The 275463-nt window shown below is 36.4% G+C and overlaps 45 protein-coding genes, 2 long non-coding RNA genes, 2 other non-coding genes and 4 pseudogenes across 57 annotated transcripts; 30 read left to right on the forward strand and 23 right to left on the reverse strand.

The window, feature by feature from the left end:
• The first annotated feature begins 4576 nt into the window (after positions 1-4576).
• On the forward strand, positions 4577-7078 carry LOC137725820 (WRKY transcription factor 28-like). Its single transcript, XM_068464615.1, has 3 exons — positions 4577-5115; positions 5327-5473; positions 5989-7078. Exons 1-3 carry the CDS (start codon positions 4700-4702, stop codon positions 6374-6376), a joined length of 951 nt encoding a protein of 316 aa, XP_068320716.1. The 5' UTR covers positions 4577-4699; the 3' UTR covers positions 6377-7078.
• Positions 7079-10791: 3713 nt separating this feature from the next.
• Positions 10792-16950, forward strand: LOC137725584 (protein REDUCED WALL ACETYLATION 3-like). Its single transcript, XM_068464317.1, has 17 exons — positions 10792-10997; positions 11083-11143; positions 11785-11876; positions 12552-12695; positions 12791-12847; positions 12940-13012; positions 13424-13582; positions 14060-14209; positions 14294-14549; positions 15115-15230; positions 15314-15400; positions 15499-15587; positions 15733-15795; positions 15934-15990; positions 16135-16231; positions 16329-16487; positions 16563-16950. Exons 2-16 carry the CDS (start codon positions 11111-11113, stop codon positions 16482-16484), a joined length of 1629 nt encoding a protein of 542 aa, XP_068320418.1. The 5' UTR covers positions 10792-10997; positions 11083-11110; the 3' UTR covers positions 16485-16487; positions 16563-16950.
• A 3133-nt stretch (positions 16951-20083) lies between these two features.
• Positions 20084-21937, forward strand: LOC137725280 (purine permease 21-like). Its single transcript, XM_068463915.1, has 2 exons — positions 20084-20195; positions 20504-21937. Exons 1-2 carry the CDS (start codon positions 20159-20161, stop codon positions 21646-21648), a joined length of 1182 nt encoding a protein of 393 aa, XP_068320016.1. The 5' UTR covers positions 20084-20158; the 3' UTR covers positions 21649-21937.
• A 109-nt stretch (positions 21938-22046) lies between these two features.
• On the reverse strand, positions 22047-24044 carry LOC137725281 (UDP-N-acetylglucosamine transferase subunit ALG14-like). 2 transcript variants are annotated; one of them, XR_011067481.1, is made up of 4 exons: positions 23502-24044; positions 23329-23388; positions 22961-23209; positions 22047-22461 (listed from the first exon to the last, which is right to left on the reverse strand). XR_011067481.1 is itself a non-coding variant. In XM_068463916.1 (3 exons), exons 1-3 carry the CDS (start codon positions 23937-23939, stop codon positions 23033-23035), a joined length of 675 nt encoding a protein of 224 aa, XP_068320017.1. In that variant the 5' UTR covers positions 23940-24044; the 3' UTR covers positions 22487-23032. The 2 variants fall into 2 exon arrangements, 1 of the variants encoding a protein (XP_068320017.1); XM_068463916.1 differs by lacking the exon at positions 22047-22461 and having other exon boundaries at positions 22487-23209.
• Positions 24045-24687: 643 nt separating this feature from the next.
• Positions 24688-27296, reverse strand: LOC137726865 (pentatricopeptide repeat-containing protein At3g14730). Its single transcript, XM_068465820.1, has one exon. The coding sequence runs from the start codon at positions 27142-27144 to the stop codon at positions 25261-25263; it is 1884 nt and encodes a 627-aa protein (XP_068321921.1). The 5' UTR covers positions 27145-27296; the 3' UTR covers positions 24688-25260.
• Positions 27297-28808: 1512 nt separating this feature from the next.
• On the forward strand, positions 28809-35289 carry LOC137726552 (probable starch synthase 4, chloroplastic/amyloplastic). The gene is made up of 16 exons (XM_068465485.1): positions 28809-29097; positions 29226-29457; positions 29550-29598; positions 29967-31065; positions 31147-31198; positions 31423-31545; positions 31618-31693; positions 31786-31970; positions 32059-32253; positions 32349-32420; positions 33133-33342; positions 33503-33628; positions 33955-34104; positions 34191-34252; positions 34340-34415; positions 34613-35289. The coding sequence occupies exons 1-16, from the start codon at positions 28946-28948 to the stop codon at positions 34787-34789; spliced, it is 3036 nt and encodes a 1011-aa protein (XP_068321586.1). The 5' UTR covers positions 28809-28945; the 3' UTR covers positions 34790-35289.
• Positions 35290-35805: 516 nt separating this feature from the next.
• On the reverse strand, positions 35806-36756 carry LOC137724482 (chlorophyll a-b binding protein of LHCII type I, chloroplastic-like). The gene has a single exon (XM_068463221.1). The coding sequence runs from the start codon at positions 36689-36691 to the stop codon at positions 35897-35899; it is 795 nt and encodes a 264-aa protein (XP_068319322.1). The 5' UTR covers positions 36692-36756; the 3' UTR covers positions 35806-35896.
• Positions 36757-38400: 1644 nt separating this feature from the next.
• On the forward strand, positions 38401-39438 carry LOC137724484 (chlorophyll a-b binding protein 3, chloroplastic-like). The gene has a single exon (XM_068463223.1). The coding sequence runs from the start codon at positions 38469-38471 to the stop codon at positions 39264-39266; it is 798 nt and encodes a 265-aa protein (XP_068319324.1). The 5' UTR covers positions 38401-38468; the 3' UTR covers positions 39267-39438.
• Positions 39439-40445: 1007 nt separating this feature from the next.
• On the forward strand, positions 40446-41402 carry LOC137723749 (uncharacterized). The gene is made up of 2 exons (XM_068462943.1): positions 40446-40505; positions 40616-41402. Exons 1-2 carry the CDS (start codon positions 40446-40448, stop codon positions 41267-41269), a joined length of 714 nt encoding a protein of 237 aa, XP_068319044.1. The 3' UTR covers positions 41270-41402.
• Positions 41403-41486: 84 nt separating this feature from the next.
• Positions 41487-45921, reverse strand: LOC137726741 (LRR receptor-like serine/threonine-protein kinase FLS2). Its single transcript, XM_068465692.1, has 2 exons — positions 42368-45921; positions 41487-42072 (listed from the first exon to the last, which is right to left on the reverse strand). The coding sequence occupies exons 1-2, from the start codon at positions 45501-45503 to the stop codon at positions 41732-41734; spliced, it is 3477 nt and encodes a 1158-aa protein (XP_068321793.1). The 5' UTR covers positions 45504-45921; the 3' UTR covers positions 41487-41731.
• A 3334-nt stretch (positions 45922-49255) lies between these two features.
• On the forward strand, positions 49256-50642 carry LOC137724581 (uncharacterized; annotated as a pseudogene).
• Positions 50643-55408: 4766 nt separating this feature from the next.
• LOC137724582 (uncharacterized) lies at positions 55409-57143 on the forward strand (annotated as a pseudogene).
• A 3600-nt stretch (positions 57144-60743) lies between these two features.
• LOC137725154 (transcription factor bHLH144-like) lies at positions 60744-63778 on the forward strand. Its single transcript, XM_068463745.1, has 4 exons — positions 60744-60959; positions 61434-61587; positions 61912-62084; positions 62702-63778. Exons 3-4 carry the CDS (start codon positions 61977-61979, stop codon positions 63428-63430), a joined length of 837 nt encoding a protein of 278 aa, XP_068319846.1. The 5' UTR covers positions 60744-60959; positions 61434-61587; positions 61912-61976; the 3' UTR covers positions 63431-63778.
• A 1627-nt stretch (positions 63779-65405) lies between these two features.
• LOC137724583 (beta-D-xylosidase 1-like) lies at positions 65406-66338 on the reverse strand (annotated as a pseudogene).
• A 2494-nt stretch (positions 66339-68832) lies between these two features.
• LOC137724584 (uncharacterized) lies at positions 68833-69656 on the forward strand (annotated as a pseudogene).
• Positions 69657-70645: 989 nt separating this feature from the next.
• Positions 70646-72361, forward strand: LOC137726624 (mitochondrial ATP-independent inner membrane protease subunit 1b-like). 2 transcript variants are annotated; one of them, XM_068465562.1, is made up of 5 exons: positions 70646-70825; positions 70947-71174; positions 71312-71422; positions 71938-72001; positions 72089-72313. In XM_068465562.1, exons 1-4 carry the CDS (start codon positions 70682-70684, stop codon positions 71998-72000), a joined length of 546 nt encoding a protein of 181 aa, XP_068321663.1. In that variant the 5' UTR covers positions 70646-70681; the 3' UTR covers position 72001; positions 72089-72313. The 2 variants fall into 2 exon arrangements, with proteins under 2 accessions (XP_068321663.1, XP_068321665.1); XM_068465564.1 differs by having other exon boundaries at positions 70689-70825; positions 70913-71174; positions 71938-72361.
• Positions 72362-72483: 122 nt separating this feature from the next.
• Positions 72484-78687, reverse strand: LOC137726623 (tobamovirus multiplication protein 1-like). 3 transcript variants are annotated; one of them, XM_068465560.1, is made up of 13 exons: positions 78301-78687; positions 77013-77063; positions 76130-76163; positions 75678-75764; positions 75544-75595; positions 74573-74747; positions 74340-74435; positions 73950-74010; positions 73713-73777; positions 73471-73545; positions 73299-73374; positions 73043-73209; positions 72484-72926 (listed from the first exon to the last, which is right to left on the reverse strand). In XM_068465560.1, the coding sequence occupies exons 1-13, from the start codon at positions 78403-78405 to the stop codon at positions 72903-72905; spliced, it is 1068 nt and encodes a 355-aa protein (XP_068321661.1). In that variant the 5' UTR covers positions 78406-78687; the 3' UTR covers positions 72484-72902. The 3 variants fall into 3 exon arrangements, with proteins under 3 accessions (XP_068321661.1, XP_068321662.1, XP_068321660.1); XM_068465561.1 differs by having other exon boundaries at positions 72490-72932; positions 75544-75568; positions 78301-78684; XM_068465559.1 differs by having other exon boundaries at positions 72490-72932; positions 78301-78683.
• Positions 78688-81592: 2905 nt separating this feature from the next.
• Positions 81593-82222, forward strand: LOC137724585 (agamous-like MADS-box protein AGL62). Its single transcript, XM_068463346.1, has one exon. It carries the CDS (start codon positions 81593-81595, stop codon positions 82220-82222), a length of 630 nt encoding a protein of 209 aa, XP_068319447.1.
• A 2154-nt stretch (positions 82223-84376) lies between these two features.
• LOC137724354 (agamous-like MADS-box protein AGL29) lies at positions 84377-84904 on the forward strand. The gene has a single exon (XM_068463092.1). The coding sequence runs from the start codon at positions 84377-84379 to the stop codon at positions 84902-84904; it is 528 nt and encodes a 175-aa protein (XP_068319193.1).
• Positions 84905-91084: 6180 nt separating this feature from the next.
• On the forward strand, positions 91085-92732 carry LOC137724586 (uncharacterized). The gene is made up of 2 exons (XM_068463347.1): positions 91085-91444; positions 92676-92732. The coding sequence occupies exons 1-2, from the start codon at positions 91085-91087 to the stop codon at positions 92730-92732; spliced, it is 417 nt and encodes a 138-aa protein (XP_068319448.1).
• Positions 92733-93764: 1032 nt separating this feature from the next.
• Positions 93765-96104, forward strand: LOC137725199 (uncharacterized protein ycf23-like). Its single transcript, XM_068463800.1, has 9 exons — positions 93765-94068; positions 94237-94302; positions 94496-94570; positions 94655-94717; positions 94877-94936; positions 95035-95124; positions 95209-95316; positions 95519-95641; positions 95892-96104. The coding sequence occupies exons 1-9, from the start codon at positions 93865-93867 to the stop codon at positions 96021-96023; spliced, it is 921 nt and encodes a 306-aa protein (XP_068319901.1). The 5' UTR covers positions 93765-93864; the 3' UTR covers positions 96024-96104.
• A 178-nt stretch (positions 96105-96282) lies between these two features.
• On the reverse strand, positions 96283-99360 carry LOC137725200 (high mobility group B protein 14-like). Of its 2 annotated transcripts, XM_068463802.1 has the most exons (7): positions 99173-99273; positions 98625-98786; positions 98330-98512; positions 97495-97552; positions 97346-97390; positions 96761-96841; positions 96283-96650 (listed from the first exon to the last, which is right to left on the reverse strand). In XM_068463802.1, exons 3-7 carry the CDS (start codon positions 98506-98508, stop codon positions 96594-96596), a joined length of 420 nt encoding a protein of 139 aa, XP_068319903.1. In that variant the 5' UTR covers positions 98509-98512; positions 98625-98786; positions 99173-99273; the 3' UTR covers positions 96283-96593. The 2 variants fall into 2 exon arrangements, with proteins under 2 accessions (XP_068319903.1, XP_068319902.1); XM_068463801.1 differs by lacking the exon at positions 98625-98786 and having other exon boundaries at positions 99173-99360.
• A 1013-nt stretch (positions 99361-100373) lies between these two features.
• LOC137725513 (3-oxoacyl-[acyl-carrier-protein] synthase I, chloroplastic-like) lies at positions 100374-103710 on the forward strand. Its single transcript, XM_068464226.1, has 7 exons — positions 100374-101038; positions 101584-102015; positions 102212-102385; positions 102471-102584; positions 102675-102776; positions 102897-102963; positions 103053-103710. The coding sequence occupies exons 1-7, from the start codon at positions 100583-100585 to the stop codon at positions 103118-103120; spliced, it is 1413 nt and encodes a 470-aa protein (XP_068320327.1). The 5' UTR covers positions 100374-100582; the 3' UTR covers positions 103121-103710.
• A 1156-nt stretch (positions 103711-104866) lies between these two features.
• LOC137726604 (DNA replication licensing factor MCM3-like) lies at positions 104867-109610 on the forward strand. The gene is made up of 16 exons (XM_068465541.1): positions 104867-105030; positions 105130-105227; positions 105352-105560; positions 105843-105973; positions 106054-106292; positions 106393-106629; positions 106777-106931; positions 107017-107225; positions 107358-107520; positions 107601-107803; positions 108028-108087; positions 108173-108262; positions 108433-108611; positions 108719-108787; positions 108905-109046; positions 109215-109610. Exons 1-16 carry the CDS (start codon positions 104965-104967, stop codon positions 109272-109274), a joined length of 2310 nt encoding a protein of 769 aa, XP_068321642.1. The 5' UTR covers positions 104867-104964; the 3' UTR covers positions 109275-109610.
• A 781-nt stretch (positions 109611-110391) lies between these two features.
• On the forward strand, positions 110392-111560 carry LOC137724422 (uncharacterized protein At2g34460, chloroplastic-like). The gene is made up of 4 exons (XM_068463164.1): positions 110392-110610; positions 110737-110856; positions 111004-111276; positions 111396-111560. The coding sequence occupies exons 1-4, from the start codon at positions 110392-110394 to the stop codon at positions 111558-111560; spliced, it is 777 nt and encodes a 258-aa protein (XP_068319265.1).
• A 968-nt stretch (positions 111561-112528) lies between these two features.
• Positions 112529-115320, forward strand: LOC137726042 (uncharacterized protein At2g34460, chloroplastic-like). The gene is made up of 5 exons (XM_068464899.1): positions 112529-112744; positions 112832-113050; positions 113183-113302; positions 113950-114222; positions 114329-115320. Exons 1-5 carry the CDS (start codon positions 112589-112591, stop codon positions 114491-114493), a joined length of 933 nt encoding a protein of 310 aa, XP_068321000.1. The 5' UTR covers positions 112529-112588; the 3' UTR covers positions 114494-115320.
• Positions 115321-115969: 649 nt separating this feature from the next.
• Positions 115970-116533, forward strand: LOC137724587 (protein SRC2-like). The gene has a single exon (XM_068463348.1). It carries the CDS (start codon positions 115970-115972, stop codon positions 116531-116533), a length of 564 nt encoding a protein of 187 aa, XP_068319449.1.
• A 709-nt stretch (positions 116534-117242) lies between these two features.
• On the forward strand, positions 117243-117315 carry TRNAR-ACG (transfer RNA arginine (anticodon ACG)). Its single transcript has one exon. It is a non-coding gene; the product is annotated as a tRNA-Arg (tRNA).
• An 87-nt stretch (positions 117316-117402) lies between these two features.
• Positions 117403-117486, forward strand: TRNAL-CAA (transfer RNA leucine (anticodon CAA)). Its single transcript has one exon. It is a non-coding gene; the product is annotated as a tRNA-Leu (tRNA).
• A 278-nt stretch (positions 117487-117764) lies between these two features.
• On the reverse strand, positions 117765-119939 carry LOC137726323 (uncharacterized protein At4g18257-like). The gene is made up of 3 exons (XM_068465237.1): positions 119574-119939; positions 118953-119273; positions 117765-118203 (listed from the first exon to the last, which is right to left on the reverse strand). Exons 1-3 carry the CDS (start codon positions 119855-119857, stop codon positions 118038-118040), a joined length of 771 nt encoding a protein of 256 aa, XP_068321338.1. The 5' UTR covers positions 119858-119939; the 3' UTR covers positions 117765-118037.
• Positions 119940-120782: 843 nt separating this feature from the next.
• On the reverse strand, positions 120783-123458 carry LOC137726322 (urease accessory protein G-like). Its single transcript, XM_068465236.1, has 6 exons — positions 123132-123458; positions 122470-122530; positions 122104-122305; positions 121673-121794; positions 121431-121535; positions 120783-121107 (listed from the first exon to the last, which is right to left on the reverse strand). Exons 1-6 carry the CDS (start codon positions 123398-123400, stop codon positions 121024-121026), a joined length of 843 nt encoding a protein of 280 aa, XP_068321337.1. The 5' UTR covers positions 123401-123458; the 3' UTR covers positions 120783-121023.
• A 651-nt stretch (positions 123459-124109) lies between these two features.
• LOC137726325 (cytochrome b561 domain-containing protein At4g18260-like) lies at positions 124110-126074 on the reverse strand. Its single transcript, XM_068465238.1, has 4 exons — positions 125884-126074; positions 125628-125792; positions 124823-124971; positions 124110-124545 (listed from the first exon to the last, which is right to left on the reverse strand). The coding sequence occupies exons 1-4, from the start codon at positions 126028-126030 to the stop codon at positions 124179-124181; spliced, it is 828 nt and encodes a 275-aa protein (XP_068321339.1). The 5' UTR covers positions 126031-126074; the 3' UTR covers positions 124110-124178.
• A 2525-nt stretch (positions 126075-128599) lies between these two features.
• On the reverse strand, positions 128600-132257 carry LOC137725338 (large ribosomal subunit protein eL20y-like). Of its 3 annotated transcripts, XM_068463987.1 has the most exons (6): positions 131945-132249; positions 131802-131877; positions 131149-131263; positions 129479-129594; positions 129313-129376; positions 128600-129128 (listed from the first exon to the last, which is right to left on the reverse strand). In XM_068463987.1, the coding sequence occupies exons 1-6, from the start codon at positions 132171-132173 to the stop codon at positions 128787-128789; spliced, it is 942 nt and encodes a 313-aa protein (XP_068320088.1). In that variant the 5' UTR covers positions 132174-132249; the 3' UTR covers positions 128600-128786. The 3 variants fall into 3 exon arrangements, with proteins under 3 accessions (XP_068320088.1, XP_068320086.1, XP_068320087.1); XM_068463985.1 differs by lacking the exons at positions 131149-131263; positions 131802-131877; positions 131945-132249 and adding an exon at positions 129694-129816; XM_068463986.1 differs by lacking the exons at positions 128600-129128; positions 129313-129376; positions 129479-129594 and adding an exon at positions 130168-130483 and having other exon boundaries at positions 131945-132257.
• Positions 132258-134912: 2655 nt separating this feature from the next.
• Positions 134913-136777, reverse strand: LOC137721515 (cytochrome P450 710A11-like). The gene has a single exon (XM_068460613.1). It carries the CDS (start codon positions 136642-136644, stop codon positions 135109-135111), a length of 1536 nt encoding a protein of 511 aa, XP_068316714.1. The 5' UTR covers positions 136645-136777; the 3' UTR covers positions 134913-135108.
• Positions 136778-139946: 3169 nt separating this feature from the next.
• Positions 139947-142294, reverse strand: LOC137725543 (small ribosomal subunit protein uS11x-like). The gene is made up of 6 exons (XM_068464269.1): positions 142164-142294; positions 141285-141404; positions 141147-141192; positions 140803-140888; positions 140496-140625; positions 139947-140253 (listed from the first exon to the last, which is right to left on the reverse strand). The coding sequence occupies exons 1-6, from the start codon at positions 142164-142166 to the stop codon at positions 140186-140188; spliced, it is 453 nt and encodes a 150-aa protein (XP_068320370.1). The 5' UTR covers positions 142167-142294; the 3' UTR covers positions 139947-140185.
• A 982-nt stretch (positions 142295-143276) lies between these two features.
• Positions 143277-147319, reverse strand: LOC137726266 (phospho-N-acetylmuramoyl-pentapeptide-transferase homolog). Its single transcript, XM_068465167.1, has 8 exons — positions 146949-147319; positions 146726-146791; positions 145973-146190; positions 145066-145516; positions 144880-144944; positions 144225-144415; positions 143791-143999; positions 143277-143664 (listed from the first exon to the last, which is right to left on the reverse strand). The coding sequence occupies exons 1-8, from the start codon at positions 147108-147110 to the stop codon at positions 143482-143484; spliced, it is 1545 nt and encodes a 514-aa protein (XP_068321268.1). The 5' UTR covers positions 147111-147319; the 3' UTR covers positions 143277-143481.
• Positions 147320-147557: 238 nt separating this feature from the next.
• LOC137726267 (la-related protein 6A-like) lies at positions 147558-151859 on the reverse strand. Its single transcript, XM_068465168.1, has 11 exons — positions 151443-151859; positions 150758-150839; positions 149484-149578; positions 149320-149391; positions 149148-149224; positions 148974-149058; positions 148685-148732; positions 148493-148558; positions 148262-148405; positions 148036-148129; positions 147558-147963 (listed from the first exon to the last, which is right to left on the reverse strand). Exons 1-11 carry the CDS (start codon positions 151677-151679, stop codon positions 147836-147838), a joined length of 1128 nt encoding a protein of 375 aa, XP_068321269.1. The 5' UTR covers positions 151680-151859; the 3' UTR covers positions 147558-147835.
• A 709-nt stretch (positions 151860-152568) lies between these two features.
• Positions 152569-157655, reverse strand: LOC137725442 (protein BIIDXI-like). Its single transcript, XM_068464127.1, has 3 exons — positions 157473-157655; positions 154218-154715; positions 152569-153325 (listed from the first exon to the last, which is right to left on the reverse strand). Exons 1-3 carry the CDS (start codon positions 157558-157560, stop codon positions 152727-152729), a joined length of 1185 nt encoding a protein of 394 aa, XP_068320228.1. The 5' UTR covers positions 157561-157655; the 3' UTR covers positions 152569-152726.
• Positions 157656-162567: 4912 nt separating this feature from the next.
• Positions 162568-164962, forward strand: LOC137726008 (prefoldin subunit 6). The gene is made up of 5 exons (XM_068464858.1): positions 162568-162732; positions 162814-162884; positions 163146-163270; positions 164210-164270; positions 164629-164962. The coding sequence occupies exons 1-5, from the start codon at positions 162654-162656 to the stop codon at positions 164683-164685; spliced, it is 393 nt and encodes a 130-aa protein (XP_068320959.1). The 5' UTR covers positions 162568-162653; the 3' UTR covers positions 164686-164962.
• A 12092-nt stretch (positions 164963-177054) lies between these two features.
• Positions 177055-181577, forward strand: LOC137725494 (potassium channel KAT1-like). The gene is made up of 11 exons (XM_068464201.1): positions 177055-177612; positions 177688-177903; positions 178011-178166; positions 178292-178349; positions 178453-178770; positions 179413-179652; positions 179870-179968; positions 180066-180098; positions 180311-180496; positions 180592-181276; positions 181462-181577. Exons 1-11 carry the CDS (start codon positions 177434-177436, stop codon positions 181575-181577), a joined length of 2286 nt encoding a protein of 761 aa, XP_068320302.1. The 5' UTR covers positions 177055-177433.
• An 85-nt stretch (positions 181578-181662) lies between these two features.
• On the reverse strand, positions 181663-186130 carry LOC137725493 (mannosyl-oligosaccharide 1,2-alpha-mannosidase MNS3-like). The gene is made up of 6 exons (XM_068464200.1): positions 185774-186130; positions 184505-185451; positions 183503-183758; positions 182755-182952; positions 182477-182625; positions 181663-182354 (listed from the first exon to the last, which is right to left on the reverse strand). The coding sequence occupies exons 1-6, from the start codon at positions 185852-185854 to the stop codon at positions 182096-182098; spliced, it is 1890 nt and encodes a 629-aa protein (XP_068320301.1). The 5' UTR covers positions 185855-186130; the 3' UTR covers positions 181663-182095.
• Positions 186131-187206: 1076 nt separating this feature from the next.
• On the forward strand, positions 187207-187650 carry LOC137724588 (uncharacterized). Its single transcript, XM_068463349.1, has one exon. It carries the CDS (start codon positions 187207-187209, stop codon positions 187648-187650), a length of 444 nt encoding a protein of 147 aa, XP_068319450.1.
• A 1618-nt stretch (positions 187651-189268) lies between these two features.
• Positions 189269-192424, forward strand: LOC137726413 (nuclear intron maturase 1, mitochondrial-like). Its single transcript, XM_068465340.1, has one exon. It carries the CDS (start codon positions 189297-189299, stop codon positions 191400-191402), a length of 2106 nt encoding a protein of 701 aa, XP_068321441.1. The 5' UTR covers positions 189269-189296; the 3' UTR covers positions 191403-192424.
• Positions 191437-192189, reverse strand: LOC137724589 (uncharacterized). Its single transcript, XM_068463350.1, has 2 exons — positions 191712-192189; positions 191437-191576 (listed from the first exon to the last, which is right to left on the reverse strand). Exons 1-2 carry the CDS (start codon positions 192187-192189, stop codon positions 191437-191439), a joined length of 618 nt encoding a protein of 205 aa, XP_068319451.1.
• A 1345-nt stretch (positions 192425-193769) lies between the features above and the next one.
• LOC137724591 (uncharacterized) lies at positions 193770-194234 on the reverse strand. The gene has a single exon (XM_068463351.1). It carries the CDS (start codon positions 194232-194234, stop codon positions 193770-193772), a length of 465 nt encoding a protein of 154 aa, XP_068319452.1.
• A 479-nt stretch (positions 194235-194713) lies between these two features.
• On the reverse strand, positions 194714-198223 carry LOC137726744 (alkaline ceramidase TOD1-like). Its single transcript, XM_068465695.1, has 4 exons — positions 197813-198223; positions 197508-197711; positions 196821-197381; positions 194714-195425 (listed from the first exon to the last, which is right to left on the reverse strand). The coding sequence occupies exons 1-4, from the start codon at positions 198057-198059 to the stop codon at positions 195061-195063; spliced, it is 1377 nt and encodes a 458-aa protein (XP_068321796.1). The 5' UTR covers positions 198060-198223; the 3' UTR covers positions 194714-195060.
• Positions 198224-199427: 1204 nt separating this feature from the next.
• Positions 199428-200757, reverse strand: LOC137724352 (uncharacterized). Its single transcript, XM_068463090.1, has 4 exons — positions 200345-200757; positions 200095-200241; positions 199940-200017; positions 199428-199850 (listed from the first exon to the last, which is right to left on the reverse strand). The coding sequence occupies exons 1-4, from the start codon at positions 200645-200647 to the stop codon at positions 199632-199634; spliced, it is 747 nt and encodes a 248-aa protein (XP_068319191.1). The 5' UTR covers positions 200648-200757; the 3' UTR covers positions 199428-199631.
• A 24599-nt stretch (positions 200758-225356) lies between these two features.
• LOC137723104 (gibberellin 2-beta-dioxygenase-like) lies at positions 225357-227005 on the forward strand. The gene is made up of 3 exons (XM_068462267.1): positions 225357-225763; positions 225998-226346; positions 226733-227005. The coding sequence occupies exons 1-3, from the start codon at positions 225357-225359 to the stop codon at positions 227003-227005; spliced, it is 1029 nt and encodes a 342-aa protein (XP_068318368.1).
• Positions 227006-242255: 15250 nt separating this feature from the next.
• LOC137726815 (uncharacterized) lies at positions 242256-243881 on the forward strand. Its single transcript, XR_011067693.1, has 5 exons — positions 242256-242502; positions 242912-242998; positions 243298-243450; positions 243507-243587; positions 243748-243881. It is a non-coding gene; the product is annotated as an uncharacterized lncRNA (long non-coding RNA).
• Positions 243882-244679: 798 nt separating this feature from the next.
• Positions 244680-245238, forward strand: LOC137726816 (uncharacterized). The gene is made up of 3 exons (XR_011067694.1): positions 244680-244818; positions 244875-244955; positions 245116-245238. It is a non-coding gene; the product is annotated as an uncharacterized lncRNA (long non-coding RNA).
• Positions 245239-263297: 18059 nt separating this feature from the next.
• LOC137726284 (uncharacterized) lies at positions 263298-267339 on the forward strand. Of its 2 annotated transcripts, none has more exons than XM_068465187.1 (11): positions 263298-263437; positions 263862-264014; positions 264116-264174; positions 264325-264390; positions 264522-264629; positions 265051-265117; positions 265435-265519; positions 265677-265837; positions 266082-266183; positions 266620-266842; positions 266948-267339. In XM_068465187.1, the coding sequence occupies exons 1-11, from the start codon at positions 263399-263401 to the stop codon at positions 267079-267081; spliced, it is 1197 nt and encodes a 398-aa protein (XP_068321288.1). In that variant the 5' UTR covers positions 263298-263398; the 3' UTR covers positions 267082-267339. The 2 variants fall into 2 exon arrangements, with proteins under 2 accessions (XP_068321288.1, XP_068321287.1); XM_068465186.1 differs by having other exon boundaries at positions 263308-263437; positions 263835-264014.
• Positions 267340-267977: 638 nt separating this feature from the next.
• LOC137726151 (uncharacterized) lies at positions 267978-270015 on the reverse strand. The gene is made up of 5 exons (XM_068465031.1): positions 269785-270015; positions 268920-269051; positions 268556-268795; positions 268346-268405; positions 267978-268248 (listed from the first exon to the last, which is right to left on the reverse strand). The coding sequence occupies exons 1-5, from the start codon at positions 269896-269898 to the stop codon at positions 268165-268167; spliced, it is 630 nt and encodes a 209-aa protein (XP_068321132.1). The 5' UTR covers positions 269899-270015; the 3' UTR covers positions 267978-268164.
• A 700-nt stretch (positions 270016-270715) lies between these two features.
• On the reverse strand, positions 270716-271916 carry LOC137724592 (uncharacterized). Its single transcript, XM_068463352.1, has 4 exons — positions 271839-271916; positions 271505-271692; positions 271237-271399; positions 270716-270928 (listed from the first exon to the last, which is right to left on the reverse strand). The coding sequence occupies exons 1-4, from the start codon at positions 271914-271916 to the stop codon at positions 270716-270718; spliced, it is 642 nt and encodes a 213-aa protein (XP_068319453.1).
• Between the last annotated feature and the right edge of the window lie 3547 nt (positions 271917-275463).

Raw genomic sequence — 275463 nt, forward strand, 5'->3', positions numbered from 1 at the left:
TGGTGCCACATCCTACAATAATCGTGCAAAACATGAACGAACCACTTGGGTAATTTCAAGAAACTGCATGCATTATGCATGAAATGTCTAGAGCCATAAACCCATCAAATAAAATGCTTATAATTTACAAAAAGATAATGCAAGATTCTAAAAGGTGCTAGTCGGATGGTGGGCAGGGATCTAGCACTTAGTGGTGGGCAGAGGCCTAGCGGCTAAACGTAGCGGGGGCCTAAGCGTTTTTTTGTTAATTTTAATTAAATTTATTATATAATATATAAATAAATGTCTACTTATATTTAAAAAGGTACATAATTGTATTGAAATACATAAATTGTAACATAGAATGACATATAAATTATTAAGGATTCAAAACATAAGGAACAAGCATATATAGTTCATCCAAGTAACCACCAAATCTCTCATACAATTTAATGGAAAATTAAAATGCGAAATGGAAGGTATTTGTTTTATGTCTAAATTAGAGTCGCGACCTAGGCGGATTTATACGGGCTACGCTAGCGCTTAAGCATGTCTAAGAGCCATTTCTTATTGTATAAATGCCTAGAGATTAATCATGGCGATAGCCAACCGCCTAACACCTAGACGGAACCTAAACGACGTTAAGTGGGGACTTTTAGAACAATGTCACTCTCAAGCAATAACTTTGGCCCTTGATTTTCCAAGTTTGACCTAATCTCACAAAGTTAATTGAATTGAATTGGTCTCTCTCTTATAATTTCAATTGGTTTATGATGTTTGCTAGCTACAAAAGTTTAATTTTGTTGACTACATAAAAGTTCAGATGTGTTTGTAATTTTGCATCTTTCTTCCTTCTCATCAAGGAGGCGGTGATGGAAGCTCTGTTTTGTTTTTCCTTTCCCACATTGATCCATTTTATAAGAGAGATAAATCACAAATTACATATGGGTGTTTTCTTTGTATGATAGGAAGGTAATTAATAAATAATTATTCAAGTTACACACCTAATTAAAGTTTAAACATGTAATTAACATTGCACCTTGCTTCAAGTAGTTGAAAGAGTAGTCTATATTAATCTCTATCGTGGTGGGTGCTTCTGTGCCCATCAAAGAGCAAAGCAACTACCAACTCCCCGTTAATGCATGGAGTTGCTGCCGTTTAACTAATACAGTCGTGTCCGCCAATAAGCTCAACTTAAGTTGGTGTTAACTATGACAGGTTTTCCCACATGTGTACGTGTTAGCCCAAATCAATCTTATTTTGTTTCTTCAATATTTTAATACTGTAAAAGAATAGAGAATTAGATGAAGATCTCAATCAAGTTAGTGTTATCTAAGAAAAGACATGGAGTACTCTAGGTTAATGAAAGACTTGCTGCAAAACAGAGTGCAGTGACGTTCTAAGATTCGTATAGTCGACCCATTTAGTGAGATAAGACTGTTGTTGACGTTGTTTGAACATTTTAATCCTCTTTTATCTGTATTCAAGATTTAAAAGTAAGTAAGTTCCTTCGAAAATGAAGTAAAAGTGTTATTTTGGGTATTGCTACGATGTGCTTGACAAGTTGACAACTATTTGGTTTTGAGGAAGACTAGCTAATAGGGTTAATTTTTTATGTTTGACATCTTGGATGTTATATCTCTCAATGTAAATCTAGCTAGACCCATACATGTCAACAATAATATATTGAATTATTAATTTGAATAACCGGTTTTAGCATGCAATGCATTATATGTACAAAAATTTAAAGGCTTGTTTGTAAGTGTTTTTGCAATGATTGAAAGGCTTTTAGAGAAAATATTTTTGGGTTCTCAAAGCACTTGAAGTGCTTTCATATGCTTCTTGCAAAAAGCATTTTAAGTGTTTTTCTAGAATTCACTTGAATTTTACTAAGGATTGGTTCCAAAATATTTACACCAAAAGTGATTTCAGGCATTTTAAAAGTACTTTCAAACCAGACTTAAACTTGCTTTTGTATACATATGGTTGAGAAAGTTTGTCCATCACGTAAACACTGTTTATTTTCTTATAGTTGGTAAAGTTTAGCGTGAATCACATATCTCATTTTAGTCCTTCCACCCGTACATTACTTAGTATATATGCAGTTTAATTTTATTGAGAAAATGTGAGAACGCATTATGTATTCTAAATCTTATAATTATTAATTCAAAACTTCTAGGTCCTACTTCTTACGCGTTATGTTTTGGTTGGTTTTTGGTACTATATACGTACATTAAAGTAGACAAGATCTATCACTGTTGTATTGAAGACTATACATGGATTGTCCAGCTAACACGATAACCACATGGGCATACCAATAACGTACTTGCCTAAATGATGTTTATATATAAAGTATACTAGTATTTTGCTACACACATGGACGATAACCACATGACCATACCAATTACGTACTCATCTAAATGATATTTATATATACTCATCTCTTATCATACGTTGACGCGTGTGGCAACATACTCTTTTATTTTTGTTTTATTTAAATTTAGAACATGTGATTCAAAAAATTCAAAAAAACAAAAAAAAAAAAAAATTCAGCAAAACTACTTCAGTACATGGAGAAAAGGAAAAACGTGGGATGGGGCATTTACTATTTTTCCATTTTCATTAAATTGTCCATGTCAAGAATTTTAAGAAATGGACATTCTTAATATATTAAAAGGAAAACTAATGAAAATGGCTTGAAACCTTTGAGTTTTAATGATAAGGACAAAATAAAGGATAAAATGAATATTACTAGGTTTGAATTTTTAGTGTAAAAATATAATTTTTCGTTAAAATTTCGTTAAAACTCCCATTATTAAAAGCTTCATAATATTAAAGTGCTGGCTTTATATAGATAAAAAAATTATAGTGGATGGGAAAAAAAAAAGCTCTCAATTCTCAAACGTTACTTAAATTTTAGATAATGGCCTTTAATTTTGCTAAAATAATTATCAGGTAAATAGCATTGACGTAAGAGGTGGCGATTTACATGAAACGTAATTTATAGCTACGTAATTTTTTTGTTCAATGATATACTGTTGTGTATAGTTTTTTTATATAACAATGTATTATTAAATTTGTACTCTATGTGGCTGTAAATTTATTTACGTACGTAACAAAAATATAGACCAAAAATCGAACAAAAAAAATTTCAGAAAATAATATGAAAGTATATTATTGATCAAGTACTACGTGGAGAGCCGGCAAGAGTCGCAGAAAGGCGGAGGATAGAAAAAGGAAGGCTGCCGTGGGTCACGCGTCAGCAGGGACAAGCACGTGATTTTAAGTGCTGCCGACTAGACTACGGTCAAATACCGGTAACACTTGTGCCACGTATTGCCTAATATTCCAAACACTGTCTCCCTAATAAAACTTTGAACAATTGACCACACATGGAAATCATCCGGAAGGGCTTGCATGGGACTAATTTGTCGTCACGTGACGTCGCGTGTAAATAACATAAAAATATGTGGTAGGTTTTTTACATTACATAAAATGTCACTATAACAGTAAATTTATGTCATACAAACTGTTCTCCCGAGCTTTGTAAAATTATCGTTGTACATAAATTTGCCCTACTTTTTTTATTTTTACTTAGAGATATTTATAATGAGCAATAAAATTAGATTGTTGGATTGCATTTTATTTGTTCTAATTACATTTCTAATAGTCCATGAGAATAAAACTACCCGTTTAACCGTACTGCACATTTTCATCTTCTGTCGTTATATCGAACCGTCAAAATTTTAAATAAAATAAAATAAAATTTATACCTAGAAGGTCACGTTATTTAAATCTAATCACATATTACTATATGTGATTTTTGTTATTTAAGTGGTATAGTTTACTTAAATATTACGCCAGTAGTATCGTCAAAGACATGTTTTGCACAATCGATATTATCTACACTAAGGGAGCAGAGGGTGGGCTTAGCCTCACTTTGTAATGCATTTTAACGATCTGAACCGTCTGCCTTTTAGAACATCGTTCATAAATCATCTCACAAAAAAAATTAGACAAATCCAAAATCATTAAGACATTTATTTGTAATAAAAAAATAAAAAAAAAGGATGAATACGGTTCTACAAAGAAACCCTAAACCCTTAATCCAATGATCATATAATTTCAAATTTTGGTGATTTTTGATGTACATAATATTTCCTAAAAAATAGAGGGTTTGAATCGTTGAAATACAATATAAAAATAGACTCCAAAATGTATGTAAAAAACTATGCAAAAAATAATGCTACGTATCCATCCTCTATATTTATGGTGATCATACTATACGATACTTTAAATTAAGAACTAAGAATTAATCGTATCAATCATGTAACGAGTACTGTATTATCAATTAAAGTTGTCGAGGAATATGATGCCTTCAATATTTGTAACTTTATTCGTATGAATAAACGGGAGTAGCAAAGGACTAACAATGTTTCCGTTTGAGGAGTCACTTTTTGGTCCTCCCAATTGGAAGGTGCTTTGTCAACCTCCTCCATAAAAGTGATAGCTAGCAAAGTCCATTCAAACTTATAGGCTCACTCTTTCTCTCTCCATTATTTTATATATATATATATATATATATATATATATATATATATATATTGTATTCTCCAAACCAAACCATATCCAGAGAGAGAAATTTCAAGTCTTGAATCAAAGAGTAGCAGTCCTCCAATCTCCATAGTTTAATTCCCTTGTCTAAACCCTTCTTTCTTCCATGTCTGATCATGAACCTAAAGACCTCTACTACCATGACCTATTTCAGTATGAAGCTCATGAACACCTCAATGGTGGGATGGTCAGCATCAACGACCACCAAAATTTGCAAGGGTTTGATGTGAATCCTTCATACATGAACTTCACAGAGTGTTCGAAAGGATCTGTGGACTATAACTCACTTGCCACGGCTTTTGGCTTGTCATCTTCAACATCTGAAGCACTATTTTCATCCGTTGAAGGCAATCAAAACGCTGTTGATGATCTTGGAGGCGGCGGCGGTGAAACTCCTTTGACGCCAAACTCTTCAGTGTCTTCTTCTTCAGCTGAGGCTGATGCTGATAAGGACTGTGGTAAGAATAAGAAAGATAGGCAGCCAAAAGGGTCATCAGAAGATGGAGATAGCTCTAAGAAAGTGTAAGTTTGAACTGAATACATATTAATACTGTCTTAGGTTGCAAGGAGGTTTGTACCTCAGTTGGTTAAGAGTAATTCTTCTTTCATTTGAGGTCCTGAGTTTGAATCTCCCCTATCGCTCGTATCAATTAAAAAAAAATTAGTCTGGGTAATTAATGACATGCACATATACCTGATCTGATCATGTTTGATATATTTGATGACCATACAGGAGCAAACCAGCAAAAAAGAAGGGAGAGAAAAAGCAAAAAGAGCCACGATTTGCCTTCATGACCAAGAGTGAGGTTGATCATCTAGAAGATGGATACAGATGGAGAAAATATGGACAAAAAGCTGTGAAAAATAGTCCATTTCCAAGGTAATTAATGGATATATAATGTTTTAATTCCTAGCTATTTCTTTGTTTGCACTTAAAAGAACCCACCAAGAAAAACCCTTAAACAGGAAAAATAAGCAATATATTCGAAAGTTGATTAGTTTGTTTCATTCATGTGCTATAGTTTTCAAGGATTTAATTTATTTTTTAAATTTTACTCCACCAAACTGTGCCAAAAAGTCATGCAAAGGACATACTAATCACTAAAACCAAAGGTTGACTAATTTGGTTTTCCAAAAAAAAAAAAAAAAGGTTGACTAATTTGTTATATATGATCCCAAATATTAGTCCTATATACTAATATATCTCGCAAATTGTGTATTGGGTAATGAAGCTAAATTAAATCAAGAAGAACCCTTTTAATCAATTAATCCGCCATTTCTTAATTTGTTTGGTAGTAAAACTGAAAAAAGTTTTTTGACAAAAAAGCCTAACAAATTAATTTTGATTTGAGCACGACTCTCTAATTATATATGTACTGCGGTTCTCCATTGTAGAAGCTACTACCGATGCACGACACAAAAATGCGGGGTCAAGAAACGCGTAGAGAGGTCGTACGAGGACCCATCTACTGTGATTACGACATATGAAGGCCAGCACAACCACCAACTTCCAGCAAACCTAAGAGGAAATGCGGCTGCGGCATTGTTCCCACCTTCTATGCTAAACCTGTCGAACTTGGCTGCTGGTGGCCCGAGCTCTACCTTTCCTCAGGAACTCTTGTTTCAAATGCCCCAATACATGATCAGTAGCAATGTTAATCAGGGATCGTCACGAAACCCTAATCATCATCTGCAGCAATATCAACTGCCTCATGCAGCTGCTGATCAGTATGGACTTTTGCAGGACTTTGCTCCTTCCATGTTCCTCAAACAAGAGCCTTGAATGATCTCCCTCTCGATCGATCTCTAGCTCGTTAATTTGTAGATACGATTAATTATTATATATACTAGCTAGTCTCATGACCTTGATTGATCATCGATCCTTGATATTTTTAATTAGTGAGCTAGCTAGGTAGCAGATACTACGTACCCTTCACTTCTAATCATTTGAATTCCACTTAGATTTATGAGCCGGAAATTACTGATAGCTTTAGCAGTAGAGCACTTATCCTACACACTTATCGTCAAAGAGAAAGTTCGGTTCTTTCTCCGATCTCTCGGTGTGTAAGATTAATTTGGACTGTCCTTGTACAAATAAGTCCATTGAAGATGGCATCATCCAGAAGTGGGAATTTTTTTCTCCTCGGTCTTCCATTTGGAGATAATTTGCTAGCTCGAACTGCTTCTATCTAGTTGAAGTTAAGTGGATTTGTAAGATGTTGAGTTTATTTACAGTGGTTCGAACGTAGTGCATGCGAATTGAGAATTGCATGCTTCATGCTTGCATGTCTTACTGCAAGTGGTGCAACAAGATTTTCTTATTTACGGTTTAAGATGTAAAATCCTTGTTGTGCAGCCTTACTTTCATGCAGCAGGGTGGGATTTCTATTGAGTTGAATATATACTAGTTTTCTTTTTGTTTCTGTATAACTTGGTGAATAATTTCTTTATACGCAATTCCAACAAATAATTTCTTCTCGTAGTACATACGGTGTTCACGGTTCACATGATCATGCATGTCAAACATGATTAATTGAATCGGATCAGCGTTAACCATTTTGGCGCTTGTGAGTGAAACTATGTTAAGATGAATGTTTTTAATACTTGCATCTGTATGTGATGATGCACATATCCTTCTATCTGCGAATAACGTTTACTTTGATCAAATAAAATAACGATCGAAACCGTTCAATTTATTAATCTTCTGTTGAAGATCACTGCTATAAAAATTATCATTCAAATTCGAGATTTTTTAATCATCCAAACATATCAAACAGATGGATGGTTCATCATGAATATGTTATTTGATACCTACCTCTCGATTTTCTCATACATTTGAATGACTAAATGATTTCCGATTAAAATGATTTTTTGTAAGGATGATTGTCAAATGAAGATAAAAAAATTGAACGAGTCCGATTATGAAATTTGTACGGTTAAGACATGTTTTTCGTAAGGGGAATGAGCTCCTTCCCCAAAGGAGGAATGTAAGTATTATCCCTTTTTGTATGTAAGTGACAGAGATTCTCATTCAAACGAAGAAAAAAACAGTACAAAAGTGAAGGCCATGAAAGCCAAAGCTACTTGTTATCAATTAACCATTGATTAGTTTAATGCATATGAATGGCCAAACGGTCTCCAAATTGAATGATTTAATTCTTATATATTTTTACCCCATATACGATCTTTAAATGATAATAAAGAGAATGAACAGTTTAAATTATAATGTTTGTATGATGAAGATACGTTAATTATAAATGAGGGGACAAATATGTTCCCATAAATGAAACACAGGCATTATCCTATTACTAATATGATAAATATGATCATATATAATGTCAGGATGGGTCAGGAACTGCGAGACAGATTTTTTTTTTTTTTTTTTTTTTTGAAATTTTGTGGTCAGTCTTCGAATGGTCATTGAGTTGATTTGCTACAAAGAGTGGAAGAAAATAGATCTATTCGTGCCATAAGGAATGGGCCTATAAGGTTTTAAACCGTTGTGAAATTCACTTGTGTTTCAGCCTTAGGGTGGTGGTGGTGTTAATTTTCCTCCATCAAGTAAATGTTAGCACTATTTTCCAAACTGAACCATCACGATGAACAAACTTCTTCAACTTGTACTTGAAATTAATATATTTCACACGTTCAATTAGCATATACATATGTAAACCTTTCGTATATGATGGTCTGAGACCAGTGAATCCACTGATTGATACGATATTAGAAATGGAGAATTGAACTCAATATCTCAAGAACATAAGTGAATGTTTTTAACTAACTAGGTCACAAACCTCATGCTCAGTTGGTTTAGGCAATCCTACTTTTAAGTCAAACAAATGTGTGTGTGTGTGTGTAGCTGCAAACTGCATTGGCTATGATTGAATTCAATCTAGTTTGAGCATGATCGGAAACGTAGATGATTAGTCTTTTCCCGATCCACCCAGCAAAAGAGGACATTAATCCTAGAGAAAACCTTGCAGCAAGTTAAAATACAAAGATTTAAAGCTGGGCGAGCGTACCTTTGATTTTACATGCATACCATATAATCATATAAAATGTTTGAATCAATGTATAACAAGCACTTTTGTCGGAAAAAAAAAAAAATACATGCACTGATGCACCTCATGCAAAATATTGTTTATTTCTTAATTTTTTGATTTAATAAATAAATATAACTTTATAAGATATAGTTTATTTAATATTGTGGCGATGTGAAAGTAAAGGAGTTTCACATCGATAAAAAAAAGAACTTTGCAAGGGCTTATAAAAGGTCGGGCTGCTCCATATATTGCCAATTGATTTTAATAATAGAACTCCAACTTTTTTCATGGTATCATAGTAGGTTGACCTACGTGTGAAGCCTAACGGCTACACATGCTCCACGTCACTCAATTCGTGTTATCCACGTGTTTAGCTTGAAATTCGTCACACGTGAGGGAGTGTGTGAGGATGTGAAGGTAAAAGAATCCTACATTAGTAAAAGGAGAAACCTAGCCAACTTTCTTCCAATATAGACTATATAATTTATATCATTTTGCATGGATCGCCTAACAGCATCTCCAAAGAAGAAGTCAAAATATTCACATCAACAATAACAGTAAAAAAAGGCAGCATTAGTGTTTTCCAACTGTAATGCCAAATCCTATGTTGCATGATGTGAATTGCTATCAAATTCAAAATTTATTTTTAGTGATTAGTAAATGTTTTTTTTTATCACTTTTTTAATTATTATTGTTCTAAAAATACTTTTGCAATTATGAAAATTAAACAACGTAATGATCTTCGGTTTAAATTTGAGAATAAATTTTTTCAAAAAAAATCAAAGTGGCACATAAGCTTATAAATTTAAACATTATGTTTAAAATTTGACATCTCATTTACGGATGCTTTAACAAATAAAAAAAATGTTTGGTATATAAAGGTGCATGATCCCTAGAGGGACCTCTGCCGGGAGCAATCATCACCATGTAATTAGCACTTAATTAGTAATTATTTAATGTTTGATAGCACAAAACCTAAACGGAGATCAGCATATGCCACCTTAAACTTAATTATTTAATGTTTGATTAGCACAGATCTAGTTGCTTCATTTAGACGGCCAATTTTACATATCTGACAAAAATACTCTCTTCTTGAACAATACTCATGTATAGATTGGCATCGTTGTGCTCATAAAATAAAGAAAGTTTATTCTTGACGTTTACTTCAAAGAAAGTAATGATATGTTTACATATAAAATGGAATTGAATCCCATCCGGATTTACTTTGTAGGAATTCTCACGTTTTAATCATTCATCGTGTATTATGCTGTCAGAAAAGCATTTAACTTTTTTTTATTTAAAATTAAACACAAATAGTATCTGACGAAAACTGACCACAAGATATACGATGAACGACTAAGATATGAGGATCCTTAAGATCCCCACAAAGTGGATCCGAAGATGATCCTCTTCCATCTAAAGTAGGTATGAGAGGAAACAAAATTATTTTCGATTTCTAACTTCATCACGTTTACTAACACATAAAAAATCAAAATTTATATGAATCACATTCTAAAATTTATAATTAAATACACATAAAACCAAAAATTAGATCAATCAGAAGAGCATTTGATCTAATGCTCATTCATTGAGAGTTTTAACGAAAAACTCATGGTACTGTTCACTTTAACGAAAAACTATATTTTTACACTAAAAAGTCAATCATGATACTATTTATTTTACCATTTATTTTGTCTTTATCATTAAAACTCAAAGTTTTCAGGTCATTTTTATTAGTTTTCCTCATTCTTTATTCTCTCAAGTTCATTTTTTGTTTTTCTTGCCGTATTCCTAGTAAGAGAAATGCTAATTCTTTATTTCTGATAATGAGACTTTTTCAAAAGTGAGATTCTTCACGTACTCTCTGTCATTTTAATATTTAACGTCAATTTTCATGCTAATATTATAAAATAAATATGAGATGACAGAAAGTACATGAAGAGTCAAGTTACTTAACATTTATCTGTTCAAATTTCTGTTAGGAAATCTAGTCAATGATGAGGTCAAAGATTAGTAGTTATTGAACATGAAATAATTGTCTTAATTAGGTTAATCCTAAACATTAAACAAATCGCAATTATCACCTAATAATTAAATTACCAACTTAATTACGTTTTAATTATGTTAAGAAAACAAAAGGCCAACTAAACCACAACAACCCACCACCACCACCACCAACCGCTTGGGGAAAAACAAACTTCACTGGAGAGGGACGTTCCTTCCGACATTTTCCCTATTCTTCAAGCAACAGCCTAAAACGACAGCGTCTTCTTCTTCTTCATCCTCGATCTTCAGCTAGGGTTTTCATATTTATCCCCAATGTTCGATAGAGTAGTCAGTCTCTGAACTTCCTTCGACTAGGTACTTTTCTCTGCGTCGATCTACGCTTCGTATTTCCCATTCCTGCTACTGTTTTTTTTGTTGAATTTCAATTTGGGTTTTTCAGTTCGGAGCCTGATTTGGGGATTTTGAAAATGGTGGACGCGGGGCCAGTTACACCTGGACAGGTAGCAAAGACTGTTAATTTGTTTTATGTGATTTGATCTTCTGCTGATTTGATTGAATTCCTAGACTTTTTCATTTTCTTAGTTTGATTTGTAGTTGTTCAATTCTGATGAAGATCTGTGAATGTTAGGAAGTACTGGTTTTTAATTTTTGTTGAACAATAAGAAATTGCTTTGTTCTTTAAGTTCTTGATCCGAAGAAAGTTGCGTGATTTTGTAATGGAATTGCCTTTTGTAGTGGCTGGTTGGGTTATAGTAGCTCATAGAATGGAAGCCCTATTTGGAGTAGTAAATCTTGTATCTTGGTAACAAAGAAAATGCAACATTGTACAACGATGGCTCTGTTCAACTAATCCTTAATATTTTATTTTCTACCCAAGTAGATCAAGGATCTTGTTTTTATTCTAGTAATATCATAACCAAGAGACTCACATTTCTGTTGGTGCATGGGAAACGCAATGCCTCAATGTGTTTGGACTTTTGTGCAATTCTAAATGCTTGACATGCAATCAAACTAGCTACACTTTTGAGCCTGTGTTAAATAGATCTGTCTCAAACGTTATGAAAGATCTTGTTTTGGTATCAATAATGTAAGAACTAAATGAATGAGCAAATTTATTGAAGCTTTCTATATCATTCCCCAGGTGTCGTTTTTGCTTGGAATCATCCCCGTTTTTGTCACATGGATATATTCAGAGTACTTGGAGTATAAAAAATCTTCATCTCATCCTAAAGTGTGAGTTCCTTACCTTCAAAGTGGCAATATGAACTGGTCTTTTGTTTTATTGGCATCAACTTACATGCTTCCACTTACCTTTTATTGAAATATGAAATATGGAGTTAAATATTTCATTTATATTCTATTCTGTTAGCTGATACAGTAATGCTGGCTTCCCTAGTTCGCATAGTTTGACTGTGAGATAAGTGTGACAGGGAGTGCTTTTATTTTTCACCTCCTCACTTTTCAATCGAAAGGAGCCCACCCAGGCCTCATGCAGAGTTTGTGGCCATATATTATGGTACTTGATAAATCAAGCCTAGTACAAACAAAGTCCAAGTGAAACCCTTGTCTCTTTGGGTTTTTCGTTAAAATAAAGGAAGAAAACAGAAAAGCACCGACTTTTAAGGGATTCTGATAATGATGAATAAACAAGCACACTTTGAGTGTTTAACAGAACGTAGTTATAAATATGGTCAACTAGTGATTACTTCTATTCAACGATCATTACCCAACTAGTCTACATAAATCAAATGTGGATATTAAAAGTATTTTGAGTACGTTGGATGAGTGGTAATGGTGCTCTAGATATGTCTTTGATTAGAAATGAGATACAAGGATTTTCAAAGATATGATATTTCGAGCCAATATTCTCTAATGCGGAACAACTAAGTTTTTTCTATCCTATTGTAGTCATTCAGATACAGATACTAATCTGGTTGAGTTGGGGAAGGAGACAATCAAGGAAGATGAACGAGCTGTTTTGCTGGAAGGAGGTCTTTCAAGATCAGCATCTACAAAGTTTGATAGTTCATCCATCAAAATAAACTTGATCAGGTTACCATCCATAATATACAGTATCTTCATTGAATTTTTGTGTTGATTTTACTTTTCAAGGTCTTTCTCACATTCCATTTCTCATGAACTTCTAGGTTTCTGACAATGGATGACTCTTTTTTACTTGAAAACCGAGCAACTCTTAGAGTGATGTGAGTAATTACTAATTAGTACAATATGTATCTTTGCAGGGTCAGATTTCTTATTTATATTATACTTATATTGCACTCAATGCCAATTGTAGGTCTGAGCTTGGTGCAATTCTATTCTATTTCTACATATGTGACCGCACAAATATACTGGGAGATTCTACGAAGGTACATTTGTCTGCTTCCTGAATGTATTCTTAAATTACCACTAGTTACTTATATGGACAACTTGCACAGACGCTAGTATCATGATAATAAATGTGTATCAGCACATCAAAGGTTCTAATCTATTAGCTTTTTCCACGTTGTCCGTTCGTTCTCACTGATATTTCTGCCTAAGTGCCCTGAGTTCACCTATCTGGCTCATCATTTCACATCCTGATATAAAAGGATACTATATTTTATATGGCTTCTATTAAAGAAAAAGTTAAGATGTTGGTGTTACTATTTTCCAACGTTGATATACACAAAAATTCTTTCTTTTATATTCAGATGATCACATGCTGATATTTACTATAAGAACAATAAACTGGTTTTTTGTTGTAAAATTGATTAATTATGTGGTTCTTCTTTGAACAGAAATACAATCGGGATCTTTTCATCTTCCTGTACCTTATCCTTGTCATAGTTTCAGCAATGACATCTTTGAAGAAACATACTGACAGATCAGCATTTTCTGGAAAATCCATTCTTTACCTAAATCGGCATCAGACTGAGGAATGGAAGGGGTGGATGCAGGCAAGTACTCTTTACCAAGATCATCACTTTTAGGGTACAGATATTTCCTTTGGGAAAGAAGAACTGTGTGCTCTTGGTATTTCTTCTCTCTTTTGTTTTAGGTGGGGAACTGTGAACTTATACTCGTGGTGACCTGCCACTGTTATTTTTACTGTTTGGGTGTTTGTACATAATAACCATGAACCATCCATGCTTGTCTAACTGGAACAAGCATGTGTCATCCTTTGATTTTTTCATTATCGGTTGAACTTAAATTTGGATACTATATGCTAGATAAATCTGTAGATTTGATTGGCTTTTTATTCATTTAGAGTTTATCAGATTTGATGTGAAAACCTACAATGGTACGCTTTAGTTTTCTTCCAGTTGAACATCAAACTTTGTTATATATAAAGCTTGGTGCGCTCACTACACTGTTTATAATATTTAGTTATGAATGTACTATGAGTCTAATTCATCTTTTTTGCTTCTTGTCAGGTCCTGTTTCTAATGTACCATTACTTTGCTGCAAGTGAGATTTACAATGCAATACGTGTCTTTATTGCTGCTTATGTTTGGATGACTGGATTTGGAAACTTTTCCTATTACTACATTAGAAAGGATTTTAGCCTTGCCCGCTTTGCTCAGGTAAAATGTAGTTCTGGGCAGTATATTCTCACAAATGTCCTTGGGGAGTACTGAAATACTTGTATTCTTTATTGTACAATGCAGATGATGTGGCGGCTGAATTTTTTTGTGGCGTTTTGCTGTATTGTTCTTAACAATGACTATATGCTCTATTACATCTGTCCAATGCACACTCTGTATACTCTTATGGTGTATGGAGCCCTTGGCATCTTTAGCAAGTACAATGAGATCAGATCAGTGATGGCTTTGAAGATTCTCGGGTGCTTTCTTGCGGTTATCTTGATTTGGGAAATACCCGGAGTATTTGAAATAGTCTTTCTTCCTTTATCATTCTTATTGGGTGAGTAACCCCATTCGGCTTTCTGGTTTTTTATTTATATTATGTTTTTCACTGTTGGAAATTCAACCCCCCAAAAAAAAAAAGAAAAAAAGTACAGTTGGAAAACTCAAGAGCTTTCATCTTTTCAGCATGGTGGTTCTTCTGATTCTGACTTTTTGATAAAATTTAATCAAACTCATCCTAGAGTCTTTATTTTTTGATATTCGATTTTCATTTTTGGACAGGCTCATTACTTAGAACCTTTGGCCAATATTGTATGAAAAATAGTTTATAACCAATAAAAGATGGTCATCCTCTTGTGAATTATTTATATATATATATATGCATGAATATTGAATAACTTTAAATAGGTGACCAGTTCAAATACTTTCAAGTTAAGGGGCTTGAGGTTTTGGCAAAAAAAAGAAGGCCCGCTTGTACATATAGGTCTTAAACTAATTTGACATTCTTTATATAAAGAAGACGAAGAAAAGGTTGATATGTGATTCTTGATTTGTTTCTGTGCATGAATTTCTTACTGTTCATGCATTGTTCAAACTTATCGCCTTTGTTTCCTACTGTGCAGGGTATACTGATCCTGCTAAACCAGATCTCCATCGTCTGCATGAATGGCATTTTAGATCTGGACTTGATCGCTACATTTGGATCATTGGAATGATATATGCCTATTATCATCCTAATGTAATCTCTTGAATGTCTACATCTGGTTGCTTTTGCTCTCTTGATACTCCAACTACTGAAATTTTAAACGTAATATCTCTTAGGTGGAGAAATGGATGGAGAAATTGGAAGAATCTGATACCAGAAGGAGAGTCTCAATCAAAGCTGGAATATTTTCCAGTTCTATATTTGTAAGTTTCATCCTTTATGGCAGTTATCTGCTTACAAAAAATTGCAAATGTTTTGATCTTGTAATCTGATCTCATGCTCATTATTTCTTTGTTGTTAGGTTGGGTATCTGTGGTATGAATATATTTACAAGCTGGACAAGGTTTCATACAACAAGTTGCACCCCTACACATCCTGGATTCCTATAACGTGAGTGTTATAAAACTTTTTTTTTTCTTTTTCAATTTAAGCAGAATGATTTTCTAGGAGTTTTATCAGATGGCACAATTTTCGGTCGTTTACTCTTCAGTTCACATTAGCGACTTACCATCACCTCTGCTTATTGTGATTTCAGTGTATATATATGCTTGCGGAACTTTACTCAGCAGTTGCGGGGTGTCTCTTTGACTCTCTTTGCGTATGTATTCTTATCTGAGAGTCAAACACAGCAGTCCCTCTTGTAGGGTTAATAATTGTTCAGTCCTAAGTGGTTTTTCATGTTTATGAAAGGTTTTGCTGACTCATTTTGTGTACAATTTCACTTTTGTAATGCTAGGTGGCTTGGGAAGATTACTTTGGAGACCTATATTTCACAGTTCCACATCTGGTTGAGGTACGTGACACTTCTATTTTTTTATTTTTCTTTAACTATGACCACTTAGTCCATACGTTTTTTGACCAATGGAATGCTTCTTAGTCTTTACAAATGCCTTATTTTCATATAGAATTACACGAAACTTTTCCTTTTCTCGTACAGAACAAACACACCTAATGGACAGCCTAAGTGGCTTCTCTCTGTCATTCCAGAATACCCGTTGCTCAACTTCATGCTGACAACCGCCATCTATGTTTTGGTAAGAGAATCTTCATTTAGCCCTTAAAACTTTGCAAGCCAACGGTACTTACAAATTCTCATCTTCCATCTGCTGTTCTGTTGACTTGGTTCTGTAGGTATCTCATCGGATTTTTGAGTTAACCAATACACTTAAGACAGTGTTTGTACCCACCAAAGACAACCAAAGGCTGCTTCATAATTTTCTTGCCGGGGCAGCCATATTTACTTGTTTGTATTTTGTCTCGTTCATTCTTGTTCAGATTCCTCATTGACCCGTAAGAACCTTTCTGCTATGCGCTCACTCTTTATTTGTTCATAATTCCATATATTAACGAGTTTTACTGCTACAGGCTTAACCGTTCAAGACCCAAAAATGGGTAATGCAGATGTTTCCTGTTGGATGTGCATATATAGAAAGAACTTCAATAAGGGAATTGGAAGATGTCGGTTGCGAATATAGCCTGCAAAGCTTGCGTTTCAACATTTTTTTTTTTTGTTTCGAGAATGGCAAACTCTCCGTTGCCGTGTGAAAGCTTGGATGTGGATGTTAGATTTCGCTTTGGAAAGTTTGGCCGGAGCAGGAAGCAGGAAGCAACAATGTAGATCTCTGTACCTTCTTTTTCTTTGTCCCACAGTTTTGTTAAATCACTGAAGAAAATGTAGATCTCTGCGACATAGATTTGTTGTTTGTTATAAGTCAAAGTTCAAATTTTCATGAGCAGTGCAATATCTGTTTGACGTAACTGTGAAGAAATGATTATTAAGATATTATTTTTTCAATCATCGGGGGAGGGAAATTCGAACTTGAACCTCCTCCTCACCTTCTCCTCCGCCCTCCTCGTGTTCCAAGACGACTCTACAGACGATCCAACTGGAGGATCGAAAGCAAAGTATGCAATCGGGTTGGTACACTATCATATCCAAGAGCGGTGATGGATATGATAGCGTACCAAGAGCGGTGATGGATATGATAGCGTACCAATCTCTCGTTGCAACCTGCGCCGTCTTGGTGGGACTTTTCGGTAGCGGAGAGTGGAAGGGTTTGAGTGTGAGATGGAGGGGTACGAATTAGGGAAGGTATCCTATGTCATGAACTTGATACGGTCAGCGACAACATGTCAACTCTTTGGTGTTGGTATGGTGGGATTGATTTTTTAGGCATAGCCTCTCTTCTCCAATGCCATAAATGTTGTGTGTTTGCTGTGATTATCTTCCATGGCAAAATGGATGGGATTAAGGCAATGGTGACGCAGCATGAAGCTAATCAGGATACCAACGAAAGCCCTCGAAGAATGAATTCTAGAGCCATCAGATTTTGGGAAAAATTCCAAAGGATTTTGTTTGATTAATGATTCAAGATGATTACAATATTAGTCAGCCAATGGCTTAAATAACCTGATTACAACACCCTAGGGTAATTCAGAGGCCTTAGAAAATTAAATGAAAGCAAAACGACATTAATTGGACGCAAGGTTTTAAAATACGCTAGGCGCTAGTCGGGTAGCGGGCTGGGGCCTTGCGCCTAGAAGGCTAGGTGGGTGCCAAGGTGGACTAGGCGGATTTAAGTAAATCTATTATATTTTATGTAAATAAATGTCTGTTTATACTTAAAATATATATAATTTCATCATAAACTACAAAATAGAATGACATATATATTATGAAGTATTGGAACATAATGAAAACATTGGGAACAAGCCTATAATGTGTTCATTTAAGTATTCAACAAGTCTCTTATAATTTATTGAAAAAAATAAATTCAAAATGAAAGTTATCTATTTTTTGTCTAAGTGAGTTGCAACCTAGGCGGGTGCCTCAATAGGCTTAAGCATCATTTCTTAATTTTCAAACGCCTAGGTATTAATCGGGATGATGACCAACTGCCTAGCGTCTAGGCGACTCTAAGCAGAGATTTTTAGAACAGTGATTGGACGACAAACAAAAAGTTTGATTTTTATTACAGGACTTAAAACGCAGTTTTGGAAGCCTAAATGACCTCAGGCGCTAAATATGCAAATTCTTGCGGCATCCTTTAAACTTCCATTGGTCCATCTCCTCTCCAATCCACTTGCCATTTGGGGATTTGTTTCATGTGTTTATTAGCACTACCTTGATGACCCAAAAGTCCAAGAGGTGAGAACACAAATGCAAATAGTTGAAGAGATTTTGTTTTTTGTTATAAATAGGTAAAAGTTAGAGAGATAATATTTATTAGTGACATGAGCGAAACAAGTGTAAAATATTAAACTGTATCTATAGCACAAGAGGATGACAAATAAAAGAGGTATGAATAGATACTAATGTTATTGATCTTTTCTTTCTTACTTTGTATCTTGATTGTAGTCGGAGTGCTCTATTTATAGAGCAACTCCAGACAAACATTTTGAAATTTACAGTACACATCTTTGAAAGTACGATCCTCCTTCATCTCCCAAGTCAATATCACTTTGTGTGGGCATTGAAAATCTGTGTGAGCATTCATAACACTGCCAGTGTTTTCAATGCTGCATTCAACGTTGCCAATGTTTTTAACATTTTTGCATATATCAAGTTTAACATCAAATAATTCAATACCTAAACAAATATATTTTATTTAATAAAAAAAAATTAAGTATGTAATGTTTGTCGTATATTGTTGTATGGTTGTAAGACTCGTCAAACGTACCTAAACTAACCTACTACTGTTTTAAGGTCTATGATACATATAATTATAATCTTGTGTCCAGGTAGTTAGCTAGCAGCTGATGAACTAGTATGTAATGGACCCATGACTACAAATAATTGTACCTATCTTTGTTGAAATTTTAATAGAAAGAAGATAAGGGTGGACCTTGACTTGTCACTGACACCGCATGATTTAATGAATATCAAAACTTGTTTGTTTATTTATTTATTATTATTCTGAATCAAAAGTTATTTTGCAGTCGAATGAAAATAAATAAATATTGAGGAATAACGGGGTCGGTACGCATATTTTATGAAATTTTGTTTGAATTAAGATAAATTATGATTAGGGTTGAATTTCTCCAATATATAACGTAAAAAAATTGCAGCTTTGCTGGAAGCAAAGATTGGCAGCTTTCTTTTGTGATTTTTTATTTGTTGCAGTAAGCAGGATTTGAGCGAGAAGCTGCTGTTTTGGAATTTAATGAGTGATTTTTCTTGACTTGGTAAAGTGAAGCTCAGAACATGATCAACTACTAGTCGACTTTCTACAAAAGACCAAATTTGGAGGTTTCTATTCTTAATTAAGATCCTCACCGTATTTTTGTGTTACATATTTGGAGATCGAATCGTTCAATTTAGATCATATGATCCTTATTAGTTCATTTTATCAGTCTATCTCATACAAAATAAGGGTTCAAATTTATTTCTCTCATTAGTGATCTAGATCTCTAAATCCATAGACTCTGAACATAGAGATTTGCAGAAAATCTCGATTGGTATTCTTATAGAGCTTTCAAAAGGAGAATATATATTTCACTTCATTTCGAGTAAGTAAACGCTAATTACTGTATCTTCGAGATTGAAAACTTTAGATCACCGATATCCTACTTATCTTAAAGGAGTTGAAGTTCTTGTGCTCAAATATACACACACGTAGCCAGAAAATGAAGTGTCGACATAGAGTTTTTTCAATAATCTCAGCCGCCTGAAAACAGGTAGATTCATATATCGGACAAGGTTGAGTGATCCAATTTGGTCCGTTTTATTTTTCATGAATGTGATGTCCTTGTCTGTAGCTTGCCGTTTCTGAGGATACAAAAAAAAAATATAAAAAAAGCAACAATAATACAAATTACAAGAGTCGTAGCCCGCATGCATTTCATTTACATAATTTATGTGAGCTGAAACAAGGACCCCCCCCCCCCCCTCTCTCTCTCTCTCTCTCTCTCTCTCTCTCTCTCTCTCCCCTCCATTGTTTGTGAGTTTTTTCATCTTTGACATGGGAGAAGCTCAAGAACTTCAGCTCAGCATCGGGGGTAAGTCTACTTCTATTCTATGTGATCTTTTCTGAGTATATATAGCAACTGAATTAAAGTTTATCTAGTATGTACCGGAATTCTTGACCGCATATTTAGTTGTTCTACGAACGAGTCTATTTAGAACTTTTGATTGATACATGTTAAGTGAATCAAATTACGAGAAGTGAATTATGTTCTTATTACAACTTACGCAAGTCATAAAAGTTACGAGTTGGGGGTGGTTTTGGGGGGAGAATTCTACAAAATCCCAACCTTGTTATTATCCTAAGCTTAATACTGATCCTTGTAAATATATGTTGCTATAGTTAAGGAAGCAAATGGAGAAGATGAAACAAATTTATCAGGGCCTCCAGATGCCTCCGACCGATCACTGCTACCGCGGCGCAGAGGCGTCAACTGGTGGATTAGAATCGCCATTTACTCGTTCCTCGTCATTGCCGGCCAGTCAGTTGCAACGTTCTTGGGGAAACAGTACTACGACAAAGGCGCCAAAAGCAATTGGCTGGCGACAGTAGTACAACTTTGTGGCTTCCCTATCATGCTTCCCTACTATTTTATCCCAGCAAGCAGAAATAATCCAACCCCAAAAGGTAGTCCTATCCCATCAAAACCACCGTCTACCAAAGTCCTCGCATCAGTATATGTCTCTCTTGGCTTACTGATAGCCCTAGACTGCTACCTGTATTCCGTAGGACTATCTTACCTTCCTGTGTCTACTTATTCCCTCATTTGTGCATCTCAGTTGGCCTTCAACGCGTTGTTCTCATTCTTCCTCAACGCGCAAAAGTTCACTGCTTACATTGTGAATTCTCTAGTTCTCCTCACCATCTCCTCCACCCTCCTCGCGTTCCAAGGTGAAGACGACTCTGGAGGCGATGATCCAAGTGGAGGGTCGAAGGTCAAGTATGCAATTGGGTTCCTATGCACTTTAGGGGCATCTGCCGGATACGGATTAACGCTCTCCCTAACTCAGCTTGCCTTCAAAAGGGTTATAAAAAGGGAGACGTTTAGAGAGCTCGTGGGCATGATAGTGTATCCAAATATGGTTGCAACCTGTTTTACCGTGGTCGGACTTTTCGCTAGCGGAGAGTGGAAGCATTTGAAGGGTGAGATGGAGGGGTATAAACTAGGGAAGGTATCCTATGTGATGAATTTGACATGGACAGCAATAACATGGCAGGTCTTTTCTGTTGGAGCAGTAGGCTTGATTTTGGAGGCCTCTTCCCTCTTCTCCAACTCCATAAGTGCTTTGGGTTTGCCTGCCGTTCCAGTTCTAGCTGTGATCTTCTTCCATGAAAAAATGAATGGAATCAAGGGAATAGCCATGGTTTTGGGTATTTGGGGATTTGTTTCGTATGCGTATCATCACTACATCGAAGATCGTAAGTCCAAGACGGAGAATAGAAACGCCGGAAATGATGAATCTTCGAAAGCTTTAAGGGTTGAATAGAGAGGTCTGTTTTGTAGATCAATCTCTGGTTTCATGCAAAAGAATATAATTACAAGCTTACCAATTGTCCTGATGAAAGGCTGTTGCTTTCCACTTTAATCTTGTTTCGTACGGCCTGAAACATGTTTTAAATCATACCAGTAGCTATATATACTGACTGATGCTTGTTGATGCAGCCTATATGTTTTCCAAAAAATGTTTAAAACGGTGTTGTAACGTCTTTACAGTGATACCTCCATCACCTGCAAGAATTTCAGGTTTTCCATATTACTCAAGAGCTCTGCTTCTTCTGCCTCCTCTTCCTCTCTCTTTCTCTCTCTCTGGTATATCAGTTTAAGATTACACTTCTGACATGGGAACGGCTCAAGATATGCAACCCCACATCGTAGGTAAGTTAGATTTCCATATGTACACAGATTTTCTGGTTTTTCATGTTTTCATATGGTTCTTCTGCATAAATTCCGAAAATTGTTTCGACGGTTTTTTCCCTTTATATTTGTTAATTATCTAGCAGTAGAATTAGAGCGCACATCTGCAATGGAGGAATGAAGAAAAAACACCGAATAGTTTGACAGATCGTTTATATTCATATGCTATAGAGAAAAAATTGAGAGTTTATTGATGAACTAAATCATAGATGAAGCCACCTCCATGGTAATCCAAATATGCGTTTCATACCAGTTAAAGAAGCTGAAGAAGACAATGCACATGAGTTTAAGAAAAACCCCCACCAAGCAACAACTTCTCAGCCCGGAGATTTTACACGATGGGTGCGTATCACCGTCTATACGCTATCATCAGTTTCTTTGTTCTCTGCAGTAGTTACCGGAGTTTTTGTCAACTAAAACTAATCCTTCAAGTTTGAATGTCAAAAACGGTATGTACATTAGACATAACCAAACCGACTTTATCACTGACATGCCGGTTTAGAGCTATGCCTTCAGTATGTACAGAAAAGTTTAAAACGTCAACATTTTGAAACATTATGAGTGCCAAATATATGCAGAACATCATCACGTGGAAGTGTGAACTAGAAAAGGGAGGACTGCACAGCCTAAAAGGTAAAGATATAATGATGCGTTTTGATAAACTAGAATGAAATTACTGTTAAATTATATGAGGTTACAAGTTGAAGCCAGTTATGCATAACTTTTGATTTCAAGTATTCCCTAAGAAAGATTATAAATATCGTAACGATCTTTACACAATCCTCGTAGCACAATGATATCAGTTTCTTCTTCAATTAGTAAGAAGTTAAAAATGCTGGCAACTATAGTTGTATTTAAAATAACTGTAGAGGTTTAAAAAAAACCTTGAGAAGTGCACATGACATTGAGAAAACCTCGACGTTGGAGCACGTATAGCAGCAGCAGAATCGGATCAACTACATGAGACAACCGACATAGTGAGCTCTGGGATACTTCTTCTGCAACTGGGGCCATTGGACAAAGAACTGATCGGCTATCCGTAACTTGTAAAGAAGCAAGCCGCTGAGGGAGAGCCTCTGCACTCTTGCTATACTCTCAACATAAAACACAGAGGACCATCTAATCCCCACAACCTGCACATTTCCGATATCACCTCACTAATCGAAAAGGTCCCGAAATTCATAACAGCAGAAAACCGCAACGACCCAACAAAGAAATATGAGAAAAGAACATCAAAAGGATCAATCCAAACCTTGAATAAGAATGCAATTACACAAAGTGGAACACAAGTCCCAGGCCCATTGCACAGAATCTGCAACACCAACAGCATTGATCATCAACAATTTGATCTCCAATGTCTCATATCAACAGAAACAAATTGCGAAAATGCGAAATAGCGAACATCTGAAAAGGCGAAAAGATTACCACTTGGGGTCGGATTCTGATCATTAGCCAGAGCCCATGAGCCAAAGCAATCAAAGTAGTCAAAACAGAGGTGAAATAAGACTGACCCACTTCCCTGCTCCGGTAGATCTGCATGAAGTGCGAGCTCGAACTCTCATCGGCGTTCTCTTCGAGCAGTCGAGCTTTCTGGAGACTCATGTTGTCAGTGGCCGCGGCGATGTAGAACCTGGGGGAAAATCTGTCTCTTTGAAGGACGGACAACAGGTTGATCATCTCGGCGGTGTGGCCTCCGGAGCCCAATACGATTAGGGTGCTGAGGGGTTGGGGAGCTGAGCCTTTCGAACTGCTGGGTTTGCGGGGTTTGTGGGGTTTGCCAGTTCGGTGCAGGACGTAAAGGAACCGAGTGACGATCAGCGTTGCGGCTGCGATTACAAGAGTGATTGCGACGGCGCAGCCCATGTTTTGGGGAATCGAAAGGCTTTCGCTTTCCGTCAAAGGCGAGGACTTTAAGGGAAAATACGGAAGCGACTCTCAGATGAAGTGATCGAAGAAACAAAAGGGAATTTTCGGTTTATTCCCGGGAATTTTTTTATTTTTTGAAAATTTTAATGAAAAACTTATGGAAATGTTTATTTTAACGAAAAATTAAAATTTTCAATTTTAGTATTATTTAGTTTACTCTTTATTTTATCATTTTCGTTAAAATTCAAAGTTTACAAATTATTTTCTTTAGTTTTCATTTTTTTTCCCGTATTCTAACTAACTACTAAACATATTAATAAAACTTGTATATCAATCAAAACTCTAGCAAATTACCACTCTAATCTTCTTCACAGAACTGAACAAAAATGAAAAACGTGGACAACTTAGTAATTACATCTAACACAAATTTTACTGTTTTCTATACTAACATCACAACCATGTAAATATAACATATCTTATTTAAAAATTAAAAAATAAATATACCCTGCTTTTCTCCTCTTCTTCCTCATCTGTGCTCATTAATGATAAGTCATAGTAAATTAAAAAATAAATTTACTTTGCATAGGTGGAGCGCATGTGCCGATTGCTAGCATCTTTTTAAAAGAAGGGGACAAGTTGGAGCAATGAAAATGTTACCCTTTTGCAACCGAAAGGTCACAGATTTGAATCATGAAAACTTCTTTGCAAAACAAAAGTAAGGCTACGTACAATAGATATCCCCCGACCCTCGCAAAGTGCCTTTGCTCTTTCTAAAAGAAGAAATGGAAAAAGAAACAAATATGTTGCATTGTAAAAACTGTTCATGGCTCAAAATTTGTTTGTTTTGCATAATGTTCTGAAGAATTGCTTGTCAAGTCCTGAGAGTGATGCAGCTTTCTTCAAACACTGATTAAACATTGCCCAGAGCCGAAACAGTCACAAGCCATTTCGTGTTTCAGATCTACGGTCGAGTAGCGTTCAGCGATCCTGACTAACACAGCATAGCGTTTCAGAGCACCCCAAATGAGAGCATCGAAATAAGTTTTGGTTTCTCTTATGTCTCTTCTTCAATTTCCGTCTCTTCACAAGTGTAGCAAGCTATTATTCCCTTCTGCGGTTCAGCGATCAACCTTGCACCCCAAGTAAGAGCAGATCAAGATCATTTCGGCCAAAAATGCAAGTAAAAATGGATTCTTCACTCTCCGGTGTAACTCCTGTTGTCAATTGTCCTGTTTGTTTTGTTTTCTGCGTATTGCGGGGAAGATGGGGAAAATATCCATCGAGAACCACCACGCTGGACTTCAGTACAAATCAAGTTCTAGAAATGAGGCACACATCCGATCTCACCAAGACGAGCAGTCAATGAGTCTAATTCGGCATAAATAAAGTTAGCTTTAGGATGGGCTCTATCACCAGTAATAAAAGCATGCACACCATCCTTCAGCTCAATCCAGCTACAGCCCGGTGTCTTCTTCACATTCTGTTGGCTCATTGAATGTCTAACTTCTGTTACCTCATCATATTGACCATTCGCTACATAAAGATTGGACATCAGCACATAATTACCAGAGTGCCCTGGATCAAGTTCAATCACCTTCTGCCCAGCGACCTCTGCGAGATCCTGGTTCCCATGGAGTCGACATGCTGCTAGCAATGCCCTCCACAGCACAGGATTGGTCTCGATAGGCATTTCTAGCACCAGTTCATAAGCCTCCTCCAGATGCCCAGCTCGACCAAGCATGTCAACCACACAAGTATAATGCTCGATGGTTGGAACCACGCCATACTTCGACTTCATTTGTCTCAAGAATTCACGCCCTTCTCTGACTAAACCTGTATGGCTGCACGCAGACAAAACCCCAACAAATGTAACCTCATCAAGCCTAATTTGTGCCTCAACCATATCAGAGAACACATCCAATGCCCTGCTGCCATATCCGTGCATGCCATAACCCATGATCATGATGTTCCAGGATGCAACATCCTTATTCCTCATCTTATCGAAAACCATATAAGCATTTCTCATGCTCCCACATTTTGCATACATGTCCATGACTGCATTGGTGATTTGCACGTCGTCAACATTCACATCCCTCTCCAACCCATGTTTAATCATATATCCATGAATTTCTCTACCATGCATCAATGCTGCCAGATGAGCGCACACTGGAAGGACCGTCGTGATGGTTACCAAATCAGGAAGAACTCCAGCCCTTAACATTCTATCAAAAAGCCTCAGAGTCCCATCGTGATCACCACATTGCTCATGCACCGCAATAATTGAGTTCCAAGAATATATATCCTTCTCAACCATCATCTCAAAAATCTTCAAGGCGTCTCCAACACACTTGCATTTCCCATACATGTCGATCAACGCATTCAAAACCTCAACACCTGAATCATACCCCATTTTCGTCGCAAACCCATGCACCGCTCTCCCATTGTTAAAACCACCCATCACAGCGAAAACCGACAAGACCCCAGTCACGGTAAACCTACTCGGCACAACCCCTTCCTCACCCATCATCCTAAACACCGCCAAAGCCTCCTCAAGCCGCCCAATCTGCGCAAACCCATTAACCATCGCATTCCAAAGCACAACATCTCTAACAGGCAATTCGTCAAACACTTCCTGTGCCTCCTCCATCAACCCAAATTTTAAATACGTATTCACCAGAGCACTGCCAACATACACATCCAACTCCAACCCAAATTTCACCACCAACCCATGAATCTTCCTCAACTCCAAAACCCCACTGCAACCCCTAATCACACACGGAAACGTAAACTTATCCGGCACAACACCGGCAAACCGCATTCTTCTATAAAACTCGAACCCATCCCTACCCAACCCGTTTGCTATAAACCCAGCAATGACAGCATTGTAAGCAAACACATTGTGGTCAAAAGACTGATAATTGAAAGTCGAAACGGCGTCGTCCATCTGGTTGCACTTGGAGTACATGTTGATGAGGCTGGTGGTGGAGAGAGGGGAACGGAGGAAGCCATTGGCGAGCATAAATGAGTGGACTTGCTTGCCTTTTCTGAGATTCTGGCGGCGGGCGCATGCTTGAAGGGAGGCTATGCAGGCGGCGAGGTCGTGCGGCGGCTGAGTAGGCGACAGGGCGGCGGAGTGCGAGAAGGAGGAGCTGAGGCGCAGAGAAACAGATGGGTTCCTGAACAAATTGGTGGCTTTGTTCATCAGGAGTGTCGGTGTCTGATCACAGCACCATGAATTTTTGCAAAGATATTTATTTATCTATTTAGAAATAATAAATTCCTTGGCTTTACAAAACGTTGCTTCCAAGTTCCATAAATCGCGATTTTACAGGTGACTTTTATTCTCCGGAAAAATATTAAGTTGCATTGAACCACAAGGAACTCCAATTCCTAACTATCGTATGTCATAAAATAATGGCTTTTAATGATCTCCGTTGTTATAGGATAATCGGAAGTTAATACCATAGAGAAAAAAATTCAAACGTAAATATTTGTAGTAAAGTCCGTTAAAATTCAAGCCCATAATTAATAATTTCGTCAATTCTTTATTAACATTTTCATACCACCCCGTCTTTTTCCCAACTTGGGTTCTGCCTACCCCCGCCTCTTTCTGCACTGCTTCCGGTTGATGGCTATCGTGCCTCTTCATGCTCTTTTGATTTCTTCGATTCGTCTTTCAGCTCAAACTAGCCAGGACTCCTATTATGGGTAGTGTTTTTTTTATAGTCCTTTGCTCTTTACAAATCCCTGGCTCGTTCATTCACTTATTCAGATTCAATCTCGTTTGATTGTTGATTAGTTCATAGGTAGTTAGTTACTCTTTACATTCCGTCTCTCTCTCATTTTCTTTCCAGACTTTCGCCCTGGAGCAAAACCAATGGATATTTATCTGAATCCCCAGCACCCAAATCCTAGAGTCACAAAATGTGACAATGATGAGAAATATTTCTTTTTTTTGGTCGAAAACAAAGTAAGCAGTTTCATTGAAAGAGAAAAATCCAGTACAAGCACATTAAATTAGCCCAACAAAATAAGAATAGCCAAAGCCCAATCAGTAAAAATGCAAAAAACAAATAGTTAATTAACTAATAACTTTCAGCCCCAAAAGGTAACATCGATGACGATAATTAATTGTAACAATTAATGTTTGCAATTTCACAAGTTCATACCATTAAGGTAATAATGTTGACAATTAATGTCCCCACGAGTGGAACTGATGTAATGTGACCTAAGTTCCAAATTTTGTGGAAGGGCCACCCAATAAGGATATTGGCCCATGAAAAGGGATCTTCTCCGAATCTCTTTCATCAATCTTGTCAATCAACAAATTCAGACTCTTGAAATTTGATTCAACGACTAAAATTATTATAACTTTTAAATGAACTCCTTGTTTTTAGCTGTTAGATCAAATTTCAAAAACTCAAATTAATTGATTGACAAGATTTAATGGAACGAATCCGGAGATGATCTCTCTCCCATGACCCACACCCATCACCATTCGATTTGGATAAGAGTGTGATGCGCCCAACTTTGCATCTACATTCTACACCTCAACTCCTCAATATTGTTCACTAATCCAATTCAAAATTTTAATTTCTTTTATTTTTTAAAATATGAGCTATCTTGTAACAAATTAATAGAAAATTAATGAGTGGTTTTGGTACGTTAATTTACTTTTTAAAATGAGAAACACTCACATATGTATTTTAATAATTTTTAATTATTATTGAGTAATTTATCAGCGTGACTAATCGAACGCAAAGAACGGTCTAAAAAATGAATCCGTGAAAAATGAAATAAAAAATTAACAAAATAAAAAGGGGAGAGGATTCGAATATACCTTCCTTGGACCGGAGATTGCTTCTGCTTGGACACACCGCGAGTCGTACGATGAGAAGAAAGAGATAATAGTAAATCCAACTAGTACTCATTGTGCCAAAGAAATCACTCCTTCGTCTCTCTCTCCACGGAAAGAGGAGAGAGAAAGCTTGAGTTGATCATCAATGGCGGTCAGGCTAACGACCTGGTTCGTAACTCAGGGGCTCACCATTAGCGGCTCCAACTCCACCTCCAGGCACTGCTCAAATTCGAGCTCCCGCTTTTCATTTCACTGCTCTCCCGCTTCTTCCTGCAAGCTCCGGCACCGCAATCTCAGGTCCCTCTCTCTCTCTCCTCTCTTTCTCCCTCTTCTCTCTGAGCTCGTTTATCGATCAAATTCTCAAAGTTCAATCTGCTTGATCAAGTGATTGATGATGATTTTGATTCAATTTCAAACTTGTGAAGTTGCTATTGCGTGAATAAGAGGCAGAGACTGAGGAAGAAAGACTCGGTCGAACAGCCTTCGATGACTGCAGATTTCCAGCTCAATGGCGACGACGACTCCGAATCTGAAAATGCTTCTTCGGCGGGCGTCGTCGTTCCCATTGAAAGCGTATCTGATGACGAAGCTCGCACTGCCAATGGAGACGATTCGATTTCGACGGCTCTGACTCCGTCTGATCAAGCAGATCCTTCGGTAACTCATCGCCTTTGCTTTTCGAAACTCAAGGGTTCATACATACATATTTGTTCAATTTTCATACATTTGATTACTCGTTGGCTTTACAGGCGTATAGTACACAGGATTTGGTTGGCATGATTAGAAATGCAGAGAAAAGTATGATATTACTCTTCCCTGTTCATTTGGTTTCATTTATGGTCCGTTTGGGACTGCTTTTGTTAGAAGCACTTCCAGGCATAAGCACGTCTAGCACCTTTATTAGAAAACTTCGAAATTTATAGCACCTTTATTAGAAAACTTCGAAATTTCTAGCACAAATTCACATGATTTTTTTTAAATGCAGTTAAGAAAGCAGTTGACTTATGTAAAAGTGCTTCTAAGTTTTTTTTTTTTTTTTTTTTTTTTTTTTTTTTTTCAAATGTGATCAGAAGCGCTTTTAGTCTTTAGAAGCATTCCCAAACAGGTCTTACTGTTTATGCCTCTTCTATTAGATTTGTGAAATGTGTATGTCTTTGTTTCCTTAGATATCCATATTCTCAACCAAGCGCGGGTTAATGCGCTTGAAGACCTTGACAGGATTCTTGGTGAGAAGGAGGCATTGCAAGGAGAGATGAATGCTTTGGAAATGAGATTGGCAGAGACCGATGCACGGATTAGAGTAGCTGCCCAGGAAAAAATAAAGGTGGAACTTCTAGAAAACCAGTTAGATAAGATGCGGAATGATCTGAATCTTAATACTGGTGGTGGTGTCGAAAGAGGTCAGGTGGAGATTTTTGAGAATGAAGACGAGCTGTTTAATGAAGAAGCTCCTGTACCATACAGAACTAGCATCAATGTTCTTGTTGCCAATCTGAATGCATTGAGATTAGAAAATCAATCCCTCAGGAATGATGTAGAAGCACTTAGGGAGGAGCTTAGCTGTGTGAAGAATACGGATGAACGAGTGGTAATGCTGGAAAAACAACGGTCGACTTTAGAGTCTGCCTTGAAAGAGTTGGAATTGAAATTGTCAGTTTCTCAGGAAGATGTTTCCAAACTATCCAATCTTAAAGTCGAATGCAAAGGATTATGGGAGAAGGTGGAGAGTTTGCAGCTACTGCTAGACAAGTCAACCAAACAGGCAGATCAAGCTATTACCGTGTTACAGCAGAACCAGGAGATTCGAAAGAAAGTTGATAAATTAGAAGAATCTCTTGAAACAGCTAATATCTATAAAGAGTCATCAGAAAAGATGCAACAATATAATGAGCTAATGCAGCAGAAGATAAAACTTATGGAGGACCGGCTTCAAAGATCTGATGAAGAGATACATTCCTATGTTCAATTATATCAAGAATCTGTGGAGGAATTTCAAGATACGCTAAATACTCTAAAAGAAGAAAGCAAGAGAAGGGCAGTTGATGAACCTGTGGATGATATGCCGTGGGAATTTTGGAGTCGTTTATTGCTTATGATCGATGGTTGGTTGTTTGAGAAAAAAATATCAATGGATGATGCCAAGGTGTTGAGAGAAATGGTCTGGAAGAGAGATCGACGAATTTGTGACTCATACATGGCATGCAAGGAAAAGAACGTGAATGACGCTGTGTTTACATTTCTCAAACTGACATCATCACAAACAAGGTATGAACGTTCTAGTATTAGAAGAATGAAGGGGTTACATATTTAAGCTTCTATTTAATCTGCGACTTTGTTGATTTTTAGTCCAGGATTGCATGTCGTTCATATTGCAGCAGAGATGGCACCAGTTGCTAAGGTGAGATTAGCTTGCCTTTATACATTTGTATCTTTCTTTGCTTTATTCTATTAAGATAACCGAGTGGGGTTTCTTACTTGTCAAGCTACAATAACTTTTATTACAGCAGTTCAGATTCTGGAATTTGTTAAGCATTAACATTTGTGTAAATGTATAGGGACAACTCAATGATCTTTCATTTGGTTTGATAAACATACCATCAACATAACTAGTTAATTTTACAGGTTGGTGGTTTGGGGGATGTTGTGGCTGGTCTTGGTAAAGCACTGCAGAAGAAGGGACACCTTGTGGAAATTATACTTCCCAAATATGACTGCATGCAGTACGATCATGTTCCTGACCTAATGGTAAACTGAATACTTAATGAATCTTAGAAAAGATGTTTTTCTATTTGAGTCTCATTACACGTTAACATGCAGGCCGTAGATGTGGTGCTGGAGTCATACTTTGATGGTCGACTATTCAAAAATAAAGTCTGGGTTGGCACTGTAGAAGGTTCGTACATTGAAAGTTTCTGTTTGCATGACTTTTTTTGTCTTGGATTCTCACTGTAGTCTTGGATGCTCACTCTAGTGTTGATTATGCAGGTCTTCCAGTTTATTTTATTGAGCCTCTTCATCCTGACAAGTTCTTCTGGAGAGGACAATTTTATGGGGAACGTGATGATTTCAAGCGATTTTCCTTTTTCAGTCGTGCAGCCCTTGAGTTGCTTCTTCAATCTGGCAAGAAACCAGACATAATTCATTGCCATGATTGGCAGACAGCTTTTATTGTATGGACCGTTAAACCCTTCATTTTTCTTACCAGGCTGTCTTTGACCACCTTTGTTCTCTCAGTGACTGACTTGTTGCTGTTCTTAGGCACCACTTTACTGGGATCTATATGCTCCAAAGGGATTGAACTCAGGTAGAATATGTTTTACATGCCACAACTTTGAATACCAAGGGACTGCGCGTGCTTCAGAATTGGCATCTTGTGGTCTTGATGTCCACCAGCTAAATCGACCAGATAGAATGCAGGACAACTCAGCACACGATAGGATCAATGCTGTTAAGGTATAGCAATTGTTGATTCATCTATTACCAGCATCTTTCAGGAGTCAGTAAAACCTTTCCTGATTCCATTTTCATTTTTGTTTTTCCTCTTTAAGGGTGCAGTTGTATTCTCTAATATTGTGACAACAGTATCACCCACCTATGCGCAAGAGGTGCGGACTGCTGAGGTATGGCTTTTGCTCATACTTACGAGTTCCTATAGATATCAGATTCAAATTCAATTGCTTGCCCTGTCCCAGCCTAGAGACATTGTTTTCCTTTAACATTTGATTCTGGAGAATCTAATTATTTTCACCAAATGTTAATTTCTGTCATAAATTGAGTAAATATGTCTCTCTTGTATAAGTAGTAATCCAGATTCCAGACACGTTAGTAATAACATCTGAGTATGATTTTGTTTATGGATTTGTGCTGAGATGATGTTGCCCTCTTTAAGATGAAAGAAAAACTTTCAAAAATGTGCTTTTCTATGAGAGCTTTGATATAGAAGTCATCAGGTGTTGGACTCTAGTAAATTATGTGGCTCCTACTCAATAGGTTCTTCTTGTTGGACACTCAATATCCCACTTTTATTCTGTTTTTGGGCATAAGTACACTTCACAGATGAGAAAAGAGAACAACATTTCTCTTCCCTACTTGTGCAAAAATATATCATGGTCTCTGTTTTGAACTTTCATGACAAAGTCAAGATAACTTTACGGTAGACCGCCTTGAAATTGATTAAGATGCCATGGGTGAAAAGTCTTGTGTAGTTAGCCAATTTGTCGAATTTTTGTGTCAGTCATATGGTTTGCCTGATGTATCATTTCATGCTTCCATGTTATTGGATATTCTTGAACTTCCATTTGTATAAAAATAGTTGTTTATTTATGATCACAGGGAGGACATGGTCTCCATTCAACACTAAACTTCCATTCTAAGAAGTTCGTTGGAATTCTAAATGGTATTGACGCTGATGCGTGGAATCCTGCCACTGATGCATATCTCAAAGTACAGTACAGTGCTAATGATCGTCAGGGGAAAGCAGAAAATAAGGAAGCATTAAGAAGAAATCTGGGGCTTTCTTCGGCAGATGTCAAGAGGCCATTGGTAATTTGATTTTCTATTAAATTTGATTTTCACATGGAGTCATATTTGGCACTCCAAAAAATGGCATCATATTCTATTTTCGGTAAGCGGTAAGCCAGATGAGTGATTGCTCAAGCAACTTTAGTCCTTAGTTGAAACTGTTTGATCACTCCTTGAATAGGTGGGCTGCATAACAAGATTGGTGCCACAGAAAGGTGTGCATCTTATCAGACATGCGATATATCGAACATTGGAGCTCGGAGGACAGTTTGTTCTTTTGGGTTCTAGCCCAGTTCATCATATTCAGGCACTGCTCTATCTTCCGTTTTGATATTATATCCTGGCTATGTTCGTTACTGTTAGACTTTTATGTTGTTATATATGCTCAAGAAGGGACATGTCTGGGCAGTCTCTTATCATATAAATATATTGTTAAGATGAATGGATTATCAAACATTATACCTATTCTCTAATCGAATATATTACTAAGATTCTGGGTTCAAGTACAATTTAATATCGCGTGTTGAGTTCTTTGTGGTGTGTTTGTTGGGCTTATTTGATTAACAAGTGGTTGTAAATACTTATTAGTAGAACCGTTAACTGAAAGGTTTCTTGCCATGTTTTCTACTGTAGAGGGAATTTGAGGGTATTGCAAGTCATTTTGCGAATCATGATCATATTCGGTTGATTTTGAAGTATGATGATTCTCTTTCCCATACCATTTACGCTGCTTCTGATATGTTCATCATCCCGTCTATCTTTGAGCCTTGTGGACTTACACAGGTAAAGTCTGTTCTCTTACCCGTGCAAAACTTCAGCACACCAGTCCCTATGTATTGCTGGATTAACGTCTTATTTTTCTTGGGCAGATGATAGCCATGAGATACGGTTCTATACCCATTGCAAGAAAAACTGGTGGTCTAAATGATAGGTGGGTATCCAATGCCAATAGCTTCTACTAACGATTTATGTTATTCCTTGAAGTGTAAACTTAATTCCTTATATACTTTGTCTGCAGTGTCTTTGATGTTGATGATGACACCGTACCTCTTCAGTTTCGGAATGGATACTCATTCTTGACTCCTGACGAACAGGTAAATCTCACACACATACACATTCTTGTTTTTCTTTTCTTTCATTCTTCTTTTTTATCGGTGGTTCCCAAGGCTTGGAATTTGATAGGACATCCTTGCATCATCTGTCTCCGTTATTCTCGTGATTTTTCTCCACTTCAATATTTTAGTTTTCCCTGTCCATGATTAGCTGTATCCTGACTTGGAAATGCCGACAGGGATTAAACGGTGCTATGGAACGTGCATTCAACCTCTACATGAATAACCCTGATAGTTGGCAGCAGCTTGTTCAGAAGGTCATGAATATAGATTTCAGTTGGGATACTTCTGCATCACAATACGAAGAACTCTACTCCAAGTCTCTGGCCAGAGCAAGGGCAGCCGCTCGCACTTGAGCTTTGCGATACCTCGCTAAACCAGACATGTCGACGCTTTATTTAGCGAAACCAATGTGACTTCGTCTCTGACAAATTGGAGCTCAAACTGAGAAGCTCAATATATGGATGCATGTTGTGAATGCAAGTAATCTGACCAGCGAGCACAACAGAAGCTTGAGATCGAATATGTTCAAGTTCTGCAAGGGTTATGCATCAATGCTGGAAGCGACAGAGTCGCTGCGCCTTCGTCCAAATGTTCATTTTTTTACATTCGATCGCCATTTATTTGTTCATAAAACCAGCTGTAGTTGTTGTATGCTAATGACTAGGTTCTTGCTATAATTACAAAACTCATCTGTATACACCGCTTAGTAGGATAAAGCTTTGTTGTTGCCGTCGTTGGTTGTATACCTTTTAGGTCATTTTCTATACGCAAAATATAGAAGAGAGATGAAACAAATAAATGTTCAAAATCATCTCCATTTTGAGCAATACTAATTGTCGTTTGAACGCTTCAATCTTTTATTCTCGTAATTGTTGTATCTTTTTCCTTCGTAGAAGCAAATTAAAATAACCGAGCTCGCACTGCACGTAAATTCGGAATGATTTTATTCGGATCCTGCCGGCACATATTTGATCAACTGTCGTTTATCACTCAGTTTAATCTGTTGAATTAAATTCAACATTCAAACTGGCATGTTCGTTTAGGATTCACATTTTAAGGATTTGACATGAAGAACAAAGTGTGGGTTGTCATCTATGCACTTTTCCTTCTTCTTTATTTGGATTTCAAACCAGTTGTATAAGATAAACTTACACGGGTGGGATTAACACTCGAACTAACATGTGTCGATACTAAATGTTTGTATTTGTATGTACTCAAGAAAAATCGTTGTTCCAGTAAAGGAATAGATTGAGTTTTATGCCTAAATTGAATCGAGGTTTTTTGAAATAAAAAATTCCAGTTTGGAGGAAAGATTTTAGGTGGATCTGAACCATGTAATCTGTTAATTTCAGACACATATTGTAGCACATAGTTCAAATTATTGTTGTCCATACTACTTGGTGCCAAATTTACATCACCGACAACAATACAAACAAAAGTACAAAACAACTCCTGAGCTCTCACTTTCCGGGAACAAAGTTTGTGGCGTAGTTCCAGGCATTGTTGGCGACTGGGTCGGCGAGGTGGTCGGCAAGGTTCTCCAACGGTCCCTTTCCGGTGACGATGGCCTGGACAAAGAATCCGAACATGGAGAACATGGCCAACCTTCCATTCTTGAGCTCCTTCACCTTGAGCTCGGCAAAGGCTTCTGGGTCGTCAGCAAGGCCCAAGGGGTCGAAGCTTCCGCCGGGGTAAAGGGGGTCGGTCACCTCTCCGAGGGGTCCGCCGGCGATTCTGTATCCCTCAACTGCTCCCATCAACACAACTTGGGTAGCCCAGATGGCCAAGATGCTCTGTGCATGGACCAAGCTAGGGTTTCCCAAGTAGTCGAGACCGCCCTCGCTGAAGATCTGGGCTCCTGCCTTGAACCACACAGCCTCACCGAACTTGACACCGTTGCGGGACAAGAGCTCGGGGAAAACGCATCCAAGAGCTCCAAGCATGGCCCATCTGGAGTGGATCACTTCGAGTTCACGGTTCTTGGCGAAGGTCTCTGGGTCGGCTGAGAGTCCAGCTGTGTCCCAGCCGTAGTCACCGGGGAACTCGCCCTTGAGGTAGCTTGGGGGCTCACCGGAGAATGGGCCCAAGTACTTGACTCTGTCAGGGCCATACCAAGGGCTGCCAGAGGAAACTTGTTTGGTAGCAGTTTTCCTCATGGACACTCTTCCGTTTCCGAAAAGCTCGGTGGCTCCCGGGGAAAGTTGTACGGCTTTTCCGGCGAAGGTTGGGGAAGAGAGAGCCATGGAAGCAGCCATTGCAAAACTAATGTGATTCAAGTAGAAGGAAAAAACAGTTGAGGGAAGAGAGGATGATGGGTGGTTGTGACTGACTTCATGGCTTATATAGATCAGTGCCCTTATCCTAGAAAATCAACATCTTAATTCTCATTGGTTGTGAGATTTTGATGGTCGATTTTCCTTGTCTAGTTGGCACCCTCTACCACCAGTACCAACAGTCGTTGGATTATACAGTTTGGAATTTGAGACCTTAGTGACCGGAAATTCGAGTTTTAGTTTGTGCGAATGAGAAATCGAAGTCCTCGATTTATGTGACGAGGTAGGCCATCATTAGAAGTTAATAAAATCATCAGATTCAATTTCAATGGTCTAGATTAGCTGATTGATTTGTAGTGGATCTCTATTCAGTGTTTGAATAATCTAAAGACAATAATTAATGCATGGGCACCACTAGTTTGTCCAATCCAGCATTGCCAATTTTTCCAATTGGATAAGCTTTCTGTGCTTGGAGATGGTAGAGGATTTCCTCTGTAGGACCAAACCCTAATTCTACCATGCAAATGTACACCTACGTGTTTCCAAATTCTGAACCTCTCAGAATATTGCTGCATTGCTAGCCATGAATGAATGAAGCAACTTCCAATGGCTGCCAATCAACTAGCCAAATTAATAAGAAAATAAAAAATAAAAACTAGTCAAATTATATGTTTCTACAGCCAGGTGCAGAATTTTCACGATAACCCTTTGTTCTGAAATCATGTTTCGTACTTTAATAGGAGACAACTTCACATTGTATGTATTTTTTTTCAAAATAAGATCTCACATCGATCGGTCATAGACTCATATTAGATAAAATAATATATAAACATATGTGAGTTTTCACTTGTAATATCAACGAAATCATTTGTGATAAAACTCATACCTAATAATAAGTGATTAAACTAAGACAATATCAATAACATTAAATGAATATCGACCGGCCAGACTCTCAAAAAAAAAATACCGTTAGTTTTGGTATAATGGCTTGCATCCAAAGTTTAATCTGGTTCGTGAAAAAAAGTTGGGAAGTGGACCAAGATTATCACAAAGATTTTTTCTTCTTCTGCAGAGATATTTTTCTCTCACACCCTCTGCCTACCGCTCGATTTTTCATTAACCTTTTTCTGAAGGATGAAAATTAATTACCATATAATCAACCCTAACATATTCGACAGACGTTGATAAGGCATTCTCACGACGCCCATCTGTAGCACTCCAGCGATATTAATTACTTTTTTTTTACAATTTTATTTTACCATAATTCATATTATATCTTATCGAACGCACCAACGTACCAATTTTTTTTCAATGTGATCAAAATATGAGTTAGTAAACTACGTGTTTTTATACAAGTGATTAAATATTTGTATAAAAAATTAAGAATTTAAAAGATGCAACTTTTCATTATATATAACGCATAATATACTACCCGTCCGTGTTTCAGAAAGTAAAAAATTTCTCCAACGTACCAGCTTGTAGATTTTTTTCAAGATTGTTAGGGAGAGTGTCAGTGGCACATTGGTTATAAGCCAGGGATTGAATTTGAGGACGTGGTGGATTACAGAGACAGACATGTGGCAAACGAAAACAAGAGAAAAATCTTGGCAGTCCAATGAGATTAAAGCTTTAGATAGCATAAGATAAATGGCTTCGATAGCAGACGCACCATAAATACGTACCAAATTAACTTCACCAACCATCAGTCACCACTCTCAAACTTCAACCATCGATCAAGCCTCAATTCTCTCTCTCAACCATGGCTGCTTCCACAATGGCTCTCTCCTCCCCAACCTTCGCCGGCAAAGCCGTGCAACTTTCCCCGGGAGCCACTGAGCTTTTCGGAAACGGAAGAGTTTCCATGAGGAAAACTGCTACCAAACAAGTTTCCTCTGGCAGCCCTTGGTACGGCCCTGACAGAGTCAAATACTTGGGCCCATTCTCCGGTGAGCCCCCAAGCTACCTCAAGGGCGAGTTCCCCGGTGACTACGGCTGGGACACCGCTGGACTCTCAGCCGACCCAGAGACCTTCGCCAAGAACCGTGAGCTTGAGGTGATCCACTCCAGATGGGCCATGCTCGGAGCTCTTGGATGCGTTTTCCCTGAGCTCTTGTCCCGCAACGGTGTCAAGTTCGGTGAGGCTGTGTGGTTCAAGGCCGGAGCCCAGATCTTCAGCGAGGGCGGTCTCGACTACTTGGGAAACCCTAGCTTGGTCCATGCACAGAGCATCTTGGCCATCTGGGCTACACAAGTTGTGTTGATGGGAGCAGTTGAGGGATACAGAATCGCCGGCGGACCCCTCGGAGAGGTGACCGACCCCCTTTACCCCGGCGGAAGCTTCGACCCCTTGGGCCTTGCTGACGACCCAGAAGCCTTTGCCGAGCTCAAGGTGAAGGAGCTCAAGAATGGAAGGTTGGCCATGTTCTCCATGTTCGGATTCTTTGTCCAGGCCATCGTCACCGGAAAGGGACCATTGGAGAATCTTGCCGACCACCTTGCAGACCCAGTAGCCAACAATGCCTGGAACTACGCCACAAACTTTGTACCCGGAAAGTGATTGAGAGTATGAGAAGTGTTGAAGAAATGTTGTGAATTCCTTTAATTGAGTGTGGATTTGAGTGGGGAAAATTTGTTCATGTTGTAGATTGGTGGGCGAACCCTAGTGCATAAAAATGTGAATTATCTATTTATGTGATGCTGAATTTTGAATGGAGTAAATTTCAACATTTGTCAATTTATCTGCCGTTTGTTTATTTGGAGGATATTCTAAACTAATTTAAGTTACAACGTTCGAGCAAATGCGGTTTAAGTTACTAGTTGGCTATTACAATGTAACTTGCTCCTTACTCTTGTTTCCACCTGGATTAATGTAGTTTAAGATAACGCATGCTGCAATTATGTTTATGCATTATGGTGTGAGTTTCATTCCACTGATTTTCATCATCTTAACAATTTATTATCTAATTCACTAATGCTAATGTCCTTCTAAAAATGATGAAAAAGGTTAAAATATCCTCTTGGAAAAAAAATCTTACTGTACTGTTATTGTTAAGTGATTCGGAGCAGAGGGCACTGCGTAACGAATTTAGCTAGATAAGGGTAATTTTAAGGAGACTAAATTTGTAAATAAAATTTGCAAATTTAATGATGTGTCATCAATAAGAACGAACATATTTATCAACAATTAAGTAATAAAGTAATTATTAACTTCTATGTCCTTTAATTTTCAAAATTTTGTCTACCTCCCTAACATTACCATTTAATTAGTTGCGATTACATTTTTTCTATGGGTGTTGTCAGGGAGACTATATTTTTTAAACTACATTAAGTAGAGATAGATTCTTTAGTGTGCCAGGAATATAGCTCGCAATACAAAGTGACTTTACAATTGGTTATAGAAACTTAAAAATAATAATAATAATAATAATAATAATAATTAATCAATTGTACTATGACACTTCGAATTTCTGTCCGTGTTCCTGACATCCTAAAATTTTTCGAAACCCGCTGCTGGTGTGGAAGTCAGACTTGTGGTTAGGAGGAGACTGAAATACCTCTGTAAGTATTTTTGGCCTCCAAAAAGAGTGGATAACCGTGACTTGCCACCAGATGTATTTGAGAGATGATATAAAGGTTAGTTACAAATTGCAGTCTGCCTAGCAATTTATTTATTTATTTATTTTTATCGGTACTATATAAGCTATCAAGTACAAACCCTCTGAAACACAAGTCAAACATGAAAGATGGACGGTCACCAGCGTCTCTGCACTCCAATTTCTTCTCCTCCCTGAAACAGGTTCATCTATTTCTCTGTTTCCCAGATTTTTTAAATTAATTTATGGATTTAGTTTAGTGTGTTTCTTGGTCTTGAATTTATTTTTATTTTCTTGGTATTTAATTCCATAGGTTGAGAAGAGACTGAAATTAGACAACCCAGAAAAAAAATCCAGTATTTCACCATCACCATTGTTACAAAGCAACAAGCTTTTAACAGAAGAGGAATCACTAAGCTCACCATTATATCTCCCCTTTGACCAGTCCAATAACAACAACAATCAGAGCTTAAACGCATTGCAAGAGAGTGGTGAACCTCCAGAAGCATTCCTCTCATGCTCCCTACTTTTCCCACCAACCCAACAAAACCCACCTCAAACGAGTGCCCTGCATCAACCCGAAACCATCAATGACACCGAAAATTATGCAACCGGCGATATTGGAGAGTTAATTGAACTCTTGGGTTTGTCTAATTGTGAAGGAGGAGAGGAAGAAAGGGGTGATTGTTGTGGTGGTGGTTCTTGTCGTTGTCAAGGCGGGTTTTATGAGAAGATTGTTGGGGTGAAGGGGCCGAAGTGTGGGAAAGAAATGGAGAGGTTGGAGGGTTGGATTAAGTGCTTTATGAATGGTGGTGGGGAGGGGAGTATTGAACCTTTCAGGTTGGCACATTTGCTTTTGGGAAAAGCTGCTTTTGTTTCTGATGGTGCTGATCATGGTTTTGGAGGCTTGGAATTCCCTTCGACTGTTGGGGATTTTTTGGTCAAAGATCCTCCCCCAACAGATTGATCAAGGCACCGAAACTTTACTCTCTATCTTATTCTCTGTCTTTAACTGTAAAAATTCCTGCATAAATCTAAATTTCTTAGCATAAAGTAATGTAATTCGTTTTTCCTAACTGTTGTTTACATGTATTCATAATTTTATGGTTTATGCAACAATTAAGTGAAAGATCCAATCTTTCTTCATCAAATTCGGTTGTTTTTCAATCTTTCAACCCAATTTTTATTGGCAAATGTTCTTTTGGCATCCAAGTGACTGCCATACTTCAAATGGAATTTAATACATCAGAGTTCGATTCTACAAAACATTGTGAAACTTGAATATGTCTGTGGAACATATAAGAAATTTATACGTTTCATTGCACAATAACTATTGCACGATGAGACAACGTTATTCTTCCTATCTTCCATCGCTGAAACTGATTCAACATTTATTGAACTGTGAAATATAATCACCATGGTGGTTGTACTATGTTTCCCTTTTCAGCTTCAGAAGGGCGGTCAACACCTCATTCATGTTAGGTCGGTTGTCAGGATCCGGGTTAGTGCAAAGCAAGGCTATCTTAAGTAGCTCTTCTGCAATTTTCTCCCCTTCCGTTGAGATATTTGAAGCTAGCATAGGGTCCAGAACTTGAAGAAGTGTCTTTCTTCCATTTGCAACGGCTTTCTCCACAAGTTGAGACAAGCTCACTGGCAGCCCATTCTCTTCCATAAGTCCTGTTGGTCTTTTCTTTGTCAGCAGCTCCATCACTATTATACCAAAGCTGAATAAGTCGACCTTAGTTGTGATTTTCCTCATATATGCAAATTCTGCAGATGCATGTTTTAAGCTGGTGAGTACCATGGAAAGCGATAACATTGTATTTTGAGACATATTAAAGTTGGAATTTAGAGCAAGACTAAAAAAAGGAGAAAGAGAGATGAATGTATTTGCTTTGAATATTAGTTTCAGAAATTGAAAAGAAAAGTCCGGTGTAAGTTGTTTCCAACCGATTGACTGCATATTTGCATGAACACTATCAGCATATAAAATATAAGCAATGGAGATGAGTTATAACTTTCATTGTTTAAGGTTGGAATTTAGGGCAAGACTAAAAAAGGTCACCTGGTGCCAGGTAGCCAATTGTTCCTTGGAAAGCTGATGCTGAGGAAAGGCTACTCCCGTCCTGGAGATGAACACCCAACATTCTAGCCGTCCCGAAATCACTCACATGGGCCACCCAGTCATCATCCAACAATATGTTAGAAGGCTTCAAGTCACAATGAACAATCGGAAAATCATAACCCGAATGCAGGTAATCCAATCCGCTTGCTATCGAAATTAAAATGTTGGTTCTCTCAGATAATGTGCATTTCCAATTATTCAACTCATCTTCATGTATAATGCTGTCCAGGTTCCCGTTCTTCATGTACGTCAGGACCAAGGCCTTTAACTTCATGCTCTCCCATGCATAACCGAGTACCTTCACCAAATTCCTATGCCGTAGTTGGGACAGTGTCTTGATTTCTCTATTGAAGCATTTATCAGACTCGACAGAGAACTGGTACTGCAGATTCAATCTCTTTATGGCTACCATCTGCCCGTCTTCTAGTTCACCCTTGTACACAGTGCTCAAATTGCTTGCACCTATAATATTATCTTTGCTGAAGGAACCGGTGGCATTTTCTAAATCCTTTTGATCAAACCTCTTGAGGGTCAATGCTGAAGCATACTCATATTCTGGATCCTCAAGCTTTTCTGGTCTACGTGAGTTGGTGAAGCGGCGGAGGATGTGAATACTGAGCACTAGAACCAGAAGTAGAGAAGCAGATCCAAGCACCAACAGGATAAACTTGGTTTTCTTGGACAGCCGGTGTGAACTTTTCTTGCATATCTTGAGAAATTTGTTACCACAGAGATCTGGGTTCCCCATCAAGCTGGACACATTCATTTTTTTGAATATTCCACTGTCTGGAACATGGCCTTGAAGTCGATTGAAAGAGACATTTAAGTGCTTCAAGCTGGAAAGATTGGCAAAGTTCTCAGGGATAATGCCCCTCAGATGATTTTGAGAAAGGTCAAGGGAACTAAGATGCTTCAGATTTGATAACTTTTCCGGGATTTCACCATCTAAGTTGTTCCTTGAAAGATTCAAGCTTGTGAGGATGTCCATCTGAGCAAAAGCTTCAACTGGAATTGAACCAGAAAGTTTGTTCCCCGATAGATCAAAAGAGAACAAGTTCTTGCAGCCTTCTATTGTTCTGGGAATGATTCCAGAGAGATTATTGTTGGAAATGTCAATGGCTTGTACCATTTCCAACTTACCAAGCTCATCCGGAATGGTGCCATCCAAGAAATTGTATGAGAAGTTCAGATATATCTGCAGGCTTCTCATGCTTGAGACCACTGATCCAGGAATGGATCCCGAGAGATGGTTGTGAGAGAGATCCAGGGTTGTCAGCCGATTAAGGTGAGCCATGCTTTTTGGAATGGAACCATTGAGCATATTATGCCCGAGGTTTAAGTATGAAAGCAACTCAAGTTTTGACACAGAATCTGGAATTGGACCCTTCAGTTTATTGTGTTGCAACTGAAGATTGGTTAGCTGTTTCAGTTTAAAAATTTCCTCAGGTATGGCTCCTTCTAAAGCATTGTCGTGCAGGGAAAGGCCTTGGAGCTGAGAGAGCTTAGATAACTGTGGTGGAACTGGACCCGAAAAGCTATTCTCAGCGAGTGAAAGGAGGATAAGTTGGCTTAATTGGCCAATTTCTGGTGGAATTGGCCCGACAAATGAATTTGAGACGGCATTAAAAAGCCTGAGATTTGAGAGTTTTCCAATTCCTGGTTTCAGCAAACCGCTAAAGTTGTTCATGGCCAAATCTAGAGTTTTTAGGCTTGTACAATTGAAGAGGTCATCTGGGATTTCTCCATACAGTTTATTTGATCCAAACGAAAGGAAAGTAAGATTTGGTAACTGCCCCAGCCCCTGTGGAATTTTTCCTGTTATTCTGTTGTAAGCTAAGCTTATAACTAAAAGATGTGTACAATTGGTGATACTTGATGGAATGGATCCCTCAAGAAAGTTGCTGTTCATGGTCAGGTTTTTCAGATTATAAAGCAACCCGATATTTGATGGAAGCTCCCCGGTTAGGAAATTGATGCCCATTGACAAATATGTTAGATTTGTCAGGCTTGTCAAGGATGAAGGGATCTCACCGGTGAACTTGTTGGAATGCAGGGTCAGCACTTGCAATGATCTTAAAGATTCAATCTCGGCTGGTATTGTTCCGGTTAACTCATTCTGTGAAAGTCCTAAATGGGTTAAGGACGTCAACTGAAAAATGGAAAGTGGGATTGTGGAATTTAGCCTATTGTTGTACAATCTCAATGTTTCTAGGTTGAGCAAATCTCCAAGTTCAGAAGGAATGCCTCCGGTGAACTGATTGTCATAGAGTTCAAGATTAACAAGCTTCTTACAACGACCTAGTGCACTAGGGATATTCCCGAAAAAGGAATTCTCAAGCAAGAGAAGCATTTCTAAATTTGACAAATTCCCTAGCTCTCTGGGCATTACACCTGACAACTGGTTTTGACTTAAATCTAGAGCTTTCAAAACTCTCAACCTACCAATGGAAGCAGGTATTGAGCCTACCAAGTTGTTGCGATACACCGCGAAGAACTGAAGATTAACAAGATTTCCTATGTTTGATGGGATTTTTCCGGTGAGATTATTAGAATTGGCACCAAACTGTGACAGGTTTTTGCAGTTGCAAATGCTCTCCGGGATGCTTCCAGTTAAAGAGTTATCACCTAAATCTAATGCCTGAAGATTTCCAAGGTTGCCTAGCTCTGGCGGAATTGGACCCAAAAGAGCATTTTGATACAAAATAAGTTCAGAGAGTTGGGAGCAAAGCCCCAGCTCAGCTGGAATATGTCCAGTGAATGAATTTAAAGTTAAATCAAGAACCTGGAGGCCTGAGATGTTTCCGAGGAATGGTGATATCTGACCGCTGAGCTGCTTGTCATACATGGAAATCGAAATGACACGATTTGTGGAAGGGCCACAGGCAACACCAGACCAATTGCAGTGATGATTTGCCTCTGTCCAGTCTGCAAGTGCTCCATTGGGGTCAGCATCGATGGATTTCTTGAATTCATGCAAGGCCTCAACTTCAACCTCCAAGCTTGGCTGAGCCGAAAGAACAGTAAGTAGAGCAGAACAGAGTAAGACTATGACCAAACTCAATCTCTGAGACACCATTTTTGTATAAGATAAGCTTTCAAGTGAGGATAATGCCTTTTATACACAAGCTTTTCGACTAATCAGTGCCCCCCACAATTAATTAAGTGAACTTTGTTAAACTACATATGATCAAAGGAAGTACAATTTGACTTTGAAGTTTGAACTCAACCCAGTTGGACCAAACCCTACCACCAACCTCTCTACTTGTACACTCAGAAAGTATATAAATCCGAAAAGGCTAGCTGCCTACCCACGTGTTTACTTATCAGGAAGTATATATATCCGGAAAGGCTAGCTCACTACTACGCAAAATCTGAGATATTTCGCATGTTTACTTATCTGGAATTAACATTCGAATTATTACATATTTACTAGCACATGAGGGTCATAATTATTTTGATTCTTGACTCTCCACGTGTTTACCAACATATTTGAAATATTAAGTATATGGATTCTACAGTATAAACCGTAATTCATTACCTGAGTAAACATGGCCAAAATTTACCGACTTTCTAAATTCACGATTTCCTTTGTTTCAAGTAAGGAAACACGTGAAACTTTCATACCAAATTAAGTTTGACAAATCTGGTTGACAGTATTCCCCTTTCGTTCTGGCACTCGAATACAAGACTATAGGGCCTCTTGTGATTGGGACTCTACTGGGAGTCTGAATTCCCAGTTCTATAAACTGAGCAGATTATGGTTCTGACGCGGTTTCGACCAAACACCGTGTGCGCATTGCGCACAACTAGCATATAAAAGCCAAAGTAATGAGTTGGATTTCTATGCCTAATTAGAAGTTGCGTTTTATTAATTGGTTGGTGAATTGGTGTGCTGAAAAGATTAGTACAAGTACATATGCAGTCACGGACGGTGGATTTAAGCCTAGCTGAAGCAAGTGATGGTTGGATTATTGAAGATTGAGATTCCCTCAAGATTTGTTAAGGAGGTTAATTAAGCCTGCATGTTGCAAAATGTACTGTTTGTTATACAAGTCATAGTCCTAGGTACTCTAATTTACGAGAAGAGATTGAAACTCGGATGCAAATGGTAGAAGCACTGTCCTGACCAACCAATACTGATGGGCCAAATAGTGATTATTCGACTAGAGGAGTACATTTTTTCCAAACATCCTCATCACTAGAAGAACCAAACCAATCAATTTGCCAATATAAAAACAGCAACCAGCGTCTTTCATGTCAATCCTCTCCTCCAGCAACTCTGCAGAACAAGGTAGAGCTAATCCTATAGTGGATGATATGCAATCCCTCCTGCTCACGGTTCTGTCCCAAGTAAATCAGCATCCACAACTTCAACCACTGCATGATCTCGAATTAAAGAATTTGCAATCCATTGCTTTAAATTCATTTCGCCAACAAACATCTCATCCGTTGGCCTCCAATTTATAAATAACATCAGACACACACATATGTCATCACAGTAACAACTCAAAGTTTTATTGTTTCTCTGTGATCACTAGAGGCGTAACCACCTGTTCTTGCTACTGGTTGCAGTGCGTGCAGGCTATCCCAACTGTATACATGCCACAGTTCCAAAAAAGGAACACAAATTCGGATGCTTTCCCATCTTTTTCCACCGACTCTCCAAATCTGCTCAGATTCTCTTTATAAATGAGATAGCTTGAAGCCTGGAACAAGTAATTAATTTCACGTATCAACATAATCCTAAGCATTATCTAAGATTGCACTAGTTTTAAAGGAAAAAGGGCAAAACCTCATGAAAAATTGGACCCTTGGGTTCTTGTAATATCTAGTAACCGATAAAAACAGCTGTATGACCAAGAAAAAAAGCAAAGAAACTGTGCCGCAGGTGGCCTCAAATTAAGTACTGTCATGCCAAACTTCCTGCAATCTGGACTAAGTGGAGCACATCATATTGTAACTTATACAAGTAACTCATCTCCCCTCTATATGAATTCCATCACAGAGTTAGACTAGCTCACATAGTACAGCAAAAACGGCTGAGTTAGCTCTGCCATGTCCTATTTTTTTCTATTCTTCTTCTGTTCTTCTCAGGTAAGATCGAGATTCTTCCATTTGATCTTAAGCGGCAAAAGTAGTTTTTCCTTTTTATTTTCATAACTCTATGCAGCATCTTACATTTGTAAACTTTCCCCTTTTCCTATAATTTTCATAAAGCTACATTTTCGTCGCTGTATTTTCAATTGCAATGAATTTGGTCCATGCTCCAACCTTTTTCCAGTTTGAGTACATCCGTCAACTTCTATTGATTTCTTGTATGAAATCCGTCAAAATTACCTCCGATCTACAAAGAATTAACGGAGTTGACTGATGAGTCCATATTATATCATATATTTTACCCTAATCTTATTATTAATTTATTGGTTATTTTGGTAGAATTTTGATACTTTGTTATATATTTCCAATGTAGGACATTCGACTTCCTCTGGAGCAAAAAGTGAATAAACGGATGAATTTTGGAGTGATTCTAATTAGAGGATGTTAATGAGTCTTTCAAGATGATTGTATCAAAATTCCATATTTTTCTACCAGACCGTTTGACCGTGGCGATGAAATTAAGGCCCAGCGCGCAACTTTCTTAGATTGATGTTTCTGGACGTTTTGGGCATTTTGAAGGTCAATATGGCATATTTTGAGGAAGATTCCTTCTGATGATTTGTAGGAGACGTCTCAAGCTTTGAAAAAAGACCTTTTGGGATCAAATCGGAGTTGATTTGGTTGGTCAAAAATCCAATTATCTGAGAAGTCCGAATTTCAGTTCAAATAGGAAACCTTTTATTTCCTAATTATCTTATTCTATTATGTTTCCTAGTTTTTAGGAGACCTTTTCTAGTAAGGATTTTACTTTGTATTAGTATAAATAAGATATTTAGCCATTAGGGTTAAATAGAACATACGTGGAGAATTTAGCTAGGCTTTGACGCTTTGTATTTTCAAGGTGTTTTCTATCTTTTTCTATTTCAATATGATTCCTTGTGTTTTATGATTCTTTGTAACTAATTTTCGTTTGATAGGGCGATGCCTTGAGCTTTAGTACGAATATATAGTTTTTATTTAATTGCTTCTGATTATACATGTATGCTTTGAATTATTAATCAATGTGCTTTAAATTGTCTCTATATCTTAATGCTTAGCTACCATTAGGATGTTTAGATAAGTAATCGGATGCAATTCTGTCGGAATGCCACCGGGGAATTGAGTATTGCTTCTAGTGATTGATAGTTGTAATTTCACCTAGGGCGAATGCAACGTCTTAGGCGTTGCATGGTTTTTCAAAGGGTTTTCACAAAACTTAATGAGTCATGTATGTTTATATTTGATCTGAATGCCACAGACGAATTGCATATTTGATATACATTCTAACTTGAATGCCACAAGTAGAATATGCATAAAGAAAACCTAATCCTCAAAGTTGCATGTGTAATTCATAAGTAATTGGTAAATCTACACAGAATTGTTAAGGGGACGGCGGAACCCTAGGCTTTTACAATTTGGTTTTCAAAACGTTCTCTTTTGTTTTCTTTACTTTGTCAATTTATATAATTGTTTAATTTAAAATTCGTTTTTAATATTATATGTCATAAAATCAACCTCTTCCAAACTTTGTTTTCAAATAATTAATTAAGATTTGGTATTTACATAAATTATTCATTCAATTCATGCGGAAACGACCATGCTTGGGCCGTTTATACTACAACTATATTGTTCTCTTGCAAGTATTTTATGTATTTTTATCCCTACTTTTGTAGGTAGTAAAAATATCTATCAATGACGAATACCAAATTGGATGTAACTGAAAATAAAAGGACGAAAGTGCGACTTTGTGAAGGGACTAAAAAGGTGTTTTGGCCAAACTAATAATTATAATCCTCTCTCGCCAAAATAGCCTAATTATATATAATCCATGACTTCAGTATTCTTGCATGAGAGATTTCAATGCTGGTGAATGCACAGGTAAGCCAGCATGAAAACCATATTTTCATAACAATGAACAAATTCTTAGATTAATTTAATTAGAATATAATTAATCTGCATGGTGTGTGGCAAATCCTGCAGCACAACAAGAAACCCTAGATTCAGCAGCGGATTATGCATGCAGTTACGTAGACTGGAGCCCAACGGTGAAAGAAGGCTTTTGCTTTTATCCAGATACACCAGTGCACCATTCCTCATAAGCGATGAATCCTTGCTACCAAAAGATGAGAAGAAACCAATGGAATTGCAATTTTACCAATACTGGTCTCATTTCCTTGACAGATAAAAGTAGGCCATTTCAATTTCACATTATTTAATATAGACAAATATAAATAGTTTAGTTTGTTTCAATTTTAGAACTTTCTTTCCAACAAAACATTTTGGGGCTATACCATTTTTACAGATTAATTACTAGGCCAGCTGAGTATTTGTGAGTGGTATGTGTCCATAATAATTTTTGCATTTGGACACTTTCAACTCCTCTGTTTGACATACTATAAAACCCAAAAAGATTAAGAATGCATAAAGAAAAATTTATTAAAACCTCAAAAATTAAAATTTATGCGCGCATATCAAACTGTGATTGACATGTAAGTAAGAAGTGCCCAGTATTTTCCATTACATTCATTGCAAAATATTTGTTTAACTTCATTTTTGTGCTTTCCTATCCCTTATTATTTGGCAGGAGGATCAGGACCTCCACTGCCACAGAAAAAGGAGGTAATTAATCAAAGTCTAATTTCTCCCTCCCAAAAACATAACTCGTTTAATCCAAAATCTCAAATCGATGAAATCATTCAGATCAGTCGAAGATGTTTTTTTTGGTGTGTGGCTAAGCCAGGAATCCCAGACTCTGCATTGCAAGAAATCGTAGACTTCAGTTGTGGAATATCGAAAGATTGCAGCAAGATACAAAAGCATGGTTCATGTTTTTGGCCAAATACACTGATAAGCCATGCCTCAATTGCCATGAATTTACTATAAGGCCGACGGATACTACAACTGCGACTTCAATGGCGCTGGCCTCGTCGTCGTGACGAATCCAAGTAAGCCAATTTGTTTACTATAACACACTGCATAATCTAATATTTTTGTTTTCCTTTACCTCACTGCTATGATTCTAACAAAATTTGCTTGTTATATATATATTGCAGGTTTTGGTGATTGCGTCTATATCTGATAGTAACATACTGTTTGTCTATTAGTTTACTCTGCGAAGCTTGAGCTTAGTTGAAGTGTTGAAATCCAGAGGCAGAGATAGTTATGCTTAAACTTGGCTAGAATATGCAATTTCGTTAAAGTATGATGACTTTGTCACTTTCTCTTGGCTTGTATTTGTGATGTATTGCTTGACGGTTGATATTTATATGTAATGAGATTCGGTTGGAGTCAACTTAGTAATAAACACTGAGAAAAAAAGAAGAAGGAAATAAGTAATACAAAATCAAAATAAAGAATTAAACGAAGAAAGTACTGTATTTAAAGTCTAGTAATGTGTTCAAGTGGCTTGTTTTATTCACTCATGTGCATGAAGTTCTGTGTGCAATTTTCCTTTCAGGCTCATTCCCACTGTTGCTTTTATATATATAAAAAAAAAAAAAAATTTAAAAAAAAATTTAGCAATGATTAATGAGAGTTAAAATTTCAAATTTCCATGACAAAATATGAAGTATTTTGATTGCGAGGTTAAGAAATTTCATTAAGAACATGATCAATTGAACATACATAAAATAAGCATGTCAAATGGGATACTTAGAGTAATCCAAAAGGCCAAACATGCACCAACTTCACAATTGCAAACTCATCAAATGTGTAATAAAATTCCTCAGCCATGGAGGACTGTTAGTCCTAACCCTAAAGCCTTGCCACGAGGACTAAACGTAAATTGCGAGCCAAAGAACTAAAGCAGCATGAAAAAAGGACCGCACCATCCGCTGGTGATTTTTGCTATTGTCAGTAAAGAAGTCCTGCCATGAATCACTTCCAACAAACTCTAGCATCCTAAAATCATCACCTCATATTAGAACAATAGGTGTCGCTTTAGGATTTGAGGTTCACAACCATAACCATAACAACTCTTCTCGAAAAAACAATAGAATGACCACAATCACAAAGGCTCTTCTGAACAGAACGAGAGAACTACCACAACCAGAACGGAAAGGAAAAGAGAGAAGACATAAAATAAATTGTAACCAACCCTAAAACCAAAAGATGGGGGTCAACGGCTAGGATTGTTTCTTTGAAAGTTTTTTTTTTCTTAGAGAGAGAAAGGTTACGAGGTTAAAAGTAAAAGTTAAGAGCTAATTCGTTACAAGTTAAACTTAACAAACAGTATAGGTAGGCACTTAGTACTACCGTTCTCTGTATTTCTTTTTACTTATAAGTGAGATGTCTTAGATTCAATTCTCACCAAAGATGAATTTGAATCACATTATTGCAAGCCCAAGGGAGACTAAGCTCACCTCCTCTTCTTCAGTGTAGATAATAATAAAAAAAAAAGTATAGGTTTGTCTTGCTTGAAACTTGTAATTACATGACGGTCATTGCTTTGATTGTTTAATTTGAAGATCTAATTTTTTTTAAATAAAAATTCTTACCCAAAAACTCAAATTTGACTTATGATATCTCGCTTTGCGTGTCTCTTGTAAATCAAGTTATATAACGTTGCCAAAAAAAAAAGCTGAACATAGTGCAAACCTGATTTGTGCGAAGCCCTTGAATTTTGTTTTTACTTCAAAAACCAATTATTAATAACCATCCAATCTGGTCATTGTTTTTGTAGGTAAAGTGATGCGGATTTGGAAGCGCACACAACAATAACAACAATTGCATGAAACAGACACACATAAAAAGGGAGGAACTGCAAAAAAGTCTTGCTTCTTTAAAGAGCAATACTCAACAATAATATTACAAAAATCTTCTAAACCTTAAATTATATTTTGCTTAATTAGAGAAAATAACTTAAAGCCTTAACAAGAAATAAAAATATATAAAAAAATACTTAATTTTCTTGTCTAATAAGTAACTATAAAAATAAAATAAATAACATAATTTATTACAAATTAAGAAATAATATCTCGATTTGCTATGCATCATATAAAAAAATAATATTAGAGAGACTAAATTTATAGATAAAATTTTATGAATTGAATGACATGAAAGTTGATGATTGAATTATTACTTAAGCCTTAATAAACGTGCTCATTTTTATTGACGACAGGTGCATCATTTAGTTCATAGATTTCATGTATAAATTTAAATTTCCTAACATTATTCCATAAAAAATAATAAAAAATTATTAACAAAATAATTATGATACTATTCACTTTTAATATTAAGGATATTTTTATTCTAAAAAATCACTCATTTTTTTAATTAAAATTCAAACTTTTCAAATTACGTTAATATTTCTTAAAAAATCTGCATGATATGGGACTTTTGTCACTTCTGTCAATTCATGAAGTTGGGTGCGTGGTTAGAAAGTTATTGCCACTTGGCAGCCTATACTTTACACCAATTGACAAATTGACACATCCATCACCATCTTTTCGTCTTTCATGCACCTAGAGCTTCAGGGGTCGTATTCACGTATTAATAAATACGTCAAAGGTATCACATGCAACTCAAAAACGAAAAGAAAACAACACATAAATACAAGAAGTTCAAATTATAAACAAAAATATAACTTAATGGAGATTAAATCAATAATTAGTATATAAATTAAAATTACCCACCTTGTACTAATTTTTATATTTGCTATCAATTTCTCATTAGTATTTAGCGGCCTTTATTGATGTCTTAATATCTCCCGGTCTCTCCGTTCTCTTTATATTAAGGGCGTATATTGCACTATATGCTAATAAACACGTTTGCCAGATTGCTTTTGTTAGATGTATGTTGAATTTTTATAAAGTGTAGGGGGATGTTGGTTACTCTCATCATCAATATCAGGGCATACCCACAATTAATTGTCAGCTTTTAATTGTAGGAATTTACAAATCGTGTACTAACAAAAACTTTGCAGTAAGGCTCAAACTTTGATGGGACGACTCACAAGACAAAGATCTTACCAACTAAACCAACCCTCATTGGCAATTATGAATATCTTTTTTGATTCGATTAATTAATGCTGAATATCGCTTGTTTGTGATTCTTTGAATCATCAAAGAATGTACAATTTGACTTTGAAGTTTGAACCTCAACCCAGCAGGACCAAACCTTACCACGAACCTCTCTACTTGTAAACTCAGAAAGTATATAAATCCGGAAAGGCTAGCCGCCTACCCACGACTAATAGCCACTTCGCCATTATACATATCACAGCAAAATCCGAGATATTTCGCATGTTTACTAGCACATGACGGTTATAATTATTTCGATTCTCGACTCTTCACTTGTTTACTAACATATTTGAAATATTAAGTATATACAATATAAATCGTAATTTATTACCTAAGTAAACATGCTAAAAAATTACCGACTTCTCAAATTCACGATTTCTTTTATTTCAAGTAAGTAAACACGTAAAACATTCATATCAAATTAAGTTTGACAAATCTGGTTGACAGTATTCCCTTTTCGTTCTGGCACTCGAGTACAAGACTATAGGGCATCTTGTGATTGGGACTCGAGTGGGAGTCTGAATTCCCAATTTTATAAACTGAGCAGATTATGGTTCTGGTGTGTCGTGCCAAACGCGGTTTCGACCAAACACCGTGTGCGCATTACGCACAACTTGCATATATATAAAAGCCAAAGTAATGAGTTGGATTTCTAACCCTAATTAGAAGTTGCGTTTTATTAATTGGTTGGTGAATTGGTGTGCTGAAAAGATTAGTACAAGTACATATACAGTCACGGACGGTGGATTTAAGCCTAGATGAAGCAAGTGATGTTGGATTATTGAAGATTAAGATTCCCTCAAGATTTGTTACGAAGGTTAATTAAGCCTGCATGTTGCAAAATGTACTGTTTTTGACACAAGTCATAGTCCTAGGTACTCTAATTTACGAGAAAAGATTGAAACTCGGATGCAAATGGTAGAAGCACTGTCCTGACCAACCAATATTGACGGACCAAATAGTGATTATATGACTAGAGGAGTACATTTTTTCCAACCATCCTCATCACTAGAAGAACCAAACCAGTCATTTGCCAATAGAAAAACAGCAACCAGCGTCTTTCATGTTAATCCTCTCGTCCAGCAACTCTGCAGAACAAGGTAGAGCTAATCCTATAGTGGATGATATGCAACCCCTCCTGCTCACGGTTCTGTCCCAAGTAAATCAGCATCCACAACTTCAACTACTGCATTATCTCGAATTAAAGAATTTGCAATCCGTTTCTTTAAATTCATTTCGCCAACGAACATCTCATCCGTTGGCCTCCTTTTTAAAAATATCATCATACACACACACACACACATATACACACACATATATCATCATTAGTAACAACTCAAAATTTTAGACCTAAATCAAAAGTACTCCTAATAATATCTCAAGCTGCTCAATACATCCCCCATTGTTTCTCTGTTATCACTAGAGGCGTAACCACCTGTTCTTGCTACTGGTTGCAGTGCATGCAGGCTTTCCCAACCGTATACATGCCACAGTTACAAAACATTCTCTCTTATAATTAGCTGTCTTAAAAAGGAACACAAATTCAGATGCTTTCCCATCTCTTTCCACCGACTCTCCAAATTTGCTCATGAAAAATTGGACCCCTTGGTTCTTGTAATATCTAGTAACCGATAAAAAAAGCTGTATGACCAAGAAAAAAAAAACAAAGAAACTGTGCCGCAGGTGGCCTCAAATTAAGTACCGTCATGCCAAACTTCATGCAATCTGGACTAAGTGGAGCACATCATATTGTAACTGCTATAAGTAACTCATCTCCCCTCTACAGGAATTCCATCACAGAGTTAGCTAACATAGTACAGCAAAAATGGCTGAGTTAGCTCTGCCATGTCCTATTTTCTATCCGTCTTCTGTTATTCTCAGGTAAAATCGAGATTATTCCAATTGATCTTAAGCGGCAAAACTAGTTTTTCCTTTTTATTTTCATAACTCCATGCAGCATTTTACATTTGTAAACTTTCCCCTTTTCCTATAGTTTTCATAATGTTACATTTTCGTGGCTTTATTTTCAATTGCAATGAATTTGGTCCATGCTCCAACCTTTTTCCAGTTTGAGTACATCTGTCAACTTCTGTTGATTTCTTGTATGAAATCTGTCAAAATTACCTTCGATCTACAAGGAAACAATGGAGTTGACGAATACCAAATTGGATGGAACTGAAAATAAAAGGACGAAAGTGCGACTTTGTGAAGGGACTAAAAAGGTGTTTTGGCCAAACTAATAATTATAATCCTCTCACGCCAAAATAGCCTAATTATATATAATCCATGACTTCAATATTTTTGCAGGAGAGATTTCAATGCTGGTGAATGCACAGGTCGGCCAGCTGAAAACCATATTTTCATAACAATCAGCAAATTCTTAGATTAATTTAATTAGAATTTAATTAATCTGCATGGTGTGTGGCAAATCCTGCAGCACAACAAGAAACCCTACATTGAGCAGCGGATTATGCATGCAGTTACGTAGACTGGAGCCCAACGGTGAAAGAAGGCTTTTGCTTTTATCCAGATACACCAGTGCACCATTCCTCATATGCCATGAATGCTTGCTACCAAAAGATGGGAAGAACCCAATGGAATTGCAATTTTACCAATACTGGTCTCGTTTCCTTGACAGATAAAAGTAGGCCATTTAAATTTCAAATTATTTAATATAGACAAATATAAATAGTTTAGTTTGTTTCAATTTTAGAACTTTCTTTCCAACAAATTAATTAAACATTTTGGGGCTACACCATTTTTGCAGGTTACTAGGCCGGCTGAGTATTTGTGAGTGGTATGTGTCTATAATAATTTTTGCATTTGGACACTTCTCAACTCCTCTCAAATGAGTCGATCGTTCCTTCCAAATCACAATTTGACATACTATAAAACTAAAAAAAATTAAGAATGCATAAAGAAAAATTTATTAAAACCTCAAAAATTAAAATTTATGCACACATATCAAACTGTGATTGACATGTAAGTAAGAATGGCTTTGTCGAGGAGAAGAGCCCAGTACTTTCCTATCCCTTATTATTTGGCAGGAGGGTCAGGACCTCCACTGCCACAGAAAAAGGAGGTAATTAATCAAAATCTAATTTCTCCCTCCCAAAAACATAACTCGTTTAATCCAAAATCTCAAATCGATGAAATCATTCAGATCAGTTTAAGATGGTTTTTTTGGGTTTGCCTGACACTTGGTGTGTGGCTAAGCCAGGAATCCCAGACTCTGCATTGCAAGAAATCATAGACTTCAGTTGTGGAATATTGAAAGATAGCAGCAAGATACAAAAGCACGGTTCATGTTTTTTGCCAAATACACTGATAAGCCATGCCTCAATTGCCATGAATCTTTACTATAAGGCCGACGGATACTACAACTGCGACTTCAATGGCGCTGGCCTCGTCGTCGTCGTGACGAATCCAAGTAAGCCAATTTGTTTACTATAACACACTGCATAATCTAATATTTTTGTTTTCCTTAACCTCACTGCTATGATTCTAACAAAATTTGCTTGTTATATATTGCAGGTTTTGGTGATTGCGTCTATATCTGATAGTAACATACTGTTTTTCTATTATTTTACTCTGCGAAGCTTGAGCTTAGTTGAAGTGTTGAAATCCAGAGGCTGAGATAGTTATGCTTAAACTTTGCTAATATGCAATTTCGTTAAAGTATGATGACTTTGTCACTTTCTCTTGGCTTGTATTTGGGATGAATTGCTTGACGGTTGATATTTATATGTAACGAGATTCGGTTGGAGTCAACTTAGTAATAAACATTGAGAAAAAAAAAGAAGGAAACAAGTAACACAAAATCAAAATACATAATTAAACGAAGAAAGTATTGTATTTAAAGTCTAGTAATGTGATCAAGTGGTTTGTTATAATTCACTCATGCGCTTGAAGTTTTGTGTGCAATTTTCCTTTCAGACTCATTCCCAATGTTGCTTTAAAAATAAAAATAAAAAATAAATAAAAATAAGGGTTTAGCAATGACTAATGAGAGTTAAAATTTCAAATACGAAGTATTTTGATTGCGAAGTTAAGAAATTTTATTAAGAACATGATCAATTGAACATACATAAAATAAGCATGTCAAACGGGATACTTAGAATAATCCAAAAGGCCAAACATGCACCAACTTCACAATTGCAAACTCATCAAATGTGTAATACAATTAGCCATGGTAGTCCTAACCCTAAAGCCTTGCCACGAGGACTAAACATAAATTGCGAGCCAAAGAACTAAAGCACCACGAAAAAGAGACCGCACCATCCACTGATGATTTTTGCAATTGTTAGTAAAGAAGTCCTGTTATGAATCACCTCCAACAAACTCGAGCATCCTAAAATCATCACCTCATACTAGAACAATAGGTGACGCTTTAGGATTTGAGGTTCACAACCATAACCATAACAACTTTTCTCGAAAAAAAAATAAGAGAGTGACCACAATCACAAATGGTCTTCTCAACAGAACAAGAGAACGACCATAACTGAACAGAAAGGAAAAGAGAGAAGACGTAAAAAAAGATTGTGACCAATCCTAAAACCAAAAGATGGGGGTCAACGGCTAGGATTGTTTCTTTGAAAGGTTTTTTTTCTTAGAGAGAGAGAGAAAGGGGTTACGAGGTTAAAAGTAAAAGTTAAGAGCTAAATCGTTACAAGTTAAATTTAATAATTTGCTGTTTTATTTCACAGCTGCTTATTCTGACAGCATAGCAGAAGAAGTTTTTTTTCAAAGCACAACAATACCAAACCAGCCCTTAGTACTACCATTAAGTGTATTTCTTTTTACTTGTAAGTGAGATGTCTTAGATTTAATTCTCGCCAAAGGCGAATTTGAACCACATTATTGCTAACCTAATGTAAGACTAAGCCCACCTCCTTTCCTTCAGTGTAGATAATATGGTTTGTTTAAAAATAAAAAAAATCGTATAGTTATGTCTTGCTTGAAACCTGTAATCACATGACGGTCATCGTTTATGATTGTTTAATTTGAAGATCTAATTTTTTAAAATAAAAATTCTTACCCAAAAACTCAAATTTGACTTATGATATCTTGCTTTGTGTCTCTTGTAAATCAAGTTATACAACGTTGCCAAAAAAAGAGCTGAACATAGTGCAAACCTGAATTGTACGAAGCCCCTTGAATTTTGTTTTTACTTCAAAAACCAATTATTCATATCATCCATCCAATCCGATCATTGTTTTCGTAGGTAAAGTGATGCGGATTTGGAAGCGCACACAACAATAACAAACAGACACACGTAGAAAGGGAGGAACCGCAAAATAGTCTTGCTTCTTTAAAGAGCAATACTCAACAGTAATATTACAAAAATCTTCTAAACCCTAAATTATATTTTGCTTAAATAGAGAAAATAACTTAAAGCCTTAGCAAGAAATAAAAATATATAAAAAATACTTAGTTTTCTTGTCTAATAAGTAACTATAAAAATAAAATAAAAAACATAATTTATTACAACTTAAGAAATAATCTCTCAATTTGCCATGCATCATGCAAAAAATTAATGTTAGAGAGATTAAATTTATAGATAAAAGTTTACGAATTGAATGACTTGGAAGTTGATAATTGAGTTATTACTTAAGACTCAATAAACGTGTTCATTCTTATTGACGACATGTGCATAATTTAGTTTATAAATTTCATCTATAAATTTAATTTTCCTAACATTATTCCATAAAGAAGAGGAAGTAATAACAAAACACTCATGGTACTGTTCACTTTTAACGTTAAAAACATTTTTACGCTAAAAAATCACTCATAATACTATTCACTTAGAGAATTGTTATTGGCACTCCAAAATTCTTATTTTACACTCCAAACTTTCTATATTTAGAAAGAAAAATATATTTGTGAGGAGTGCAGAATGTGATTTTTGAAATGTCAATAACATTTTCCTTCAATATAACACACTTTTATTAAAACTCAAAAATTTTAAACTTTTTGCATTAATTTTTATTTATTTTTAAATATGCAGGGGCTTTTGTCACTTCTGTCGATTCATGAAGTTTGGTGCGTGGTTAGAAAGTTATTGCCACTTGGCAGCCTATACTTTACACCAATTGACAAATTGACACATCCATCACCATCCTTTCGTCTTTCATGCACCTTGAGCTTGAGGGGTCGTATTCACGTATTAATAAATTCGTCAAAGATATCGCATGCAATTCAAAAACGAAAAGAAAACAACACATAAATACAAGAAGTTCAAATTATAAACAAAAATATAACTTAATGGAGATTAAATCAATAATTAGTATATAAATTAAAATTACCAACCTTTGTATTAACTTTTATATTTATATCAGTTCTCATTAGAATTTAGTGGCCTTTATCGCTATCTTAATGTCTTCCGGTCTCTCGGTTCTCTCTATATTAAGGGCATATATTGCATTATATGCTAATAAACAGAGAGGATACTCTTCAGATTCATTTTATGGGGATCCTTAATAGTAATTCATCATCCATCGGTTAGTTTTCGTCAGATACTTTCATCATCAGCGTTAGGGCATACCCACAATAAATTGTCAGCTTCCAGTTGTAGGAATTTATAGATCGCGAACCAACAAAAACTTTGCAACAAGGCTCAAACCTTAGTGGACCGACTCACAAGAAAAAAACCTTACTAACTGAGCCGATCCTCATTGACAATGCTGAATATCTATTTTGATTCGATTACTTAATATTGAATATCGCTTGTTTGTGTAACTAAATTTCAAAAGAAGAAAGAAGAGTTTATTTTAGTTTTTAGAAGAGGAGTGTGTGTTAAAGTGGATGGGGTGCGGCTGTTGAGAGAAAAAGCTCACTAAAAACAAATTATGGAAAGCATAATTGAAGTGATTAAGGGGGTAATTAACAAAGGGAAATGGGGCGTAACCGTTCACACGAGCAAAGGGGAGAGGAGTCATTTCCACGATACGCAATCGTCAAACCTCGCAGAGGAGGGCCCCACATTTGCCCCCTGCACGCGTGCTCCATCCGACGGCCATCATTGCACCCGCAATAGACGGAAAGCATTTCCAAGGCCCCCAATCCGACGGCTCCCACGCTCCGTGTTTGACTCCTCTCTGCCTCGGCCCCTTCACATATCCCAACGAAAACCCAAAAATTAAATACCCACTACTCCCAGACACGCCCTCCCATCTCTCACTCTCTCTCTCTCCCTCCCTCCTCGTACAAACACACGCACACTCTCTCTCTAGAACCATTAGTGGTAGATCTTGTTCAGCAGCGCAAATCTAGGGAAATTTCTGCTCAGAGAAAAGTACCCATTTCCCAAATCTGAAATCTGATCCTCTGCAATCGATAATCTGGTTCAAATCTGCCATCTTCTCCGTAAAACCTAGGTTTTGCTTTCAAAGTTTTGATCTTTAACATTTTTCTGCTGTAACTTTTTGTGGGTTTTGGTTTTTAAGGGGCTTGAAGGTTGATTTGTTTGCTTTTGAGGTAGTTCCTGTTGATTTCATTATAATGAATGATCTAGTTTGGTTTGGATTCATAATCTAGGGTTTTGAATTGGGATTAATTGTTTAAGTAATTTTTAATTTTGCTGATCGTCTGTTTTCTGAGTGTTTCTGTGTAATTAGCTTCTGTTTATGTTGCTAGGAAACTGCTCAAATTAAGAAATTATTTTAATTTGATTTTTGTTGTGATTTGATCAGGTTCCAGTTTGGTAATGAGCTTTTGCTTTGTTAGACTAATGAAATAATCTTCAATTTTTTTTTTAAATTTTGATTCGTTAGACTAATTGGGTGTGTTTATTGTGCTAAGTTTTGGATAATGTTTGATTAACTCTGGGATTTTGAATTGTTTCCATTTAGTTTTTCCTGTGGAAGAGTGAGAGCATTTACTATTGATTTGGAATTGAAGAAGTAAATTCAAGATGCCGTGGACGTCTTCTTTTGTGAATTACAGCAGGAACTGCGTCCGCTTGGTGGTGTTCTTCCGTGTCATACTGTAAATTGCTTCACTTTGGTGAGATTACAGTTTATTTTGCTTTGTTAGTTCTCCGTCGTCAATTCGGCTTATAAGGTTATAAAAATTTGTGTAAAAATTGAAACTTCTAAAGGATTAATGTAACCGATTGATTGCCGGATTTGTTTCTATAAATTTGTTGTCATCGTGGAACAAAAACGTCAGTACGATGAGCTGAAGTTTTTTCCTTTGTGCTTTTCGTTCTTGGAACGAGTTGATGTTTTCGTACTCTTTATCAAGTGCGGCATTGATGATGTATTTCGGTTTCGCACTGCTCTTTTGGTCTCATTCTAACAATGCTGCTTTGTGGATTAACTGTTGCAGGTAAAACTCTGTTTTTGAAGAATCCTTTTATTTGGTGATTTTTGGGGGTGGTTGGAAGAGTGAGAATGAACATTGGGGTAAACGTAAAGAAATATCGAGCTATTAAGGAAGTCGGGAAGATTTTAATGAGTGTTGGGGTCATTGCCTACTTCCACCAGATGCAAGTTTGTCAGGTACATCCGATATTCATATTTCCCTGTCGTTGTTCGTCTTCTTTGAGTTTCGATTGATTGCAATAAAATGTTCAGTTGAATTGACGTACGTTAAAAATGAAAGAAGATTGTCATTGCGGTTTCGTGTGGACTTCCATAGTTGTTGGCATTCTTTATAAAATTTGTATTGAACTTTTATTCCCTCTAGCAGTGCTGTCTTCACCAGGACTTATGTATTGATATGCATTCAAATGATTGTTCTTGGTGTACATGCTTGATTGTACCACTATGAAGATATTAAAACAAATTTGTTGATATCCTACTGTTTGTTCTCACAGGCTGAATATTTCCGTCAGCTGCTTAAACCTGTTACGTAGTATTACATAGGAAGCCCTCTGGACTCTGGGATTTGGGACAAACTTTCACTCTGGCAGTATTCATACATAAGAAGGCAGTTGTAGTTACTGTGGTTGCTTTTGGTTGGGAATAGGTGGCTCTCGTGACCAGAATGGAAATAACTTGATTTGCAAACAGTTCTTGTATTATTTTCGCGAACCTTCATCCAGTTACAAATCAAAGAATCTCACACTTCGGTTGAAACTCCGTCTGTTAAGCCTTAGTTAGAATTTCTGATGCAGAGTGACCAGCAGTTTGACCCTAACAAGGCAGCTCCGCCCTTTGCAAATCAAGTGGGTAATAATTACATGCACATTCCGGTTGCTTCTGCGTATGGGGCAGTTTTACCTAATGAGGCAAATCGCTTTAAACCTTTCCATGGTGTTGAATTTCAAACCTCTAGCATCTGCCCAAAGAATTTTATTATCTTCGACCAGACTGATCATCGAAGTCAGATTATGTTCAATCCTGAAATTGCCCACAAAATTACTGGTCCTGCCTTTAACCTCTGTGCAGCTTACATCCAAGACAATCTGGGATTGAACGAGAGAAATAATGACAATAGAGAAGCATCGTCTACTCTGAAGGAGGACTCCGATGATATTGATGCATTGTTGAGCTTGGATGAGGAAGAGCTGGAAGATTATGATGAGGAAGAGGTCAGTACAGCACGAACTCATGGAAATTATGGGAGCTCATTCTCTGATTCTTGCTCCAGTTATGGTTTGAAAACCAAGAAGGAAGGGCTGCGTTCTTCACTTGAAAAGTCTTCTGGCATTGGTAGCAGCAGCAGCAGCTACAACAGTGAAAGGAAACGCCAGAAAATGAAGAAGATGGTGAGGGCGCTGAGAGGGATTGTACCTGGTGGGAAAGAAATGAACACCGTCGCCGTTCTGGACGAAGCTGTTCAGTACTTGAAGTCTCTCAAGGTTGAGCTGCAGAAGATCGGAGTTGAGAATTTGAACGACTGAACGTGCACTTGAGCTATGGTGGTAATAACGGAAACTCGTGTAGTTATTTATCATTCCCCGCTCTGTTAAACTAAGGCGATTATCCCTCGTATCGGGCCATTAAACGTAATGGCTGTGCTGTTGTCACTCTGAATCTGGTTTTGGAGCTCCCTCGTCCGGCTCCTGAAGTGTATTTCAGTCCTCTCTTTGATTTGTATTATGATTTGTAGTATGGATGCTCATTTTCTTGTATTTCACTTAATTTCGTATGGCAAGTTGCAGCTATCGACTGCTATGTAACTAAGCATCTGTTGGTTAATGACTTAAATTTGCTTCTGTTTGTTATATGTATTTTTTGCAATATTGTTATACTCGTTCGGTCCATGGGATGGAATTGAATTGGATATATCGTAAAATATTAGTTATATCGATGACATATTGATGATATAATGATTTTGCATTCAACGAAGATTAGAAGGGATTTGACATGAAACAAACGTATTCCTTCTAATCCGTTGAAATTTGTGGGATTGAAAAGATGTGTTTCCTTTAATTCAACTTCCACTTTCAAGCGGTATTAAATTTGTGCATTTCTTCCTTCAACGTACTTTGAATATATTTAGTAATCCAATCCAATCCAGTTCCAGGCACCAAACGAAACCATAACGATCCGTTTAATCCTGTCACATGATTCACAGACACGTCACTGTTTTATCTCCCTTCCAAACCTCACATTCATCCGTTGGAAATCCAGGAACGTGAACATGATGGTCATGCATGCATCCATGGTGAATTCTTGCGTCTCCCCTCGCAACCAATCAGCAGACATGTTTGTGGCACACTTGTATTTGGTGCTGGATTCGGTTAAAAGCTGATGCTTTTCTCAAAAGCTGCAGATGATCACTGGTTGCTTTATGTGAGCATGACTTCCTCAAATCTGTGTCACTATCTTCTTGTTTTTTCTTTTTTCTTTTTTTTTTTTGTTTTTTTTTGGTTAATTTAGTTATACACTCTCTAATTTGGATGCTTTTTTATTAGCTTTTTGACGTGCTGGAAATAGTGGGGACACGGATGGATGGAGATATTGCCTCCTCCCATCCCTGTACAAATTTCTTAGGTTCCAATAAGATTTGAGGATAGTGGCGCACCACTGAAAACCTCTTTTCCCCACTTACCCCAATATTTTGTTGCTTGGTAGTTTTTGTGCCTTTTTGGCCCCCCTTCTTCGGGATCAATTTTGGTCAAGTTGGGACTACCCTATCCATCATCCCTCCCAGTTCTCTTTGTTTTCTGATGGCTTTTTGCCCATCCATATATCTACTTTATTTCCTTGTGCAAATTTTGAAACAAGGAATAAGAAATTTACTTAATTTTGTGCTCATGTTTCCTTGGATCTTACATTTGGATAGAATCCATTCTCAGCTGGATGTAATCATGGGAACTATTTACTTCTTAGTTGTACCGTAAAGTTTTTTCTTTGATTATACTGAAAAAAACCGATTGCTTTTAACCTACCTTAATTGTAGCTCATTTTTCTGCTTTTTCACTATTTCAACTAACCTCAAGGCTTTTACGTAAAGTCATTTTCGACCTGCATCGTTGTCAAGTTTAATTTAAAATAATCTTAAGATTATTCCTCTTGGTAGAAATTGATTCTTGCGTATATATGTGTGTGTGTGTAAGTAATATAAAAACAAAGCTGCTATTAACGCTCTAAAAATGTTGTTATACACTGTTCCGCAGTAGAACAATAAAAGAGGGACGACTAGACAAGAGTGCATAATGACTTTTAGAATCTGAAGAGGGAATGAGGAACCAAAATGAAAAGAGAAGAAAAGAGTACTTTATTGATCATTACGGTGAGCTGTATGCATGTTGACGGTTAAACAGAGAAAAAGTCAGGTAAATGCATTAAAAAGTCTAGTAATTAGTCATTCGAAATAACCTAATTAATTACCTCTAAAAGTTGATTACAATTGTCAATTAACAACCAAGTTTACCTGGTCTCAAAGTTAATTTGAAGGGGGAATGAGATCCCATGATCTTCTCCAACCATGATCGCGTGTATCCCCGATGGTAAAAAGCTTGTAACCAGTGTAATCAACAATTCCCAAGCTCTTAGGAACACCGAACACAAAATTAACCTCCATTCTTTGTCCAGCCTTCGCAAACACCCTCTCAACCTCAATCACCTGCTTAGCATGTGTACCTACAATTCCATCTGGGGGCTTTGAGTAAACAAAAACAACCTCACTCCCATCCCTTTTGCCTACATGTTTCACTTCAGCCTTGACCGAAAAATTGTGTTACAAGTCATCTAAAAGGACTGCTGGGCAGGATGGCTTGTATGTTTCATCGCCGTACTTAAATTTGTGGCAGTGTTGGGTCTTGTTCAACAAAATATTCATCGATTCAACTGCAGCTATTAGGGTGTAGTTGAATTGAGCGTAGCTAAGGCCATAGCCAAATGGATAATCGGTAGAGCCATTTAAGAGTTTGTATGTACGACCAGGATAGCCTAGGGTATCGACTGGCCTCAATGGCATGGATGTCATAGGTAGCATTTCGACGTAACTAGCTTCATACATGTAAGAGGTAATCTTCCTCCTGTAACATAGTGAACATGTATTGTTAGGACATTAGCTGATCACATGACGAAACAATTGATATGTACTTATTACATCTATTATCTTTATTATAATTAAATATTGGCTAACATATTAATTGTCGCATCATGTGGTCTAAAAATGCAATTCTATTAATAGTTCTTGTACTTACGATTATCATTTTGTTTGGCGAACAACTTGGTTGATAATTGAGTTTGGTAACCAGGAAGAAGGAGGTCCACTCCGTCCAAGCCCTCCGCTTCAACCGATAAGTCCAATCCCGCCACAACCATGGTTGCATGAGCTTCCTTGGCAGCTGCCATGGCAAGGAATATATATCAAGCTCTCATTTAGACATGCAACATCACTTCCCACTTCATACCACACTTTTGTTGAGGAAGAATTGAGAGTACACAACTCTAACACAAATGTTAAAGAGACAACACAAGTAAACAAATTACTTGTATTAACTCACAAAATATTACAACAAAACTTTCAAAAACACTCTTAGAAGCTATGACACTCACTCTTTCTAGAAACACACTCTAGATCACTCACACTCCTCATAAGAGTACCTTCTCACTCTCTTACTTAGTTCTCTCTTGATGCTTACTTCTTCTTTGTTACAAGCTTACTTGATTACTTGGTTGGTTTATTTCACAACATCACACACCTATTTATAGGTGGTGTTTTGCCGACTCCAATTGCTCACCGACATGGGCATTACATAATAGCCACATATTTGTGATGGTTCTAGGCTTTTCTACAAACCATTTTTCTAGATTTTCTTAAGCCTAAGGCGGTGTACTCAGGCTTTTCCAACTTGCTACCTTCTTTGCTAGAGTTTTCTAGCATATTCCCATTATAGAATCTTCTAGAGAAAACCATGCATGTTTAAACTAAAATAATCTAGTTCTTTTGTACCGATTGATCTTAATGGGCTGATGTTGATCTTTAACAACTTTTCCATAGGATTTGAAAGCATCACGAGGTGAAATGTACTGCAAGGAACACGTACACAATGTAGTAAGTAATAATGTTACATGTAACACATATGTTCGGTAAAACACGTAAGAATTTGGAAAGATTTTTTGCATTTTCAATACCTGCATATTTTCGGATCATGTCTTAGTAGCATTGGCATGAGGCCCGACGATGGCTAGGGTTTTGAACTTAGCTGAGTTCAGACGCAAAGTTTCGTTGGCATTCTTTAACAAAAAATTCCTTCTCTTGCTCTGGTAGTAAGCTCCACAGTCCAAACCCAATCCTGTACTGATTAATTAGAAGCATGGAACTTAATTAACTGAAATCATATGTTTATCATTTAAAACTCAAGAAACTAGTTAATTCTCTTTCTCCTCCAGTGTCATCCTATCTACCAAGTCCTTGGCCCTATCGCCATTCGAAAGTTTAGAGTCGCAAAAGACAAAGGCTGACATGTCCAAACCAAGGTCAGAATACCTTCAAGGATCACATACATGAGTGAAGTTGCTACCACCATTGTTGCATGCAACATTGTTCGAGTCTAGGATTCTTCCGGCATTGGAAGAAATGGCAAAGTAAGCAATGGAGAAAGTAACAAGAAAAACAACAATATTGGTAGCCATGGTTACTAGCTAAGTAGATGAACGATTGAGGGAACCAACCTACATATATATATATATATATATATATATTAATACGTATATGGGATAAATGAACTAATATTTTGAAACATAGGCCGGAGATAAGTGAAAAAAAATTTAATTCGGTTTTTAAAATCATGTGGATATATATGATGTGGAGATCAAGATTGTTAATTCAGTTTTTTAAATCCTGTGGATATGATATGGATAGAAGCTAACTTAGTCTTGAATTTCATATCCGAAATTGTAATTTTATGAAATCTAATTTATGTTTTCTAATTTATAACATTGTGGCCCTATATTTAAGTAAATAGAAATTTGTCAGAGTTAATTAGCCTTATTATTTGTACCCTTTAAAAGAATTTCCCTTCTTTTGATTTTGAAGTAAATGTAATATTTTATTTTCTATATCCCACCTTCGTAATTAACTCAAAGACATTTATACTGTTTCATATTAATCTGATACTAACTTTTCGTAGACTACACTTGACACAAGGTTTTCAACACACAAATTTGAAACTGTTCCTTATGGCTTTCTTAAAGATATGGCTTTGAATTCATGAGTGCTAAACTAGTGACCTTTTGAGAAATCATAAAAGTAAGCTTCAATGGAAGTTTAATTAGAACGGAAGTTAGTGAAATTTAGCAAGAAATGAAATCAACAGGACATAATTGTGTCTGCTTGACCATTGTGAGATGATTGTATGCATTGTAATTGACGAGTCTTAAGCTCATGCAAACATTGAACACAAACTGAACGGTTTCGCTCCTTCCAATTTCACAAAAACCTTCTCAAACCCGATTGGGCATGCGTTGCAGCGATACAATATGGGTTTGAGTAAACAAGATGACTTTTTTTTTTTTTTTTTTTTTTTTTTATGGTCCAAAGCAAACAAAATGACTTCAATTACATCCCTTTTTACCCGCATTCTCTACCTAAGCACAATATCAGTTTCATGGTTTTATTGAAACAGGAGTACAAGGTGTCTTGTATTCATCTACTCTCTATGGCGGCAATTTGTAAGACAAACCAAAAATAATCTCTCATACAAATGGTTATTTTGGATATTATTTTTCTTCTACAATTCACTTTAACAAATGGTTATTTTGGATATTATTTTTCTGCTACAATTCACTTTAACTTTTTGTTTCTGATATTACTAGTTAGCATGTCAATGTTATGTTCTCCATTATGAATTTTATTACTAGTTACCATGTCAATGGCATGCTTTTTGGTCTGAATTCTCCGCATGACTTGAGTATCTTGTGAGTTTTAAATCTTCAAAGTATTTACCATGTCAACGCTAGGCTCATCTACTATCCCAAACAAATAACATAACTTCTCTTTTTTTTCGACACCGTTCTCAAGAGAGAAGGTTCAAAAATACACAAGCGATTCCCATTTCCAACCAAACCCTAGTCTTCAATGGCCAAGTCTTACACAACCAATGCGACGTTGAATACTGTGACATCTATAACAATTCTCACATCCAAATCCTAGTCATATATGAATCCGATGAACCAAAAAACAATAGTAACTGTAACAACAATGTGAAGGCCATGGAGGACAAGCCTATAAAGCTCAACATGAAGACCCCACGTCCGAAAATGCATGTCTCTATTGAAATCGCCGTACACAACACTATCTCGAAGCTAAAAGAGAAAATTCAAGCCATCAATTAGTTCTTTCCTATTAATCGTTTGGTGCTTCATGCAGTTGGAAACAAGTCCACGAATAAGCTGAAGCTTATCATCTTAAAAAAGTGTGGTACAAAAGCTGAAGCTTATCGTGTTAACAAAGTGCGGTACAAAGAAGATTGCGGTGAAAGTGAACACATTAGATAATGTAGAGTAGTTGAGGGAGAAGCTCAAGAGGTTGCACCACTTTCATTTGCTGCAAGAGACCTATTTCTTTATAATGTGATGGAGAACGACAACTAGTTTCGGTGGCATCAGGCTGGGCAGGTTGAGAGGATGGAAATTTTTAGTGGTGTTAACCAGTGGATTGTAGGTTAAGGTATTAAGCTACGGCATTTTTCATTTTGTTACCATGGTTTCTAATTTTTTAATTTGGAATAAATAAAAAAAATCTTCAATCAATATATTCTACCTACAAAACAAAACAAAAAAGTTAAAATTCAGTTAGAATTATTTATCTAAAAAATTCAGTTGGGTGAAAAGAATGTATTACTATTTTGATAATAATTTAAGAAAATGAAAATTACCTCATATTTTAGTTTCTGCCAATATCTCAGTTACATTTATACTTGTAATTGTGAGGTATTCCTTGTAATTGTTAGCCAATACCTCGGTTTTATATATATATTTGTAAATTGTTAGAAGAATTGGTAGTCATTATAAAATCATACTTCATGTAATAAGAGGTTCTATAGTCATTTCATTTTTACTTATATATGGCATCAAATAAATGTGACCACAACATCATGAAATGAATATTTCTTGGAAATTAAAAATGTGAGATAATTATTTGATGAATAAGTCACTAGTAACCCATATCGTTAAGAGTTGTTTTGGCATCTTGAAGATGATGATGCGACAAGGAGTTCTGTTCAGTTAGTTAAAAACATTGAACATTTTTCCAGGTTCATCGATATTGAATCGATTGAGCTCACCTCTAAGACGTGCTCCACTTTTAATAGACGCTACCCTATACCATCAAAATTGTTTTCAAAGTTTTGAGTTCGATACTCTCCTAGCCTAATATGGTAATATCTCATACACATAAAATAAATAAATAAAGATGACACAACTACATTTACATTGGTTTTGAACACAAAACGGTGGTTCATCCAAAGACTCGTCACTCAGTTAGTTAAAAACACCCCCCAACATGCATTAATACTGTTTTCGAAAAAACGGTGACCCATTAGAAAATCCAAAATAGGCCCATTACAAACGCTCGTTTCCTGGTTTGTCATATCCAAGCCCAAAACAAAAAGCCTAAACACAGTGAAGTAAACGACTCTCTCTCTCTTCCCCACCCACCACTCTCACTCTCACTGTACATCTCTACTCCTCCCATGGCGTTTGGATACATAAGGCAGTTTCTGGCTTCGGAGGCGTTCAAAAATTCAGGGAGAGAAATAAGAGACGTCGTACCGAGACTGGTAAAGTTCGTATGCTTCGTCCAAGTCACCAAGACGCACCTCCTCACCGTAGCTCTGGTAACTGTTAACTGATATATATATATATATATTTTTTTTTTTTTTTAATTACGTTAAATACGATGAGCTGAGGGCAAAAATGACCAGAAACACGGGATGGGTTGTGATTCCGTGTGTGCAGTGCTACGGTCCCAGCATGCTCCCGACCATCGGCCTGGCCGGAAATAATTTGTGCTTGGCTGAACGCATCTCGACCCGGTTCGAAAGAATCGGTGTCGGAGATATTGTCATGGTACGGTCGCCTGAGGCTCCTCGGAAGACCGTCGCCAAGAGATTGATAGCAACGGAGGGTCAGTCTGTTACTTATGTTGTCGACCCTAAGAACGGTGATCGGTCGGAGACATTAGTGGTATCTTCGTGTTCCATTTCAACTTTGCAATGTTGGTTTTGTTTTGGATTTTGGGTTTTTGGTTTTCGACATTTTCGTTTCTGTTCTTCGGTTTTTTTTAAGGATTTTGGAGATTGTAATGTTGTTGTTGGTAATAGGTTCCTAAGGGACATGTTTGGGTAGAGGGAGACAACATCTATGCCTCGCGTGATTCGAGGAATTTCGGGCCGGTTCCTTACGGGCTTGTTGAAGGCAGAATCTTCTGGAGGGTGAGAAAGTTTTCTTCTTTTAGCTCGATTTGAATTATGTGCATGTACATCGTTTGGATGGGTTTCGGATGGGTTTCGGATTGACTTGCTATGCGTAAAGGAATTCATGTTGAGTGGAATTGTGAAGAAGATATGCCCTTTCAATTTGTGAGTTGTAGGATTGTTTGTTTTAGGAGAGTACATGGCGGAAAACCAAGCGCAAAGGCGTTGTATGATTCATGCAGCCGACCCCACTTAGTGTGATAAGGCTTGGTTGTTGTTGTTGTTGCAGAAAGTATATGAAATTTAGCTCCAATATAAGCTAGAAATCAAGTAATGGTGAAAATTGTAAGGGATATGATGCGCGCGTAAGTGATTGTCGTTATGCTTTTCAATGTGAAGATTCGGAAGATGTATTTACTGGCAGTGGTAGAACTAGTATAGTATGATAGAAATGAACAACGAAGTGTCTTTTAGTAGTTTTATTTTCTTCTTTGGTACTAAAGATTTCTCGTGTTTGATCACTTTGTCATTAGATATGGCCGCCCAAAGACTTTGGATCGTTGGAGCAAAGCAAAGGGAAGGATATGGACTCATGAGGTACACTTACTGAACATGCACAGTGTTAGTAAGCCATTTGTAACTAGACAATCTTGTTCTGAAGCTGCTGTTTGAGTGATGTATAAGCTCCTTTTAAATCATTGAGCGGATACAATCCTTTTCGCAAGATAGTCGTAGCAAGAGAGGGAACAAGATGCTTTTCCAGTTATGGGCACGCCAGTACTGATAGTTGTCGAATTTTACACATCTTAGCCAGTTTTGAGGTTCAATCTTTTGTGGTTCAATCTATAAATCCACCACCAACTTATGTTTCAGTGATTTCTCCATTGATGTCATGGTTTACTGTATACGTGGATTGTGATTGGCTTTCGATGGAAGTGATCTCTAAGAATTCATACTTTCTGCATAAACTTATATTTCAGTAGTCCTGAGAAATCTTGGGGTTGCAGTCTTCATGATTTGGGTTGATCGGAGCATTTCTTTATACAAACGTTCTCCGGTGTGAATCTTTGAGAGATTAATCTTTTACTTATAGGATAAACCTTCCGGCGCAAGTCTGCACATCGGGCATGAAACGGTTCACTTTCCACTTTTACGCAACAAACACAAAGCCGTTATCTTTTTATTTCAACTTCAACAAAAATTCAATGAAGCACATCAAAATACTTTTGGAGTGGAAAGAATCCCTCACGTAGCATATGGTTGCTATTTACATCCCCAAAATGTCAAAAAACCGTGGCAACGGCGACTTATGGCTGTACACAAATTTCCGGCCAAGAATGTCACTCGACGCCCTCTTCATCTCGTCCTCTCAGTGTCGCACTTGTTATCTGGCGTATCGATCTTTGACTCCAGCTCACTTCATAAATTTGGCGAGCGAGGGCGTGCTTCGCACTCAGGAACGTTAGTAAGACTCTTCACTTTCCATACAGGATGAGTGTTATACGGGGCTTGTTCTTGATACCTGCACCTGAAAACCAAAATCAGTGAGCACAAACCTGAACGACTATCAACGAAAGAAACCGAGATTTCAAAATAGGTCTGCTACTGTAACATCTAGCTACCACGGCGAAATCAAACCTGGTTCCGAAAGCTCATTGCAGCGTGCCAGCTCTGAGGATCTTGTAATGTCGTGGAAACGTCACTGATGAAGGTTAACGTAGACGGTTCTTCTCGTGTGTTAGCTGTTACAGAGGGTGGTAATTCTCTCATGACCCATAAGACAAAGGCTGAAGGTATTGATGAACCTGAAAAAAACAGTATAAACATCGTAAGGATACTAAAAACGACAGGATTCATCTAACCACGAACGGTAAAGGAATTTAGAACGACCTACCTACGAAATAATATAAAATCAGTAAAACGGAAGTATAAACATCCTTCATACGCTGTTGATGCCAATCGTAAAGCATCTGCAGAACGATATGGTCAAGTTTCAGAGATTCATTAAACTGACTTAGATGTCTGAATAACGAAAAAAACCTTTGAGCTAACAATCAAGTACGTACAGGAATTTCAGTTAATAGAGCCACCAAAGAACTTGAGGCGAAACAGAGAACAGAAACAACAGCTAAACCTGCAACCTGTCAACAAAGAAGACGGAAGCAAGTGATAAACTATAAGCCACTGATATATTTTCGCCGAACAATACACTTTCCGAATGATCTGATACTTTAACGGACAGATGAATGATTATATACAACATGAGATTATGGAAATCAAGAAAACAAAGACCAAAATAAAAGTATACCTTCCACATCTCAGAAGAAGCTCTCTCAGATCTAACGTTTCTCATTCTCAGGCATAATAGGAGCCCTGAAAATCCAAGACAAAGCAAAACGACACTTCAGATTGAAGGATAAGTATATAGAGGTGTTACTGACACTCCAAAATAGTCATCGCGCGCCCCTTCCCCTATAAAAATAGGGAGGAGTTGCACATAAAGAAATGCAAGAAAGTACAAGAGTGTGAAACGATAGTTACTCACCATAACACGCTAATGCTCCTCCTAATAATAGTATCGCTATTGCAAAGAGATCTACATATACCTGGATAATGATAAAATTCATTGCACCACGGGTTAACTACTAGTTAATAAGAAATAAGTACGATGCAAAACTGCATATTCGGCCACAACAGTGATAACCTTCTTTACATCATCAAAAAGGAATTATACACATTTTAAACACCACTACATTACTAACAGTCTGCATCCAAGTTATAAGCCGAAGAATTATTTTATGGTCTGAACACAAAACTGAGGCAGCAAAACCTTATTTCTTTTAGCATCTAAATATAGCAAAACTGGAACTATAGCATAGCAAAGATAGAAGGTGATCACACATGTAACAATCTAGAATTAGCAACGCGTTCATACCCGAGCCACCAGTGCAGAATCAATAGGATTTTGTCCCATCCCGATCCAAATTATCACTGCACTTGCTATCATTATAACAAAAAGTAGCAAGGTGACCTGGTAGACAACCTCAAAGTTAATAAACTTTAACATTAATTTGTACAAAACATGACATAGGGAAATCATGCAACGCTAAGGACTAATACTAGATCATATATGAGTAGATAACAGGGAACCCTGAACTGTGGCAATACCAAAATTACGATTCTCTGGCGGCTTCCAATACGAATAAATCGCAAAGGAAAACAGGTCCTATGACTATCTCTGTCCAATGAATCTGGTCTGCTGAATGTCTGCTCCAACAAAGCTTCACGAAAATTCCCTTCATCCTCATCATCCTCATCATCTGCCTGATGACACAGGTCAACCCTAAAGAGAGATGTCATATATAGCTCAAACGAAACACCCCTTTCAATATAAGTACCAACTTGAGAAAGGCAATATTCAGGTAAAGAATGGTTGATATATCTTTATTCATGTAAAAGAGCACTTCCAGAACTCTATTTTCTGATGGCTCATAAAAAACACACTATAGAGACATTAGTAATCAACAACAGATCCTAATTATAACAGAATGGCCTGAAAAGAAAACAGGAAAGGCACACTACAGATCTATCAAAGCCACATCCTTCAAATCCATAAGCAATGGATTTCTAAACCGTTCAACGAAAGAAAAATACAAAAGTAACGGGATCAGCTATATGCTGAATTGCTGATTCATAATATAAAAGTATATGGGAGCACTATATGTCTCAATAGATGTTGATTTATTATGTATGTACTACTTCTCAGGTAATGCTGGTTATTCATCTTCACATCCATACTTCTGTTATCCTCATCCCATAGTTGTGTTTTTGCCTAGTTGCCCAGCACAATGTATGATGTTACTATTATACTTTTTAATTGACAGGTAATCTACAGTCACACAATACTCCCAATGCACTTTTCCATTTCATCCATCTTACTCTCTAGTCCCACCTCAACCTCTGTGTTTGCGAATGGAAACAACAGTGCTGCTAATCGAAAACATAAAAGGCAGGTTGTATCCAAGATAGATGAAAAAAGCTAAGATCTCTACACTTTTTTCGACATTTTCATGAAAGTTCGTGAGCTAAGTTTTGGATTGTTTAAAATGAAAAAGAAGAAAAGGAAATAGAAAACTTACCAGAACGATAAAAGTAGAAGAAACACTGCAAAAAACAGAATTTCGGGTAATGCTGCAAAGCATTTTAACCATTCAGATAATCTGACCAAGCACTGAAGATAGATATATGGCGTGTATTGAAAGAGAAAGCATACCCATGAGGGTAAAACCACAAGAGTTAGACCAACATTGCCACCCCTTGCAAGCAGCAAAAAGAGTTAATACAAAATAAATTAAGCAACCTGTCACAGACAAGATCAAATAAATTAAATCAGTTTGAATCAAGATGTAAATACAACACGCTTGTCGAAGTCATAAGTTAATGGAAAAAATCATTACGTAAGATGGTATCATCAGTTCTGTATCTTGGTTGTGTAACAACTGGCTATTTCTGTGAGTCCAAACTCATGAAAAACCAACAAGTTGTTGCAAAATCAGTCATACATAGAACATCAGGTGATTTCAAAAGCCAGGAAAAGAGAGCCAAAATATCAAGGCTCTTGATATGCAACATAATTAAGGCGAAGCATTCTTGAAAGAGAATATCAGATCTCAGACAAGAATAGAAGGCAATAGTGAATCAGGATTGGGAATAAACAATTTTTACCCAAATTAGAAGAGCCAATCAACATATGAAAAACCTGCAGCGAGGCAATAGTATGTATTAAGACAATGCCAGCATGCTTTAGTAAGCTTCAATATAGCAATTAGTCATGCCGTAAGTACATATACATATTCACATGCGTACAAGTGAGCATATTCATGCAGATGCAGCACCAAACACTAAAATATTACTGCATAGCCATCATGCACATGTATGATGTACCCCTTCATCATTTTCCTCCCCATATATGCATCCGTTCTAAATTGAATTTCCCTACCAAATTCTTAGGAACAATATCTATAGATGCAATTTTTTATGGGACTCAACCTTGGGAGTTGTCAACCTATGACTTTAACGTATTCAGCAACAGCACAATTTCTCTAACAGTCACCAAAATCTTCACATTAAGACTGATTCCTAGGAGGCCTTACGATGTCAAATTACTACATCCAGAACAAATAGGTAAATCCAGCAAGCTAACAATTTCTTTTGAAATTTAGCTACATCATGCATGCATGCAGGCACGCACAAACACATGTATAAATGTCAGGAGTTTTAACGAAACACTCCCGGTACTGTTCACTTTATAGAAAAGGACATTTTTACTCTAAAAAGTCACTCCTAGTCCTATTCACTTACAACACCTTTTTGTCCTTTTGATTAAAACTCAAAGTTTTCAATCCCTTTTCATTAGTTTTCCTATAAACGTGTTGGTATGTATGTATGCATATGTATGTATTTGTATTACATACCTGCATATATATAGAAAAAATATACACAAACAAACAAAAAGAAACAGAAATAAAATGTGAATTTGAATAAGGAATAGTAATCTTGACCAAAAAATAAATAAATAAGGAATGGTAAAGCATGGTTCATCACTTACTTTTTGTCGAGTCCAGCCAAGTTGTGAATTCCTCGAGTGAATTCTAATTAACTGAAATAGCAAGGAAAAGAAACTCAGAATCATTTCAACAAAAGAACCTCATAGACGCCAATCATAGGCTTCCCCAGTTTTAAAATGTTGATGTTACCAAATTTACTTAAACATAAGAATGTATCTTGAGGATAAAAGTTATGGAGATTGAGAATGGGGATTTAGCAGTAATCTTAAAGTCACGCTCACTGTTCTAAAAATCCCCGCCTAGCGCCTAGGCGCCGAGATTGAGAATGGGGATTTAGCAGTAATCTTAAAGTCACGCTCATTGTTCTAAAAATCCCCGCCTAGCGCCTAGGCGCCTAGGCGGTTGGCCACCGGCCCGGTTAATGCCTAGGCGTTTGAAAATTTAGAAAGGGCGCCTAGACCTGCTAAGGCACCCGCCTAGCCTGCCCAGACATGCCTAAACTCCTGCCTAGACCGCCTAGGCACCCGCCTAGTCCGCTACCAGACTAGTGCCTAGCGTCTTTTAGAACCTTGGTCAAGCCCAAGTCTCATAACCTAGCTATTCTTCAGAGTGAGGACTAGTAAGGCTCCATGATGTGATATTTCAAGTATCCTGAACATAAATTAAACTAAACACACCCAACATTTATAGGTATAATTACTTACAAACCCGTGCTAAGAGCAATTGGTCAACAAAGTTTTGAGCACCATGTATTTGTATTCATTACACTAGCTATACAAAACATGATCTCAAACAAATTAACTATCCCATATGATCTCCTTCATGTATCAGTTAATTATATATCTTATTCTTTGAATTCAAAATAATTCCTTGTCTCCAATTTCCCCATTGTAATCGGTTCATGTGTATTGAAAGGAAGAGTTATACCCTGGGCAAGAACCTAAGAAACAAAAAGGGTCACTGCCTGCTCTGAAGCACACATTCTTTCTATCAAAAATGGTTACTGGTTGATCTAAAATCAATCCATTCACATATTTATACAAAATCCCAATTACCAGTCCAACGAGAAAACCAAATGACAAGTAAAATTCTCAAAAAATCAGAAAAAATATCAAGCAAAATGCCCATTTCAAATTGTCCAAAAACATTCAACGTGCTACCAATCCCATTCCTCAAGTTTCATAGTAAAGCACATTCCTTTAAAACCCACATTGACCATCTTTCCCACAATATAATCTCACCAAACAAAACCCAATTGGGAAAATTCCAATGCACACAAAACTGAACTCAAAAACAAAAGTAAAACAAATATATAAATAAGAAGCAAACCTGATAAAATGCAAGAAGTGCTATAATGCCATCAACCAGAGCAAGACCCACATTCACTCCCACCAACACCCTTGGAAAGCAAGACCCTTCTCTCAATCCAAACATCCTCCTCCAAACTCTCTCTCTCTCTCTCCCCCTCTCTCCCTCTCCTCAATAACCCACTCTTTCTCGCTCTAGATTAATTAAAAACTAGACAGCTAAGCAAAAGAGCAAGGCTAGGGACTGAGAAGCGTACGGACCCTTTGTGCCTTTGATGGTATCCTTCACGACAGATCTGTGCGCTGCTTCTGATGCTGCCTTGATTTCATCTTTTTGCGGTGTTGCCCCCACAACCCACCAACGAAATCTTCCAACTTCACAGACCAAAATCTTGGTGGTATTTGGAGTAATAACCTTGCGATGTCGAGGGTAAATCGATAGTTTGGACGCACACGGTCTGACTCTCTCGCACGCGGGCGGCTTTGATTCTCCCATGAATGTATCATTATCAACGTATCAAAATCATAATTTTTGCCCTTTTTGACTCCCACGGGTTTGACTTGGTATTTCAACCAATCACAAAAAGGCTATAATTTCTTTTTCTTTTTTTTTTAATTTAATTATTTTTTTTAGTATGTAAAGTTTTGCTAAAGGAGGTTAGCTATAGTCTTCGCCTTCCCTTGTTTTTTCTTTTAAAATATACTTTCCTTGAGGATTAATGATTACTTTTATATTTACTTGAAATATGTGATATCCACACATCATTTTTACTTCTCTTACATCCTTTTAATTTTTGACAATTGGATCGGATGAATTGAAAAAGATCAAATGACATGAATTAACAAGAGGTGTCGGAGAAGTAAAAGAAGGTGCGTGGATAACACACCCTTTACCTTATTGTTTATTAGTTTTTTCATCACTGTCACATGTGGAAAATCTTTTATTTATTACGACCGATACGCATATCCATTTTGTATTCCTATTATTCGCTGTTAAATTAGAAATAATTTTCGCCATGTTGAGAAGTTTTTGTTCCTGCCTAACGGTCATTTGTTCAAAAAAAAAAAAAAAAAAAACCAATACGGTCGTGCCAAAAAATATACTTATCAAAATGGAAGATGAGAACTTTTTTTTTAATCAAACCTAAGACTTTTAACTTACAAGTGAAGATAAATACTACTAGACCGTAGTACTAAATGGTAAGAAGAGGATCTAGTTGAACACAAAAAAGTGTTAAACTATTCTAATTTCTAACAAATTGCTTGAACCAAGTAGCAGCACGTAGATGAAAAGTCCACAGATTAAACAATTAAATAGTCAAATAAAACCTCGAACGTAAAATTAAGATTGAGAGCACAGTTGACAAACTCTCCCTCGAAGCCTCCACCAGCCAGTTGATTTTCGTTGTAACCCCTACTTTGTCTATGTTTTCAATTCTTGGAGGTTGGATGCCTGACTTTTTCTTCATCTGTTCTTTATTTTCGGTTCTCATGTCTCTGGGCTTCTGCTAAAGTGCTTCCATCTGCATGTTCTCGCCCTTCATCATAAATCTGCAACTGCAAGAAAGACAGATATAACAATCCACTAATCTGAGAACGTCAAATTGTTTGATCGGTGGAAATGGAAAGAAAAAACAGTCTGGTGGTTGGAACTGCCACTTGTTTCGAAAGTGGAGTGCCCCCAACTGCATGCATGGACGATTGGGAGAACCGAAACAACAATCCAAAACAAACTTGGAAGTCAAGCAAAAAAAGTCCAAATCAAACGGATATCAGTACCGTGTGAATGATCTTAACTGAAACCATATATCGACAGAGTCACAGACCTTTGCAGAAGGTTGATATGTCTAAATACAAGTTAGTTTTTTATCATTAATAATTTTGACACCATCTTATGGTTAATTATTTATTAGAGCATCTCAAAATTTGTTCATCAAATGATGTGGCCTTATCTCTTCGATTTTCCAAATTGGCAAACAAATTTAGTAAATAGATTTAGTGACTCTAGCACTAATTTAACAAGAGTGTGTTATGTTTCTATCACACTATTTTTTTACATAAAACTACCTTAACTATGGGTAAAACTACAATCTCATACCTTATGTTTTAAACATTGTAATGTCATACCTCAACTTATGAATTCGTTGCAATTAATGTCATACCTCAGTTAAATTTTCTGTCAGTTTAGTTGTTAAATGATGATGTGGCAGAAGCAATGCCCACCCCTTTGCCACGTCATCATTTAACAGCCAAATTATTAATTTTTTAGTAAATAAATTATTAATTAATTAATACTTGTTTATTCCAATTGGCAAAGGAGTAGGCCCCACTCCTGCCACATTAGCATTTAACAGCCAAATTAACAAAAATTTTAACAAAGGTATGACATTACAATAAATTAATAAGTTGAGGTGTGACATGCAACGAATTCATAAGTTGAGGTATAACATTGCAATGTTTAAAACATGAGGTATAAGATTGTGGTTCGACTCATTGTTGTGATAGTTTTTTGTAATTTACACTTCTTTTTTTTTTTTAATACAAGCAATATTACTAATGTAAATTACTCTAAGGAAAGGGGGGAATGTTTGAACTTAGGACCTGGTGAATTAAAGCAGAAGACTTTCATCACCGAAACAATCCATCGCTTGCCTATATTAGGCTGTCATGCTATCATTGTATTAAAAATTTATCATATTTCATCTATCTAGACTTAGTTAACTTTGATCTCAAAAATGTGGACGCAAATCTAACGCACGACAATATTGTAATTGTATCTCTTTCGTAAAGACAAAATTCCAACTTTTAATATAGGAATTAATAAAGTATATAATATATTAACAATCAGTTAAGACATTACTCTCGCAAGTTAATTATTGAAAGTAAAAAAAAAAATTCTTATTGAAGTTGAATTGTGAAACAATAACATCAAGTGACGAGTCTTTCTAAGGTGTGTGGCACCAACATATGCATTGCCAAATAACACATTAATTTATGAGTAAAATGTCCAACTTCTGGTTAGAATAATATTGGTAATACATCGAAAAAATAAAAGCTTTTAGGGGAAATGTTGGTAATATACTAATATGACTAATTAACTGGAAATTAATTAGTTAAAACCCAAAACAAATAAAACTGGGGAGAGAGGACAATTTGAAAAGCATATCTAGTTGGTCAACAGCATTGAATAACCAAGATGCGGTTTTCCATCCTATATAAGCACATGAATTGTAAGGAAAACCAAACCAAACAAACCTTCTTTTTACAAGCCAATTACTAAGAAAAACAATTCTTTCATCATTTTCCAAATGCCCATGGAGGGAAAGCAAACTAGAGGTAGGCAAAAGATTGAGATGAAGAGGATCGAAAACGAAGAGGATCTTCTTGTTTCTTTCTCGAAACGGAGATCCGGCGTCTTCAAAAAAGCTAGCGAGATGATAACACTATGTGGCGGTGAGGTGGGAATTGTGGTTTTCTCACCATCTGGCAAACCTTTCTCGTATGGTCATCCATCTGTCGACAATGTCATCAATCGGTTTCTGGACCAAAATCCACCCGAAAACGATGACTACACTATTCAGTTCATGGAGAATCATCGACAGATGAGAATTTCCGAGGCTATCGAACAGTACAACGAGCTTATCAACCAGTTAGAAGATGTGCAGGAGCGACAGAAATCGCTCCTAAGGAAAGCCAGGAGAAGGAGGAATCGAGAGCACCTGTGGTGGAGTGCACCCCTTGATGAGCTTGGGGTGGATGAGCTCAAACAAGTCTATGTATCCTCGGCGGAGATACACATGACAATCTCTAACCATCTTAAGGAGAGGAGTACCAATATTTTTGGTGCCTCCTCTTCTGGATCTGTCCAACAAACCAATCCCAACTTTGATGCAAATCCAAGTGGGACTGGTTCTTATGCATTTCCTCCTGGCTACGGCCATTAATTTTGAAAAACCCTCCTTAAAGCTAGCTAGGGTTTTTCAAAGTAGGACACATGAGCGGGTTATTTTACTAAATCCAAATGCCCCTTTTATTACTTAGTAATTTCAATTGTTGCGCCCACATGAGTTTATGTAGATTTACTTTTTGTTTAATTATAATTATTAGTTGCATTTTAATTCAGAATTGAGTTATATGAGTAATTGAACCATCAGTAGAAGTTTCGTGATCATATTTCAACATAATCAAAATTAAATGACTAATGTATGTATTTGATATTTATGACTTGTGCTCATAAGCGTTCTTGCTATAACATATTTTTATTAGAGACACGTGTTGTAATTTTTATAAAAAAATTCAAGGACATGCTTTTTTTCAAAAAAAAAATATTTGATAATGCCTTTTGCCATAAAGCATCTCATCACATTTTGGATTACATCTCATCACATGTGTTTCTCCAAATAATTTGATAATTCCCGGTGTTTGGCAGTTAGGAGGAGGCGGATAAGAGCCGTGACTGTCCAATTGGCGGAAGCGTTGGGAGTGCTGGAAGGTTGCTGCATGGCGAGACAGAGGGGGTTCTCCCGCATTGTGATTGAGTCGGACTCTAAAGGGATCGTTGAATGGCTGAACGGGTGTATTGAGCAAGGGGCTTGGGAACTGTTCCCTGTTCTTAGTAAGATACGAAGCGAAGGTGAATCCTTTGTTTCTTGTGACTGGTATTGGGTGCCAAGATCAACTAACAAAGCCGCGGATAATGTGGCATCACATTCTAGGGTGGAGATGTGCGACTTTTTATGGGTCCGTAGACCCCATCTTTGTTTGTTCGTATCCTGAACAAAGATGGTCTTCCTTGCCCTCTGTCCAATTTGTAGTGTATGTTTTGTATATATAAGGGTGACATGTGCTTTCCATGTCGTGTTCTCGCCCTTCTAGTGTTGTTTCTATTTTGATGTTGTTAGCCCGTGTGGCTTTCTGTATCCCTGTTTTGGCTTTGGCCCTAGTTAATGATATTCTCCAGTTCTTTAAAAAAAAAAAAAAAAAAAAAACACACACACATTGCAATCTCATCTGACCAACTAGAGAAAGCACCACTATTTTTTTTAACAACCAATTTTAGTGGAGGGGAAACTGAACTCAAGACCTTTAGTGCAAGAGTGAATTATCGCACAACAAATTGAGCTACAAATCTTTTGCAATTAGATTATTTAGTTGATAAAAAATTAATTTCTAAGATGAAACATGAGACCAGTAATACAGTATGGCCTAGTGACATTCCTTTTACTTTGATCCATTGGGTGCTTAATCCTAACCTTCACCTCTAACATCATTTTATAAAGAAGAAAATGAAAATATTAAACAGATATGTTTATTTACAAAATTAAGATAAAACACCTGCCAAAAACTATAATACATTCAAGGAAATATCATTTAAGGAAAAACATCGTTGGCAATTAAAGAATGGTAAGTTAATTGTAATTGGTAAACATGTTCATTGGACTTTCCCCTTGCCAGTTTAGAGGCCATGCGTTATCACACTATCCATGGACCTAACAAAATTTATTACTTCGTGATAATTTTCCCTCTTTTTGACTTTTTACACCTATTTTTTAATTTCTGACTCTTAAATTAAATAAATTAAACGAAAACAACAGACCTCATACAACAAAAATAAGTGAATTTTTTTTAAAATTGTGCGTTTATCGTTTCCCTAAATGAAAGAATTCACATCTCATTTTCCTTTTTAAGTTATAACTGCCATTTATATTGGAAAACTCAAACAATGGGATAGCTACAAAAAGAGAGCTTACCTAATATGTAATCCAAAATTTTTTTTCCTCATTCAATTCCAGAATACGGATTGCAAAATTTGAATTCAATGATGCCAACCCAAAGTGGCCAGCTCCAATGCAATATGGAAATTTTCAAAAAGAAAAAGGAAAGATAATATAAAATTTAATAGCTTTATATATAAGCAATTTTCTCATAAAATAAGGGCTAAAAACCAATATTAGAAACATTGAATCATTACTTGGGGTACTTATATCCCAAGCCCTATATATACTCCTTCACTTACATCAACTTCCCCATAAATCTTCCGATAAAAATTCCACACCCACCACCCCCCCAAACCAAAAAAAAAAAAAAAATCATTAGCCATGGGGAGGAGAAAAATTGAGATGAAAGTGGTGGAGGATAGCAGCTCTAGGCAGGTGACCTTCTCCAAGCGCAGGAGTGGCGTGTTCAAGAAAGCAAACGAGCTCGCCATCCTGTGCGGCGCTGAGATTGCCGTCCTTGTTTTCTCTCCGGGAGGGAAGCCCTTCTCGTTTGGGCACCCGAATGTGGAGTCTATCGCAGATAGGTTTCTAAATGAGGAGTGCCCTAAATCAAAATTTAGGGTTTCAAAGAATGATGAAAAAGCGGGGAGGCTTAACCAGCAACTGGAGGACATGGACAGCCAGTTGGAGGCTGAGAAGAAAAGAGGACTTGTGCTTGACAAGGCTGTACTGAAAGCAAGGGGTTTGCCACTCAAAAGCAAACCGCCGAGCTTTCGTGAGCAGAGCCGGGCAGATCTTCGAAAAATGAAGGCGTCGCTGGAGGCGCTGCGCGAGATCGTGAAAGAAAGAGCCACTGAGGTGGAGGCATCGTCTTCGCTGCTGCTCCTGGCAAATGACAGGAGAGACTGATATGACTACTGTTGCTAAAAATGACAGACCTTAATTAGGTAAACTGTAGGGAATGAATGTCTTTCTGCGCTTGTGTGATGCTGGTGTTAGGTAGATTAATTTTGCTTGTACCTGAGATGGAATTTCCTAATATATGAAATGGGTTGAAGGACATATGCGGTTGCTTATATATTATATTATTTTCAATTGTCTGTTCGTAGAAATGTTTTGTGTGCTTCTATTGTTGAGTTGTGTCGCGGGTGTCAATTATTCAAAGAGACTAATCATTCATTCACTCCTAATTATACTGATATTGTATCAACTTAACGACTTATTCTCAAGTATTGAGTTTTACTTAAAAAGTCTACGGTATTATTAGGGGTAAAACCATACACTCATATATTGTATTTTATTTTCTCAATTCTCCGATGTGAGACTTATATTTAACTTGTCCCCTCACGCGAGACCACTACATAGTGACCACACGTGCAACCAATCTCACATCGAACATTAAGCACAAAAGCATGGTGTTACATTAAACATAGTAACTCGAGCACGACATGGACCCACAAGACCCACAATCAAACCCGCTTTGATACCATTTCGGATATTTAGAGAGATGAGTCATTGACTCACTCCTAACCATACCGATATTGTCCTGACTTATCTACCTATTGTTATGTATAGTACTTTTCAACAAAATGTCTCGGTGTTATTAAGAGTGAAACCATAATCTTATATATTTTATTTTATTTTCTCAGTATTTTGATGTGGGACTTATATTCAACAACAGGCACTTACTTGGTAACACATCATTTAGTTTATAAATTTAGTATATAACTTTAATCTCCTTAGCATTACTCATATGAGAAATTATTAAATACTACAGTATCACCACGTGGATGTGATACTTTCATTGAAAACTTGACATGTGTCATTTATTTTTACAATTGGATTTGAAATTCATTTTGTCTCTTTCAAAAAATTTAATTAAGAAATTAAAAAAAAAAATCTGAAAATAGAGTAAAAAACCTGCCTCTGGACGCCGGACTCTCCATCTCTTTTCCTTCCCTCTCTTCTCCTGCTCTATGTCTCTCCCTGTTCATCTTTTTCTTTCTATGTAAATTTTAATCTCAATTGAGAAAAGATTGATGCCTATAAAATTATTTTTATAAACAGAGTTGGCGACCTTCGGGGTCTTACCCCTAACCTTCCCGTGCAAGCGACCAGTGAACCAAACCATGGCTGATTGCAGATGCTGCTGCTATTTGCCGGCAGAGAGTCTGAGGATGAAGGAAGCCTATGTGTGTGTATGTTTATCGCTGTAAGATTTTGAATGAAAGTATCACAAGTGACGTGGTACTACTGTACCATACTATAATTTCTTCGTAAATACGTGTTGTCTACATAATAAGCAGCCGTAAAGTCTGAATAAAAAAATAGTAGTGCGTAAATCTTTATGCCTATAGCACTCCACTCATCATTTGATAAGAGCTCGTGATGAGTTTTCTTACAAGGCTCATAAGCCCGGATGTACGTAATTTGATTTTATACTTATCGGAGATTAATGGCATTAAAACTCTTCTAGTAAACGGACATATATATTTGAGAGAATATTTATAATTGTGGGATATATACACACACACACACATACACATAGAAGGGTAGTCATACCCTTACATTTCAACCACGAGCAAGAGGTATTTTTGTATGTTTCACTTTGTAATGTACTTTAATTATCTAAACCATTTAATTTTTAGATCTTCCTCACATATATTAAGGAAATTGGGCTTAGTAGTCCTTTTACAAATCCATCAACCAAAGACAATTCTGCTGTAAAAATGCAGCCTTTCCTAGCCCTCTTTGACAAAAATATCTTTAATTAAATTAATATATTATTGACACAATATTAATACATTCTCAATACAATATTGATATATAGCTTATTGACACAATATTGAATGTTTTTCATCGAAGAGAAATAGTAAAGATTGCATGTTGAAAGCAGGACTATTTTTTGTTGGTGTATTTGTAAAAGGACTAGTAAGCTTAATGTTCCTATATATAATAGTTGCAAAATATTAATAAAAATTTTACTATTAGGCCAGTGGTGCTCTCAAATTTGAATCTTTCTATTCATAGCTTAGCCTAATTTAATTAGATATCAATAAACAAAAGACTTTATATATAAAAAAGATATGGATCATCCATGTAAATGGTGAAAACATTGAAAAATAAAAAGATACCTAGTAGCTTTATATCTCGAAAAGCAAGTATACAATGAATAGTAAATCAAAATAAAGATAGACTTAAATATAAACTCTTAATTGATACCTTAATCTAGAAAAGAACATGCATGGTATGGATGATAATGTGGTGTCTTATGTGTTTGAAAAATTAGAGAAATATATGGAGAGGAGGTGGGGTGGAGTTCATATCGGAGGAAATCTTAAATTTTAGCTAAATCAACATAATTCGTCGATATGTCCTACGCATTGGTTAAATATCAGCGAAACTCTTATATTTCTTCTACACTAGTGTTGACATTCCTTAAATTTTCATTTTAAATTTCCAAGTTTTTGAGCAAACTTCCATCATTTCTATCAAATGCAACTGATATCAATTTTATTGATATTTCTACAAATTTGTATACCAATATTGTGATACCAATGTTTTTACCATACTAATATTTTAAATACTGGGTGTCTTAGGCACTGGGAGACCAAAGCCGACAAAAGCAAGATGAAATAGACATGGAATACTTGGAATTTTTTTGGTTGAAACTTTTGGCAAAACAGAGTAAGCATTTCGTATATGACCTGGAGTTCCAATGGGATGGACAAACTCGCTAGCTATCTATTTCCTGACTTCATTTTTTATAGATATTTTGGACTACACTCTTCATTTGTTTATTTTGGAGCATCTAAATAATATACAAATTAACCACTGCTAGCCTGTTATTATGTTGCTGGTGTCCTGGATTAACTAGGAGAACAAGTTAGGCAGCAGGGTATTAGTGGTTAGCTACTTTTCTTTTATGATACGACGACATATTTACAGTAACGGGTAAGATATTCAAGCTAAATGTATCAGTTATTAGTATCAAACTTTTTATTTATGAGAGTCGAACCTAATATTAGGTGACATGTGTCACTATTTATTGAGAGTATGAATCTCACATCGGAGAAAAAAAAGTCTTACATATGCTTATAAATAATTGAACTATACCCATATTGTTAATTAGTTTTATAATAGAACCTCATCTTTTTTTGTTAGCTAAAGAGTAAGCGAAATAAGAATCTTTCATGCCCAAAAACTGAATAATTAAGCTCAGGGTTTTCTAAATCCTCTCACATCTGGCTAGAAATCATTGAAGGGAATTTCAAATACCATGGCTGTCAAATTCCCTTGCTTTTTCACTTTCGGGAGTATAAGATCCCAAGAGAATAATATGGCTAGTTAAGCTATCTACTTCATGTATGTGCGATGTGTCGCCCAAGTGATTTGTTTCCTACTCCACCGTCCCAATTACTTTAGAACGAACTGAATGGAGTTCCATGCATGCCAATTGTCAATTGTGTACGTAATTTTGTCTGCTTTTCCCTTCTTTTTCTAAAAAATTAAGCCTGGCAATTTCTTGTACGACTTGTTAATTTGACACGAAACACCACGACTTGTTAACGAGTCACCTATTAAAAACTCACTATAATAACGAGTATGACACGAACACAATAAACAAGATCTGTTTACCAGGCCTATTTAAAACATCGCCATCAAATTTTTTGAGTTAAACTAATTTTCAAAAATTAACTTTCAATTGCATTTTGTTGTTATACAAACGATAGAAGAATGTATATTAAATTCATCTAAACTACGGAAAAAACGAATTTAAATACAAAAGGGTAAGCACATTACTCTGTCCAACTTAGCTAAGTCAAGAACTTCTTTATTCTATCGCATTTGGAGAGAGTCCACTTTCACAAAAAGGTGAACTTATGTGCAATATTCAAAGTTATATTTACCCAAATTGCTATCCCACTCAAAATTTTCTTAATTACATTAAAAAATGAATATTCACGTGAAATGGTACCCAAATTGCTACCCGGTCTGTTTTCTCTCTGTCCACACCTTACTCATTTTGTAGTTGCGGTTTTTTTCTTCGTTACATATTCAACTACAATATTTATATTATTCAATTCAATTACTATTTGACTTTCAAATAATAATTATATTAAATTTATGTAAATTTTGTAGCTAATTCTTTTATTTATAAGGTAGAAACTATAATGAAATCGTAATCCTTGTACTTTTCTACACGGAGAGGAGCTAAGACATTAAAAAAAATTACATGACATAGTATATTGCCATGTAGCGTTTCGTATGAAATTAGAATGTGTAGACAAAAAATTATGCATATTTTATTGACATTGGATGACATTGTACTGGTTACCGTTATGGTGACGTTCATCTTTTCACAACTTTATTAAAGGGAAAATAAAGAAGACGAAGAAGAAGAAGAAGAAAGAAGCCACCAAGAAACAGCTCATCATATATTAGTCCAGGGTTCCTTGGAGTGCAATGAAGACATTTTCTAGGACTGGTCTTGATTGTATAATTTTCGACTGGAGGCACCCATACAACTCATAATTCCACTCCCCCACGTCTTCTACCCCGATTGACCATCAAAACGCGGAGCTTTAGTCATCCGCTTACCCCACACCCCCACCAACTTTCCCAAAACACCCTTTCCCCGCCACAAAATTCCCTCAATCTCCCTACCTTCTAGAGAACTTGCCTTCTAAGAAACCGAATCTTTCCCCCACCCCAGATAAAACCACCACATCGCCCAAACCCAAAAACCAGAAAGGAGAAGGCAGAGAAGGGCTGAAATCTAGAGAGAGAGAGAGAGAGAGAAGGGGGGGGGGAATCTAGAGAGAGAAAGTGAAACAGAAGATGGGTGGGGGAAAGAAGAGGTGGTTGTTCTTTAGGAGGATGAAGAAACAGTCGTGGAGTTTGAGGTGGAAGTATCTGGGGTCTGCGTTCAAGTTCCGGCCGCTGAATCTGCAGCTTTCCTTTTACGATGATGTGGTTTTCAAGATCGTGGCGGCATTCGAGGCCGTGGTTTTGCTGCTCAGAATCTGTTTCTTCTACTTGTTTTGCGGATGCCATTTTTGAGAGGATTTTCTTCCGACTCTCCTTGTACTTGGTTTTCTATGTTGCTTCAAGAAGGGTATAGTTGACAGATCAAGTTGCTTGCCAAATGGATTAGGGTTTTTTTTTTCTGGGGAGGATATTGGTTCTGTCATGTTGGCGTTCCTAATATGCTTATTATGTTCTTGTACAAAGTTAATGATCGGTTAACTTTTTTTTTTTTTCATGAATTCTGACTTCTTTTTCTGCAATTCAATTCAGGAAATTGGTTTTGTCATTCTGCAAAGTTACTTTGAATTGTATATATTTAATGTCATTGCCTAAGCCAGTAGAGAAATTCTTGACTGTGGATGGCGGTGCCACTTTATTGATCTACACATATCCATTTATTATTGGCATAGAAGGTCACTCGAATTATATTGTTATATGTTAGAATTTTTTATTTATATTATGGAGGAAAAGATTAAACACAGGACTTCATATGTAAAGTTAAACCCTTTTAATTCTTTGAACTACAAGCCGCCTGCCCCATTCTAGTTTGGAACAGAAGGAATCTTCCAAAGCCAAATTAGCAAACCAAGAGTCTTATAAATTGAAGGGGAAGTTAGATAAAACTACTTCAACTATTGGATAATTAACAGTTTCATATCTCGTTTTTTAAAAGTTTTAATGTCATACCTCATCTATGATTTTTTTACAATTTTATACATTCCGTTAAATTTCTGTCAATTATTCTTTTAAATAGTGACATCGCATGAGATGGAATCCATTATCTTAAAAAATTAATTAGTTAAATATTAAAAAAAATAATAATAAAATCTTTATTTTTTTGGCATGGGACCCACCCCTTCCCTCACCCTTTCTTCCCCCGCCCCACTTTATCCCACCCAAAACCCAGATCCCTTCCCTTTCCCCTTCTCTGCAACCCCCGACCCCTTCCCCACCCACGCCAACATCCCCCCCCTCTCCCCGACTTGTGCCTTTTCTGGTGGTGGGCGTTCTGGGCATTTGGGTTTCGGTGGTTGAGGAAGAAATCGTACTCCAATCTCTATGCTTCGGTCTCGGGCGGCTCCGTCTCTATATCGTTTTCGTCCGAATGTTCCGGGTCGAGATGGTGGGGCGATTTTTGGTGTTGGCGGGATTGGGATTGAGTTTTTTGACGTTGGTCGAAGAACTCGGAATCCGGCGGTGACGGGGGGTAGAAAATTTTCCAGTTCCACATGGAAGAGGCTTGCGCAGGTGTTGGTGAAAGGCGGGGGCGGAGGAGGAAGAGAGGATGTGGGGAAGGTTGGAGCTGTTGGCGTGGGTGGGGAAGGGGTCGGGGGAGGAGGAGGTGGTGGCGTGGGTGGGGAAGGGATCTGGGTTTTGGGTGGGATAAGGGGAGTGGGGGAAGAAAGGGTGAGGGAAGGGGTGGGTCCCCATGCCAAAAAAATAAAAAAGATTCATTTTTTTTTATTTTTTTAATATTTAATTAATCAAAATTTTAATAGATAATGGGTCTCGTCTCATGCCACATCACTATTTAAATGAATAATTGACAGAAATTTAACGGAATATATGAAATTGTAAAAAGTTATAGATGAGATATGACACTGAAACTTTTTAAAGACGATGTATAAAACTGTTAATGATCCAATAATTAAGGTAGTTTTATGTAATTTATCTTAAATTTTATCTTGAAAGATCGAAGGGTATTATATGTAATTTTACATTTCATGTGTCATAAGGATAAATGATAGAAATATAGGAAAACTAACGAAAAGAGCTTGAAAATTTTAAGTTTTAATGAAAATAATAAAATAAAGGGTAAAATAAATAGTACTAGGATTGACTTTTTAGTGAAAAAATGTGATTTTCGTTAAAGTGAACAGTACTGAAAGATTTTTATTAAAGTTCCCTATAAATATTGGAGTGTCACCTTCTCCTCCACTTTTTTATTGTAATTTTCCCAGTCAACTTGGTATCTTCTCGGGGCTCCACCTATCGTTCAAAGACAAATGTTATATTTACCACATCTTTGCATCATATTTCTACTAGAGGTAATTGTTAATTCTCCCTTACTTCAAATGTTGCAGATCTCTAAGAAAGAGGTGTTTCACTTCATTGATTTGTATATTAGCAATTTTTATATATTTGTAGTTTGTAACTGTATGACAGGATTACAAATAGTAAAGAATTCACTAATCTCTCTGGCTTTAATTCTTTGTTGTTGTTATCCTTTCTGTGTGAGGTTCTATCTAATTATTTACAATCTCTGCATTCTTATTCATGTGCTTATAACAACCATTTATTGATTATTATTTTTCTTGCAGTTCCAAGCTTTTGATGAGTTAAGGCCAACTCTCTTGATCTCCCTCTTTATCTTGCTTTATTTCAATTTCTTGGTATGCAATATTTCTTTGCCTGGATTTTTTATAATATTATTTACTAGTATTATATTTTCTTCTTTTATATATATATATATATATATAAATCCAGAAGACAAAAGTTTACAAATAACCATAATCCAAAAATACTCTTATTTGATTCAGATTTTAAGAAAAAAATATTTAAATTTGTAGTCTTCTAGCAAAACAAAACTACCAGATAAAAAGGAAAAAACATGGGTATAGAGGTTTTTTTTTTTTATATTTGGTAGAAGGGAAAGAGGGAAGATGCAGATGGTGGAGAAGGAAGAGAAATAGAGAAGGAAGGCTAGAAAGAGGGGGAGTCAGGCTGCCGTCGACCCCAAGCCAGAACAAGGAGCGTCGCCTAGGGGGGTTTCTTTTAGCTTGAACGCAGAGGGGAGGAAAGGTTAGAGAGAGGAGATAAAACGCGTTTGAGTTTGAGGAATTGTTAATTCATGCATTGGGAGTAATGTGTTAGCTGGTGGAGGTTGAATTGCCTTAGGTCTCATCTGGTGATTGACTCTGAAGTTAGCTGAGTGCATCAGATCCAAGAGGGGATATAATTCTTGGATAGTGCTAAGGAGATTAAATTTTTAGATAAAATTGTGTAAACTAAATGACATACTTTGATGATTGGATTATTATTTAAATATTGATAAATGTCCTCATTTTTATTGGTGACACATCACTTAATTTGCAAATTTTGTTTATAAATTTAGCCTCTATAACATTACCCATAATTCTTGGGTTATCTTGGGAAGGTAATTCTCTAGCTAGTGTGGATAAGAAAACATACTACTTTTGAATTTTTTTTTTTTAATGAGATATAACATTGAGTGAAACAAAATATTTAATAGATGGGATTAAAAATAAAATATTTAATTGTACAGTTGAATGCTAAGTAGCCTTGAAGCGGAACTCAGTTTTTTTGTTTGTTATTGGTACCTTTATGCCAATACAATCCCTAAAATATGTAGGCTTTTCAACCAAAATGGTAACTGAGATTGACCTAATTTCTCACGTTGGTTCCTAACACTGAAAATTTATAGAAGTGGTCTTCTGAGTTTGTTCATCGTAAATCATTTGGTCATTCTGTGAAAAAATTGTCATTATCCTCGTTAAGTGAAGATGTTGATTTGACAAAAATACTCTTAAAAAAATAGTCATGTGATCGTTCACATGACAATTTAACGAGAATATTGACAAATTTTTCACGGAATGATTAAAATAAATTGTAGCGGACAAATTTAAAAATCATTTCCATCAATTTTCATTTTCAAGGCTAAAAAGTCAAATAAGCATAAATAATTACATAGCATGGTATTTATGTTGAGGTGGCAGCCAAATTATCTTCTTCTGAAACATTTTATCTGCCACTGCCAAACCTCTCTTATCCCTTTCCCTCCAACTTCTACCCCCTGAAAACCTACAGCCAGAGTAGAGATGCAGGCCTCAATCTGCCCACAAACTTCACCACCCTCTCTATCCAGTTTCAGACCTACCCACCACAACCCTCTTCTGGGTAACTCTCTGCCTTCAAGGCCATGTTTGGCTCTCAAAAAAAGAGCCACTTTAACCACAAAAGCACTTCTGTCAGCTACCAAGGAATCAGTCCTCAGGGACTTTCATGAACGCAGAGCTCTCAAGGTAAAGCGAATCCTACTTCCCGTTGACATTATTATTGTGTTTTGCTTTGTTTGGTTGCTGGGAAAACGTGGAGAAGCTAAAAAGAAAAATACTTATTGGTTCTGCAATTTAATAACCATGCCTTGATATCCAAGAATTCTGATGTAAGTTGTAACTGTGTTTTTTCAGATTATTTCAGGATTGCAGAATTTTGACAAAGAAAATGTTGCATCAGTCATTACTGCCGCTGAGCAGGTTTGTTTCTTACTCCGTTGATAGATGAAGTTATGAACTAATGATAAACTCGCCAAACAAAAACAGATTATGTTTTTGAACCAAGGGATCTGAATATGTTTGAGCACATTGCTTGTGGTGTCAAATTTCATCGAACTTCCGAGCAAATGTTGAACTTTTTATGTCATGTTGTCATGTGTCGTTGCATCTACAGGGAGGAGCAACTCATGTGGATATAGCCTGTGACCCGGAGTTGGTGAAGCTTGCTATCGATTTAACTTCTCTTCCGGTATATTCATATGCTTTCTAAGCGTATCGTGATCATCATTTTCCAACCGTAGTTTGCATGTATAAGGATGTCTTCCTTGTGCAGGTTTGTGTTTCTTCTGTAGATCCGGCGGCATTTCCAGCTGCGGTTGAAGCAGGAGCACTGATGGTTCGACTACAAACTAACCCCTTTCATACTATACATTTCAGGCCAAAAATTTGATTACGTGACCTGGTTCCCTTCGAGGGAATGCTAAATCGTTTCAGAACAATATTGCTATATGTTTTTCGGTTTGTGTTGATATGATAAATTTGATGGCTTTTGCAGGTTGAGATTGGAAACTACGACTCCTTTTACGAGATGGGAGTGGTTTTCACTTCGGAGCAGGTGGTACCACATTCGTTACCTTGCAAATTACGAAAAACATAGCGCTATAAGTGTACTAATCGGATTCTCTTGTTGTATTCTGTTGAGTTCCTTTGCAGATATTGAATCTGACAAAGGAGACCAAGAGGATTCTTCCGTCTGTGACCTTATCAGTCACTGTACCTCATACACTAAGCCTTCCAGATCAGGTCGGAATCATTGCTGAAAGTGACTATCGATGTGTGTTGGCATGATGTATTTGGTTTAACCAAGCTAGTTGAATCAATGTACAGGTCAAGCTTGCAGAGATGCTGGAGCAGGCAGGTGTCGACATCATTCAAACCGAAGGAGGAAAATGCACCAGTCCTTCAAAATCAGGTGTTCTTGGTTTGGTCGAGAAGGTAACACGAATTAACCTACACATACCTTAACTGTTACGAGTTATCCAAACTAATCTTAGGCTCCAGACTAGCCTGAGTAGACAAACGAAAAAAAAACCAAGAGCTTGGCATTGAATTCTTGCCTAGAGCGTGTTTGGGATTGAACACATGCAACCAGTTTTATTTCAACAGACACATTTGATGATAGTATTTCATGTTTTAGGCAACACCAACATTGGCAGCAGCATATTCGATATCCCGTGCTGTCAAGATTCCGGTAATGTGTTCATCCGGACTGAGTGCAGTTACAGCCCCAATGGCAATAGCAGCAGGAGCTGCCGGTGTGGTATGTAAACGATGAACCTGCTTCTGTAATATGCACATTTCAACAAAAGCTTATTTGTTGAAATACCCTCTCAAACTCAACGCGAATCTCACTTTAACCCTCTGAAACTGAATTTGTGATACTTTGCGCCTGATAAGCGCACTTCCCGTCTCACTTTGCCCCACCGTCCAAATCCGTCAACACTGAAGTATGTTGTCTAGCTATTTTTGCGTGGTTAACTTACTGGTTGTTTCATCATTTTCGGACACAGGGCGTCGGCTCAGCCGTGAACAAGCTCAATGATGTTGTTGCAATGATTGCAGAAGTGAGGAGTATTTCCAATTCATTAGGAGCTTCAGCTGGTAGGCTCACTGCAGCTGAAGAACAAGTTTTGAAACTGTAATCCAGTAATCATATAGTGCAGCAATATACATACATTGTTGGCAACAATATCCAAATAAATAAGAGCAGCAGTTTTCTTTCAGATTTCTAGGTTCTGTTTTCCTTGGCAGCATAAACTGAACTTCACAAAACAAGAACGATTTGGACCCCAGCATCTGGTGCAAGAACATCTTTCGTTCAACCAGATTGCCCTTGACGATTCTTATTCTGCGCAAGAATTGAAAGAAGTTCTCGCCAACTACACTAACAAATCAAAAGAATGAGGGGAAAAGAAGTTATATATTCTCGAAAACTGTTAGGAATCAAGAACATGACTTGACAATGAGTGTATTCGATACAATTGCCTGGTGACAGCTAAAACTAGAAGTTCCTAGTAAGGTTTAGACTTGTCATCTTCCACTAAATAAAGTACATACCCAACTGTTAAAATCTGAATTCACTGCTAAATTCGAATTGTGAAGAGATATGGACAAGAATGATACAGGCATAGACAGTTTTACAAAAGACACATGACCAGGACCTATGACTTGCATACAACTAGAGTACGTCCACCATACGGAAACATGATTTCTTAGACAGACCAATCTTCCTCTTCCTCATCCTCGGTTTCTTCATCCTCGCCACTTTCCTGCAAATGTTCGAAATCTGCTTAGTAAATTGCAATTCAGCACCACTCGGCACTGCTTGTAAGATAAGGTTCTGCTTATTAACTATAAAGATCATTCAAAGCATGTTTACCTTTCTTTGTGCATATTCTGCCATGGCCTTCTCAAACTCAGCTCGTTTCTCCGTGGCTATATCATAATACTGAACCTTTTCCTAATATAAGAAGACAGAGAGAGAAAAGAACGAAGAACAAAATTCTATAAGCTCTTTTTAATCACCATTGTTAGGGAAACTCGTAAACAGTCAAAAAGCTAAAATACTATTTGATGCTTCATGTCACTAGATGATCAACAAGTAAAATAGTCTAAATGCTGAGAACTACACACAGTCATTAGGAAAGAACCGTTGCATGATTCAGCCAGTATCACTTAGCTGTAAATCTCATGAACCCAAGGCGGGTCGTATTTAAGCGAGATGAGATCCACTATAATAATTAGCTTAAGTAAAAAAAGACAACTACATACACATCAAACAAGTCCATACAGGTGAATGGGTCATATATTTTAACCAAAACTATAGGTCAGAACATTAGGTTAAATAGAACCCACGATTTGAAAGTCATACTTCATCCGGTCTTCAATACAGAACTTTAGAGAAAGTAAAGCAAAAATATAATGAAAACATAAAAGGCCAACTAAAGTATAAAGAGACACAAACCTCATATGTCATTGTTTTCCACTTCTCTCCACACACCTTTCCAATCTGAATGAGAAAGTAGTGTATATTCATATACAAGAGAACTGATGGTATGAGCAACAATGAAAAACATGCAAAAAGTTAAACGGATTACCGTATCATAAACTTACTTCGCGCATTTGCTTGATACCTGGATTTTGCTCTTGAAGTTCCTTACGATAATCCTCCCTTAAACACAAGAAAAACCAGTTTAAGTCAGTAAAACCTCAAGAGGTTTATGGTTGGTTCTTCATATATGAGAAAGGTGCTCAGAGTGAGTTTGATAAATAGCGTTCTCATTGAGGCATTATAAATTATAATTAATCACAAAAAAAAAAATAAAGAACGTCGTAACAAAAGAACAATCAAGAACCAGCTTTGGTTAATCTGACCTTACACTGACAAAATAACTGTAGTGAGAGGTAAGGGAAATTCAATTTAAAAACAAAGAAACTGTGGATTTATTTTTTCAGACTGAAGTACCAATGAAAATAAAACAAAGTAAAATAATACTGAACAAGAATGAGGGGACTAATACTTAGAAAACTTCACCAAAAAATTTCTATGGAAAGTTACAACTAGTGAATTTCAGAAATCGACCGAAACCTTGTAGATTTGATAAATAACTTAATATCAATTTTCATCATCAGTCGTGATTATGGTTCTGGTTCATAGTATTCATATTATGGATAGTTGAGAGATCTTCAGTTTCTATATCTTTCTTTATTAGAGGGGACAAATTCCAAATTTAAGGCCATTGGGTGATTGAGGTTGGTCAGTCTCATTATCTGGATACTCAATTTCAGCGATCCAAAAGGATGACGTGTTCTTATAGGACTAAGACAATCAAACAACAAAGTCATTGAACAAGTTGGAAATTTAATCAATTACAGCAAGTTGACAATCAAACAACATGTATAATAAACATAAATGAAAAGCTAAACAGGAACGAAAAGAGGTACATACAGGAAATAGAAGAAAGCAGTTGGCGGTTTCTTGGGTATCTTGGAATCAACTTTTGCACTTTTCTTCTTCTGCTTGGTTTTGGACTTCTTTAGTGAAACGATTCTCTTTCCCTCCGCATTTACGCTGCTTAACCTTGTTGACCTCCTTGTCCCCTCCCTTTGTTGGACCTTCAACACCATTTCCCTAAAAAGATTGAAGAATTTCTTTCAATGAGCACCGATGCCTCGGCCAGGAATAAAAGGAATGAAACAACAAATTCAACCGCCAATGTCACACCATCAAAAGCACAACAGACCTAAAAAGCCTCCATCGAGTCCAGGCCTCACACGATCACTAAACATTTTCTTGAAAGTGAAACTCAGAGCCACACAACCCGTAACCCTGAAAAGCTCCTTCCCTTCCTAGTTCTTCTATTTCCTCTTTTTCTTTCCTATCACCCAATTCCTCAGCAAGCAGCCTGAGAGTAAGTATACACTGTATACGCTAAGCATTGCTCGAAATTCAAAAGGGTACAAAGCTAAAGAATAACCGAACGAAATTAGAAGCAATAAAATCACCAATTTCTCAAATTTAAACTAACTGAACAAACCCCACCACCCAACTGAGCTTAACCTAGCTTCTTGTCCAAGACTCCAAGTACTGAGTTCTCCACATTATTCAACACAAAACAACACAACGCAATCAACAAAATAGCAGAAAGTAACGATCTTTGCCTTCTTTTTCCATTTTTTTTATTTTATCATTTCATGGGTTTTTTCAAAAACCCAACAAAAATTCAGAAAGCATTGAACGAACAGCGATGAACATGTGGTGAGAAAAGAGATAAGAGTAGAGGAAAAGTACCCAGTTGAAGCTTTTGTGGCGGAGGAAGAAGACGAGGGAGACTGCTGGGAGTTGCTAGTTTTCTTTGCCATGTTTCTTCGCTTCGGGCCTTTTGGCGTCGGTCGTGGAATCGGGTCGGGTGAGTGGGTTGGTGTGGGAAGTGGGCAGGCACAGTGACACTGACGACTGATGATTAGACCGTGGCGAGCACTCTGAGAAGACCACGACGTCTTGGTGGGTACGGTGGGTGATGTGACGGCTTAACGAGTGAATCTCGCCAGGGAGTTGGGCTGTGTGGTTAAATCAGGCCCAAGGTAACTAGGCTGGGCCCAATTTCCACCGTCATCGGCATGCATTAAAATCACAATAAAACAAAAATTAAAAATCACGGAAATGTAGTATTTTTTAAACAAACGATATTATTATTATTATTTTTTTTATAAATTAGAGATATGTGAGGTTTACATGTAGGTGAGGTTTAAAAAAAAAAACAAGATTTGATTGTGTGAAATTACATTTATGCCTCATGTTTCTTATTTATATTCTATTTTAATTAAATGATTAAATTAGTAATTTTATAAGATTTTGGTTGACAATAAATGTTTTATTAATTAATAGAGATACTTAGGTTTAGAAATTGGATTGACTTGATTTTAAAACAATATCCCTGTTATGAAAAACTAAAAATAATATCCAAGAAATAAAACAGTCTTCTAATATAATTTCATAAAATACCAATTTTCTTGAAGAACTTTGTATGTATGCCTTCTTTTTTACATATTTATGATGAACTAAATATGTTTGATACATTTGACTAATTAAACGATCTTCAATTGAATGATTTTATTTTTATCAGAATAATCTTCAAATTCTTGATGTTCCGATTATTGAATTTATTCGATTAAGATATTTTATTCACCAATGAAAAAAATATGTGACAATGAACGCGGATCTTCTTTGTGAAGATCCTGAGAAACCGTCAATTATGTCCGTTTGTCGTACATTGTGCGGTCAGAAATTATTTTAAATATTTTTATTTAAAATTAAACATAAATAGTACTTTTGATAAAAACTAATCGTACGATGTATAATGAAAAAACAAAATTCACAAATTTCCAAATCCTCACCAAAATGATCAGGAGAGGATCCTGTTGGCAATGTGAGGATGCCAGGTACAAAAGCGTCAAGATATCTGTTGAAGTTTGACAAGGAAATAAATGAAAAAAATAAAATAGGCAGAAAGTCTCAGTTGTTGAAGGCTTGAAGCTGCAGCTCTTCATCTCCTACGCACAGTGACGTGGCATCACACGGACAATAGAGAGCAGCTCAAAAGTTGAATCCAAACCAAAATTCTCCTTCTTCAAGTAACTCACATCGTTGGCGTCGCCACCCACTCTCTCTCTCTCATCACTCACTTTGTCTCTCATCGCCATGCAGTCCCTCCAATCCTCCACTCTCCGGCCCGCTCCGCTCGGCCCGATTCGGAAACGGACCCCCCATTTCCCCAATGTCACTACCAGAACAGCCAACTCCTCCAGGCGAATCTCATTCATATCCGCCTCCTCCGCCGTGTCCGCCCCTAAGCGCGAGATGGACCCGAAGAAGCGGGTTGTCATCACCGGAATGGGCCTCGTCTCCGTCTTCGGCAACGACGTCAATACTTACTACGACAAGCTCCTCGCCGGAGAGAGCGGTGTGGGTCCAATTGACCGGTTTGATGCGTCCAAGTTTCCGACCCGGTTCGGGGGCCAGATCCGCGGGTTCTCATCGGAGGGGTACATTGATGGGAAGAACGATCGACGGCTCGACGATTGCCTTCGGTACTCGATTGTTGCTGGGAAGAAAGCTCTCGAGGATGCTGATCTTGGCGCCGATCAGCGCTCAAAGGTCATTGCTTTCTTTCATTTGCATGTGTTTAATGGTTTCTGTATATTAATTAGCTTAATGGGGTTTTGCAAAATGTGTTAATTTGCTGATTTGGTTCTTTCTTAGATAGGTAAGCGCTCCAAGGTCATTGCTTTTTTTGATGTGCATGTGTTTAATTGTTCAATTATGCTCATTAGCTTGATGGGTTTTCGGTATAATATGTACCGATAAGTGCTCCTAGGTCATTGCTTCCTTTGATTTGAAAGCAATTGTTTAATTATGCTCGTTAGCTTGATGGGTTTTTAACAGAATGTGCTAATTTGCCGATTTGAACAATTTGGTTATTTCTGAGATTGATTTGATGCAGATTTGTGTGTAAGAGTAATGGGTTCTGTTAGAAACTATGGGTCTGGGATTTCATCGTTTGCTTATTTTGGGACGTGCATGGAAGAATTGTTAACATGTGCGGAGTGTATAATTTGATTTGGTTGTGTTAGGATTTGTTTTTCTGTGTTCTGATTAGTGTAAATGAGTGTCTAAAATGGTTGGTTTTGCTTCACTTACAGCTTGATAAATCGCGGACTGGGGTGCTTGTTGGATCTGGAATGGGTGGTCTTACTGTCTTTTCTGATGGTGTTCATGCACTGATAGAGAAAGGTCACAGGAAAATTACCCCCTTTTTCATTCCTTATGCTATTACAAACATGGGGTCTGCGTTGCTTGCTATTGATCTGGGTTTTATGGGACCCAATTATTCCATTTCGACTGCTTGTGCTACTTCAAATTATTGCTTCTATGCTGCTGCAAATCACATTCGTCGGGGTGAAGCTGATTTGATGATTGCTGGCGGAACTGAAGCTGCCATAATTCCTGTTGGGGTGGGAGGGTTTGTTGCATGCAGGGCCTTGTCTCAGAGAAATGATGATCCAAAAACAGCTTCCAGGCCATGGGACAGAGATAGAGATGGCTTTGTTATGGGCGAAGGTGCTGGAGTATTGGTAAGCCTGCGTTGATTTTAATTTTGAAACAAAATGGTCATATAATCTAATTTTTAGTAGACAGAACGCTACAAAATTCTATCTCAGCTAATCATGAATTCACGATGACTGAAGTGTTGAATGTATACACTGCAGTTGACCCAGTTTTTGTCTTATGATTTTAATCATAACATAAGAAGGGTATTTGTTTTGACAGGTAATGGAGAGCTTGGAACATGCAACAAAACGAGGTGCTACAATTATTGCCGAGTACTTGGGAGGTGGTATTAACTGTGATGCTTATCATATGACTGATCCAAGAGCTGATGGGCTTGGTGTATCTACATGCATACAGAGATGCCTTGAAGATGCTGGTGTGTCACCTGAGGAGGTACTCTCTCTTTTCCGTAAACCTTTCTTGTGTTATATAGTGATTGTTCCCCATCATCATTTAGTGAACTCCCTCACTTTATCAGGTTAACTACATCAATGCACATGCAACTTCTACCCTTGCTGGTGACCTTGCCGAGATAAATGCTATAAAGAAGGTGTTCACGAACACTAAAGATATCAAGATCAACGCAACTAAGGCAATCTCTATTCTCTGATCCTCTGTCTCTTTATAATTCATATGATGTTTCTTTCCTGACTTCGTATTTCTTGCCTTTACTTTGTCTCAGTCTATGATAGGCCACTGTCTTGGTGCTTCTGGGGGTTTGGAAGCTATTGCTGTCATTAAAGCCATAACAACTGGATGGCTGCATCCTTCCATAAACCAATTTGTATGTTATTGTTGCTATGATTTTGGACTTGGTTTCTCCAGCGTAGCGTTAGTTTGATTTCTCGTATTTGAAACATTATAGTAATGGTTTCCGATGTGTGGCATGTCTTTCATGAAACAGAACCCAGAGCCTTCAGTGGAGTTTGACACTGTTCCCAATGTAAAGCAGCAGCATGAAGTGAATGTTGGTAAGAAGGGCAAACCTTGAAACTCCCAGTGCCTTTACATTTCCAATTGCTCAAATACCGTTCAAATAAACTTTCGCGTGTTTTTTCAGCCATATCGAATTCATTTGGATTTGGTGGACATAACTCTGTCGTGGCCTTCTCTGCGTTCAAGCCCTGATCATCCGACTTGCGTTCAAGTTTTGTAGTACATCAACGATGCTTAGAGGAGATCATAATTTATTTCGGAGGCAAGCTTCATCCGTTTACATTTGAGTCCATTTGTAGTTTTGTAATGATTCAGAAATGTTCTTTTTTTTTTTTTTTTTTTTTTATGGACGCAAGTCGTTTTTAGATACCTGGTTCCATGAGGAAACTAGAATGTTATGTTTTTTTTCTTTCTTCAAATTATCTGATGGTCAATATGAAGTGTGGCTAATATAGATAGAGGAAATGCATGCGCGGGTGTAGCCAAGTTTCGCTCAATTTGCTAGAGCAGTGCGCTCTCCCTGCGCATCCAAATTTGAAATTCGAATTGTCCTCCCGTTACCATATCATGAAGACTTGTGCGTGGATTTGCCTCTCTTTGCATATTTTGTATTAGCAGCTTGTGTGTAACAAAACCTTCGAGTTGGTTGAGGACAATTTTGAGTTGGAGAAATTTGGGTTGGTTGCTTGTCACGTAGACTTCTACCCACAAGTAAATCGGTATCTATGTAATCAGAATATTGATGGTATTAATAATATGAATGCTATGTTGATGGTCAATAACTTGTCGATATTTTGATATGTTTGTCGCTATTGGATGGGCAGACGAGCCTATTTTACTCATAATATTGGGCTTTAGCGGAACATATCATATCATGAACTTCTAGAACTCGAAGCTTTTGAATAATCTTTTTCATTCCTTGATTCCCGTCATATTAACAGCATTGTTCTAAAAATTTTCGGCTGGCGTCGTCTAGATCCCGCCTAAATGCTAAGCGGCTGGTCATCGTTTCGATTAATGTATATTGGATGGGCATGCAAGCCTATTTCACTCATAATATTGGCCTCTAGTGGTACGTATCATGAATTTCTAGAACTCGAAGCTTTTGAATAATCTTTTTCATTACTCGATTCCCGTCATATTAACAGCACTATTCTAAAAATTTCTGCCTAGGCGCTATGCGGTTGGCCACCACCCCAATTAATGCCTAGGTGTTTGAAAATTAAGAAAGAGGGCATAAAACTGCTGAGGCGCCTGCCTAAACCATCTAGGTACCCGCATAAGTTGCAACTCACTTAGACAAAAAATATATAACTTTCATTTTGCATTTTATTTTTTACAATAAATTATTAGGAACTTGTTGTATACTTAAATGAACATACATTATATGTTTGTTCCCCATGTTTTTATTATGTTTCAATACTTCATAATATATATATATATATATCATTCTATTTTGTAGTTTATGATGAAATTATATATATTTTAAATATAAACAGATACTTATATACATGAAATATAATAGATTCATTTAAATATGTCTAGACCTCGTCTAGCCGCCTAGACGCTAGGCTTTAGCATGCTGCCCTACTAACGTCTAGCGTCTTGATTAACAATGAAATGCCAATACAGTTTTTATATGAAGATATATTATTATTATTACACAATCTACCCGAATCTTGCGCATGAGAATGAGGAAACTCTTCCTCCGTTGTGCATCGAAAGAGAAATATAATTATTATAATTATTAGTAAGGTAAAAATAAAAATAAAAATATTTTTGAAGAAGAAGAATAAAAATCGACAGTTCTATCGAAAAAAAAAAAGAAAAAGGGAAAGCGACAGCGTGGCATAGGACGATGATATTGGCGCCAAAGGAAGGGGAAAGCTCCATCATTTTCCCGCCAAAATAAATAGCCCTAGACTGAAAAAAGGGGATCCGATAGCTCTGAGCAGTCGCTCACCATCTCAAACTCTCAATCACCGTCGTCGCCGATCTTCTCTTCTCTTCTCTGCAGAATACGAGCTTGAAGCGAAATGGACATCAGCGAAGAAGTTAGGGCAAATCACCGCCGAGAGCTCCTTGCTTTCTTGGAAGATGGCGTATGTCCTCCTCCTCCTCCTCTTCCTCTTTCTCTCTCTCTCTCTCTCTTTCTCCAACTCTCTTGCTTTCTCTCTCTAACTAGTTAAAGTATTGCGCAGATATACATGGACGAAATCAAGGCCGTCCTCAACCACAACCGCCGCCGCCTCATCGTCGACATCTCCGATCTCCACTCTTACGGCGAAATCGGTTCCAGGTTCATTCACTTTTCTCACCAACCAAACTCCTCACTAGCTAGCTAGCTTTGCTCAACTTCTACTATCGCCAAATATTTCAGAAGAATCCTAGTTTAATTTTGCCTTCGGTTTTTCAATTTTCAGGATTCTGAGAAATCCAAGTGATTATATGCAATCCTTCAACGATGCGGCCACTGAAATCACCAACAGGATTGACCCCAGGTACCTGAAGCAAGGAGAACAACTTCTGGTGGGGTTTGAAGGGGCTTTCGTCTCGCGCCGTGTCACGCCGAGAGATCTGCTCTCCGAGTACATTGGTTCCATGGTTTGCGTCCAGGGCATTGTCACCAAATGTACCTTCTTCCCCCCCTGCCTTCTACCTTTGCTTTCATTTCATGCTTGATTTACGTTTCGGAAATGACAATTCTGGATTAAAATTTGAGGAAAAACATAAATAAAAGAAACAATTTTATTGGAAATTTGAGGTTAGTGGTGTTGATTTAGACTAGAAAACCATAAACCTTAAGATTCTTCCTTTGCTTAGTTTTCAGTTCAGCTAATGAAATATATCAATATGTTTTTGTTGGGAATGTTGGCTATGGGTTAGTCTAACCTGGTAACTAACTCATTTGTAGGTTCTCTTGTGAGGCCAAAAGTTGTTAAGAGTGTTCACTTCTGCCCTAGTACCGGAAACTTCACCTCTCGAGAATACCGAGACATTACATCCAATATGGGTTTGCCTACAGGAGCAGTTTATCCTACTAGGGTAATCTCAAGTTTTTCGCTTTAATTGTATCTTATTTTATCGTTGGAGAAGGGACTCTTTATGAAAATATATTGCCACAGGATGAAAATGGTAATTTATTGGTGACTGAGTATGGACTATGCAAATACAAAGATCATCAAACTTTATCTATGCAAGAAGTTCCTGAGAACTCTGCTCCTGGTCAGCTTCCGCGGACAGTGGATGTCATAGTTGAGGATGACCTAGTTGATTCATGCAAACCAGGAGACCGTGTGGCGATTGTAGGGATTTACAAAGCTCTTCCTGGTAAAAGCAAGGGAAGCGTGAATGGAGTATTCAGGTAGCTTCAACCACGAGGACTGCAAAAGTTCTTATCTTGTTTATCTAAACAATAATGTATTCTAGTTTTATACTTAGACTTAATGGCCTTGTTTGTGTAGGACTGTTCTCATAGCGAACAACGTTTCGCTGCTCAACAAAGAAGCAAATGCACCTATTTACAGTCCTGATGACATAAAGAACATAAAAAAGATAGCAGAAAGAAGTGATACTTTTGACCTGCTTGGGAATTCAATTGCACCCTCTATTTATGGACATTCATGGATAAAGAAAGCAGTAATATTGCTAATGCTTGGTGGAATGGAAAAGAACTTAAAGAATGGTACTCACTTACGAGGGTAAGTTATGATTCAAAATTTTCCGTTTGATTTTAGCATCCTAATTGTTCTTATCTATCTGGTCCCTTCTTTTCTAAGGCCCTGCCTAAGTGTTCCTCTAGCATAAAATTGAATCTTGATCAAACAATATCTTTTCTTTTCTTTTAGTGACATTAACATGATGATGGTTGGTGATCCTTCTGTTGCCAAATCTCAACTTCTAAGAGCAATTATGAACATCGCTCCATTGGCAATATCAACTACAGGCCGGGGTTCTTCTGGTGTTGGTTTGACAGCTGCTGTTACTTCGGATCAAGAGACAGGTAATAACGTATTCCATCTCTTGCGGTTCAACTTTTGCATTATATGATGTTATTACCAGGGAGATACTGATCTGTCTGTTATCAGGGGAGAGAAGGCTAGAAGCTGGTGCCATGGTTCTTGCTGATCGTGGTGTTGTCTGTATTGATGAATTTGACAAAATGAATGATCAAGATCGTGTTGCCATACATGAAGTTATGGAGCAGCAGACTGTAACTATTGCCAAAGCTGGTATCCATGCATCCCTCAATGCACGGTGCAGTGTGGTGGCTGCTGCAAATCCCATATATGGTTCTGTAAGTGACACAGCTAATGGTCATCAACCATTTGATAACATATTTGCAATTTGTTGTTCTGACTATCGCTTTTTATTTATTTAATTAGTTTAGTCTAATTTTTTAACGCTGGCTTTTTTATGGATCATGCAGTATGATCGCTCATTGACACCAACAAAGAATATTGGACTTCCAGACTCTTTGCTCTCTCGTTTTGATTTACTGTTTATTGTATTGGATCAAATGGATCCTGACATTGACCGTCATGTCTCAGAGCATGTGTTGCGCATGCATCGGTATCGTTCTGCAACTGGAGGTACTAAAGCAGAAATCTCCTGTTTATGTTTTATGATCTTTGAGAAGTACAAAATAAGTTTCACTAACTTATAAGCGCAGGTGAGGCAATGCTTGATGGGAGCTCGGCATTTGGAAGAGAAGATGAAACTGATAATGACTCATCTGTGTTTGTTAAGTATAACCGAATGCTACATGGGAAAAAAACCGATAGGGGTCGAAAGCGTGATACGCTCACAATCAAGTTTCTTAAAAAGTATATTCATTATGCAAAGAATAGGATTGAGCCTGATCTGACTGATGAGGTACTGGTTCTTTATCTGGTGATTTATTTACTCAATAATATACGTATGGTTTCCCAGGTTACGCCATTTGGTTGCTTATCTTAGAATCTTACTTGTGCAGTCTGCCATATAATCTCTTTCTTGTGGAGAGCCTTTTCAGTTAGTTTTATGAACTTGTCTTCCTGACCTGATCAGTGCATTATGAATCTGTCTGACAGCTAATAACAATTTTTTTTTTCCAACAGGCCTCTGAACAAATTGCAACAGCGTATGCAGAACTCAGAAATGCCAGTTCAAATGCAAAGGTCAGCATTTGTCATCATTGTATATTTAGGCTTGGTCAATGCAGTGACTTTCTGACTATAATCTGATATCAATTTTGTTATTCAGACTGGAGGAACACTTCCAATTACCGCCAGAACATTAGAAACCATAATTCGTCTCTCAACTGCTCATGCAAAATTAAAGTTGAGCAGAAAGGTACCTTGTCAACTTTAATGATTAATAAAGACCAAACGGGACAAGTTCATTCTGCTCTTTCATTTATCTGTGGAATCAAAACTGTGGTTTCTTCATCAGTTTATGTGTTCTGTGACTGTCAATTGTAACGTTCATCGAACTCAAAAGTAATGATAAATCTACCTTAACAGGTTTCAAAGTCTGATGTTGATGCTGCTCTCAAAGTTTTAAATTTTGCAATTTATCACAAAGAGTTGACTGACATGGAGGAGCGCGAGCAAGAAAGAGAGCGAGAATTGGAGAGGAACGGCAGAGCTAACCATCCTGCAGGTCAAGATAATGGGTCTGGCAATGGTACTGGGAATGAAGAGTAAGTGTACTTTCCAGAAATTGCCTGTATCCACAAATTGATGTTATCTGTGCTGTCAAATTCACATCATTCATTTAACTTGTTTTCTCTTGTTTTGCCTTTGTTAGTTCAACAACTGAACCCATGGATGTCGACCCTCACACTGAATCTGCTGCTGCTGATAACTCTTCGGAAAGGTTCTGCCTAGTAGCACCAACCCATGCTGCTCTTCTGTTTTTTATTTTGTTTAATTCATATCTGAGTCGTTTGTTTCTAATGCCATTTCAATTTCTTTATTCCTTCTGCACCTGCAGGTTAAAAGCACTTACTGATGTTTTAAATCAAGTACGTACAGTACAGCGCTCGGACAGCATATCTGTTGAGGCCTTAGAGAATGCTGTCAATGACGGAGCAAGTGTTCCTTACTCAAGTACAGAGATAAGCTTCCTATTAGAGGTAAATTTTCATTAAATTCACGGAAGACATACTGTACGAGCGTCTTGCAATCTCTGTGCTAAAATCTTTAACTCTTTTAACTTTTTAGTTCTGCGCTTTATTTTTTTTCAAGCTAGTATCTTTGCGCATGAAGGATAAATAATAACAAACGAACTTGATAATGTTCAGGAACTCCGAAAGAGAAACATAGTGATGGTAGATGGTGGAACAGTGTTCATAATATCATGAGTTGGTAAAGGATCACCTGCAATACGTAATTGTAGGTATGTATGTTGCTGAGATGGATTTGCTTCACTTCCAAGTCGTGCATTCCAGGGAGTGCAAAATTTGGCAACAGATTGGACCCGTCGCGCATCTATGGAGGCGAATACTGATTTTGCTTTCGGTGTGTTGGCCTCGTGTATCTTCTTGTCTGTGGTTCTTAGACCTTGAATTAAGAAGTAGATTTTCATTAATGTAATCTGTTTTCCTTTGCATAATCTATTTTTATGGATGGTGGAAAATTTGTTGCATAATATTCATGACCTGATAGGATACTAAACAAGCGAGGGCGATGGCTACATTAGTGCGACGAGCATTGAAAAACACTACAAATTCTAACAATTTACATGACACGGGTATATCAGCTAACGTGGCGTTACACACTAATGATCTTTGTAAGCCTTCATACACATGACGTTGTATGATAGCACATGACACCGCACATGATGCTACGGCGACAGTGAACATCTACTATTTAAGTCCAATTGTTAAACAATATAAATAACATCAAACATCTCATCCAAACGAATAATTTTTTGACAACCCAAGTTCAAACTCCTCTCCTCAAAAATCAAATTAACTTAGAATAGTCTTATAAAAAATTTAGTTAATATGGCGATGAAAGAAAAGGAAAGAGAAAAAAAACCCCTTCTAAAAGAAAGGAAAGTGGAAGTTTGAAGGTTTTGTGACTTTATACTTGTAATATAAGCCAAAGAAAGAAGAAGAAAAAATGTAGGGGAAGTTAAAGAGGCAGCAAGGCAGGGCGTAATGGCATGCCAAGACGGCGTGCGTGTTAGACTTGGAGGACAAGAATTCTGCTGTAGGAACCCTACTCCGCCTCCTCTCCTTCACAAAAACCCTCCTCGCCGTCGTCTCACCTGCTCCATTCGCTCCTTCCCCAGCCCCAATCGCCGCCACTCTCTTTCCGTAATGCAAACCACCACCAAACTCATCTCTGCAATTTCCAACTCTCCACACAACTTCAAGTCTCTTCCCATCCTTAATTCCACCAAGGTATACTCTCTCTCTCTCTCTCTCTCTGTGAAGATCATGCAATCAATGTTTTTTATAACTTGGTTTTCAGATGGAAGGGATTGATTCTACAGATGTAGTTACTGAGGGGAATGAAATCAAGTGGAGTACCATTGGGAAAAAGAAGATTTTTGTGGCAGGTGCTACTGGAAGTACCGGCAGAAGGATCGTTGAGCAGCTACTGGCTAAAGGTTTTCGGGTTAAAGCTGGAGTTCGAGACCTGGAAAAAGCAAAAACTAGCCTCCCCCATGACAACCCAGCTCTTGAAATCGTGAGTTTCTTCAAATATTTCAAGTGCAGGCCTCATGCTAGAAACTCAGTTGGGTCTTTGCTGTTTTTGGGATTGCTTAATGTCTGGGGTTTTGGATGAAAGAATGACTTGCATTTTTGTTTGTAGGTGAAAGCAGACGTGACAGAGGGTTCTGTGAAGCTAGCAGATGCGATAAGCGATGATTCAGAAGCTGTGATTTGTGCCACAGGATGTCGCCCTGGATGGAATTTGCATGCTCCATGGAAGGTCACTTCGATTCTCTATTTATGCAGTCGACCTTTATGTCCATTTTGCTTATGAAGCAAAGTCTTTACGTTGCAAATAATTGGTTTTCCACTGATTTATGAACGCATAACATTAACCGGCATTCTGAAAGAGGTAAATTTACTGCAGGTTGATAATTTGGGCACAATCAACCTTGTAGAGGCATGCCGGAAACTTGGTGTGACTAGGTTTATCCTTGTGAGTTCCATTTTAGTCAATGGAGCAGCAATGGGCCAGATTCTCAATCCAGCTTACATCTATCTTAATGTTTTTGGATTCGCCTTGATATCAAAGCTTCGCGCGGAACAATATGTTAGGGAGTCGGGCATAAACTATACGATAATCAGGCCTGGCGGGTTGAGAGACGAGCCTCCAACTGGAAATCTTGTGATGGAGTCAGCGGTATGTTAACACAATTTTCATCAGCCTTTATGTTCTTTCTCATTTAGTCTTGTTTCCGTACGAAAACCTTAGTTATTGCTTCAAATTCTATGTTCTATCTCTGCTCTCTCTTGGTATAGGACACTCTTTATCAAGGCATAATCTCAAGAGATCAGGTTGCAGAAGTAGCAGTTGCGGCGCTGATCCGCCCTGAAGCATCTTACAAGGTTGTAGAAATAGTTTCGCGGCCCGACGCCCCCAAGCGTTCATGTGGCGAACTTTTTAGTTCAATCGCTCACCGGTGACCTCTGATCAGTTTGGTTACACAAAAGTTTTAGTTTAGAGGCCTTCTGACTCAGAGATTGCAGATAGCATGCTTGATCAAAATTAATGCAGATATGTTATGATGACCCTATTACTCATGTCCTTATATTTCTTAAGGCTATCCCGTAATATCTTCAATGATCAGAACCGTCTACATTTTAGCACCTCATTCAAAGATCATCCTTGCAAAAAAATCATCCAAAGCTGAAAATGTTCGGTCCTCTTAAACGAGCATAAAAACCATAGTTCGTTAGGTAAAATTGAAAGTAATTACAAACAATAGAATGGCTAAAAAAATGTTGATTTATCCGATTCTTTGCATCGGTAATGCTTGAATCAAAATCTTACAACTAAACGATTTCGATCGTTGAACAACACCCTAGAAATAGAAATAGGATGAAGTTAAGGACATCCTCAACTTAAATCCTTAACTTGCACAACTTAAATTCAAATCATCTTTATAAACATACCTAAAAAAAGAACGGACGTGGGTTCCATAGCCGACACAATAAGAAGATAAATTTTTTACTGTGATCGGAACACGAGTGGTACACCATATGTTTTTATATAAGTGGTGAAAATTTTTATTTTTTAAGTTATTAAATTTTTAACACACATATCCCACAATTTGTATAGTGACACATGGTGTACCACCCCGTGTTTCCGTCACAGTAAAAAATCTCTCCAATAAGAAGGCAAAAGAAAAACCCCAATAAAGGGAGGAAATGGGCCCTAGAAAAAAAAGAAAAGTAATGAAAATGGTTTGAAAACTTTGAGTTGTAACGATAATGATAAAATAAAGGGTAAAATGAATAATATCATAATTAATTTTTAGTGTAAAAATGTAATTTTTTTTTGTTAAAATTCTCTTAAAAAACACTGATGTGGAAGCTGCCCATCCACAGTCCCACACGGCAACTGGGAAGCCAAGACAGGACAGGGTCTCGCTGTTGGTTGGACTTGGAGGACAAGAAATAAGTAGAAGTTTCAAGGGAGCAAGATAAAGCAAATGGCAGCTCCTCTGCCTCTCATTCTCAGAAACCCTCCTCACCGTCTCTGCACTCACCACCTCCTCCCTCCTCTTTCCACCACCACCATCAAACCCTTCTCTCTGGTTTCCTTCTCCTCCAACACCAGGTCATTTCCCATCCTAAAGTCCACTCAGGTCTCTCTCTCTCTCTCTCTCTCTCTCTCTCTCTCCAACGCCATTAATGTTTGTTTTTAACTATCAACATGTTAATCTCTGGTTTAGATGGAAGGGGGTGAAATTACAGAGGAAGTTACAGAGACAAGTTCAACTGAGACCAATGTGATTGGGAAGAAGAAAATATTTGTGGCTGGTGCCACTGGAAATACTGGTAAAAGAATTGTTGAGCAGCTGCTGGCCAAGGGTTTCTCAGTTAAAGCCGGAGTTCGGAACTTGGAGAAAGCGAAAGCTAGCCTTCCCTCAGACAACCCAGCTCTTCAAATTGTGAGTTTCTTCAGAATTTCAAGTGCTGGTATTGATTCATGCTGGAAACTCAATTGGGTTTTTTGTTTTGTTTTGGGGAATGTTTATATTTTTTGGGTTTTCGATGAAACGATCTCTTGTGATTGTTTGCAGGTGAAGGCAGATGTGACAGATGGTTCTGCTAAGTTAGCAGAAGTGATAAGTGATGATTCAGAAGCTGTGATTTGTGCCACTGGATTCAGCTACGGATGGGATGTGTTTGCTCCATGGAAGGTCACTTTGATTCTTTTATCTGTGCAATTAACACCTATTTCTTTTACTTTGTGAAGCAACTTGTTGAAAAAATGTAAACTTCCCACATCAGAAACCTGGCAAACGAAAAATAGACTATATAACGAGTGGTTCAGCTAATTGCATCGAGGCCTTTTGTATAAAACCCTACGACTGCTAGACTGTGCAAGTGATTGAGTTGGGGATGGTATCGGCATTGATCGGTAGTCCATCTTTCTGTAATCTTAATACTACTTCTATCTTTATGTAGTCCACCGTTGATTTTCGATTGGTGTTTGATTAAATTCAATCTTCAAGTAGTTTCTTGTTTCAGTTTTACTTTAGTAAATGAGTGATGCTTCAAATTCATGCCTTTAAAATCCTGAGTTTTAGCCTTTAGCTAGTAATGTAAAGAACATTCATTATTCGAACATCGAGTGGGAAACGAATTCATACTTTTTCTTGGCTTCAGTACATAATGCAACTCTAATGGCACTAAATATTTGATGGTTCTGTATATGCACCCTAGAAAGCGGCTAGCCCTGTGTTCTGCTATCTGAAATAAGATAATTTTAGTCCAGGTTGTAATTGAAAGAACATTCGTTATTCGAACATGTTTTGATGTCTGAAAACGGTTGATTTTAGTGCAGGTTGATAATTTTGGCACAGTCAACCTCGTTGAAGCATGCCGTAAACTTGGTGTGAACCGGTTTATTCTTGTGAGTTCCATCTTGGTCAATGGAGCAGCAATGGGGCAGATTCTCAACCCAGCTTACATCTTCCTCAATGTTTTTGGGCTCACCTTAATAGCAAAGCTTCAGGCAGAGAATTATATCAGGAAGTCTGGTATAAACTACACGATTATAAGGCCCGGTGGGTTGAGAAACGACCCTCCAACTGGAAATCTTGTAATGGAGCCAGAGGTAACACAATTTTCTTCACACTTTGAGAACTCTCCCCATTTAATCTTGTTAAGTACGAAAACATGAGTTGCTTTAACTTATTATTGTCTATGATCTCTCTTGATAGGACACTCTTTCGGAAGGCAGCATCTCTAGAGACCTGGTTGCAGAAGTGGCTGTCGAGGCATTACTGAATCCTGAAGCATCTTACAAGGTTGTGGAGATAGTTTCGCGGCCTGATGCCCCTAAGCGTTCGTATGAGGATCTTTTCGGTTCCATCAAGCAACGGTGATCTTTCACTCACTCAGTGTCATTCCGGAATCCAGATTACTATGTTGCTTTGCCTATATTCCTTTTGCATTACTCTTTTTTTTTAATTAAATCGGTATAATATATATATATATGAAAGAACTGAAACTTAATTATGAACAATTTTCTTGATTTCTTGAAATCAAATTATATTAACCATAAAGAAATTGAACATCACTTCCAAAAGAAATTAAGCAAGAAAAAAAACATGATGGGGAACTTAAATGAACCAAGTTTAAAAGAAGAAGGCCAGCAAAGAAGCCATGGCTCCTAGTGCAGCAGCGGGAACACCAAGAGCAGCCGCGGTGCTCTCCATCGGTGCAGGTGCAGGAACACCAACATCTTCAGCAGCTCCGAGCGACGCGAAGCTCACAAGAACAATCATGCAGATGGTGAAAACCATGGCCATTTTGCACCCCTCCATATTTTCTTCTTCTTCTGAACACTAATTCTCAAGTCACAAGTGGAAGAAGTGTGCTAATGCTTTTGGTTTGAGGAAAATGAGGAAGCTTAAGTGGGTTTTATAGGTAGGGGATTAAGGAGCTGAGCAAATGGGAGCCCGACACCTGTCAAATTATGTTACTTTAACCGCAAACAAAATGATTTTGGAGTGGCGTGGCCTGTGTTTAAAATTGCAAGGTTAGGAGAATATAATCTCTTTCCAGGCAATTACTTGATATATTTGAATCATTTTTAGTGGCATACATGTGAGCTTTCCAGGTTTGTGGGCAATGTGCTGTCCACGAATGATTGAATATTGAGGTCATTGGATTGCTCTACAAATTGGGCCTTTCAAAATTAAAGCCCACAATAGAAGTTGGACCTTTCAAATTTGAGACCCACATAATGGAGAGTGGAGAAACTTAACTGATCCAAAGAAACAAGTTACGCATTTTTGTAACAGCGCGTGATTGGTTTAGAATATTGTTAAAGATACTAAATACTTTTTTAGCACAAACACAAATGCTCTCATTATGTGTCAAGCAGTGACGGATTCAGACCGGGAAGCATGCAAAAAAAAAATTCAATTTATTCACTTAGGTATTCGTCGAACACTTAGTGTGCTTGTTGTCGTCAACCAAACGATGTTGCGCACATATTAATAAATTTCAACAAAATGCTGAGCAATCTAATGAGTAATATTGAAAGAATTTTTGTCAAGCATTGTCAACCCAATACGTTATGCCTATTAAACATTTGATAGGCATAAAAATAACTCGTACCAAGCATTCAGAAGATCTTTGACCTTCATATGTATATTTTTCAGATTCCAAATGATCCTAGACCACTTTGATTTCAATGTACATCCTTTGACGTTTATTAAACGGATAATTTTGTTTTAACATGTGTCAAATATTTATTAAAAACAACGCCAATGTAACTACAAATTAATTGCAAGAGCAGTCTCTCCACTCACTCTCTCTTTCTCTCTCAACTTGGTTGGAAATTCAGAACAGAAATGAGTAAGGTGCCGAAATATCGGCGAGCGGTGCCGGCGGCGACGACGAAGTTCCGAGAAATAGAAGTGCTGATAATCTCGGCGCAGGACCTGAAGAACGTGAAGCACGTGACGCAAGTGAGGGCGTACGCGGTGGTGTACGTGGAGAAGGACTACCACGCGGCCAGGACGAGCGTGGACGAGCACGGCGGGACCAACCCCACGTGGAACGAGGTCGTCAAAGTGAAGTTCCGGGAAGACTTGCTGGAGAACGACGTGCTGGCAGCGCTGAACGTGGACATCTACGCGCACGGGCTCGTGAGGGAGAAGCCGGTGGGGAGTGCGCGGGTGCTGCTGTGCGACGTTTTGAAGGGCGGGGACGCACGGGAGCCGGCGGATAATCCGATACAGTGCATGACGGTGCAGGTGTGGAGGCCGTCGGGTAGACCCCACGGGCTGCTGAACCTGTGGGTTCCGCCGACGGGGAGGTTCTTGATAAGGAGGGAGTCTTTGTCGTTTAGTGTGAGGGAGGAGGCGGAGGAGGACGAGACGGTGGTGGCGGTGAAAGGAGGTGACGAGGCATAGGTTTTGAACTTTCGATGTGTCACTTGTATAAAAGTGCATGTGACACGTAGAGCAAATGTTATGTTTTTCGTGCATGCAATGGACTGGTACTTGTTTGGATCACTCTCACTATATTAGGGAGGTGATTAGTAAGTAAATGTGGTTTAAATGGTTTTATCTTTTCTTAGTTACTTACATTTAATTACTTTCTTTGTTTTATGGAATAAATGTGGTTCAAATAACATTATTATTATTTTTTAAATCTGATTAGTAGGTTGTACGAAATTGGAGAGATTGTTAGAACACTATCATTCGATGTCACGCATTATAACATGTGTTGGTCGCATCATATTTGTGTTTGTTTTCACGTATCATGATGCGTTTGTTTTCACGTATTATAATATGAATGGACGATTAAGCTATTCTTCAATAAAAGTATTAAGAAATACGTGATATGCAATAATTTTTGGATGATTAGATTATCCTTCAATGAAAGTATTTCTATTAAGAAATACGCGATTCACAATAATTTTTTGACGATTAGGTTATTCTTCAATAAAAGTATTAAGAAATACGCAATTTAGAATAATTTTAAAGTTATTTTTAAAGGTCAAGTAGTACAAAGGTATAACAAAAACATAGTAGAATGGATTGTGTTGACGAATTTATTCACACGAAGATTTAACAGACTAAGGTAAATAAGTAAGACAAACCACAAACATCAACAAGTGACTCTGTGGCCCAATGGATAAGGCGCTGGTCTACGAAACCAGAGATTCTGGGTTCGATCCCCAGCAGAGTCGTCATCCTTTCTTTTTATTATTTTTTGGTTGTTTTAAATGCAATACATTTTCTGTAAAATAAAGAGATACAAAATAGCTTAACAATAAGTCAGGATGGCCGAGTGGTCTAAGGCGCCAGACTCAAGTTCTGGTCTTCGAAAGAGGGCGTGGGTTCAAATCCCACTTCTGACATTCTACAGCAATTATTTTCTAATTTGTAATTTTCTTTTGTATATCTCTTTTTAATCCAATTTTCATGTTTAGTCTACATTCAAAAGTCAAAACTAGGGAATATACTTTGTAATTCTTTTTATACAACAATATTTTAACAGGATTCGGCTCAGTCACACAATGAGATATTTGAAAATTTAATATCGGATAGCTACGCGATAGTGCTGGCGGCTTTCTCCTTACATGGTCTTCCATTTAACTGGACAAATTGATTTCTTCCTTTCGAAAGGGTACTTGCAAGGCCAAAAAGGGGAAAGCATTGATAGAAGGTACATAATTACATCAAGGGTACAAATTTATGAAGGAAAAAGACTAATAATTACAGTTTTTTGATTGCTCAAGCAAGGAATGCATGTCAAATGCTCTTGTTCTGTGCCTCCATGGAGAAACTACTAACGGAGCCACTTGGTTGGCGTCAATCGGCTTAACATGTTTCTTTCCTTCGAAAATGAACCCTGAAGCGAACAGCAGGATTCGAGATGGCTATTGTGGTCATCATCGCCTCCTGCTGTTTATTCTGTCTGTTCCTTATTAAATGATGCTGTTTTAAATCTCTCTAACTGTTTCCGTATATAAGCCTGTTTTAACTTCTCCCGACGAGCAGCTGCTTGCTCTTCCCTACGCAGTTTGATCTCAGATGCCTTCTCTCTTGCTTGATTTGCTTCTTCGTGTACTTCCCTGAAGAAAAGGAACACAAGACCAGAAATCATGAGATGTCTGTTGCCAGGAGCATGGAGAATTCAATCAAGCAATACGCGGTGGCCAGGACGATGAAGGACTAGATTCAAGCAATAAGAAACATCCCATGTAAATGGAGAAACTATAAACAAACAAATAATACGAAAGAAGAGAATAAGAGGAACCCTAATCCAAACCAGTTTTTCATTTATTGATGAAATAGATTCCTAGTTTTTGTGTCGAAAGCGTAGTTCTAAAACTACTCTCTTATATTCTTTTTATACATTATTCAGCTCATTTCCGGCACTCAAGACATTGTACAGGACTTATGAAATCAGATGAAATTTAACAGAATAGATCAGCAGTCCTATATAGAGCAAACGAAAATTAAAAAAACAGGAATGCAAATCAAGAACGGTTCGAAGAGCTTAAGCAACTCATTCATAGCAGTTAGATTCGAGTTCTACCACCAACCCCCAGCCCAAATATGAGTCTCAGCTCAACTACTTCACCTTAGAAGCTTAGAAGAGGAACAGCGGCAACACCAAATTACTGTGGCTAAACGTTAGGGTATCCAGAATTATATAGAATATGGTAACACTGAAAAAATAACAGTACAACAATAACACAGGTTCACTCAAGCGTCGAAAGCTTTTTCATTATTTGATTATGGTTAGTTAACTCTAACTACACTGTCTGTACAGCATATATACTTGTAACTTAACACAGAAATAATTTGAAAATTTTACCTCACAAAACGCTTGTGAATATCATTGTCCACTGTCGCATCCGCTCGCCCAAGCCCCAAAGGTTTCGTGCTAAACAGCGTAGAAGCATTGATCTCGCCATCTTGATTCTCCGGAGATACTACCGCAGGTGAATCACGGTGCTGAGTCTGCTGCGGTTCGTCCTGCTCAACTCTCTTGCCGAAAAAATCCACACAATACTTTTCTTTATCTTCTTCATCTGATAGCTCACCCCTTGCTAGCTTATCGTACAATGCAGCCTTCCTTTCCAAGGCTGCATAGCTCGCCGATCCATCATGAACTGCTTTCAGCTCAAGCTTGTCCCTGAATTTAAACCAGCAAAAAAACATAATTGGTTTGATTTCAGCAGAACCCCAAATTAAAGCCTAGAGGTATTGAACAGAAGTTGAAACGTCCAAAACAGAGAGCTCAAAAATCTCATCTTCTCACTAAAAAGAACCCAAAAACCCTAAATTTATAATCAGATAACAACAAGAACCCTAGATTACCAAAAGGAACCCCAACCCATAAATTACACTAATACAACAAAACAGCTGATAATTAAGTAAATTGAAATTAAACCCAGAAAAAAAATTGGGAAAAAAAAGAAAGAAAGAGACGTGCTTGTGGGCCCGGGCGTCGACGCCTGAGTTCTTGGCGGAGAAAGCGTCGTGTGCGGTGATTCTCTTCTTGGCGCGATGGAACTCGACGTCGGAGCCGCCGAGTTCTTTGGACTTCTTGGATTCTTCTTGGGATTGATAGAGTTGGGCCTTGAGCTCCATGATTGAGGAGGCTCCGACGCCGGCGATGGCGCGGTGCTTCTTCGGCATAATTGAGGACTCCGTCAGCCATCCGAGGGATTCCACCACCACCCTTCTCTTCTTTGGCTCCTCGTCCTCCGCCGCCATTTTTGGGCAATTTCAGGATTGAAATTGTTGGTTGGTAACAGGAGATTTCTGGTTTCTTCTTCCTCTGTTCGAATTTAATTTTATCGGATTCGCGGAATTTCGCTTCTTCAGTCGGGCGGGTGGTAAATTGGTAAAGGACTTCACCGCCACATTGTGGCCCGGCCCATTCAGGCCCATTCTTATAATTTATCACTATTTTTTTTTTTTTTTTTTTACAAAACTATTTGCTGCAATTTACAAAACTAGATGTTTTATGGGAAATTTTATTTGAACCCATGTAATCTTTTTCTATACCCAACTTACTCTCTAAACCTATATTACTTTTAATCAAACTATTAATATCACTTTAAACCCAACTATACTAAATTACCCTCATAAACCCACTTTAATATATAAATTTATTTTTACATCCATTTAGAAGATAAAAACCCGAAATCAATATTCTAGAACTCATTCAAGGCGTAAAGAGAGTAATATCTCTTAACTATTTGTCTCATCCTTAATCTTTGTTGCATATTTGCCACTCTAATATGCAAAGGCAAGGACCTAGTGGATACTGAAAATGGTGCATCACTCGTCACTTTGATATACAATTAAGTCAAGTTTAAATAACTGTGTCATCTCGGTGCTAATGTTTGATCCTTGCTCCTGCATTTGTCAAGTTCGAGCTTAATTAATTAGAGCTAGGTATAAATTGTATTCAATGGTTAAGTTACATAAAATAGACAATGTGTAGTTTATAAATCATAAAAATAGTTTGTTGTGTGTCAATGTTTTAGTCAATTTTCGCATCTTACTTGCCCAGAAGATTAACTGCTTTCACAAAAACAAGTAGAAACAAAGTTTGATTCGAAATTTTTGGATTGGTATTGAAACCCTGTATTTTGATCCGATTAGTCCGAAAATCACCCCTGATAGACATGTGTAGCTCAATAAAGTGACTGCCTTGATCTTTTTAAGACATACAACTCAACTGAGGGACATTGAAGCAAAGGAGCCTTCTTACTCCATTTATAACTGGGACTGGAACGATGGAAGCAACGAAGTGACAAACATCCACGTACGTGCAATAAAAGAGACAGAAAATTGAAGTCACATTTATTCATCGAGGCTTCAATGTAGAGGGGACCGACGAAACAAGGTACCAAACTTCATAGATGACGGATTCAGTGGCGCTTCTTCCCTGTTGCTACTTCCCAAGCCTGTAATATGTGGTTCACGATTTCCTCTACTCCTTTCCCGTGCTTCACCTGCACATACACGGTTCTCAAGCATGTAAATCATGAACATAAAAATTCAATATCGTTCCTATAACAACAAATCATTCGAGAACCACCCTCCTGGCACAACGAAACATAGACAGGGATAATAGTGTCGAGGATATGTAGTAATCACAGATTATGTGATTTCCGAAACTGAGCAAACACAGGTTTTTGATTTCATGTTGAGCAAATTTCATGTTAACGAGCAAATTAGTGCATTTGTGCATCCCCAAGTTTTAAAAGCACAAATATCAAGCTCACAACATGTTTACAAACGCTAGTGAACCAATTTGATGGTACGACCAACCAACCTGAGCAAAGACAAACGGCCCTCCATCTCGCATTCGCAGCGCATCACGCTCCATCACTGCTAAATCAGCTCCAACTGCTGGTGCAAGGTCAGTCTTGTTTATCACCTGCAATCCAATGTTATTAAGTCATTCATACATCAATCCCTTATCATTTAATCAAAATTTAGTCAACACAATTGATAGCAGATACTAGACAGATATGGTATTCGGAACAACAGCAATTAATATAAAAAAACGCATACCAGGAGGTCAGCTTGAGTGATGCCGGGGCCACCTTTTCGTGGAATTTTATCACCAGCAGATACATCGATTATGTAAATGATATAGTCAGCCAGCTCCCGGCTGAAGTTTGCGGCTAAATTATCTGCATCCACACAAATTCAATTGTATAGCGTTTCAGAAAAAAAACGTAGAAAACCTCAATTCAGCCACTAGTCATCATTCACATACAAAATTCCTCCATTTCTGCAAACTTTACAATAAGCATTTCCATCCAAAATAAGTTTTTGCAACATTTTCCCAAATTAGCATCAAACTCCCGATGGCTCCATAAAGTAATTTAATTTCACATTTATTAGAGAAATTACACGATGACCATCAGTCAATTGCAATAATCAAACTGAAATGATCAAATCATTTGCAATGGTCTTCTACAATTGCTTTTGGAAAATACCTCCGCCAGATTCACAAAGCAGTATGTCAGTCTTGTACAAGTTTGAAAGCTCCTCAAGAGGGCCAAGGTTAATACTGATGTCTTCGCGAATTGCAGCATGTGGGCAACCCCCAGTTTCCACAGCACGTATCCTTTCTTCCGGAAGTGCTCCATTCTTCACCAAGAACTCACCATCCTCTTTTGTGAATATATCATTTGTCACCTGCAATTGTTACGCTTATTATATTTAACCTTTCCTCAATCAACTTGAAGCACCAGCGTTAAAGGTCTTTGCAGACATTAACAATTACTACCCAAAGCTACAATACGATTTTGCAGCAAGGTAAAGACACAAAAGCTTAAATATTCGAAATTGTTCCTACTTACAGCAGCAAGACTATACTTGTCACGCAAAAGTTTACACAGAGCCAACATCAAAGCAGTTTTCCTGTATGACATGAAGCAGCATTTCATCAACTATCATTGAACGGGACGACTTGTTCTAGCAAATTAGTATTCACAAGAATCACAACTAAGAAAACTAATCCAGGCATGAATTCCAAATCACGAATCCGAAGTCATTCAAACAAATTTATAAATTGCCATGCTGCAAAATGAGGATACTTTGATATTGCTGGTGGGTGCTACACTGTCCAAGCAACTAAACAATTTCCAGGGAGAATCTGGGGAAACCGATACAAACCCACATTGCCGAATTGATGAAAATTGCACGAAACATATTTATAAATTGTATCACTCCCCCCTAACCGAGAGTGATTTCCGCACTCCCATTTGCACCTACTGCACTCCCTTCACTCTCTCGCTTGATTTTCCTTTGATTTATTCAATTGAAGCGAAAAAGGAGTGCGGAAATCACAACCGTACACTCAAAAACCCGAAAGCAGAATTACAGTAAAAATAAAGTGTCAATCTTTACATAAATTCTAGTCTTTTAAGCTATGATGCAACTGATAAATGTGATATTTTTTTTTTCAATAATTCAAAAAATTAAAAATATATAAATAAAAGGCAAAAATGACCCAGCTTACCCAGTACCAACAGGTCCACCAATGCCAATGGTGAAAGCCCTTTCATTGAAATTCCTGGAGAGGAGAGGTGGAGCTCTTCTGCTGAAGTACCCGGGGGAGTATATGGGTTCGTGTGAGTGTGGTGCCAGCCCATCGTGGCTATGGTACACCTTCCCATCTGGACCCACAAATGAATTTGGTGCTGCTGAACTCCCATGGCTATGACCATGATCATGATCATGATGGTGGTGATCGTCATGGTCATGATGATCATGGTGGTGGTCAGCCATTGATCACTAGAGTCTGCAGAGTTCTACCGTGGGTCAAAAGGGCGAAGGGAGAAGAATGGGGATATCTGGGTTGGTTTGGGTGGGCGCACACGGAATCGGATAACTAGAAATTTTTAATTGACCAAAACACCCTTAATTAATATTTAAAATTACTAAAGATAAATTACATTTTATCATCTCAACTTTTGAATCATATAAAAATCTCATATCTCATATTTTAAACATTACAATAACATACATCAATTTACAAATTCGTTACAATGTCAAACGTTCATCTTCTTGTCAATCAATTTGTTTGTTAAAGAGCAATAATTTCCTTTGTAGTATTGGTGGTTGTGTGAACCAAGAACACCCTTAGTTAATGTTTAAATTTTTGTAACCCGATTATCATATTAAAAATAAAACTACACTAGTGTGGAAGTAGTCCAACTTCAAATGAACCGTAATACGTTCTTGTGTTCTTATGTATTTATGTCGTTTTATGGTCAAATATCCAACTTTACACACGATGATACATCAATAATGTACAGCAATTGAAACACTCCTCAGAATTTCCTTCTTATTGGTGTCCATAAATAATATGTATACAAATTAATATGTATATGACATTCTGAGTGCCCTCTCCATCATCCACTTTTTAATGCATGCACTCCATCACCGTCCTCCTGCTAAAAATCACCCACAGTTGCACAAAGCATAAAAATAAAATAAAATAAAATAAAACAAATGAGCACTCACAAACAAAAGCAAAAGAGAGAAACAAAACCCATGTTGTAGTTCAGTCAAACAAGTTCTTGAGTGCATTGACTTTGCCACGTGGCTGCTGATCTGGCAACAAGTCCCTTCGAATTTGCTGCTGCCTTTGAGCAGTTTCTTCATCTTGTTGCCTGATTGTGATTGGCTGTTCAAGATTGCTCAAAATCACTCCTTGCTTTTGTATGTAATCTCTTTTGTCTTGGAAGAGATAACAGGCAGCAATGAAGGAGACCTCAGCTGTGAAAAGAATAGTCCAAAGTCCTGAGCTTCCCTGTGTTCTCTTATGGTAGGCTTCTAATCCAGTGTAGATGTTGATTATCCCAAACAAGGATATCACTGTCCCAAGCATCCAATGTGCCAAGTACCAAAAACTCCATTCTTTCTTTCCCCTATAAGAAACAAAAACTCTCATTCAAATCTGACACTAGTTAACGACGGGATCAACAGTCTAATAGTTCGGTGCATGGCTTTAGAAAATTTGACAAAAACAACTTTTTAGAGTTACAAATCGTTACACTGTTAGCACCTCCTTCTGTTTAGACAACAAAGGTTAACTTGACGGTTAAACTGAAGGAAGGGCTGACCAATAGCGTAAGAATTCACAACTTTAGAGTTGTTTTCGTCTATTTTTAATAGACGTGGACCGAACTGTCCCTTAACTATTACCTATGTGGCCTGAAAAATCCTATTAGGGTTTGTATCCATATCGAACAATAAAGTGCAAGACCTAATCTCTGGTGGTGGTTGTTGAATGAGTTCTCAAAGTTTCTTAGGGACAACACAGCTCCAGCTGTGGCAACAAGCACTGACAACACCTGTGTATACATCGAAGTTCAATCAGAAGCCACCATATACAATAACAGTTGTATTTAACATGCCTAAATTATTACGTCGACAGAGCAATTATGCCAGTATATGGAGTACGTAGCAGACAGTGATGATCTGCAATCTACTTTTATATACAAAAACAGGAATGATTATGGTGAGTTTAGTTTGTGAAGTTAATTAAAATAAGTATACAAAGATTGATTAGTGTAGGATCTTACTGAGTTGGAGGAGACAAATTCATGAGTTTAAGCAGAAAGAGAGAAACTTGCTATGTATTCTTGCTGTTCAAGTAATCATATAGGATTATTGACAAATATGGTTTCTGTATTTTTTCAACTTTAAGGTAATTAAAAAGGTGGTGCAGATAGGTTTATAAACAAAAAAAGAAACAGTGGACAGCATGATTAAAGTTAAAGTGGCTTATCATGATTACTGAGAAGAAAGATCAAAACTTGAAAGATTACTGATGTTTAAAGATCAAAACTTGAAAGATTACTGATGTTTTAATTCATTGATCATAATTAATCCAGTTAATGAAATGGTAATTGGATAATCAGTGTTCTTAGTTCTAATTAGATAATTTTCGGAAAACAGCGCCCGAATTGGAAGAAAGAAAGATGAGAAGAAATTAAAAAGACCTTGCCTGCAAAATAACATGGAGGTAGAAGAGAACTTTGGCTCTTGTTGTCCCACGTTCCTCTCTAACAGACATTCTAATTACAAGTATTCCAAGAGGCATCAAAAAGCCAATTGAAAACCATGCGAGGAGGCCGTGAACTGTAACGTTAAACGTCATTCGTGGACTCAGCTGCAAACACAACAATCCGAGAAGGAGAATAAGAAGAAATTCATCCGAAAAGACGGAAGAAAAAGGCAAAACCGATTTAAAAACACTATACCTTGTGAATGTTTTCTTTTATGTTCGTGTGACTGCTGTGTTGGTTGACATCTTCATGAAATGAGCAGCCAACTAATGGAAGAAGAAGAAGAAGAAGAAGATAATATGTAGTTATAGCAAAAGATGCTAGTTTGAGAGAAGTTTGCATTCTTCAATATCTGACTGAATTACAAGGCCAAGGGAAAAGAAGAACCAAAGCCTTTACCCTCTCTCTCTCTCTCTCTCTCTCTCTCTCTCTCTCTCTCTCTCTCTACAGATTTCAGATTTTCATCATTTTGTGTAGACACTTTTAGGATGTGTTGTATATAGTTAATCTGATTTGGATGGGTTTTGGGAGAATTTGGAGAAGGAAAAGTTGAATATATGTGTAACTTTTCAAGGCTGGTCTTGCTTTAGACAATGTGGTATGATCCATAAGTGAGTAGAAAAAGGAAAATTTTAGTAAACTAGAAGTTTTAGATATGAAAAACACTTTGGAGAGTTTAATTGGAAAAGGAAAACCTCTGAGCAAATCACTTGTCATGTTCTAATTTATATCTTAATTTTGGAATTACATTAGTGCTTTTTCTCCATTGAAAAGTATTTTATTAAGGTACAAAGCTCGAATTTTTTTCTGAAATGTAATGTTAACATGGATCCATGGACATGAAAACCCTAAAAATAAAAGTTGATTTTTTTAGCCAAAATGATTACTGAGATTGGCATAACTCCTCATTTTGGTCCTTGAGATTGAAAATCGATAGAAGTGGTCTCTGAATTTGTCTACCGTAAATGATTTTGATAATTCCGTGAAAAACCTCCATAAAATTAAGGATTTTATTCAATCAATCCCTCTACTTGCTTTTCCATTAACTGTTTGTGCTATAATAGCTTATTGGATTGGAGGCAGATTGTCTGCCCTCCTGTTTGGGTGCCCTTCCCATCCTCTTCTATTTTGTGCGGTCACGGTTAAGCCACGTCAACATTTTATATTGATTTTTTTATAGAGATAATAAGACAAAAAATAATAGGAATATAAAATGTTAAAATGGCTTAACCGTGACCGTACAAATAAGAAGAGATAGGAAGGGCACCTAAACAGGAAGGCAAACAATCTGCCTCCTATTGGATTTGTAGCCTGGGGCGATTGATGGATGGTAGATAGTGTGAGAGAGAAGATATAGACAAAGAATTAGAAACAAAAGAAGGGGAATGATATGAATGTTAGGTAGGTAGTTTCAAAAATTTCAACCAAAGTTGAAAGTGGAGGTTGAAATTGCCGTGATTTTTGGTCTTTATATACAAATGATTACCGCCAAATCACAAAAAAGGTATTAAAGAAAACCAAACTTTAGATATGACAATCTAGCTAACTCATATTTAGCTTTCTAGCTTGCTCTTCAGCTTCACGTGTATGTTTGTATAGTGGGTTTTTCTTTTTTATTGCGGTTTATTTGAATTTTTTTATTTTGAGTACATTGATATTTTTACATTAAGAGGAGACGGAGTTCAGCTAAACCACAATGAGCAACCTAATTTGGTATCGAGTTCGCCATCTACGAGATTCAAAACCTAAGACCCCTCACTTCCAAATGAAAATGAATATCAACAAACTGTAGTATTGAGTGGCTTATTTAAATTTTAAACAGAACAAAAACTTGCATATATTTATTTTTCTTCGGCGAGTCTCTCACATTTGTTATATTAAATGAGTGAAATATGAGATTAAATTTAAAGCATCGGTTCGTGTCATGAAACAGGCGTAGGCAAGTTTTTTCTTGAATTTTTGCAGTTTCTATTTTCATTAAATATTCCTTCCTCCACCAATAATAGAATTGTTACAGGAACCAAGCAGACTCCTTGATTGAGACGGTCGTTAAAAAGCAGCAACGAGGTGTACATGTATTAAGGTACATGGTCAATCTCAACGGAAAATGATCCTCGGGATTATAGGATTCTGCAATCGTGCCTATTTATCGTATATTGTACGGTCAATTTTTGTTAGGTACTATTTATATTTGAATTTTAAATTTTAAATTTTAAATAATTTCTAATAATACAATGTTTTGCGGGATACGTAAGATCCCTAGGAAAAGAATCCAACGAGGATCCTTTTCCAATCTCAACACCACTTGTGTGTGTTTCTTACCAAAAGTGATTCTGAGAGTAAATATGAAACTTCATTAATTAATATTGTTTATTTGTCATTTATAGAAAAACGCCAGTTTGATAAATATGTGTAAAGTTGCTTTTGCTTTCTGCTATTTTGAACCTATAATTTAAAATCTTTTTTTATTTCGTTTACCAAACACAATTAAAGTCTAAATTTTTGTAAAAGTTGCTTTTAAAAACTTAAGCAACCCAAAACATTATTCCCAAAAAAGTGATTATATTCCCTCCGTAGTCACTTCCAAACGGGCTCAAAGTCATGGTTAAAATGTACGAGTGGCCAGTACTTAAGATATCACATAAGTCCGATCAAAGTTGGAATATCTGGTATGATTTAGCAAAGGTTTTAATAAAGATTTTGATTGGGTTATGACTTTACCTTCTGTGCCAAAAGGCTAAAACTCTGATTCACAGAAAAAATTACTTTAAGAACATTGCTAAACCATAACTTAAGAAACCTTAAAACCACCGTGTTTCGACAGGCATCCCCCCGGGTTCAAAGCAGTAACATCGAGCGACAAACAACCGGTGAGACAGCAAAATAAATCAAACGTATTCAACAACATGAATGAAAACAGAACAAAAATAATCGATATCAAAATTTGAACTGAGGGGTTTAGAACCCCGAAGGGTACTACAATTGTTTGTTAGTCAAAACAAATAGCCCAAAAAGCAGCAACCGAGAGTTCCACCAGAACGATTCAGACACTTATCCGATGCCAACCCCTGTTATAGCTTGTTGAACAAGCGACCGAATTACATAAACAAGTTGGGCCTCGACGCTTTGTATGTAGTCTTCAACTTCCTGGATGGTGGTCTAACCTTCCTGAACACCAACGGGAACTTGATCTTGGAGTTGTGGAATTGCTTGGTGCTTTCCCTCTTGCAAAGCTTAGCGGGGATGGTGGCGGTCTTGATGATCTGGGTACAAGGAAACCTGACCCTGTGGCGAGATGCCATCTCAATGTACATCTGTTCCACGGCACCATTTAGCGTGGTGTCGCGGTACTCCTTGTACATGTTGTGGTAACCCGTCCTGCTTTGATACCGCAACCAGATACCGTAGTTCTTGATGGTTGTCGGGTTCTTCTCAAAGATCTGCAACCGAATTCCACACAAATGGATAAATACCATCTCTCACAACAGCAAGAATAATCTCAAATCTAGCATTTGGAACATCAGGTCAATGATTACGAAACCCTAAACCCTAAACCCTAAAACCTCAACGGCTCTCCATTCCTAAATACCAGTCTCTACACATTCGTAAACTGTGAAAACAAACCTCATTGATGGCAAGAACTTGGCCATTGCTCTTCTTCACCTTCTTTAGCTTCCTCAGAAAATACCTAATCCAAACAGAGTAACAATTTAATATTTCAGAAATGAAGCAAAATTCAAGCATGGAGATATGGGATCAGCTAATCCGAGCACAGGGGAAGGTTTTATACCAGAACTTGGACTTGGCGCGAACCTCATTGGTGGCCCACAGCTTCATTCTGTATATCTTCGGCTGCTCATCGGTCTCGGTGGGGAGCTTCCTCCCGACGATCTGGTACTGGTGGAACTGTAACACGAAAAAGACGACGTTAATTGCAGCTCAAAACCCTAAAATCCCCATTTCTGTCAAGAGGGGTAGATCGGAGAAGAAGATGCGCAGGGTTACCTTGAAAACGCCCATGTCGGAGAATCAGAGAAGACGCGGCTAAGATCTCTGAGGCCTCCCTGTCTCTCTCTCTCTGGTGTGAGAAGCGCAGGCTAGGGTTTTTGTTTTGTTTATATACGAGGACGAAACCCTACTTCTATTGACGGGAGAAATTATGGGCTTTTTTTAATGGCTAACAGTTGGGCTTCGTACAAGTAAGGCCCGTTTAGAAAACCCAATATATACCCAAAAGTGTGATTAAAACCAATGTTGTGATGCCAACAAATGGAACTGATGAAAACAGAAGTTGAAGTGTAACGATTACATTGTCCCATGATGTTACTAAAAGGTAATTTGACGGTCGCACTAAATAATTTCTGGACGGATGGATTGCCATTTGCATACCTAACGAGTAACGCGACGAGTTATGTTTTCACGGACTTTTGTTTAGAATTCATGGCATTGGCAATCTGGATTCGTCGCAAGAAAATCGAGTGAAACGGATCAGAGCAGATTATTACATATAAACATTGCTTCCCTGCTACTTTATATGTATGTACTTTGAGTAACGCAATGCTAGCAAATTCTGAGATACAATTACAAACACCCAATATTCTCTGTCAAATACATGTACAAGCAAGATAAGCCAACGTAACGATAATCGGCAATAGCCATCCCCTACAGCTCCTTCGAATGAATGCTAGGTACTAACACGGGATCAGATCATCGTTCAGAGTCCTTAATTAAACCTCATCAGGTTTTCACTTCCCTTTGTTACGCCCAGAATAACAGCCATCACAGCAAGAATCGACTGCAAAATGTAAAAACATAATTCAAATGAAAGCACAGCCAAAAGACCGAACCCAAAAAAAATACAAGGGTGCAACTTCTATTTCTATTTTCTATATTAAATCGAGTATGGCAGGAACGAACAGCATGTAAATAGCATTACCCCAATGACAAAGAACACCCGGTGTACACAAAGCATAACATGCATACCATGTTCACCACAATCGGACCACGTCTTAGCATTAGAATATGGTGGCCTGAAACAATCAATAAATCCGTGGAAAGGTATGTAGACTTAAAACAGGCAGTGTGGACATTACTGCGAATAGCTTGCAAAGATCCGAGTGAAATACAGAATAAGACACACGGCTAACCAGGGACAACGACCCTCCATCCATAACACAGATGAGGTTAACCAAGATCACAGGTCTTGCGATAAGACTAACAAACAAGCAATTAAAGTAACAACCAGAGCCATCGCTTATCAAGTTCCCATTATGTGGATGGTTAACAAATAAAACTGGATATATCTAGTGCCCATGTGTGGTTGGTTGCAAATTTTACAAACATCCAAGCGATCACCGTTTCATGAATCCTAAAACTGTTATTATGTGGAAGTAAAACAATGAGGAGAATTACTTAGACATGTACATTTTATGATACGAAACATAAGGAAGAAACACTTACAGCTATCGCGCATGCTACATATCCGGGTTTTTCTCTGTAGTCCACCCACACACAAAGTAAGATGAAAGTTCCAACATACCAGGGGATGCCTCCAAGAAAGAACCCTGTTATAAACCTTCAGAAAGAGTCAAAATGTAATCTGTCAGTATTCAGCAACAGCCAGCCACAAGAATGTGGAAGGAACAATTCTTGTAAGTCAAAAATTTTAAATTTCATAACAAAGCATCAAAAAGGCTTTTTCTTGTCATGATCCTATGATGAACTCCGGAACTAGTAGAACTCTCCAAATTAAAAGTTCATAACTTGTCCAACAAAACATATCGCATCCAACAATGTAAACTACTTAAGACCAGAAGCTAGCACCAAATTCAGAATGGTATTAGTTCGATACATGGTTAAACTATTTCATCCTTATACGGTGATTAGTACAGCCACAGGTGACGTTCAACCCACAAAACAAACTTATTTTGTATTGGTTTCCATCCCGATAGCTTTCCATCCTAATTCTTGACTAAAAATCTTCCATAACCAATATGTTTTGTGGGAAATTTATGAATTCTTCTGAAGGTCTCAATGCCTTGACACACAAAAACAAAGGAACCCAACAAATAAAAACTTGGGAGTAAAGATTGAAAGCGAATGAATAAACTTACAATAACCAGCCTACGCCGATGCCGCAGCAAGGAAGGCGGCGTTCACTAACAGGTCTTCCCTCCACAACAGCGTAACCTTCAAACCACAAAACCCTAATTTAATAAAAATAACAACCAATTAATAAGAAAATAAAAACTCATACCAGTGACCGTTTGGTATCCATGTTGGTGATGGGGAGGCGAGGGAGGACGGCCGGAGTAACCGGGAGGTGGGACGGGCTGAGGAAAACCGACGACCGGCTCAGGTGGAGGCTGCGGAGGCGGAGGGTAGTAGTTGGCGACGCCTTGGAAAGTGCCGTAGTACTGCTGCTGGCTCTGGCTCTGGCCCTGCTGGTCGCCGGAGAGAGTTCTGGTCTTGGAGTTGTCGCTCATTGTTTCGATCCCCAATTGAGAATTTGGGGAGGATGGAGGGTTTCAATCGCCAATGGGCGGTGGTTTCAATTTCTTGATCAGCTCAGCTGGCAGCTTTGGCAGGCTGGGGGGGATTGTAATTTTACTGGACTTCGGGCCCATTTTTATTTCATATTTCGGGCTTCTATCTTTTGGGCCTCTCAAAGCCCATTCGACCAGAGTCTTGGTGTGGCTTGGGGGCCCTAGTATATTTCAAGGAAGCATAAGGTCATGATGAGATACTCAACCATCTATGTGACATGGTCCTTATACTCCTATGGGTTAGACTCGTTAGTTGGAATTGTCCATTGTGTCCGAATTTGAGTCTTTGTTATCGTAAATTATAGTTTGACATATCTAAGTGGAACGAATTTAAAAACCGCATCATAAATAATTGTGAGTTTTATATTATCCACATCATTATTTAACGGATAAATTGGTAATTTTTTAATGCTTTTCAGCCAAAATAGTCCCTAATGTTAGCATAACTCCTCACTTTGGTCCTTAAGATTTGAAATCGATAGAGTTGATCCCTGAGTTTGTTCACCATCAATCATTTTGGTCATTCATTGAAAAATTTCTATTAAAGAAGGACAAAAATAACAAAAATACCCTTAATTTTATAAACAACGAGCCAAAATGATTTGACAAAAATTTGATGGTATTTTTATAATTTCCTCATTATTTAACAGAGATTTTCATGCGGATAACCAAAATGATTGATGGTGAACAAACTCAATAACCAGTTCTATCGATTTTAAATCTTAAAGACCAAAGTGAAGAATTATGACTATCTTAGACCCAAATTATCCATGTGGCACTAAATTATTCATAATTCGTCCCCATTGCATGAAAATGATAGGTAACAAATGTGAATTGCCTAAAGATGATTATTAAAATTGCCATACTATATGTGGTAACATCATTCATTTCTTGCCCAATCACACCGTTTTCTTTTATTGAATTATATTTGCATAAGTATTAAACTGTGATTTGTATACGAGTATAAATGATTAGTTACATGTAAGGAGTCAAACGTCTTTGTTTGACTACAAACCGAGGGAAAGTATACGAAGAAGTTTTTTAGTTTTCTGGAAAGATAGAGTTGACAAATATAAAAACTTCTGACCAGAAAACCACACATAAACAATTTGATCTTTGAATATAATATAAGGATTGAAAGTAACATCGTGAGAGTGGACAACTTGAACACAAACATAATCTTCATAGCAAAAAGAAAAATACAAACAATAAACTAATCCTAATTAACGTGCATGCGTCCTTGCAAATGATGTTGTGACAACAATATTTAGCTTTTGATAATTTAATCTAATTAAATCCATATATTAGGGACCACTCACACATCATCACCACACAAAATTTTTGTTTATTAAAATTTTCAAATTTTAAATTTCAGTTTTTTCAATCAATTGTAACAGCACTACCAACCATTAAAACTGCAGCTGGGTTGCAGTATTCATACAATTGCATTGCGATTAGTAAAAATAAAAAATAAAAACGAAATGTTTATCAAATAACTCCTTACTTAGTTTGCATAGTTTAAGCCGACCGGCCGGTCAAGAAACCCGTTAAAGAGAGATGTCTTTTTTCTGGTGAACCAATAGGCAAACAATGGATCCAAACCAGTGAAATCACATTGTTATGTCGCAAATCATATACTGCTATGTATTGTCATGCCGCAGACCATAAAACACATGTACGCATGCACAGGTCCTTGACAGCACCATGCAACTTTGCAGAAACCCTAACCCTAACCCTAAAAAGGAACAAGTTTGACCAACACAAACACAGCAGCAAGCAAACGATTCGTTCCGCTTTCCTCCTCTTGTCTCACACTTTGAAAAGCAATCTGTCTACAAATTATCTACTGTACTGTAACAGTACTGATGAACTTTTTACCTATTCAAGTCATACTTTGTAGTAAATACATACGACAGGGACTGGCATCAGCATGCATGCAACTTCTTTGATTTGGGGAAAGGATCCTCGCGGGATCCTCTTTGTGGAGATCGGGGATAAAACAATCACGATCGTTCATCGTATATCGTGTAGTCATAAATCATTTTAAATTTAAAATTTAAAATTGAATATAAATAGTATATAACTAAAACAGACCGCACAATATACAATGAACGATCGTGATTGCTTGATCTCCCGAATCCCCACAAAGAGGATCCTGTGAGGATCATTTTCCTTTGATTTGATCACATGCAGCTGACCATTTGTTGAGAAGTGGCTCTTCTATCACTTTATAATTAAACATTAATTTTTGTGCTAATATTATGTTAAAAATATGAGGGAACATAATTGATAAAGAGTCCCTCCTTATGAGTTATTCGATTTAGTTGCATGACTACTAATTTTATACGCTTGTTACTGGAATTACTCGAGATAAGTTTTCTCCCACTCTTTAGAGAAAAAAAAGTAGTGTGCCAGAAATACAGCTCAATAGACCAATTTTATAATAAAAATGGTTAAATTTTTTTTTCTTCAAGTATCTAATGACTTATATTATGATACTTAATGTACCTGATTGTTTTCAACTCGGTTGAAATTCTCTCCACTCATTGCATGCATTGATGGCACTTTTATCGTCACGTACTACTTAGACTGTTGTTATGTCATGGTTTAAACGTTCAAGATAAACAAGGCCGACAAACAAAACAATTCAATAACATCCACCAATTATCCACCAAATCGACGTAACAATACACACTTTTTCCAAAGAATCGTGGCCCTCCATCTCAAACAGCTATACACAAATGAGAAACCCACAATTGAACGCACGAAACGACGACGGAAGAGCACGTTGTTTGACCGGACCCTAGAAACTTCTTGTAAACCTTAAAACGAACAAATTAAATCGGATGCAGCCGGGGCATTTTTGACTAATCGCTCATGGCGAAGAGGCGGCGGGGAACCGCGTGCATCTCGGGGACAGGAAAACCTTGCAGTCGTCTTTGGGGCAGATGGTCGGGACAAACTCGATGTCATCGCAGCCGTCCGTCCTGTGCCTCCTGAAATCAATCAACGTACAGAACATCGCGATGAAGAGTACAAGGTGGTTCAAAGCGTATCTCTGGCCCACGCACTGGTGGGCCCCGGCCCCGAACGCCAAGTAATTCCTTTTGTAAACCCGGTCCTCATGCCTCTCGTCCGAAAACCGGTTTGGGTCGAACCGCTCCGGCTCCGTGAACCCCTGAAAACATGACTCGAAAGCCGAGGGGAACACAATGGTGCCTTTAGGGATCGTATACGTCTCCGTTAACGGAAAGTCAACGGCAGCAATGTGCGGGACCATCGTCGCTGGAGCTCTGTACCTCACCACCTCGCGCGCCACCGCGTGGGTGTACTTCATTTTCGAGAGCATTTCAGCCGTTATCGGAGAGTCCCACTCCGGCGACCAAATCCCAGCTACTTCTTCGCGGACCTTCTCCAGGACCTCCGGGTGCGAGTCGAGCAGCGTCACCGCCCACAGCAGCGACGACGTCGAAGCGTCCTGAGCCGCGAAGAGGAAGTCGAATAGGTGCGCACCTATCTCGGCTTCGCTGGCGTGAGCCGGAGCCGGTTCGATCGACCCAGTTTCACCTGCGGTTCGGTGCTCCTGAACCGTTTCGTGCATCCAAAAATCGATTAGACAAGTAGGCTCGACGTCGTCGTCTCCATTTTCCATTCTCTTCCTGCTCTCTTTGGCGCAATCCGACAGCGTTTCGACTAGTCGGCTCACGGCGAGTCGAGCGTTTCGAAAGGCGAAACCGGGAAGGTCGATCGGCAGCTTCATCAGGCCGACGTTGAAGAAATTGTAATCAGACTTGAACCGCTCGCGGGCGGCGGGGTCCAGGTAGGGCCCGACGAAGACGGTCTGGGAGGTCTCGAGGTTCATGTCGCGGACCAGGAACCGCAGCGGGATCGGGTCCTGGCCGGACAGGGACGAAATTCGGAGCCAGTTCCGCATGTGTCGGAGGATAACGTTCTGCTGGAGCGCGGTGTAGGTGGAGAGGGCTTTTGGGGTGAAGTTAGGAGCTATACGACGTCGTAGGTCCTTGTGGGCTTGGCCGGTCATGTAGATGAGGTTGTGTTCCCCGAACAGTTTTTTGCCGAAGGGGTGGCCCACGAGGGCGAAGGCGTCGGGGCGGACGTTGGCGAAGATTTTGTGGGAGAGGTTGGTGTCGCGGACGAAGAGGATGAAGCGGCCGAAGATGTAGTTGGCGGAGAGGCCGACGGGGGACGACTTGGCGAGAGATGATTGGATGTCCCAGAAGCGGGTCGGGTTGCAAACTAATGGGATTGCGTTGCCGAGAAAGGGGAGGACGACGGTGGGGCCCGGGAGGGAGCGTTTTTTGGAGAGATAGGAGAGTTGTTCGAGGAGGAGGAGGAAGAGGAGGAAGGTGGCAGCGTAGGGGAGGAGCGAGAGGAGTGAAGTCGCCGTCATCGCCGTCGGGAGGGAGTTTATAGTTTGTGTTTTGAGAGAGTGTGGGTGGGTATAAATAGTAAGGAAGGGCCGGGGAGTCTAGGAAGAAAAAGTTGGGGTAGGAAGAGACGGCATTTGTTGTTGCAAGTTCTGGGCTTTCTCCGACTGAAAATGTAGTTTGAAGCTGTGGGAGGAGAATATTATATATATACGGTGGCGGTGTGGGGCGGAGGTCCAGCTGGATAGCTGAGGAGGCTGACCTAGATAATTCAATTAATTAAAATCTTGTTGTAAATAAAATATTTTATTGATAATATATAGTTCAAACCCTCGTGTTATTTTTTCAAAGCTATATTTTAATTTAATTGATTCAAGAGAAAGAAGATTCGAACTTAAGTACGTTGTCCGATAATCAACTTTACAATGATTATATTTCGACCAAACTCTTATACTACAGGGTTCCGATTAAGCTTTCATGTTTTAATCGTATTAAAAAAATAAAAAAACCTAGTCGTATATATAATGACAAATTTTGACAAAAAGAAAAAAATATAATGAGAAATTAAATGGACAACTATAATATAATGGATGGTTGAATAATTTAGTGGAAATAAGAATTAAGAAAGTGAGCGTTGGCAATAATAGTAGAAGAAACAAATTTGCTGTATGGAACAATGACAGTCCATGCACATGCAGATGCAGTACGACAATGACCAATCGCAGATCTAGAAAATATTACGGAGATCAATAAGAATAATATGAGCAACAAGCAAATTTTTTAGGACGAAATAAACATGCAAATCGGTATTTTATCGAGTCTTGGTATGTCTGAGATTATTTGCTAAGTCATATTGCATGTATGTCGACATATGCCAATAGCTTCCGAACGAACATGTTAACTGATGTCAATAGTTTTTAAGTGAGCACGTTAACATATGCCAAGTGAATCTATTAAAAAAGGGACAAGGCTAGCAGCTACCCTACCTAGCGCCCATAAAGGTAATTCATCGAGCAGTTGGAGTTCAACTTTTAAAGACATCTCAGATTTCAAATGATAGCACCTTGCTCTTTCATACAAAATTTCTAAGCTTGGGAGGGGAGCCAACTGACCCACCTTGCCCCAAGGTGGATCCGCGCACCTTTGACAGTAACAAGCCCACACACATGCAATTGCAATACATAATTTGATGTATGAACAATAATTCTTAACATACATTACAGGGTGTATTCCACAAAAATGGATGTCAAAAGTTTTTTTTTCAGTGAACAAATGTATGTCAAAAGTTGTGAAAAAAAAACGTGTCATAAATCCGCCATACGTGTCTATATGTCCAAGCTTACACTGGATGCATGGGGCATACTTTTTAATTCACAGATAAGGATTGTCTGCCCTCCACTTCCGGTGTCCTTCTCGTACCCTCATGTTTTGTGTGGTCACGGTTAAGCCATGTCAACATTTTATATTATTTTTTTATAGAGATAATAAGACAAAAATGAATAGTAATATAAAATGTTGACGTAGCTTAACTGTGACCACACAAACAGGAGGGCACCGGAAGTGGAGGGCAAACAATCTTTGTCGTCCTTAATTCATAGCGTGGAGCTTATTTATTAATTCACAGCACGGAGGGCGATGGCAAGGCCAACAGGATCCTCTTCGGATCCTTTTGATGAGGATCCTAGGGATCTGTAAATCATGTCTGTTCATCGTATATGGTACAATCAGTTTTTTTTCAAGTACTGTTTATATTCATTTTTAAATAAAAATATTTATGATTTCTGACCGCACAATGTACGATGAACAGACACGATTTATGGATCCTCTGGATCCTCACAAAGAGGATCCGGCGAGGATCCAAACTCATGGCAGGGTTTGCAATGTGAGCTTATTTATTGTAGAACGAATCGAAGGAGGTTAAAAGCCAAATTCACGAGAGAATTTTTAGTGTGTTAACATGGAATGCTACACCACGTGTCAAGTAGTGAGATACTTTTAAAAAATTAACAACTTAAAAAATAAATTTTTTCACCACTTAAATAATAATATGTAGTGTGTCACTCATGTTCCGAGCACAATACAAAATTTCTCAAGATCTACAACATGTGTGAAAAACAGAGATAAATAATGGAATTCGTTGCAATATTCAATTTCTTTATTGTATTTTCGTGCAGTATTCAACAATAATGACGCTAGTTCTTTAATGAGGTTTATCTAACCCTAACAAGTAAGTAAGGTTCTATAAATCAAAAGATACTTCATTTTATTTTTGTGCAATTTTCGTGCAAGTAAGGTTCTATAATTTCCGTGCAATTGCACTCAAATAAAACCAACAACTCGCATAAAAATAAGAATTAAGTACCTAAAACCGCTTAACCATTTAGCGTCATTCTAAATTGGTCTCAATATTTATTAAACATTTCAAACAAGTACCCATCATATATAAAAATGTCACAGCCGTTAAGTCTCAATTAACATTTCAGTTTAAGGTACATGTGGCAATGGTGGGTCCCACTTTTTAGCTTGCATGGACACAAATAATAATAAAAATAACTTCCAAAAAAGACATGAAGATGAAAGATTAAAAATAAATAAACAAAATTCACATTGAAAAAAAAAAACAGGGACATATCAAGTCCCCGCCACCTCCAAGCTCAACCTACGACCACCGCCTTACCCCTAACCTTTATATTCAAAACTCACAAACTGGGTATATCATGGTTAACATTGATATTAGTTGCCTCAAAAACTAAATTTCAACATGCATTATATATTATGGAAGCCAGTGGTCAAATGGGTATTGAATTGAATCGAAAATGGACCCAAATTGAAAACAAATCAGGTTTTTTAACAAAGAAAATGGTTAAAGAATTCATATAGGTTTTCAATGAGCTTATTCCTACCCATGTGATTTCCTTATTTGTTGATTTTCAGCTTGTAAAACTTCCAGTTCTTCTTTGTAGGCAATGAAAATGGACTAGAATTGACAGAGCCGAAATCGTTTGACCTAACAAACAAAGTCCGATCCAATTTTTCAATTTATCAAACAACACCGATACCAACCCAAATTTTCGCACAAGAGTTATATAGAAGTAGACCTTTACGTGCCCGAATTATTAATCGTATGCCGTCATTTATATTCTTAATTACTTGATAAATGTAGCCCATAGAAAATTATAGAACCTTACAATTTCCGTGCACGAAAATAAAATAAAATATGCAATTTCCGTGCAAGGAGGGAGAAAATCATCTAAATACCATGAAGGTGGTTGGGTACCAATGCAGAGGGAGATTGGATCAACAACTGCAAGCAAGTATAACGAAATAGACCAAAAGATACTTCGTTGCAGACCACAATAGCAGAGTAGATAACAAAACAAAACTTCAAGAGTCACAAAACTCTTTCCGAATTAATTGAAAAATAAATCTTTTGAAGAAACTTAAGTCAAAAGCTACATAGTTTCGAAACTGAAAGTAACAGCGCCTAATTTCGGAGTAACATAATCCAACTGAGGCACGGCGACCACCATGACAAGCAGTTCTGAACAGATAAGAGGTGCTAGCTTACAGCCTCCTTCCTCTCCTTCCACCCTTTCTACGGGTGCTATCAGTAGGTATTGGAGTCACATCCTCTGAAAAACGATATAAAACGAATGGTCAGCGTTCTGTACTCAGATAAAGATGGTTGCAGGAAGAAAATCGAAAACTTTATACAAGCAATGCTGCTTAACTTTTACAGAATAATCTTAGAAACTTGTACCACGACAGACAACTTGCAAATACAGATTGGCCGATTATGAGAACATGAACAGCAGAGACAAAACTTGCATTTTTGGACAATATGACAACATTCTTTAAGAAATTAAGGGCTTACCTATACGACCAATTCTCATTCCAGAACGAGCAAGAGCACGGAGGGCAGACTGAGCACCTGGACCAGGTGTTTTAGTTTTATTGCCGCCAGTAGCACGAAGCTTAATATGAAGTGCAGTAATGCCCAATTCCTGCATTCATCAAAGTTAAGCACATTAAATGGCAGCAGAAAAAAAAAATCATAAAACGAGGAGCCGTAACAATGGGAATGATCCAACAAAATGGCCCAGATGACCTTTGACAAGAAATACGATCACTTCAGGAATACAAAGAATAATACACGAAGTGTATTGAAAATAGATCGAGACCTTGCATCTCTGTGCAACATCTTGTGCTGCAAGCATAGCAGCATATGGGGAAGACTCATCCCTGTCAGCCTTAACCTTCATACCACCTGCATTTAAAGATATGAATACTTTATGAAACATAACAGATCACTATTCATAACAAAACATCTCAATAAACAGGTGGCTAAATTCATCTTGCTACAATTACGATTATTCTAAAACATTATCTACAACACATTCTTTGAAATAAAACTAGTAAATATACCAAAGTGTTCACTAAACGAAACCACTACATGATCCCACGGTGTCTGAAATAGAAAAGTCTATCTAGCTGATCTTAATCCTAGAAGAGAGAATTTCCTTACCAGTGATACGCACAAGGGTTTCCCTTCCTGACAGATCAGTTACGTGCTGAAACATAAACAAGGAATCAACATTAGAACCAGAAACATCGACAGAATGAATTACGCATAACATGCCTAGTAACAGATAAATTTACTTACAATGAATGTGTCATTGAATGACGCATAAATGTGTGCAACACCAAAGGCATGTTCTCCATCCTTGAGAATGGGACCAAGGGTAACATTGTCTTCCTTTGGCTCCCTAACCTTCTTCTTCGACTGTAGAACACATCAAAACAATAAAATGTCTAATATTCAATGCAGAGCAAATCATTAGATTTAGACCCACCCATCGAATTGAAGTTTCTGTCTTTAGCACAAATTTCATCCGATTGAAAAACAAACATTTGAACCATCCACTCCAAATAACAATATTTTCAAAACTGAAACATAAAACAATCAAAGTAGAATCGACTAGTTTTGATGTTGATAAATTACTTTCATTCCTATCAACAAAAAAATGAACTTATCACGTCAGACCTTGATTAGTATATGCATATATGCATACAACAAACAGATAAAATCCCAAATCAAACCAAGCTCACAAATTGACTACAACCTAATTAAAACACCTCATTATCTGCATTATAACCCACCAATCAAACATTTAAATTGGGTACGTTAACCTTGCATCTAACTTAATCACAAAGGGTTTCGTTACGATGAAGACAGTAACAAGTTAATCAAATTCAGAAAAAAAGAACCCAAAAAAACAGATAACAATAATCCATTTGCACCAAGTGTTAAGCATTCGAAAATCGAAACGCAAATAAAAAACCCAATCTGCACAAAACGAAGATCTAGGGTTCTTGATCTGAAGCATAGCTACAGAAAAATGGAAGACTGGGGATTGATACACACCACCAAAGCTCACAGATTGAATTATGAACAGAGGCAGATGAAATCGGAGACGAAATACTTGAGAGAGAGAGAGAGAGAGAGAGAGAGAGAGAGAGATTGGATTTAAGATTTGCTTACCATGGCTGCGAAACGGGGAGAATTGGGGGCTAGGGTTTGGAGGAGTCCGCTGGTTGCTTTGGCCGACTGGAAAAACCCTAAGCAGTGAGAAGAATGAGGGCTTGTGTTGGCGCTTTCCTTTTATATCCGAGAACAAACTAGGGTTCCGTGTGACGCGAGTAAAGACTTTGGAATTTGCGGAAATATCCCTTGATTTATTAAATATTGTGATTTACGCACCTTAATTTTTCGATTTTTACTCAGAAATGAAATAATGATCATCTCCGGATTCTCTTTGTGAGGATCTTAAGGATCTTCAAATCGTGTCCGTTCACTATACGTTGTGTGACCATAAATTATTTTAAATACCGTTATTTAAAATTAAATATGAATAGTATCTAACGAAAACTAGTCGCACGATGTACGATGAATGGACACGATTTGGATGCAGTCTCAAGAAGTGTGCACTGCCTTCGAGAATTAGAACCATTGAGGTTCCTCAAATCGTGTTCGTTCATCATACATCGTGTGACCAGAAATCATTTTAAATACTTTTATTTAAAATAAATATGAATAGTACCTGATGAAAATTGGCCTCACAATGTACGATGAACAGACACGATTTGAGGATTCCTAGGATCCTTACAAAGAGGATCCGGAGAAGATCCTCCTAAAGCAAGGAATCAATAATATGTACATTTGGGATGGGTTTGTTCCTCCTCAAGCAAGGAACACCCTTTTATTTGACACTAGAGACCTTGGGTGTTATCGAAGCTTATTTTTAATATAATTTATTTTCTTGCTAAAAAACACTAACTAAATAATATCATTTGTTGAAAAGATAAAACAATAGTAGATACATGCTAACCACTCGTTTGATCCTCCACCAATTTTTATGATTTGAAACTTACACATTCAGATCCTCATTCCAAAATCATCTTTTAAAAAAGTCGACTAAATCAATAAGTGTTTTAAGTTCTTTTTGGCACAACCAGAAAATTGACATATAGTGTTGTCAAAAACAACCAAAATGCTCAATGCACTAGCAAATGCATAAACAATTTCAGCTTTCAGTAAAATTTGTACGATGATATATGACTTATAAAATAAACGATTCAGATCAAAATATTCAATGCACGTCCATATTTGTATTCCGTAACTTGCGATAAAGTTGAAAGTCCAAAACAGACTTAAGAGGGCTATACAAGTTTGAAATGTACACATATAAACTCTATTTTCTCAGCAACCTCAACAATTACAGAATAAACATTAGAAACAAACATATAAACGATAATTTTAGTAAATCCTAGCTACAAAGAATGGTAACAACGTTCAAATGCTATGCAGAAACGAGGCCGAGATAGCCAGCACACAACGCCAGTGAGGACGATATAACGTAAGCACCAGCAACAATGACTGGTTCTTTTAATCCACATAGTTCAAGGTGGTGATGGAAGGGTGCCATTCGGAAGAGCCGGCGCCCAGCTCCGTGTAAACGCTTGGTTGTCTTGAAGTATAATACCTAAAAGTACATCAAATATGAGTTCACAGTAAAGCTTAAACCATGTATGAAAGTGAAACGCGTCCATTTGCTCGAATCACGAAACAAATCAGAGACGCTATATGTTGAATGTCATGGGTACCAAACCTGCAAAACAACCGATGAGGCTTCCATGACAAAGACTCCAGATGAAATAAATAAGGGGAAGAACATCCCCGTGCAACAAGCCATTGCAGCTAACCCTCCACCGAGTGCCAGGGATCCGGTATCACCCATGAATACAGATGCCTTGTATCGGTTGTGCAAAAGAAAACCGACACAAGCTCCTGCCATTGATGCTCCAAATATAGCAAGGTCTGTTTCATATGAAAATAAATAATTAGTACTAAAAAATTATCCGGAAGAGACATGTTTTTCTTTATCATTGACAACCCCAAGTTAAAAATCCAACCCCTTGGTGGGATTATGCTACTGGAGGTGCAACATGCCCTTAGATTCTTTATGTGAAGTGTGAACTCAAAAGCAGCATAATTCTATCGCGTGCAACATAGAAGGGACATAACAATGACAACTACACTGACCAGAACATATTGGAAGCACTGCGATCGACATTCCTGCAAAAGCCAATGCAGCAGACCCTCCAGCCAGACCATCAAGACCATCTGTTAAGTTAACCCCATTTCCCATAGAAACGAAACAGAATGAAGCCAACATTAAATAACATTTTCCCAGGAACACAAGCCCTAGTGCAGGTAAAGGAACCAACAGTTTCCTGCATTCAGAAATTAAAGATCAACTTGAGTAGAAGCACCATGAGTAAAGCATTTATTACATAGAAGAAGCCAAGCAGCCAATCCATAAACAAAATGTCCCACTATCAGCAAGTTAAATATAGTGTGTATGGTATCAATCTCAGTTGCAACTTTCACAGTTAAGATTATCATACGGTACCTGTTGAACATATTTCAGCAATCTAAAATGGATAATTATGAAAGAGAAGAGGTATCGATGGGTCTTCAGGAAAACCTTTATTCAGAATTAGCTACAAATATATGACCCATTGAGAACGGGAAGTTTTAACAGTACAACCAAAAAGAGAGAAAATTGCAACAGACCCTTTTTATGAAAGACTGATAAATAAGAACCAAACACAAGTTTGATATTTTCTTTTAAACTCAACATCGTAAGAACAGAAATGTGAGTTACCATCAGAAAAATAGTTAGAAGAAGATATACATGCCATAGGGTGATGATATATTTGCGGTATGCAACCAATACGAAAACCAGGTTCCAACAGCTACCTGCATAATAAGCATAACTTAAATATTGCTAAAAAGTTTAATAGAACTTAAAATCAACTCTTAGATTAACCAGAAATCTGCACATAAAGTTTGCGAAAGAATAACTCAATAGTCAATTCACCTCCAAAATAATTTTTGTCCATGCAGATAAACCAGTGTTATGTCTCTTGAAGAGGCTTAAGATATCATCAAGCAGACCAATTGCAGCAAATGCAAGAGTTGCTGCAGCTGCTCCAGAAACTTCAACAGAAGAAAACCCAGCAATAAATTTCGCAACAATTACACCGATTGGTATAAAAAATAATCCACCCATCGTGGGAGTTCTTTTCTTTAAGGAGTGCCGTGCAGGCCCTTCTTTTCTGATAATTTGACGAATCTTCAAAACATAAAGTAGGGGAACACAAACATATCCTGCGCATGAAGCTAAAACGGCTGATACAAAAAAAGGGCAGGTCAAGTGAAATGGGGCCAAAGGTAGTCTAACAATCCTCCATGCACATGAATCCACATATAAAAGTAACATCACTAAGAACAGTATCAGTCCCATATTGAGCAATACTCCATGTCTAACCCTGCAAATGTAGAGTGAAAAAGACAATCAGACAAAGAAAGACGCACATATATCACTAGTTTAAGCACGTGAATAGGTTCCCATCAAATAACAGATAATGACTTCTCATTGTAGTGGAAATTTTGGACCAGTCTCTAAATGTCCAATGAATTCTAAACTTTTGAATAACTAGTAGAAAAAAGCCACATATTGTCACTCAACACACTCAAAAACCTTGTGTAAATTGCAAACACCATTTTATCAACAGCTTTAAAAGACCATGGTTTTCAATCTATATGTTTTTTTTTTGTAAAATTTTGTATATCAGTTGTCAAAATCTATCAAAACACATGGTGATCATAAAAAACTGAAGTTTGAGTTTTTCTTGAGCAACATCGATAGGTTGCAGTCAATATGTTAGAATTTGTACTTCTTCAAGTCTATGAACAGTGAGTAATTAATCAGATGGCAGACTTGCCTGTGTTTCCTACGCTGCCTTCCAAGCATTGCAAGCCGATGAGCAGTGACAGTCATAGCATCATCAGTTGATACAGTGATGGCAGGCAAATCAATATCAGCTACGGGAGTTACTACGAACTCTCCATCACTATCTTCACCACTGGAATACATTATGTACCCTGTAGAGTCTTCATGGCCGCCCCCCCAGTCATCAAGTGGTGCTATATCAGCTGCTTCCTGAAGGTAAAAAAAAAAAAAGCATTTCATATGCATAAGCACTTGATAACATTTCACTTTTACAACAAAAAAAAAAAAAAAAAAAAAAAACCTTCAAACCCAATACTTAAGAAAAGCTCCCTGCCCACGTTGCAATGAGAGGAGGGCACCAAAAGAGATTTCGAACTAAGAATGAAGTAGAATATGACACGTATGTAGATGTGCGATTATTTCCCTCAAATTGAGTTCTTTTAAGTGTTTCATATGGTTGTCCGGGTGTTTTTCCAAATTTCCCAAAACAGTAAAGCGAGAAGCTAATGTGTATGTGGAAAATCGGCATTTTTTTTATTCAAATAGTGAAAGTATGCTTCGATTAGAACAGATAATTATTCAACGAGCATCCGAAAAGCACGAAACACTGATAGTTGATTCCAAAACAAATGTAAACTATAACTTCAAATTGTTATCAAAACCGAAATCTAGTCAAAATACAAACCACGTATATGAACCAAACAGATAAACAACCGTCATTTTGAACAAAAGCTATGAGGCTTACCGAATCGAAAGACCCGAAATCAACAGAATTGTATCGGAATTGGCGCCCATTTCTCCGCCGAATCAACTGAAATTGATGATATATCACATCAGTATCCATCAGAACAAGCATTTCACAGAAGAAAGAAACGAGTCTACGAGTGGCTTTCGAATTCACTCACAGATGACTTTCTCGGCAACCAAACAGAAATTACGAAACAAATCCGCGATACCAGAAAACAAACCTGAAGATCGTATCGGACACCGGAGCTCCCGAACGAAAAGGCCGAAACGGATCGGCGGCGAATGGCGGTGCAGAGCGAGGGGGAGCAGTGGCGGGAGCGAGAGAGTTGGAGAGGAGAGAGGTGCCGGAGGCGAGTGAGAGAACAAGATGATGGTGACGTCATGTCTCAGCGGAAGAAGAAGGAGATGAAGACTCAGATCTCGGAGAGGTTGGTGAGTCCATTAAAAACCGGAGAGGACGAAGAGAATTGGACACTCGAGTTTTGAAGCTTTTTATACCGCAAAAAATTTAGAAGAACAAAAAAAAGGGCAAGGCCGGAGGGAATGCGAAAGAGGAAACCTGGAAATTCTCGCACCGGATCGAGTTTCTGACGCGCCGAATGGCGCGTGAGAGGGAGACGGCCTTTTCAGGCATGGACTATGGGTTGGTTTGGTGGGGTCAGGTGTCACCTGAATGAGGATCCAACATTTACCCTTTGAAATTCGATCGAAACATCTAGGTAGTCAAAGGGCAAATTAGGTAAAACACGACACTAGTAAGCTTTGGGGTTGTCAACTAACGAGTGGTCAACTAACGAGTGGCAAACGTGTTGGATTTTCATTTCTTCACGACAAAAACCGATTTGGGAATGTTTTTATTGCTAAATGTTTCGATCGAATATGTCATGTCAAATAATTTCTCAATATTACAAATGTTAGTTAAATCAGTTGATTAAATAATTTATCCGTTTACACCCAACAGAAATTCGGATAATGGTTGATAGATGAATATTCACATAAGTCCGCCAGCATGAGTAGACGCATCACGGATCTACCGGATCTCAGTGCAATATATACGCAGACGTTATGAAACACAAAATCCCTATAGGTCTGGTGATCAACCCAGTTGCTAACTCTGGGCTGTGCTCAGAGTCCGCCCTCGCCCCATTGTGAATCCCCTGGTTCCGTCAGGCATCCTTGGGCCGGGTGGTGGCTTCCAAAGTTCAATGCCGTGATTGGCCGAAGTAGTTCCATGACCTGGGGAAACATTTTGGTTAGATTAAGTGAATAGAGTCGGAATCTATTCAAAATATTAGTTCACCAACGTACCAAATCCATTGGTCCCACGGTATTTTTGCCTTCCTGATAGCCCCCTATTTCGACCTCTATGCCCAGTTTTCTCCTTGGGAACTCGCTCTCCGTCCTAGAATGGCAGAAGCAAAAAGGTCAAAACTTAAAACCAGTCGAGTGTAATGAAACACTTGTATGGATCTGGATCCATCAACGACTCCAACAAAAATAACACCAATTGCTCATGAGCATAACCACCGCTTACCTCTTCATCAGTTGTCCGTGCATCATTATGTTTCACAATTACAGTATGATTCTCCTCGTCTCCTGTTTGATCATTACTTCTGTTGCCGCTACTCTTCTCAGATTCGAAACCCCTCCAGGGTTGTTTTCTCTGTCCATACTTCCCCTGATGTGAATAATACCAACATTAACTCCTCTTGTGGCCAAAAGTGAAGATAGAAAAATGAAAAGGAAAAAAGTCAGGATCAAATACCACTTGTTTTAGACGCTTCACCCGCATGCCATTTCTCCAATCCTCTTCATTATTTAAAGTAGTGACCTGACACAAATCACCAGGAAAAAACTGTAAGCTAAGGATTGATTATCCGAGCTATAGAGAGCCGTATGAAAAATGATGATGATGTTGATGTTGATGATTATACCGTTGGAAAGAACAAACACTTACAGCTTTGTCAGCAGCCTCCACAGTATCATACTTCACAAGGGCATGCAACTGCGACAAAAACCAAGACACGTTACAAAAGGCTGCCGAAATATCTCAAAATTGTCTTCAGAAAGACCTCAAAACATATGTGTAAAGACAGCGTTTGCCTCAGACCACAAAGAACAGAAGACTTTCACCAACCACAAAAATCCCGATCATGGAAAGTGTATCTCAGTAACCAATCCCTCTAAATCAGCAGATTCAGATAATTAGCATGTACAATCATGCACATAAAATTTAGAAACCATACCTTATTACTAATCAGCTTCTTACCCTTGCCGCCTTTTGTAGACACTTCTATTGCATGTGGGTCGAGTATGTACAAATCTTTTATTCTGGAAAATTGAAAACCATGCCATAATCAAAATTGTAGAGAACAGTAATGTCACAGCATGGGAAAAACAGAAGAAGGAAAAGAACATACTTTCCAGCTTCACCAAGTATACTCTTAAGGTTCTCCACTGAATGATCCTCAGGTAGGTTCTCCACCAAGACAGTGCACTATAATGCGGAAATTAGATGCTTGAAGTTTTCCAAAAATAATACATAAAAATTAAGAACAAAAATAAATAAATAAATCAAGTTCAAAAGGATACCTTTGGATCCTTGTTTTCAGTTAATGGAAGGGGATGAATCCGTTTCACCTTCTTCCCATTCGAACTCACAGCCTACAAGAAGGAGATTTATGCTTATCTTTTTAGCATATTCGTGATTCAACCTGCACTAAAAAATTTTAAAGAGAACAAAATAAGAACATTACAAGGAGGGAAGACTCCCTCAATGCAGCCGCTATTGACGAATTGTTTTGGATGAGCTTTTTCATTTTTCTAAAAGAAGCAATAACTGAAATTGGAACTGCAAAAAGATATGCCAAGAGTTAGTGAAAACTGTTAACATGACAGGGTGAAGAAGGGAGACTACTTAATAATTTTTCAATTTGTTACAACTTACAACTAAGATTTTTTACCACCACAGAAGAAGCAATTTGATGTATAAAAAAATTTCAGTGCCACACGGATTTGCAGTTAGTGGTTAATACACTCACATACACAAGCAGAGGAAGGAGATAACGAAGTCGAAAAAATAATAGGGCAGTTCTCATATTCCTGCCACTAGAAAAGCAATCACCCCCTTTCTCAGAAGTGATAAATCACCAAATTAGAAACAAGAAAACCAAGAGGAATGAAAAAAATGTTTCTAATTCTGAAAACTGCTTTAGCAGTAGAATTTAATGAATAGAGAAGGAATCAGTCAGCAGTCAGTTGCATGGTCATTCAACGCCAACCACAGATGCTCGGCACAACCAAATTTGGCTGCACCAGGAAAACACCCAGGCAAGGCAAGCTGTCAGAAGTACCTGCTTTACTCATCATCTTCGTCTTCTCTACTCTACTAAAGCCAGATTTTATTAACACAAACATTATTAACACTATAAACTTTCAGCACCCATAAAGCATGTAGAAAATGACATATAAAACACCTTGGAATATATTGGTTTAGAACCACATCCAGGCACATGAACTGGAGGTAAGTCAAACAAATTGCAAGTCAATTTGTTGCTTGGTAATTTCAATACTCTATGATTGCCAAATGGAGGAATCTGCATGAAATTAATTCTACTTTGGATGATTGAGGAAGAGTTTCTTCACAGACCCTTATCTTATTTTATTAAAGGAGTAGTTAGTCTAATAAAACACTTGGAAAAAAAGTAATGCCCCCGCAAAGTTTTATTGGCCCATTACGTGGATCAAGTGATTAAACCAGCTGGTGGGCAAAGTTCATAGACAGCTATAGCATGATAAAATAAGATTTTGTTTAAAATGACTTTTCCTGCATTCGTCTTTGAAAAACGTACCACTGCATCAATCACGGAAGAAGAAATAAGAAGCCATTAGGGGTACAACATGGGAAAGATATTTGCTAAAGTGGGCAGTTATCAAATCAGATGAAAAACTATGCAAGTTTCAGTTCGGTACAAAAAGCATCAAACCATTAAAACAATGTTTAAATCAAACAATAACGGTAACCACTCACCATAACCTTCTTTGTTCTTTTTAATCATACTCAACATATACTTGTCAGCAGGCAAGTTTTCATCGCTGAAATAATATTCCACCTGCAAATCCACAAAGAATTGAAAAACAAACCTCGCATGAGAACTTAAAATTAGTATAGCAACATTTACAATGTCAATTAGGAATACTTCGTTTTCTCTCTCCCTTTACGTTTACTCAAACACTTTCTTAACCCCGCTGTTTGGTTAAAGCTCAATGCGAGTTAATTTGGACTTCAGGGCAGCTAAAATTCGGTTTAATGGTTAACAAAGTGGGCACAGAAATTAGACATTATGGTCTACACTAATCTGGCTTCAAAATGTGGTTCCAGATACGCACTCGATTCAAATTCACTTATCCCATGCGTATGCATTGCAGAAATCATCTTATCTATGAACAATTTTATTGCATTTATTTTACCAATTTTTTACTTGTTCCTTCAATTTAGACCAAAGCAAGAAGGAATCAAGAACATAATTCCAACAATCGTAGAGCTACTGAAACAATGATAAATGTGGCTCTAGGGTTTATAATCAATACAACACATATTGCTAGGTCTATACAATATCAAATTATCAGCTCCAAATCAAATTCCTTCTATATATATATATATATATAGAGAGAGAGAGAGAGAGAGAGAGAGAGAGAGAGAGAGGGATCCTTGCCTGCTTAATAATCTTCTGTTTGAGATCCTCAGAGAGACCGCCAGTCCCACACGATTGATCAGGGTCATCATCCGACGGATGTGGTTGAATCTCAGAGGAGGCGCGACCGGGAGATCCAACGGGTGAGATATCAGAACCGTGCGGGGGAGACGGTGGGGGGGCGTCGGTGCCGCATGTGATGACGGTGGGGGTGGTGTCGGCGGGGGTGGTGACGGTCGGCCCCTCTTCGCCTTCCATTTGTGGAAAGCAGAAAGAGGAGGGGAGGAGAGAGGAGGGAGCGAACCTTTCAAAGGTTTCAAATGCGAGGACAGGCCCCCGCTCTTTCTTCTCCTAATTCTGTTTTCTTCCCCTTTCCACCTTTATATAGACCCAACCCCATGTGATACGCATGACGTGTGATTAGGGCATTACCGTCATTTCGGTCCCTCCTTTGTTCTTCAATTTTGTACCTTGCAAAAATAGCACTTGCAGTTCCATTTTGTCAATTTTATCAAGGTCAAATGTTTGCAATCCAATGATAAATTTTCTTCAGAATTTGGATCATCTATGGACTTTAGCGTCCAGAGGCTAAGGACCAAAAAATTCGACCATTGACTTGTGTGAGGTGAACCATCGAAATGGGTTAGCGGGGACCATCAGAATCAATGGTTTGTGTGGTAAATTTATGAATTTTCATTTCCAAGAGTAAGATGAAGCTAACATGTCACTTTGTTAATTATCTTGTACTTTGTCAAACATTTTGGTATTTTAGCATCAAACTACGTGATGATCACATATGATTTGTATTTTAAAAAACCAATCTATGAGCTTCTTTTAGGAAGATATCGACCCAATAGTACACATACATTCTTATATTGAACTTATGTCTCGATATGGATTGTAGATGGTAAGAACCATAAGAGTAGCGGAAGTGTTCTACCATTGAAATTAAGGAAAACAAATGAAAAAGATTTGAAAACTTTGAGTTTCAACGATAAAGACAAAATAAAGAGTAAAATGAATAGTAATATGATTGATTTTTTAGTGTAAAAATATGATTTTTCATTAAAATGAATAGTACCGAAAACTTTTCGTTAAAATTCTCTTAAAATTATAAAGCTATGCGATCAAAATTACGACAATTGGATCAAGGAGAACACATTTCTCATTCATATAAAAACCATATAGTAAAAGCCCACATACAACTTGGTACTTGGGACTATTGTTTGCAACAAATCCCATGCTAGACGTACTAAAACCAAAACATCACATATGATAAACTTCCCTAGTAAACCCTAACCCTTACTAAACCAAAACCCACACAAAAGCCCAGAAAGCAAGCCCAAGTGCCACCCGGCCCGACCCACCGAGCCCATTTCTCCATGACCCGGAGAACCAAACCCGAACATCATCCACCACAGGCCCACAGAGTGAGCTCATGTCATCAGTCCTGGTGTTGTAATACACACTGTAGAATGCAATCCTTGTCCTCTCAGCCTTGGCCGTGAAATTCACGCCGGCGGTTTGGAACGTGCTGTTGGAATTCGGTGTGTAATGGACGTTTTGCGCCTGGTCTCCGGCGAATGCCATGATGCCGAGAGGCTGCTTGCATTTGTCATTAGCATGGCCTAATGAGAAGGTCAAGGTGTAGGGCTTGTTTGGTGAAGTTTCAACCATTTGGGAAATGATGCCTTCTTTTCCAGATACCAATTCAATGGCCCGTTTGCCTTGTGGCACTGCGTAATGGTACGAGTCTATGTACCTAACAGCCCGGTTGGACTCGACGATCCAACCGGGTAAAGAAGAAGTTTCTTCGTCGAGGTTGGTTGGGAGCAGGACTCCGAGTGAGATGTTTGGAAACATCCATGGACCTTCCTCAAAATCACCATTGATCACTGCGTTGTCTGCACAAAATATGGCAACTGGTGAGAAAGTTGGTTCTCTGGGATTGCTAGACTTTACAAAACAAACAAAATTTATAGTCCAATCAAGATAAAGGTTAATATTCTTTCATATGTCAGTTCAACACAAAATTTAACATCTTTAAAACGGTTTTAAAGAAAATGTTTTTGAATTTCAAAAACACTTTAAGCGTTTTTTAGAAAAAACGCTAAAAAGCACCTTTAAGTATTTTTTCGAAATTCACTTGCCTTCTAAAAAAACTTCTAAACAAGTCCTTATTTATCTCTTGGTTGCACAGCAGCTCTCTCCGGCACATGATTAATAATGTGATAAGAGAAAACAAAAAACAAAAAAAATAGAGGTTGGCATACAACAAAAATAGGAAAGGCATCTATTAATGTTCAAAGACAATTTTATGACTGCTTTAAAATAATATCAATATGTGACAATGACATATTCCGTTGCATCAACTTTTGAAATTCACTCCCATCCTCACTTATTTCACAAGAAAATAATATTGGATTTGTCGGCGAAGACAAAGTTTTGGATCACGACTTTTGAATGTCATTGGACAATCCCCTCCCCCACATAGTGGATCCTAAGTTCTAAAAGCTTCACATCATTTTTGGCCACGTGTACAAATTTTTTTACTTTTTAACCTTTTAAATTAATGGGCCAATAGGGTTGAGAAAATTTTTATATGTTTTTATATAAGTAATGAAAAATTGTATTTTTTAAATTATTAATTTTTGAACATACATATTTTATCATTTTTATAATAACACATGATATATCATCTCGTGTTCGGATCACATTAAAAAAATCTCTCTTACAAACTATCTTTATTCCGATCATAATAATGAAAAATTTCTTCAATAGAAGCAAGAATTTTACCTTTGGGCCTATCAGGGGTAAAGAGTTTCTTCATAGCAACGTCATCGATGATGGGCCCACACGTGGGGTCATCCTCCATGCCGGGATTCCTGAAGACCAACATCGCATCATCCTCCTCCGCCTCGAAGGCCCACGCGTAGGGGTCCCACCCCTGCACGTTGTACAAGGTCTGCAGGTCTATCGTCTGCGACGCAGGTGGCACGGACACGTTCAGCGACTCCAGCTGTGCGCACGTGCGAGCCGCGCTGAAAGTCACCGAGTATATCGACCCTTTCTCCACCTTCACTTGCTGTCTTATTTCGGCGTCGTTTCCGAGCCTCACCGCGTGTCTACCTTGCGGTACGATGAGGATCATCCCACCCTGTTTCTGCCCGGATTCAACAAGCTCGACGGTGCCGTTTGCTTTCCAGCTGGGGATCCCGGCGGGTCCGTCTACGGCACCGTCGTTTGAAAAGCCGCCCGATGGGGTCAGTTCAAAATCTCCGTTTGGCACCGGCCCTGCAATAAACGACATTGGTTTAGAAATGTATGTTACTCATTCAGGCCACATTCCTTAACAATGTGTTTTGTGCAAAAGTACATAAGCAATTGACGCTAACATTTTATTCGAACGAAATAAAATTTAAGCACGTAGCAACGTTCGATAGAAATAATTATAAGCAAAGCAAATCTCAATTCTAAATACGTTTTTTTTGGTGCTTTCTGTTGATCTCAGGATGCACTTCAAGTGTCAAATTTTATAAATAAAAAAAAAAAAAAATTATTTGCGAGCTAAAAGAAGTACGCAAAGGTGCTTTTTACATAAGAAATCGAACTTCTAAATCGATAGCCTTCCCTTCCCCAAACCGATACAAAAGAGAGATATCAAGAAGTGTTTTACCACATTAATCTTGGGTTAACCTAAAAAAGCCAAGTATGTTATTGTCCTAAAGCCACCTCATGGTCCTAGAAAAGGCTAAAATTATTTTGCCTTGGCCTTTCTCTCACATAAAAAATGGGGACCGCTTTGTCCCAAAAAGGGGCAAATGCCTTTAATTATTATAATAATGATGACTCCGCTCCTCACGGATTGAGGAGAAATTCCACCTCACAATATTTTGTGGATTATTCACAAAATTCGTGTTTATGATCAAAATAGTTTACATTATAAAACACAGTGTAAATATAATTTTTACAAAATTAATTAAAATAAGATCGTTTAGCCATTGAATTGTATAAAAACAAATAGATAGATTCGACAAAAACATATAACGAACCATCTATCTATTTGTTACAATTGATTGACTAACGATCAGAAATTATCTTAACGTAATGATTCATAATATAAACAATTATAAACATAAACACGAAACTTTGTAAATAAGTTACGAAATATTTTGATCAAGAATTCCTACTCAACCTTAACCTCTTCTCAATTGTCGTTACCCATCGCATGGCCCATGAGTTTATGATTCCATGGTCAAAAATTGGTCTTTCCAGATCTCAAATGTGAAACAAAAATACAACAAAACAGTCAGATTTTCTTCTATCACGATATGACACCGAGGACCCTGCCCACTCCAAGACAAAATTGTGTCGGCTAGTGATATTTTCGCCCTTTGTGAAATTAATAACATCATAAGTTGAGAAAAATCAGAAAAAATGTCAGTCTCAAGGCGTTGTTTATAAATCCAAAAATATTTAAAATGTTTTCGGGAATAAATTGATGTTTTTTTTTTCCAGCTTTTTTGTCTTCAATTTTGTGCCGCTACAATTTCCCAATTCACCAGAGAAAGCAGAAGATCTATCCAAGTTCCAATCTCTTTGAGACGCTCAGCAAATCCTCTGGATAGCCTTATCCATTCATGGGCCTCAAACGTTGGGAAGCCCACAATAATATCATCTTTTCTTCCCAATGCGGATAGATTAAGTCGGTTAGATTTGACTCCGCGCACAAGCATTCGGCTTCCACCCTCTTTGCCAATTAGTTAAAAGTAATTTAAAATATCTATTTATAAGAAGGAAAAATGAAAAAAAATGGTAAAAAAAAATATGGAGAGAAAGGAAAAATCTTTGAGTTGAACGCGTGGACCCTACAAAGGGACCTTATTTTTAAGTACACCACCAAACACCATTTGGGGTGGTGATCCGAAAGGACAGCTGTAAATTGTTTATAGGGAAAGAGACAGATCCCTTCCTTCATGTTCCGAAGCTTTAAAAGTTGATCCAACAGTTTTTAAAATTCGAATCCTTGAAAGTTATAATAATTTTTAGTTATTTGATCAAATTTCAAAGATCCGAATAATTTGATTCTTGAATTTTGGAGAAAGAGATTGTTTATAAGAAAAACTAATGAAAATAAATGAGCTTTAACGATAACGACAAAATAAAGTTAAAATAAATAGTATTAATATTGACTTTTTAATGTGAAAATATGATTTTTTTTTGTTAAAATAAATAGTACCGGAGTTTTAAACTTCCCTTGTTTGCAGGGTAAGTGACCTTTACGGAAAGGGACTTTGTCCTCTTGATTAGGTAAGGGAGGGGGGTGAGAAAACGTGCCAGAAATTTGGCGCGAAACGGGTTACTTAGGTTAATTTAGACATTTCCACCCACCGCGCGACGGTAAAAAAAAAGCGTAAAAGCAAAACTTAGCTGTAGCGCAAATCTATCGTGCGAGTAATTTTACTAATTTACCCAATCTTCTTAAGTTTAGACGCAAAATCTACGAACAGAACTGCGAATTAACCAAAATAGCTATCTTCCTAGTAAATTACCAAATCCAGTGTACACAAAAATAAAATAAAAAACAATACATTACCACATTTAAATGAAGATTTGAAATTTGAAAATGCTTCAAGAAACTGAGAAAATTGCGGTTAAGAAAATTAGGGAAGTTACATTAATTAGGTTATACTATGTGAAAGTTAAAGTGATTTTGGTGAACGAGGGTCCGGAAAAATGAGTTAGGATTACGATAGCTTCCGGAAAAGTGAAATAGGGTCTCAAAAAGTTTCAAACAACCGTGGTATTTAGCTAACTCAACAGTCATTAGCTAAACCAAATGCATATTCATGTCCAAATAAACCACAGAATTGCAAATGAAATTACGAACCCAGGAAAGTTAATAGCCTAAATAATACTAATTAGATCTCAGGAGTTGGAACAAATGAGCAAAAAATAACAAAATATAAAGTAAATTTAAACAAAAAACTGCAAAATGGTTCCAAACATTCAGAGAGAAAGTGAGAGACAGAGAGAACCCAGAAAACGCACCATCATCTGCTGAGATTTCAGCAGCCAAATGACCGAGAAGAAGCAGCGTCGGTAAGACCCATTTGTGAGATGAGGAGCTCCGACCCATCTTTTCCGCCCAAACTCTCTCTCTCTCTCTCTCTCTCTCTCTCTCTCTGTGTGTTGAGTGCGTTTAGTGAGGTTTATGGTGACAGAGGAAAGAGGGGAGTGAGTAGGACTGTGAGGAGTGTCCTTTTATCCAAAAGATTCGACTTCAATCGACTTTTTTTTTTTTTTTTTTTTTTTATTATTTTTGCTAAGGTCGTCTTTATTCTTTAGTTCATAAGTAGGATTTACTTTTTTTAATCAAAGTTTAACGCTTTAATATCATTAATTTGACAAAAAGGGCAGCAGGCTTCAACTTTCTTTTATTTCTGAAATCTCGAGAAAATAAAAAGAAAATAGAGAAAACAAAAGTCTTCCGCCCGTTCCCACCGAGATCATTTTTTCAATCATTGTGAGGATATATTTGTTTAATTTATAAACAAAATTCTCTTTGGAAAGCAAAAAGAAGTGAAAATATTAAGGGTCAAAATAAATATGTCAACAAAATTAAGGAAAATTAATTAAAATAAAAGTATGGTAATATAGTAAATACATACAAAATAATTTTACCTTTTTGTCAAATTTCACAGCTAGGTAACAATATCAGTTGCCATTTGTTTTCATTTTTACGTTGTTCTCTTAATAAAATGAACTTTTAGTTATGAAAGAGTCATCAACGACCATAATAATCCAAAAATATATGAACAACTTCTTCAGCGAAGAAAAATCATTTGAAGTTGTCGCACAAAAAAAAATCATGAATTTTTTTAATAAATATATGGATAATATGTATACAATTGTTAATTAAGTATACGAAAATTATTGAACTTGCGATTCTGAAATGTTAAGTAACTACCCTTTTAATTCGAAAATTATTGAACTTGTTTAAATTGACCTTAAACAAATAAAGCTTTGTCCTTCAACCTATAAAAGAACTAGACTGAAATGTTAACTACTATTTTTATACAATAGTAGGTAGTGTTTCATTACCATACAAATCAATCATTGTAATGTCACAAACAAATTCTACCACCTAACCTACTACAGCAGGAGATTCTCTCAAAGTGATATTTTCTCACTGTTGCGATGTTAGACGGCTGATCACTACTCTAATTAATCCCTAAGTGTTTGAAAATTAAGAAAATGTGCCTAGACTTGCTAAGGAGCCCGTCTGGCGCACTAGACCTATCTAGGTTGCGAATCTCACTTATACAAAAAATTGATAACTTTCATTTGCAATTTATTTTTTCATTCAAATGTAAGAGACTTGTTGAATACTTGAATAAACACTCATTATATGTTTGTTCCTCATGTACTCAATATATTTTAATACTTTATTGCTCCTCATGTACTCAATATATTTTAATACTTTATAATTTATATGTCATTTTATTTTACAATTTATGTATCTCAATATAATTATGTATTTTTTTAAGCATAAATAGTCACTTTTTATATGATATATAATAAATTTGCTTAAATTCGCCTAGTCAGTCTAAACTTCCGCCTAGGTCACCTAGGCACTAAGCCTCAGCCCACCGCCTGACTAGTGTTAACGTCTTTTAGAATCTTAGATTTTTCATACACTATTTGTCACCTTACAATTAATTAATTCATGCCAATATTGTAACACATTGAGATAAAAAATACAGTAACAAAAAATTCATAAAAAATCTTATTTTAAATAGAGTCTCTTTTAACATTTCTCAATGGAGAATGTCATTATACCGTAACCAAGGAAAGTTAAGTGACCACTTTAGATATTTTTCAATTGTTTTTAATCAGAATATCTTTTAAGTATCACTGGAAGGGAATATTTGTTAACTTATTTATATTTGTAATGCCGTGTGTTTGAGAATCGTGGTCTTGCGGCGAGCCCTCGAGAACTTGCACCGTTTCATGTTTTCTTTGACGGAATAGGGTTATCTCTTCTTTTTTTTCCTTACCATTTCCTTATTTTCTATTTAAACGGTCACGATACAGTTACGTCAACATCTTCTATTAATTTTTTATAATAAGAGAAAGACAAAATAGATAATGTGAAAAGAGGGGATGGAAGGGGATGGAAAGAGGAGGGGAGAGAATCCTACTCCTTCTTTGACAGCCTTCGAGCACTCGTGATTTTATTTATTTGTTTATCCCTGAAATACAAATTCTTTCTTTTACAAATTATGGGCTTAATCTTACAATGAATTAGTAATAATGTGATTTAAATTCATTTTTAACGAGAATCGAATCTAAAATCTTTCAATTACAAGTAAAAAAAAAAAAAACATTAGACCGGAATACTAAGTAACATTGTTCCCTCACACAAATTAAACATTGATATAAACTATTCAAAACGTACAAACTGCACAAAGTTCACATTCATGCTTCCCATTTTCTTCCTATAAAGTACCTAAAAATGCCACTAGCCTTGACTTTAATCTATTAATCATTTGGGAAATTGGGTATAAAGAGGTGTTATCTTCTGTATCTTTCCTTTTTGTATTTTTTTTTTTACCTTTTTTGTCTCTCCTCCAATTTGCTATCTTCATTTTCTTGATTTTTTCTCTCACTTCTCTTCCTTTTTATCTCATCCGATCTTCTTCATTATTTCTCTTTCCTTCAATCATCTCTTACTTTCTTTCCTCCCCTCTCCTCTTTCTCCCTATCATGCGACCCTTTCTTTTTAGAACTCTTTGTTTAGTTTAAGTCGTAAGATTTAAAATTTTTAAATCTCAAACCAATCACGTTTTTTAATCTTTACGAAAATTGTTTTTAAGAAATGTTTTGAGAAATGATAAAAAAAATTCAAATAGGATACCAAACAGCCCTTAAATGACTGAAACAAGAGCATTGCATAAGGATAAGACGGAAAATGTGAAAATCATTACTCAAATGCAAAAAATATTTATTCAAGAGTAATGCAAAGGAGACTAAATTTTGGAAACTAGAGGATATGTAAGTTGATGATTGGTTTATTACTTAAACGTTGATAGACGTGTTTATTTCTATTGGTGACACATTATTTAATTTGCAAAGTTAGTCTCTAAATTTAGTCTCCCTAACATTACTCTTTATTTAAAGAAACTGTTATTATTGACATACTAAAATTTCATCTTATAGTCCAAATTTATAAAATATACAAGAAAAATAATTGTATAGAGAGAAAGGTAAGATGACATTTGTTCATTGTCAATATCAAGTTATTAACATTCTTATCTAAACCGGTTTAATCGTGACTCGTGTCGTTCTTGTACAGACCTATTTAATAAGCAAGCCATGTCAAAACATTTCATTTATTTGACAACTTAAGCATAGCATGATCCATGGTAGAGGTGGGCAAATGGGTATAAGAACCGCAGGTCGGAGTGGGTACGGGCTAGTTCTTAATTTTAAAAAGGTGAAACCAGGAGGGGGGCGGGGCGGGCCTTTGTAATTTTCGGTTCGAGGCGATTCTCGAAGTATAAGAACCGCGGGTACCTAGACTGCCTCGTTTATAATTGAAATGGATGGACGAGATTGAAAAAATCATATCTCCATCCAATCTTAACTGTTAATTTTAGGTTTCCTCGTCCTCGACCTCGACTCTGTCACTCGATTCTGTTTCCCACAGTCTCATTCTAAAGCCAGTTCCTTGTCGGCAACCCAATCGACAATTGTTGGCCCTGCGAAGACTGGAGCAACAACCTAATCTCACCAGTCACCCCTTTAAAGTCTCACTAGTCACTACAACCAGAAACCAAATGTCTATATCTAACCCCTTCAAGTTTTTAAAGCGGTGTTGTCGTCGAGACCATCGTTATCACCGTCACCAACCATGTCGTCGTCGTCAAAGAAGATCACCCTCAAGAGCTCGGATGGAAAGTCATTCAAGGTCGTCAAAGAAGATCACCCTCAAGCACATAATCGAGGACAATTACACTGATAAAGACATGTCGACGCCGCCAAGCCCGACAAAAAGATCTTCGAGGACAATCTCAAGGCCTGAGATCAGAATTTGGTTTGATTATAAGGTTTCAGAATCTAGGGATTCAGATGGGTTAGGGTTTTTTTTAATTAGGGGATTGGGGTCAATTATGTTGTTTTAGGGCCTAGGGTTACTAATTTAGGGGTTTTCTATTATGGTGGATTGAATTTGAATGGCAAGCAAGTATTGGGTGGTGTCTCTGCCAGTTCAAAACTCAATGTCGTCTCTATGAACCTCCAAAGGTACTTATGCCGTTTCATTTTTCTTCTGCAATTTTATTTCTTTAGCAATTCAATTTTTTTTTCTTTTTCGATTTGGGTATTCATTGGATTTGATCGATGTGAAGCTAATGTAAAGTGAATGATTACTGATATGGAGAGTTGGCAGTGGAGATGGGCAGTTGCAGGCCTCTTCGTGTTCGATTTCGAGCGGCTCAGCCACGGATGGTGGTGGGAGCTGCTCTTTTAGTTTGGGACACAGTTTGGACTCGACCTCAAGGACTAGTGTTGCAGCATCCGTCGCCATTGCATGAAGCGGCTACTCAAAACCACAACAAGGAAACTCAACAAGAAGATGACTGCAACGAGGATGTCCGACAAGAAGGTGGTGGTTTGGTTCCCAGAACGAACGAGAGAGTTAAAGAGGTAGAGAAAAAAAAACACCAAGGATCCGTGGACCCAGCCCGTTTGTAACGGGCCAGTTCGGTCTGATTTCTATAATGAAATATGATGTACCCAGCCCAGCCTGGCCCATTTGTTTTAAACTCCAGTCTGGTTCCTTCAAAATTCGGTCCGGCCCGGCTCGTGCCCAGCCCTAATCCATGGTAAAACTCTATTCGGTTTCGGGCATATTATTAAAATAAATTTAATTTAAATGATTAAATAATTGAAAATACAAAGCTAAAAGTTGGGGTTTTGCCCTACCATTGGAGATGGTCTTGATGGGCCTATTGTTACCAACTATGTAAATAACCGAAGCCCAAATTTCTAGTATTAACAGGGAAAAAAGCCCAGTGTGTTACCTGAATTATTAAATTATGGCCCAACATAATTCACAGACCAAAATCATACTGAACCGGAACCGGATCTCAAACAAAAAACCGGAAAGAAAGGCGAGAGACCTGAGATCCTGTGCAGAAGAAGCAGCAGCAGATAGCAGCAAAATCAATGGCGTCGTCGTCAGCTCTTCGAGAGCTTCAGCGCGAATTGGAGGCCAAAGCTAACGATCTCAGCAAAATCCAAAAGGGCAAGTCATATATACATATATGTGTGTATACAGCTGCACCTGAATCTGTAAAACCCTAACGTACCACTTTTGCTCTTTCAGATATTTCAAAGAATCACCAAGTGAGGAAGAAGTACACTATCCAGCTCGGCGAGAACGAGCTCGTCCTCAAGGTCTCCTTCTTTCTCGATTGCGATTTCTCTATCTTCTGTTTGGTTACCGGGAAAACGAACTCAGCAAGCCCTAAATTCCATTGAAATAACAATTTTCTCATAACTTTTCAAGTGATTTTTATTCCGAGTTGATTACCGATATCTGAAATGTGTGAACTTTTCCTTTAATTGGAAGCAAATGGATTTTGTTGGGTTTTCGTAAGCTCGTGGTTAGTGGTTTAGTTTTTGATCTAATGGTGATGTGACTGCTTGTGTTTATAGGAATTGGATCTTCTTAGCGAAGATGCCAATGTGTTCAAGTTGATCGGTCCGGTTCTTGTGAAGCAGGATTTGGCAGAGGCTAGGGCCAATGTGCGAAAGAGAATCGAATACATCTCCGCTGAATTGTATGCTTCTCTGTTTCGTTTATTTATGTATTTGTATTAGGGTTTATATTCTATCGTTGCAATTTTTTTCGCAGTTTAGGTTATCATTTTAGATATAAAGTTCGGGACTATTGTGTTAGGTTTGTTAAATTATCCTCAAAACCAATCATTTCAATGATGAGGCTTAGTAACAGACTGTACTAGTCAAGAAAACTTGAAAGATGAAATGCACAAAAAATGTGATTTAACATGGATTTTGTGAACGATTTTCGAATTGTATGATAAAGGTGAGAGTTATGACCTCAACAAACAAATTTCATCTTAAAGGGTTATTTTCTTCCCACCAGATGGGGAAGTACCGGGGTTCAATAGCATAGATAAAAATGTAGAGCTGCATTCTCAATCACCATATCCGTAAAAACACTGTTTTTGTAATTTGTAGCAATCGGTTTTCTCACCATAAAACAAGACACTGAGTTTTCACAAAATGATGTCTCTGGGTCTGTGTTCATTGGAACAAGTAATTTCCAAATTCTTGGGGAAGGATGGTCATTATTTAATACGAGGATGTTCAATGTATTCATGCCCACTGTCTTTGTATGAGTAACTGTGGGCCGAAGTCATATCCAAAGAAACGTTATTATTTGGGTAAATTGCGAAAAAGGTAGAGGAATCAATAATGTTCTGTGACGCTGTGCATTCTGTTCCTAGGCTTATCATGAGAAACCTGTGTGGGAATTATTAGATGGATCTTGGACCGGTAATCTGTTACATTTTCTGGTTCGCGATTTACCTTGTAATGGTACATGTGTGGCTAGGATATATGTTTTCACAACTTTACATTTGGGTGTTTATATGGAAAACTGTGTACAGTTTCTCCTATTTCTTCATACCGTTGTCTTTATTACCATCATACTCATGTTTAATTTGTTGCAAAACTATATTTCTTATGCGCAACAGGAAACGGCTGGATGCTACCCTTCAAGATTTGGAAGAGAAGCAAAATAGCAAGAAAGAGACGGTTTGTATTCTTCCTTTTTCCATGCACCTGCTCTCTTATATTGCCAGAGTTGTTCATATTATCCCTGGTCTTGATTCAGTCTTGATAATATATTTATAGCATTTGAAGAATGTTATGACAACGACACTAAGTCATCAACACGGAAATGATATCAACATTTAGTAACTATAGATAACATATTTCAGGAAGAATACAATAGAATTGTTGCCTTGGTTTGTGCCGCTACTTTTACCTTCTCACGATGAACTTGAATAGGGCGTACTCTGCAAAGGGTCATAACTACACAATTTTACCATTTTAACCAATCTCGGTATATAACTCAATACTAATTGTTTCCGATGGATATGATGTTTTGCAGATTTTAAAATTACAACAGAGGGCTCAAGCACTCCAGGCCGGAAAAGCGAAGGCGTAATCTGTTTCCGTAGTTGTGTTCTCTTGGTGAGAAGTAATGTATTCTACGAGTTTCTGTTGACGATTGGATGTAGGTTTTTTTCGTTCTTGTTTGCTCAACGATACAGTGCCGATTGGAAATGGTTTTTGTCACTCTAGTTGTGGTACGATGTTAGCGTATTTTGTTCTCGTTTGGTTTATCCGTATCACATGTACCTTTGGCATTTAGTTTTCCCTTCGGTATGATTGTAAACCTATGAAAGTATGAAAATACAAGAATTTCTAATTACGAAGATCAATTCTGTGTGTGCATTTGTGTTCTCTAATATCACTTGGTTTAGCGTTTAGGATTTTGGTAGATCGTGGATTGGAACTACAAATTGAAATAAGAATTCATTAACTGAAAATTTATTTGGTAACTATTGTTAATTTTCAGTTTAAAAAAATAAAAATTGAAAAATTAAAAACAAAATTATTATCAAACGGTGTTTAGACTTCGTTTATGAAATACACGTCAATTATTTCATATATATATATATAGCCACCAATTTGGGTTTCGAGAGATTATTAGGGTAAAAAATCTTTTTTTTTTCGGTAAAAGTTATTAAAATGGTAGTAGTGGGCTACCACTTCGAGCCGAGTCGCTGTTTTTACAGAACTCTCCCGAAGAGGTTTTTTTTACAAGTGGATGATCAAACCCTTGACCTCCCTAAGATCATCTCCAATGGTGGCTTATAACCTAAATTTTCCCCTCCCCCCCTTCTGACATTCCACATCGCCTAGGGGAGTGATCCTTATATGTATATTCTCATCTCTACCTAGCACGCGAGAGCATTCCTAGGATGGGTGACCCATTGGGAAGTTCTCGTGTGAGTTCCCAGAAACAAAACCGTGAGGGTGTGTTGGGGGCCCAAAGCGGACGTTATCGTGTTACGATGGTGGAGTGGGCCGGGGAAGTGATCCGCCCCGGGCTGGGATGTGACACCCCCCCCCCCCAAAAAAAATCCACTCCAACCCAAAACCTAAACCAAACCTAAAACTTAAAATGAAGGCAAATACCGATCACAAATTTAGCTCGCAAATTAAAGTGGGACCCACGAATGAGAGTGAAAAGTGGGCTGTGAAGCCCACACCCCAAAACCCAATCTCCCTGACGCGCCTCACGCGCCACAATCATTCCAGCTGAAGGCCCACCGACGTGGGTTGTCCCCCTCTGCTGTCAGCCTTACTATAGCCCAACGACTATTTTTCTTCATCCAACGGTCTAGGTTCCATTTTTTTTTAAAGTTTTATATTTATATATTTATTGAATCCAACGGCTTAGATTGAATATAATCAAATCTAACGGTAAAAAAAAAAAAAATCTAACGGTCCAGGTTCAAATTATTTTTTTAAAGTTTTATATTTATATATTTATTGAATTCAACGGCTTAAATTGAATATAATCAAATCTAAAGGTAAAAAAAAATCTAACGCTCCAAATTTAAATCCAACGACTAAAATAATTTAACTTAAAATTCAACCAAAAACTCTATAAATACCTATGTATTTGTTCAAACCTCAACACAAAACTCACTTTTCTCCTACAATTCTTCCAATTTTTCTTTATACCATTTCTTCTTATTTCTTCTTATTGTCTTTTTTTTTTTTTTTTTTTTTTTTTAAATTTATTTTTTAATTTTTATTTTTAAGTTTATGTGTTTATCATGATTTTCATGTATTGCTTTAGTGATTTTTTAAAATTTATTGGAATTTAAATATTTTTAGGTTAAAATGTTCATAAAATTAATTTAGGATAGTCTACATAAATTTTTTTTTTAAAAAAAGATTAACCTTAATTCATTATTTGATAATCTGGGCTAAAATTTTAGGCTAGAAAGGTTAGAGTAGAAAAACTGTTTATGGGCTAAATATTTTTAGATTTTAGATCACCATTGGAGATGGTCCAAGAATAATACTCAAAAGAACCGCCCAACTTATAGCCTAACCAGCTTTTATCCACTGGACCAAAGCCCATTGGGTACTAGAAAATCTTTCCTTGAAATAGGGTTCAGCACAACTTGGAATTGGATGGATTTTAACGTCTAGAACTTAGGAATCAAAAGTTTTGAACCGCACAAATTTAATCCGAAGCCGAAAGTCCAATTTTTACAGCACTAGCGGGGCGAGCAGGTGATAGCCTATGATTGATGTATTTAATGCCGCAGAAGAAGTTTCGAGAAAATGAAATAAGACTACGGCGAGTCACTTCTGTCCCCATAATTTATTCAAGAAGACAAAACCTGCCGTATGTGATTCACGAGGTCTCGTCATAAAAGCATGTTGAGAAGGAGTGCATTGAAGGATTAGTTTAGCCAGGAGGATATTCTCCGAATTCTCTTGAGGATCCTGATTTTTAAAGTGTGTTCGTTTATCATATGTTGTGTGATCAGTTTTATCATATATTATTTATATTTAATTTAGAGAAGTGTTATTTGTACTTCAAAAATCTCATTCTACACTCCTTACAAATGTATTTTTGTTTTCTAATATAAAAAGTTTGGAGTATAGAATGCGATTTTTGGAGTGCTAATAACAATTCCCTTAATTTAAAATAAAAATATTTTAATAATTTCTGATCGTACGATGTATGATGAACTTATACGATTTGAAAATACCCAAGATCCTTACAAAGAGGATTCAGAAAGGATCCTCATTCTTAGTTTACTTAGAGAAGAGCAAATGAGGAAAAAAGAAATGTCATCAGTCATGAGAGGCTTATCGAAATAAATTGGCTTATTTTTAGTTATGCTCCTTAAAATTCAATTTAATTTCATTTTGTTTTTTAAAATTAAAAACTCACTATTTTATTTTATAAAATTCAAAGTTCGCTTCACTCTACCCCTTAAAACTCAATTTTAATCATATTTTGCCCCTTGAAACTTGAAGCTCGTCTCTGTAAAACTAAATATTCGCTCTACGTTGCCTTAAATCTGTTAAATTTTTATGCAGATTTGACTTGGATGAGCCAGGTCAATTATTTTTTTTTCATCCCTTCAATTACTTTTAAACTTAATATTCTCTAATTGTTAAATGTTAACGCATAAGAGATTTAAAATCAAATTTATTGCGCATGTGGCATAGTCTTATTGGGTGTTGGGTCTCACATATATTTTAAGAGGGCGAAGAGAGAGTCTACAAGTCAAAGTAGAACAAATTTTGAGTTTCAGGGAGTAAAGTAATGACTTTTAAGTTACAGGAGTAAAGTAAGATCAAAATCGAGTTCCAGAAAGCATAGCTAAAAATAAGCCACATAAGTTTTTGAAAACCTCTTATTTATTTGAACGGTGACGGACTTCTTTACCCAGAAATTCATTATGCACTAGTCTCTTGTTTTAAATTCTTTTATTTACGGAAGTTTTAATGAAAAACCCACGATACTGTTCACTTTAACGAAAAACTATATTTTTACACTAAAAAGTCAAACCTGGTATTATTCACTTTACACTTTATTTTATCCTTATCGTTAAAACTCAAAGTTTTCAAACCTTTTTCATTAGTTTTCTTTTTATTTATTAACCGATGCAATTTCACAATTTATACCTTTTATTGCATTAACATTTGTGTTGGCGCTAGTGGTGTGTGAAGATAAGAAAATGAAATAGGATTAAGATAAATTAACAGTTTGATCCCTTAAACCAAGTAATAAAAAAAACGCCGTCATTACTAATAGATATTAAATTTGACAATTGCAAGAGTGTACCATGACTTTGTAGAAGTGTCAATAATTCATTAGAAATAGAAAAACAGACAAAAATGGAGGCAGTCTATATAATTTCCATGCCACAATGATCACATTCAAGATATCAGAATTGGCCATTTTCAATCATGCTCAAGTTTAACGTGAATCTTATGGGTACGTCTAGACGCCTCAAGTCCCAACCCCCATGTTCATTCATGCACATAGTCCCAAACCCAAACAAATTAGCATGATGATAGTAATGTTCAACATGGTTTTATATTATATATATATATATATATATATATATATAGAGTACAAACTCTCTCTCTCTCTCTCTCTCTCTCTCTCTCTCTCTCTCTAAGTCTCGAGGAATATGCAGGGAGTATGAGTCGCACTGCACTGTCTCTTTTGGGAAGGTTTGCCAATCTTGTCAAGGATCCACCACGACGTACGGCACGCATGCTTCTGATAAGCGACAAGACTGCGTTTTTTTCATGACGCATATACACGATGGAAACCCACTATATCTAGCCGATGAATCACGTGTATGTTGGTAAATAAGGTTTAGGGTTTAGGAATGCATTCTTTAGGGTTTTTCTTTTTTCCCTTCTTGATATACACTTTAGGGGTTTTTTTAGTCAACAGTTGTTTAGGGTTTCCTTCGTGAAACGAGTGATTTGAGGAATAAAACATTCATGTCCTTTTTAGGATAATGACGTTTTTTCTTATTTTTAAAGAAATCAGCTAGTGACTTCACCATGACAGTTCAACTTTCCAGGAGAACGTTTTTTATTCCCATGTTTCGAAATGGTACCATAAAATACATTTTATTACCATTATCATGTTTCGTTAATGTAGTAATAGGAATTAAAATTTCTTGAATATTTTAATAATAGGATAAGACTAAGAGACTAACATTTTGACAAATATTTTTACGCTCTTTTTTAGTCATTAGTTTTACATCCAAGGGTCTTTACTAAGAGTAATGTAAAGGCTTTTGAACATTAAGTGACGTGGACTTAATATTATAAATAGAAATAAAACTAAAAGGAATAAATATTGGAAGAAGAATGAAGAAGAATGAACCGTAAGGGTTCGAACTCCAAAGTGAGGAGGAGGGCAAGAGACCTGAAACCTCCATTGCTTTGCCGCATATAGGTCTTCTCTTAGTTTTTTTTGTTTCGTCTTTTTCTGTAAAAAAAAAAAAAAAAAAAAGACCTTCTTGATCTCTTTACTCTAGAAACCCATGTGTTGTTGTTACTATTAATGGGGAGATTGAGGAAAAAAAATTGTTTTCCATACCCTACTTTATCACTCAAAGATACAAAGAATGAAGAATTAGGGTTTCAGGTTTAGTTTTGTTTATCAAACAAAAAGATTGAGTGATAGTTTGATATGCTTTGTGTGCTTTTTAATTTTATATCAATAAAATCAAATCAACATGTGCCATGTAGCAAAGGCGCAGGACTTTCAACATTGTTTTGATTTTTTTTCTTCCTTTGAGTTTTATTCTAAGAGTTGATTCTTATTCATTTAACATAATTGTTTTTATTAATTATTATTCATGTCATCATCCACGTCACTTTAGGTTTAAAAATCTCAACATTACTCTTAATCAAGACCATTAGATGTTATAAAATCTAATGACTAAAAAAAAGTGTACAAATATGTGTCGAAGTATTTGTCCCTTGTCCTATTCCTTCAATAACATCCTTCTTAAAAGAAAGAATAAAATATCAAAAAAGTATAAAACAAAATTGCAGTATTGCAATGAATGTTTTCCCAAGTGAGGGGAAAAGCAAACCCAAAGATCCCCAAATTAAGCTTTTAATGTCACCCCTTCATGGGAGTATCATAACCATGAACCAAGATTAGCAGTCCCATAATTGTACTTGCCAAACATTAGAATATCAAACCCATTCCCGATCGAGTCTCTAGCCCATCCGTGAACCAAACGGGAAAACCTCCAAGGATTCAATGTAACAAGGAATATGATTGATGATTGTTAGATGCATGGTGCTTGGTGAGACTGAAACAAAGCAAGCAGCTGCTAGCCTGCTAGGGTGATATGCCTACGTACTGACACGACAGATTGTCCATCCTTCAGGGCACTAACAAAGGTTCTAGTTTCTTCTCAACTAATTCGATGGGGATTAGTGCGCGCGCGCGCACACACGCATATATATGTTTATGTGTATATGGAGCAGGTGCAGAAGCACTTCAGTATTATTCTTTTATCTGCATTCTGCATCGTCAAAATTAGAGTAAGTCCGGAGAATTGCTGTCACTTGACAAGATGATGAATAGAGGGCATAATTTAACCGAGTGAAAGACTTGATTCTGGTAGATCAAATGGTTGTATATTGTTATTTTTTTTATACAAATAGTCGTTTAAAAGTACTTTTCAAATGAACTTTAAGTTTACTTTTGATTAATTAATTACTTTTAGGTAATTATGATCAGTTTGTACAATGTCATTCATGAGTAATATGCAGAACAAACCAAGAAAGTCCCTTAATGTATTCAGTTTTTGGCCAGTTATCTCGTCATCTGGTGTAATTTTTAACACATCATCAACCCTCGCATGCATTATTCTCTGCAAACGAACACAGAAACAAATGGTAATAATATATAGCAGCAGCGTCACACTACTAGAAAAACTGAGTATAATACATGATTCGATCCGTGTCCACTGATTACCAATATACCCAAACGATCGAACCCGTGGCTTTTGCTACGGTGAGTGAGACTGTGAGAGCACTCAACTTTCCCAACCCATCTTTCACCCAAATATCGCGATTCACTGAAGATATTGAGATGCTAATATAGTTGATTGCTTTGTTTTGGTTTCATCTACACATGCTGGAAAACTGGCTTACTCAACTATATAACAACTCCGCGAAAGCATCTTCTATATGTAAAATGTCAACTTCAATTCCTTAGTTAACAAAGCATGCATATCTGCATAGTTCTCAAACTAAAAAAAGCGCAATTTCAAAGTCTAAACTCAAAATGCCATTTCAAAGCTCTCCGGGCGGCTGCCAAAACATGCCATTTTCTTCCCTTCTATCTATTGAGCTTCCTAATCATGTACATTCGGCACTATCCCATTACGGTTTTATATTATCCTCAGTAACTAGTATATATATGGGGGCGGATCCATGAAACCACTTTTTTTACACAACTTTTGACACACGCTTTTGTGGAGCTTACTCTGTAATCTATTTTAACGATCCGAACCATCTCACTCTATAATGTATTTAATCAATCCAAACCATCTATTGCTTAGAACATCATTCATAGATTATCATTGCAAAAAAATAGACAAATCCAAAACCATTAAGACATTCATTTGTAGTGAAGAAAATTTACGAATACAATTCTACAAAGAAACCCTTTAATCCAACAGTGATCATATGGTGTTTCATATTTGGATGATTTTTGGTATACATAATCTTAAGATCTTTGGGTGAAAAGTTCTAAAAGATAAACGGTTCGAATCGTTTCGAAATAAGTGCGATAAAAATGTATGTCAGAGCTTGTGTAGTAAAAATAGTGTTACGGATATATATCCTACCCAATGGGATAAGTAGATAAGTACGAAATCCCAGCCATTAAGAACTAAAATGTGGACCATGAAATGATAAGGTTCTCTCACTAGAGATCAATTTAGTTGAGTGACAAAGAAGCCACGCTTAAAAGGGTACGTACAATATGCAAGTTGAACTGGCCGTGATCATGCATATTGTACGTACTAAATACTGATCAGTTTGCTGCTGTTCGGTCCCCGATAGCGTCCTGATCAATTATTAATTAACTAGTTAATGGGATGCGATGGCCAATCACTTTAAGTGGTGAGGAACATATTCTACACCATTTTCACTACAAGATGCTAGTAGCTTCCAACTACTCTACAACTCTTCATTCCATGCATGCATGCACACATACATATCTATTCATGGAACTAATAATTTAGTTTTGGGATATAGCAATCCTCTATGTACAACTCTATCCCCCTACCTGGTTAGTTGACTGCACGATAAAGCTAATGTGATCAATGAGGGGGATTCAATGAAGTTGACAAGCCATATTGAGAAGAGAAGAGTGGAACACAGAATTTCAAGTGCAGAACTAAATGTTCTTAATTATTTGAATTACAAGTTACTAAATTAAAGATTACACGTTTGAAATTGAAAAGGAAGTTTACTTTCAAGATATGTGGTAAGAAAAAAAATAATATAATGGAGGATATATGATTATAAGATGGAAAGATAACAAGTTAATTAGGTTGAAAGAGGAGAAATTACTATGGTTTGACCTTTGGTCTCGTTTACTTAGATTTTTGCGTGATGATGACTACTAATTCGGTATTCTTAGTTAGTACACCAAAAAGTAACTAAATTGGGGATGAGTTTGGGAGGGGTATCATGAACCTTTGATAGGGAGTGATATCTGACCCAAATTTGGAAAGACATGCTCTATGAATTAAGAAAGCTAGGGTTATGACCCTATGAATTAGGATCTCGCTTTTATTCTCCAAACTAAAGCAAAAAGCTAGCTATTCTTTTCTTTAGAGTGCCTAAGACTATCTCCGACTCAAGGGTGCGAAAGTCCAAAATTTTGCAACGTACTTTTAACTATTTATCTATACGTATAAGGTTAATCAATTTTTTCCTCTACAGATAAAAGACCTATAGTTTCAATCCCCAAAATACACCTATTGAAGAAAAAATGGACTCAAAATTCGATTTTTTTTCCATCCCTAAGTTGAAGATGATTTTTTGTTTGAAGTGCATAAAGAAAGGAACTTGATCCGTTCCGTAGGCATCTTAAACTAATTAATTAATTTAATAATTTATGGACAACTTACTATATTACAACTCTACGCAATGCAAACAAAACCAGAAATTATTCCTTTCATAAGTTCCAAACGTTTAGGTATTTGATCTAATCAATCTACATTGGTGTTCTAGTCATCATGCATGCATGCACCATTTTCAAGAATGCAATCATATCCACAATGAAGACTTAGATTCTCCTTAAATGTAGATGACGATGATGGCTAGCTGCTGATTATGATTTGGACGATCCACACACAGCAACTTCAACGGAGGGGTGATCATTAAATAAATATAACCTCAACTGTCTATTAAGACTTGAATTATCTTGTTTAATGATTAAAACTTACAGTCTGACAACATAATGTTAAGTAATGTGAAAAAGCATATATTGAGCATTTTATGAAAATAAATTAAAATTTATATTAAATAGTTTTACTTCTAATTACACGGAGATATTTTGTGATAAAACCTCAAAACCTATTTGATTACACATGCATGTAGTTGAGGAATAAGTAAACCGATAGTCCATCTCTGTAAAATCTTGACATGATGGAGCGGGTTATTTACATGGGCCCTAATTACTGAACTTATTTAATTCTTCGGTACGTGGCATTCACGTGCTAGGGCTAAAATTAAATAATTGATGTGGAACTTAACTATTGTGCCTACCTGTACGTCTATGAAATCTTAACACATAAAATGTGTAAATTGTAAGACAAATACTCTTCACAACAGAACAATTTGTTTGTATAAACATCATAATTAACCAACATTCAGCACTATTAGTTAATTAGCACATTAATTAGGCACCTAATCAGGAGTGATGCTGGAAAGTTCAACAACACTACTTTTTCAAGGAGATGACCCTTCCTTTTAACATGTGCATGTGCATTTTGGACCACCTTAATTTGCCCACCATTTTGGCCATTGCCCATGGCCTCCCAACCATCACGGGAATACCTACTTCTTTTTCTTTTTTTGCTTTCTTTTTATTCATTTCATTTATTTATTCAACTCCAAGTGCTTCATGGTCCATGAAGAGTGCATGTGTGGTACCAAAAAGTTCAAACTTGTTATGTGATATGGTCACATGACACTTTTAATTTCTTCATTTAGCATGCATAAACCACCTAAAGGTAATTCATCATTAATTTAACTAATGCTTCTATTTTGTTACAATAGAAGAAAACCGAACCCTTAACCTAGCTAAATTTGCTAGAGCTTACTCTAATATATAATTTTATATGTGATATGGTCACATGGCACTTTTAATTTCTTCATTTGGCATGCATAAACCACCCATAAGTATTGCATCATTAGTTTAACCATTGCTTCTATTTTATTACAATAAAAGAAAACCAAACCCTTAATATAGTTGAATTCTAACTTATTTTTCTACTCTTACAGTCTGAATTAACCCTAGAGCTTACTCTAATATGTAGAGTTACTTGGGTGTTAGGATTGTCTTCCTTAACTTTATCACACGTCACATGATGTTTTGAAATTTTTAGCACAATCCGCCTAAATAGTTGATCAGGAGGTTCAATGAGGAAAGAAGCATACATATGTACATCCAAACCCGCAGTCCTTTTCAGTAAGGCTTTCCCAAGAAAAAAGGATGTCCAATGAGGAGAGAGAGTCCTATAATTGCAGATGAAAATTGCTCGACATAGTCCCTAACAATGGAAAAGGATCCTTGCCGGATCCATTTTTTGAGGATCCTGAGGATTCCATGATCGTGACGATTCATCATACATCGTGCGGTCATAAATAATTTTAAAATTTAAAATTTAAAATTAAATATAAATAGTACCTAATGAAAACTAACTGCACAATGTACGATAAATGATCACGATCATAGAATTCCCAAGAAAATGATCCGACGATAATTCTTTTCCACTAACAATTGAAGAGTGGTAGGGTTTCTGCCTAATCATGCTCAAACACGCACGCGGTGCACGTGCCTTAACGTTGACATTGCCCTTCCAACCCTCTGCAAGGTTTGGCAAACACACCAGGTGGGCTTTCATGCCTACTAATCACATCAGCATTAACCCAAATGACACAGATTATACTTCTTGTGTATTTGTCTAATTATCGCTTAATTGTTTGCTTAAGCTGGTGATTAAAGGTCATCTTTAGAGAAGTAATGACGTACACAACTCTTAGAAAATGAGAAATGATTTTCTAATGAAACATTCCAATCTTTCATATTCCGTTCTATAGTTATTCTGTCATAGCAAATTCAACATCTTCCTAACATTTTGATGAACTTAATTTTCTCAACTTTTTGAGGGTATGATCCACCATTCATTATAATGCAATAACTATTATTATCACCACTTTACCATGACCATTTCCTCCATCCACACCGCCACTACTGTTATTGCCATGAGCATCATCGTCATTCCTACTATGACCACCACCGACACTACCATCACCATGATTGCCACCTTTGCCACCATCATCACCACCCTATTACCCCCACCATCCTTCATCCTCCACCACCCAAACATCACCCCGCCACCACAATCACCACCTCTGCTGTTATCACAGTCACCAAAACCACCAATTTTGATGTCATCTTCTTTGCCAAAAATCATTATGTGACACTTCCACCTCCATCTTTCCGACCACCACAACTTCAATAAATGAAACTAATTTTTTTTTTTAAATTCACAAAATTCTAAAATAATTTAGTATTAAAGTCTCTAAAATTATGCATAATTCTATCATTTAACTCTTTTATCTTCCCCCAAAGCTCATCATTAAAAGTTTATGGAGTTCTATGGAGTTTATAATAATCAATAAAAATATACTAAATCCATGAATGCTTATCACCTCAAAAATTCAGAAAAAAAATCTATAATTCCTAAAACACTACACCCCTAGCTTTGGAAAAGAGATGAGGGCTAATTAGAGGAATACTTTATCATGCTTTCCAGGATAAAAACAAAGCCAATATCCCATATGCCACATCGGGAATCAAATGTCATGCTATAAGATTTCATGGAGCCAGCAAATCTGCGTTGCATGATTGGAAGTTTCCAGATGGGAAATTACCATTCCAGATTAACCGATCCTGACCATCCATTTTTATTTAGTTAATGGATTAAGCCTTAATCATCTGTATGAACGTGCAGACCACAAACATAAAACAATTAGTCGGTAAAACCCTGTAGTGGTGAAAAAGGTCGGGCCATGCAACTACAAACGGGTCAAAACGATACACCAAAGGTAGTGTACATGGCACCAATCCATTTCACGCTTTTATGGTTCTGATTGAGCTTCGTATACAAACAATCTCACTCTTAGCCTGCCTCTTACTTTTGTATATGAAGGGAGATGGATAATCATGATCTAGTTAAAAAGCAAAATTGAGTTTTTCTTTGTTGGATTGTGTAACAACTCTCTAAAAAAATTCTTATTGGTCCACGTAGCAACTATTAATTGAGCTAAACTAGAATCAGCATTTCCGAGAAAAAACTTACGTGAGATTGTTCCTTTTTAGTAGTAGTGTAAAGTGACTGCATATCATCAAATTCAAACACATGTTATTTTTTAACTAGATTTTTTTCTGCAACTTTGTATTGTCACGCGGCAGGAACAGTCTCACAAGAGTTTTCTCTCATTTCTAATAGTTTGAAATGAAAAAAGGCAACAATGTCACAAGTTGCTGAAAACCCAAATGAAATCTGTCCTAGCCGAGCAACTACTCTTGGAGCATATCTTCACATGCATCAATGATGGATTTCCCACCACCCCCACTTTTACTCAACAAGAACCACCATTACCATCTTCTCTGCTTCTCACTCACTCCAGAACATATCTGCAGCTCCAACAGCATTACACAAATCAAACTGCTCGTCTGCCACTTCCCCTGTCTCATCTCAACGTGTTCGTTTTGTGTTCGTCTCTCTCTTCCATCCGTACATTTCTTGTTCAAACAAGATGTATAGTTTTCTTCTCTCTTTTTCCCTACTCCCTTTTCCATCCGAAACCAGCACGAGCCACCTGCCTGCACACAGCTTAAACCTCCAGCATATTCTTTTTAAAGCAGATCGGTCACAAGTGTGAAAGTCGAAACTAAACTACCCGAAAAGCAACAGGGGAAGCTGCGGCTATTATTAATACCCTTTTCTCACAAGACTTTAACCAACCTGAAAAATCTAGTTAGCAAAAACCGCTTTACTCGAACACAGAAGAAAATGACATTTTCGTACGCGAAAAACTTCTTCCGGAGGTTCTGTATTGATGAATACCAAATGGACACTGTTGCTCAGAGCAGCTTCTTCTCTACTGATCTTCTGCCTTCCCTTGGTGCCAGAATCAACCAATCTACTAAGCTCCGGAAATACATTATATCGCCGTATAATCCTCGTTACAGGTGATGATCATCCTTCATATTGCTACACTATATACTTCTCCAATTCTAATACTAAGCAAGATGCTTATTTTTCAGGACGTGGGAGATGGTACTTGTTCTTCTAGTCATCTACTCTGCGTGGATTTGCCCGTTCGAGTTTGCATTTCTCCCTTACGAGCAGGATGCTCTTTTCGTCGTTGACAACATTGTCAACGGCTTCTTTGGCATTGACATCATTCTCACTTTCTTTGTTGCCTATCTCGACAGCCGTTCTTACCTTCTTGTTGACAATCCAAAGCAAATCGCAAGGAGGTGCGTAAAGGCTTCATTCTGGTTCGAAACAACTAACATATGTTACATGTTTTAATTTCTCTGCAAGAAATAACCTTTTTTTTCTTTCATACAATACAACCAAACAGGTACTTATCAACCTGGTTTCTTTTCGACGTGTGTTCCACTGCACCATTTCAGTCTATCAGCCTCCTCTTCACAAATCGCGGCAGCGAACTTGGGTTTAAGGTACTCAACATGCTCCGCCTTTGGCGCCTCAGACGAGTCAGCTACCTCTTTGCAAGGTTCCATCTTCCCTTGCGTTTGTTTTTTCTCCGAACTTTCCAATTGACATAAAACTACCGATAGTTTTCTGCTTTCCTACAAAATACACAAAACACTTAACAAACCGTTTTCTGCTTTCCTTCAGACTTGAGAAGGACATCCGATTCAACTACTTCTGGATTCGCTGCACGAAGCTCATTTTTGTAAGCCCCGAAAAACCCCATAAGTGCATCACAATTCTCGTCATTTTTCTCTTCACCATTTTAAACTCGGTGGCATCAAAACTTGTCCTCTGTCAAATTTCAGGTAACCCTTTTTGCAGTGCACTGCGCCGGATGCATCAACTATCTGATAGCAGACCGGTATCCTGACCCGAAAAGAACCTGGATCGGTGCAGTGTATCCGGATTTCAAACAAGACAGTCTCTGGAACAGATACGTTACTTCAATATACTGGTCCATCACAACACTAACAACCACTGGCTATGGGGATTTGCATGCTGAGAACCCTAGAGAGATGCTGTTTGATATTTTCTACATGCTCTTCAACTTGGGACTGAATTCTTACCTCATAGGAAACATGACAAATCTTGTAGTTCATTGGACCAGCAGAACCAGAATCTTTGTAAGTTTTAGTCCTCCTCCTTCCAGCTCTTAGTTTTTAGTACTGCAAATAAATAAATCAGCAGCTTCTCGGGTAGGTTCTACTTCTGAAATGACTAGAACAAACCCCCAGTCACAATCAAAGTTTTAGAAAATGGTCCCATGGCCATATATTACTTGCAAAAGACATGGAAAGGTTTCCTTTGTATGCTCTCTTGCTACCCCACATTTTGAAAGTGTTTCTTCAAACCCTAACCCAACTCACAAAAAATATGTGCTACGAGAGGTTATATGTCCCCAACCCCCATGGGACAAATACACAGATCTAGTTTTTATATAATACTCAAACTGAAGAAAAAATCTTGAGTGTTATCGGTGATATACACTCATGTAAGTGTCTCAGCTGACTCTATTCCTTCGAGAGGGACATAGTTCCTATCCCACTCATCGGTTTATCTTATTATTGATCGACATAACTCACTGAAATCTTTCCACCGTGGTTGGGTAGGACCCGGACAGCTAGTGGATCAACCGTGAGTTGTTCAACCGAGAAACATGAGACACCGGCGATAAGACAAAATCTCTCTGCGTGGACACAAAACCCTAATAGTTTTTACCCATAATATACCACAGATTAATTGTTGTTTTCTTTGGTGTTTGATAGAGGGACACAGTGAGAGCTGCAACAGAATTTGCAGCAAGAAATGACTTGCCCCCAAGGATTCAGGACCAAATGCTCTCACATATATGCCTCAAGTTCAAGACAGAAGGACTGAAGCAGCAAGAGACCTTAAATGGTCTCCCAAAAGCCCTTCGTTCTAGCATTGCCCAACATCTCTTCTTCCCCATCATTCAAAAAATCTACCTCTTTCAAGGAGTTTCTCATGAATTCCTCTTTCAATTGGTAAAATCATCACATTAACTTGTTATCGTTCACACCACACCGAGTAACGTTATTCAGAGACTAAGCACATTGCTAACACTCTCACTAATAGAAGTGGGTCTCAGTGATAGGGCACACCTCTATTAGGTAGTTTGTCGGCAGTGTGTGTTAGAGTTGTGTGTCGAAATAGCATTATTGTTGCTCACAAGATGCTAAAACTATGTGTTCTCTTCTTAAGGTTTCAGAAATAGATGCAGAGTATTTTCCGCCCAAGGAAGACGTAATTCTGCAAAACGAGGCTCCGACCGATCTATACATACTGGTTTCCGGTGCGGCGGTGAGCCGGCTTAACTCTTACCGCTTGCATAATCTCCTAACGTTCTTAAAAATGCTTTCCAAACTGAGGTTCATTTTGGAAAAATTTATGGTTGCAGGATCTGGTGTCCAATGTTGATGGGCAAGATCAAGTAAGTCACACATGCACATGTATACAGACCCTTTCAAAAAGGGGATCCCGTTTTGCGGGATGTGAGAGTCCGGTTGACCCGAAATACCTACTTGGTCGATTGGCTCTGACATCCCGCAAAGGGCAAACCTGGTCCTGATTATAAACATTTCAATACCGTGTGAGATTGGAGAACATATAGGACGAAATATCCGACTTCACACTCTTAAACAGGTTATAGGAAAGGCTACTGCGGGGGATACTTTGGGGGAAATCGGAGTATTATGTCATAGGCCGCAGCCTTTCACCGCTCGGACAACCGAACTTTCCCAAATATTACGACTCCGCAGAAGTTCACTCATGACCACTATACAAGCAAACAAGGATGACGAGCAGATTATCATGAACAACATTTTTCTGGTACCGAAACAAAATTGTTTACGGAAAAATATACATGCGGTGATGCACACCACCCTTCTCTTCCAAAGACTGATATTCTGTATTCTACTTTACAGAAACTGAAGGAACAAGAAGGGTTGGGCTGTGAATATCCACATACCGAAGGCTGCTGTTCTTGCGCGGGGTGCAAAGATAACTCGCATCAAGAACCATCAATGCAGGAAGCAAGGAATGATTTGTTTACAGGTTCAGTGACTATAGAAAACAGCGAAATAGGCAAAGCTGATATTTCAACTAGATGTGCAATGGATGTCAGCACGATGGCTGAGGATGGCCAGATGGCTCTTCACACTGCTGTTTGCCAGGGAGATTTGGAAATGGTCAAAATTTTGGTCGAAGGAGGAGCAAATGTAAACAAACCAGATGCCAGAGGATGGACACCGAAAGATCTGGCACAACAGCAGGGAAACAAGAGCATAACTGACCTCTTACGAAGATATGAGAATAGGAGAATAGCCGAACATAGAATAGAGTTTATTGAACTGGAAACATCTGAAATCACCAGGAATTGTAAAGGAAATTCCAAAAGACACGAGGGTGCCCAATTTTCCCACTCTCACCGGAAAGAAGTACCAATGAAGTGCTACCCGAGCAATTCTAGCCCAGATAGAGAAGGGATGAGATCAATCAACAATAGAGTAACTATCCACATGCATTTTCAGAATGGAACCGCGTCGGAAAGGCAACTTGCGAAGTTAATAATCCTACCTGATTCGATCGAAGAGCTGCTCAGAGTTGCCAGTAAGCTTTCTTTTTCTCACCTCAAAACACGCGTTTAGGCAAACCTGAATTATAAGTTCTTATAAATTAGATAATATTCCACAAAGGTAAGACAAAATTGAATGTCAAAAACATACCTTGAGCAGGATCAGCATACACTTTTCATAAACGGCATAGCTTTGTCTTCACACTTTATGACATTGCAGGTGAGAAGTTTGGAGGACACAAACCTACAAAAGTTGTGAACGCAGAGAATGCAGAAATAGATGACATAAGTGTTGTTCGAGATGGTGATCACCTGTTTCTTCTCCATAACGACTGAAATACTAAGAATTCTGATGTGACTTGATCTCATTAAAATACAACTATGTAGATGCAAAGATAGCTTGTAACTTTTAGGCAATGTATAATAAGAGAGTAACATGTAACTAAAACCAGTAATACTACTGGAAAAGTGCAAGAGTCAATTACAGAATATGGCTCTTAATACTTTCGATGGGTAAAACCCCGTCAGGTAATTAATCAAAATTCTAAAATAGCAAGAACTACAAATTAAAATCTTCTCATTATCTGGTTTACCCCTAGTACAGGGACGTACAGGTCTTGTATCTTTATCACGAAGAAGAATCCCCGATGAATTGCACGAGAAAATAAACAAACTAAGCCGCCTCTAAAACTTCAACCAGGGTATTGACTGTTTTCTGGAATCAGATGTACTCTCTAAATATGTATGAATCACCAGGGAGTCTCAAGAAAGCATCCACGTTTGCGCCTGCTACCGTATAATTTGTCCATACATACTGTCCTTCTTTTGAATTGATGCTTTAATGCAACAAAGTTTTATCCCATCTTGGCAGTGCCTTCAATTGGAATAGGATGAGCTTCTGTGTTAAAAACAAACTTATCCAATGGAATAACAGAACTATCTCCAAACAGCAAGTACAAGTACTTCAGAGTCTCGCCCAAAAAAAATGTCTCCATCTTGTCTCTTTTATGAGGAGGAACTGAAGTTACATCATCCAAAGAACTGTATCCACCAGTATCAACCCTGGTATATTTCTCAAATGCTTCAAAAATCTGCCAACCCCATTCACGATATCTGCAATGTGCAAGTACGTAAGTGAAAGTGCTCCAGAAGGGGTTATGACTTATCCCCTACGCATGTGTTCTTCATGGGGATTTGAAATGGATTGATACATAAGAAAGAAAGTAAAAGCATACTTTGGATCTTCTGTGATGCGGTACAAGAAAAACAATGATTCCACTGTTTCAGGACGCAAGAGATTATGACGATCAGCAGGCTTGATGATTATGTCATTCATATATTCAGAACTCTTGTTACCACCATCAAGACCTCCTTCAGAAAATTCCTGCTTTGATAAGAGTTGTCAAGTCCACCGGTATAATATAGACAATACAAGGTTGAAAAAAGACCAAAAAACATGATAATAAGTTCATGGATCTCTTCCCAAACGACTCAAAACCGATCCAAAACTAACCTTTGTATGGAAATAAGCAATTTCTGGAGCAAGACCAGTAGAGGTTACTGAATACATTTCAAAGCATGTTTTAGCCAGATCTTCTGCAAGTTTCAAATTTTCTAGGTCCTCAAAGTTAAGCATATTATTTTTCATCGCTTCTTCCTTGGTAAGGCCTTTCGTGGCCCCGAGTGCAAGAGTGCCAGGCAAGAAACATACCTGCAAAAGGCAGTACAAAATGTCACATTAAGACCCATTTTCAAAAGAGCAAGGATGCCGATCATCATTCTAGTGACAGGTAAGTGCTTTTCCAGGTACCACAAAAAGCTAAACATACATGAATGTTGTGGTTGTGCAAAATACTTACAACTGGAAAGAATATAAAGCTAAATATTACCAATCAATTTTAAATTAAATAAGTTAGAAGGTTTCACATAGCAGGATGAGGACAGAGGTTGCCATCACAATTTTCAGTGGACTGTTTCCTGATAATAATGGTAATTGCCTTCTCTCACATAATCCCAACCCGAATCCTTAAACAACAACAGCAACAACAAAGTCTTGTCCCACTATGTGGGGTCGGCTGTATGAATTGCTTTCTCTCATCAAGCTAGACGTCAAAACTTTGATTAAGTAAATTCAATGCCACCTACACGTCACTGTCCTATGTGGGGCAACATGATGTCCAACTAGTCAACCTTTTCCTTCTCTGACTTGAAAAAACTTATAAGCTATCTAAATGCCAAAGATTTTGTGAAGTATAACATACCAGGTGGTCCATTTTGGAACTAAAAGAACTATTAGCTCCGAAGGGCAACTCCCCTACAAAAACCAATCCATTGGGGATTGATTTCTGAACAAGACGGTGTCTGACACCCTTCATTGCTTCCTCGTACATATCACGGAGATACGTAAAATTACTTTCCCGATTTTTCTGAAGCCAAATTTTCAGTAGGTATTCATAGTAGCTGTCACCACGAGATCCCAGTCTTATATTTTCTCCAGCAAATTCACCAGTGCTAGGGCTGCAGACAGTATAGACAACATTAACAAAAAAATAGATAATAAACTAATAAACAAGGAGAAAATCAAGACGAAACATGGGAGACGCCAACTCCCAAACAAATTTTGCTAAAAAATAGAAACTTAAAGATAACACACACTCTCAACTCACAAGAACAAATAAATACATTTGTTTGTCAGGAAACCGAATAATAATTCAAAATAGCCACCAAAAGTTGTATCCATGAGACCTAGGGCACTACTAGAATCAGTAATCTTTCAGCACCCTCCTCGATAAGAATACTCATATTATAAGTGTTTAAACACATGGACCACACATTGTCCAAAAAAGGAAGACGAAGGGATAACTTTTACTGCTTAAGTTATTACATATATAGGCTACATGGAATAAACCAGGTGAGCAAATCTCATAAAAGAACAAAGAAGTACACTCTTACATATGTTTCGTTCTTCATTAAGCAATAGGGGGGCCTTTTCATATTCCCAGCTCTACATTTTAATTTCTAAGACCCAACTATATAAATGTTTCAATCAACCTACATATCATACCATAATATAATGCATGCAATAAATAATCATCATTCAAGAAAAATACAAAATTACAAATCATTTTCTGCAGCGTTAATGACACAGAAAGGCACTCCTCAGTACAAGGACAATGTCAACACGATGCTAGACTTATGAACAAGAATTAAGAAATTGAAAAGAATAATGATGTAATTATTAGTATAATATTTCAGACTCATACCTTATAAATATGGGTATCAGTCCTTCCACCTTAGGTAGAGTCTTTATGTGTTCCAAGACCTTCATAGATTCCACAGTGTACTTTGGATCACCAGAAACTGAACTTAGATAATTGAACTCAAGCTGCAAAGTAGAGACTTCTGAAGTACTACTAAGACCATCAGGAGCTGGATGCGCTGAAGGATCTCGAAGAACAATATCACCAAAAGGAATAGCAGTTGGACTGGAAGTAAAGCCAGTTAGTAGACGATCAGCCAAGTTCTTAGCAGTTTCTAGATAAACAACTGGCTTAGGTCCTTTATGTGTAGGGTCCATCCCATTTTCCACAGAACTCAGATGATATGCACTTAAAAGACCACCCAAAACACGTATTGTAGTTTCAAATAAATTGACTTGTCCTGTCTGATTAATCTTATTTGAAAGGTGTGTTTCAATCCATAATCCAGCTTCAGAAACAACTTCGTCAGCACCCATTATCATCGCAGTGTCAAGAGCATCCACAATAGTTGCACCTAGACCACCTAACCCATCAACCCCCTGTTTGCTCACGGGCATCAACTCATCATAACCCATTGCATACTTTTTATATCCCGACCACGCATGAATAAACGCCTTCTTGACATTCTGTTGCCTAGCTATCCATTTCGGGTCAGAATTTAACTTCCTATGATCAACACCAATGTTGCCACGACTACCTTTCTCGTCAGGCGGTAACTGAGGAGGAAGCCTCGGTGGTTTTCTGAAAATATTTCCAAACCTAATGCCGCCACTCTTAATGTGCTCCGTACCATTCTTACTACTTTTCACTAATCCATCAGTGGTGGGACTTGTATGTGTAAGCATAAGATACGCTACACCGAATATCATTAGTAAAAGTAGAAACTTTCCTGTACTACAACTCATGCAGTGATTCTTTACGTTACTGGTCTGTAAAGTTTGAGTTATCACCTGGGAAACAAGAAGTAGAAACTTAACTGGTTTTACAGGATATTTAGAAAGCAAAAGAATTTACACCAGCCATATGAAAAATTGAGAAGATTATGGTTCAATTGTGATTATATTCATAAATTTAGCTGTTAAATTCGTTGAAAATCGAAACTTGAAACCAGAGGAGCATCATACAATATTAATCCAGAATGCAAGAAAATTAAAATTTCAGCTCGATGAACAGACAATAAATTGAATCGATTTACAGAAGTAATCGCAATCGGAATCATGAATCGAAGTCAACGAAAGGGAGAAAATGGAAGAGATCCGAGGAATGGAAGACCTTGAAGAAGGGGCGATGGCGGAACTTAGCGTTGTCGTAGTGGACATCCCTCTTGGAGTAAGGTAGAGACTTGGACGACATGCTCGATCCGATCGTCGTCGTCGCCGCCGCCGCCGCCTTAGGGTTCCGTTCTCAGTCCTCAGCTCCGCCTCTAATCGGAGGCTGAGAGGCACCGCGCGGCGAATTGGATCGAAATCCCGCCGGAATCTGATTTCGCGAGAAAATGAGGGAAAATGTTGGATTTTGGTTTTTGGAATCGTGAGAATTGGGCGCGCGGAATTGGATTCGCGGGAATGTTAGGATGGCGATTAGCGATCGTTCAGGAGTGAAAGCTCACCTCTCTCCAGTTTTTGAGAGAGAGAGAGAGAGAGAGTTATTGTTGACCGTTGGATGAACACGTCACGACGAGGACACGTCATGACGGGCAATTTCCATTGGACGTGCTCGGGACGTTGCGAGAGTTGACTCAGCAGTCCACCAAAAATAAAAATAAATAATAATTCTTGACTATAAAACTAGATTCCAACAAATATAAAAATAAAAATAGCAAATAAATTTAAATAATAGTTCTTGGCAATATCAGTTGGTCAGCCAATGTGACTGCAATGAGATTATTTGGTCATATCATGTGCTACTAGTTCAATTATGTCACTGTATCAAGAGGCCATAACTCTCTTTGATTCGGTCGAAGTCGGCTCTCTGTAGTAGGGCGGGTCACGCTATCGCAAAGCTTTCCCTACCAAACAGTAGTACTCTCCGTCTTCGGGCAAGTAATCCCACTGCTGAGGTTTCTGGATGTGTACTTGAATTCTTTATAACCAACCGAGCTCAAATTCCTTGATCATCGGCTCAAAATGTTGTTTGTCGTCAAAACAACCAATGAATTAAAACAAAAAAAATTCTCTTCTTAATATCTATTTATACTATCATTTATATCATTAGAGATATAATCTACATTTATTGGTGATCGCTATCTCTATTACATAGATGATATAAATAGATGGAAATTGTAGTATTACTTTTAAAACAAATGAATTTCTGAACAAAACTGCTTGGTGGTGGTGGGCCATTTATATTAAAGAGATTGTACAAATGATGATATAAATAGATAGTAAGTATAACATTACTCGTTTCTAAATAGTAACCCAAACAAAACATGACAAACGTAAAATAAATAGCTAAATGTAGCGTTACTTATTTCTAATTAGCACCCGAAGCAAAACAAAACAAACGTAAATGTTTAAAATGTTACTTATCTACGTTAATTTAAGCATCCCACTAATCCCTTTATTTCTTAAAACACAGGTGTTTAGGTCATGGCTATATATAATGTAAGCTTTCTTGGGATTAACACGTTTCTCAAATTCCAAATTTCATTTCTTCATCATAAATTCACCAAGAGCCCATCTCTTCTCAACTCTCTCAACTCTCTCATGGGTTTCAGTAACAGTCAAATCACCTTCTACTGCATGATCTGCACCTTCCTCTTCCTCCTCCGCACCCCCTCCTCTTCCGCTCTCATCTCCTCCTCCTCCTCCTCATCCACCTCCGCATCACCAAAACCCCACGAAATCCAACCCCAAACCCAAACAGCCGCCATGCCCACGGCCGCCGCAGTGTTCTACATCAAGAACACGCCGCCGTTTGAAATGGACAAACAAGAACCGATCAAGAAGAACAGAAAGATGAGGCACAAGAGGAACATGAATAAGAAGAGAAAGAAGACGACGACCAAGAAAGACTTCAAAACGGCGCCGTTCTCGGTGATGCTACCCAAGGGTTTCGTCCCGCCTTCCGGTTCGTCGCCTTGCCACAATGCGTACCCCAACTCCGTCGCTTTCTTCTGCGACCTTGCTCCCACTGCTGCAAAACCCTAAACCACCGCTGTTTCAGTTTGTTCCCGCGCACGTGCATGCGTGCCACGCGACGATGAAGACAAATGACGAAGAAGATCGATGGACTGGATGAGTACTTTTTCTGTTGGTTTTCTACTTTCTTTATGATTTTCTTGGTGAATTCTGTTTCGGATCTGTCACCCGCCTTTTTGCTTGAAGCGCTAGGGTTCGTAAAATAAGGTGGCCCATGGGAACATCAATTGTAAAACACTTTATTGTTAGCCTATATCAGTATATAGGTATATATGAATTACATCTTCTCTCTGTGTTTTATGTTATTTCAATTTTTTTTATGAAAATGTTACGCTATTCATTAATTGAAGAATAATTCGTACAAGATGATAGAATTTCGGGTAAAATGCAAGGGCTTCCAATCCGAGGACTAGGGAAAAAATGGTGTGGATATGATAAGAAAATGCCTCTTTTTTTCACCTTAGTTTCTTAATGTATGAAATTTGGTTAATGAATTAATTAGTAATATACTGCGCATGTTGAGGCATAATGTTGCTGTAATGTCTGTAGCTTTTGACAAACACACACACATGTATACAGATTTGGGCATGTTTGATTCGTCCTAGATCATACAGAAAGTCAATGGTGGGTGAGTGTGAGAATTTAAGCCGCCGGAAAATAGGAAGAGGGCATGTGAACATATATGCATCGTATGAATCCCATGAGAGATCGATGGGAGGGCACACCGCACGCACTTTGTTTTGTTTGGGTTGTCGAAGTTTCGTAGCGTATACTCTCCAACTCCATGCATGGACGGGGCTCTCTTTCTTTGATGTCAATCTGCGTGCAAATCTATACATCCCTTATACAGTATATATATATATTATACACTAGCTATAGCCTTCACATTTTGGTTTAGCGAAAATTCTATGGCATTCGGAGTATGGAATATTTTGAAATTTTGAAACCGTTAAATTTTGATTTTGTGCTTGATTTAAAAATTATGTAAATTAGAAATTTTGACTTAAGAATTACATGTAAGTAGAACACGTTGCCCCTCTAGTGATTCATTTCACGTGCTTTAGTAAACATTGAGGAAGACTAGAAAGGAAATGCTTCAAATACCAATGTTTAATAAACCCATGAATTTGAAGAAATATAATAATTTAAGTTGTTATTCTATGTAGGTAAACCTATAAATAATTTAACGAGACAATGACATAAAGCCGGGAAATGTTTGGGCAACCTTTATATTACTTGAATAGTTTTACTTTCTCATATAAGGGCCCATTTAGTACTGGGTGGTCACTCAGTACTGGATGATAAATTCGATACCGAATTAGGTTGCCTATTATGTTGCTTAGCCGAACTCCCTCTCCTCTTAGTACAAAAATATCGATGTACAAAAAAAAAACAACACATGAGTGGCTTCAGCCTTTAGATACGGCCTATGTGACATATCTCAACCATTCTAAGGGCCTAGTGCATCCAATTAAGCATTGGGCCCAAACTTCATTATACACTAGCTTGAAGAAGAAACTATAGCCCAGACCAACAAGGCCCATCCAATCACACACCCAAGGCCCATGCTCAAAGACAGAGATTCAGCTTCAATGGTGAATTACCAACGGTCCCAAACCAACCAAAAGAGAAGGGAAGAGTGTCTCGGACTCTCTATGTCCTGCAAAGACAAAATGTCGGTGAGAACTTCCATCAAACACCTGGAGTGCCACCGCTCCGCAATCCTCAAAACTCTCACTCGCTCTCTCTCATGGTCGCTCGCCACCCCGCCGCAGTCGCCAAAGCCGACGCCTTCAAAGCTAGACCAGCAAGATCCCTACTCGCTCCTCAAGCAAGACCCAATCGAAATCTGCTCTTCTCTGTGGGTCAAGGCCTTCTCTTCCCCGCCCACCATCGCCTTCCCCAACCTCACCGGCTTCCTCTCCAAATTCGACCTCTGGGTATTGGCCTACCAGCGTTCCTGCGCCCACGTGACCGGCACGTTCCCGCCCCGCAGCGCTATCCACTCTCACGTCCTCCATGACCTCCTTTCCCTCCGAAACTCCGTCGTTCGGGGGAGTTTCTCCTGGAACAAGAAGACCCAGCAGTATATCCGAAGCCCCAATGACAAACCCAGCAAAGAGATGGTATCCAAGCGTAAGCTCCAGGCTATGCTCGAGTCTGACGAGCCCTGCTTCCAAGACCGGGTCGTTCAGGAGGTCCTTTTGATGATACTGGAGCCTGTTTTCGAGGCCCGGTTTTCACCAAAGTCCCACGCTTTTCGACCCGGAAGGAATGCCCACACGGTTATTCGGACCATCCGGAGCAACTTCGCCGGGTACTTGTGGTTTCTGAAAGGAGATATCAGTGAGATTTTTGACAATGTGGATAGGAATTGTGTAATGGGTTGCTTAGAGCAAGCCGTGAGAGACAGGAAAATACTGGGTTTGATCCAATCGGCTGTCCGAGCACCGAATCGAAAACAGAGTGACGGTGATGGCGAATGGCCGAAGAACAAAAAGAAGAAGAAAGCGGCTAAGAAGAAGAAGAAGATTTTGAACGACAAGGAGCCAAAGCCGGACCCGTATTGGTTGAGGACGTTCTTCAACTTTGCACCTGAAGAAGCTGCTAAGGTACCTTCTTATGGACATTGTGGAATTTTGAGTCCTTTACTTGCTAATGTTTGTCTTAATGAATTGGATCAAGTTATGGAGGGTAAGATAGTTGAGTTTTTTAAGCCATCTAGTCTCGATTGTATATGGAAAAACTCGATAAATGATGGTTGTCATAACCCGTCTTGGCCGGAGTTTGTTCCTTCTAGTGGGAATGAGAAAACTAGAAAAATGGATTATATTCGATACGGGGGTCATTTCTTGATTGGTATTCGAGGGCCTAGAGAGGATGCGGTGGATATTCGTAAGCAAATAATTGAGTTCTGTGAGAGAAGATTCGGGATAAGGTTGGATAACTCCAAGGTGGAGATTGAACACATAACTAGGGGAATTCAGTTCTTAGACCATATAATTTCCCGAAGGGTTATACACCCCACGCTTAGGTACACGGCCTCTGGAGGCAATGTTGTGAGCCAAAAAGGGGTGGGGACTCTCCTTTCGGTTACTGCTAGCTTACAACAATGTATTCGCCAGTTCAGGCGGCTTGAGTTTGTTAAGGGTGATAAAGATCCTGAGCCACTTCCCTGCACTCCAATGCTTTACTCTGGTCAAGCTCATACAAATTCCCAGATGAATAAGTTGTTAGAGACCATGGCTGATTGGTACAAGTATGCTGATAATCGCAAGAAAGTTGTTGGGTTTTGTGCCTATGTTATTCGTAGTTCTTTGGCTAAACTGTACGCTTCAAGATATAGACTAAAATCACGAGCCAAGGTCTATGGAATAGCTTCACGTGATCTCAGTCGTCCACTGAGGGAGAGCAGCAACAATTCTGCACCCGAATATTCTGATCTACTGAGGGTGGGACTTGTTGATGCAATCGAAGGTGTTCGGTTCTCACACATGTCCCTGATTCCATCTTGTGATTACTCTCCATTTCCTAGAAATTGGGTCCCGGATCATGAGTGGCTCTTACGTGACTACATCAGACTTGAAGACCCAAAATTCTTTTGTGCCTTGCATAGATCAATTAAACGAGATGGTTTAATTTTGCCTCAAGATGAGATATCTGAAATTCTGTGGGATTTCAAAACTGTTGGGGTTCGGAACTATAAGCTAAGGGAAGAAAGAGAAACAAGAAAAGATTGCGTGGAAGTGCCTGGCTCATGATGAATTCTATCAGAGAATGGCAAACGGAACTTCATCAAGAGTTGAATGGGATAGTGCACCTGCTTGCAATGCTAATAGCGTCCATTTCATGAAAGGATGTCAACTTTCCAATATATTGCTTCTTTCTGAGTCTAGCTGCTTTTAATTGTTGCTGGACTGAAGGACTCTGCACGCCTGTATATTTGAGTGATTGAAGTTCAGCGCAAATGAGAAGTTGGAAGTGACGGATTTGGGACAATTATTAGGGCCAAGTTTCCTCCTATGATTTTCCCTCAAGAATGTTTGCTAAGCGAACACTTCATTGCTCACCGTCATCCTTTTCATCTTTGTCTTTAAATGCCAAAGCCGGGAATGTTGCGGTCAGGCTAGCGGGAACTTCAAAGGTAAGCTTGTCTGAAGAGAGATCATCGAAGTAGATTTCACATACGGAAATCCAGACGAATACTTCCTTACTGGCAACACCAGTGAGCTTCGTGATCCTACCTTTCTCAACCAGCATTGTCAGCTCATCATCGTAAGAGACGGTCTTGCCAATGCTCTTAAACTTGTGCGTTGTCTTCTTCTGTTTCAGCCACACGAAGCCTGATGGCTGGTGGTGGCCCATCTCCTCGATGTCTGCCCTGATGAAGCCTTTGGGAAGAGACAGTTCCTTCAGAAGCTCATGGAACTTCTGCTTGCAGAGAGCTTCACCGTGGTAAGTCTCTGCATTGCTCCGATGAGTTTTGATTAATGCCAGCCAGTCCACAAGAGAACCCCGAAATGGGAGAAAACCCCCCTTCGAAAACATGTTTGAGAATGGAATTGTTCGGGAAGGATCAAGAGCTGGTGGTGGGAGGAAATGGAATGCATGATTTGGATTTATAATGTATGCAAAGCTCTGGCTGCAAGTTGCTTGCTACTGAAGTAACAGAAACCTAACTTGGCTAGATTTCCAGGGTTTAGGGTTAAAGAATCCTAAAAGCTGTACCAAACGGGCCTTGAATCTGGCTAGATTTTCAGCTTCCTAATACACTCTAATTGTACATTAATGCTTTGATTAATGTCATCTTTTAGCATGAATTAGCTGCTCAAATCTACACACTTTGGACATCCAAATTTTTTTAATTAAGGGACTTTTGGAGTTTGGTCCCCAATCCTTTTAAAGATTAACAATTAAAGAAACACGCACATATGCTCTTATTCAGGAAAGTGATTTTTGCACTTTCACTTTCTGTTATGTGCTTCTTAAAATTGACAAATCAAGGGATAATACAAGGACACGAGCAAGAAGAATGTAGATGGAAAAAACATGAGTGTGAAAATCACTCGCAATTTTTTTGAATCGATGTACCTTTTTCTGGATTATATATTTCTAAATAAAAAGGTATTCTACAACTATTCATCAAGTTAAAACAATATCAAATATACTGCATATTTAGAAAAGAAAAATAAATTTTAGTAAACAATAAATTGATATGACTATCTTACTTTAGTTTTATTTTTAGATTTTAATCTGGATATTTCTTTTAATGAAATGGTCACTTTGCACCTAAAAATTTTAGTAAACAATAAATTGATATGACTATCTTACTTTAGTTTTATTTTTAGATGTTTATCTCGATATTTCTTTTAATGAAAAGGTCACTTTGCACCTAACCAGCAATTAGCAATTGTGCATTAGATGCTAAAATTAAACCTCATAAGTACCACTTCAGCCTAATTAACCGTGTCCTGCAGTTGGTGTTAATGTTACTCCACGAAATTCATAAACATATTTAGATTAGAGGGGGTCAAACTAAAAATTAGCAACCACAGCTACTACATTCAGCATGTTTCTCCAAAAACTAGTTTCTATTTGAGCAATAATTTCGATTTTCAACCCATATGAGAAAGTTCACTTTGATGAGTGCAAGATGATTTTGTTGATGTGTCAACATCTCCTTACATCAAAGAACCAATCCGACGTTCTGAAGAACATTCAATATTTCTTAAAGATGGGACGCATTGAGAAAACCTCACTTCTAATCATTTGTTGACGTTTAAAGAGATGAAACTTTAGGTTTCTGCTCTCGACTATAATTCTAAAACCTAAAATTAAAGCTTTAAATAACCGTTCTATACCTAAAATTGAAAGTTGAGAAAATTAAGTATAAATGGGGGCCTTTAAAATTGCACAAGGCGTCGGCATGACATCTTGCACAAAGAATCTCTCATCAAACATCCTAACACAAAGTCATGTAATCGACTAATACAAAACAAAACATGTGAGAGAAACTTAATTAAATTTTGATTATCAAGTTGTGATTATCCTAATTGGCCCTGCACAAATGAAATGATAACTATAATAAACAGGATTTATTCAATCTCGTAAAAGCTTAAGTTAAGCTTTTATTTTCTCCCATCACCGTCACCGTTTTTCTCTTCTCCTTCAAGCCCAAACGCCGTGACGGGGAACGACCTGGAGATTCCGGAGCCGTTAGCGAACGTGATCTTATTCAGATCCGAATTAGGGTCCACGTAGATGTCCGAAATTGAGACCCAAACCAGAAGCTCTTTGCTTTTGACCCCGGAGAGCCGCCGCATCCGGTGCTCCTCCAGGAACCCCATCACCTCCGTGTCGTACGACACCGTTTTGGAAATGGCGCGGAAGCGGTGCTCTTTTCTCTTCTTCTGCTTGAGCCAGACGAAGCCGGAGGTGGAGTTGTAGCCGAACTCGACGACGTCGTCCAAGGGGAGGAGGCCACGTGGCAGGCACATTTTGTCGAGCAGCTCGTGGAACTTCTGCCTGCATAGGGCTTCGCCGTGGTAGATCTCGGCGCCCTCTCTGTGGCCGGCGATTTGTTGGGCTGACATTTGTGTATTTGGAGAGAGAGAGAGAGAGAATGGAAATTCAGATGGATTGATTTTTCTGGCTAATGAGAATTTGCATGCATGGGATGGAGGGTGGTTGTACTTTTGGATTTAGTTTTTTTCCTTTAATTTTTCTTATATATACGCAATTTTTTTTAATTTTTTTTTTTGGGCGAAACTATAGAAATATATAGCGATTTCATGCAAAACAAAAATGAAATATTTTTTTGCGTCTTGTGAGTACTGCATTATGGTAATTTTATACGTAATTTGTTTTGAGGTAATGCCCATAACTTTAATGACACTTAAGGTCTACTAATTTTAGTTTGTTTAAGAAGGTACTAAATTTAAATATCACGAACAATATACGTGCATCTGCAAGTGTCACTAAAAGAGGAACCAAAATTGCTTGTGCCAGTTGCTTGTGCCAGTTTTTTTAACAGATTCATGGATCTTTACATATTTTCAGAGAAAATTTTGTTTCATCATAAACCCGTGTATTTGCATCTCACGTTATATTGCTCATGCAACACATTATTGTATACATTCGGTAGCATTACATAACCTCTCCAATGATCCAACCTATTGTTTTTCCTCTGCATGCTTTCTCCAGAATTTTACATGTCCTGTCAACGCCCACCAAAAGAATAATCAAATTTTAAAAAGCAAAAAGCCCTGGAAAACCTGTTATTGTTTGGCGGTTTTCATCAGTCAAAACCCTCCAATGTTTTTGTCCAGCTTTGTTTTATTTTCTGTCTTGTTCCCTTACTTTGTCTCTTTTGCCCTCCTCCCCAGCGGAACATGCAGACTCACTTCCTAGAGACAAAAATCAACTCTCCTCACCCCACATCTCCAAAAGATACTTCTGGCACTTGCTGCAGCAGCTGCCATTAACATACAACAAATCAGGGCTTGCCCTTTTGGTCTTTTGGGTTTTGGGGGCTTTGGACCCCATTTGGCTTCCGCTGTCCCCACCTTCACGCTTGATGTTGTGCCTGTATTCCACAACAATTTGCTCAAACACTTCGACCTCAAACATGTTGATCTTCAGCCTTGGGCTCATGAGGTCTCTCACGTATGCAAAAGCCAATTGGTCTCTAGGGTTAAATGCTTCCAACTCATTGAACAACAGGCAGGAGAATAGGTTGCTCCTCAATCCATGTTTCCTCAGGATTAGAGCACTGTCTGGTACGTCTGCCAAACACCAACAACTAAGTTGTTAGTTCTCGTACTGCAGGAAAGTATACACAAGGGAGAGACGAGAGTGATACATCTACCTCTCTCGTCAAATGAAGAGTCATAGAGAGAGAGAGACGAGAGTGATATAGAACAAGGGATAGGAAAGTTTTTGTTGTACTGTAGAATAGGAAAGAGATGATTAATCACATTGGCATGAACAGCCTCCAAAATTTATGTAAACACAAGGAAAAGAAAGTAAGCAAGAACACTAGTGAATTCTCGTTTGTATGTCTGCCTCACAACTCACAAATTAATATTTAAGTTATATGTGAAATTATACTGTTGTATGCAAAGAAATAATGTAATATGAAGTTACATTTTTCGTATTTCTGTCTCACTCGTTGCGTGACATTGTATGCAAAGAAATAATGTAATACAAAGCTACACTTTTCATATTTCTATCTCACTCATTACGTGACGAGTGAGACTGAGAGATGAGGATACATCCTCCAGTTACACCAAAGTTTTTCTTCTACCCTGCCATGGACTGCAAGTTGCTTGCTTGGACCACACTGGATCACACACTTTCTTTCTATTTCTGGACCACATATTCAAAACGTATTTTTCGTTTTTACAAAGAGAAAATAAGTTATAACAAGGAGTGAAAGAGAAGAAACATCTTAGCGCTGTTAGCATAGGTTTTAGAAGATCCAATTAAGAATTTTGGGTATTTGTAAACTCACCCTTAGAATCTAAACCTTATGCAAATGTGCCTTGTACAATGCATAGTCTATGTAAACACCAAGTCATCCCATTAATCTTTTCATTTCTTCTTTTGGGCAGGCCAAGTAGTTCAACTTGATAATCTTAAAACCTTGACATTTGTATTTATACACTAAGTAGTCCAATTTTTTAATCTTAAAAACCGTAGAACATGTACATCTACTATCCCACGGCTTCAACTTCTCACATTCTCTTCAGCCAAAAGCTTACTCTCAAACACGAAAACCAGTGCTTAATAGTTGCATTTTATAATCTTAGGAAACACGAGGGGAAGTGTACTTCAAAGTTTAATTAGTCTCCTAAGACCATTTATTAAAATTCGATTTAGGAAAAGTTAGCGACTTTGGCATTCCCAATGTAATTTCTAACATTGAAAATTGAATATTCTATAATTTTATACATTTATGAGAGTGCTACAAGCTAAACTGAGAGCGTGAAAGTTACTACCCTTAAGAAATTCATCAACTTGCCAAGTTAGCTTCTAAAGCTTTTTGTACAATTGTAAAACAAAGCAACATCATTAAAATGATATCATGTGTGGAAGCTTTCAACCAAAAAAAAACACTAAAAACGTTGAAAGATGAGATGATTTGAAATACACTAATTATGTGCAAGTGCTTTGGTTACCTGAGGGATAAGGCAGCTTGCTGGGGGTCCAAGGAAGCAATCCATTCTCACAATAAGTCTCCATCTGCCTCTTCAATCCATCAACATCACTCCATTTCTGCCACCTCGCCGTCGCCATTGCCTCCTCCATAGTATGTACATAGTAAGGATGCTTCGAAATCGCCATGTCTGCGTTGTCAGACACCACAAGTGAATGAATCAACAGCAACGGATCGACCACTAGCTGCAGCTTCGCATCGATCCAAATGCTGAATTTCGAGTTTGGGAAAAGCCTATGGACTAAATATTTTGGAATCACACCGTTCATTGCAGGATTCTCATACAATTTCTTGCTCAAAACTTTCACAACCCTCCACGCGCCAATCTTAAAATTTTGGGATTTTCTCGGAATCAATCTATGATAGTCAAGTCCTTTTAGGGTTACATCATCTATGAACAGAAAAAAGCATACATTGTCTAGGGTCTCCGATCCAAGGCCTCGGGGTTGTCGGATTTTATCATGGTCATTGAAGATCGCCGAGACCACTACAACTCCTTTACAGTTTTCCATAGCCGTTCTATCTGAATTACATTATAAAAAATTAAAAAAAAAAAAAAAACATGTTTATTGATAAATGTAGCTAAATGAAAAAAAAAAAAAAAAAAAAAATTGGACTTTATAGAACTTTGCTTGGATGCCAAACCAACCAGAATCACTAATCGGAAATTTCTTCAAGAATCCACAAGGGATTTCAGTGCTCTCATTGTAATGAACAAAATAGGGAATCCTCGCTTGGGTACTTAAATTTCCTGCAAATGTCTCAGCCTTTCCCTGCAAATACCTCAAAACCGACGGTGACCACGAAGAATTCTTACACAAATTCTGGATCTCCTTCAAGACCATCCAATATTCTGATCACAAAAAAAAAATCCCAATTGGTGGAATCCAGAATCAAAATTAGCAAAAGGCAAAAAAATTGAAGAAAATTTGAGCTAAAAAAAGGGAGTGTTACCTGAAAAATAGACGGGAGAAGAGCAAGAGGTGCGGTGGGTTGGGATTGCATACTTGTGCTCGCCGTAGGTAGAAGGGTAGGAGAAGAGAGGGGCCTGAATCGGGTCGAAGGGGGAAGATCTGAAGAGGCATTTGGTTTGGGAGAGAGAGGTGTAGAGAGCTAGAAAAAGAGAGGTGAAGAGGTAGAGCAGAGAGAAACACACCAACTTTGATTGAAAGAGGAGAGGAGTGGAACTTGCCTTCCCCATAAAATTCCCTTAAGTTTGCTCACCTTGATTTGTATTCCTTTGATAATCACATCAATTAAAAATGATTTTTGTGCCAATTAAGGTGGATAATCACATATATTAAAAAAAATATACTCTAAAGTGTCTATATAGAGATCCAAATGAAGATGTGCACGTTAAAAGATGACGAAGCGATAAGATAAAAAGATATAAAAAAATACAAATAAATTAAAACTTAATAAAACAAATAGGAGTGCGAGTGTGTGAATTAGAACCTTGTTATTATAATACAAAATGTCAAAACATATGTACGAATGCAGCATTATTCTCCACCATTTGAGCCTCACCCAAACAAATTCTCCACCATTTGAGCCTCACCCAAACAAACTCTCCACCAGAACATTCTGGTCAGAACAGTTGGAACTTCATTGGTTGATCTAGAATCGAATTTCTCTTGGACCTGTATTTTTCAAGATGATGACCTTCCATTTTGTTTTATTAAAAAAATCGTAGCATTTTATTAATAACAAAGTTCATAAATTACTTAAACCATAATAAATTTAATAAATTTAAATAATGTGGTCCACTTCAAATGTTTTTAATTGAATAAACATTGATGTGAATGTTCACCTCAAATATCATCTACACAACTGTGGTACAAATAAATAGTAATAATAAAATTAATGAAAATATTACTTTAACCCCCTAAAATTCAATCTTCTTTATTTAAACCCCGACATAATTTAATTTTCTAACTAAAACTAGTGATTAGGCTTCACCTAAGCTAATTTTTATTGCGTATTTCGTTGATATTCTCTATGGAATATTGTAATAACTTTGCAGGGAAAAGATATCTAAGTGAGAATTCAAAATATAAGTAAATTGATTTATATTTTAGTTTACATACTTAGAATATTGTAAAACCAATTTTCACACTTACATATGATAAGGAGTAGGTAAATTATTTTAGTGCACCATGCCTCATTCGCCAACGCATACTACCATATGATGAAACGACAACACGATTGATATTGTCCTTTTGCCGATTACAGTCTCGCAGGACCAGGACCTAAACCACAAGCTTCACATTATAAATTTGATGGATATGCAGGACACTTGAATTAGTTTGTGGTGGACGATCACCATTGCTAAGGTGCAAGGAGTTAGTAGACGGTGGTTCATGTTTCTTACCAAATTCTTGGTTCAACTGTGCCTCATTTTGCCATGAAACTGCGACGGCACTGGTATTGTCGTCTTGAGGAATCCAAGTACGCCTATTTTTTCTTTACATACATCAAAAACATTATTTTCTCAAACAGCTTAGCAAGTCATTGAGTAAGTTAATTTTTGTTTGAATATATTATCGAAATTAAATTTGGTAAGAGAACATTATCTTATAACACCATTCCGATTTCTTGACTAAAAAATAAAAGGTAATTCTTGGTTAATTGGAAATTTGTAATGAACTTTAGAACGATTACAAAATGAATACTTATCACTTCCACGTGCACTGTATTGTAAGTGTGACTGCTTTCTATTTTTCCCTTTGTTTTCTGACAGCAAAGGGAAATTTACTAGTGAAAAGCTCATCTCTTATTTCTTGTTCTTCCTTGCTTGCCCCTCTATGTCATTTCTGAGCATGTTGACGACCTTCTCGAACTCCTCATAATTTGTACTGAGTTTATGAATTTGGCTTTCTTCCAAGCTTTCATTGTCACTAGGCAAACTTTGGAGTTCTTTTAGAGCGTTAAACTCTTTCCAGCATTCTATAATTTCATCCTTGTTGCGCTTTAACATGATGTAAATAATAGCCTGTCAATTTTAAACACAATTTTAATCATGTTAAACTATATGGGGTTGAATGGTTGCCCAGAAAATAATTTTAGGAAAGGTTTTCCAACCTTGTACAGCGGACGCCTTGCATCTGAAATCTCTACATGCTGCAAGCATTCACGGCCTAGCGCCTCCTCAAAATCACCCTACAAGGCACATCAATCATCATATGATTTATATATGCTTCTTTTTCTCGGAATGTTGTAAATTTCGAAGTGCAAACCTTGTATATAAGCATTTCCACCAGTAGCATCTCATTTTCATATGCTTCATGGTTTTTTCCTTCGTTATGCGCCTTTGCTATTGCTTTCTTCAATATTTCAATTGCCTTGGCTTCTTTTCCACTCATTTCAAGCTTCGCAACAATCGACTTTCGTACGTAAAGACAATAGATTACGAGAAAACACCAGATTGATCAATAAACTTGAAAATTTCATGCCATTAAGGACTATTTCTATATAGAGATACCTAACCTGCAGCTTCTTGTAATCAGGGCGTTGCTCCACAAGGTGAGTCCTCAACTCACATTCAGCTATCTCCACTGCTGATTTATCCGCTCGAGCTTCATGATATTCAAGCAATCTCTGCAAGGCCAGCTGCCCTCCATGGAGGAATGCGATGGACATGGACCTCGTAAGTCTAGGACCTTGAGCCTCTTCTTTCCTAGCACCAAATATGTAAGTCCGCGCAACATAAATGCCGGCAAAGACCGCAGTTGCCATTGCCATTGCTCCATACATAGTTCTCGCTCTGGAAAGTTTGGAAGAGTTCACCATGTTTTTTCCAGTGAGGATTTTTCGTTTACGTTAATGTTACCCTAAATTTGTGAAACGTAGAAGTAAAAAGGATGATACCATGTGATTGGCACCTATTTAGAAAAGGTGGACATGGAAGGCTATAATTGATACTACAGAAAAGATGTCAAATAATTCTGATTTAAGTCTTGCAAGGTGGGTGAACAAACTGTTTGCGTTTTTGGGTGCCTTTTCAAGCTGTCCGAGAAGTTAATTCTTCTCCTAGATAAGAAGCAAGAACCTAATCCATTAGTGTTTTATTGTGATTTCTTATCTTCCAAGGAAAGCAAAGTATCTAGTTATTCATTAGAAAAAGAAACAGGAAAAGGTATAAATGGCCTGGCCCTGGCACACACATACACATGTATATATATGTATATAAAGGTTAGAGAGACTGTAATGCCAGCTTCTAGACTACTGATATTGCCGTTTCCTTCTGCAAAATTCTTCCTTGCACCTCATTAATGTGTAATGCATTTTGGTTTTCGAGTGCACATGGCAGTCCCAGTTCGCCAAAAAAGTAAATTCCGTATTACAAAAGGACACGAGGGTGATTTCTTCGCCTTAATTAACTAACAAAGTGATACCTTACTTCACTCCTGAAACGCTCTTTATATTCAACTCTGCCATTCAGACTGTGACCAATAAAACATGCTTAGTATTCTCAAAAAGCACAAATTGTTTCATGGATTTTGCACTGTCTCACCTTCTATAATTTTACGTGTGCCTTCCACCATGGGTGGGGCCATGCTTTATTCTTCTTTCAACCCTTCTTCTCTCTCACTTTCTTCTCATTTTCCTACACACCGCGCCACACTGAGGCAGGCCTTCTTTCCTGTGATTTGTGCGCTTAATAAGCACTCAACAGCTTTCAATAAGTGAGAATGTGAGATAATGAAAAAATTGCGAGAGGCATGGGGGGTGCATCTGTGGTTTTGGCCTCTGTCCTTGGAATCATCAATTGTAACTATAAGTCCATTCCTAGAGCCATTGCAGCTACCAGGGACATATATCGTATAGGTCATTCTTTCTGAAAGCAAGAGATGTACCTGAAGAGCGAAAAGGACGTGTTACAATCATTGTTATTGATGATGAATGAGTACGTAGCCTCATCAAAACGGAAGAGTACCATAGAGAAGCTTAGGACGCCTCCCGAGGCTTTGATGAATAACGTATTGGTAATTTTAAATCTTCAATTCTTGATTTAGTGTACTTAGATACTGCTAATTAAGTTTGTACTTACTCCACTGCTGATTTGGTGCATTGGTTGAAGATTAGGGCACCAGGGCTAATCAAAGCTGGAAAGTGTGATGAAGCAGAAAGACAGTTGCAAGATATATACTTGTTAATGCCATGGTGAAACTTGGAAACTCGGAGTCTGCATACAATGTATAGATCGGATTAGTACCAATTCGCATTTTCCAGGTTTGCCCTACAACTTTCCCCAACACTACTTTCTCCAACTCCAGGAAATTCACTGCTCCACTACTTGTCAAAGCATAATTTTTGAATTTTAACCGCCCGAGAGGACTCAAGCACGTTCAAAGCGGGTTTGAGTACTGCTCAAGAGATCTCGAGGGGGTTTAAAGTCTTTAATATGGTAGTAAAGATGTTAAGTTACCAAGTTTTTCATGAACTAACACTACAGACGATTATGTAGCCAACTCAACATGAAAATATATCATCCAAAAACACTTTTTTCTTCTTCAATATTCACCTTTCGTGTTATCGTATGAACAAATGTATGTCTACTTGTTATTATGCAGGTAAGTACCAAGAAGCTGCTAAATGTGATTGTCTGAAGAAAGAGTACGCTACCCCATCGGATAGTCGGGTTCATCTGTACAGGTAATGAATCAACAAATTATTTTGTTATCTATGTATTTTAATAATGTTTTTATCTTCTAAGGTAATCCATATAAGGGCAATCTTGTCATAAAAAAAACTTGCAAGTGGTGAGACAAGCAAAAAGAGGGGTAGGAATAGATTACCCTCAAACAACTAACTCCGCTTATTAATTTTTTTTAAACATTTCTTTTGCCGGTTTCAAACGTATCTAAATTGAAATTTTGTCTGTTTCTTTATGTTTTATACTTGAATGCATTGAACGTGCACACTGGCAACAACTTTGTATGTTTTCGCTCAATTTAATACTTTAATACACCGAATTCGTAAATTGACAACTTTTGTTAATTTTGCCACATAAAATGAACACGTCAAAGTCACACAAAACCTCATTCACTCATTACTTTAACTAGGGTTAACTATTCACCTCACCTCATTTACCCATTTTATATTGTAGTTACCGATGATCTTATTTGTTCTTGAATTTCAGTTTTGCAAGCTATTATACCTGCATGAATGAAGAGAAAAACAAATAAAAGAATCTCACTATTTTCACTCTAAAAAATTTGCAGCTATTACACACACTATGTCTGATGATAATAAAGAAGCAAAGGAATGCTGGGAAACAATCATCGGCTCTCTTTGAGAACGAGGATATGCCAATATCGCCTTCATACGGGTCTAATCAAAGTATATTGTTTGATTTTTAGGGCTTTTCATTATCCGTGCATTACAACGAAATTATTTTGGGTCCAGTCCCAGTGCAACAGTTTAAAAGATGCAGTCCAACCTACTAAATCAAGTTAGCCACATAGATTCACTAAGTAGGTAGAGCAATTGATTCGAAACGCCTGTACTTGTGGCGAGCATCAAATCCGGCTTTGTCTCGGAAACGTTACAATTTGGAATTGATTTGAAGATTTGAATTTCTTTGAAATGACGTTCAAGCACTCTTCGTCAAACTCGAAACTAGCGTATGTTGCCGCGGGAATCGACGTGTTGAATATCCTGATTGACTATTACAAAAGAAGCATAACGATAAGCCAACCCACGGTCAGTTTCAAAGAAATATTCCATGATGTAAAATAGAAAACTGAAACAATAAAAACACACAAATTATGGTAAACTAAATCAAAATTTGTTGGAAAATCGATTACTCTACTCTTTTGGGCACCTAAACAACTCAAGTGTACTTCATATGTTTAATATGTTTAGAGTTCATTCGGATGTGCTTTTAAAATGACTGATAGCTCTTTTAGAGAAAATGTTTTTTTTATTCTAAAAGCAATTAAAATGTTTTCTGCAATAAGCATCAGTTATGTGCTTATTCTAGGAACCACTTTAAGTGTTTTTCCGGCATTTATTTGCATTTTTACTAAGGATTGGTTCCAAAAACACATTTTTAGTGAAAATGTTTTTATTCATTTTAGAAGCACATCCAAACAAGCTCTTAATATGTGAAGGTTGTTACTCGACTATTTTACGCCACATTTAGAAGAGAGATTTTTCCCTTTTAATGTGACTATTAATTTTACTTGTAAATGCAATAAATAAAATATTAATATATGTGTGTGCATAATAAAACTCACAGTTTTACATGTTCTTTTTGAAGTTACCGTTGAACAGTGACCGGCTGCATCAACTGGACTCGGAAAAACCTCTTTACATGTGCGTGCAAATTAATATGGATGACCAGGGAATCGTTAGAGGCCAGCTTTGTCAGCCTCATCCATGTTGCGTCAACTAAACAACTTTGTCGCACATCAGGGATTTGATTTATTATTTAGTAAACAAATTGATTAACTTATTAGTTCTAAAAAAACCATCAAAATATATTTAGGATGAAAAACTCTTCACATGTGGATATAAATTAACATGAACAACATGCGAGTAGTTCGAGGTCAAATTTGCCAGCTATGTTCGTGCTGACGTCAACTAAGCGATAACTTTGTCACTTATTGGACCTCAGATTTATATATTCGTAAACATATTTACTTTCTAAAAATAATATCCTAACAACATCAAACATTTGATATTCAAAGTAATTATCTAGTTATATTAAAGGTTAATTTGATGATATGCACGTGGGAGGAGGAGATATTGATTGAGAGCACTTCTTTGATACGTTAGACTGTAGTGACTATTTCAATTTGACTAATTAATATGTGCATCGGTTAGTACTGATTAATAATTAGACATTTACGGTAATATCAGATTAATTTGTACATTTGATAATACGTTGAACTATAATAATTTTTCACTTATTAATTGACGTTAAAATGAAAAATAGTTAAGAAAAAACAGAAACAAATAGAATTAATCATAGCACAGACAAAATAATAATAAATAAAAATAAAAAACCCAGATTTCTCTCGACTTCCCTTCTTCACCATCTTCCTCACTACGCATCAAATCTCATCCTCCCATACAAATCTTACCCTCTTGCCCACTAATTGAAAATGGGTATTATGCAATTGAACAAGGATTTTGAACTTTCAAAAAAATTTGAACTAAAATAAATAGAAAAAATTGCGCAGGCATGGCATTGCTTTCTTTTTGGCTTCTGGTTTTTATTCTGTTGTTGAAATTAGAAAAATGAAATGGATGAAGGGTGAGAATATGGAAGGAAAAAGATAAGGATTGCTCTGCACTGGGTAATCTCTTTGAAGTCTCCCCAAACATTCTGGATAGTCTTTGCTCGCGAAGATCTGAACGGAAAATAGAGAAAGATAGGAGACTAGGGTCGGCGGCAATTGGCTTTGGAATGACTGCCGGAATCACTCCGATTGTTGCCATGGTTGGTTGAGTAGAAGGAAAGACCTTGGGTTGGAGGAAAAAGAAGGAGGAACGAAGAGAGAGACGAAGAAGCCGACTAATTATCCTTCCCATTTGGAGTGTAGTAGTTAGCAGGTATAGACCGGATAAAATAAGTGAGTCCGGATAATTAGTCGGCCGGCTATTTAATACGAAACTGCACCAAACAACTGGTTTTGTATTATTAATTTTATCCGGTACTGGCATTCCAAACGAGGCCTAAGTTAATTAAAAAACTATTAAAGCCGCAAATGTTGGGTTAAAAACCTAAAGTGCACGGATGGATTAACACTAATTAACTCCAAATCAGTATATACGGATTAGTTTGGTTTAGTCGGTTTTCTTTGACAAAATCAAACGAAACTGATAAGACCTCAGAGGTCCTATCCCTAATTCAAGATCAGAAATGGCGAGGGAATGAAGGAAGAAGACGATGGAGAGAACCTCCTATTTTTTTGTAATAATATTTTTTATACAACCCAAACATCCAGCCACTGCTTAATAACTAGAAACCGAATTACACATTAATCTTTTAAAGCTAATAGTAGTGATTAAGCTAATCACTGATTACATTTAGGTTCTTTTCAGAAACCAACTAATTACTGTTTGGTTTGGTTTGATCTAAACTAATTTCGCATGTTTGAATGACGCCACCGGTTTCGTGCCCACCCGTAATTAAGAGTCAGGGACGAGTATTATCGCGTCCTTGCTCCGAGGGTAATACTATCATCCAAATAAATTTCACGTGTGAGAGATTCAAGACAGTGGCAGAAAATCATGGAACCGCTGTCGGAAATCATGTTGCAGATGACGAAGTGAATGAACGAAGTTTGTAGTTTGTTGGTTTCTTTGTCTCATGCTGCAGGACAGGTGTGGAGGAACATGAATAACAGCTGATTGCTGATCCAAGGAGCTCACTCAGCTCGTGGCCTGAGTCTCTGAGTCATGAGTCCCGGACCACTTTCGGTTGAAAGGCATGTGGTTGAGCCTCAGCAGCCACGAGGTGGAGTGACCTAATGCCCAATGACTAAGCACAACTGCACTAATACACGTGACGGGGCTTTAGCCATCTCCATCTCCCTCGTTATTTTCTATACATGTCAGCGCGACAAATTACCTTGCCTTTGATTGTTGTGTGGAAAGGCTTTCTGAAAATATTATGGTGATGATATCATATCCTACCAAAGTCTGAGGCCCTTAATTTATTATGTACAAAACCGGGAGATTCATCAATCTTTTTATTTTATTAAAATGTAGCATTGTAACGTTACTTAGTACTACGGTCCAGTAATATTCTTCTTCATTTGGAAGTGAGAGCTTTTAGGTTCAAATCTCGTGGGTGGCGAATTCAATATCAAATTAAGCTACTCATTGTATGACTTAGTCGAACTACCTCTCCCCATAGTGTTTAAAAATATCAATGTACTAAAAAAAAACATTGTCACAAATGCTTTCTTAATAATGATGGAGACCATAGTCAAAGGATCTGGATCATCATCTAAAGATCATATATGTGAAAGTATAAAAGTTTACGATTGAAAAATTACTTGTTACCAAAGTTATTGATTAGTTTTACACATATAGATGACTAAATGATCTTCAAATTAAATGATTTTTTGCAAATATGATATTTAGACGATGATAAAGAGAGTGAATAGTTCAAATTATGATGATTAGATGATCAAAGTTCGCAAATCGTAAGTCTACAAGTAAATCTCCAGAGACACAAGCATTATTCTTTTATTATTAATGTAAGTGATCATCTTGCCTGTTTTAAATTTATGTCCAATAAGGATAATGATAGGGAGATCAAATTTTTAAACCAAGTTTTGTAAACCAAATGATGTAGATGTTGATGATTGAATTATTACTTAAGTGCTGATTAATGTGCTTATTTTTTATTGGTGATACATCATTTGGTTTAAAATTTTAGTCATCTAGCATTATCCGTCCAATAATAGTAGTGAAGTCCAAGGTGAATTAATTTTTTTATTGTTCTGACTAATAAAATTGACATGCAAGAAGAGTTAAGATCCTCTTAGATCTCTGTGTCTAGAGCCGATGGACCAGGAAGTTCAGACTACTCATTTTAAATCTTACGGCTTTTATTAACCCATTTCATTAAATCACCTTACACAAATGAAGGTCCGAATCTATTTCTCTTTAACAATCTAGATCTCTTAGTCCCTGGACTCCCGATACAATTTCTTGGCCAAAGTTTCCTTGGTCTTCCAATTGTCCCACGTGTCCTTTGACCGTGCAATCCAAATCACTAAAGAAGTTGCAGTCTGCGGTTGGATCCAGATTCCTTCGGATCTTTCCATTCGGAGCTTCCGGACCATTTAAGCATATGATTTATATTATTTACAGTAAAGGGTGTAGGAGTGGGCTAAGTTTCAAAATGGATCAACCATAATAACTTAGTTCAAATTCGTCCTTAACGAGAATCAAACCTAATACATCACACTTACAAGTGAAGAAAAATACTAATAGATCGTAGTGCTAATTGACAGGTATATGTTGTATTAACCAAATAAATAATCACAGCTCAATGCTCTTAGAATATTGAAGCAAATGACCAATTTACCATAAGATATTTCATGTTGATTTTGTAAGGATATGAAGGTAAAAGAGTATCGCATAGGTAAAAAGAGAAACCTTATAAGAAGTTATAAGAGATTAGGTTACTCCCCATATTGTCAATTGGTTATATGGTGGAACCTCAATTTCTTCATGATATCAAAGGTAAAAGAGTACTTATCGGTAAAATGATAAACATTGCAATGACTTATAATAGATTGAGCTACTTTCCATATTATCAATTGGTTTTATAGGAAAACCACAATTTCTTCATATTCAACACAAGTATTTTGACAAAATCCAGTTGGGGTACTACTTTAGAATTATAATAGATTGAGAGTTTGATTTTTTCAATGTATATATTAATACAAAATTTATAATTCTTATAAACCTTTTAACTTTAACTACATGTTTTATGTCAACCATTATCTCTATTAGTCGATGATTCTGTATCGAAGTTTTATTAAATAATGTTTTGGCTAGTTTCTGCTGTCATTGTATGTTGGAATTGTCTAAGATTGGATGGATATTTCAAGTTCTTAAATTACTATAGATTTATCTGTTATAATCGATCGGCTCAGCCCTTTTTGTCTTCCTAGCAGACGAATGTGTTGATTCCTTGTTCTTGTAAGTTGGTTTAGTTTAGTTTGGGATGGGCAATGTAAGTGTTCGTTTCCATGTGTCACATAACTTTCATGTAAGAATAAATAAATGATTTTCGAAAGTAAATTAATGCATTTAGGCCATCTCCAACCAATAGAGGATTGTTTAGCCCTCTGAATCTCCAAGAAATTAATATTTTAATGAATAATTAATGCACGATCATATTTCTTACCATTTCCAACCGATGGCCAAACATAGCTCTGTCACAAAAAACAATCTATAACCGAGGGCTAAATGGTCATAGTGTCAAACATAATTTATTATTTAAATTTAAAAACTATAACAGCTTAAATTTAAAAACTATAACAACTTAAATTTATAGGAAGTTATATTGTTTAATGTTATTTTACGTTACTTAATGTTATTTAATGTTGTTTAATGGCTTAGGAAGTTATAGAAAAAAAATAGATTTTTTAATTTTGTAAAAAATAATAATAATAATAACGGCTAACTGACGTCAACTAGTTACCGTTGCATTCAAATTGTGGCCTGGCCCGGAGCCGGCTGACTGGCTAGGTTGGGCTGACCGGTTGACCCTTTGGCCTTTTTTTGTCCAATGGAGTCTACGAGCCTTTTGGCCTAACCCACGGTTGGAGACGATTTTTGGGCTATTTTCGACCATCTGGACTCTTCAGTTGGAAATAGCCTTACCTACAAACTAAAGATCTTGATTCATTCAAGGGAAAAAAAATTGTTTCGATCTAGATTCCTAAGGAAAAATAAATAAAGATCTTGAATCGTCTACTTATTTTTGGTAGAAGATAATTTTCCGATGTTTATAGTTTTTATCGACAACATATACGAATCTTAATTATTTTTTAAAATCTTTATGTTAAATAAAATTAACTCTAAATTATGTCAAAAACATAAGTTGAGATATAAACAAGGTATTAGCACATAAACTTTTATGCTTTTTAAGAAACCTCATCATTCGGTGCGAGGAATATTTTGTTGAATTATAAAAAATAGGGATGTAGTATCTACACATCCTTTTTTACTTCTTTCATACCTCTAGTAAATTTCTGTCTGTTGATTTTTTTAATTCATTCCATCAGACGACCAAAAATTTTAAAAATATGAAAGAAGTAAAAAATGATGTATGGATATCACATCTGTAAAAAATATTGGTACATAAAACATACATTGTAATGGCTTCAAAGAGTTATGTTAGCATCGAATTGTTTTTTATTTTTTTCTGTAAAAGAGACAGGTGGTAAGTTACAATTACTCATCTCTTTCAGACCTAGAGATGTTATAAAAAATTTCATTCTAAGCGAATCATAGTTAAGTAGACTCGTTAACTCAAAATATCAAACCCAAAATGCCGACACGTCTCTCTCAAGATAAATACTGAGTTGTAAGTGGGCCTGAAGAAAAGACAGCCACAATAAGAAGAATTTACAGCTCCAAGAGAGAGACGGTAGAGACAGAGAGACCTGGGAATATATGAGTGATGAGATGACCAGAGCAGAACGAGGGTTAACCACGTCACCAAAGAAACGACCTAACAATCAAAGTCATAATCATACCCTGATCCTCCACGTGTCAGCACGATACCAAGTATGGTTCTCAGCGGGGCGATGATATAATACCACGTGTGTTGGGTATGCTCTAGCTAGTACCAGGGCAACAGAAGCATGGAAAAGGAGTCATAGAGAAGGAGATGATACGGCCTTGTGGTTTTTACCGATTGAAGAGGGAATCTAGTAGGGGCCAGGCAGCTGGAAACACCAGCGGCTTGTCAATATCATCCAGCCATGCTCAAATTCCCATAAGAATGCAGTTCTATATCCCCATAAGAGCAGTTCCAGCGTGAAAACTATAATATTCATTCAGTGAATAATAACTGCTCTTAATAAACAGTAATTACTTTTTGCATCTCCACCATTACATTTTAATAGCACATAATAGGCAACAAAGTATTAATATTTTTTTTATTTTTAAAATAATACAAAACAATTTTATTTATAATTTCAGATAAGATTTTTAATCATTCTTGTTGCGCCACGTGTCATTATCCGAAAAGTTATAAAATAATACAAAATAAATTTATTTGTAATTTCGGATAAGATTTTTAATTGTTTTCGTTGCGCCACGTGTCATAAAATCCGAAATGATAATTATTGGTGATAGATTTCCGATAAGATTTTTAATCGTACTTGTTGCGCCACATGTCATTATCCGAAAATACAATTATTGATGATGGATTTCTGATAAAATTATTATCCAATCATGTCGCGACACGTGTCATAATCTGCATACAATCTTTGAGGATATATGTGGAAAATCGATCAGAAAGAGAAAGAATTGTTTAATCAATCAGAAGGAATGTGATTGAAAGTAGTTGAGAAAATATGAAATTGTGGTGTAAGGTAGATGATAATGAGAAGGTATTTATAGAAAAGTAAAAACAAATTTTTTTTTGGATTTTTTACAATTTTTTAAATTTTTTTATTCAACAATTAATTTCTGCCGTTGGATTTAAAAAAATTGAATTCCAACACTCCAGATTGTGCCACATGGCACAACGATAACTTTTCTTAATTTTAAAACTTTTTTTTCTTTTTTTTTTTTATTTATAAAGGAGAATAATATCAACCGTTGATCTCAGATCCAACGGTTGGTATTAAATAAGATTTTTTTTTACCGTTGCAAATCAGACGGTCCATATTTTATAGCCGTTGAAATCCAACGAACCATGGGAAGCCACGTGGCTTCCCAACGATAACTTTTTGAAATTGTGCCGCGGGCCCCAGGCGCTGAAACCATGTCGGGTGACGCGCCCCCACGCGCCTGACAAAAAAAAAATAAAAAATTAGGCTGACGCCTGGATGATTCAGCCTTGCATCAGATCCACTTACGGCTCGCGGGCTGGCAATTCTTCATAGGCCTGGTGCTCGGGCCTCCACTGTCCCTCGTGCTCCCCACGCTGGAGTGTGTAAGCCGGGCTCTCAGGCCTTTTTTCCTGGCTTATCCCCCAAGCAAACTCCCACGCTGGAGTTGCTCTAAAAAATCAAGGGAATCGCATTCCAGAAACAAGAGCTCGTACCATTTGTTTCAAATGGCCTGTCCATGTCAATTAATTGTCATGCATTCATCATACATTCTCTACCCAGTTAATCTCTCTATCATTCCATCCCCTCCTATGTGAACGGTCACGGTTAAGCCACATCAACATCTTATATTGATTTTTTTTATATAGATAATAAGACAAAAAACAATGTGTGAGAGGAGGGGATGGAAGGGGATGAGAATAGGAGGGTGGAGAATCCTCCTTCATACCAATGTTATATTATTCAGATTTTTTAGTACGTTTCTAAGTATTTTATAAACAAATATATGCTCGTTAAATAATAGTACAACTTCTAATCATTTAGTTTTAGAGAATTTTAACGAAAAGTTTTTGATAATATTTACTTTAACGAAAAATCATATTTTTACACTAAAAAGTCACTCATGGTATTATTCACTTTACATTTTATTTTGTCTTTATCATTAAAACTCAAAGTTTTCAAGTCATTTTCATTAGTTTTCCATTAGTTTTATTGTTAAACTTATCTCCATTAAAATACACAATTTCAATTTAAAATATTGATTTCTAAACTTTAAATTATTTTGTGGGACACAAATTTTAGTTCAAATTGTTTACCAAACAATACTTTTGAATAAAATATGTTGCGCGAATTGGAAGAAGTAGCAACTTATCTTATAAGGATTAGGATTATCTTCCCTTCTATTTTCATCTCCTTCCCTTCCATTCTCTCACATGTTATTTTTTGTCTTATTATCTCTATAAAAAAATTAATATAAGATGTTAACGTGGCTAAATCGTAATCATTCAAATAAGAAGAGAGAGATTAGAAGATGAGAGAATCCTCCCCCTTTATAAATATGCAAGGTCAGTTATTAATTCATTAATTTGCTAATTAGGCTACTACCTCAATCAATGCATTTTTCTTGCACGACATAGCAAATTTTAACTTTACAACTCAAATACTACCTCCAAAGTTCCTTGATTTGGCCACGGCTAAATAGTTGTTGAGTTCTTACCTTGGAATAAATAGAATCAAATATATTGATATTGGTATGATTCGACCTATTATCAAAGGTTAATCCCAAACTTAATGGATCGTTATTTTTTTCGGATATATGAAGTATGAGATCTCACTAAGGTGATTCTTTGGAAATCTTGAATCAACCTAGTATTTGCAGTGCCACTCGATTATTATCAAACTGATTGCAATCGCTAAACAATTTGAAATTTTTTCAAATGATATTCACGCCAATCGGACCCTCTCTAATAAGTTTACTGGAATTGACTCTGCATCAATGGAATCTCTTGATCAGCCACACTGAGATTGAGACACGACTCAGACTCTTGCGGGAGGCAGCAGTGGGGATTCTTGCTCACAAAACGTATGGGGGCGTACAGTCAAACACAATATATAAGCTTTGCACCCAGAGTCTGATCACTTTATTTGCATGCGGACCACCATAACCAAAATCTCTTTTCCTCTCTCATTGTTTTGGGCAGCTAGGTCTGAAAGCTAGTTGGATATAGAGGATCAAAAACCCAAAGGCGAGGTAGACAATTCCAACTTTTCCTCTTAGAGCATTGACAGTGATCAGGTTAACTGCATCGATCAACATAATTTTTCCTTGTATTCTCCAAGGGTTAACATCAAACGCCCCAATGAGGTCCTCGACAGTACCACTACTATCCACTCTCTCCTGCGCAGATAAAACATCTCTAAGACTGGAGAGAGAGGTCCATTTCAGCAGTCAGTCAGTCCTTAAAAAAGTCTGAATAAACCACACATATAATGCTGGCGCGCAGTTTATCTCCATGTCTCTGAATGTCTCCACCATCTTCATGACGCATCATTTCTTTGCATTATTGTTTCAGAAAAAGATGATTCCACAGAGATGGGAGCCTATGTCCATACAAGCATGTATACTTTTTTCTGTTAGTCTGAATATATACATGTGGGGTACGTTTGTTGCATTGGATTAACTCGGACTGAACTAGTTTTACGGACTAAGTTGGACTGACTTAGACTAAACTAAGCTGGACTAATTTATTATAATGTTTGATGCAGTGTCGGACTAATAACTAAAATAATAAAAAAAAATTCACTTTTTTCATTTTTTTGGCTTTTCCTTTCTCTTTTTTCTAGTCAACTGCATTCCTTCTCTCGAAAACAAGGGAACTCTGTACATATATAATTGTGCACCAAATGGATCCAAAAAAACAAAAAAATTGTGCCCCAATTTCCCTATCTTGAACCTCCATCTCTCTCTCGAAAGTTGCAGAAGGAATTTGGTATGCAGAGCTCCCTTGGTTTTGGTTATTTCCTTTTGGATTTGAGGCCACAAAATTTTCCTATCAAATCTGGGTTTTCCAGAGCTTCAAACGAACTTGGTTTTGCAATTCAAATCTGGGTTTGCAATTCAAATTTGGGATTTGCAATTCGTGTCTGGGTTTTGCGATTCAAATATGGGTTTTGCAATCTCAGTGAATCTGGGTTTTGTGATTCGAGCGGATTTGCGAAGATATGCCGATGTGTGCAGAGAGAGGACGCTATGGTTGCAGAGAAGATGAAGTTGCGGTCACAGAGAAAAATGAAGTTGTGGTTGCAGAGAGAACGCCAGCAGAGCAACGGGAGTAGGACGAAGCAGGTCTTAGTTGGTCCCATGGTTTTCGGGGAGTCTCACTAAGAACTGCTAGCGATGTCATTAGTCTGGGCGAGTCCCAACTAATCTCATTAATATTAGTCCCTTATCACGACAAACGCTAAACTACACTAAGAGTTAATCTAGTTTAGTTCAATAAAACTTAATGAAGCCAAACAAACGGGTCCGTATAGATAAAGGTAAGGTTTCTCTCTAGCTAGTTAATCCGGTTAAAACATTTAAAACACGAATACATGTTTGGTGATAGCTTTGTAAGTAACAAAAGATTCTGGCTAAATACATATATATATATATATATATATAGTTAGAAATTGACTATAAAAGTTCAGAAGGAGCGACTCCAAATGCACTACTGGGTTCTAAACAAAGAACTACAAAATGATTTCTTTCAATTACTCAACTTCCTTCATTTAATTTTTGTAGTTCATTTGTAACTCTATTTAGCCTGAATCTCTTAGTCCTTGCAAATCTCTCATCCAAGTATAGCTTTTTTGAATTGTTTAGATTTATAATTTTATGGATAATCTCTTGTAACTGTTATTGTCTATACAAAAACTCACTCCATGTTAAACATCCAAATAAAATCCAAAATTTAATAGTTAGCCCCTTTTTTTTTTTTTTTGTCGAACGATAAATTTGTTAGATTAGATGTTAAATAAGAAAGACTGATCAAATAATAAGTTAATAGACATTTAATTGCATTGAAAACAATAAAATGCAAAATTTATTATTAATCATAAGGCAAACCAAACCCACGTTACACTCTATGAGGGTATTTTAGGAACATGATTATTATAAAAACTGACATAGCAAGCTTGTTAAGGAAATTTGCTTACTTGGAATCTACTAAATAGGGTTTAAGTTGTCATTCAGTATTACGGTCTGATCATATTCTTCTTTACTTGTAAATGAGAGGTATTAGGTTTGAATTTCGTAGATGGTGAATTTGATCCAAATTAGGTTGATCATTGTGTGGCTTAACTGAAATCTTTCCTTCCTTTAGTTAAAAATATATCATTGTACTAAAAAAAAAGGGGGAGGGGGGTGTGGGTGTGGGTTTTAAGTTTGAAAAAAATGAAAAGGATGAGTTTTAAGTGAGAGAAAATAAGTTTTTAGAGGAAACTCTCATTTTCAGTAATTTTATTATATAAAAATTTTATATTCTCCTGCCATCTGACAGAAAGTTGTACATACATATATGCACGGTGATAGTAAGAGTTCTAATGCATTCTTAAAAAGAAGAAAATGTTTCGAAAGCATTGAACCAGTAATGGAATATGTCTTAAACTCCTTTTTATTACGAGCAATATTACTACATTAAGGAATAAGGATCCGAAACACAGTGATTAAAGAACAAGATGCCCCATCCATCAATGCCATCCAGCACTTGCTTAAAGTCTCATTTGATATAAAAATAGTTAACTAGCCAAATTATTTCAAAAATATATAATATTCTTGAAATTAAGAATTTTCGACTATTTAGAATTTTAGAGTATCATTCTTACTGTCAAGGAATAGGTCCATTGTCATGCCTCCATATGGAACGCTTGTTTGCTTGAACTAGTTGCAGTTGAGATGCAAGCGAAGTACCCGAAACCTTCACAAATTCACACCAGTAAATAAAACAATCCGAAACTTGTTATTTTTTGCTTCAAGGAATCACATATAATAGAGCGCGTGAAGAAGGCATTTTTTAAATTACGGCGTGCTAAGCACGACTTACATGTTTTAAAAGTATTTGTATTCGTAAATTGACAAAATGAAAGTCAAATATTTGAAGTAAATGAATAATCTTAGTTCATGCTAGAAGAAACCCCTCATAAAACAATTAAAGCAGCTGAATTTACATAATAAAATCGATCATTATAGAATTTACATTAAGAATAAAGAAAATAATATTTAATAAACAATTGATTGAATCACATTATGGCTAGCTCATTGTGAGACTAAGCTCACTTCCTCTCCCTTAATGTAGATAATATTGTTTGTTAAAAAAAAATCATTTGACAACTAATTTAATCACATTATTATCCGTGTGCATAAGACATTTTTTATAACCGGCATTTAATAAATAACTGATTGATCATATTATTGCTAGCTTATTGTGAGGCTAAACCCACCTCCTTCACCTTAGTGTAGATAATATCGTTTGTTAAAAAAAAAAAAATCATTTGACAACTAATTTAATCACATTATTATCCGCGTGCAAAATATTTTTTTTATAACCAACATTACACACCTCTTAAGATCTTTTGAACGTATTTAAAAATAGAGAAAATAATATTTAATAATCAACTGATTGAATCACATTATTAATAGCCCATTGTGAGACTAGGCACACCCCTCCCCCTTAGTGTAGATAATATCGTTTGTTTAAAAATAAAAAAAAAATTATTTGACAACTAATCTAATCACATTATTATTCGTGTGCGAAAGAATTTTTTTTATAACCGACATTACATGCATCTTAAGATGTTTTGTATGTGTTTAAAATAGAGAAAATAATATTTAATAAACAACTGATTGAATCACATTAGCCCATTGTGAGGCTAAGCTCATCTCCCTCCCTCTTAGTGTAGATAATATCGTTTGTTAAAAAAAAACAATCATTTGACAATTAATTTAATCACATGATTATCCACGTGCGAATGATCTTTTTTATAACCAGCATTACAAGCCTCTTAAGATGTTTTGAACATGTAAAAAAAACAATCATTTTACAACTAATTTAATCACATTATTATCCGTATGCGAATGACTTTTTTTATAACCGGCATTACACGCCTCTTAAGACTTTTTTGAACGTATTTAAAAATAAAGAAATTGAATCAAATTATTACTAACCTATTATGAGATACTAATTATTTAAAAAAAAACACACACACACACACAAATTAATTATTAAAAAAATACTATTAAAATGATGAAAATGCCCCTACCTTATTTGATGCATTATTTTGGGATGTCTTTCAAGTTTTTTTGTTTTGGAGGCATTTTTGTCCAATTATTTTTGTTAAAGCTTGGTGACACCAAAACACTATTCACCTTTTGTTCTCTCTTTATATATAACTAGCCTTCATGCACGCACTCACAAGCGTGTAGAAGGTATTTTTTGAATCACGACGTGATACTCGAGACTTACACGTTTTAAATGTATTTATATGCTTAAATTGACAAATATTTGAGGTAAATCAATAATTTTAGATCATGCTAGAAGAAATCTCTCATAAACCAATTAAAGCAGCTGAATTCACATAATAAAATCGATCTCTATAGAATTTACATTAAGAAAAAAAGAAAAAAATATTAAATAAACAATTGATTAAATCATATTATTACTAACTTATCGTGAGGCAAAGCCCACCTCATTCCCCCTTAGTGTAGATAACATCGTTTATTTAAAAAAACAAAAAAAAAAACAATCATTTGATAATTAATTTAATCACATTATTATCTGTGTGTGAAAGACCTTTGACAACTTATTTAATTATATTGTTATCTGCCTGAAAAACTTTTTGTATTCTTTTTTCTTTTTCCATTTATATTTATGTTATATTTTATGATAATCAAATTACCAAATTATCCCTGTGTTATTTGAAATATTCTATTGGACTGATTTTGGATTTTTTTGGTTGAAAGGCAATTTTGTCTTAATAATTTTGTCGAATGGCGTGACCCCAAATTTTTGTCGGCATGCGTGAGCCTCCGGCTTTCTATTATAGTAGATAGATGTGATTTTGATAAGATTTGACCCTTGGGAAGTTTGACCTGACTTAAAAAAAGTTGCTGTTCCACACGCTATTATTCTTTTCCTACACAAGCAAAGTATCATGCTTTAATCAGCACCTGAAAACGATTAGGAAACAAAATAACAAAGTGACCATACGGTTATTTCATTTCCTAACATAAATATCATTATATGGACTACCTTATAATTTTAGGAAAACTAATGAAAAATACTTGAAAACTTTGAGTTTTAACAATGAAAATAAAATAAAGGGTAAAATAAATAGTACCATAATTGACATTTTAGTGTAAAAATATGATTTTTCGTTAAGGTGAACAATACCGATAACTTTTCGTTAAAATTTCCTATTCAAAGTGGTTTTTTGTGTCCTTGGACCAAATGCATGTGCTCTATGGCAGTTCATAAAATTCTCGTTTTTTTATGAATAATGCTAGAAAGATATTTTTTAGATTTAATTTTGTAAAATATATGACATGATTGTTAATGATTGGTTCATTACTTAAATGTTATTGAGCATGCTTATTATTTTCTACTAGTAACATGTCATGTGATTTGCAAATTTAGTCTAAAAAATTTATCTACCTAACATTACTCTTTTTTATTGATTATTTTTCATTTTTCATGTCTCCCAAATGGATTAATTGGCTGGGCCGCTAGGCTGAACCCGGCCAGTTTAACCATAAATAATTGACATTCACCAGAAAATGGAGAGTTAAATATATGTACAAATTCTTACTATGTACAAGGGCGACATTAACAATAAATAAATTGGGAGAAATGAGACAATCTCAAAAGTGAGACTCTTTGTAGACTTTTTACTATCTCATATTTTTTTACAATGTTTTATAATAAGGTTGTGATATTCACACACCTCTTTTTACGTCTCACACACCCTTTTAATTTTCGGCCGTTGGATCAGATGAATTGAAGAAGATCAAGGGACATAAATCAACAAGAGGTGTGTGAGAAGTAAAAAAGGGTATGTGGATAGCACACTCCTTATAATATTGGCACAAAAATTAGCGTTAAATATAAAACGGCAAAGAATCTATAGAGAGTTTTACTTTGATAATCTTTTTAACATTTCTCATAAAATGGGTTAATTTATTGCTCAACTATAAGAAATTGACAGCTTAGTTCATTGGAGCCAGCTAATAGTAGAAATTTTCTTGTTCACTATGCTAGTGGACAAGTGAAAATCTTTGTCCTGAGGATTTCGGAATGTACCACCCATTTTGACCATTCTTTGTTTTTATTGATAGTTGATGCTAGGTGACATTTTCTGGACCATTCTTTCCAAGTTTGTTCCTCAATTAGATGCGTCAAAAGACATATAATTCACAAATATTCTTATGTTATTCGTCCCTCTATTAGCATACTTGTCAAGTTAGCTTTATTTTTATGACGAATGAGAATTTTCTCTTGATTCTTTTTGGTGAGGATTCTAAAAATTTATAAATCATATCTATTTATTATATATTATGCGGTTAGGTATTATTTGTATTCAATTTTAAATAAAATAATTTATGACCTTATAATGTACGATAAACAAACATAATTTATAAATTATCGAGATCCTCACAAAAAGAATCTGAAAAGAATACTTATTCTTTTCTACATTGCAGTGAGTTGTCCCATCTTTTTACTTACATGGGGTCAAATTGATGACATGTAGATTAAAGGGACATTTGGATGCGGTCCTATTAATCAATATTATTTCACTAAAATTTTGTTGGTTTTCAAATTTTTTATCTAAATCTCTAAAATTAATGTGATAATTTATTTATATTTATGTTACTATATTTTTTAAATTAAAAATTGAAATTTATAGTTGTTTATGTTAATGAGATTTTAAATAAAAAATCATACTTTGTGGGATTAAAAATATTAAAATATAAATTATACTATTTTTTGTGTGTGTATATATAAACATGGGTACATTCATCATAAGCAACAAAAAAATTATTGTACCAAAACAAGGGTACATTCTTCATAATCAACAAAAAAAATAATTGTACCAAAACATGGGTACATTCTTCATAATCAACAAAAAAAATAATTGTACCAAAACATGGGTACATTCTTCAAAACCACAAAAAAAAAAAAAAAAAAAGAAGAAGAAGATATTACGCCTAATAACATTAGTAAATTTCTTCGATAAAACTTGATATGGATACATTTTCAAAATCAAAGAAAAAATGTATCCGTATAAATTTAAAAATGGATTAGAAAAAAAAATTGAATAGATTTTATATAAAAAAATGGTACATTTTACATATAACAAATTGGTATATTTAAGAATGGGTACATTTTAAGATTAAAAACTTGAAAAAATTACATGAATGGGTACATATAAGATTAAAAAATTGAAAACATTTTTTAAAAAAAGACTAATGGGTACAAACTTATTCTAATTTTTTATTTATTTTGGAAATGTTTTGGGTTAAAATTAGTTAGGAGTTTAACAAAGGTGTGAGTATTAAAATCCTAAATCAATTATTAATTTTTACTTAAAAAAATTATGTAACTGACATGTAAATTTATTATTACATTAATACTAGAGACTTGGATCAAAATATAAAAACTAATAAGATTTCAGTCAATGAACATTAGTAACTAGGGACCGGATACTAATTTTTCCATTAATAAATGTTATAGGGACAAAATGTAAGAACTTTCGTTTTTGAATAAATTCTTAACCTTCTAGATATAGATAGAGATTCATCGCGACATATATGACGTTCATATGGTGATTTTGTAGTAAAAGGTAGGCATATAGAGTGTCGTGTAAAAAGATAATAAATAGCCAACTTGATAGTTTGAAAAATGGAAAGGACAAGAATGTAAAACTCTATAACTTTAGGGTAGGAAAATATCAAAATTATAAATTATATGGATCAAATTGTAACATGCCCCAAACAACAAGCGTGCGAACTGTAAATTGACCATTATGTTTTGCTCCTTTTGTATTTGACAAATGAGATTCATTAAACTAAACTTCGGGGGAAAAAAAAAAGCAGAAGAACACGTAGGTGTACCAAATAAATTTTTGTATTAATGTATTTAGTGCTACAACCATTGTGGTTTTTTTTTTTTATACTTTTTTTAAGAATACTTCTCAGATTCGATCTCCAAAGTAGAATTTGATTTAAGGGTGATGAACACTTAATATTGACTCAAGTTTGTGGTTTCTTTAATGGCCTTTGCCAATTGATCTTGAACGAAAGTAGACCACGAGTAATGTCACGTGGTGAGTTGTCTTTAGCTTTGGTGGTGGATGAATTGGCACATATTTGCTTTGAAATTCCCAATTTGAATTCCGTAATTTGTGAGATTGATTTTTTTATTTGACTTAATTTGAGCTAATTATCTAATTTAGCTCTTAATTGAATCATAATCTTTAATTTAAATAATTAAACCCTAATTGATATAATTTCATCAAATTATAGTTGATTTGTCCCCTTTTGTATTTGATTTGATTTAATTTAGTCATTAATTAAATCGAAATCAGAAATTTAAGGAATTAAACCCTAATTGAGATATTTGATCAATTAGGGCTAATTTGCTCTTTTTGACTTGATTTGATTTGTTTAACAGATGTCTCAAATGTTGACACGTGTCACTCTTAATGACACATCTGACTTTGATGAGTCACATGCAATGTTTGCAATTTGGCGAGACACATGATGTGCACCATATGAGCCCTAGCGAGGCAAAATTTAATTTGTTAATGAATTTACTTCATTAAAAATTCGATGTCTACAATGAAAGGATGGGATCAACTCTTTGAAGACAAAGGAGATTTTATTCATAAACTGGAGGCGCGATGAAAGCGACAAGCATCCCTTACTTTATATTAAATTTCTTTTCCTACCTTTAGACTTGCACTTGAAGCTTTTCCAGTGGAGGAAGGTCTGGGGCGGAGTGTTTTTATTTTATTCTAGTTCTAATGTTAGAAATAATACATTTTTAATTTTTTATGTAAATAGGAAATTGTAGTTAAATTTTTTACGTGCTATTAGACATTATCGAGTGACACGTAAAGTTTTACAAAAATTTGTCTCCTCTAATTACTCATGTGTGTATACCTCACTCTTATTCGGCAGCTAACCAAACTTGTAAATGCCACCAAAACACATATCACCATAATAAAGAAAACAACTGATTAAATTTACGTAAAAATTACGGTTATGAATAAGATGTAAGAACCTCACTAAAAACAATTAATCAAAGTCAGCTATATCCCTTTCATCCCAATGCGAAAAGAATGGTATCGCTTTCATGCATGCATAATCCTTTTTATTATTTAGTTACTTTTTTTTTTTTATTTGCAAGTGATGTGATTAGGGGTAGCTTTGGGACCTTAAGGTGCTAGCTAGCCACTTTAATGTTAATTAACATAAAAGGGTTGGGATTTTACAATTGATTACTGTTTAGCAGTAATAATATTGGAATCTTTGTTGGAGGAAGGGTTTAGGATCAGATTGATTCTTTTTTATTTTAAATACCATATGTAAGCAATCAAATATCAATTTTCTCCTTTTATCGTTTTACCTTAATGTATTAGAACTTTTACGAATGGAAAGCATCACATTTACGTGTAAAACAACAAACATTTCGATTAATTTAAGCTCTTGATCTTTACCCTAACCAGTCTCCTAACTTGAATGATGAGTGATGACACCCTCATGGAATCAGAAAGGTAGAAGAAGAGAAGTAACATTTTATCTTCTACTTTATATTAAAATGGATTGCTTATCTTTTCTTCTTTCTTTTCTTAGAAACTTTAACGAAAAACTCCTGGTACTGTTCATTTTAACGAAAAATCACATTTTTACACTAAAAAGTCAATTCTTGTACTATTCACTTTACTCTTTATTTTGTTATTTTTGTTAAAGCTCAAAATTTTCAAATCATTTTCATTATTATTATTTTCTGTTAAGAGAACTAAAAAGTATTGATGTTACTTCCAGTTTCTTACGGAATATTTTTGGTACAATTCTGATAGAATCTCTTTCAATAGTTTCCCATAATGAGAGATTTTCCAATGTGTGCATCACACGAGGTGGTACACCACATATTCCTATATAAATTGTGAGTTATGTATGTTAAAAGGTTAATAACTTAAAAATTAAAATTGTCCACCATTTGCATAAAAACATGTGATGTATTATCCGTATTCCCATCACAACTAAAAATTTCTCTCCCATACCTCAGAAGGTACATGAGCATATAGTGGCAGTCATCTAATTTACTAATCAAATATGTTTATCAAATGATGTACATAAACATCATAACAACCCTAATTAAAATTTTAAATTTGGCAATCAAATTTTGCAAATGATGTACATATATACTCATAGTTATTACTGAAATGGGATCTCGTTTGCACTTGATCGTAATCCTTAATTAACATGCATCGAGAGAGCTTTCCATTTTTCGAACCAGAATTAGGAAAACCAATTAAGTATCATTTTGGACTCGTTTATATAAAAACATCTCTAAAAGGAAAAGTTTCATAAGAATATTGTTGCACCTGTGGTTTTCTCGTGAATCAGAATTCATCGTGTAACAGGCTAACAGTTGCTCCAAATTACATTCCTTTATCTTATGTCTCTGTTTTTTTTTTTTTTTTTTGGGGGAGAGGGGGGGGGGGGGGGGTGGGGGCGGTGGAAGCGGGGCAATTTAGGAGACATCTCACAACACATTGGTAGATTAATTCTCTTCTTCATCCAGCGGTACTATATAAAACGGTAACGTATTTCTGTCTTCAAGTTAAACGGAGCACTAAAGCAAATTCGGTGACCTAAGAAATGCATCCATGAGATTTTGTACTCAGATTAGAAATTTTGAGCATTTACTCAGCTTTCCTCTTAATTTTTACCTTATCCTCAATAGGGTAAAGGTTTTCTTTCTTCTTTTTGGTAAGGAAGCAAGTAAAGGTTTTGTACAGTTGGTCGAAATGGTAACTCAGCATGTAACTGGAAGTGAAAGAATATAACTCGTTACTCATTTTTGAAGATAAATAGTATTTCATTAATCAAATAAATCATTATCAATACATGCCATACATATCTCGAAAGTTCCATAAATAACAAAAACATATTTTATATAATATAAGAGAATACATCTACAATAATAATATCAATATGATATAAAAGTGAATGCAGTGGTCCTCTTCTATGTAGCATAGTAATATAATATTTGAGAGAATTTCGAAATATTTTATATTTCAATTTTGAACGTTAAATTTTTATTAAGAATTTAATAACTATGTGGAATATTCCAGAACATTTAGAACATATCTTTTACGTAATTAAAAATACAAAAAGAATGCGGCAAAAAAAAACAAAAACAAAAACAAAAAGAATAAAAAAGGTGTATTCAGTTAGGCATTTGAAGTTTACAAATTCATATGGTATTCAATAAAATATTTAAATATATCCCTAGATTTTTATGAATTTATTTAAATTTTAAAGTAGAATTATTGATATCAAAATCTTTCAAAATCTCAAAATACATAAACGTCATATATTTATGAATCTTTTAAAATCTTAATTGAATACATGTTTCCAATACCGTCTTTACACATAAACTCGACATTCTTGTTGTCAACTTTGGAATAAAGGTGGGTCTCACATTTAGATATCATCTCTGTTAAAAAAATTTGTGAATAAAAATATATCAACTTTGGGTCTAGAGATTTACATGAAAATAGGGAAAATAATTTTTCTCTCCCTCGAAAGCATAAACACCACCAATAATTTCATTCTTACCGTATTTTTATACTACAATTGTATACCACTTTAAGTGGTATCTGATATGGACAACCATATCATCTAAATTAATTAGTATTTAATTTTAAAATATTAATCAATAATTAATAAAAAAATTGTTAATTAAATGATGATTGTGATATACAAAGAGTCTCCCTCTTTCACTCTTTCACCTAAGATTATTTAAGTGTTTTAATTAATAAAAATATTGAAATTAAATTGTAGTTTGTTCAACTCATCTGCGATTAAAATGATAAAGAAATGTGATATAAAATTATGGTAAGAATAACATTAATCTAAACACCACACCAACCAAGCGAACACACAAAAGTGAGATGGCTCCTCTTTATAGTTGCTAACGCCTCTCTACATCCCTCCCTCATGCATAAGCAAACCCTCACACCTTCTCCCCCACCTCCCCCCCCCATTTAAACCCCCCATCACCCTCCTCCACATTCTCGCCCAACCCAAACTCCTCCGAAAGCTTACAAACCCTCTTCTTCTTCCACGATTGAACCCATCTCTCTCTCTCTAGACTCTTTCTCTCTCTAAAAAGACATATCTATTAGCTATGGTGGTTCTGTCACAACCAGCTGCATTAGACCATTTTTCTGACCTAATCAAAACATGCAAGCCCACCGGCCTGTTCGCCGGCATCCCAGTCGTCGACCTTTCGAGGCCTGACGCAAAGCACCGCATAGTCAGGGCCTGTGAGGAGTACGGCATATTCAAGGTGATCAACCATGAAGTCCCATTGGACTTCATGACCACTATGGAAGCCCAAGCTCTCAAATTTTTCAGCCTGCCTCAGTCGGAGAAGGACAAGGCTGGCCCCGCGGACCCTTTCGGCTACGGCAGCAAGAGAATCGGTCCAAACGGCGACATGGGTTGGATTGAATATATCCTCCTCAACACCAATCCTGATATCACATCTCACAAGTCCCTCTCCATTCTAAAGGAAAACCCTGAAATTTTCCGGTAAAAATTCTTACAAAAAACAGAGTCCTCTGTTCTTCTCTGTTTTTATTTATTTTCATTTTTTACAAGCGATACTGGAAAACATAGAACATCAGGTGCAAGGTTAAACACTTTTCATGGTCTACCTTACAAAGAAACAAAAACATAAATTAAGTATAGTAACGCTCATTTTTGGTCTCCTGCGCTCGTTTCAAATTCTTTACTCTTAAACTAATTTACTTTTTCTTTTTTCAGTGTTGCAGTTGAAGATTATATTACGGCAGTGAAGAACATGACTTTTGCAGTGCTCGAAATGGTGGCTGATGGGCTGGGGATTGAGCAAAGGAATGTGCTGAGCAAGCTCTTGACAGATGAGAAGAGTGACTCATGTTTCAGGCTAAACTACTATCCGCCATGTCCAGAGGTTCGGGCATTGAGTGGACGAAATTTGATAGGGTTTGGGGAGCACACAGACCCACAGATCGTTTCTGTCCTGAAATCCAACAACACATCAGGCCTGCAGATCTGTCTCAAGGATGGGACTTGGGTCACAGTAGCACCTGATCAGACGGCCTTTTTCATCAATGTTGGTGATTGCTTGCAGGTACCCATTTAAATGAAACTCTTCCATTGTTTATATTATATATAGATAATATATATACACACGTACATACATACATACATACATACATACATATAAATTTTAAGTTTGTCTTTTCACTATTTTATTAGTTAACTTCTCTGGAAATTAAGGTCAAAACCTAGCTTCTAGCAGGCGACTTGCATTTCATCTTTATTTTTCTTCCATAACACTCTTTACGACATGCCACAGCCAGCACTTCCTCTTCACTATTTGAAATTTACCCTAAAATATCTTATTGCTGTAGCGTCGGCCGTGAAATCTTTTAGCGGCCCACATATAGCTTTTTGCAGTGAAAAGTAATATAAACTTGCTGTTCTTGCTAACTTGGGAGTGGGATTTTGATGCAGGTGATGACTAATGGGCGGTTTAAGAGTGTGAAACATAGGGTTTTGGCTGACACAATTAGTTCAAGGATTTCAATGATCTACTTTGGAGGGCCACCTTTGAGTGAGAAGATAGCACCTCTGCCGTCACTAATGGCAGAAGAAGAAGAGAGCTTGTACATGGAGTTCACGTGGAGTGAATACAAAAAGTCTGCGTACAGGTCAAGGCTGGCTGATTACAGGCTAGGACTCTTTGAGAAGTCTGCTCCTGTGATGCTGTCCAATTCCCAACGTTAGTAACCAATATATTTGGGTTTTAGTCTAAAGCTCAGAATAGGTGTGAAAAAGTTGACTCCAATCCACTCATGTTTTTGCCATAGATGGCAAACAAATAGGTTGTTCTTGATCTATCATCTTTTATTTTATTTCTTCCATCTGTTCCTTTTCTTTGAACTTTTTTCCTCTAGTTCTTTGTTTGGATGTAACAACCAACCTTCTACCATTAATGCGAGTCATCTTCATGTCTTCTTGTTCAGAACAATCCATTAGGGTTTGCATGCATGTATAAACTGTGTTGAATGTGTCATACTTACGGGTTAGCTATTAATATTGGTCTCTATTTTGTTGATGATATTTCTGAATTTGAATTATTCATTATCTGAATTACAAGACGTATTATCCTCAATAACCAACCATTTTATCTTGTTTTTCACGAACAATATGATATTTACAAGTCATTTACATAATACATGGGGATGTCAGTTCTAACCGTTAAACCCAATAATCGTGGATAAATGTCTGAATGAATTGGATTTGGATATGAAAATTCGGGTATGGTATGAATATGGGGAAAAACCGTGAACTTTATTCGGTTATGATTTTGGATATGGTTATAGGGGTCCTCAATCCATATCCGTCCCCGAATTCGACCCGAATATATTGTGTGTGTGTATATATATTTGATATATAATATAATTTTATTCAATTTAGCGAACCCTCCCTATACTAATTCATTATGCATGCATCAAACCCTATACTATCTTTATGCACCAAACATCATGCATGGGGCATACCAACAACCTCATCAATTCAATACTCTTATTGTTATACTTAACCAAATTAATTCATTGAATCATTTTATACATCAATGATCAAATGTTCCAAGTTTATCAGATTCATCTCTCTTCAAGAGTCTCACTGTCAATAAATTAATTCATTGAATCAATTTGTTTTGTCTTCCTTTCGTATACTAATTCATTATGCATGCATCAAACCCTATACTATCTTTATGCACCAAACATCATGCATGGGGCATACCAACAACCTCATCAATTCAATACTCTTATTGTTATACTTAACCAAATTAATTCATTGAATCATTTTATATATCAATTATCAAATGTTCCAAGTTTATCAGATTCATCTCTCTTCAAGAGTCTCACTGTCAATAAATTAATTCATTGAATCAATTTGTTTTGTACTCTTTTTCTTTTTTATTGGACCAATTTATCATATTGGCTTATCATGAACAGCTTCAAATATATTGTTATGTTTTTTTGTAATTGGATGTTGTTATTTAATGATGGAATTAATATCTACTAAAATTTATAATGCATTAATTGGATGAATATAATTTTATGACGAAGATGGATATAACCGATAACTGATTGAAAATCTGTTACCCAGTGGATATAGTTATGGATAATCCTCGATGGTTAGTTTGCGGTTATGGATATGGTTAATTTTCGTGGTTATGGGGATGGATATAACATTTCCGTCCCCAAACCGAACCGTTGCCATCCCTAAGCTGTCACAATAATGTTATTCTATTATAAGAGGTTTACTCACAATTGGTATCTAATTCATTACAAAATGTAGCATCATCGTCATTTATGTGAGATAAATATCTCTAAAATTAAACATAATAGTTGTTATACACTGCTTTTTTCAAACAACAAAAAGAAAATAGAATACCCAAGAAATGCTAAGGGGACTTTCTCAAAAAATGAGACTCTCTCCACGGACTTTTGGCCACCTCACAGTTTAACGCCAGTTCTCGTACCAAATTCTGAAGTATTGTGCTAAAAACGTGAGGTGACATAGTCCAAGGAGAGTCACACTCTGAGAGAGTCGCCTAAGCATTTCTCTAGAATCCCCTCTACCATTATTTAATGCTTGTTTATCGTCACCATGTTGATTTATTTATATGGATATACTAGTCTCTTGCCAAACGGCTACATCTGTGGCAATTGAGTCTTTTTTATTGTTTACAATAATTTTCTTTTTATTTTACTTATTTTAGATATTATTATTTTTTATTAAAATATATTTTGAGAAATAATTAACTTACTAACAACCCTACATTGTTTTTTTTTTATAATAATTTTTTTTGAATATTTTTTTTTAATCCTAATGGGAGAAGGAAAATTTGGAAATTATGAAAGCTTCACTCTTTTTGCTTCTCCCTTTATATGTATAGGAAAACTGAGCGGTTGTTTTATACACATCTGTTTTTTTAAACAGTAAGTGAGAAATAATATTTAGAATATTACACAACAAATGTCACGAAGTGCTAACAATAATTTTTTTTCTATTCTTTATGAGATTCAAGTTCAATGAACTAAGAGATTTTTCTATGTGAACGAAATATAAGTTGGTATATCACGTGTCATAATATAAATAAATTTTTTTTTTTTAATGTCTCTTCACTTGTAGTTTTGCCCTAAGAGATGCACGAGTGTATGTGCAACGTGACACTGTCATTTTTCGAAAATCAAATTTTGGACCAATAAATCAATTTCGCCATTGACGTAAATATTATTTATAAATTATAGTTGACATAAGCAATATTTACTTTCAAGACCCATTCACGCTACTTAAGCAGTTGGTGACTCAGATATAGTCATTTGGACGCAAAAGTAATGGTTTCCCATCGTAAATTAGACTTCTCATTTGTCCATAGTGTATACCAATATTCTGAGCCCCGATCCTTGCTCTGGTTGAGAGGTTACAACACTAGTTTCTTAAGCTATTATTAATCTATACAAATACAAAAAGTTTTCAAAATTCAGAATTATAAAACATTTTGGTCGGAGAATTATTTTATTTCTGGCACATTTTTTATGACAGACATCATATGTCATTCAAATCACATATTTATATTGAACCAAAAAAAAAAAAAATCACATATATATATATATATATGTATATATCCCATTTCAAAGCAAACGAGCTATTAATTTTGCGAATATCGGTAGCTGTCGCACGCGAGAGCAATGTTGTACACAATTCGTTGGGGCTTTTACCTTAACTGCAAACAAAACTGACCAATGTAAGTTGGCCATGATATTATTCGCATGCAATTAAGAGCAACTGACTTTAAAAAAAAAAAATCCATACCTTGTTATGATTTTGAGAGACGGTCCAAAACTTAAATACATAACATGATTTGGACACTATTTGATCTCAAAAGTTCTATGATATTGATATGTTGAAAGATCCACTTCTTCCAGAATTTGGGGTTAAAAGTGAATAAGTTAGGGATTGATAGTTGATCAAAAACAAAGAAAAGTCAAGGGAGATCGACATCGATTTGGCATTTACATGCCATATAATTAGATTATTTTTATAATCAAAACGCACCTTTGAAAGTTTGAAGTAATTATTTAGTTGACTATAAGTAGTAAGCTATAAAATAAAAAATTGTTTGACCAAACTAATATTATTTGTATTAAAGAGAGAAAAAAGTGATTTAAACCTTACAAGGATTTAATTATAACTAAAGCTATAAACTTTGTAGCTAAATTCTTAATCGAAATCATTCATCAAGTGAGTCCTTATGAACATGAAGATTAACATTGATAAATAATTGAACATGTTCTTGTTTATCAATAAATTCTTCTCAAAATTACTTTTTATAATAATAATATTGGAGTGGGATAAACTATGCAATAAAATTTAATTTAAAAATAAATAATTGAACATGTGTATGTCCTTTGAATGAATAATTCTACACAGTACACCCATGAACTTAACTGATAAGTCGCACCCACTTCAGTCTGACAGTGGGGGTCAGACTAAACTTTTTCTTTTAACATGAAAAAAAAAAAAAAAAAAAAAGGTTATTTAACCATATATAGGGAAACGAGAGGGGCCGGAAAAGGATAGCAATGATTTTCAACATGAATTCATGAGTTATGGAGTCCCCACATTCCCACACAAACAAGAAGATTCGGTAAGGAAGGGAGTGGTGTGCACCGTCAGATACTACAGTGCGCAGTCCCTCTCAACACTCTTCACTCTCAGCAGCTACGACCTGCCGAATGTCCCAAGCCCTAGAGTCTGTATTTGACCATACACTTCTAGGCATACAATTCCAAGCTCTGCGCATCTTATTGCGTATCTCTATCATGATTCGAATCTCTTCCACTTAATTTATCAAGATCATAAATTCGGATTCTTAAAATTTAATCCAACGATTAAAGTTATTATAGTTTTTTATAAATCCTTTGTTTTTAATCATTTAATTAAATTTCAATGATATATATTTGTAAACTTGTAGGATTAGATAGAAGGAATCTGGAGAAGATCCATTTTCGTCTTATCATACCCTTTCCCTATGACATTGCAGTATCATCATTATGGCTACATTGCAAGTATCATCGTTAGGAGGCCAGGTGTGAAAATTGTAGGGCTCCTTCTCAAGGTACACTTTTGGACAATGTGATGATACCAGAAAGCAAAATCTATAACGTTTTGTCTGACTCTTGAAGTGTTAATTCTATCACTTTTGACTAAATAGACAATAAATTTTGGAAAGGGATCATCTCTTTTCATTTAATTTATCTAGTCTGGAATTCATACTATTAAAATTTAAATCAACGATTACAATTATTATAATTTTTAAAAGGATCTCTTATTTGAAATTGAATCAAATTTTAACAGTTTATATTTCAAATTAGGTGAATTAAGTAAAAAAAGATTCGGAGATGATTTATTTCCAAAAATTTTAAATACTTTGAATCATCACAAACATGGGTTTCGTACCATGAATTAGCTTTCACTATTTTTCCTTCAACAATTGATTTCTACCAGTATTGTTCGCTTGTTCATGTCAAACATCTAGGCAGCATGCATTATGAATAAGTTTTGATACCTTGAGTTTGATATTCATTATAAAATTAATTAATAATATAAAAAATAATTCAACTTATTTATAAGTCTGAATAAGATCTTTCTTTTTGTCAATATAAGATCTATTATCAAATACAAAGCCCCTTAGACCATCTCCAATAGTTGGGCTAAAAGTTAAATTTTTTAGCCCGAAAAATTTAATTTTTAGCCTAGAAACAGCTTTTCTGCTCCAATCATTCTAGCCTAAAATTTTAGCCCGGAATTATTAAAGAATGAACTTAGACCATTTTTTTGTTAAATTAAATTTAAAAAAAAAAATATGTAAACTATCATAAATTAATTTTATAAACATTTTTATCTAAAAAAATTTAAATTCCAATAAATATTGGGTGAAGTCCAGTCCAATTTATGGGCTAAATTTTGGGAGGAATTTGGCATTGATTTAGCATTTAGCATTTTGCTCAAAATTTTCCCTTGGGTTGGAGTGAGTTTGGAGGAAAATTTTGAAAGATAATTTAACTTTTAACCCATCATTGAAGTTGGTCTTACGAAGCAAAAGGAAAGTACCCATATTAAAACTTATCCGGTAATTTAGACAGATATCAGAAAGAAAAGTCTCTTACAGAAAAATTCAAGAACTCAGGAAATGATCGTTTATGCACAGCATCAGACCCACCATTAATTTATGCATTGGGGTCTATCATATCACTGACAGTACATGCAGCATTACCTTTCAACAATAAAAATAAAATTGAGGAAATTATATGGTACGCGGACGTGTCCCAGTTATAACTATGTGTGCACTGTACATTTGATTAGTGATTGCAGTTGTTGTAATGCTCTTGTTAGTTGTTACTAAAAAAAAATTTAGGAAATTATGGTATATTTTTGTGTCTGGACATTAACTTAGGCTTAAATTATAATTTTATCCATTCACATACTATTGATTCTTAGGCCAACTATTAGATCTCCATTAATTTATAAACATAAATTTGAAGTGCGGATGCGATCACAACCCACTTATGCAATAGAAAGTTAAACCTAAAATGAAGAAGTTCTTCTTGAGGTCTTGTTTGAGGGCAATAATTGTACAGCGAAGTTGTTTATGTCCATTTTCTTCTTGGAGCTCGACTCGGTGAACACAGATCTGAAATGACATGACTTGACAGCTCAAGAAAAAGTTTTATGATATTTACAGATGCGTGAATCTGGGAACTCCACGCAATGAACAGTTATGCAAAGTCACCAGTGGCCTATGCAATAATTTATCTGCTTCAGGGTGACATTCCGTACTAAATATGACGCTGTTCTTTTTCCAAAAGTCAGATGGTTGTTTTTTGCCAAAAATTAAACAAACATTTAAATTATATAAGTGCTTTTCCATCGATGCAAGGTCTAATGTTGTTAAATCTGTGAGTACTAGTTATTAGAGTGGGATCATCTTTAGATCCATTTCTCATAGTCTATCAAATTTAGAAATTTAATTCAACGATTAAAATTAAGCTGCTTTAGATTTTGATCTATACAACTCATAATTTTTGGATAAAAACTCATTTATCTTTAAACCTCCAATAAAAACTTAAATTTAAAATTTGTAGCCACATCTAAGTACTATTGACCTACTAGTATAATGTATTTACACCTATGCCACTCATACTTTCTCTTCCATTTTCCAAATCTCTAAATTTATGCCAAATTAAAAGTAACAGAAAAAGTAAAATAACATAAAATGTTGTGTTGCATTAATTGTATTCATATCATACCACAAATTTACCATTGTTTGTGGTATAGTTTGCATTAATTATATCCGTATTAATTGGGTGGTAAATTAATTTATTCTAATTATTAAAAAAATTATATAATATATTTTGAATTGTCTAAAATTTCTCTAACTTGCAGGCAAAATATTTTTTATGTATTGTTGTATATGTTAGGCGCATTTTGTTGTTGTATAAACATAGTTGTAACATAATTTTTTTTAATATTATACGTCAAACTACATTTCTTCTTGTTCCAGGTAGGTAAATTAATTTGTTCCAATTATAAAACAATAGGTAAATTGTGACAACCAGTCCCAAATTTTATTATTTTATAAAGTTTATAATGTGAATTTACAAAAATGCCCTAGAGGCGAAGGTTTTGACTTTCATAGACCAACGGGTTGTGAGACGTACTAAATATTCTTTTAGTATATTCCTGAAGTACTCGACGATATGAATGAGTAAGCGTAAGCAGAAGTGAATTTGGAATTAAGAATCGAAAGTATTTTGAAGAAATAATTATTCTATTTATATTATTTTAATATATGCAAAAAAAGAAAAAAGAAAAAAGAAAAGAGGATAGTGGGTGTGTAGGTGAGTGTGTGCGTGTGTATGTGATGAAAACAGGGAAGAGAGCAAGGAGGAAGGAAAAAGGGGGACGGACTGCCTAATGGCAAAAAAGGAGAGGAGAAAGTGGAGAGTTGCAGGAGGGAAATGAGGAAGATGGGAAGATGACCAATAAGCAAAGAAAGAAAGGAGGGAAGAGGAGATGAAGGGAGAAGCGGGGGATTGGGACCCCGTTCTTGGTGACCCGACCCAATCGGCGCCACACACACATTTCCGACGGGTTTTCACCTCGTTTTCCGGTGAATTACATCAAACAACCACTTGGAAACCCCTCTATAACCTTCTCTCTTCCAATTATACCCCAGAAATCATAGATTTTAGCATGAAATTCGAGAAACATCGCACCGGTGGTTGCAGCGGGTCTTGTGTCGATTCTCCCATTTCTGAAACAATTTCTTCCAATTGCCACCACAAATAGACTCCTCTCAACCTCAGGAACAAAGCCCAAACACTTGTGGAGGCGTCAGAGTGAGCATGGAGGTCGAATCGAAGCACAACCTCTTTAGGGTTTCCGGCGGAATTATGTAAAATTGAGGTGTTTCTCGGTAAAATTAGACTTGGCCACAGGCGCCAATCATTCGGGGTGCCTTGATATGCGTGCTAGAGAATCATAGCGTAGACTCTAGATGAGTGGGTCTTTTCCTTTTATCATAGGCATATAATTAATAGTTCCACAAATGCTTTTAAATTGATTTATGCATGTCACCTACAAATAATGGATGTGAACTACGAATAGCTTGATCCCTGTTTAGGGTACGTAGACAGTCTAACGAGACGTTAGATGCATCCATACAATAAACAAGACTAAATAATTGAGACAATAACCTTGTTTGAGGAATTGAATAGTGTGAAGGAGATTGGTAGAAAATGCAAGATATAACCTTAGGTTTTGGTAGTTAAATGTTGGTCATAAATTAAGATGTAAAGAATCAAGAAATTGAAGTAAGGAAAGGTAAATAATGATAGTTAATCTAACTAGTGTCTAATTAGACTTATCATCATTGATTACTCTCGAAAGTAAATAGTTCGGGAGTGAGATGTTACAGTTTATGCATTTCATGCCATTTGTATATATGTTTATATATCTGGAAGTATAATATAATTGAATTTCATATTTACATCATGGCATATTCATGTGTATGTTACCTGAACCTAACCATTGTGAATGCTTCGAAGTGCTAAATGATGTTGCGGACGCCAGGTAAGCTTCAGGTGAGTATATGTTGATGATAGTGGTGGTAGTGAGTATGATTGTGTTGAGATATATTATAGCTCATAAACATGCACCCCGATGTTAGTGCTCCCGCCCGTGGCCAGGGCACAGTCCTTCACGTGATGTTCACCTCCCGCACCTTACGCTTACCTTGGATCCAAGGTAGGTGCATAGTCTTGTCGTACAAACCATTTTAAGTGGTTCCGACTCGTAGGTGATCTGCGATTGTTCGCACAGTCTTCACGTAATCGTAGCACTTGAGCGTATTTATTTACACCCAGTCTTGTCGTACATACCACTTTAGATGGTTCTGACTCGTGTGCATGTATACTTATTGAGCTATTGGCTAACGTGTTATTGAGTTATTGGTTAGCATGATTGATGAGATATGTGATGAGATATGGATAAGTCGTATAGGTCACAAGAGGTGACTCCGACTTATATGCTAGCCATGATTGATGAGATATGGATAAGTCGTACAAGTCACAAGAGGTGACTCCAACTTATATGCTAGCCATGATTGATAAAATATGGATAAGTCGTACATGTCACTATAGGTGACTCCGACTTATATGCTAGCCATGATTGATGAGATATGGATAAGTCGTACAAGTTACAAGAGGTGACTTCGACTTATATGCTAGCCATGATTGATGAGATATAGATAAGTCGTACAGGTCACTATAAATGACTCCGACTTATGTGCTAGCATTGATTGATGTGATATATGTGTACAGTTGTACAGGTCACCATAGGTGATTCTGACTTGCATGCTGGTATTGTTTATTAAGCACATGATTATTTATATTGTTAATGAGATGCTGGATAGTTCATAATGGTATACTTCTGGGTTTACTTTTAGTATACTTTTGATTTCATACTTTGACGTAGTATGATTTGTTGGAAACTATACAATTTTTACGCTGAAAGGTTACTATCTTTGATAATATAAATGATTTTGAAAATCTTTGTTTCGACTACTCACGTTTTCTATTTTTGCACCTCTCCAGGTTCTAATAACAAGTTCTGTATCGACGAGGACTTGTGGCACTCCCGGTTCAGGAGGCTTTTTATGACGGTATAATCATTATCTTACCTTACTGTGCTTAATTATGCTATGTATCAAGCGTGAAATGGGTCTATACCCACTCGCCGCGTATTTGTGAATATAGGCACTTTTAAGCTTAAATTTATTCACTTTTTTTTACACATTATCACCTTCTATGGCTTCGTCACCTTCCAGGTGTCGCCTAGCACAACTCAATTCGGAATCTTAGTGAACTTTCTAGGTCGGGGTGTGTCATAAATTATATTGTAGATACATTATTTTGGTAAAAGAAACAATAGGTTAATTAAAATGCATTAACAAAAAGTAGTAGATACATTATTTTGAATCAAACAATAGGTAAATTGTAGATACATTATTTTGGTAAAAAAAAAAAAAAAAAAAAACAATAGGTAAATTAAAATTCATAAACAAAAAGTAGTAGATACATTATTTTGATAATAAAAAAAAGATAAATTAATTTTCAATAAACAAAAAGTAGTGGATACATTACTTTTAATCAAATTACATTCCTTTATTTTGTGGATGACACATTTTATTACTAATACATATGTGCACCTATTTTACCTATATTGTAATTTAAAATATAAGTGAATTAATTTTGAATGAAATAGCATTCCTTTAGATATTTTGCATGTATTATTACATCAACTGAGCAAATTTTATGATAATACATATGTTTAAATAATTTACCTATATTTTTATATAAAATATTTTTGTAATGCCCTTTCAGATTTTTATTTGGTAAGTGATAAACAATTACGAGTCTTAAGAAAAGTATAGCATTAATGTTTCTTTTATTTATATTTTTGACATAAGCATCAATTTCTAATTTTTATACTATGCAATAAATCTAAACATTAATGCATTTTTTTAGAATCATTAATGCCTCCCTTAAAATCTGCACAATTAGAGGTAAAATTGCAATTAGGGGTATTCTAGTCATCCGAATAACGCAACATTTGTGAAGTCAAACCCAATTAATGAATTTGCTTATATGGAGCCTAGTCATTGTGTTTTATTTAGGTAAAAAGACCATATCGGATTTTATGTAAAGAAATTTGAGTTTCAGAGGCTAAAGTCATATTTTTAGTTAAAATTATTATAATTTTTGAAGTGAGTCTTTGTTTGTAGTCGTTAGATTAAATTTCAACAGTTCGGATATTCAAATTTGATGAATTAGAAGGAAGAGATATGGAGAAGATCCTTTTCCCTAGTTATTACCTTTTTTTTTTTTTTTTTTTGGTAAACATACTTTATACGACCTTTCAGCCATCGATGTTGGATTTTTGTTGTTAAATCTGTGAGATAACTAACTTCCAGTTGTTGATGTGATTTTCAGTAACCGACCTGGACAATTCAAATTATAAACCCTCTTACGAGTACACCATTATTAATTATTACTTTAATGCTGAGTTGGACTTTTGTTTTATCTATTTTGCAGATGTCAAGTTTTAATCATAAAATTTAAATTTGATAATTTATGTTGTACACTAACGTTTTTTAAATTATTATTTTAATACATTACACTATTATAATAAATATTTTAAAACAAAAAACCAATCATAAAATTTAAAATTATTAATTTATGTTGTACACTAACGTCTTTTAAATTATTATTTTATTACATTACACTATTATAATAAATGTTTTAAAACAAAAAACCAATCATAAAATAAATAAAACACACTTAATAGTTAATTAAAAAAAGATTTGAAGTTGCTGTCAATTTTAGCAGCAAGGGTGAGATGCTTATCATGCCACATTTGATTTGGTTTTTCGGTTAAAAAACATTGTTGCTTCCTTTTTTTTTTTTTTTTTTTTTACTTGGACATTTTAATATCTCATCTGAAGTTGCTATAGATGTAAATGAATCTAGAAGACAATAAAGATAAGGAGTGTAAAAGTATTTGTCAAAATGTTTGTCCTTCAACCTTAACCCATATTTATATAGGGAACAGTTATTACAATCTGAAATTTCATTCTACATCTTAACAAGTGTATTTTTCTTTCTCTAGCTCGGAAAGAATGCTGACAACATACTTATAGAAAGTTTGGAGTGACAAATGAAATTTGTATCCCTTGATATATCATATCAACATGTTTGTCTCTGTGTATCTATCTAGTTTTTTCCCCTTTTTAGTGCAAATTTACAGTGACAACCCCTAACTAACAGCACCCCACTGTGTACAGTAAAATTACCTGATGTTTTATGATGAGTAACTAACTAGTACAATAATTAAGTTACTCAAAACAGAAAAAATGGGAGTGCTCTATGGAAATTTTTTTATCCGCAGTTTTTTCTCAGATGCTATTATGTCCGGAGAAAAGCAATTTGTACAAAGAACGTGCTGTTACATACATGCAATTGCATGGTGGAAATTGGAATTAACTGATATTTGTAAAGAAAGAACACCGCAACAGCGATAAGCTTGAAAACTTGACTGGTAAATTTGGGTTTGCTAAGATAAGAGGGGTCCAGTGTTTAAGTGGGCGAATGGATAATAGATATAGATTGATATATGTATTTTATGTACATAATTGAATGCATAAAGATTATATTGTTCGAAATTAAATCACATATTGTAAACAAAAATAAACTTAATTAAAGGTTAATTGAGAATCTGACAACCTAAACATCTTATGTTGACACGTGTAATTCAGACACAAAATGCTTAAGTGAGACAGTAAACTTAAACCACAAATTTTTCATGCATGACATCCGTTCTTTTTGTTCTTCTTAAAGCGTGGGTGGAAAATTATTTCTTTGTTCATACAAGAGTGGAGAAGTGGTCACTCGCCACACAACAGCGTTCTCCATGCATGTATTCGAAAGTATCACTTTCAAAAACCCTATATCCAAGAAAGCAGTCACACACACACACTCATACTTTGAGAATGCAGAAGTACTGTATACATGATTAGGAGTTTAATTCTGTTGGACAATGATGCATGCTCCATATACTCCAAATGTCCTTTTCATGTACCGACACCAGTGACACAAGTATAAATGATAGTTACCCTTTGTTAACATAGGGCCCTGGACTAGGATAGAGCTTCCAAAAGAGATACATTGTATTGGCTTCTGCAGTTTAATATATTTGATCGAAAGCCACTTATGAGCTTTGCACCATTTGAGTTGGGTCTTACGTATATACGCAGGATAATATTATTGCGCCATGTTTGGCTTCTCCTCAAAACTCAAAAGCACGTAAAACTAGAAATAATCTTGATTTTTATACAAGTAAGAAGTCAAAAGTCTAAAACCCTAGATATTAGCCGTTTAGTACTACGTTCTAGTGATATTTCTCTTCACTTGTAATTGAGTGGTATTAAGTTCGATTCTCGTCAAATACGAATTTAAGCTAGCTCATTGTGAGGTTTAACTCACTCTCACACTCCCTTAGTGTAGATAATATCATTTGTTAAAAAAATATCTAGATATTGAAATATAAAATTTTTATCCCTACTGCTGCGATCAAAGCCCTTAACTTTGATCGTGGTGTTACTGGTTGTATTCGGAAATTTTCTATTAATTAAGATTTATTTCTTGAAACGAAAAATACTAAAATTCTAAAAGTTGAAGTCTAAAAGACCTTTTATCTTTAGGACAACCTCCACTTTGACTCTGCATTAAGCTGACAGTGCTTATTTCCACAGGCATGCAAAAAAAATTGCGGCATTGTTTCTCGAAATAACTTTTTGATGACAAAGTGCTTTTCAAAGTCTAAGGCTTTGATTCAACTTTTTGACATTCTTCTTTGGGTAGGTTACTTAGCATTCGTCCATATTCTTGGTCCCCATGAATTTTTAAGTCTTCGGTGAACTTATTGACTACGGTGAACTTATTGATCAGCAGTGGAAAATGAACACCAGATTGCCCACTTTGGGTGTCACTTAATCGAATTTCGTTGCTTTTTTGGGTCCCCCAAATTCATTGAACGCGCACGCAATCTTTCTGACTAATGTCTTCTTAAAAATGATTAACCTTTTTATGAGATAAGCTAGGGTTTGTTTGTACAACATAAGACTTTTATGAACACACAAATTCATCATATCTCTAAAAAATCTCCGTTTGTTGTTGGTTGTAAAAGTTTTGTCATGCCTTTTTAATATGGGTAATGTTAGGAAGATCAAATTTTTAAACCAAATTTTGTAGATCAAATAATGTGATAGTTGATGATTAAATTATTAGTCAAGTATTAATTAACGTGCTTATTTTCTATTAATGACATATCATTTGGATTGTCAATTTGATTTAAAATTTGAATTATCCTTAAAATATAATCAAATACAACGTACTTTCAATACAATCAAATACAACGTATTTATGTCTATTCAATTATACTGAAAAGCATGGAAAGGCCCTTAAGGAACAAAGTTTAATACATGTGTGTGTGCGCTTTTTTTTTTTTGTTTCCAACATTAGTGGCACATCATTTAGTTTGTAAATTTGGTTTAAAATTTGAATTATCCTTTCAATATGATCAAATACAATGTACTTTCAATACAATCAAATACAATGTATTTATGTCTATTCGATTATACTGAAAAGCATGGAAAGGCCTTTAAGGAACAAAGTCGAATATATGTGTGTGTGTGTGTGTGTGTGTGTATTTTTTCTTTTTTTTGTTTCCAATATTAGTGATACATCATTTGGTTTAAAATTTGAATTATCCTTTCAATATAATCATATACAATGTACTTTCAATACAATCAAATACAACGTATTTATGTCTATTCGATTATACTGAAAAGCATGGAAAGGCCTTTAAGGAACAAAGTCGAATATGTGTGTGTGTGTGTGTGTGTGTGTGTGTGGGAATGTCCTTATTGCTAAGAATTTGAATGATGTAGATCATTATTTTTAGTAAAATATTTGAAAACGAAGGAATTTAAGTTTTTGTTAACTTGACTAGTAAATGGATTTTGTAGTTTCTTTCTTTTGTTGGATAATTATTAAAGAATGAACTGTCAACCTCTTCAATGTTGTTTGTCTCAATTTTCCTTTGGTATGAAGCACTCTTTTTGGAATGTATGAGTCTTCGATTGTAACTGATTTCATTATTATTGATATATAGGCATTTCGTCACATACGAGGAGCCTTGTATGAGAAGAAGTTTGTGGGGATTGTCCTTATTGCTGAGAAATTGAATGATGTAGATCAATTGTTTGTTTATATTTCAAAAGAATTAATGTCTAGTTTGACAATTTTAGTGAACTATGGTGAGAGGTCGGCTAACTCAACATACAAAAATGGCAAAACGAAATGATTACTTGTTTCAGATAAAATTACATTTCTTGAGCTTCAGAGGAAAGTAATGGTATTGTGAGCGTGGACCTAAATGAGTATGAGATAACTGTGAAAGTCATATATAATGCAATGAAAACTACATGGCCTACAAATATAGTTGATGACGATGACGTGAAGACATTTATTTTTTACGCATATTTATTTTTTGTTCATTTGTTCATTTGTTCATTTGTTTGAGTGATATATATATATATATATATATATATATATATATATCTATATATATAAAGGGAGAAGGCCAGTTTGGTGAAGCATTCAGAAATACCAAGAAAGCCCCTTTGTTTTCTTCACAATCCAAATCCACAAAAATCAGAAAATGGGGACAAACTGGTAAAAACAAAACTACTGTGTTGAAGGACAAAAAAAAAAAATAATCAAAAGTAAATACATGCTAAAAATGATGTAGGAGGAATAAGCGCCAACCAGTTGACGGTTTCATCTGGAGGATTCCCATGATCTGAACTGAGTTTAGTGGGAGGTTCAAGAGTAACTACCCACACCCCACTAATATTTAGAGATGAATAACCGAAAGGAAATCCATTTTCGTTTTCACGAGATTAGTGTGTGGTTTCCATTCGTTCGAAATAGAAAAAGGATTGAAAAAATCAGTCACAAATCTCCTTCTTTGTTGTTGCCATTCTGGGTTTTGTGCTCTGCATGCAACAGGCTTTTCAAAATCAGGTACACCACTTTCTAAATTATGTATTAATTTTGTTTTTGTGGTTTTCGATGTTCACATGGATTTTTTGTTTGAATTTTGTATTTGTGATTTTGCGGGTTGTTTTGAATTTACGGATGGCTTTTTCTAGGTTCGGTGAATTTACAGGGGAGAGGGAGAGAGAGGCCTATTGATTTAAACTCTTTTGCTAAAAGCTTCTAATTCATCCTTTATTTCTTTTTTCATCTGGGCAAAATTTTTGATGGATTTATGTATTTTTTTTTTCCGTTGAATTCGAACTCCAATCTGAATTATGGATTCAGAAAAAAAAAATTAATGAATTTTTTATTTGCGTGCATGTTGGTCCTGTAACCGCATGATTTGATAATCCGACCACAAAGCTAATCTTTTCTGTATGTTTTTGGGTTGCAGACCTGGACTGTCGAATGGAGAGGATGAAAAGCAACTGCAGGAAAGCGGCAATGGAGACCCGGCATCAGCATTTTCAAGTCGATCTGGGTAATCTCATAGCCTTCGACCCTCATCACAGATTCCCCTCCATCCCCTCATCTAAGTTATTTTTCTTTACTTATTCAATATCTCTATTTTTTGGTAATATTTTGTATACTTCTGGGCTTTTTGAAATTATTGCTCTTGAGAAATTAATTGAAAATTTACTTTTGGAAATTGGGATTTTATTTGGATTAATCCCATCAGTAAAGTGGCAGTCATAAGTGAAATAATGAATTTATCACACTATGCTGATGGGTTTTTGTTCAGTGGGTGAAATTCTGATTTGTTTTTTTCATGGTATTTAGGGAGGAATTAGTGAAGGAATGTATAAAGAGAGGGACCGAGTTGGTTTAAGCTATTGCGAATAGTCTTTTCAACTCACATTCAACTGAAGGCATAGACGGTCCCATTGTGCACATGTTCGCTTCCTGAAACTAAGCTGCCAAGATAGAAAGCATGTGAGTCATTCATCTTATGATTCTCCAACGATTTTATTTTATTTTTTATTTTTTAGGTTTGATCATGTATATGAGCATTTGGTAGTGAAACATGTATAGTGCTTCACAATTGAAAAGAAGTGGAATGGTAGTTTCAGGTAATTGTCGAGATTTTTGTTGATCCTCTTTTGTTGTCCTGCCAGTTTACGGTTCCTATTATGTAAATTGGTTGACTAAAATGTTAGCGTATGCAAAAAGCCTTTTGCCAAAACAAAGGGTAAATCATTACTGACACTGTAGGAATTTTGAAACGTGTAGGTGGACCGTATTTGATTGAGAATAAGATACCGTGCAATATCGATTTTGGCATGAATGTTGGGGATGAGGTATATATCTTAAACCAGATTACTTAATTATAGTTAAATTAACTTTTTTTTCTTTTTCTGTTATGTAGCTGAAGCAGCTAAAGTTGAGTGTTTTAATCGGTTGTATATATCACCCAGTTTACCTGTTCCTACTGCTGCTCAACAGGGACGAGTTTCACAGCAGGTGAGTGAAAATTCTGGGTTCTTAATTTTCTATTTTCTGATTGAAATTTGATGGTATATCTGATTCAATTGGAAGACTAAGCTAAAAGTACAAGTGGTATTTTTTGGTTAATTTGTTGGTTTTTTGGATGGCTCTTCTGGGTTGTTGTTAATTGTATGTTTTCTGATTGAATTTGGCATCAATTTATCCAATGGATTAATGAGCTAAAACTACAAGTGGGGTTGTTTTGATTTTTGGGTTGTTTAATTTTCTGTTATTTTATTATGAGAAAATAAGGATTTGAACATGTTAATTAGCTAAGAATTAGTTTACATTGGACAATATATATGATTTTGGATTCGTGTTGGTGTAGCTAGGGACAATTATATCTGTGGATGGATGTTGGGTTGGAAGGTCTACTCATAAACAAGAACAAATCTAAGGGTAGAGTGAAACTGAAAAGCAGCCAAACTTAAATTGCAATTTGCCAAAGAGCACGATTGGCCCTTTGTTTTAAAATTTTCATACTTCTCATTCTTATGTACCCTTATGTATTGGTAACGTGTATTCAACTTTAAAACTTTATCCGAAACCATTTGGTGGGTGTTTGGAATTTTGGAATTAGATTTTCAATTTGGTTTGTGAATTGCTAACTTTATCAACTCCTCTTGCTTAACCTCAATTATTTCAGTTGGCATTGGTTGCAGACCCATTTGTAGTGAAGGAATGTATAAAGAGAGGGACCGAGTTGGTTTAAGCTATTGCGAATAGTCTTTTCAACTCACATTCAACTGAAGGCATAGACGGTCCCATTGTGCACATGTTCGCTTCCTGAAACTAAGCTGCCAAGATAGAAAGCATGTGAGTCATTCATCTTATGATTCTCCAACGATTTTATTTTATTTTTTATTTTTTAGGTTTGATCATGTATATGAGCATTTGGTAGTGAAACATGTATAGTGCTTCACAATTGAAAAGAAGTGGAATGGTAGTTTCAGGTAATTGTCGAGATTTTTGTTGATCCTCTTTTGTTGTCCTGCCAGTTTACGGTTCCTATCATGTAAATTGGTTGACTAAAATGTTAGCGTATGCAAAAAGCCTTTTGCCAAAACAAAGGGTAAATCATTACTGACACTGTAGGAATTTTGAAACGTGTAGGTGGACCGTATTTGATTGAGAATAAGATACCGTGCAATATCGATTTTGGCATGAATGTTGGGGATGAGGTATATATCTTAAACCAGATTACTTAATTATAGTTAAATTAACTTTTTTTTCTTTTTCTGTTATGTAGCTGAAGCAGCTAAAGTTGAGTGTTTTAATCGGTTGTATATATCACCCAGTTTACCTGTTCCTACTGCTGCTCAACAGGGACGAGTTTCACAGCAGGTGAGTGAAAATTCTGGGTTCTTAATTTTCTATTTTCTGATTGAAATTTGATGGTATATTGATGCGAGATTTATACGCACACAAATTAAACCCTCTTTTCGTCAAATTGTAGTATATGTATAAGTAGGGATCGTTCTGGACCGGGGATTAGGAGGGATTGTTAATCACTTGGATTTGACTCAAAAAAACGTAAAAACACAAAATAAATGTATTTCTAACTAATCTAACACTTTAAAATAAATGGGGGATTGGTTTTGGACGAAATTAAACTAAAATAGAAACTTGGAAACAAAACAGATTGTACAAACGAAATTGATGGAATAGAATGAAGAAAAACTAGTTAGAGGGTTCCTTATCCACACATGAACATAAGCATATAATTTGACTCCCAGTTATGACTTCAACAAACGATGAATGACAATGCTCCAAGTTAATTAGGTTCGCTTAAATTAACCTTCAGATTTCCCTAGATTCATTGGATTGAATGGGATACGCATTACAACCAAATTATTCCTAATCAAAGTCTCTCACATGGAATACGCATGATAGAGACATTCAACAAAGATCATTAAGTTCAACGGAAATCATAAACATTGACTAGGCATTCATAACTATGGAATACGCATGTTAATCCAGCCTAGGGTTTACTAAACACAATCGTGACTAGCGATTTTTACTACTCATGAATATAAGTTCATAACGATTAGGTGAAATTCCCTTATATCCTAGCATCAAATCTTAGGCATGCAAATTAAGTGTCGACCCTCAACCCACATACATAAACAAGTTCTTAATCAAAACAGAAAAGTAACCCACATCTAAAGTTCATGAATTCATAACTGGAGTAAATCAAATCATAACCAACATATGTCCATGGCTTCAAATTCGCCTCTAACTAAAAAGAAATTAGTTTCACATGTTTAACATAATTGAATAACAAGTTAAATTAAACATGAAAACAGAAACAAGAAAAGAAAGAACAAATGGATGGAAAGTTAACTACGGGGTTCATCTCCACATATGTTATACTTGCATAATAAAACGATTTCCAATTGCATTTCAACAAATCATTAATTCTCAACGCCCCGGGTCAATTAGATCCGCTTAAATTAACCGTCAAGTTTTCCTTAAGTTAATGAATTGGATGGGTTAGCGCAACGCAATTCACAACATTCTCCAAAAGTCCTTTACGTGAAAAGCACAATAAAGATACAATCAAAGATCATTAAGCATCATGAAAACCTTAAGTGTTGACGAGGCATTCGTTACTATGGACTACGCATGAAACTTATGCCAAGAATTTATTTAACGCGATTGTTTATAAGCAACCTCCACTACTTGTGAATATAAGTTCGTAACTATTAGGTGAAACTCACTTATATTCTAGCGTCATATTGATGCATGAAAATTAAGCGCGCATTCTTAATAAACATTCATAAATAAGTTATCAATCAAACGGTTAAACAAATTGAACCACAACTTATGAAACGCAATTAGAATTAATCAAATCAAAATGCAAGCATAAACATATATTTCGAATCACCCCTAGCTAAAGGGGGTTTAGTTTATTATAACTTTGAAATCAAAGAAATACCTAAACATTCCAACAACTCAAACTTGAATTGTATGAACGTTTAGGCACTCTTCTCTTCCTCGTTGTTGTAGCACAAGGTCTAAGGATAGTTTGATGGTGTGAATAGTTTGGGGAGTGGTGTTTGGATTAATAGGGAAATGGAAAAATGGTGTTTGGATTACAAGGGAACTCACGGCAAAGAGAAGGAATGGAAGTGTTTGTGGTGTGTTGTGTAAAAAATGAGATGTCCATGAATGAATGAATGCAAGGGTATTTATAGGAGTAGTGGAGGGAACATATGGCTATGTCATTTGTAGGTGAAGTAAGTGTGTGAGGTTGGTGAAGTAAGTGGAGGTTGTAGGTGAAGTAGGTGGATGTTGTGGGTGAAGTAGGTGGATGTTGTAGGTGAAGTAGTGGATGTTGTAGGTGAAGTAGGTGGATGTTGTAGGTGAAGTAGGTGGATGTTGTAGGTGATTATGAGTGATAAGTGATAAGTTTATGATATGTTAAGTGATAAGTGAATGATTATGATAAGTGATAAATGAATGTATGATATGATAAGTGGTGAATGATATGTGGTGAATGATAAGTGGTAAGTGATATGTGATAAGTGATATGTGGTGTGTGATAAGTGATATGTGATAAGTGATTGAGTGTATGATATGATAAGTGGTGAATGATATGTGATAAGTGATATGTGATGTATGATATGTGATAGTGTGGAATGTTGGAATGTTATGCACGGCTAAGGATAAAGGAAAGGTTTAAATGTCCTAAAACTAAAGGGAACAAGGTTCCAACACTTTGGTCTTTAATTAGGTCTTCAATTTCGTCCAACACTTTGGCTTCAAGCATAAGCTATCCGTCCTTAGCCCAAAAGTGCTCCAAAAGTCTCCAAAATGCATCTTTTTGCTCCTTTAGCCCTTTGGACCTACAAACACACGAAAATAGCTTAAAGTACTAAAATAACTAAAGAAACATAACGTAAATGCACGAGAACAAGCTATTTAAGTCGCATGAATAGGCTCCTATCAAATACCCCCACACTTATCTTTTGCTAGTCCTCGAGCAAAACAAAACAAAAGAACACGAAACTAGACAAAACGAACAAAACACAACCTACACCTTCCAACAATCGTCTCACGGATTTCCAATGCACAAGACAAGTTAAAAATCATTATTCCCATAGATTTTAGTCATCTTCACACTTGAATACATTCTTAATCATAGTCACCACATACTATTTCACAATTAAGCATTTAAAACCATGTTTTGAATGTAGTAACATGCCTTAGAGAATTTGCTCAAATCCTTACAAGATATGCTCTCGTTTTTCACACAGATTTTCTGACTACACACCTAAACTAGTTATATGTGAGAAGATTGATGTAATCATAAAAACAAACACTCACATATATGTATTTCAAAGGAAGCAATTTCTGGAGTTAATAAGCATGTTTAGATATGATCTCATGAATGGAATGCTACTATTTAGACGCGAGAACCAGTGATACCATAAGCTCATACCAAGTTCAAACTCCACAAATTGAAATACACAACACTCAAGATAGAAGTCAAGGGTTGTAACGGGGCTTGGGGTATGTGGATAACAAAGAAGGGATATGGAAAACAAAGGTTTTTAAAGAAATAGTGAGCAAAGCATTTGAATCAACTTAGAATTCACTTTTGAATGAAAACTCAACTTTTGAACAAAAAGGGAGAATTTAGACAATTTACACCCAGAATTGGTGTTTTGGAACCTTTCTTCAATCACTTATTCTTTCATTTTTTTCTTTTCTCTTTTTTTTTTTTTTTTTTTTTTTTTTTTCTTTTGAATCTCAAAACATCAACACTTAAACATTCTCTCCCCCACACTTATTTTCTTTCATAATGTAACTCAAAAGGAATTCAATTAAGTCATGCTCACTATCTTTTAAGAACAAGGGTGGGGATTGTCCTAAACTAGGCTAGGTGAGGAAAATGTGGGTAAACAAAGAATAAAGGCTAAACAAGGCTCAACGGGGTTAAAACTTACAACATATACGAAGTATGGGAAGTAAGGCTATTTGGCTATGGTGGTGGTCACTACACAACTTCTTCTTGAATATGTGTTATGCAAATCAATAACATGCTTTGAATGAAATGGGCATGAGTTCTAGCATTTGGAACTATATGATAAAACGCCTTCTAAGTGGTAACCAAGCAAAGAATAATGAGATCATGCAACGACTTTAGAAAACAAGAAATCACAGATTATACTCTCCAACGAACGTTATAGGCTCAAGTCTCTCAGGGTTGTAGCGTTTGTTTGAGTTCCTTCCTTCAAGCATGTTACAAAAACGAATTTTTCTTTTATGATTGCATGTGAAGTCATACATTATAACCATAACCAAGCATATACCAAGAGTAAATCAAACTTTTCTCTATGTTTATAACTCTTTCTAACCGTCATGCAATTATAAACCAAATCCTTATCATTGTGTTGGAAGGTACCCTAAGACACAAACACACAAAAACGACTCAAAACACTCTTTTTAGGGTTTTTAAAACAAGTTTTTCAAATTTTTATGTGATTTTCGGAGTTATAAAAGAAAACACACTAAAACACTCTAAAACAACTTAAAAACACCTTAAAACAGCAAGGAACAACATTTGAAGTTATGGGTGATAAAATCCCACGAATTTGCATTAAATAAACTTAGTTACCCCCCCCCCCCCCACACTTAAATCAAACATTGTCCTCAATGTAGGTGAAGTAAGTGTGTGAGGTTGGTGAAGTAAGTGGAGGTTGTAGGTGAAGTAGGTGGATGTTGTGGGTGAAGTAGGTGGATGTTGTAGGTGAAGTAGTGGATGTTGTAGGTGAAGTAGGTGGATGTTGTAGGTGAAGTAGGTGGATGTTGTAGGTGATTATGAGTGATAAGTGATAAGTTTATGATATGTTAAGTGATAAGTGAATGATTATGATAAGTGATAAATGAATGTATGATATGATAAGTGGTGAATGATAAGTGGTAAGTGATATGTGATAAGTGATATGTGGTGTGTGATAAGTGATATGTGATAAGTGATTGAGTGTATGATATGATAAGTGGTGAATGATATGTGATAAGTGATATGTGATGTATGATATGTGATAGTGTGGAATGTTGGAATGTTATGCACGGCTAAGGATAAAGGAAAGGTTTAAATGTCCTAAAACTAAAGGGAACAAGGTTCCAACACTTTGGTCTTTAATTAGGTCTTCAATTTCGTCCAACACTTTGGCTTCAAGCATAAGCTATCCGTCCTTAGCCCAAAAGTGCTCCAAAAGTCTCCAAAATGCATCTTTTTGCTCCTTTAGCCCTTTGGACCTACAAACACACGAAAATAGCTTAAAGTACTAAAATAACTAAAGAAACATAACGTAAATGCACGAGAACAAGCTATTTAAGTCGCATGAATAGGCTCCTACCATATATCTGATTCAATTGGAAGACTAAGCTAAAAGTACAAGTGGTATTTTTTGGTTAATTTGTTGGTTTTTTGGATGGCTCTTCTGGGTTGTTGTTAATTGTATGTTTTCTGATTGAATTTGGCATCAATTTATCCAATGGATTAATGAGCTAAAACTACAAGTGGGGTTGTTTTGATTTTTGGGTTGTTTAATTTTCTGTTATTTTATTATGAGAAAATAAGGATTTGAACATGTTAATTAGCTAAGAATTAGTTTACATTGGACAATATATATGATTTTGGATTCGTGTTGGTGTAGCTAGGGACAATTATATCTGTGGATGGATGTTGGGTTGGAAGGTCTACTCATAAACAAGAACAAATCTAAGGGTAGAGTGAAACTGAAAAGCAGCCAAACTTAAATTGCAATTTGCCAAAGAGCACGATTGGCCCTTTGTTTTAAAATTTTCATACTTCTCATTCTTATGTACCCTTATGTATTGGTAACGTGTATTCAACTTTAAAACTTTATCCGAAACCATTTGGTGGGTGTTTGGAATTTTGGAATTAGATTTTCAATTTGGTTTGTGAATTGCTAACTTTATCAACTCCTCTTGCTTAACCTCAATTATTTCAGTTGGCATTGGTTGCAGACCCATTTGTAGTGAAGGAATGTATAAAGAGAGGGACCGAGTTGGTTTAAGCTATTGCGAATAGTCTTTTCAACTCACATTCAACTGAAGGCATAGACGGTCCCATTGTGCACATGTTCGCTTCCTGAAACTAAGCTGCCAAGATAGAAAGCATGTGAGTCATTCATCTTATGATTCTCCAACGATTTTATTTTATTTTTTATTTTTTAGGTTTGATCATGTATATGAGCATTTGGTAGTGAAACATGTATAGTGCTTCACAATTGAAAAGAAGTGGAATGGTAGTTTCAGGTAATTGTCGAGATTTTTGTTGATCCTCTTTTGTTGTCCTGCCAGTTTACGGTTCCTATCATGTAAATTGGTTGACTAAAATGTTAGCGTATGCAAAAAGCCTTTTGCCAAAACAAAGGGTAAATCATTACTGACACTGTAGGAATTTTGAAACGTGTAGGTGGACCGTATTTGATTGAGAATAAGATACCGTGCAATATCGATTTTGGCATGAATGTTGGGGATGAGGTATATATCTTAAACCAGATTACTTAATTATAGTTAAATTAACTTTTTTTTCTTTTTCTGTTATGTAGCTGAAGCAGCTAAAGTTGAGTGTTTTAATCGGTTGTATATATCACCCAGTTTACCTGTTCCTACTGCTGCTCAACAGGGACGAGTTTCACAGCAGGTGAGTGAAAATTCTGGGTTCTTAATTTTCTATTTTCTGATTGAAATTTGATGGTATATCTGATTCAATTGGAAGACTAAGCTAAAAGTACAAGTGGTATTTTTTGGTTAATTTGTTGGTTTTTTGGATGGCTCTTCTGGGTTGTTGTTAATTGTATGTTTTCTGATTGAATTTGGCATCAATTTATCCAATGGATTAATGAGCTAAAACTACAAGTGGGGTTGTTTTGATTTTTGGGTTGTTTAATTTTCTGTTATTTTATTATGAGAAAATAAGGATTTGAACATGTTAATTAGCTAAGAATTAGTTTACATTGGACAATATATATGATTTTGGATTCGTGTTGGTGTAGCTAGGGACAATTATATCTGTGGATGGATGTTGGGTTGGAAGGTCTACTCATAAACAAGAACAAATCTAAGGGTAGAGTGAAACTGAAAAGCAGCCAAACTTAAATTGCAATTTGCCAAAGAGCACGATTGGCCCTTTGTTTTAAAATTTTCATACTTCTCATTCTTATGTACCCTTATGTATTGGTAACGTGTATTCAACTTTAAAACTTTATCCGAAACCATTTGGTGGGTGTTTGGAATTTTGGAATTAGATTTTCAATTTGGTTTGTGAATTGCTAACTTTATCAACTCCTCTTGCTTAACCTCAATTATTTCAGTTGGCATTGGTTGCAGACCCATTTGTTGAGGCTCGAAGAAAAAGGAGGGGGGGAAAGTGTATTCTTGCCATAGATTTTCTGTTGGGAGTGAGCATTGAAGAAAAGGGAAGGTGATAACAGCGGAAGAGGTGGCTTTTTGCTTTTGGCCTTTTGTTTTCTTCATTTTGGTTAATGTTGAGACTTGAGAAAAGAACTTCTAATGTTGAACCCCAATTCGAGAAGATAATGTGAAGAAAACAAATATTCGTAATCTATATATATAAAGTGAGAGCCCCAGTTTGGTGAAGCATTATAAAATACCAAGAATGCCCTCATTTAAAAAAAAAAACAGCACAAACCCATTCCTATATAGAAGGACTATAATTGTAATACACAAATAAAATAGGGTTAAAATCGTAAGTCAGGAGGCAAAAACGAAAGTAATATTTAAAATGAGGACAAGACAGTAAAATCAGTGGAACAAAACAAAACACGGAGAAGGCACACGGGTAATGGATCGGAAACTGCTATGCGTCTAACCGGGAACCGTTTTGCGGAAGGAGAGAACGTGCAGAGTGGGTTGAGGAGGAAAAGAAACGCCCTAATCGTGAAAAAAGGAGCAGTTTTGGTGGATGAGAGATATATAGAAGGCCACAAAATAAGAACCTGAAAAGAAAAATCTGAAAAATCTTGCAGGAAGAGAAGATGGTACTAAAGCCATTGCTCGCTCAGGTTTGCTCTTCTCTAATTCCATGCAGTTGTTGGAACACTACACTCTTTTCATTCTTTTTGTTTTTTTCAATGGGTCACACAATTTGGTTCTAAGATGAGCACATAGTTATGTTTTCATATCTTGCAGCTTTATGAACAAGGATTGGGTGTTTATTTCTCTCTGGTGATTCTGTGGGTGAAGCCGGTTTCCTTTCTTCACTTTTTACTGATTTATCATCTATGCCATATAATTGTTTGGGAGCTTATTGGAATTTAATTCAATTCCTCTTTGTGTTTCAATATTTTTTTTTGTCTCTCTTTGGTACACTACCCACTTACAATTGAGATCAAATTGGTATGGTTAGATTTTGCGGGGAAAACCTTTTATCTTCGTCCCCTGCTCTTTATTTTCATGTTTTAATGGTCTCCTTTTTTTTTTTTTCTTTTTTAATTTTTTTTTATATGTTTCCGATAGCAGCTATGGGTCCTCTATACAAAAAGAAAGTTATCCAGATAAAAGCTATGAAGGTATCTGACTACTTGATTTCCATGGCAACTTGAAGCGGCAAGTCCAATATTTGGTTTGTTTGACATCTTATATTTTGTTTAATGTGTATAGTTTAATGAAATGCCTGAGAAAACCATCATGATCACGATGCTTGGTAAACAATTTCTATAAAAAAATGTTCGACAAGAGAAATCCTGAGCAAAAGATGTCTGTCATCGAGAAATCCTTCTCTTTGCATTCCTTTTTTTGTAGAGAACTTCTTTGCATGGTTGGCTGCATTTTCTATCTCTTCTGGTTAGATGAATTATACTCGCTTTACTCTTTTGTAGATATAACATAAAATTAGTCATACGCTTTATGCATGTATAGGTAAAAATTAAAAAAGAAAAATTATCGTTTTTATATCTTAATGTGGTTGTTCCTACTTTTTTTAATTAGGTTCCTTCGTGGTTCTGATGGATTAAAGTTTTAGATCAAACACCAGCTAAAATTTATTATATAGCTTTTTGCCTATTAATTGGTGCTTCGGTTGAACCTGATGCAGGATTTCTTGCACTCTGTCATGATCAGAACCTCACCTTCAATTGAGTATGCCTACATGCATTTTGACAACACTCCAGTTGTTATTGGAGCATTTAATATGAGCATATTATGCAGCTGTAGGACAAGTTGCTTCTAATAGAGAAGGTTTTAACGGCTAATGGAGATACCGAGAAGATGTGATTGAACAAAGATAAAGTTCCCAACAATATTGTTGTCTTGCCTATTGTTTTGAAGAGAGCACAAGAGTGTCTTTCAAATATTGACAAACTAGACCCACAAAACAGAATCATATGTTAGGACATGCTAATACATGTTTTTTAATCTATCAAGATAGAGAGTAATATTTTTCTTAGTTTTATTCTAGGCGTTTGTTAAACATGATCAATGTGTGAGACGCCCATTGTGTGCATGTTTAATAAAGCCTCTCACACGTAGTATATAGCCAATTAAAAGAGAACTGAATGTATTTATAAATCAAATAAAATAGAAATGTAGAAAAAATGAAGGACATGTAGAACACAAAAAAACCTATATTAAATAAGGCAACATAAATAGTTCATTAGCATACCTTCATAGCTTTCGTTTCACATGTAGACAACACTTTGATAGAGAAACAAAGGAAAACCTCAAATTACACGAATTACGTATTTTTTCATAACAAGTTTTTAGAACGTGCATAATAAAGAAAAGATCTCTCCCTTGCACGATGCATTAAAAATATATCTTGACAATTACAATAAGAAACAACTAACACAATGAAAATTTGAAGCATCAATCAGGACAATTAAATGTGGCATTTACCTTCCAGATCACGTCTTCAGTCATGGACAATTATATGTGGCTTTATCGAGAGGGGTCTCAAAGTCAACCACAACCGTGTTAGTAAAAAATGGCTCTATAGTAGGCCAACAAGGTGTATTTACATGGAATGTAGTATACAAAGAAGTCTTGCTTAATTATGGTGACACCTAATAGGTAACAATTTTATTAACGATAACCTTTTAGTATGCATTCCTCGCTTATCAATTAACTCTTTCTATTTTATTTTTAATTTTCTCACTATCATTTGTAGATTGGCAATGAAAATTTGAAGCATCAATCAGGAACAAATGGGTGGAAATTGCAGTATTGATGTCAATATGTAAACTTTCTTTTCAAAAGAAACAGTGACGTATAGACTTTATGGGTATTGTGAATAATGTACATATTGTGATGTAGGTTTTAAATTTTGACATTTAAGTTGTTTCGTATTTTGCTACGAGTACTTAATGTTTTCATCTACTTTTTTTTTTTTTAATTTACATATACTTGCTATTGTTCATGGGCTTTAGGTAGGAACTTGCATCTAAAATCGTATGTTGTTTGATAAGTGCATGAATAACATTTAAATCATTACTTTACACAAAGTAAAAACGAAAAACATGATAAATTTTTAGGACGTGCATGATAAAAAAAAAAAAAAGTTCCTCTTTGCACAATACATTGAAAGTATATCTTGACAATTACAATGGGAAAAACAAACACAATACACCTTTAGGGGCGCGTAGCGCCCGTGATGCAAAAATGCCTCTCGCACGCACGTTAGTGCGTGCAAAGAGGCTAGTATATATATATCGCCCATCGTAGATTCACAAGAATTGCACATTCCAACAATTTGATCTTGACTTACTACCTTTCTCACATCTTGTGCTGCACATAGACTCCGATAAAATTCATGCTATTTTATATGTTCCCATTATTATACTACAAACTCTAATTGCGTATGCATAAGTTATAGGACCAATTGGATAGTAACTAATGATGTGCGTGAAAGAATTGTCCTACCACCAATTACACGAAGAAGATATACTAGGTGCAAAGAAAAGAGAATCCTATCACGTGGAGAAAACAATCGACTTGGAGGTGTTCAAAATGTGTTTCAAATGGCCATTATAAACAAGTAGGAATCCCTTTCCACTTCATTCTACTTTATAGAACTCTTATTTACATTTGGGGTGTAATGGATAAATATTTTCATTTGATCATTTTATTTTTAATTTTGGTTGTACGTACAACTAAAAGTTAATTCACTTTTATTTCGTTACTCTAGTAGTTCACTTTCTGATATATGAATAATGTATGTTGCCCTTCAACTATTTTGTGGGATATTAAAAAATAAAAGGGGGTTTTGAACTTTAATTCTTGAAGAAAATTAAAATTTAATGAAAATTTGGTGTTAGATTGGATATTGATTTTACTATCTAATGTGTACTTAATTCAAATTTATATTATAATTTTGTTTTAATATTTAATAGATATCTTATTTGATGTCATTACATTAAAATTTAAATTATTTATTATTATACACATTTTAATTCATTATATTTATTTTACTTCCTCTAATTAGTGTACCTAAACGTTCGTATAATAATATTTTTTATTAAATTAGTGTACCAAAATGTTCATACTTAAACATATTGTAGTGAATTAGTAGCACATAAGAAAATATGCAAAAACATGTGTACCAAAAAATTCCGTACCTAAATATATGATACTAAACTAGTGTATCGAAATGTCGGTACCTAAATATATTATAATAAACTAGTGTACCTTAATATTGGTACCTAAACATATTATACTAACCTTGTCACGCCCCGATCCCGACATACGTCCAGGATCGACACGTGACGTCACCAAATACTTGTAACTCTAATAACATACCCCGCCATCGGATAATGGCAAAACACAACTTAAGATCCAACTGCGCAATATTTCTTCGTAGACTTTATGGCTGCATCTAACATCCTCGTTAGACTGCCTATGTACCATAAATAGGGATCAAGCCATTCGTAGTTCTTTATTTCACTACACTCAAAATTTTCATCACATAAATCGCTATATCTCAACAATATACTACAATGCGTATCATGCAATAATTCAAAGAACAAATGATGAAGCACAATCATATTCTCTAGCCATATTGATCAACAAATCTACTACTTATAGTGCCCACAATCACAATCAACATAATTCCACATTCACATCATCAATGAAACACAATACACCAAAATGCAGGGCTAGTGCAACACAGTTCGACTGAAGCTTACAACTCTAAAGCTGAACTCGAATCTAAGGAACCCACAAGTCAAATGATGCGGTTTCGGATCACTCAACGAAATCACGGAGTAGAGTAAGAGGGATTCCGGACCATCACTCAACGGAATCCAACCCAAGATACGATTCTGGACCATCACTCAACGGAACCCAGACCAAGATATGATTCTGGACCATCACTTAACGGATATGAAGGATTTCGGACCATAACTCAACGGAATCCGAACCAAGACACAATTCCAGACTATCACTTAACAGAATCCAAACCAGGACACGATTCCGGACCATCACTCCACAAAATCGTGGTGCACAATGCATAACCACCAATCAATGAAACAACACATGAATCAAGTTACTCAAGTTATAAAGGCTCAATGGAACAAGAAATGAAATAATGAAACGAGGGGTGAAACACGTTTCGAAGCAACAAACCCCATGACAATGGGTTAATGGTCCACCACTAGCCCTCACCTTTCATTAAATCAAGCCAATCATACAAAACAAACCATATTTCCAATATGCACGTCAAATCCCACTTCATATAACTCCATCGATGACTAAATATAAAAATTAACACTTTATAGGAAACATAATTATGAAACCATTTCATTGTCACATATATTAAAGTCACTCACATTTCATCATATCATACCATCTATGCAAATCAACCACCTTTTGAATATGCAAGTCAAATCACATATCACGATCATCATCAGTACACAAGCCAAATCATGTTTAATAAACATAGGTCTATGGCTAAATATACACACACGCACACACACACACACACACACACGCATATATATATATATATATATAATCACATTTCAATAAAAATCACATTATAAAACCAAGTCACATTTTCATACTAGTAAACATATATATTATTTCTCAACTATGCAATCAACATCGTAAGGTTCTATGCCTATGCTTCGTAACCTTCTTTCTCTATCCTTTAATAAACCAACCTAAAGTTAATGGTTTTCAACTTAAAACACTATCTCTTCACTCTTGCCACTACCCCTTTTTGACATGTATAAGCGGCAGATATATATATTAAGAGAAATTGGTTCGTTTACCATTGATTTGAATATAAATACTCGTAAGCAATCTAAACTCTTAAACCCCAACCAAACACACTCAAATAAGCACAAAATTAACAAGGATGTTATTTCAACTAGAATTCCCTTCTAAGTCTAGATGCTTGGTAATGAAATAAGCATTTCATATAACAGAACTCTGAATCCAGAAGGTAATACCATTTGCTTGTTAATCGATATAACAAAACAGTGGTTTGGTTTAACTCAATTCAATAACCTTATCAATAATAGAACTTAATAAAGATCCGCATTAACATTTGGTCGTTTACTGACAATTAAGTTTCAGCATCCACTTACAACAATTTCATAGAACAAACTAAGCGTAAGTTCTCTTGGGTATTAAATCAAACACCTTGCAAGCATACATGAATTTATCTACCCAACGAAAAATATCCACTTGCCAACACCCACAGTTCACACTCTTCAGCACCCAAAAATATCAACAACCACAATCATACAGATCAACAGAATTCTAAATTTATAAAAAAAAAAAAAACCTCACCACTTGCCAGCATCCTTTGTTGTTGCTGTTGCAATTGAATGGCCACCGTTGCAAATTGAAACGAGATTCTCCCTTTGTGGCTCTGCCTCAGAGCAAGAGTGAGAGTGTGGACTTCCCCCTCAATATTTTATAATTATGGGGATCTCAGTTTTGAGAATCCTTGTTCCTTCTTCCCCCTTGGAGTTGATGAGATCATCTGGAAGTAGAAAACAGAGAGAGTTCCACAGAGTTCCTCTAAAGGAGAGTCGGGATTTTTACTTTCTCCCCCTCCTCTCTGATTGGTTGATGCCTTCCACACCTTATTTTTTGATTGGTCCACAAATACACATGCCTAATTGACCTCCTGCCATTTGTCTAATTGGTCCACAATCACTAATCTGATTCACCTTCTTTCCCACAAGGTGAGAGTTTAAATAACTTAAAATCTAAAGTTTAGAAAAACAGCTTCAAATGTCCGTAATTATACCGTTATAATCCGAACTCACAAGTAGTTTTCGCCTACGCGCTCGTGGTTTCGAGATTTATTTGAAAACATTAATTGTGACCTCGAAAGGTCTACAGATTTTAAATTAATTAATTTCCAAACTTCAAACTTCGTAATTAGTTTAATTAAAATCTAAATTCAAATAAATTAATATAAATTCTCGAAAAATAACATAAAATTTCAATAATAACAATACGTAGATTATAACAGTGAAATCCGGGAACGGGATTTCACAAACCTAGTATACCAAAATGTTTGTATCTAAATATATTGTAATGAATTAGTGGCACATAAGAAAATATGCAAAAACATGTGTTCGAATCTTTACGAAAATATTTTCTTATATAAGATACTTACCATAATGAGAATTAAAATTTATAATATTTTCATAAAATTTAATTTATGAACACCATAAAATTATAAACAAAAAAGAGAGACATTTAATATGCTGGCATTAAATAGAGTATAGGGACTAAAATCAATTTTTAATCTTATATAAAACATTTTTCTAAACTTCATCTTATTTAAGGATTAAAATTTTGTTTTCTAAACTTAAAATTGAGAGAGAATTTTATTCTTCATTTGAAAAATAAAATAAATAAAAGAGGACAAAAATATTAGGGAGAGCAACACTTGATCATATAGCACAAGTCTTTTAGTCAACAACTGGTTATTCGTGTAAATTAAGAGTTTTTATGTCTATTTCAGTGAAATTTTGGATATATTTGAAAGTTTTTATAAAAATTGATATTTTTGAAATTAAAAAGTAATTTTTTGCTATATTTGATAATTTCTCTTGAAAATGGGTGTCCAAAAAAACTGGATGTCTAGAGACTAATATTAGGTGTAAACAGAATTTTTCGAAAAGGAATATCAATTCCTTATGAAAAAAAAGGTAACCAATTGGACTGAGTCCAGGTACCTAGTCTTGGGTTGGGCTAGTAAAGAGTATGATAAAAGTGAAACGGGTCATTAGGTTTGAACCCAAGACCATAACGTATTACGAACTCTGCTCTAGTCCATCATTTTTTATTGGACGAGGCCATCACTATTTTTACCTCGCGATTTTTTGCCACTCTTTTTCTACCCAAAAGAAGAAGAAAAAGTTGGTGTTACTTATCTTCTCGTTAAAACGATTGGATAATTTACACTAATTCATTAATGAAGGGGTTTGGGTTTGAGATGTAGTGAGTTGGAGAAGAAGGTCTTATCCACCACTTGAGTTATCTTGTTATTTCAAATCCTTTAATTTTGTGTAATCATAAGTTAGTTAATGAGTTCGTTTGTCGATTTCTTCTTTTCTGAACTTGTAAGGAGCTGTCAATTTTTGCCATGAACTTTAATTTTGGAAAATTATCTTTTTGAACTTTTATAATTGATCAATTTTCTCCATAAATTTTATAATTGGTCAAATTCTTCCTTGAACTTTTGTTTATAATTGCAAAAATGTAATTTGATCTCTAATGTGGACAACATATTGTTTTTTCCTTTCTCTTCTCATCCACTAGTTCACTCCATACACTTTTGTTTGAATATTAGGGTTCAGGGGGATATCAAAGTTCATTGAAGAAATTGGTCAATTATAAAAGTTTAGGGGTGATTAGCTAAAATTAAAATTTATGGAAGAAATTGATTAAAAGTTCAGGGGGTAATCTGCCCCAAATTAAAATTTAAGGGTTGAGAAAGCAAACTCGTATGGTGATGTAGATTGATATATAGTCTATACTTAAAAAAATATTGATGATTGATTTTTATTTTTTTATTTTTAATAAACGATATTATCTACACTAAAAAAGAGGAGGTAGGCTGAGAGCCTCACACTAAGCTATCAATAATGTGGTTCAAATTCGCCTTTAGCGAGAATCGAATATAAGACATCTCACTTACAAATGAAGAAAAATAACTCTAGACCGTAGTACTAAATGACATATTAATGATTGGATTAAAAAGGAAAAAATAAATAAAAACGAGTAGTGTATGGAGAAAGATTCACAACTTCTTCTTTGGGCATTTTGTTTTGTTTTTTCTTTTCTTTTCCTATTATCCTATATCTGTGCATTTATTATTCATCCCTTATTATGGTGCTGCCAGATTTTATTTTATTGTTTATTATAAATTTTTATTTTTTATTTTTTAATTTTTTTTTGTGAATTGAGTACAGTATTTATAAAAAAAAAATTGCTAGGTGATTGTTTAAAAGAAAAGACCCCAAAACAGAATATAGGTATTGCTACGTCTAGTTACTTATAATATGGGCACATTCAATTTTATGTTGCATTTGAATTTTTTGTACATTTGGAATTTAAACGTATCAAAAGGATTACCTGACAATGTCACATTTGGTTTTTATGGTACATTTGGATTTTCTATACTTTTGATTTTCGGTACATTTAAAATCTAAACATACCAAAAAAGTTACCTGACAATGGCACATTTGAATTTTCAGTACTTTTGATTTCTCAGTACATTTAGAATCTAAACATACCAAAAGTCGGTACTTTTGTTCTCAAATGTACCATAAGTTTAAGTATAGTTTTTATGTATATATACGTAAAATTTTAATAGTTAATGAAATTTTCTTAAGAAAAGTATGTATTCTGACTTTTTGCATAGAGACATTTTTTTTTTAAATACTCATAATGAGGAATTAGTTGAATTAATTTTTCTATCTTATTTATTTAAAAAAGTCATTTAATGCGTATTGATGAAATTAAATTCCTATATTATAAGCAGTTAGTTGCTAAGTTACCTTAGAACATCTCCAAAGAAGATGTCAAAATTACCACGTAGGCATACAACAGTAAAAAATGGCAACAAACTCTCTCCAACCGAGCCTTCAGTTTCTTAGGTGGTGCTGAGTCATTTGAAGGCAAAGCCTTTTGCTGTCAAATTTGAGATGTCAAATTTATTAAATGATATTTTAATAGATTAATATAATATATAATAAATGTTGTTATGTTTTTGAAATATTTGATTGGTTAATCATTCGACTCCACAAAAAGATAAAAAGTTTATTAAATGACATTATTATTTAACATATCAGGTGGAGCAAAATATTGTACAAAAATGTCAAATTGCCACATAAGCTATCAATTATCATTTTGATATTTAAAATTTGACATCTCATTTGGAAATGCTCTAAACTATCAACTATCATTTTGATGTTTAAAAATTGACATATCCTTTGGAGATGCTTATCTCCAAATGAGATATCAAAATCCAAGGTGGAATGCTACTGTACATATTTGACATAAAAAATCTCTCAAACCGAAATGTTATTTGTTGATTGGATTTGAAGGCTTAGTGATTTGATGTTAAATTTGACATCAATGCCAAATTTATTTTTAATTCATTTTAATAGTGGGTTTCTTATTCCACTAACATTTCAACCAATAAAACGTTTTTGTTTCAACATTTTTTTTAATAATTACAATCATTTAAAACTCTATTTAAGTAATAAAATAATATTTAACATTTTCTTTGGAGATGGTCTTACGCCTCTACATAAATGCATTTAAATTAATGACATGAAAATTGAATAAATAGAAAATTATTGAGGTAATAATTGGTTAAAACATCTTAATTAAATCTTTAAAAGGAATAAATGTTTAACCTTAAAAATATAAAAAAAAGTGTAAGGTATTTTAATTTTCTCATTTTATTTTATATTTTTTTAAAGTTTACAACTACTAATGTAATTTTAGATTATTTATGTTTTATATCGTGTAGAGTTGACCAACTCAAATTCAACCATCGTTTCTGTTTTTATCTATCGATTTTACTTTCACAATGTCCAAAGTTGGAGTTTATAAGACCATTTAGCTTTTTTGTTTAAAACGAGAGTGAGACTGACACACTTAAAACCCCAAACCAAACCTCCCCAAAATCATTTCACCGAAAAAAAAAATAAATAAATGGAGAACTTTTCTCAATTTAATAATAATGAAAATTCAGAAATCACACGTGCGTTTTGTTCTACATGGTTTTTTTTTAAATTTTTTTTAGCTGTATAATAATTCACCAGAGTGACAGAGAGACGCTGAGAGAGATAGAGAGATCTCCACAAGTCTCTCCTTTTTCTCTTCTCTTCTCATTTTTCTCCGCTCCAGATTTGTTTGAGCAATGTCCGACGAGCCTGCTCCCACTCGCTGGTCCTTTCAGGTACTCACTCACCAATTCTCCTACCATTTTCTGTTTGTTTCCCGGGAAAATATTGTTGATTGGATAATTGACTTTAAAAGTGTGAGACTTGAAGGAAACTATGAGTAGAGTGGCTGTTAGCTTTTTCTGGGTTGGAACTAGAAACTGAAGAAACCCAATTTCTATTTTTGTTTGTCCTGCTTGCTTCTGTTTTCTCTGCTCACAAATATGAGCTCACTGATCTCAAATTTATTCTAATATAATTTTTTGTTTTGGGATTAATTATATACTTAGAGTTGAGTAGATTTGGATTAAATTTTGGTTGTTGAGATTGTGTACTTGCGAATCTTGATCTGATGGGTAGGATTGAATCAAGAATTCGTAGACTTATCTCAGCTAAAATTATTTGTATTTTTAGGATTTTAAATTGTTTTATGATGCCAAGTTTGGTAGAAAGAGAGCGCCGGAGCCGCAGCCAAACGGGCAATCCACTGATGGAGCTGTGAGTAATGGGAGTAGTTCCGGAGTGACTGCGAATGGGAATGGTCATGTGAAGAGAACAGCTGACTTGGCCATCTATGGGCAATTTCAAAACCAGGTAGTGGATTTCATCTTATCACGTGGTGTATTGGATTTGACTCATTGCATGGACTTTGTAGAGTTGGATTCATTTGTTCTTCGATTTTGTCTGTTTTTCAGGGTAGGAGCTCCGCGACTCACTCAAATGGAGTCTTATCTGATCAGCATGATGAGATACCGTATGATTTCTCACAACTTTTCTTATTGGATGTCTTGTATTAGCTATCATTAGTTAAGTAATGTTATGACATTTTTACGTTTGTCATATTAAATTTCATTGAAGAATGTTCCTTTAAGAACCTACTGACATTTTTTTGTGGACTCCACAGGCAGAAGTCCCTTTTACCTGCTTTTGAATCGGCAGAAATGCGTTCTTTAGGAGAGAGTTTATGCAGGTGATTTTACACGAATGACTTAACATGATGGAATACAAGTTACTGTTGTTGCATATATTTTTTCCAGTGGCCAAGGATGATTACAGTTGCACCCTGAAAGTTTTGTCATTAATTTATCATGTCTTGTGCAGGGATATAGTTCGGGGTAGTCCAGATGTTAAGTGGGAAAGCATCAAGGGATTAGAGAATGCCAAGCGTTTGCTCAAAGAAGCTGTGGTCATGCCAATTAAATATCCCAAGTACGTCTGGTTAATGAGCACCTCATGTACTTATTTTATACACAGTTACACGTGTTTGTTCTTGCATTTTTATGTTACTCCTTTATTTTTTGTTCGTAAAGTTTAAAAGAATAAGATTGCTGCATTGCTAGTTGTCTACTAGTGAACCATGGTCTCAGTTTACATTCCTTTTTTCTGTGAGATTGAAACCAATATTAACTTAATTTAATCGTGTTCATGCTAAATTCTTTAAATTCATGGAGTACCAAATGTTTTTCTTCATGTTAAGCTAAATTAATTAATATATGCTAGAATCTTTTGATACAGTTTCTTGCAGCTGTTTGTCTGGAAATTTTGGAATAAAATTTTAAAACAACCAGAATGAATGATGGCATGATGCAAAATCATTCCAATGTCAAACTGATCTTTCTATTTTCCGTAGGTACTTTACTGGACTTTTAACACCGTGGAAGGGTATTCTCCTTTTTGGCCCTCCAGGGACGGGAAAGGTTTGTAATTCTTTCCAATCCTATTGATTGTTTATATTTCTTTTTCCGTGCTTTCGTTATACAATATTTGCTCTTCTATTTGCTTACCCAAGAAAATTTGTTATCCTTAATGCGTTTGTACCTTTCCTTGATGAAGTGCTCATGGTGGGGGTGGGGGATTGGGAGATGGGTTTGTAAAATTAATTTGTTAATGAGTTCTTACGAAAAACTTCCTCTGTAATGAAGATGAATTTCCAGAGTCCATTTGATGCACAACCCCAGTTAATCTTTTACAATGATACTTTGAATAAAAATTAATTTAATGTCTGATATTGCAGACAATGCTTGCCAAGGCTGTTGCAACAGAGTGCAAGACCACATTTTTCAACATTTCAGCATCGTCCGTTGTCAGTAAATGGCGTGGTATGTTAGGTTGAACAATTTTCTGGAGGTCATGCTTCTTTGTGGCTTATTTGTCATAAAATGGATGCGGACGAATTTAGTAGGGTCCAAATTTGCCACCTTATTATTTGAGCTTCCTATCCGTTTAATATTTCCTTGAATTTTGATGATTTTTCAGGCGACTCAGAGAAGTTAGTGAAGGTGTTATTTGAGCTTGCTAGGCACCATGCACCATCAACTATATTTATTGATGAAATTGACGCAATTATTAGTCAACGTGGTGAAGGACGAAGTGAGCATGAAGCAAGTAGGCGTCTAAAGACAGAGCTACTCGTACAGGTGATGTTTGTTTTTAAAGATTGCTGCTTTCTTTGTGTTCTCTTCCATCATATGTTACTGTGTAGATCACAGAATCTTGTTTTCTGCTTCGTATCAGTTTATAACGTTTGAAAACTATGTTAACACTGTGCTTAGAACTTTTAATTGTCTTGGTTCCGAGCATCAGACCCACTGTTGGATATTTCAGTTTTGTACATGTCAACTGTGTGTGTTCAAAAATTGATTAGCTTGTATTAGATTGCAGATGGATGGTTTGACGAAGACAAGTGAACTTGTTTTTGTTTTGGCTGCAACAAATCTTCCCTGGGAACTGGATGCAGCCATGCTCCGGCGTCTTGAGAAGCGAGTATCCTTTTGAAACTAACCCAATCATATCCAATTGTAACTAACTGTATTGAATGCTTTTAGGCATGGATTCCAAGTCAACTGCATGGAAACCATGGAATTTGTAATTATTGGCATATCATGTTATACAATTGGTTACAATCTCCTAGGTCTGAATAAAATCATAGTTTCACAATCATTAACAGCGCATGAGTTGGTTAAGTGCTAGTTACTACATGCCAGGATATTAGAGATGTCGAAATGGATGTAGGATCATCTTGGGGTTGATTATGGTATAGAACACGGGAAGGTTCAACTACGGTATCACATCAATTTTCCCTTGTCTGCATTCTCTTCTAGCTAGGTATCAAAATACGGGGCAGTTTTTTTTTACATGATCAAGCATATTCTGCAGCCAGCTATTTTATTCGAGTTTCCCATTGACCATGAAAATTTAGATTCTTGTGCCTCTGCCTGAACCAGAAGCAAGAAGAGCCATGTTTGAGGAGCTCCTGCCAGCACAGCCTGATGAGGAGAAACTTCCTTATGATTTGTTGGTAGATAGGACAGAAGGATACTCAGGTTCGGATATTCGATTGGTTTGCAAGGAGGCTGCCATGCAGCCCTTGAGACGCGTAATGACATTCCTTGAAGACAAAGAGGAGACGGTTCCTGAGGATGGTATGTGACTCTAAAAAATAGTTGCTTTGAATATTTAACAAAACTTAGATGTATCTAAGTTTAACATAAACTCTAACCCTGCAATTCTGATGTTTGTGGTTGCAGAACTGCCTAAGGTTGGACCGATCAAACCCGAAGATATTGAGACGGCTTTGAAGAACACAAGGCCGTCTGCTCATCTCCAAGCTCATCGTTACGAGAAGTTCAATGCAGATTACGGTAGTCAAATACTCCAATGACGGCACCCAATCCATCGTCTTGTATGGTTAGATGTACTTTTCGTGGTTTTGGAGATCACTAGATTATCATTGCCTATTCCACATTTATAGGGTTCTGAGAAGGGTGATTCATGTAAAACCGAATAAAAAGTTTGCTTCTTTCGGTTGAATTAGGTTATTTGTTTTGTATTTCTACGATTCTGATTTTTGTGATTCCGAGTTGATGCAAGAACAGATTAGTCGGGATTGGCTTTAATCTTTCAAATTCAAGTTTGTGCTCCCACGGTGCGCCAAAGTTACAAGTTCTTTTGCCTTACTCCGTTCATCTTTTCCAATATGCTATATTTTAGCTATGTTTTGAAAAACAGCCTTGGGCCGCGCCCGGGCGGCCTTTGGGTGGCCAGGCGGTGAGAAAAACGCTTCTAGTAGCCTTGAACTCCCTGGGCGACTGAGGCATTTTTTTGTTGTTAGGTTTTCTCACCTAGTGAAGAAATTTATTATTTGAAACGCCTAGGCTTCGCCTTCTAAAACATTGGATTTGAGTTTCATTTGAGCAAAGTTCATTTCTTCTTCTTACATGTTTGGTAGAGAGGATTTTTTTTTCCTTTTTTTTCTCTTTTCTGTGAAATGATATATTTTATTAAATTAGATGTTAAATTAACTACCGATTGAATTTAAACTTACGCCATCATGCAAGAACTCAACACCCCTAACCCCTAACTCCAACATGCGAACCATCCACATATCATATACCTCAAAAACACCAAAACCCTAATGTCACAGTCAGTCACAGTCGAACCGTACCAAAAATTAAACCCTAAATTCCAGAATGCAATATTCACCCTTCCAATCCCACAAAAACACATCAGATCATCAACTAGGGCTACTCGGCGAGTTGCCATCACAAGCTGCTCTGATAAACTGAAATCCTTTCAATCTTTTATATAGAACTCTGGAAAAGCTACGTGCAACAGAGTTTCGTAACAACACAGCAAACCATCATACCGCGAAAGAACTCACTGAGCATTAAGATCATATAAACAAAAGAAAACTACTCAAAAACAATGACTCAGCTCCATATTTAGTTGAAACCCCTTCGGTAGATCAGCCGGTTTTTCCAAGCCTTGCATCGGTCCACGCCTTGGCAATTGTTTGCTTCATCTCCGGATCCCCTTCTTCGTACATGTTCTACAAGTTCAGTTGCATACAATAATTAACAAAAGCAGAGCAGAAATATAGTATTGACATTTCATGTATTGACAATGTACATGTTTCGTAACCTCACCTTCATCAAGTCCATAATTCCGGCCATGGGATCTTTCTCTTTATCCAGGCTCGGCTTCAACTGCAAGACCAAAACGTTAAAACATTTAGTTCCCCTTTCATCATTTGCCAAAGCATAAAACGGGGAAGTCCAAAAGATACTATGAGTTCCCATTTCCACCGTTCGCCAAAGCATAAAACAGGAGAGTACAAAAGATACGATGAAATGTACCTTATCCTCCTTAAATTTCAAGTCCAACCAGTAATCCTTTGAAGTTTTAGCCAAATTGATAACAACCCTTGTAGGCTTAACCAGCACCTTACACTTCTCTGGATTAATCTCCTTGTTCAGCTTAGGCAAAACGAACCTGTAATTCTTTCCTTTCACATCATGGAATTTGATGTCCAACGACATAGGCTTGAAGTCAGCCTCTATCTTCTCCTGATCAACTCCTTCCAGAGAAATGTATATCTGCAAGAAAAGGAAAGGTGATCAAACCGACACGAGAAACACAGAAGAAACCTAAAATTAGCAATTGGAAAACACATGACCAGTCTAAACCTAACGCAAAAACACACGGGGAATACGTTCCCACCTTCACTTTATCATTATCCTGGTCCCAGCTGAACGACGAAAGCGTAGTGTAATGCAGAGCTGGGGTGGCAGTAGCAGTTGAAGCTGGAGTTGGGATTTGCAATGCAGGTGAAGGAACAGCCTCTTGTGACAACTGCAACGATCAAAAACTACATTAACTACCATAATCCCATAAGCAAACGTAGCAAGATTCCACATCTGGCCTAGAAATGGCGGGTTCATACGATCCTAACATGCTCTCATCCCTTACAAGATACCATAAAAATTTTATACTATATTTCAAGCATTACAACATTTCAAAACGCCAAAGCTAAGACAAAATTATGAAGTTGTTTTGAAATAAAAAATTTGACAAGACGACATTCTAAACTAGTCTACGGCGGGATTCGAACATGGGTACATGGCGCGGCCACATGCCAAATCAAACTTCAACAGTACAGATAAAAAGAATCCATAGGCATAAATTATACTGAGCTCAAATTTTGAGAAATCGTGCTAAAACACTATTCAGTACACCAAATGTCCTGATATAAGTGGCTGTAAATTAATTATTTTTTTTCTTTCAAAGTTTCAAATCAATTGTATTATTAAACGATGCACCCGTCCATGTTCCCGACAAATTGAAAAATTTCTCTTAAGCATTCACTTCATACTAAATTCTAAAATAAATTACAACTTTTTCATAATTTCTTTTTGTGGGTCATGTAATAAAAACCAAATTTCACACAAATAATTGGGGACATTACCAAAGCAATCATATTGTGGCAAAAATTTAGTTACCCAAGTTAGAGGCATATAAAAATATATATTAAAAAGCAAATGCTGATTACTAAATAAAAGAGTAGAGATACAAAAAAAATGGGGACCTTCTTCTCTAAAGTGCGAATCTCAGAGGAAATGAGGTCGATCACACGGGGTCGTTTCGCGATGCTCTGAAGGTGGCGGAGCTCCTCCACATCCAGCGCCACTTCCTCCGCCATTTTCTTGCTTTGGTTTGCTAGTTCCTTATCCAGAGTAATGGGCTGTAAAATTTTATAAGGGTTCTTATGTTTTGGGTGTCGCGGAAAATGCTAGAAGCTTGGGGAGGGAGTTGGGAGGGGCAGATCGGGACATTTATTGTTCCAAGAAGGTTCTGGACTCGGCGTTTGATTTGCTAATGTCGTGAGGGTTTTACACGTGGATGATTCTTAGGGCTTGTAATTTGGGCTTTGGTAATGAGCTGCTTGGGAACAAAATGACCCAACAGTGATTCTGTGAAGCCCATTGGCCAAAAATCCCTATTTTTCTATGAGAGAATTCAGCAATGTCAAATAAATTTGTCATCTCAACTTTTAATTTAGTTATGAGTATCCCAAATTGTATTTTTAGAAAAACTAATAAGTTTTTTTTTTTTTTTTTTTTTTTTTTCTATTCGGACCATCTAATGTTTGTCGAATATGGAATGATAAGTAAATTCAATAATCCAAATATGAATCATATCCGATAATCTGATTATAAATGAATCTTGATATAAATTAAGGTTGTCGTGATGCAATTAAAAACCTAAAAATGACTAAAGCTTGACAAACCGAAATTGAAAGTTGGGAAAATCGTAATAAGACCATAAACTAAATTTTTTCCATTCTATCCTGATTAATCGAGGACAAGGTGATTTGAATTAGACCTCTTCCAACTTTGAAAAGAGAATGGAAGAAAACTCTCTTTCTTCTTTTGCAAATTGCATTATAATTTGCAAATTATCAGAACTTAAAATATACATGATGAACTCACAATCACAATAGTGGCAATACAAGCATATCATAATTGGTAATTTGTGTCTTGTTTGTGTTTAGTGATAAAATCCTGAAACTGCTTTTGCAATTGAGCTTTTCTTTGGTAATTAGAAGCCAACTTTCTGTCCAGCTCCTCCTTCATAGATAAAAGCTCACACTTTCTCTTCTCAGCTGCAGCTATCTCACCATTACTTGTGCATCTCTCACTCCCTTGGAATTTGACAAAGTTCGATTGAATCTGAAACAAAGATCAAACATCTCAGCTTAAATTAAAACTCTTCATGATCAAACTGATGAAATCACATTGCCAAAGTTTATAAGAAGGAAAATCTCATCATTGCGCCTGGAAATGACTGCTCTACTACTAAAGATATGAACTTAAAAAAGAAACTATCGTCAGTCGTGTGAGAATAAGTGTTTTACCATTAAAAATGAGAAGTTATAAGTGAAAATTTTCGTTGGTCACGTGAGGAAATAAGTGTTGTACCACTCGAGTTTTCTCGGTATTCAAGTTCTTCCTTTGCATCATGAGCTATAATCTTTTACCTCATTGATGCCTTTCTTCAAATTTTGAACTTGCATTTGACATTCCAAAGCAAACATCTCCACATTTTGCTTGAACTCCTTCATTTCAAATCCCTTCAACTCATAAAATCTCTTCTTCTCCTTCTCCAACTCCTCAAGCTCCTCCACCTCACTCTTCAAAACCCTAAAATTATCCCCATTTCAATTTCAATTCCAATCCCAATATTAACCTAATTAATTAATCAAGCAACCAAAAATTTAATCAATTGAGAAATTAATAAGAAAATACCTCAATTGATGTGAATCGGATCGATATTTCTCGTCGAGGTGATCGATCTCGGACCTGAGCGCCCATATTTTGAAGCTTTGCGATGCGATCTTTTGATCGAGCGCTAAGCACCTCTGCTCCGTGGCCCTCATGCTTGCGAGCTTCATCTCCAACACCTGAGACTTGTTCTCTTGCGCTTCTTTCTCCGCCTGCAACCAAAGCAAGAATAAGTGAGACTCCACGGCCATCTGTTTGGGAGATGAGAAAGCGTGGAAAATTTGACGAAATTAAAAATTTTAATTTTTTTTCTCAGCAACCAAACATGATTTAAGAAAGTTAGGGTTTGTGATGTGACCTGAAGAAGAGAGAGGCGCTGGTTGCGGGTATGCTCCATGTGTTCGAGTCGTTCCCGGAACGCGGCGGAAAGCGCCATCGCGATTTGCAGAGGGAGAGAAGGCGCAAAGAATTGTGGTTCTGTTTCTGAAGGTCAATGGAATTTTGAACTTTGGGGAATATATAGGGTGGCAGCTTGGAATACGTGGTCAAATGCGATTGGGTGCAAAGAGTGTGATATCCAATTAACTCTTGGGTGATGCTATCCACACACCAACTTTTACCCCTTACACACCTCTCTCAATTTTCAATCGTCGGATCGAAAGAATTGAAGAATATCAATGAATAAAAATTAACAAGGGTGTGTTGGAAGTAAAAGGGGGTGTGTGAATAGCACTCCCCTTAACTCTTTCGTAATTGGAATCGATTTTAGGAATCGGAGTCTAAGAATTAGAAAATCTGAACTACTCATTTTAAATTTTATGGCTTTTGACCCTATTTCACTAATCCACTTCACACAAACTAAGAGTCTGGATATTTCTCTTCAACGGCCCAGACCTATGGTTCTTGGCCTCCATTATAGAGATTTGCAAAGAATCTTAATTCTTGTAATTATACCTAAATTGTTTACTTAAGCATAAAAAACTGTGGCAGTTGTGTTCACTCCGTGGTGAAATCCTTTGTCCATTTAGTTGTGGTTGACGTATTTCAACTATAATTGTTATAATCAAATTGTTTATTTTCTTAAGCATTATTTAAAGATTATCTTTGTAAAAAATTACTTAAATTGATGCTTGTTCAATCATTTATATATGTAAGATAAATCAATGATTTTGTTAACAATTGAGATTCTTATAATGAACCAAACATCTGTTTAAATAGATTTTTCTAAAGAATAAGTTTATTGTCAAACTTCCATCTTTCTATCCAAATACATACTACATCAATTCAAGAACACAGACAAATACATGATATCCTACCTCCGATATAGAATCTACTTGAGCATGCAATTATTTTCACCCATCTCAGCACAATAATACACAGAATATTTCAGATCTAACAAATATTCGACACAGGATAAATGAAGCTTAACATCAATCACTGAACATGATGATATAGAACCCAATTAGTTGTAATGTTGATTATATTTTTAAGGCAGATATGGCGATTCCATAGTTTCGTAGCAGTGCCGATTGGGAGTGATCACGATAAAGGAAGCTCCAGAGGTTAGAGAGGATGATTCGAAATAATCTGAAATTGTGTTTGTCATTCATGTAGTTCGTGTTAGACCTGGAAAGCGGGTCAGGTTTGTGTAATTTTTTTGTCATACCAGTCATCCTATAATGACCTGACTCATTATAGGTGGTCTTATTTCGTGTCAGGTTAATGAGTCATGCAAGAAATTGTCATGCTTAATGTCTAAACCTGGCAAACGGGTCGTTTTGGTATTGCTTATGTGTCAGTATTTGTTATCTTAACGGGTTCTTGACGTATGACTCGATAATGACTAGACTTGTTAACAGATTCTTAACGAGTGACCTGATGACAGTCCAACTAGTTAATGGGTTGACTCATAACTTGTTATTTTCGTGCTGTTTTGCGTTAGGGTAAAAGGCGTGCAAGAAAATACCAGGACTAATCATGTTGATATAAATGCTTATAAGCAAGTTCTTTTCATTCATTTCGCATGCAAAAAAGTTCTATAACCACCACCACCTCCTATCTTTCTAATTCGGCACCGCCTGTTTAAATTTGTTTTAATACAGCCAATTTCCCAATATTTTTATAGGGAGTGTGTTCTCCTCAATTTAATTTGTTGTGTCCATGTTACCATTTACTAATCGACTTTTGCTAACATGTTAGTGATGAGGTAACAATTAGGACAAACCGCCCATTGAATCTAATTGTCAAAAGAAAATAATACTTTGAATTTAAAACTGTTATTCCTCAAACTCTCCTCACCTTCTTCAAATGCTGACACGGTTATCATCTTACATATAAAAGTTCATACAGTTTTCAAAGGAAGATCCTACTGCACATGCATGAAGAACTTTGCAGATCTTGAGAGCTTTCTTAGTGAGATAGGATTTGAGAATTATTAAACAATATTGACTTGCATTGCTAGATATATATTGGCCGTATGGGAGGAGGGGTTCCCAGTGTTCGTGCTTTGCGTTGTATTTGAACATTCCGATCAGTTTGTATGAATTGTGACTTAAAAAATAGACGGTTTGAATAGTTGAAAATTGAAATACAATGAAAGCAAATCTCAAAAACAAACATAGAGATCCCTCTTCTAAATTAAGATGCCTTTTATATGATAATCTATTACCATTTAAAGAAATATATGCAAATTAACTTCCAAAATCTAAATGTTGGTGTGTGGCGTGTAATCTTTATGCACTTTTCTTTCCTCAACCATGTAAAGACACACATAATTCACCTTTGTTGCGAGTCTTGTGACTTGATCGTAAACAGTTTCTCTCCTTATGTTTAGTTGTTTACTATTGATGTTAATTGCACCTGATAATGCAAACTGCCGAGAAGTGAATACTTCCACGTGAAAGAGGATGCCTTTGATGGCCTAAAATATAAGAGGAATTGAAGCCACTTTATAAAAGCATTTTCCAAAATTAATTATATATGTACCTTTTAAAGGTATCATTAAACAAGTAATTACGGCGTAATATGGCTCATGATCCCCTTAAACATGGAATATGAAGCTAATCAACCTATCATTGTGCGCTTATTAAAATCTACCACAATCGTATAGGACAATTGCCATTGACCCTTGGCAACAAAAGCTGGGGTTGTAGCACTATATTACTTTGCATATGTAATAAACTACATTTTATCACTAGCTTTTCATAAGGGATAAAAAGCATGGAGCTTCATGTATATGTTAATTGTTAAGTGAGCCACACTGTCGATTTTTAATGCAAATGAATCGTATAATGTATTAATTATGGACATATATAAGCATTTAGCGGATAATGCCTCGTCTAGTGAATGATGAGGCATTAACTCTGGTATAAGTCTGTTGTGTCTACCATATTTGTGACATATTTGTATCAGAATGCTAGTGCTAGTGTGCGCTTGTGGCAGTCAATTAGGAGATTATAATCATTGCTTGTTTGTGCGAATTATTTCCATATCTGATATTTGGTCATTGAATATTGTACTCATTTGACAATTCTTGTAACTGTTATGTTAATGTTAGTAATAAAAAATTACATTTCTTACTAAAAAAAAAAGAGGTTTTGTGGGATATATTTCTATCATTTTTGGAATATTACGATCATGATAATTCTCATCATGCTAATGTGGCAACAAATGATTCAACTAATGTTCCGCCAAGGATCATATATAATATACAAAAGGGGTACCATATATTCCGTGTCAGATCATTGTGTCGGCAGAATCATTCCTAAGAATTACGGTGGTCCATATATATAGCCGCAGCATGCATCCTGCTCTTTCGGCTTGCTAATAATTTCTCATACCAAATCTCATTCCCGAAGCTCATGACTGAAAAACCACCTACAACGTAACCTTTCCAAACCATGCAATATAGTAAATCATGGATATATATATATATATATATATATATATATATATATATATATATAGCCACCTACAACGCGACC

This window comes from Pyrus communis, chromosome 2, assembly GCF_963583255.1.
Source record: "Pyrus communis chromosome 2, drPyrComm1.1, whole genome shotgun sequence".
Classification (NCBI taxonomy): Eukaryota; Viridiplantae; Streptophyta; class Magnoliopsida; order Rosales; family Rosaceae; genus Pyrus; species Pyrus communis.

Excerpts from the sequence above, each read along its gene's own strand:
- LOC137726323 (XM_068465237.1), bottom strand. The coding sequence starts at position 119,857 with ATGGCGGCGGAGGACGAGGAGCCAAAGAAGAGAAGGGTGGTGGTGGAA. Across the intron at positions 119,274-119,573 it reads GTCGACGCCCGGGCCCACAA|GGACAAGCTTGAGCTGAAAG; the intron begins GCACGTCTCTTT and ends GTTTAAATTCAG. Across the intron at positions 118,204-118,952 it reads ATTCACAAGCGTTTTGTGAG|GGAAGTACACGAAGAAGCAA; the intron begins GTAAAATTTTCA and ends CCTTTTCTTCAG.
- LOC137724588 (XM_068463349.1), top strand. The coding sequence starts at position 187,207 with ATGGGTTTCAGTAACAGTCAAATCACCTTCTACTGCATGATCTGCACC.
- LOC137725494 (XM_068464201.1), top strand. The coding sequence starts at position 177,434 with ATGACATTTTCGTACGCGAAAAACTTCTTCCGGAGGTTCTGTATTGAT. Across the intron at positions 178,167-178,291 it reads GTCAGCTACCTCTTTGCAAG|ACTTGAGAAGGACATCCGAT; the intron begins GTTCCATCTTCC and ends GCTTTCCTTCAG. Across the intron at positions 179,969-180,065 it reads TACTGGTTTCCGGTGCGGCG|GATCTGGTGTCCAATGTTGA; the intron begins GTGAGCCGGCTT and ends TTATGGTTGCAG.
- LOC137726744 (XM_068465695.1), bottom strand. The coding sequence starts at position 198,059 with ATGGGGAAGGCAAGTTCCACTCCTCTCCTCTTTCAATCAAAGTTGGTG. Across the intron at positions 197,712-197,812 it reads TTCTCCCGTCTATTTTTCAG|AATATTGGATGGTCTTGAAG; the intron begins GTAACACTCCCT and ends TTTTGTGATCAG. Across the intron at positions 197,382-197,507 it reads ATTTCCGATTAGTGATTCTG|ATAGAACGGCTATGGAAAAC; the intron begins GTTGGTTTGGCA and ends AATGTAATTCAG.
- LOC137726266 (XM_068465167.1), bottom strand. The coding sequence starts at position 147,110 with ATGACGTCACCATCATCTTGTTCTCTCACTCGCCTCCGGCACCTCTCT. Across the intron at positions 146,792-146,948 it reads GTGTCCGATACGATCTTCAG|TTGATTCGGCGGAGAAATGG; the intron begins GTTTGTTTTCTG and ends CATCAATTTCAG. Across the intron at positions 144,000-144,224 it reads AGTGCTTCCAATATGTTCTG|ACCTTGCTATATTTGGAGCA; the intron begins GTCAGTGTAGTT and ends CATATGAAACAG.
- LOC137725154 (XM_068463745.1), top strand. The coding sequence starts at position 61,977 with ATGAACATTGGGGTAAACGTAAAGAAATATCGAGCTATTAAGGAAGTC. Across the intron at positions 62,085-62,701 it reads ACCAGATGCAAGTTTGTCAG|AGTGACCAGCAGTTTGACCC; the intron begins GTACATCCGATA and ends TTTCTGATGCAG.
- LOC137726284 (XM_068465186.1), top strand. The coding sequence starts at position 263,399 with ATGTCCGACGAGCCTGCTCCCACTCGCTGGTCCTTTCAG. Across the intron at positions 263,438-263,834 it reads CCACTCGCTGGTCCTTTCAG|GATTTTAAATTGTTTTATGA; the intron begins GTACTCACTCAC and ends TTGTATTTTTAG. Across the intron at positions 264,630-265,050 it reads ATGCCAATTAAATATCCCAA|GTACTTTACTGGACTTTTAA; the intron begins GTACGTCTGGTT and ends TATTTTCCGTAG.
- LOC137723104 (XM_068462267.1), top strand. The coding sequence starts at position 225,357 with ATGGTGGTTCTGTCACAACCAGCTGCATTAGACCATTTTTCTGACCTA. Across the intron at positions 225,764-225,997 it reads GAAAACCCTGAAATTTTCCG|TGTTGCAGTTGAAGATTATA; the intron begins GTAAAAATTCTT and ends TTCTTTTTTCAG. Across the intron at positions 226,347-226,732 it reads ATGTTGGTGATTGCTTGCAG|GTGATGACTAATGGGCGGTT; the intron begins GTACCCATTTAA and ends ATTTTGATGCAG.
- LOC137726325 (XM_068465238.1), bottom strand. The coding sequence starts at position 126,030 with ATGCAAACTTCTCTCAAACTAGCATCTTTTGCTATAACTACATATTAT. Across the intron at positions 125,793-125,883 it reads TAAAAGAAAACATTCACAAG|CTGAGTCCACGAATGACGTT; the intron begins GTATAGTGTTTT and ends TTGTGTTTGCAG. Across the intron at positions 124,546-124,822 it reads GGATTTTTCAGGCCACATAG|GGGAAAGAAAGAATGGAGTT; the intron begins GTAATAGTTAAG and ends TGTTTCTTATAG.
- LOC137726623 (XM_068465559.1), bottom strand. The coding sequence starts at position 78,405 with ATGTTTGGATTGAGAGAAGGGTCTTGCTTTCCAAGGGTGTTGGTGGGA. Across the intron at positions 75,596-75,677 it reads TTGTGGTTTTACCCTCATGG|CATTACCCGAAATTCTGTTT; the intron begins GTATGCTTTCTC and ends AATGCTTTGCAG. Across the intron at positions 73,375-73,470 it reads CTCTATTAACTGAAATTCCT|ATGCTTTACGATTGGCATCA; the intron begins GTACGTACTTGA and ends ATCGTTCTGCAG.
- LOC137726151 (XM_068465031.1), bottom strand. The coding sequence starts at position 269,898 with ATGGCGGAGGAAGTGGCGCTGGATGTGGAGGAGCTCCGCCACCTTCAG. Across the intron at positions 268,406-268,555 it reads TGAAATTTAAGGAGGATAAG|TTGAAGCCGAGCCTGGATAA; the intron begins GTACATTTCATC and ends TTGGTCTTGCAG. Across the intron at positions 268,249-268,345 it reads GAATTATGGACTTGATGAAG|AACATGTACGAAGAAGGGGA; the intron begins GTGAGGTTACGA and ends CTGAACTTGTAG.
- LOC137725820 (XM_068464615.1), top strand. The coding sequence starts at position 4,700 with ATGTCTGATCATGAACCTAAAGACCTCTACTACCATGACCTATTTCAG. Across the intron at positions 5,116-5,326 it reads GGAGATAGCTCTAAGAAAGT|GAGCAAACCAGCAAAAAAGA; the intron begins GTAAGTTTGAAC and ends ATGACCATACAG. Across the intron at positions 5,474-5,988 it reads AAAAATAGTCCATTTCCAAG|AAGCTACTACCGATGCACGA; the intron begins GTAATTAATGGA and ends TCTCCATTGTAG.
- LOC137726741 (XM_068465692.1), bottom strand. The coding sequence starts at position 45,503 with ATGGTGTCTCAGAGATTGAGTTTGGTCATAGTCTTACTCTGTTCTGCT. Across the intron at positions 42,073-42,367 it reads AATTGGCTACCTGGCACCAG|AATTTGCATATATGAGGAAA; the intron begins GTGACCTTTTTT and ends ATGCATCTGCAG.
- LOC137725281 (XM_068463916.1), bottom strand. The coding sequence starts at position 23,939 with ATGGGCTGCGCCGTCGCAATCACTCTTGTAATCGCAGCCGCAACGCTG. Across the intron at positions 23,389-23,501 it reads TCAGAATCCGACCCCAAGTG|ATTCTGTGCAATGGGCCTGG; the intron begins GTAATCTTTTCG and ends TTGGTGTTGCAG. Across the intron at positions 23,210-23,328 it reads TAATTGCATTCTTATTCAAG|GTTGTGGGGATTAGATGGTC; the intron begins GTTTGGATTGAT and ends GGAAATGTGCAG.
- LOC137725584 (XM_068464317.1), top strand. The coding sequence starts at position 11,111 with ATGGTGGACGCGGGGCCAGTTACACCTGGACAG. Across the intron at positions 13,583-14,059 it reads AATGGAAGGGGTGGATGCAG|GTCCTGTTTCTAATGTACCA; the intron begins GCAAGTACTCTT and ends GCTTCTTGTCAG. Across the intron at positions 15,991-16,134 it reads CAGTTCCACATCTGGTTGAG|AACAAACACACCTAATGGAC; the intron begins GTACGTGACACT and ends TTTCTCGTACAG.
- LOC137724587 (XM_068463348.1), top strand. The coding sequence starts at position 115,970 with ATGAGTAAGGTGCCGAAATATCGGCGAGCGGTGCCGGCGGCGACGACG.
- LOC137726042 (XM_068464899.1), top strand. The coding sequence starts at position 112,589 with ATGGCAGCTCCTCTGCCTCTCATTCTCAGAAACCCTCCTCACCGTCTC. Across the intron at positions 112,745-112,831 it reads CCATCCTAAAGTCCACTCAG|ATGGAAGGGGGTGAAATTAC; the intron begins GTCTCTCTCTCT and ends TCTCTGGTTTAG. Across the intron at positions 114,223-114,328 it reads ATCTTGTAATGGAGCCAGAG|GACACTCTTTCGGAAGGCAG; the intron begins GTAACACAATTT and ends CTCTCTTGATAG.
- LOC137721515 (XM_068460613.1), bottom strand. The coding sequence starts at position 136,644 with ATGACGGCGACTTCACTCCTCTCGCTCCTCCCCTACGCTGCCACCTTC.
- LOC137725543 (XM_068464269.1), bottom strand. Across the intron at positions 141,193-141,284 it reads CATTCAATGACACATTCATT|CACGTAACTGATCTGTCAGG; the intron begins GTAAGTAAATTT and ends TTTATGTTTCAG. Across the intron at positions 140,626-140,802 it reads ATGTTGCACAGAGATGCAAG|GAATTGGGCATTACTGCACT; the intron begins GTCTCGATCTAT and ends TGATGAATGCAG.
- LOC137726624 (XM_068465562.1), top strand. The coding sequence starts at position 70,682 with ATGGCGTTTGGATACATAAGGCAGTTTCTGGCTTCGGAGGCGTTCAAA. Across the intron at positions 71,175-71,311 it reads ATCGGTCGGAGACATTAGTG|GTTCCTAAGGGACATGTTTG; the intron begins GTATCTTCGTGT and ends TGTTGGTAATAG. Across the intron at positions 71,423-71,937 it reads AAGGCAGAATCTTCTGGAGG|ATATGGCCGCCCAAAGACTT; the intron begins GTGAGAAAGTTT and ends CTTTGTCATTAG.
- LOC137726865 (XM_068465820.1), bottom strand. The coding sequence starts at position 27,144 with ATGAACAAAGCCACCAATTTGTTCAGGAACCCATCTGTTTCTCTGCGC.
- LOC137724586 (XM_068463347.1), top strand. The coding sequence starts at position 91,085 with ATGCTTCGGTCTCGGGCGGCTCCGTCTCTATATCGTTTTCGTCCGAAT. Across the intron at positions 91,445-92,675 it reads AAGAAAGGGTGAGGGAAGGG|GGAAAGAGGGAAGATGCAGA; the intron begins GTGGGTCCCCAT and ends ATTTGGTAGAAG.
- LOC137724484 (XM_068463223.1), top strand. The coding sequence starts at position 38,469 with ATGGCTGCTTCCACAATGGCTCTCTCCTCCCCAACCTTCGCCGGCAAA.
- LOC137724482 (XM_068463221.1), bottom strand. The coding sequence starts at position 36,691 with ATGGCTGCTTCCATGGCTCTCTCTTCCCCAACCTTCGCCGGAAAAGCC.
- LOC137725493 (XM_068464200.1), bottom strand. The coding sequence starts at position 185,854 with ATGTCGTCCAAGTCTCTACCTTACTCCAAGAGGGATGTCCACTACGAC. Across the intron at positions 183,759-184,504 it reads CTGATACCCATATTTATAAG|CCCTAGCACTGGTGAATTTG; the intron begins GTATGAGTCTGA and ends TACTGTCTGCAG. Across the intron at positions 182,626-182,754 it reads TTGCTTATTTCCATACAAAG|GAATTTTCTGAAGGAGGTCT; the intron begins GTTAGTTTTGGA and ends TTATCAAAGCAG.
- LOC137726552 (XM_068465485.1), top strand. The coding sequence starts at position 28,946 with ATGGCGGTCAGGCTAACGACCTGGTTCGTAACTCAGGGGCTCACCATT. Across the intron at positions 31,066-31,146 it reads CTGACATCATCACAAACAAG|TCCAGGATTGCATGTCGTTC; the intron begins GTATGAACGTTC and ends GTTGATTTTTAG. Across the intron at positions 31,546-31,617 it reads ATCATGTTCCTGACCTAATG|GCCGTAGATGTGGTGCTGGA; the intron begins GTAAACTGAATA and ends GTTAACATGCAG.
- LOC137725442 (XM_068464127.1), bottom strand. The coding sequence starts at position 157,560 with ATGGGTCGGAGCTCCTCATCTCACAAATGGGTCTTACCGACGCTGCTT. Across the intron at positions 154,716-157,472 it reads TGAAATCTCAGCAGATGATG|GGCCGGTGCCAAACGGAGAT; the intron begins GTGCGTTTTCTG and ends CGTTTATTGCAG. Across the intron at positions 153,326-154,217 it reads TACCCCTGATAGGCCCAAAG|ACAACGCAGTGATCAATGGT; the intron begins GTAAAATTCTTG and ends TATTTTGTGCAG.
- LOC137723749 (XM_068462943.1), top strand. The coding sequence starts at position 40,446 with ATGAAAGATGGACGGTCACCAGCGTCTCTGCACTCCAATTTCTTCTCC. Across the intron at positions 40,506-40,615 it reads TCTTCTCCTCCCTGAAACAG|GTTGAGAAGAGACTGAAATT; the intron begins GTTCATCTATTT and ends TTAATTCCATAG.
- LOC137725513 (XM_068464226.1), top strand. The coding sequence starts at position 100,583 with ATGCAGTCCCTCCAATCCTCCACTCTCCGGCCCGCTCCGCTCGGCCCG. Across the intron at positions 101,039-101,583 it reads GCGCCGATCAGCGCTCAAAG|CTTGATAAATCGCGGACTGG; the intron begins GTCATTGCTTTC and ends CTTCACTTACAG. Across the intron at positions 102,386-102,470 it reads CTGGTGTGTCACCTGAGGAG|GTTAACTACATCAATGCACA; the intron begins GTACTCTCTCTT and ends TCACTTTATCAG.
- LOC137726267 (XM_068465168.1), bottom strand. The coding sequence starts at position 151,679 with ATGGAAGGCGAAGAGGGGCCGACCGTCACCACCCCCGCCGACACCACC. Across the intron at positions 150,840-151,442 it reads AACAGAAGATTATTAAGCAG|GTGGAATATTATTTCAGCGA; the intron begins GCAAGGATCCCT and ends GTGGATTTGCAG. Across the intron at positions 149,392-149,483 it reads TGAGGGAGTCTTCCCTCCTT|GCTGTGAGTTCGAATGGGAA; the intron begins GTAATGTTCTTA and ends TCCTTCTTGTAG.
- LOC137724591 (XM_068463351.1), bottom strand. The coding sequence starts at position 194,234 with ATGTCAGCCCAACAAATCGCCGGCCACAGAGAGGGCGCCGAGATCTAC.
- LOC137726604 (XM_068465541.1), top strand. The coding sequence starts at position 104,965 with ATGGACATCAGCGAAGAAGTTAGGGCAAATCACCGCCGAGAGCTCCTT. Across the intron at positions 105,561-105,842 it reads CCAGGGCATTGTCACCAAAT|GTTCTCTTGTGAGGCCAAAA; the intron begins GTACCTTCTTCC and ends ACTCATTTGTAG. Across the intron at positions 107,521-107,600 it reads GTATCGTTCTGCAACTGGAG|GTGAGGCAATGCTTGATGGG; the intron begins GTACTAAAGCAG and ends TTATAAGCGCAG.
- LOC137724352 (XM_068463090.1), bottom strand. The coding sequence starts at position 200,647 with ATGGTGAACTCTTCCAAACTTTCCAGAGCGAGAACTATGTATGGAGCA. Across the intron at positions 200,242-200,344 it reads CTGATTACAAGAAGCTGCAG|TCGATTGTTGCGAAGCTTGA; the intron begins GTTAGGTATCTC and ends TACGTACGAAAG. Across the intron at positions 200,018-200,094 it reads TGGAAATGCTTATATACAAG|GGTGATTTTGAGGAGGCGCT; the intron begins GTTTGCACTTCG and ends TGTGCCTTGTAG.
- LOC137725338 (XM_068463987.1), bottom strand. The coding sequence starts at position 132,173 with ATGAGCGACAACTCCAAGACCAGAACTCTCTCCGGCGACCAGCAGGGC. Across the intron at positions 129,595-131,148 it reads ATGTAGCATGCGCGATAGCT|TTCCACCAGTACCAGATCGT; the intron begins GTAAGTGTTTCT and ends TTCGTGTTACAG. Across the intron at positions 129,129-129,312 it reads AAGTTCTTGCCATCAATGAG|ATCTTTGAGAAGAACCCGAC; the intron begins GTTTGTTTTCAC and ends ATTCGGTTGCAG.
- LOC137724354 (XM_068463092.1), top strand. The coding sequence starts at position 84,377 with ATGGGGAGGAGAAAAATTGAGATGAAAGTGGTGGAGGATAGCAGCTCT.
- LOC137725199 (XM_068463800.1), top strand. The coding sequence starts at position 93,865 with ATGCAGGCCTCAATCTGCCCACAAACTTCACCACCCTCTCTATCCAGT. Across the intron at positions 94,303-94,495 it reads TCATTACTGCCGCTGAGCAG|GGAGGAGCAACTCATGTGGA; the intron begins GTTTGTTTCTTA and ends TTGCATCTACAG. Across the intron at positions 95,317-95,518 it reads TTCTTGGTTTGGTCGAGAAG|GCAACACCAACATTGGCAGC; the intron begins GTAACACGAATT and ends TTCATGTTTTAG.
- LOC137726322 (XM_068465236.1), bottom strand. The coding sequence starts at position 123,400 with ATGGCTGACCACCACCATGATCATCATGACCATGACGATCACCACCAT. Across the intron at positions 121,536-121,672 it reads TCACTCAAGCTGACCTCCTG|GTGATAAACAAGACTGACCT; the intron begins GTATGCGTTTTT and ends ATTGGATTGCAG. Across the intron at positions 121,108-121,430 it reads GGCCGTTTGTCTTTGCTCAG|GTGAAGCACGGGAAAGGAGT; the intron begins GTTGGTTGGTCG and ends GTGTATGTGCAG.
- LOC137724422 (XM_068463164.1), top strand. The coding sequence starts at position 110,392 with ATGGAAGGGATTGATTCTACAGATGTAGTTACTGAGGGGAATGAAATC. Across the intron at positions 110,857-111,003 it reads ATTTGCATGCTCCATGGAAG|GTTGATAATTTGGGCACAAT; the intron begins GTCACTTCGATT and ends AATTTACTGCAG. Across the intron at positions 111,277-111,395 it reads ATCTTGTGATGGAGTCAGCG|GACACTCTTTATCAAGGCAT; the intron begins GTATGTTAACAC and ends CTCTTGGTATAG.
- LOC137725200 (XM_068463801.1), bottom strand. The coding sequence starts at position 99,243 with ATGGCAAAGAAAACTAGCAACTCCCAGCAGTCTCCCTCGTCTTCTTCC. Across the intron at positions 98,513-99,172 it reads GCCACAAAAGCTTCAACTGG|GGAAATGGTGTTGAAGGTCC; the intron begins GTACTTTTCCTC and ends CAATCTTTTTAG. Across the intron at positions 97,553-98,329 it reads ACTGCTTTCTTCTATTTCCT|GGAGGATTATCGTAAGGAAC; the intron begins GTATGTACCTCT and ends CTTGTGTTTAAG.
- LOC137726008 (XM_068464858.1), top strand. The coding sequence starts at position 162,654 with ATGGCGTCGTCGTCAGCTCTTCGAGAGCTTCAGCGCGAATTGGAGGCC. Across the intron at positions 162,733-162,813 it reads TCTCAGCAAAATCCAAAAGG|ATATTTCAAAGAATCACCAA; the intron begins GCAAGTCATATA and ends TTGCTCTTTCAG. Across the intron at positions 163,271-164,209 it reads GAATACATCTCCGCTGAATT|GAAACGGCTGGATGCTACCC; the intron begins GTATGCTTCTCT and ends TATGCGCAACAG.
- LOC137725280 (XM_068463915.1), top strand. The coding sequence starts at position 20,159 with ATGGGAGAAGCTCAAGAACTTCAGCTCAGCATCGGGG. Across the intron at positions 20,196-20,503 it reads ACTTCAGCTCAGCATCGGGG|TTAAGGAAGCAAATGGAGAA; the intron begins GTAAGTCTACTT and ends ATGTTGCTATAG.
- LOC137726413 (XM_068465340.1), top strand. The coding sequence starts at position 189,297 with ATGTCCTGCAAAGACAAAATGTCGGTGAGAACTTCCATCAAACACCTG.
- LOC137724589 (XM_068463350.1), bottom strand. The coding sequence starts at position 192,189 with ATGTTTTCGAAGGGGGGTTTTCTCCCATTTCGGGGTTCTCTTGTGGAC. Across the intron at positions 191,577-191,711 it reads CAAAGATGAAAAGGATGACG|GCGTGCAGAGTCCTTCAGTC; the intron begins GTGAGCAATGAA and ends TCAAATATACAG.
- LOC137724585 (XM_068463346.1), top strand. The coding sequence starts at position 81,593 with ATGGAGGGAAAGCAAACTAGAGGTAGGCAAAAGATTGAGATGAAGAGG.
- LOC137724592 (XM_068463352.1), bottom strand. The coding sequence starts at position 271,916 with ATGGCGCTTTCCGCCGCGTTCCGGGAACGACTCGAACACATGGAGCAT. Across the intron at positions 271,693-271,838 it reads AGCGCCTCTCTCTTCTTCAG|GCGGAGAAAGAAGCGCAAGA; the intron begins GTCACATCACAA and ends CTTTGGTTGCAG. Across the intron at positions 270,929-271,236 it reads TGAAGAAAGGCATCAATGAG|ATTCAATCGAACTTTGTCAA; the intron begins GTAAAAGATTAT and ends TCTTTGTTTCAG.